Source organism: Marmota flaviventris, chromosome 13 (genome assembly GCF_047511675.1).
Source record: "Marmota flaviventris isolate mMarFla1 chromosome 13, mMarFla1.hap1, whole genome shotgun sequence".
NCBI lineage: Eukaryota > Metazoa > Chordata > Mammalia > Rodentia > Sciuridae > Marmota > Marmota flaviventris.
The window spans coordinates 35,664,060-35,952,417 of record NC_092510.1 but is presented as its reverse complement, the minus strand read 5'-3'; the positions used below and the strand labels follow the sequence as shown (position 1 = coordinate 35,952,417).

The 288,358-nt window shown below is 38.4% G+C and overlaps 4 protein-coding genes and 1 pseudogene across 4 annotated transcripts; 4 read left to right on the top strand and 1 right to left on the bottom strand.

Moving 5' to 3' along the window:
• Positions 1-11,552: 11,552 nt before the first annotated feature.
• Positions 11,553-53,832, top strand: Zng1a (Zn regulated GTPase metalloprotein activator 1A). Its single transcript, XM_027940140.2, has 15 exons — positions 11,553-11,793; positions 14,798-14,884; positions 16,938-17,034; positions 18,123-18,214; positions 21,927-21,986; positions 23,055-23,092; positions 29,526-29,572; positions 31,528-31,614; positions 34,667-34,711; positions 39,725-39,781; positions 44,803-44,854; positions 50,403-50,471; positions 50,574-50,639; positions 53,029-53,158; positions 53,541-53,832. Exons 1-15 carry the CDS (start codon positions 11,640-11,642, stop codon positions 53,645-53,647), a joined length of 1,188 nt encoding a protein of 395 aa, XP_027795941.1. The 5' UTR covers positions 11,553-11,639; the 3' UTR covers positions 53,648-53,832.
• A 7,869-nt stretch (positions 53,833-61,701) lies between these two features.
• Foxd4 (forkhead box D4) lies at positions 61,702-63,015 on the top strand. Its single transcript, XM_027940126.2, is given in 3 exon segments — positions 61,702-62,595; positions 62,597-62,787; positions 62,826-63,015. Coding segments are annotated over 3 exon segments (1,275 nt in total).
• A 6,009-nt stretch (positions 63,016-69,024) lies between these two features.
• Positions 69,025-69,181, top strand: LOC114096612 (U2 spliceosomal RNA; annotated as a pseudogene).
• A 32,363-nt stretch (positions 69,182-101,544) lies between these two features.
• On the top strand, positions 101,545-270,487 carry Pgm5 (phosphoglucomutase 5). Its single transcript, XM_027940133.2, has 11 exons — positions 101,545-102,530; positions 119,595-119,757; positions 123,289-123,435; positions 126,516-126,641; positions 129,243-129,433; positions 130,034-130,188; positions 196,652-196,767; positions 214,707-214,842; positions 217,918-218,101; positions 234,304-234,438; positions 264,155-270,487. Exons 1-11 carry the CDS (start codon positions 102,270-102,272, stop codon positions 264,242-264,244), a joined length of 1,704 nt encoding a protein of 567 aa, XP_027795934.1. The 5' UTR covers positions 101,545-102,269; the 3' UTR covers positions 264,245-270,487.
• Positions 270,488-270,980: 493 nt separating this feature from the next.
• On the bottom strand, positions 270,981-274,567 carry Tmem252 (transmembrane protein 252). The gene is made up of 2 exons (XM_027940125.1): positions 274,290-274,567; positions 270,981-271,248 (listed from the first exon to the last, which is right to left on the bottom strand). Exons 1-2 carry the CDS (start codon positions 274,565-274,567, stop codon positions 270,981-270,983), a joined length of 546 nt encoding a protein of 181 aa, XP_027795926.1.
• Positions 274,568-288,358: the final 13,791 nt, after the last annotated feature.

The following is a 288,358-nucleotide window of genomic DNA, read 5'->3' as shown; positions in this document are numbered from 1 at the left end:
GAGTATATAAGAATCTCTGTATAATTTTTTTTTTTATCTTTTGAAACAGTTTTACAAAAATATAAAGGAACTTTTCACTTTTACCTGGAAAATGGCAATTGACCAATATTGAGAAATTAATGGTGATGTGATGACCAAAATTCCACTTGTTCAGAAAACAATAATTTAGAAAATAAGTGGTCATAGAGACTTTCTTAAATGAAGTAATAAAAATAACTACTATTGCCCATTAATCACTTTCTCTTTTCCTTTCCTTCCTTCCAAAAAGGACCACACACAATATATATATTTGTCTTTGTCTTTTTTTTTCAATATCTTTATTTTATTTATTTGGTGCTGAGGATCTAACCCAGGGCCTCACATGTGCTAAGCGAGGGCTCTACTGCTGAGCCACAATCCCAGCCCTGCCTTTTTCTTTTTCTACTTAAAAATATATCTTTTTATCTTTTTAATGACTCACATTTTAAATCTAAAACTTTAAAACTTTGTGGGGTCTGCCTGCCTTTATAGGTTAAAAAGTATATAGAATTTTAGGTTAAAAGGTACATACAATTAATATTTTAATACATATTTGAAAATCTGCCTTTTGATAAAAGCTGCTTATATGTATTTTATTTATTTTAAAATGTTGCATTTTATATACTGTTGTAACCAATAATGATACGAAGATATTTTTTTAAAGGTAGCATCTTTCTCTTCTTCCATTGTTCCTATTACTTATTCTAGTTCTTTAAGAAAGCCATATCCTTCCATGTATACTGCTTACACACACACACACACACACACACACACACACACACATATATATATATATATATATATATATATATATCAGCATACACATTCATGCATATGAATATACTACAATCCTCCCTCCCTCCCTCCCTCCCTCCCTTCCTTCCTTCCTTCCTTCCTTCCATGGTGCTAGGGATCAAACCCAAGGCCTCATGTATGCTAGGCAAATTCTCTACCATTGAGCTGCATACCCAGCCTAAATCTTAAGTTCCCATTCAGCTTTGCTTAATATTAAAAGAGAGATTTTTAAGTCACCATATTTGATGTAACCTTGCAAACAAAAAAAAAATATTATTGACCCAAGAGCTTTTAGATTTTAAGTACTATTCTGGTTTTTATATCTGGTTGAAACAAAAATGGAATGAATGTTCATTCTGGTGACTTCAGAAGTACTACAAAAAAAGAGCCCCAATCTGGTAGGCCAAAGGTTAAGGTGAGTTGTGTTGCTGTTATAATGTGTTTATAGTAAGCATATTTTATTCCTGTTATGACATATTAAATTATTTTTTTGTTCAGCATTTGCTGAGAAAGTACAAGTAGCTATCTAGGCAAGCCAACTATTAACTTCAGAGTTTTTATTTAATCTTCCAGGAATGCAACTTTTAACTTTAAATCGCATATGACCATAAAACTTATAAAACATGTTTGTTAAGGAAAGTGAAACTGTTTATTTAATCTATAGGACATTAATGTTATGGGAAATTAAACTTGTTCATTTAAATTGTAGATGAATTTTTCCCATTTGTGATCAGGAACCCACTTTCTTATAGCATAGGTTGTTTTATTAATCAGAAGGCTCCAGGATGGGGGTAAGGCTCTGTGGTAGAGCATGTGCCCAGCATGCTTGAGGTCCTGAGTTCAATCCCCAGAGCCAAAAAATCAGAATGCTAATTCAGGCTCCTCTGGTCCAACTTTTTCTTGAAGGCTGTTCAAGATAAAGCTACTTCTAGAAGTTTCATATTTAAATACAATGAACACATATGGATTACATGACCTGTGTAATTCTACATTATGTACGAATGAGAAGTTATACTCTGTTCATATATAATATATCAAAATGCATTCTACTGTCATGTGTAACTAATTAGAACAAATTAAAACATGCCTATAAAAAATAAATTAGGGGCTGAGGGAGGGGCTGGGGTTATGGCTCAGTGGTAGAGTGCTTGCCTAGCATGTGTGAGGCACTGGGTTCAATCCTCAATACCACATTAAAAAAATAATAAAATAAAGGTATTGTGTGCCTATCTATAACTAAAATAAAATAAAATAAATACAGTGTGCAACCTTGTTCTCCCATAGAAAATGGAAACCAAACCCATTTAGTTAGTACCCCATAATTGAATAGCTAAATGTTTCTTGCATTTTCCCTTTAAAACAATATAGGAATATCATAAATGTCTCCAGACACACAGAGGCAGGACAAATTACCAACAGTAGAATTTTAGGTTAAAAGGTATACAATTAATATTTTAATGCATACTTGAAATTTTGCCTTTTGATAAAAGACTGCTGATATGTATTTTATTTATTTAAAAATGTTGCATTTTATATACCCTTGTAACCAATAATAATATGAAGATGTATTTTTTTAAAAAAAGGTAGCATCTTTCTCTTCTTCCATTGTTCCTATTACCTATTCTACTTCTTTGAGAAAGCCTTATCCTTCCATGCATACATATATCAGCATACATATTCATGCATATGAATATACTACAAGAATATACCTATACACATACAGGCATTTTTATTAGTTTTTCTTAATATGGAATCATACATTAAGAGCAAATTGCTTATTTTATTTCACACCATTTATTACTGTTACTCCACAAATCAGTATATATATATATATATATCTCGTATAATTTTCTCCATACACTTATACATTTATACATATATTCATATCCATAAAACTTTAAATAGAATTATATCATAAATGCATTTATGTTTTTGTATTTTATACATACAATTTATAAAGCCATTTGTTTAAGTGAGGAAAACTAGTTTCTTTTATTAATCAGAATGCTCCAAGGCATAAATAACATTTCTACCTATGAATTGAACTTCTTAGTGAGGAAATAAGTGTGCCCAAGTTGAATTTTCTACTTTTGTTATCATTAATAGCTTATGTGGTTTAGAACATTTCATAAACAAAAATATTTGAAGAAGAGCTGTTATGATGTAAAAATATAGATTAATATTCTGTCTACTGTTTCCAGTAGTGTTATCTAGACCTTTGAATAGGTAAGGTATGTATTTCTTAAACACAAAACACTAAAATAAAAATGCAATATGTAGACTCATTTTTCTTTTAGCAGCAACTCAAAAATGAATTTCAATCCATGTTTTGTTTACTAATGCCCAAAGCTCACTAATAAAAACTTATGACATCCTACATATGTAGATTTATGGATAGAAACACAAAATCCAAACTTATTATAAATACAGCATGTATATTAAATCATATTAATAATTATAAACAACCCAGAACAGTTAAGAAAAATCAATATTAAAATTAATTGGATATAATTAATTTAAACCATAATAATTTTACAACTGAATTAATATTAAACTATTTTAACAGGAAATGTTAGTATCTCTAAAATAACAAGCTGGAGTAGAAATAAAGATTGTAATTAAATGTACAAACTACAGCTAATCAGAATGCTTTCTCTTATTTCTTCAGAATCTGTTGAATTTACCTTTGAGCATGCTTTGGAGCCATGCCTAATCAATCTTTAAGCACCTTTCAAAGACATGATGAAAGAGAATATATCTTTATTATAATATCAAAAAGTGGTTAAAAATGAGGAGAAGAAAAAATGATCAGTGCATGTTGTCAAGAAAAGAAAGCAAGTTCCAGAACAAAGCCTATATATGTTCCTATTTGTATTCAAAATAAAAACTACACATGTATAAAAATGCATAGAGAATATTTAACATTGCAGTGGCAAAGATATGGACCAAAAAATCTAAAACCTGCATCCAAGTCTATTAAATTGCTCACAATATTTATATACTACCAGTGAAAGGAAGTGAGACTGAGGTAGTGAAAGAGACTCCAGTTTTTACCCTGATGTTTCGGTAGCCTTTGAACTTTTAATAATTGCAATACATTCATGTACCATTTATATTACTTTAAAAAGAATTAACCACAGAAAAACCTATATTGCTTAAAATTAGTTTCAGTGGCATAAACAGAAATCTGAACATACAAGTTTACCTTCCTCTTCTTTTTGTGAAGTTCCCAACATTCTGGTTGCTTCCAGGTTCCTGCTCCGCTTCCTTCAGAATGTAGCCCTTGTTTTCAATAACCAAGATATGCTCCAGCTGTCAATCCTTCTTTGGCAGCAGGACCAAAGAAGAACCAAGGTAAGATGCTAAGTTTCACGAAGCTGCCATATGACACTTCTGCACACATCCCATTAACCAGGACTTCCTTACGGGGCCATGATTAGCTGCAGAGTGGCCTGAGGAGCATAGTCTTCACCTCTGGAGGCCATGCACTTAGCTTTAAAACCAAGGTTCTGCTATTATTAAAGAAGGGAAGGATGGATAATAGAGTCCCTAATTTAGGATTTCTCAAATTGTTATAGACATAGTTTGGAACAACTACTAAGATAAATTTACTTTGTAGGAGGAATTTAAGCATGCTAAAAGATGTTAACTTGAAGGAAGTTCCCTAAAGAAAGATGATGAGATTAAGATGGAGAGAAGAAATTGATTGGGCAGCCTGAAAGTATATGCTGCTTTGTATTCAGACCAACATGCACTGAGATTAAGGGCAGAAAGGACATGTTAAATAAGAAGAAAGGAAGTAAAGCAATCTAAGGAAAGAAAGACTTCATGAATCTTTCTCTATAAGCGAAATTTTGGTGACCGCTATGGTCTGAATGTGTTCCCAAATTCATATGTTGAAAATTCATCACCAATGTGATAATATTATAAGAGGTGAGATCTCTAGGAGGTGATTAAGTCCTCAGACCAAGCCCTCATGGATGGGATTAATCATCTCTTAAAAGAGGTTTAAGGAGCTGGGTACAGTGGTGCATATTTAAAAAAAAAAAAGGACAGATTGGCAGAATGGATTAAAAAACAAGTTCCAACTATGTACTGTTTATAAGAGAATTATCTTGTAGGCAAAAACACCCACAGGCTGAAGGTAAAAGAATGGAAAAAATATTCCCAGCAAGTGGGGATGTTGAGGCAGGATCAACTTTGTGAGCCCCTCAGAAACTTAGAGAACCTGTCTCAAAACAAAAATTGAAAAGGACTGTGGATAGAGCTCAGTGGTAAAGCACCTTGGTAAAGCAAATACCCAATACACACACACACACAATAAAAAAGTAAATTGGAGCTGTTTGGGCTTTGACTTTTCTGTGTCTCTGACACGTGAGGATACATTTGTCTTCTCTGGAGGACACAGCCTTCAAGGCACCATCTTGGTAACAGAGATCAGGCCCTCATCAGACATCAAACCTGCCAAAGCTTTGATCTTGGACTTCACAGTCAGAGAACTGTGAGAAATAATGTTCTCTTATTTATAAATTACCCACTCTCAGGTATTTTGTTGTAGCAGCATATAGGGACTAAGAATGAAGACTTGAGACATTATAGGGCTCAAAAGACACTTGTCTTGAAGTGGGAAGATCTGACTCCACCAATAGCACACTATTTTATTTAATTGCAGTGAACACTCTTAAAGAGACTTTTAGGGAATAGAAAGGGGAAGAAAGAATAGAAATGTTTCATTTGTTTCTGTGTTTTATTTACATTTAAGAAATAATGAACAGGTGTCTTTGGGTTTTTGTACACTTCTCTAAAACTATAAACATGAAAAAAGTGAAACTTAATGTCACAACTGTCAGTTTTAAATTTCTATTGTCAAGAGGATATTGTTCAGACTGTCTCCTAAACTATTACAACATATATCATTGCATAACATTTTCTGTTTTGCTCAATACCTCCTCCTTCCTGCATAGCATGTTTTAGAGACAATTGTGCACTAGTGATTTAAGTAGGTCAGCCTGCAGGCTTCAAATAATATTTTTTCCCTTTTAATTTTGTAGGAAGTTGATTTACATGTGCCTACAAATAGTATTTTCCCCTTTTAATTTTGTAGGAAGTTGATTTATATGTGCCTAAACCATAAGCTAACACTTACTAATTGCATGGTTTAGCCACCCAAGAAAATGGATTCAAACAACATTACTGACAGCCTTTGAAATGAAAGCAGAACCAATCTAAAATCACTGAAATGTACATATTTCATCTACTAGCCATTTCTAATATTCTGGAGAGGAAATACTTTTTTTCATATCCTTATATTGGTTGTATATCTTAACAGAGGACTATATGGTGCTTGGTTGAACATTGATATTCTTTCTTAAATAAAACAATCACATGAATAAAAAGCATTAGTTTCTGGCTTTTCAGATATGTTCCCAAGAAGTTCATGAATGCTTAAGGAAAATATCAAATACACTGATAGACATTAAGTGTTTTTAAAGTATTTATTTATTTGCCCAAGCTAGATAAGAGGAACTGGGTTAATTTTGAAACCCTCAACTTCCTTTTTTCTAAACCAGTAGCTATTGCTGCCCTGTAGTGTGTTCTTGCCTTTGCAGGAAGTTGCAAAAAATGAGAAAAAAAAAAAGACCAACAAAACCAAGTTGGCCTTATTTTTAGCTTTCCTCTGATTTAGATATAGTTAGGGTCCTTGCTGTTTCTCATGGCAGCTTAACATAACTTTTCAAGGGAAAAACATGAAGCAATGGGGAGTAGTAGGGGGTTATGCCCAAGGTCATATGTCAGTGTTATTGTCATAAAGCTGAGCTGCTGGATTCCAGACAGTTTGAGAGCTCATATGCTCTGCTCTACTTGGTCTCTCCCAAGCAGGGCTCCTGCTTGGTCTTTCCTTGCCCAGCTTAGGTCTCTCCCAGGCCTGGTATCAGTGTCCTTGGAGAAGTAGTTTAAGTTTCTCAGCTGCTGGTCCTACTCTGAATATTACTAGTATTATGGTAATTGGATATCTAACACTTTAAGGGCAAGGGGTTGCTGCAAATGTGAATGTTTTACAAATTGAGATAAAAATAGTTAGGAAGACCTATATTTGCGAAATTTTAATTAGTTTAGTTTAAGAAAACATTATATTATATAAGCTTACATTGAGAGTTAGGCCTGCTGCATTTCCTTCCTTCCTTCCTTCCTTCCTTCCTTCCTTCCTTCCTTCCTTCCTTCCTTCCTTCCTATTTTTCTTCCTTCCTTTCTTTCTTTCGGTGTAGTCTGCAAGCTAAGAATGGTTTTAACATGCTTAATAGGTTGAAAAAATTTAAAAAACTATTATTTCATGATGTTAAAATTGTTATCAAATTCAGATTTAAGGCTTTGTAGAAATTCTTTTTCTCTCCTATTATGTAAGCACCGATACAATGTCCTCACATTTGCTTTTTGGCCTATAAAGCCTAAAATATTTGCTAACTAGTATTACAGGAAAAGGTTGAAGATCCCTATTTTAGGTTAGAATAGCTTGGAATTCAGTGTTAGGTAGAACTGAATTGAACACCAGGGCTTCCATTTACTGATTGAATGACCTTGATTAAACTATTTTAATTTTCTAAGGTCCAGCTTCTTCACCTATAAAATAGGCATACAACTAGGTGAGGTGGCACACATATGTAGTATCAGCTTCCTGGTAAGATGAGACAGGAGGATGGCAAGTTCAAGGTGAGCCTGGGCCACTTAAAATAAGAAGGGTTGTCAGTGTAGCTCAGTGGTGGAGCACTTGCCTGGCATTTATGAATTCCTGGGTCCAATCTCCAGTACTGTTAAGGAAAAGGGAGGGGACATATAAATCATGTTTTCCTCAAAGACTTAAATGAAATAATCCATTTAATGTGGATTTAACATAATACTTATCATGTAGTAAGGGCTCAACACATAAAAATAATAGTTGTAATTGTTTTGTCATAAATTCATTGAGAATAAGCAAAATTGCAAAACTAAATGAGAATTAAAATTTAAGGTACAATTTAAGCTGTAATAAGTTCCTATTATACTTAGAAATTATTTTTATTTGAAAAGATTTAACATTTATTGTTGCATATTTATTATACAGAATAGTGGACTTCATTGTGACATATTTGTACAGGTATATAACATAATCTGATCAATTTCTTTTTTCAGTACTTCCTCTTGCCTTCCTTCCTCCCTCCCCCTACACTACTGGTGTATTTTCATGAGGTTGCTCTTTCGCTATATTCCCCCCCACACCCCACTTTCACATGTGAGAGAAAACATAATGACCCTTGACTTCCTGAGTCTGGCTTATTTCGCTTAGCAGGATGCTCTCAAGTTGCATCCATTTTCCTGCAAATGACATAATTTCGTTCTTCTTTATGGCTGCATAAAACTATTGTGTGTATACATACCACATTTTCTTTATCCATTCAACTGTTGATGGACACCTAGGCAGGTTCTGTAATTTGGCTATTGTGAATTGTCTGCTTTAACCATGAGTATGTATGTTTCTCTAAAGTATGCTACCTTTAAATCTTTTGGATAGATACTGGGGAATAATATAGCTGGATCATATGGTAGTCTTGATTTTAGTTTTTTGAAACTCCATAATGATTTCCATAGTGGTTGTACTAATTCACATTCCCAACAAAAATATTTAAGGGTTCAAAAGGTATTTTGATGGGCTGGGGTTGTGGCTCAGAGGTAGAGCTCTCACCTACCTACCATGTGTGAGGCACTGGGTTCGATTCTTAGCACCACATAAAAATAAAATAAAGATACTGTGTCCATGTATAACTAAAAAATAAATATTTTAAAAAAGGGCATTTTGGGGCTGGGGATGTGGCTCAAGTGGTAGTGCGCTCGCCTGGCATGTGTGCGGCCCGGGTTCGATCCTCAGCACCACATACAAACAAAGATGTTGTGTCCGCCGAAAACTAAAAAATAAATATTAAAAAATATTCTCTCTCTCTCTCTCTCTCTCTCTCTCTCTGTCTCTCACTCTCTCTTTAAAAAAAAGGCATTTTGAACTAAACAGTGACAAAGACTCATTGGGAATAGATAAAATTGGTAAATGTTGTGTTATAATAGAAGTAAACATACAAGAGTCAGATTCAGACAGAACTAAGATTTATAAATTATGTATTTGAATTAATCAAAAACCCTGGCTTGGGAGGGTGGTAGCCAAGGGCACTCAATAACTGAGCCACGTCCTCAGCCTTTTTATTTTTTAGTTGTAGTTGAACACAATACCTTTATTTTATTTATTTATTTATTCTTATGTGGTGCTGAGGATCGAACCCAGGGCCTTTCACGTGCTAGGTGAGCATTCTACCGTTGAGCCACAACCCCAGCGTCCCCCACATCCCTAGCCATTTAAATGGGTCTCACTAAGTTGCTGAGGTTGGCTTTTAACTCACGATTCTCCTGCCTCAGCCATCTGAGCTGTTGGGATTACAGGCCTGTGGCACCATGTCCATCTGGCTTTTAAAAGATACATACTTGCTAAATTCTGTCCAGTTACTAGAATCAGAAAAGAAAATGACAGTACCCCACAGAATTTATGGACAATTATAAATTGTCCATAAGTTTCCATATTCCTGAAGAGGAATATGGAAACAGACAAAAGGAAAATTTTTTTCAACCTGTAATCTTTATATTCATACCTAAGGTCAAGACTAGAAATTACTGATGTCAGCACTTCTCTACAAAGCATACTGTAACCCCAACAACTGGATGCACAGATGAACCTTTAACTTTTTAAAAAATAATACTTTGAGATAAAGTCACAAGTGATACAATTCATCAATTTAACATGTGCCATTCAGTTATTTTGAGCACATTCACAGAATTTTGTTACTATCACCACAATTAATTTTAGAACATTTTAGAAAAACACAGTACTTATTAGCAGTCACTCCCTACCTGCCACATCCTGGAACCCACTAATCTACTTCCTATCTCTCTAGATTTGCCTATTCTGGACATTTTATCTAAATGGAATCATATAATATGTGGTCTTCTGCAAAATGGCTTTTTCACTTAGCACAATGTTTTAGAGATTCATTCATGTTGTGACAGGATATAAGTGCTTTCTTCCTGCTTATGACAGATAATTTTCCATTGGATATATCACATTTTATTTGCCCATCAGCAGATGAACATTTGGGATACATTTAACTTTTGATCAATATAAAAACTTGCTTTTACTTGGAGTATGCTGTAACATAACTAAACTGTCTTCATAAGGCCCAGATTGCTTTTTGTGAGGGATAAGAGATATTAGTAAAACATTCAGCCAAAGCCATGTTAAGGGAATCTGGAAGAACTTACTTGAAAGATATGTAAAAGGAGGGGTTTGGGATTGTAATTGCTTCCTTTCAGGTGGCAGTGCAGTGCAGGAGTGTCACCATGTGAATAAGGCAATGCCTGTGGGTGCAATGCTATTTTTTCTTTTGATCTGTCAAAAACTTCAATATTCCATAGCGTTTCTGAAGCCAAAAAGTTTGTGATTATTTTGTTGAGGGCTTAAGGCTATCTCTTGTGGGCTGTCCACCTCAGCTTCTTTAAAGTGAACGTAACCACCAGGTTCTACTTGTTAGCCTCAATTCTTCCAATGCCGGTTCGTTATTACATTATGAGAGGTGGCAAAGCATTCAACTTCTTATACTCACATGTACTCGACTTTTTAGGTTGAGTATATGTGAGTATAAGATCCTTGAATTCCTGGGGACCCTCTCCCTTAGCTGTGTTCTCAATAGCTGTGTTATACCAAACAGTAGTTTGAAGAAAGAAGAAATCAAACATTTATTTGGTATTTTGGTAATTGTAAAAAATATGGCTTTTGCATCAAATACATTAACTTGGCTATATAACCTCTCTGCCTTATGTATAAAAGTGGGATAACAACATACATAGAACTGAATATTGTCAGTACATTAAAATATGCACAACCTTGTAAGTAACCATGGAAATGCAAATGAAGACTACAATGAAGTATCATTCTGTATTCAACTGACATTTAGTTCAATGAGATCTTTAATACATTGTTGGGGAAATGTATGAATTTGTACAAACATTTTGAAAACATAATGGTGCCTTTTCTTGTAAAATGTAACATCTGTAATAACTAAGATACAGCAATTCTGCTTTTACAAACACATTAAAGGGAAAGTTGAGCACATATACACCAGGAAATATGTTCACGTTTGCCTGAGAGAAAAACCTGAAAGCAATTGATGGAAAATGGATAAATAACCGTACAGTCACACAATAAAATATAACTCAATAGTTGAGTTGAAAATATAGCAAATTCCAGGGCATTATATATTATATGGTAATCTTTTTATAAAATTGAAAAAGAAGCCAAATTAAACGACACATTGTAAAAAGAAAATTAGAAAGACAACTTGGATAAAGCTCAAAAATGTCAAGTTGACAAGGTCTATGTCTGCGGAAACACTTTAGGTCAGGCCACCCACCCCAAGTTCAAACTAGCCTTATCCCTGACAACAGCCGGTAGCACTAAGGCTGCGGACGTGCAAAGAGCTTCAGAGGGGCTGCTTCGCGCAGCCTCGCTCAGGTTCAGAGTCCTCCCTGAGGGCGTGTCCAGCTCCCGTGGGGGCGTGTCCAGAACCCCTGGGGGCGTGGCGGGGTAAACAGAGCGTCAGTCATGGCCCAGGTAATGGGCGGGTTTCGAGAAGCTACGTGGCGCTGGATGATGACGCAAGTCCCGGGCCTGGTGTGGCGTGCGCTGAGTGCGCGGCTGCCGCTCCGCGTCTGGGTGTCAGCCTTGGAGCTGACCGTGAGGCGTGCGGTAGGCCGGGATGTTACAGACTGCTGGAGCTCAGGATGAGGAAGAGGAGCACGCGGAGGAGGACTGTCCTGAATTGGTTCCCATTGAGACGAAGCAGGGAGAAGAGGAGGAGAAGCCTGGCCCCGGTGCTAAGATCCCAGTCACAATTATCACCGGGTATTTAGGTAACTAAGCATCCCGGTCAGAACATGCCACGAACTCTGGGATTTGGGGGCCTGCTGGGGCCCCTTCTCCTTAGTCACTGGGGCCGCCTGGCCGACAGGAAGGGTGTGTGAGGTAGGGGCTGGGTCACTTGATCCTCGTAAGGATTGCCTCTCCAAATCTCAAGTGAGATTAAAGTTAGCCACTCATTTTGAACCTGGGCTTTGAAGCCTGGACTCACCCATTAATTATTCTTGAGACCTCTAACAAGTCATCTTACCTCCCACTCATCTATCTCACTCGAAAATGGAAATAATACTGGTCACCTGCCTGAGCTTGTTTTCTCATCTGCAAAACGGGGCAGGAAACACCCACCTTAAAAGCATTTTGCCATTAAAAGTTGCCCTGTCTGTACAATGCCCCACACTTAAGGGACATTCCTTGGTATATTGCACGTCCCCAGGAGCGAAACTCCTCCAGCCATTATGAAAAAGTACTTATAACCCAAACATTTTTATTGAGGTTTCTTTGCAGAGGACTGTGAGAGAAAGTAAGAATAAAATCTTTGCCCTCCAAGAGTGTTTCTCAAACTGAGAAAGTTCATGATTACACAGGGATACTTGAAACCACAGGTTTGTGAACATGGTACCATTTTCTGAAGGGCAGTTTATGCCCTTATTTTTCGCCGAAACGTTTGAGAATGCTATTTACAAACCCTACAGTTAAATAGGAGGGCTAGAATAAATACATGACTATATTTAAAAGATGAAAACAGTTAAAAGAGGTGAATAAAGTGATACTATTTCCGGGAAATACCAACATTCCTAGATGGTGCTAGAGACTGATGAGGACTTGAGGGCCTTTTACATAAAAATAAGAAATCACTGATGTTTCCTTTTTTTTTTTTTAATGGATTGTAAGTTTATTCTCACTTTTATTCAGAACTGATTTTTTTAAAAGAATGGATTTTTGGTACTTCCCCACTATTCAAAGGTGACACTACTGAGAAGTTGAACAAATTCCTTATCCACAACAGTATACTTAAACTTGCCCCCCTCATTTTGCTTACTGGTAAAAATCAATTTCATAGATAGTGTAAAACATACTAATAGTATCAATATAGTTGGTAAAGCATTGGAGATGATGGTCTAAAGTGCCAGAGTGAGAACTAAATGTCAGCATCTTTCTTGTTACTAAATCTAGGATACAATTTGACCCCTTGATCATTTTATTTTTTTGAAGCACTGTTCCATCGGTTTCTATTTGATTCTCTTCTCATTTTTCTGTGTATTTCTCTGGCTTTTTAAGCCATCTCTTCCTATTCATTTTTCAGCTTAACTTCCACATAGTTTCAATTTTGATGTCCTGTAGAAATCCCAAAACTTAACATGTTCAGCAATTTACATGTTACTGTCCCCTCAAATGCTTCTATTCCTGTGATTCCAACCACCTGGGATGCTCTAACAGCTTCCTAACTACCATAATCTTGAGGTTCTTTTTTTTTTTTTTCCCTTTAATATATTCTCTGTAGGTTAGCCCTAATGATCTTTATAAATGTTACTCTGATTTGTTAAACCCTTCAGTGGCTTCTACTTGAGTTAAAGTGCAGACTCCTTAATGTGAATTACAAGGACCTGTATGATCTGGCTTTCGCTAAACTATGCAGCCTGCCAAATGGTGGCCCAGCACACTGAACTAATTTTACTTCTTAAAAGCACTCAGTATTTTAGTCCCTTGGGATATTTTTCTTACTCCTCTGGCTATGCCTGTCTTGGGTTCTGGGTAGCATCTTGTTCATCTGTTGAATGTTATCATCCTATGACATAATTGAATTGCCTCTTTATTTATCTAAATTCATCTTTTCCCACCCATAAGCTCCATGTAGGCAATACTACCTTTGCCTTGTACACTTTTCATCAAGACCCAGTATAAATATGGTTCATAGTAGATACTTTTGAAAGAATGGACTATATCTTAAAATCTTTTTCTTCATAATGTGATTAATTCTTAAGCCCTAGTAATTCTTCTATCAGAAGGTTTTTTATATTCACAGCTTATTTCAGCTTTCACTGTCATTGCCCTGTGTGTCACTCATGTTCAGACCTCTCTCTCACACTTACACTGGTTTCCCTAGTTATACTCTAGAAAACTTGAGTATGTATTTCAGTGGACACCTGTAAACTACATGTAGAAGTTTTTAGCAGCACTGTGATAAAATGCTGAAAACAACCCAAATGTCCACCAACAAAAATAGATTATAAAGGATGTATTCATGCAGTTGAAATATGTTACTACACAATTGAAGTTTTCCTTTATTCCTTTATGAACTTTGATATGTTTGGTTCATAATATAAATGTTTTTCTTCTACTTGAAATGAACACATACTAGGTTTAATACGCCACCTACTGGAGGAACTTAGTGTAGCTTTATGAGTATGTCTTTCTAAATAAGGAATATTCCCATCTTTCCTTGACAGTTCTTACTTCTGTTTCATAAAATATATGACAATTTATAGATTGGTTTAAGCATACTAAAAGTAGAAATATAGCCATCCTGAATTTGTGTATGTTTAATCGATAATGATACAAAAAATAGTTATTTAGATGTAAAGTTTAGGGAAGTAAACCAAGTCGTCTCCATTCAGAAATATTGTCATAATATAAAAGGGAATTACAGATTTTGAATTTTATAAATTATATTTTATTCCTCTGAAATCATTATTAATTCATTATTTAATAGAAATTTTAGATTCCCTTGTATTGTATAAGTTATGAAGAAGACATATTCGTTTAGTAAAATTAGGTTAAAAAACTGATTTAACTTGTAGTATTAGTAAATATTTGTAAAATATATAAAGCATATTATACTTTTCAAAGATTGCTTTAATCTTTTCCTTTAGAATTTCTTGTACCATAGTTAAGTATGAAAAATAGCACACAAATTGTTAAAAAAATCACGACTTTTATTATCCTTTTCATGCCTTTAAAATTAGTCTTTGAATTTTGCTACTTTAATGTATTTTATAGGTGCTGGAAAGACAACTCTTCTGAACTACATTTTGACAGAACAACATAGTAAAAAAATAGCAGTTATTTTAAATGAATTTGGAGAAGGTAAGTAAATTTCAGTATTATGTCGTGCTTCAGTAACTTAGAGGACAGTCTATTCTACTGGTTGATTGATATTCAGTATTTAAAATGAAAATGGTATGTATTATAATGCACGCATGCTGATAGGGATAGCTTTGAAAAGTTTAGATTAATTTCTGTTAAGCTGTACTTTTATGGATTTAGAATATTAACATCAGATAATTTCTAAAACTTTTATTTTGTGTAACTTTGAAATTCATATCAACAGAATTAAAATACATTTTTATGCAAAATAAATCCAGAGGTAAAAATCTTTTCTCTTTTTAAAAAAATTTATACTACATATATGCAATATATGTATATTTTAGTCGTAGATAGACACAGTACCTTTATTTTATTTATTTGTCTTCATATGGTGCTGAGGATTGAACCCAGGGCCTCACATGTGCTAGGCAAGTGCTGAGTTACAACCTCAGTCTCCAGAGGTAAAAATCTTACTATTTGAAAGAAAAGTTTTTTTGTTTGTTTTGTTTTTTAAAGGCACTAAGGTGCTTTGGTACTAACTATATTGTGTATTTCTGCTCATGAATATATTTGAAATTCTTCAGATATTATAAGTTTACCTTGTTAAATGCTTATTATCTGCAAAGCAGTTAAAACTGAGGATTTTAAAATTTAGTTAATATATTGTCTCCATTTTCAGAGTGCTCAAATTGTCTATAAAAATATATGTGCTTAACTTTCTGTCTTTACCATTAAACTGTTGTTAATAAATCTGTTCATCAGTTTTAGACACAAGTATTAACTTTAATGAAATCTAACATTTTAGCCAAAACATAATTTTTGTTAGAACGTTTCTTAAAGTCTACTCTTTTTCCATTGTAAATGAGTAAAAGAGCTAGGTTTTATGGACACCATGGGACACCTGGTAGTCAAATGTGATTTCTTATTTCAGTAAACTAAAGAGAAAAGACAAAATAAAAACACTGAGATTTGTTTTTCTTTCTTTCTTGTGCAGTACTAGGGATCAAACCCAGGACCCTGCACATATTAGACAGGCATTCTATCATTGTGCTACACTTCCTACCCATATAAACTCTGAGATTTCTCATACTGGTCCTTTTCTAACTTCTTATTAACTAATTTTCTGTTGTACACTGGTTACATTCATTGTGTTATTTTTCATTGCTTTTCTTCATTTTTGATATTCATTTTCAGAAATTTGTCCTTCATAGCATTCTCAATATTTTTCTTCATGTTTTATGAACATTCCACATAGCTTGAATTTTGTGGCAATCCCTTTAAAAGCTCTTTATCATCATCTACCTCAAATATGAACAAAAATATATATAAGTGTAAAACGATGGGTTTCTCTTTTTGGAGACAAAGGCCATTTGCTTTCCCAGACATTTAAGATTCTTCCTTGGCTTTTTTTTGCAGGAAAAGTAAACATTTAAAATCATTCTTAAATTCTTTCCGAGGTAATTATTACTAGGAAATTTTTGTATATTTGACAAAAAGTTTATTTTTTAAATGAACACATGATACTCTGATCATAAATTTCTTTAAAATGGACTAATACTTATACTGGGAATTTGAATAATCTGTTTAATAGAAACAAACAAGATATAGGAAGAATAAAAAAAAAAAAGTAGTTAAGACAGGCTTATCAGTTGACAAAAGGGTATACCAAAACCATTATGTAAAACATACTAGTCTGCCTAGAAAGTTTTCCATGGACAAGAAAAAAATGCTTCCAAGGCAGCTACTTTATCAAGAAATAGAAATGGTCAAGAAGAGGCCTCAAGAGGAAATAGGTATATTCATTGATTTTTGGATTTGCCTCTCTACAGGCTTAAAATCTTCTTAAAGAAAAGCTAAAATAATCTAGAATACTATAATTTAAATATTTAGGCTGCATGAATAGAAAGAAAGAATAAAAATTATAAAATGCATTTGTGCTTTGAAATCTGCTCCACATTTAAATATTCTCATCTTTATTTTTGGTCAGCTATTGAACATAATCTAAAGAGATTATGTTGATTATGTTGTAAAATTATCTTGTTAATTTTTCTAGGAAGTGCAGTAGAGAAATCCTTAGCTATCAGCCAAGGTGGAGAGCTGTATGAAGAGTGGCTGGAACTTGGAAACGGTTGCCTCTGCTGTTCAGTGAAGTAAGGAATATGTTCACTATGTGTTTCTTAGCTTACTAGAAATGTTTACTGATATTTCCATCTTTGATTTTCCTGATTAAATTAACTGAATTTACATACTGTTTGCTTCATTGTATTTTTCAAATAGAAAATAAACTTAGCAGAGTGTATTTTATTAAAGTTCTTTTTTTACTATTTTTTAATCTGCTTGAATTCTTTCCTCCTTTTATTAAATTTTATATTAGGTGTTCAAGTTTATTTCATTACTAATTTCTCATGAGTGCAAGTCACATATCATATGCAAAAGATGATTATTTTGAATTTTATATATCATTAATTTCATTTCCAAGTATTTGATCTCTTTAAAACAAAAACAAATTACTATCAAAAAGTAACCTTTCATTAGTTGTTTCCAAGGACATTATTTTGTTCACTAAACTGTGATAAATCCTAGAAGAGTAGCTTGTACATAGTAGCAACTCATATATTTGATAAATTATGGAAACTAACACATGTACTATTGATTTTGTATATTCTAGTGAATTAATTTCTTCTACATAATTTCCTTCCTATATGTTGACTTTGAGTCAAATAAATTAGGAAGCATGAAGTTATAACTGACTTTCTTAAACAACCAGAATGTCATATAGTCAGTATTTTTCTTCACTTTTGTATTATAAGAAAAAAAGGAAATTTGATCTTGTACCCTAATTCAGAATAGAGTTAAATGGTATTTAATGACAGTGTCCCTTTAGCTATTAAATTATTGTGGCTAATAAATTTTATCATTATTTTGAATGTTGATTTTTTTTCTTTCATAAAACTATAGCATTGACTTTAGTCAAATGAAGTTCTCTCTGCTTTTAATTTTAATAAAGTATTAACTCATTACATTTTTTTTAACCTGTGTGTGTATATGCATCTATTTACTTCTCCTCATTGTAAATATTGAATGGACATTTTATTAGAAACTTAGGAGCAAGTTAAATTTTCACATGCCTAGAGGTATTTTTGAGTTGTGTTGTTGAATATATTTTAAAATGTTCATGATGAACATTTAAAAATATTCAGGTAATCAACTCTATGTATTACATTTTGCTATTCTCCAGGGATAATGGCCTTAGAGCTATTGAGAATTTGATGCAGAAGAAGGGGAAATTTGATTACATACTGTTAGAGACTACTGGGTTAGCAGATCCTGGTAAGAAATGACATTATTAATAATCAGAATATTGTTCTTTTGACTTTTTAAATAGATATATTGGAGAAATATTTAAAATGAGTATTAACCTAGGGGTGTAACTAAGTGGTAGAGTGCTTGCCTAGCAAAGCCCTGAATTCAGTCCACAGCAGCACACAAACACACATACACACACAAATTTATCTCCTGATTGTCTGCGTTTTATGGTCAGGTAATCTTTTCAAGTTACAAGTGTTGCATTCTTTGAATTCTTGCTTATTTCCTTGTTTGAGAATACTTGTCTTTTGTTTTTATACTTAAAGGATTACTTGTATTTCTATAGTTATATAAATATTATATTTATATTAAAGGATACAATTTTGGGTCAAAATTTCTTTCCCTCATGTTTTGCAAGTGTTTTTCTATAGTTTCTTAGTAATTTTTAGATTGGTCAGTTGTCCTTGTTCAGTGATTTGTTTTATTTTTTATTCTTATTTTTGGTGGTGCTGAGGATCAAACCCGGGGCCTCATGCATGCTAGACAAGCATTCTACCACTGAGTTACATCCCCAGCCCTCTCCTTTTATCAGGAAGAATTTGTGAGTGTTGTAGTGTCTGAGTTTCAATGCTTGTTGTTTCCTTTAATGTTTGAGAATGTTTTTCATTCCTGAAAAACAACTTGGCAGTTATTACCCTTTGAGAACACTTTTGTTAGAACTTTGTGGTCCATAATTTATTATGCTAGAATATTGAGTATTACTGTAAAGTCTGATTTCTGTCCTCTACCTCTCCCCCCAATGACTTTCTTTTTCATCCAAAATACCTGAAAATTCTTGTTTTTATTTTTGAAGTTCAGTAATGTAAACTGAGTATTTGAGTACCATTCATAATCATTTTCTTCTGAATTATAATATATCCTTAGTTCTTCACTTAAGGACATTATCCTTGTTTATTATCATGAATAATAATTTTGTCAGATTATGGGGTACTCTACTTCATGAGGCCAATTTTCTGCATTTTGAGTTTTATTTTGTTCTTTTATCTGTTCTAATTGTTTTGATTCATCTTTTCATCTGCTTTTGCATTTGTAATCATTTAAAGGCTTTCTTTTTGTCATTAATTCTGTTTCTACCAGTGTCTGTTCTATTCCTTATTTGTTTAAAATGAATTAATTGGTTAAGCAATGGTGTCATATTGACCCCAAGTTTATTTGTTCAGTGTTAACAAACTGTCTTTTCATATTATTGTGGCTTGTTTTATTTCAAGCTTGTTTTTATTAGCATCGTATTATCAATAATTTTTTTGTCATGAAGAAGTTCTTCATAATTTTCTTTGGTTTCTGGGATTATGGTTTCTTCTAGAATGGGTTCTTTGTCAAATGTATGCCCTATTCATTTCTTCAGTTTTTTTTTTTTTTTCCTTCTTCCATTCTTTTAATTTTTTGCTTTTCCTGGTTGAATGTGTGTTTGTGCTTGATCTGGGATGCTCTGAGAGCTTTTATCTACTTAGATGTATTCATGATGAATTCCTTTTAATACCTTTTTCATCTTATCCAAACATGTTTCTCTTTAGTCCCATTTTGCAAACTGGATATTGTTGGTGGTGGGGGAGAGGGAAGCAAAAGGAAAACAGATCATCTAAAGAGCCACATGGGGCAATGTTGCTGTTAGGTTCTGCTCTTTTAAAATACCCAGTACATCCCTTTGGACCTCAGAACTCGTGCTTCCTTTTGCTCTCGGCCCTAGAAAGTGACTTTATACCCCAAAGGTTGAGATGGCTAGAAACTTTTATGGCTTTTTTTTTTTTTCAAGTTGCTTTTCCCTATGTTACTTTTTCTTCCCTCCGTTCCACTTGTTGCATTTTGGGTGGTATTTCTCAAAAGTATTAGGATTTTGTAAACTATTTTCTTAAAACCTCTTATTAGGGGTGAAAGTAGACTTTGTTTTCATTTTGACTGTCACTGTTTAAAATTTGTGGTAGGAGGATGTATGTTCTTTTTTTATTGTTAGGTTGCTGCTGATAAAATTTTGACTTAAAATTTTTTATTATTTTTATTTTATTAGGTTTTGAAGAAGGGAGATTCTATAATCTATTCAGTTCCTCAGCCTTGGCACAATGACATTTTGCATTGGATAAATACTTTGCGGGTGGGGAGCTGTCTTGGGCATTATAGGATGTTTACAGTATCCCTGGCTTACACCTGTTAACTGCCAGTAACATCACCCTAGGAACAACCAAAACTTTCTACCGACATTGGCAAATATTCCCTGGGGAGAAAAAGCACCACTTCATTTACTTATCTTTACTCCTCCTATACACCTACATTCCAGATTCTAAATATTTCTTTTCTAGGCTTGCAAGAATTACATCAAAGGTCAATAATAGATTTAGAATAAAAGCTGTAATGTACTTTTACAGTTCAACTTAATAATAACAAACATTATGGTACAACTTACTAGCTATTTATCTGAATAAAAATCAGTGCATTTTTTAAAATTATAAAATGATGATGTTAAGTGTTTTGCTGAGTGAAAAATTAATACATTTTCTGTGACTTACTATTTAGAATAATCACACGGATTTACTTTTTCTCCCTTATTAATTAAAACCATGTTTTTAGTCAAGAAAGTAAAGAAAATTCTTATTGGCAATTCAGTTGTTTCCCATCTAGGAGACTGACACTCTCCAGTTCTAAGCTAAATAATTGTCATGGTAAAGTAATTTCCTTGAAAAGGACAGACATTGATTCAGCCCCTGTTACTCACAGATCCTATTTCAGTCAAATTGGAAAACTATTAAGTTTTTGGGAAAAAAATCAATAGGTATCAGGAAACCATTAGATCTTGTGGCCCTTGCTATATCTTGCATGAGTAATCACTGTAAACAGCTGACAGGTATTTCATTGTTGACAGAGTGATGCTTGGGGGACCACATCTTGTCAGGGTAGGTGGACAGCTTTAGACAGTGGAATGAGTTCAGTTATCCTTGTTTTCCCCTTATGCTCATTCTTTTAGACAGCACTGTCACTAACTGGGCCTGTGATGCTTTGAAAAATCAAATACTTTCCTTGCTGTCAGTTTCCTTTTTCTTGTGTTGTGGCATAGTAATCAGGGTGTGTGGTTTGGTGCTGAACCAGTTTCTGTCAAAAACAAGTTTTAATTTCTTATTCAGAAATAATTTTTCCTGAAACCCAAGTTTTGTGCTAGTGCTAAATAAGTAGTGTGAGGATTAATTAATAATACCAGTGAGTTTATAATTTTACTTCTTGTTCTTTTTCTCCTATAAAAATTACAATGTAATTTTTTTGACAAGTGATTTTGAATTATTTGCATCTCATTTACTTTTTCCTTAGAGAGATGATTCATTATTTGTGAACCATATAATTTTCATATTTAGGAGATGAGAAAATGAAAATAAGCCCTATGTGCACATAGCCATAGTGTTGAAGTTGTTTAATAATATCTCCTCATAACTTATTTTGGCATAGGTAGAAGCTTACTGTTTGATTTGTGTGTAGTAAAAGTTGGTCTTTTTTTTTTTTTTTTAGGAAATGGGGGAGATTATAGAAAGGAATAGAAGTAGTAAAATTAATTCCCAAAGAAAATGAGAAACCCAGATTTAATTTGTATGTGTGTTTTTCTGCTGATTTCATTGTGGCAAATTAAAATGTATATAAAATCATGTTTTGTGCTTCAAAAAATTTTTTTATTTGATGAATATTATATATTTTTCAGGTGCTGTGGCTTCTATGTTTTGGGTTGATGCTGAATTAGGGAGTGACATTTACCTTGATGGTAAGTTAAAAAACAGTTTTCTTTACTGTTAAGTTTATTGTTTATTTATAATTTAATCCATTGCATTATCATTCTTTTCAAACTGCTTGGTTTATGATGAAGTATATTTTTGTTCACGTAAACTCTACAGACCCAGATGGTGTTAGAATTAAATTACCAAATCTTAATCTCAATTCTGAATTTAGCACTTGCACTAAGCCTTTTCTACCAAAATGCTATGTAGATTTCCTATGTCCTCTGTGTTTGATTTGTTCACTTAACACAATGTCAGAGGTTTTTATTTTAATCAACCAGACAATGTAAGAATCACATTTCTGCCTTCATTTTCCCTTGAACATAAAAATTCAGCACATACAAACCCTTACTTTATTTACATTAACACTTTTGTCAGTCTTACACAAAGTTTATAAATTTATAGGTAACTTTCAAAGTTAAGCAACTATATTCCCTTCTTCCCTCCACCCTCCCTTCCTCCCTTTTTCCTTTTCTCCATTCCTCCCTCCCTCACCTTTATAGACTAAAGGGTGAAATTTAAGTCTTTGAAGCTGGGCTTAATTGGGCTCTAATATATATGGCATGTAGCTGGTTAAATTCCATAGACATCATTAAACTCATGCTGCTATTATCCTTTGAAAAAATTTAGTATATATTCAGAGATTGCTAAACTAATTGAACATTTGGGAATTTAGGTACTTGATATATATATATATATATATATATATATATATATATATATATATATATAACATTTTTGTGAGCTAGATTTGGTAAGAGATTAGGAATAAAATATTTTACAATGCCTCAAATCTTTACATAATAATTTAAATGTTTAAAATATTTTTATAGTCTCTTAAAACAGTGCTTAGTACTCTATATATATTTGAAATGCATTTACTTATTCCTGGGATTGAATTAGATTGCAGCACTGGTAAGAAAAAAAATTCTTTGTTTTATTGAAGAGCATTCTTGAACTGAGATTAATTTTAATTGTCCTTCTCAAGTGTAATTATACAATATTAATAAACATCTTTTTAATAAAGGATGATTAAAATGTTTATTCTTTTGTAGGTATCATAACTGTTGTAGATTCAAAATATGGATTAAAAGTAAGTTGAAGATTATAGGTTGCTAATTGTTTGCAGAGAGCTAGGAATATAGGAGTTGATTGTATTATTTTTTCTGTTTGTATTTGTTTGAAACCTTTCTTAACAAAAATGTTTTTCAAAAGTTATCCTGAATAGTAGGTGCAATTTGTGTGTTATTAAATTATCTTGTGTTTTTAAGTTAAGAATTTCTTTTCTATTCGTCTAGTTTAATATTGGCACAAAATTTGGGATATATTTTGTAATAAGGATATGGGATGAGGATAAAGTTTGGGTATGTGTAACTCCTCACTAGAATTCAACCCCAGTATTGAAAAGTATTCCTGTTTGATAGAAGAAATTGAACATGGTAAAAGCATATGAGATCTTATTTTTTGTTATAAATGCTATCAAACACAAGCTGGAAATGAGGTTTTAAAAAATATTTCTTTGCCTCATTTTGAAGAAATCAGAATTTGTGTATGGGATTAGTGAGGAGAAATCTTAAATCAAAAGATATCCTGCTGTGAATGTTTTTGTTAACTACTAAGATCATCAACTACATTTAATTGGCCTCAATTTATAAAATGTACTTAGTGAGATCTTTTAAAACATATGGATAAATAAAATAAAATAGTGTTTTCTGACTTCCCAAGTGAAACATCAATAAAGGCCTCTGAGCATGAAATTATCCTCTGTCCTCAGCATCTCTTTCCTCAGCACCTCTGTCCCAGCACCTCAATCTGGGGTCCAAAATAATAATCTTTTGTAAGTTTAAACCCAGTGTTTAAAAGTCTGTGTTAGTTTTGTATTCTACCCTACGATATATCTAAACTTACTAATATTTAAAGTTTGTTTTTCTTCTAAATTTCCAATGACATTATGCTCTAAGAAGGTATGTCAGGCTTGTCAAATGGCCACTGATACTCCTTTTCTGGTCATTTACTTCCTCCTGGGATAAAGCACCCTAATTTGAGAAGTTTGGGCAGTACTTTCTTATTTAGAGTTTAGAATCTCAATTTATGAATTGTCTAAAGATTCAAAGAACAATTCCAAATATTTTGCTCAAAAATATTCTAATGACTGAATGTTCTGAAATCATCTTTTTAGCAAAGTATCTTGGAGATAGCAAAGCAAAACAAAAAGTAAATTCTTCATCTTGAATATTACAGGCATGTTTGAATACATGGTTCCTCTACAAATTTATTCCCAAATTTGTGATACCTATAGGATAGATAGGTCATTTCATTTGTGATGTTGTTTTGTTTATTTTTGATAAACTTAATGTGTCATACTGGAAGTCAAACTCTTTATGTATTTTATGACTTTGAGAATAATTTATATGTATAGTTGGGTATACAAAGGAATTAAATAGAATCTGTTAGTAGCATGGTAGAAGCAGGAAAAAAAAAAAAAAAAGCAAAAACCCAAAGCAACATTCTGAATAATGCAAACACGGTATACATTTAACCCCCTGCCACCTTGATAAAACCTCTTAAATTATTAAATCAATATACCTGCACAAAACTGACATACTGTCAAGATAATGGAAACTTTAGATTTTCTAAGTCGGATGCCAGATAAATAACTTTGCCTTTATATAAAGAATTTGCCAACTTGTCCAATTCCTCTGGTTGCAAAGCTTGACCTCAGTAGCTGCTTGTGATTCAGAGAATTCTGAGGCAGTACAAGTAATGACACTTGGATAATGGGCAGCAATTTAAGGGTGTCATGCTTCACAGAGCGAGCCCATCACAAGTAAAGCTGAGAAATGGTACCCTGTGGCCAGCCAGCCAAATTGAAACTGAAGTGGTAATTGATATCATGGGCTATCACTCTAATGGGATTGTCACCCATTGATCTGAAATATTCATTTTTTAATCATGGGCAAAGAATTGGACAACTTAAAATGACAGCTCTCTATTCTCAGGACTTGACACTTGGGCTACTGACATTGTTCTTTTCAATTCTACAAATGTGACAGCATTTAATGCAATAGAATCAGTGAATGAAGTTATGTAGGAAAGGTCAAGTGAGAGGGTTCTTTTTGGTTCTTCTTTTATATTACACAAGCTGTTGAAACAATTCAGTCAGAACACAGTTTGCTTAGAAAAGCCTGGAAAAATAAATAGACATTATGCAATAATTTTAAAAAATATTTTGTTTTAGTTGTAGTTGACACAATACCTTTATTTTATTTTTATGTGGTGTTGAGGATCGAACCCAGCACCCCACATATGCTAGGCAAGCACTCTACCACAGAGCCACAATCCCAGCCCCCTGCAATAATTTTTTAAAAGTTGAAATTGTGTTAGATCTATAACCAATCCATTTGAAAGAAATAGCTGCTGCTGCCTTTTTTTTTTTAAATCATTGATGTCTGACATCTTTGACACTAGATGTATTTCTGCTTTCATTTACAACAGTGTTCTTTAGCTAGTGAACTTTTTTTAATATTTATTTTTTAGTTTTAGGTTGACACAATATTTTTTATTTTATATTTATGTGGTGCTGAGGATCGAACCCAGTGCTTCTAGTATACTAGGCGAGCACTCTACCACTGAGCCACAATCCCAGCCCCATTAGCTTTTTTCTCTTCCTCTTCCTCCTCCTCCTCTTCTTCTTTGTCCAAATTGTTTCTTTATTTCTTTAAAAAGAAAAAAAAAAGATACTCGGAATTTGTTCCTTTTTTTCCTTACAACTTTGTGGAGTTATAATTGACACAAAAAAGTAGCAATAAATTGTGCAACTTAATGTTTTGAGGTGTGTGTGTGTGTATGTGTGTGTAGTGAAAAATACTGTGAAACAATCAAGCTAATGGACACATAATTTCACATAGTTACCACTTTTTGAAGTGAGGTGTGGGGTGAAAACATTTAATATTTAAGCTCAGCAAGTTCAAGAATTTAATCTAGTAGTCTTACTTATAGTCATCATGCTATAATTAGCTTTCCAGAATGTATTCATCCTGCATAACTGAGACTTTGTACCCTCTGACCAACATCTCAGACCCTATTTTATCCTTTTGTTCCCCTTTGTTTCTTGTGGTAGGGCAAGTTGGGAGTTTGAAGCTTTACCTTTTGAATATGTTTTATTAGTACAAATTATTAGTCTTTTTTATATAAAAGCAAAAGCTACAGTCTCTAAGCAGAAAGGAGGAATCCTTTGGACATATGTGCAATATAAAATATTTTAGAAAAAAGTTTGCAGACTTTGCCTATGCAGGTAGAATAGATGCCAAATCTACATTGTATTTGATAAATGAAAAATCATCTGACTTAATGACCAAATATTGTAGAATGTTCTTTTGAAGAGCAGATGTATATTTTAGTTTTGTTTTGGTGCAAGTTTCACTTGTGAAGGTAAGAGGGTTTATAAGGGAGATGTTGAGTTGATATCTGAATGTTAGTATGCATTTCTTATTATTTATTTATTTATTTGGTACTGGGGATATAAACTAGAAGTACTTTCCTCTGAGCCACATCCCCAGCCCTTGTTTGTTTTTGTGTTTCGGTACTCGGGATTGAACTCAGGGGCACTCGACCACTGGACCACATTCCCAGCCCTATTTTATATTTTATGTAGAGACAGGGTCTCACTGAGTTGCTTAGTGCCTCGTTTTTGCTGAGACTGGCGTTGAATTCGCAATCCTCTTGCCTCAGCCTCCCAAACTGCTGGGATTATAGGAGTGCACCAATGCTCCAAGCTTCCCTAACCCTTTTTATTTTTGGGACAGGGTCTTTTCAAGTTGCTTAGAGCCTCACTAGGTTGCTGAGGCTAGCCTTCAACTTGCAATCTGAGTCTCCACTTTCTGAATTGCTGGTACTATGGATGTGCACCACCATGCCCAGCTGTGTTTATTATTTTTTATGTTTGTATAGCTTTCATATATCGATAGGACAGGACATTTGTCTCTTTATGACTATTATTATTATTATTATTAGGCATATTCTTGATAGAATTATGCATATTGATAGACTTTTATTTTGGGGATTTTAGCTTATTTTTGTATTTAATACTTCCTGACTGTCTAGAGGTAGTACAACATGTTAGTCCACCCCAGTTTGCTTTGAATGAAATTTTCTAATCTTATGGAGAAGTAAATGGATGCAAAACAATGAGAGTAATTGTAAAACTACTTTTTTATTAGTTATATTTAGGATAGAAATGAAAAAAACAAATCTTTTAATTCTTATATCTTTTTTTACACCTAACCAACTCACAGCCAGATAACCCCAAATGGGGCTCCCAAAAGGTCAAAAATATAATGTCTTGAAAAATTCTTAAGGCTTTTGAAAGAATTTTCAATATTACAGGATCATTCAAGGTCAGATGCCTTGCTTACAGTGTATAATTGTTAAAGAGATTTGCTTTTCAGTGAAAAGGGATTTGTTGTTACATGTTAATAGAACTTTTCAGATAACAACATTTATGAATCTATGTCAACAAATAGGAGGTGTTAACTAATATTCATTCAAGGAAGGTTTGTTGGGCCTGTGAGTCAGATAATATTAAAGGGTCTATTAATAGCTTTATTCTCTAGAGGCCTTGGGTCAAGAATAATAATGAAAAATATTAAACTTGGTCTTCTGGCATGGAATAATTTTTGATACAATACTCTCCAAGTTCTATGACTTCCATAATAATTGCAGAGTGGTTCTGCCCCTGAGTATATAAGATTGTTCTCCAAGAAAAAATGAGTGTATCATTCCCATAATTTTAGTTTAGTTTTGTTTCCCCCTAAATAGTATTTGGTAAGCTTAAAGAAAGGAAAAAGTTTCTCTTTCCGTAGTCTTAACCAAGATTATTAAGTTAAATTATTACCAACTTTCCTTTAGGTACTAAACTATCTAAGTACTTTAGCGGTCACCTCCGAATGAATTGTGAAACTTAATTTGAATATTAATTTAGGTAATTGTTAATTTTTTTATGCAAATTATTAACCTGTGACATTGTGTACAAGACTTATTTTATGTGACATAAAAGGATTTTATGAAAATTTTAAAATTTTGTTGACTTTACTTCTGTTTTTTATTACAAATATAGTAATAATAGCCCTCTCATAGTGTATAGATTGGTATTCTGTGATGGTGAGATTTAGTGTCTTCCTTTATAAAATAAGAATAGTTAAAGTCTAAATGAGATAGCATATGTAAAAGAATTTAATAATTTAAGAAGTTTAATTGAAATTTAAAGAGTATTTATTTACTACAATTGCCTCTCTCAGTAACTAGCTTTTTATTGTAATAGGGAATCTGTGTGGAGGGCTGAGGTGGTGCAGGTGAAAACATAATTTTTCCAGAAGATCTTATGGCATTGATTACTTTTTGAGTTCTAAATAGGATTATGGGGGAGGGGACTCTGCTACCAGAAAATGAACACTATTATAATCTCATGGGTGTCTAAGTCAGTGTCAATATTTTTTTGGAGTGAGCCTGATTGGAGAAATAGCAAGATAGGCAATTGCACTGGAGAGATCAAATCACTCTGTATTTACAAATAATAAACTGCTTTTAGGCCAGAATTATTAGGGCTGTGTCTTTCCCATAGCTTTCTTTTTTTTTTAGGAAATTTAAAAGGCACAATACTAAGTTCATATTATACATGATTTGAGGGAGAGGAGTTGGGCATGAATATAGGAATGGAGTGAAGGAAGCATGTTAGCTTTTTAAAAGGTATAATTTCAATGGTTATTCTTTTATAAGTAATAATCAATAATTTAGAATGAGCAGTTTTATAAAAAGGAAAATACCTAAAATCTGAACTATAGCTTTACATATTTTTTATATTCATTTGAGGGGTTTTCTTTTTAAGAAAAAGAGCAGGAATTCAAAATCCTAAGCCCCTTTCTCTCCAAAAAACCCTTTAGTTTCACTGTAGGAAACAAAAATGAAATGGAGAAAAAGGATTTCAGGCAGAATAGTTAGTCTTATAAGCCAGGCACAGAGAGACAAATTTTTCACGATTTCGCTCATGTGAAATCTAAAAAAGCTAAGCTTAGAGAACTAGCAAATAGTGTTTAGAGAGGGAATTGGGAAGGGAAAGATTAGTTAATGGATACAAAGTCACAGACAGATTGGAGGAATAATTGTGGTGTAACTATAATTACCCAGAAGAGTAATTATAGTCAAGAGTATTGTGTCATATAATTCAAAATAGCAAAAAGAGAGTGTTTTGAATATTCTCATTATAAAGAAATGATAACTGTTTGAGATGATGAGTAATCTAAATGCCTGAGTTGAACATTATACAATGTATAAATATACTGAAACATCACACCATGAAGATGTATAGTTTATTTCCTGTCAATTAAGAAAATACTTTTTTAAAGAAAAAAATTTAAACACAAAATAGTTTTTAGAGGCAAGAAAGATTTCTCTGAAGTAAAATTCTTTGTGTTGACATTAGATTTTGCATTATACCACAGTAACTTTTTATAAATTTTGTTTTTATTTAGCATTTAACAGAAGAAAAACCTGATGGCCTAATCAGTGAAGCTACTAGGTACTCATACTTAAAATATTGATTGCTGACTAATTGAAAAATTAGTAATATGAAACCACAAAACAAATATGAAAACAGTTAAAGCAAATTTATTTTCTTTTTTTCTATCTATTCATAATGAATTAATAACTGACATTTTATTTAAAACCATTGATATTGTAGCACAATGTGAATGCTGGACACCAGAATGCTTTATGAGGAATTTGGGAAGTAGTAGGATAAAATATTTTCTTTCTTTTTTCTTTTTCTTCTTTTTGGTACCGGGGCTCTTAACCACCGAACCACATCCCCAGCCCTTTTTAAATTTTTTATTTTGAGACAAGGTCTTGCTAAGTTGCTGAGGCTGGCTTTGAGCTTGAAATCCTCCTGCCTCAGCCTCATGTGCTGCTAGGATTACAAGTGTGTGTCACTGCACCCTACTAAAAATATGTTCTTATTCTCATCCAGTTTCTTTGGAATTGAAGATTATTACAAAAAAAAAAAAAAAAAAAAAGAGAGAGAGAAATCATTAACTTGTTTATGGTGTTAAAAACTGCCTCAGTATTCATTGTTATTCAGAATAGATGAATATATAAATGCTTTTAACTTGGCACTTAAAACATTTATTAAGTAACTTTATGTTCCTTATTGATTTGTCTTTAGATTTATAAATATTTAAATTAACTTGCCTGCCCTGAGCATATTCTTGCTAATGAGATACAGGTTTTGAGGTAGATGACACTCACTAAATATGCTGCTGGGTTTAAGAGTAAGACTCCCCTGGGATTTGGTTCAGATGATGTTGACATAAAAAATAAAGACAACAGCAAATAGTTGATTATCATTTTGGAATATGATACCCGTTGTTTTGTAATCCTGCCTAAACACTGCAATTGATATGTAATTATGATTCAAATTAGAATGAACTTAAACATTATTGTAATGTTTTTCCTTATGAAAGTGTTTTATAGAAAATATTTATAAGCCAAATAGAAAATAGCAAAATGTTATAAAAGCCAAAAGAAGATGGGCTGGAGATATAGCTCAGTTGGTAGAGTGCTTGCCTCGAATGCACAAGGCCCTGGATTCAATCTCTAGCACCACAAAAACAAAAACAAAAGCCAAAAATAGCTTAAGCATAAAAGTCCTCTAATTTAAAGACTGTATTTGCAGATATGTACATTCTGTCTTTATTCATATAAAATTACTTAAATAGAAATATGTTCATGAGAATTTGATTTTGTTTTTGATGTAGCATAAGACTCAGAAACTAATAGTCTAGTTTTTAACATTTCCTGAAGAATTTAGGAAAATTGAAAGATTCCTTAGCTTCACTACTCTAGTTAATAGAAAATAGAACTTCCAATTATAATAACTGTTTTGCTATGTAGCATTCTGTCAGCTGTATTCTTTAACTGGAATTTCTGTGTATCTGTTTTACAGAGATAATATATAATTTGTACTGATGAAGAAGATATATATTGATGTATCTTCTGAAGTGTAGTTTTTTAAACAAAACTGTTTAATGTATATTTATGTTAAGTGAACTTTTTTCTATTTGAAAATTATAGTAAACATTGAGATATTTTAGTAACTAAATTTTCCTTATTTTCGTTTCTTTGGCTTTCTGAATTTTATGCCTCTTCATAAAGATAATTATCAGTTGAAAATCATCCTTTTGATTATAAACTTTTTGGGGCTTATCTTTATAGCTCCAGAGTTTTAAGGGTACTTAGTAAATGAATGAATACTATAATAAAGAATATGAATAGTATAATGTGAAATCTGAATTTATATAGTGATAAATGCAATTCCCCTGTACTGTCTGAAGAATAAGTAGATTCGGAGTACACTGGATCACTGCAGTAGAACCCTAAGTATTTCTCAACTGATATATTTATTTGAATGACTTATTTGTATTTATTTTTAATCTCAACATTTTTCTTTTGACATCTGTTCTTTGTTTGCTATTTTAGGCAAGTTGCTTTGGCAGATATCATTCTCATCAATAAAACAGACTTGATTTCAGAAGAGGAGCTAAACAAATTAAGAGCAATCATTAGGTATAGTAGATAGCAGCTGTGTACCATATAGATCAAGAAGCTAGAAGATGGGATTTCGAATATTTTCACCATAAAGAGATGATAAATGTTTGAGGAGAAGGATATTTAACTGGGTTTAAGTCTTACACAATATATGCATGCATCAGAACATCACATGGTATCTGATTAATGTGAATAATTTTTATTTTAAATTTAAAGTCCAAAGAAGAATATAAGGCAGAAATTATAAATCTTTTAAGTACCCCAAATACAATATACAAAGTATCTTTACTATGACTATTGCCCTGTAGATACTTAAAGTTCAAGGTTGACCTGCTTCAAGGACATTAAGAAATCTCATATATTGTTGGCCAATAGATTGCTATATAATAGAAATATATAAAATTATTCTCCATTATTTGCAGAAAATAGTTCAGAATTCACAGATTGATATTCAGGATCCTCTGACTCCATTCTTCTTTTCCTGTCTTCTCTTTTACTCCTTCCTAACATCAAGTCCCCCTGACTTTACCCAAGATTGTTAATTTACTTTTCTGTGAATGGGCCTTGCCAAATCCCTGCATTGTTCATAATGTTTTTCTTGCTTTGCCAATTTCAGAGACCTTCATCTTCTCTCTCAGCAATTTTATCTATTCAATAGAACCTATTTTCTCTCTCCCTCTCCAGTTATGTCCTTTTTATCAAGTGTCCCTAACTCTGGTGGTCTCACTTTTACATGAATCATCTTCCGTGATTATTAGCTATGCCTTATCTTCCAATTTGTTTTAATGTCTTAAGTGTGCATCAGCAAGGCGATATGAATGATATTTGATTATGTATTAAATAATGCAACAGTCATTTTGCTGTTGTGGAGACTGCCATTCTTTTTGAAACGGAAGATCGGCTTTTCAAAGGAAGTTAAAGAGTTCAGGGACTTTGTTTTGACTTATTTGTATGATCTAACATAGTAAATGTAATTTATAAGGAGACTTTCAATAGCTTTTATTACTGGCCATCTTTAATGGGTACAGTGCTTGTGCATAATGGCCAAAAATTACCTTACTTAGTATTTATAACTTCTTTTTTTTTTTTTTTTTACATTTCAATTTTTTTCCTTAAAAGGAGTGAGTTTTGTACAAGGGGATTAAATGCTTTATAGACAAGATTAAAAAACTGCTAGAACCAGCTTATTCATCATCATCATCTAATTCATCTTTCTCTTTATCCTCTTCATCTTACTCATCTTCCTTCTTCTTCTTTTTCTTGCTTTTTTTTAGCCTTGACAACTCCCTTTTTTGCTGTATCAGGTTTTCCGTTATAGGCAGCAATATTCTTTTTATATTTTTCCTTCAGCTTAGCAGCTTTCTTTTCATAAGGCTGTTTATCATTGGAGCAGTGTTATTCCAATCTTTCTCAGTTTCTTTCAATATCACCAATGGATCGGCCAGGATGTTGTTCTTTGATTTGGGCGATACTCAGAACAAGAAGGCCATTGGAGGCCTCTTGGGTGCATTGGGATCCTTGATATTCTTTTTGTTTCCCCTTTAGGAGGTATATAGTTTTTCATTTCTCTTTCATAAGGGGCCTGGTCTGCTTTTGCTGTGTCTTCAGATTTTCCTTTCTCTTTACCAGAAGTGGTCTTCCACCTGAGCACTTCTTGAACAACTCTAAGTAGTTGACTGAAGCATCTGGGTGCTTCTTCTTGTGCTCCTCCTGGCAACTTGGCACAAAGAATGCATATGATGACATTTCACCTCTTGGCTTCTTAGGATCTCCTTTGCCCATGTTTAATTGTTTTTCCTCAGCAAGGCACAGAATTGCCTAGTGCCTCTCCAGCTCTCACTTGCCCTGGTGCTGTCTCTATGGAGCTCAGTGTACTGCAGTGGCTGTGAGAGTGGGAGACAGACGCAGCCTCCTAGTATTTACAACTTCTGAATCTATTGTGCTAGTTGATATAGTATATGTTATAAATTGAATCAATAAATGTAAGATTCATCAAGGGATTGTTTATAATGAATAGTGACTGGAGAAAAAGGAAATTCATACTTTTCTTTATATTTGTTCTTATTAATAGTCATATCTTTAAATTTTACTCAGAAGAATATCATCTCTTTGGCAAACATTTTTGCCATAAAAGGAGTAATTAATATCACCTAGCTTTTATATCTAAGCTGGGTCTCTAGCACTGGCATTATTAATGATTAGCCAGGTTTTTTTTGTTTGTTTGTTTTTGCCAGTCTGTACATTACAACAGTACCAGAAAAGAATTTGGAAAAAACAGTTTGATAAATTTCAGGCCTTTTGGGGGGCTTTTTTTTTTTTTTTTTTTACCCTCTGTTGTACATGAGACTTGTGCCTGACTCAAAATCAGATTTGAGGAAATAAGTTAAACATGCTTTGGGAGAAATGACTATCAGGTTATAGAATATATTCAAAAGAGAAGATGAAGAATTTTGTAAATAATTGAAAGAAGTAGTGTGGAGACTTGCCTCAGAATCACCCTATGCAGGAAGCCTTACCCTTGAGAATAAGCTTGAAGAAGTACCACATATCTTGGGCAAGTAACCCTAAAGACTATGGAATTGATGATATAAAGATAAATAGATTGTTCAATGTATTGAAAAGAAATTAACAAGTAATTTTTGGTGTCATACAAAGAGAGTCATATACCATCCTTTTAGTGTGTATATAGCCATTTCCATGATGTTGTGCCTGGGGAAAAATGCTATCACTAAAAATATTGAGAGTTTGCTAGAATTATTATTTATGAATCATTTTTTTCTGAAGTGAATGGTTTTTTGTAAATCATAAACTCATCCCTAGTCTATCAGTTGTATAGTAGATTTTTACATATGATGTTTTCTTAATGCATGAATAGAATATAACAGATTTAGGGTTTGAAGGGAAAGAATAATTAAACATAACAAAATGCAACTTTTATTTTCTGCTTTCAGTTTTTCTGGTTGCAGTTATATTTATGTTTCCTTCCTTCCTGTTTTAGAAATAATGTGATTTGTGTGCTTTGAAAACAACAGTATGAATATTTACTTTTTTTGCTTTTTATTTATTTCAGATCAATAAATGGACTGGGAAAAATTTTAGAAACACAAAGATCAAGGTACTTTTGAAAAGCTATTACTAACAACAAATACTTTCTTTAGTTATTAATAGTAAATATTAAGTAATATGTATATATTCACTTGATTCTAATATAAGAAATATAGGTGCACTTTAAAAAAAATGGAACCCCAAAATATTTTTATTGAATGCTCTTTATTAATTAATTGGCATATTTAGTTAATACTTTTTCTTCTTATAACTAAGATCACAGAAGTGGGATAACACTATGTAACTGCTTTTGTTTAATAAGGAAGAATACATAATACATTCAACCACTCAAGAAAGTAATTCAGTACAGAAATCTGAACAAGTATACCAAGGAATCTTAATTTGATGTATTTAAACGGCCTTTTAATATTTTTGAAACCACATTGGTGTTTCATAATTGCAAAAATAAATGTCATGTAGAATCTTTACCTTTAGGTTACTGGTATAGTCCTTCATTAAATTTTGATTTCCATTTTCTTCAGATTCTTCTCTTTTTGTTCTATTCATGCAGAGGTGCATTTCTTTATAAAATAGATATGCTTTTAAAACATCCATGGAATGTATTTTTGTGGATTGAACTAATTTTCTATTAAATACTATCATGATTTCAGAAAATTTCTATACAAGGGTATTTTATTAAGCCAACTTTTTGGAGAGAATGATTAGCAGTTGGGAGACATGCAACTTGGGGCCAGCAGCTCTGAGGCTCACAGCTGGCAACTCAAGTACCACCCTGTTCTTAGTTGAGGAATAGTTCCCTTGGAAGTGCAGTAGAGGCCTTTGCTGAGTGGCTTGTCTGCAATGGCAGAGATTAGAAGTGCTGACAGACTACTATAAGTGTTAGGCAGTCACAACAGCAGCTGTTTGTAAGCATGGGAACAGCTGGGGCATTAATTTGGAATGTATTCTCAGAAGCCATTCATTTGCTGACAGAGGTAGTAGAAGAATGCCCTTAGTGTAAGTCTTCTACAAGCATACACCAAATGTGCTTCCTGCGGTTCAAATTCCATTGTAGAAACTATGATTATGTAACTCATACTGTGAATCATTTCTGTTACACCCTATATTTCTTTTCTTCTTAATTTTTCTTTCCTTCATGAAATGACATGCAGACAACTACATAATGCTTAAATGAACGTTTAAAAATTATATCCATAAATAGCTGTAGTTTTGTAATAGCATGTATTCAGTTCATATTTATAAGCATCTTAAATTTTCTTCTGTTTGGAAAGTTCCATGAATAAAGGTTTCTCTTAATTAGTTTATTGTGTGATGATTTTGTTTACTGTTTCTAACATTTGCTATATTATGGAATGGTAAACATATAGTAATTAATTGTTACTTTAAATGGGTGAATGAACAAGTACATAAAATGTTTTTTCTTCAGTTTATTCAGTATCTGGTATTGGCCAGTGCATCTGAGAATTTAGGGATCTTCTAAAATAGTACTATGAGGGTTAAAGTTGGGTTAGAATCCTTTTCAGTGAAGATAAGACAAGACATCCATAATAGAATTCTTTATATTGGGTCATGGGTCTATATTAAAAATTTCCCAGAATTCCTTATGAAGTTTTGTTTCATTTAATTTTTAAATTTTAATTCCTTTATTGTGTTGAGTTTGACAAACAGGGACAGAAGTAAAACTGCTATTAGCATGTGTACAAAAAGTTTCACCTTGAATATTTAAGGAATAAGTGTGTAGCATTATCTTATTGGCTTAAGTTGGTTTAGAGGCAAACATAGTTTTAGGGGACTAAAAAGACTAAGTAAATAAATTAATAAAGTAGACTGTTAGAAGATGTGCCATTAAGTTTAGGGTTTGGAACAGAGAGACAAAGAAAGAGGGGGGGCAGGGAGGGAGAGACGGAGGGGAAGGGGACCACCGTTAGATGACGTGCCATTCTTGTCTTTTCCAGAGTTAACTTTAGAGATTTACAAACAGAACAAAGGAAAACCAGAACCCAGTTGTTCAATAATAAGTGAATCAATTCAGCAAATTATTGGAAATTCTACTGGCTGTTAGGTATTTCATGGCAGGTTAAGGATTTAAGCAATGGATAAGACAAAAATTGCCCAAGATGAGTGATTTGGGGAAAACAGAAGCAAACTAGCAAAGAGCAACATGTTAGGCAAGATTAATATATCACAAGAGGAATATTCAAAGCATAGGTCCTATAAGAAAAGGAAATTAGAGGAATCACTGCTCAACTCTTACTGATGAAGAAATAGAAAAATACTAATGAGAGTTTTCCAGATGGTCTAGACTTTCCAAGCATAGGGAAGATTTTTTAAAAATGGATTTTTAAAAATATGTTTATAGGTCTATAATTTGGGTATATTAATTCCATATTAACTGTAATTTGTATTTTTAAATTTTTTATGGAAGATTTTATATTCCAGGGACCTGCGGATATTTTAGAAAGATTAGAACACATGGTATTATATAGCAGAAAGCAAAAGTATATGACTGAAGAGATGGAGAACTTACCACAAAGAGTCTTTAATGCATGATACACAGTTTGGATTTTCTTCTGTAGGCAACAAGGAGTCAGTAAAGTATTCTAAAAGCAGTATGACTCTTGGGAGGTGAATTCAATGTGGAGCTATTCTCTAAAGTATAGGAAATATATTAACTTGGATGGGGTGGTGGTGGAAGTAAGTTTGGAAAAGTCAGTTCATTCTATTTAATTAATGGTTTTGAGTTTGAGGTACCACTGGGAAAGCATTTGGAAATTTAATGCTAGAGTCAGGACTGAGCTTTTGAACAATATCTGCATCACATAAATCTGGAATTAGCTGTCATACCCTGTTGGTGAGACTCATTAGAGTTTGAAAAGATGACTCTTAAATAATATTCCTAAAGTAGCAGCTTTAATCAGTACTTATAGAAATTAGGAGAGGGCTGGGGCTACAGCTCAGTTGGTAGAGTGCTTGCCTTGCATGCGCAAGGCCCTGGGTTCAATCCCCAGCACCACAAAAAAAGAAATTAGGAGAAAAGTGAGCTTTTGAAATTTTTCTCCCCTCTTTTTATTTGCTTTATTCCTCCATTTAGTTTTTAAATGACGGTAATTGTCTTTTTATTTTTATTTTTCTATTAAAAAGGTTTGGAAAAGATCTGATGTTTATATCTCCAAAGGAGGAAAATAAATGCATCCAGTGCCATGGATATTAGTTTTCTAGTCATATGCCTTGAATGAGTGAAGGATTTTTTCATGGCAGTGTTACATTTTGGGAAAGTTCATATTAACGTCCCATCTAGAAGCTTCCATTTTTTTTTTCTCTTTTACTCTCCATTGAGAATTTGGTGAGAGTCTTTGATATTTTAGTTTTCACTATAGAGTATTATTTGTTGCATATACATACCTATTATTGATCCTGTCTGTTTTGGAAATTTCAAAAAATCTGGATATAAAACAAAATTATCTCTAGATAACATATTCTCAAAGACATTGTCACAGGAACAATGTGTATTTAGAAGGTAATTTTTTAGAACAACTAGATATTCATAAAATTGCATGTGCCAACTTTATTGAACTTGAAGCTGTTTTCTAAGGTGAAGATAATTAACTTGGTGGGAGGAGTCAATTCATTTTTTACTTGTCAGTATAAATATTCACTGACTGTGAAGGTGAAAAGGGAAATATGTTTAATCTTCAGACTTTGGTCTCAGTGTAAAATGATATTCAAAAATTTCTTCATGGGACATTACTACTTTTTTTGATTATTTTTCTAATTCAGCACCTCTAGAATGTCCAGAATTCAAAATGTTTTTATAGTCTATTAACATAAAACTTTGGAGTATTCTTTTAATAAGATAGGGATTTGTTTCTCTATGCCAAGAGAAAGTGTTTGTAGTTAACAGTGTGCAGACTTCTGAGAGGGACCAAAGCAGGCACAGCTGGTCAGTTCTAAATTAAAGTAGATATTTTATCTTTTATGATTGTACATTTTAAAAAGTATGAATCTGACAAATAAACTATTGTTCTCCTTGTGAAAAAATTTAATAAGCATTTGAAAAGCTCCTGGAGTCTGATTTTGAAATTTGTGTTTTTGTCATTTTCATTAGACATTTCCTTCATTTTAACTTTGATTATGAAGAAGTTACTGATCTCTGCTCTTTTGGGGGCTTATGTTAAAATTGGAAATCAACCACCCATCTTTATAAATTTACTTTTGTGTTTTTAAGCTGAACCTAATACTAATTGTGATGTTATTCTCATCTAATTTAAATTTCTGTATTCCTAATAAGGTTTAATTATCACTAAATAATTCCAAGAGAAATAATGTCCATTGAGATAGAGCACTAACAGGAAGTTTCATTCTATCTGCAAACCCATTACAAATGAATGAAATCAAACCCACATGTAAATGGAATCCTAGAGTGAATTAATATTTATACATTGGCTGATTGGTTCTTTTTTAAATTTTTCTTTTTGATTCTGAGGATCAACCTAGGTCTTGTGCATGCTAAGCACATTCTTTATCACTTTGCTGTGTCCCCAGCCCCTGACTCCTAATGTTTTTATATTACCTCTTTTATCTTGGGAGGAGAAGTAAAATAAATACAGAAATTTCAAGAGTATTTGTAATGTATCTATACATCCATTTATCATGTATCTTTGGAATAATAAGCTACTTGGAAAAGTTTCAGTTCTTCACTGTTTTTCTTTTTCTGCTGTGAAAGTGTAGTATTTGAATAACTCATAAATTATATTTCAAGATTGGAAAGACTGTTGAGAGTCAACAACAACAAAAAACTACTATAGATTGTTGAAGCAATAACCAAGTAATTTTCTGCCTTGATCTGCTCATTCACCCACTTTTATGAATGTTATATAGGAAGTATTTTTTTATACAGGAAGCTTTTTTACAACTTGTCTGTCATTTATATGCATTTCCTTATGATATACTGGTTAATCCTTATGCTTATATATTTTGATAAGAGTCTCAGAGATATTTTTCTTGGTTAATTGATATATTTCACAGAATTTTCAATTATTCATGTGGATTTTTGTCCTTTTAGAGTTGATCTCTCTAATGTATTAGATCTTCATGCCTTTGATAGTCTCTCTGGAATAAGGTATGTTTTCGATAATTTGGTCATTTTTAAAATGTAATTTCCATTTATTCCACAGTTATAGGGATTATTTATATTGATTTAAACTTTCTGTCATTCCTTTGGCATATAAGATCATTCTGTGTGTGAGTGTGAGTATATGGGTGTGTGTTTGTTTTTTTGGGGATTGAATACAGTCCCTCACACATGCTAGGCAAGTGTACCACTACTAAGTTTCCTCCCAACCATTTTTTAAAAATTTAATTTTGAGGCCCAGTTGCCAAGTTGCCCAGCCTTCCCTCCAACTTATGATCCTCCAACTTATGATCCTCCTGCCTCAGCCTCCCATGTTGCAGAATTTATAGACATGTGCCACCATATCCAGCTCTATATGATCATTGTTAATGAATTATGTACTTGAAAGTGTTATTAATTGGTTGTTTGGAAATCACAATGCATTTTCCTATGAAATTAAAGTGTAAATGATGGTGAACCTTAGAGAGTCACTGTTAATATTTCTATGCCAACCATTGTAATGTTCTTTCTTTGGGAAAATACATGATATACACAGAAAATTTTAGCTTGGGTGTTCATACAAACATTTCCCTTTGCTTTAGTGATGGGTCAGCTTTATGGGAGAAATCTTTCTGATAAGGGAGGGAAGAAAAATTGTTTGTTTTTGAACATTAGTATTTTTTAAATTGTGGTAAGAACATACAGCATGAGGTCTACCCTTCTAGCAAATTTTTAAGTATACAATACAGTATTGTTCTCTATAACGATGTAAGGCATATCTCTAGAACTTACTGGAACTTTATACTCATTAATAACAGCACCTGGTCTGGAGGTGTAGCTCAGTGGTAGAGCGCTTGCCTAGCATGTGTGAGGCCCTCTCCCTCTACACCCTGGCAATCACTATTCTAAACTCTGTTTCTATGGATCTTACTGTTTTACCTACCTGTTGTAAGTGGAATCATGCAGTATTTGGCTTTCATTGTCTAATTTATTTCATTTAGCATAATGTCCTCAAGGTTAATCCACGTTGTCACAAACGGCAAGATTTTCTTCTTAATTTTTAAGCCTGAATAATATCTCATTTAATGTATGTACCACATTTACCTTATCCATTCATCCTTGATGAGCATTTAGATTGTTTTCACATCTTAGCTTCGTGAATAATGCTTGCAATGAATATCTTTTTTTTTTTTAAAGAGAGAGAGAGAGAGAGAGAGAGAGAGAATTTTAATATTTATTTTTTAGTTTTCGGTGGACACAACATCTTTTTATTTGTATGTAGTGCTGAGGATCAAACCCCGGGCCGCACACATGCCAGGCGAGCGCACTACCGCTTGAGCCACATCCCCAGCCCCAATATCTTTTTAAGTCCCTGTATATGTCATATAAGATCACAAAATGTACAGCTCTTTAGGTATTTTGAATTAGTGAGGCGGTTTTGCTTACAGTTAGGCGTGGTGCATAGTCTCTAGTTGTGACTCAAATTCCAATTCATGTATATGTAATTTTAACACCCATGGCTTTAAAACCAGTTTTATTTTCAACTGTTTTTTTTTTTTTTCACCCTGTCTTACTCATATTTTGAAAGTAGCATCTAAAGCAGTTGGATATTAGAGTATGATAATATTTTATTGGATCTCTTTACCCTTATGCATTAGAGAATTTAGATTCACATTTAGTGTGGTTAAAAAAATAGAGTAGTTTTGGCACCTGGAAGTGTGAGACAGGCAGGGCATTTATCTCTTCCTCAGTTTGAAAACTGAAAGTCAAAGAGATGAACTTGTCACTCTAGAAGTCAAGACTAGAACTAGTCATTGTAAATGTCAGCTTATCATTTGAGAGCTATTTATTTCATCTATATCTTTTACTGTTGGATTTTTAAGAGTAACTGAATAACAGGTTAAAAGTACAGACATTTCCAGGTACCTAGACGAAATCCACATCTACTTTTTGGTTCCAGTTAGTAGAAAGGTAGGAAAGTTTGGTATATTTAAATTACATATGAGCAATTGCTAAATTGCCAAGGTTAGCCTCGAACTTGTTATTCTCACACCTTAGCCTCCCAAGTCACTGGGATTATAGCTGTGGCCAGCACATCTGGCACCTTGTTGTTTTATAGGACATATAATTATGTCCTTTCAAGACACTCCTGTACAAAGTTCTAATATGTTCCTTTAGTGCTGTGAGCCATTTTCATCAGGTACTTAGTATCTTTTTTGCTCAATAATGATTGAGTATACAATCATTCAGAATTTATTGATTTTTTTTCCATACAAAGCCTTTGTGTTTCTAATTTAGAAATAAAACCCACCTTCCCCCCATTCAATGATTATGGCCCTAAGCTAAATTTAGTTTAGTCATTACAAAATGGTGTTTTCTTAGTTCTGGCTTTACTAGGGAGATGACTGGCTGAGGCTGTCTCCTAATTAGATAATTTTGTCTTTTGCTACCCATTTCTGAAATGGACAGAAGCCTAGCCCATCCTAGGTTTTTATTTTTCAGGTCCATTACTTTTCTTCTTTTTATTCCAGAACTAGTGTACATTACACATGAATATTTAATGACATTTCAGCAGTGGGCCATGTTCCTTTTTTCTTACCCTTCACATCTGGCTTAGAACTGTATTATTTTATTTGAGACCACGGGCTGTTTTGGTGGTTACAGATCTTTTTTTTTTTTTTTAAGAGAGAGAATTTTTTAATATTTATTTTTCAGAGTTCGGTGGACACAACATCTTTATTTTTACTTATTTATTTATTTTTTTATGTGGTGCTGAGGATCGAACCCACGCATGTCAGGCAAGCGCATTACCACTTGAGCCACATCCCCAGCCCTGGTTACAGATCTTGTAATATTTAGAAGTGTTTTTATTTGGGGAAATGAAATAATATTGTTTTAAGTTTGCCTCATTTTTCCTTTTTTTTTTCTTCTAAATACTAGGTATTGAACCTAAGTGTACCTTTATCAATCAGCTATATACTCATTCCTTTTTATTTTTTTGTTTTTTAAGACAGTGGTTTGCTAGATTGTGGAGGGTATCAATAAAATGCTGAGGTTGTCCTTGAACCCACAACCAATCCTGCTGAGCCTTCTGAGTCACTGAGATTAGAGGCATGCACTACCATGCTGGCTTAAGTTTGCCTTTCTTAAACTAATTTTTCTTTGTTGAGCCTAAGAGCTTGCAAGTTGTCATTTAATATCAAACACTAAAATACTTCTTGATTGAAATTACTATTTTTTCTTTTATGTATTTTATTCCTTAGTAGTTTGTTCCTAAGAAAAGGACTATAATGTGAAATTATTTCCTGTTTTGCTATTTGAACTATCATTTTTTGTTTTTCATTTCTACTCATGTCTTGCTATAATTTGCTGTACTTAGAGGTATTTTCTTTAAAGCATTTAGTTGTTGATATTAATCTGTATTTTTACCTAGAGAAATAGAAAAGTTGTGGGACTGGGGATATAGCTCAGTTGGTTTAGTGCTTGCCTTGCATGCACAAGGCCCTGGGTTCTATCCCCAGCACCAGCAAAAATAAAAAAAAAGAAAGGAATAGAAAATTTGCTTATTCCATCTAACTATGAAAAGAACTAAATTAACTGTTTTTTACAGAACAAAATGGTTTACATATAGAGCACCAAACCATTTTAAATTTATACACTTTTATTAGTATAGAGTCAGAAATCGTTACAAGATTATTAGTAAACATGCAAAATGGGGATTCTGATTCACGAACTTCATGAATTTTTGGTAACTCACTTATCTAATAGACCAGAGCACATTTTCCTTTGTTTTTATTATAGAGAACAAATTAAGGATCCAAAATTCTGAGACTTACTAGAAACTGAAACATGTTCATTGTTAAATTTTTGATGTTTTGCTTGCATATGAAATTGTATGCATTGTCCAAAAACATTAAATATTGGATGTATGAAAAACATGAGTTTTCAATGGTTTTCTAACCTCATTCTACACTTATAAGAGAATTATAGTGCTTTAGGGACACTTAAAGAAGTAACTATTTAATGTGATCCCACCACTAGAGGTAAGGACTTTGTAGAACTTTTCTTTGTGTTTAGCTGCTAACCAGGAGAATCCTTTCCTGAACAACCAGCTGGGAAGGATTTAATTTGACACTTTTCCTAGTGAGACCCCCCAATGAGACTTATTCCCTCCAGTAGTTCCTATAAGCTCTTTCTCTTTCCTAAACTTGCTGTTACTAATTTACTCCTTGCTGTTCTTGGAGGCAAAATGTCTGCAAGGTTTTAAGTCCCTCCTCCATCCTGTCCCCATCAGTCTCTAAATGTATGCTACAGTTGTTATGGTTGTAATTTGTTATGCCATATTGATCTTCTGACTCTTCATATTGGGACAATGCATTCTTAAGATTCTGATCTTATTTTCTCTTGACCAGTAACTGTGTATAGGTTTGTATTTATGGATACGTCTTGTTTTTAAATAAATTGATATGTATTTGTATATGTATGTGTTGTTTATCTTAAGTTGTTCCTATGGGAAAATTTTGATAAGGAAAAATTTACCTTTCTTTCTTTAGCTGTCAGCATTGTTTTCAGATAACAAAGCATAGGGAAAATTAAGGAACTTTGAACAGTATAAAACTGTTACTTATATTTGCCTAAGCTCAAATAGGACGTATTAAGAAATGTACTGACATATTTAACACCCAAAAGAGTGTTGCTGAAAATTCAGTCTTTATTATGTGTTTGTTTATGTGTGTGGATATATGTACATATAAGGTAATTATTAAAGACTGTCTATTCTGGCTCTGGGGTAGAGTGCTTGCCTACCTTGTTGTGAGGTGCCCTGGGTTCCATCCCCCAGCACCACGGGAAAACAAACAACTTTTTTCACTTTTATCTACTAAAATAAGTGAATAATATGCAAAATTGAAACTGTGGAATAGATTCAATTATGGTAAATCTCTTCCTTATTTGGCTTTGTTTCTCTGAGTAATGTATAAGGTCAAATCAGAAACATATTGATCTCTGAACTTACAATCATTTATTCTTAGTTTGCAGAAAAAACTTCAACATGTGTCAGCCACACAATCTCACCTTGATCAGGTAAAAAAAATCTTAAGTGTCTCTTTCACTTAGTTGGCCATGTTTAAAATTTTTTTATTATCCTCTTTCTAAAATGGTATTTTTGAACTGTGTTGATAATTTTCAGAATTTTGAATGCTTTTGAAATTGTCTAATCCAGCTTTTAACACATTAACAGGAATTCATCAAACCATTGTTGTTTAGAATCTTAGGACATCCAACTTTCTGGCTTCTCTTTTGTCACAGTATGTTTTTCTCTCTTAGGATGGAAATTTCTCCTTTAAAGCATCCTGAGGGCTTTATCTACAGTCTGTTTTTAACTATTTTGAAATAACTGATTAAGTAAAAATCTTGTATAAGCAAGGCTTATTTAAACAAAGTTGACTTTGATTTTCACCTTTAGGTAGCCCTTTAAATTTGAACTCTGTAAGGTATTTTTCATGATCTAAAATTCTAATCCTTGATGTGGATATTTAAGATGTTAGAAATAAACCTTATATATATTTTCACTGTATTCATGTTTTTTTTAAAGCAGATCATAGATGGTAGAGCTTTAGAATAATTCCTCATTCCATTTAACACCCATACCCACACCCACCCAGAGGCTGTGTGAGTGAACAGCACACTGCAGTGTTCCCTCTTCTGTCTGGCAGTGATTGCTCAGTTGAGTCATTTTCAGTTTCCGTAGGGCCAAGTTAACAGCAGCCTCTAGTTCATTTGTCTGTATTTTTGCTATGTTTATGTGGAGCTATACCATCATGCTTGTGGCACCTTTCTTTGTGTTGTTTATCTTAAGTTATTCCTAGGAGAAACATCTTTAAAATGAATGACTAAAAGATGTACAAGTCCTTGCTAGTGAAATTTTTGGGAAATATTGACCGTTTATGATAAAAATCATAAAGATGAACTTGAAACACATTCTTCTTGAGCTTGTGAATGAAGGACATCATACTAGAAATCATAAGGAATTTAAAAATGAAGAAAGTACTTACTTACATAAACCTTTATAATGGCTAATATCTACACCCATAGTATCTTGATGGTACCCCATGCTGGCATTTATCATGCCTTGTAGTGTAGGTTGAAATAGTCTATATAAATTCATTAAATATAAATTCTTCATTGCTTAGCACGGGACTTGGTGTGAAGGAGGTACTCAGTGAATTATTTGTTAAAAGAATGAAAATCAGTGATTCTCAAATGTAGGTATTCAAAATCACTTATAGAGCTTTAAAAATAATTTAAACATACTTAATAGTTTCTGCTCCTCAGATTTTTAGGAATAGGACTTAGATATGCATATTAATATGTATTTTAAACATTTTATTACAAAATTTTTCTATTTGGTACACAAAAGTAGAAAGAATAGTAAAATGGACCCCATGTATGCATCATCCAGTTTAAATACTGTTAGTATATTGCCAATTTTATTTAATCTATCCTCCCAGTATTTTTTTGTGGGAATTTAAAAAATATATATGGAATTTTAAAAGTATATATGGCTGTTTTCAGACATAACATAGAAGCAGAAATACATAGCGAACCTGTATGTACTCATCCCCCTGCTGGAGTGTATTAAAGAAAATCCCAGACATTATGTCATTTCACCAGGAAATAGGGCATGTCTATTTTTTATAAAAGCTCTCTTTTATTATTCTGTAGTAATGGGGATTGAGCCCAGGGTGCTCTACCACTGAGCTACATCTCTAGACCTTTTATTTTATTTTATGACAGCTGCACAGGCTGGCCTCAAGTTTGTTGTAGTCCTCCATTCTCAGCCTCCCAAGTAGCTAGGGTTATAGGCATGTGCCACTTGCCCAGCTATTTTTATAAAAAACTCTACAGAAGAATCTGAAGCTCTTTCCTCCTTTAAGTATGTAAACATAGGGCAAAATATAATATTGCAGAAAAAGGGCTATGTGATTTGAAGATATGAACAGTGTCATTTTGTTAGTGTATCTGAGGTATAGAGAAAGAAATCCCTCTCTTCTTTATCCATCACTAAGTTCACGGCTGAGGTCCTAATAATAACAGAAGATGGATTAACAAAAGAAAACCCATCATTTTATTAAATTTATATGCCATGGAAGCCTTCATAATGAAAGCTTAAAGAAATGGATAAACCTGGATATTTTTTTGTGTGTGTATGAGGTTTGATGAAGAGTGGCAGAACATCATAGTATAATGTCATACCCAGGCAAAAAGGGACAGCAGCTGGAGTGTGGAAATGTAGATGTTGAGTTTAAGCACATCAGTGGATTGTTTTCCAGATGAAGAAAACATGTATAAGTTTATTACATACTGTGGATTATTTGCAAAAGAGTAAAAAACTGAGAAATACCCTGGTGGATTAAAAAAAAAGAAAGATGAAATGAGCAAACATAAGTTATTCTTAAATCTTATTTTTGAGTCATTTCCTTTTGTAGGTTTTAGTTTTCTGAATTATTACCTCACTTACCTGCTTTCATGTCTCCAGACATAGGAAAAGGAGACTTAATTTTAGGTTCAAAATAAAAATAAGCTAAAAAAAGTCTGAAGTTAGAATTCCTAGAATAATCTATGCATGGGTTATTGAAGTTTTATCCCTGAGTAATATTTAATGTAGTTCTCTGTTTTTTCCCCCTCATGATTTCCTTATTTGCTCACATAAGGAGGACCTGGGGGTTGAAGGGTGGGAAGGTAGGCCAGAAACCCCAAGTGACAATCTATGTTTAGTTTATTATTAGAGGCAATTATGAATTCTGAGTTTTGACTCTCATCAGATAGCACTGGGAATTTATGGATTTCGTCTTGCTAAGAATTTTCTAATATGAGAAGAGTCTACTGATTTAGAAAACCATAGTTCCAAAATATAGATTGCCCTCCTTGAGCACCACTATGTATCATCTTAATTTTAAAAATCTTTTTTGTTTCACACTGGAGTTAATTGTACCCCCTGAAATATTAGTCATATCTCTAACCTATAAAAGAAAAATATCATCATAAAATCTTTAATAATAAGTTAAGACTGTATTGAATCCTAAATTGAGACAATCTCAATATTAACAGCTGAGTTATCCAACTTGAATAAAATACATCATAAAACTTTGAAGACTTAATTACTATCTTTTGAAACTGACAAATTGTGCTTCATTTGGCAATCTTTTGCAATATATTTTGGTTTGCTCATATTTTAATATGGAAATGTAAGTATTTGTAGTGATTTCTTTAAATGAGGAAAGAAAATGTCATTTTGCTTAAGTGTAATAGTATTACTTTAAATTATATAGAAAACCAATAGTTTAAAAACATAGTCTATTTATTAAGATTTTTTTTAAAGTATTTTTATTACTATGCTTAAAAAAACACTTTGCCTGAGATCTACTTATTTAACAAAATTTCAAGTATATTATACAATGTAATTACCTGTATGTACAGTATTATACAGCATACCTCTAGAACTTATTCATTTTATATGACTGTAACTCATTGAATAGCAGCTCCTCATTTCATTGCCCTCCCATTACCTGGTAACCACTATTGTATTTTCTAATTTCTATGGGTTTGGACTGTTTTAGACACTTGATAAAAGTAGAATCATGCTTAGTTTACTTAGCATAATATTTGCAAGATTCATCCATATTGTTGCATATGACAATTCTTTTCTTTTTTGAGGCCAAATAATATTCCATTGTATGTAGATACCACGTTTTCTATATTCACTTATTGATTGACATTTGTTACTACCTTTTAGTTATCTGAAAAGTATAGTAGACTCCCCCCCATCATAATCCATTGTTTTGTTTTCCATAGTTTCAGTTACCTATGTTTAGTTGCAGTCCAAAAATATTTAATGGAAATTTCCAGAAATAAACAGTTCAGCAACTTTAAATTGCATGCAATTAAATGAAATTGCATGAAATCTGTCACCATCCAGCTATGGCCTGCATGGGATGTGAATCATCCCATTGTCCAGCATATCCACTCTGTTGAGTGCTCATTAGTCACTTCTTGGTATCTTAGTTGTCAGATCAGCTGTCACAGTATCATAGTGCTTATTTACTTAATAATGGCCCCAGAGCACAAGAGTAGTGATGTTGACAATTTGGATATGACAAAGAAGCTGTAAGGTGCTTCCATTTAGCAATAAGGTGAAAGTTCTCATAAGGAAAGAAAAAAAAATTATATGATGAAGTTGCTAAGATCTGTGCTAAGAATGAATCTGTGGGTGAAATTATGAAGAAGGAAAAAGAAATTTGTGCCAGTTTTACTGTCACATCTTATACTACAAAAGCTATAACCATAGTACATGACAAATGCTTTTTTAAGATGGAAAGGGCATTAAATTTGTGGCCCAGTACTATCTGCGATTTCAGGCATGTATACCAGTGGTCTTGGAATGTATTTCCTGTGGATTACTGTGGACTCCTCTAAGTCTTTTTTAATTGTTTCATGTTTTAAAGTCCAACTTGAAACTTTTTTCTTAAAAAGTTGACTTGTATGTCTCCTGTTTAAGCAAGAAAGCACATTCTACTTTTCTATTACTGACAAGAGTGGAAACTAGATGTCCCTGCCTTTGTGCTTAAATTAGTCTTTAATACTTTAAGCTGTTCACTAAGTTTGGATTAAAAAACAGTTCTTGATATTTTCATGTTTTCTACTATTCCTATATGATTTTCTGATGATGAGTAAAAATGCTGGGCCAGATAAACAGTTCTAGGAAGTTATGCAAAGCCTGTTTTAAGCTATTTGAGTTTGGCTTGAATATCTTATTATGCAAGGTGAAGTTCATATTTTTATCATTATGCTTAGCCTTTATGCAATTTTTTTGTCACTAAATTTGAAGTTTTGGGTTATATTGGCAAAAAGGAGTTTGAATTTTGTTATCTGTTAGAGGAAATCTTAAACTTCTGGTTCTGTAGACAGAGATTTGTCAAGATCAGGAGAAAATATACATCTCAAGAGTCTATATTCTGTACATAATGTTATCAACATTCTAAGCCAAAAATGTCATTTTCATCTCTACAATCTCTTTTCCACTCAGCCCTTGCTTATTCAGTTAGAGAGAAAATGAACTTTTCCTTTGTACTTATTTTTCCATGAGATCAGTGTCACACTTTCACTTTTGAGCAGTAAGTACCTTGGCTCTGGATAGTTTATTTTTCTGAACTTCATCTTACCCAATTTATGAAAAGGAAACTATTTATCTTTAACTCACCAGTATCACTGTGAAGAGTAAATGGAAAGAGGAAACAAGATGACACAGGCAAAAGAGCCTAGCTCAGGACTTGGTCCACAATGTATGTTAACATTCCTTCTTTCATGAGAGTCCTAAAGAGCAGGAATTAAATAATGACTGTCCTTTCATGAGAGGTTTTTGTGTAAATACTAAACTATTGATTAACTCTGCAGAATATAAAAGGAGTTGCTAATTCCAAAAATCAGCACTTATAGTAAGAAAAATATAATTAACATATTTATAAGGCAACATAAAATTCCCAATATGTTCCTTACTTTTCATCTTAAAATGGATTATATTTTAAAATAAATTTGATATTACTATAAAATTGTTATTTCTGTTGATTTACAGAGTATTGTTACAATCACATTTGAAGTACCAGGAAACGCGAAGGAAGACAGTCTAAATATATTTATTCAGGTGAATACAGTTTTTAACTGATTAATGATTGATCAGCTGTTTGTTGCATAGTTGTTATTATTAGCAATGCTTGGTCTTATTAAAATATTTCACTTGATACAGAATCTCCTGTGGGAAAAGAATGTAAGAAACAAGGACAATCGCTGCATGGAAGTCATACGACTTAAGGTGCAGTATGCAATATTACCCTTGTAGACTTTTGGACAAAGTTGTTTTCTTGGCTGTTAAATAACTATATTTGATTTTAAATTAAAACACTGGTTTTGGTACAAATATCTTTGTAGACTTTAATTTTTTCTCATTGCTGTAAAGGAGCTTTGGAAATCACTGCAAAAAGCATGATTTATTTGCACAGCTTCATTTTAGTATTGCTGCTAAAACAACCTGTGTGCTTTGAAATGTTAGTCCCTGTTCTCTACTCCCAGGTGTTCTGAGCAGTTCTTTGGCTAGTAAGCTTGACTCCATCATATTCTCCTCCTCTTGGCACCAGAGATTGGTCACTTAGAGAAAACTGTGTTTATTTTTCCAGGAGAGTTTCATTTAACAGAGAAATTTTGTTGAAAATCCTTCCCCTGCTGAGCCTTATGCTTCTTGATTCATTTGGCAGACACTAAACATTTATCATACTCTATACAAAGTTACTAAGGACTAGAAGAATTCTTGTTCTCTGTGGAAAGTCATTCATATCACTTGACATTTGGGTATATATGTCAAAAGGTATTTTTTCCTCTCAATGGAGTGGTTCTAAGGTGTGTGCATAACAAATCAGCAGTCATTTCAGTGTATACTCTTGTCATCTCACAAGTGTGCATCAAGTTTCTATTACTGTTCATAACTAGATTCTCTCTCCAGTTAACAACTAACTTCCTGGGGCTCTGCCTAGGATTTTCTGCACAGTGACACAGGTGAATCTTGGTCTACTTGCACATCCCACACACTCAGAGGAAGTAACCCAGATCTTTCTTGCTGCTGCTTTATGACTGTAACACCAGCAACTTCCCATGATTCAACCGGCAGAACACATTTCTTCCCGTAACTGCTTTTATCCCCTAGGTACTATACATGGGGTGGTTATCTAGAAAGGCAACAGTTTGGGTATTTACACTAATGCTTGCACCATGACCTATGTAGAGTTCATTATCTTATCTTGTACTATTTCAATTTCAATTTTGCCCTTAAAATGTGTGACAGCTTCTCAGCAGTTGTCTTCCTTTGGCTCTGCCTTTGGCCCTCCTCCTATCACAACACCAAGTGATTCCGGAGCAAAACAGTCTTTCCTGTTAAAAAGAATTAGTCATACAATCATCACCATGTTTAAAATGTTAACTCTAGTAACAGCTGATGTTTCACAATCTTTATATAAATAATAGAAAATTGATGCTTGCATAATTTTTCCCAAGGCGTCTCTTATTCCAAAAGTTCAAATTTAAAAAGCAGATCACACAATTGAACATAGGGAAAAAAAAAAAAAAAAAAAAAAACAACCTGAAAGAAATATCCTCCAAATAAACAAGTATGCCAAAAACCCACAAAAATTGTATAGTAGGAATGAGTGAGCAGTTTGTCTCCTATTTAAAAAATATATATGTGAAAATATATGTCACAGACATTTCAGAGAAATTAATTTCATCCCTATAGCAGCTAGTGTATCAGATAATTTCTTTCCCATTTCTGTAAATCAATACAAAGTGAACTTTAGGTAAACGTAATAGTTCTACTCCATTTATTGCAAACCATTTCTAGAACAGATAATTTAATTAATCACTCAAAATCCTTTAACTTCTCAAATTTTCTCACTAATTCTGCTTAAAAGCAGAATAATTAATAGTATATGATATATTACATTTTATCATTTTGTTGTTTCAGTTTTAGGTTGTGATCAATAACACTGAAAGACTTTTTTAGGCTGGCGATGTAGCACAATGTTAGCATGCTTGCCTAGCATGCACCAGGCCCTCAGTTCAGTCCCCAGTACTGGAAAAAAAATATGTTTTAGACAACTTAGTGAGAACCTGTCTCCAAATAAAAAAACAAAAAGGGCTGAAAAATGTAGTTTAGTGGTAGTGTGTCCCTGGGTTCAATCCACAGTATCACCAAAAATAATGCAAAGAAAAGAATACTATATGTGTTAATTCTATTATTAGAAAAAAGGATTGTTTTTTAAAAATCAATGTACATAAGTCCTTTTAAAAAAAATATTTATTGGGGCTGGGGAGGTGGCTCAAGCTGTAGCGTGCTCGCCTGGCATGTGCAGGGCGCTGGGTTCGATCCTTAGCACCACATAAAAATAAAATAAAAAGATGTTGTGTCCGCCAAAAACTAAAAAATAAATATTAAAAAATTCTCTGTCTCTTAAAAAAAAGAATATTTATCTTTTAGGAAACTATTTTCAGTGCACAATAATTGGAGTAAAATAATTTCCCCAGATTTATGAATTTTTTGAAAAAAAATGGCAGAAATTAAGCCATTCATAAAAAGCCATTCATTAAAAGCAGAAATGCATCATTTCTGCTTTTAACTTTGAGCTGAGTCTGATTGATCACTCTCTGTGAAGCAGGGGTTGGTGTCGATCAAAGACAAACCACAACAAGTGATTGTCCAAGGTGTCCATGAACTCTATGACCTGGAAGAGACTCCAGTGAGCTGGGAAGATGACACTGAGAGAACCAATCGATTAGTCTTTATTGGTAAGTGGCAAAGGATAAAATTTCTAAAGCAAAATTTTAAAAAAGTTTTGAAAAGAATATTATGTGCTTTATAAGTAGGATATTATGTGCTTTATTTTAATTAAAATAAGCTTGTGGTTAGTATATTTGTCTTAATCATGTAATAACATTCACAAATACTCATTAGGCCTTTTACTCTTAAAATAATTTTAGAAAAGTGGTTACTCTTAAGTACCAATTTGGTTCTGAGGCTTAATTAGAAAATCAAAGAAGGAATCACTTAACTATGTTGTTTTTATAGATTTCTGAAGATCATTAAGCATTTAACAATCTGAAATTGATGGGTGAACTATGTTACTTTAATAAGCAAAATATAATTATGCTATATTTTTTTTATTTGCAGGCAGGAATTTAGATAAGAATATTCTTAAACAACTATTTATTGCTACAGTGACAGAAACAGAAAAGCAGTGGACAACACAGTTCAAAGAAGATCAAGTATGTCCATAACACTAGAAGCATTTTTTATCAAAAGGACCAGATGGTAAAAATGAGAATAAGTTCCTACTGGATGCATTTCAATCATCTACTATTTTCATTACTTCTGTTATGAATTCCAATGTATTTTAAGATAGTATTTATTTTACAGGATTAATAAATTTTAGTAAATCAGTGCTATAAAACATTTGACATTCACACAATAAAATTAAAAAAAAAAAACAAACCTCTGAAGTTTTTTTTTTATGGGGGAAAGCCAAATGTTTCACAAAAATTTCTTTCACAATTCATTTTTCACAATTTGAAGTTGATATATGTGGAATTCCTACCCTTTATTATTTATATTAATATTAAGCCTTTGAACATTTTCATTTTCCCTTAAAACTTCAGCTGACTCAAGAGATATGATTATTAACAAATTTTTTTTCTGAACAATTATTGTCACTTAGTTTCTGTTACATGAAATAAAATAAGTCTCTGTTGTCCCTAACGACTTCAAATCTGGAAGAAATTTGAGTCAAAGATATTAAGTCTTATCTCTTATTTATAATCAAGCCTTACTGATCATGTAATGAAACTTCAGCTATTTATTTTGTAATATATTTAGGAGATTCCAATTTTAGAATTTCTAAGCTAATTTTACTACTGGTATTAAATTCATCTTGATTATTTTCATCTTCTTTAATTCTAATTATGAGCTAAAAAGTGATGAGGTACAAACCATCAGCTCTAACTACAGTTTAATAATCTTTATTTAGTGTGTAAGTATATAATGACTGAGGAATTCTTAGTAAGGGCCAAGTCAGCGTAACTTACTCAGATTGTTGGAAAAGCGTAGGTAGAATTTAATGAAGAGCTTTCACAAACTAATAGTTGTTAGCTATCATAGAAGACTATCAAAAATTTTTGGATTTTTTTCCATACATTTTAAGTTAAGGAGTTACATCTGTGTTTTGAATGGTTGTCATGGTTGAAGAGAGAAAGCTAATGGATTAAATTACCTTGATTTGGTTATTACTGTTACATTCTTTTGGAGTCTGCTGGTAAGTTTGCTGATCCTGATCTTCCTTCTATTCTGTTCTACATTTTAAAAATATAACTTCTCTATAACCACCCTATTGCCTCTTGAATCCATTCTCTTTAATTCAGGTGTAAGAGAATATTTTGAGGGGCTGGGGGTATGTAGCTCAGTGGGAGTGCTTCCTTAGCATGTGTGAGACTCTAGCACCACAAAGAACAAAAAGACAAGAACAAAAGAAAAATAATATTTTGTGATAGACAATAAATCAACCCAATAAAACACTGATTTTTAAGTCACATCTGAGATTTAAGTCTAGCTGTGCTGCTTCTCAGCTGTGTAATCTTTGGCAAAGTATTTACCCTGAGATTGGTTTCCTTATTTATCAAGTGGGTAATAATATCAATCATTCCAGGATTAAATAGGTTTATAATGCATCCAACACAGCTCTTGGCACATAGCAGAGCCTATAGAAATATTTTATTCTTCCTAACAATTTAAATTTGTTTTATAACTAATGTGTTCACAATAATATTCTTTGGCAAATAATAAGTGTCTAAATCGATCTGTTCTAGACCCTGAAAAAGGGCTTTATCATTAGTTGTAGGAGAAATTTCTGAAATAATATTAATCTTGCTTGAATATCTATAAGACTCATGGATATCTGTTTCCTTTGAAGTGTACTAAATTAATCTTTAAATGTTTTTCATTATACAAGTATTGTATATGAGTATGTTTTAAGAATGCAAACATTACAGATAAAGTGAGTCTTTCCTCTCTCCTCCCTCATCTCTGTCACTTCTTAGGCCTAAACCAATGTTCCATCCTTATGCATTGTTTCTTTTCACTTATGCATTGTTTCCCAGAATGAAACAGTGGGATTCCCAGGGATCATAGCCAGTCTAAGCTGCTTCTTCAGGGAACTTAAGACATTTGTCATAGATACCCTCAAGGATATTTCCATGACAGTGCTTACAAATCTTTCTTATTCTTTAACTGCTGCATAGAAATTTAGATTATAGCATACTTTTTATTTTTATTTTTTTTAAGTTTATAGAGACCATCCAGTTTACCTCTGTATTAGTACTGGTGTAGAAACAGCACATAATAGATAAAGGCCAAATTCTCACATTGCTTACAGTCTTGTGGAGGGATATACATAAATGAGAAAATAGGAGGCAGCCCTAAGCAGGCTGATATAAAGATAAACTTTAGATTGGGTGGTCATGGAAGGTGGCCCTTAAATTGAGAACTGAATTAAAAGTAGTCATTCATACAAAGTAGGGAAGGAAGCTTCACATAAAAAGAGTAAGTCATTTAGGTAGGCAAGATAATAATGTATTGTGGAGACGGGGGTGGGGTGGAAAGCAGGGGTAGCAGCAGCTAGGTTTGTTGTTCCTTGTAGGACAGAGTTAAACATTAGGATCCTTCCTACTGGATGTATTTCAATCATCTATTATTTTCATTACTTCTGTTATGAATTCCAATGTATTGAACCCAGGGGTGCTTAACCACTGAGCTATATACCCAACCCTTTTTTATATTTTATTTAGAGACAGGGTCTCACCCTGTCTTAGGGCCTTGCTAAGTTGCTGAGCCTGGCTTTGAATTCACAATCCTCCTGCCTCAGCCTGCTGAGCTGCTGGGATTATAGGTGTGTGGCACCGTGCCCAGCTAGGATTATTCTTAATACACTGGTAAGTGACTTTGAGTGTGATCTTTGTGCACACCTCTGTGTGCATGTTTTTCTAGAGTAGATATTTAAGTGTGAAATCACTAGCTTCTAGGATATGCACGTTAACATTTTTAATAGCTTTTGATTAATTGGCCTTCCAAAAGATCGTATCTTTTGCCTTTGTTCAGAGTGTAAGGCAGTACACATTTTCTGAAACACATTTTAACTTGTCTATCAGAATGGACTGGCATCTCATGGATTCTTTTGGATTTTATACTGTATTGTATGTTACATTTATTCCTTCCTTGAGTTGAGGGTATATTCTACATTATTTTTCCTAAAATAAAGTATTTTCTAATTATCAGAGCCATAATTGAGCCTATACCTTCAGGACACTGGAAACTTGCTAAAGATATTCTGTAGAGGTTTGGGAATTGATAATAATATTAATGTGGACCTTTCTTTATGCTATAGAAGATCTGCAGGGTAATATGATGATGATCATTATCATCACAGTTTAGATGTGGTTCATCTGAAATTTTATAGATCCCTGTGAGATACAGGATAAATTACAATACTTGCTGAGCCTCATTTCATAAAATGGAAGTAACAAGGCAACTTTTCTTTGGATTGTTCCAGGGATTCAAATTTAAAACACCCTGAATAGATTCTCAACAAATGTGAATTCCCTTTTCTACAAGACTTTTTTGCATATACAATTCAGGCTTCTGCACACCTTAAAACAAATGTTTCCTTGGGAGGCCTTTTCCAGTTAAAGAGGCAAGAAAATTGTACTGAGTTTATGAGAGATGTAGGGAGGTATCAGCATAAGTTGTGAGGGGTGGACCCGGTGATCAAGAGGTCATCTTGGTAAAAACTTTCAGTTTTCTCTGTCATAATGACTACCAAATGGTGTGTGAGTTAGAAAGATAGCTCATTTCATTTTGTTAGACTCCTAAGCAGACTTGTGGGGTGGGGGTGGGGGTGGCTTTTTATCACCTTCCCTTCTTGCTATCCAGAGTTGTATTGTTTTTAATTTTGGGGGGTTTGCTTCTATTCAAATTATAGTATTTTTATTTTTAAAAAGTTGTCTTGGGGGATGTGGATGTAGCTCAGTGGTAGAATGCCTAGCATGAGCATGGCCCTGGATTGGATGCCCAGCACCATACAAAAAAAGTTTCCTTTGGCATGGGGTTGTAGCTCAGTGGTAGAGCACATGCTTAACCTGGCCAAATCCCTGGGTTTACTCCCCAGCACCAAATGCATAAATAAATAATATTCTAAAATTAAAGAGAAATTTAGTCATTTTATAGACTTGTGGGTAGAAATTAGGAAAATCAAAAATATCTTTTAGAGTTTTTAATTCCTAGATTGTGAATGTTAAAAGCAGTTATCAACAAAGTAAAGCAAAAGCTAATGATTTTTCTTTTTACCCTAATGATTTTCACTACTTTAGAACATTATGGGTTTGGTTGCTAATTGATTGTTTCCCTTAGATTACTGGTAGGTGGGAAAACTATATTTTTAGATTGCTTTAAGAAGATTTTTCTCACTTCCAGAAATGCCTTACAATTGGTGGGGGTGATATAGAAAGAATTGAATTCTGCTTTTGACTATCTGACAACTCACCCTATTTGAATGAGAAAAAAAGATATTAGAATTATTTTATCAGAATGAGTCTTAATAGTAGAATCAATTTTACCTTTTAACTCTGTTGATGACCAAATTACCTTAAATTTTTATAGAGTGGAATTGAGAAAAAATAAACATCATCATTCTTCTTGAAGATTAGATTAGAAAGGTTTGGTTTTCAAACTAGAATGTTGTTCTGGCAAAACAAAATTAAAACAAAGAAGTGATCACCAAACACTTGAGTGCCCAGTAAGGCACTATGTTAAATGTTGTAGAAGCTACAAAATAAAACTTGATTCTTTTGTTTGTTTTTAATGGTACTTGGGATACATCCCAGAGATGCTCTATACTGAGTGAAATCCCCAACCCTCTTTCATTCTTATTTTGATATAGGGGCTTAGGAAGTTTTCCAGGCTGGCCTCAAACTATTGGTAGTCCTCTTGCCTCAGCCTCCTGAGTAGCTGGGATTACAGGTGTGTACCACCATGCCCAGCTAAAACTTGATTCTTAAGGCAACACTATGGAATTGATGGAGTGGGACGTTAGGAATTCCTTTTTCTTGTTTAGAGTGATGTACCATTATTAAGTTTTCCCAACGTATACAACTTAGTTTTCATTGCTATAGCTCTTTTGTTTTAACATTTGATTTGGGGGATGACTTTATTTACATATAATTGATATGCCATAAAATTGATACATTTAAAGTATAAATTTCATGTTTTTTAGTATACCTACAGTTAGATATTACCACTATCTAATTCCAGAACATTTTCATTACCCCTAAAAGAAACTCTACAGCCTTTAGCAGTTACTTTCCATTGTCCCCTCCCCCAGCCAACACAAATCTTTTTGTTTTTTAGATTTGCCTATTTAACTTCCTTTCATGAATCATGTTTTCAGGGTTCATCCATGTTGTGATATGTGTCAGTACTTCATTCCTTTTTGTTACTGAATAATATCCATTGTATGGATATGTCATGTTTAGTTTATCAACTCATCAGCTGATGGTCATTTAAGTTTCTGTTTTTTGTCTCTTAGATCCTTTTATTCTCCATGTTTAATTTTTTAAAAGAATGTATTATTAAAGGAAAGTTTTAGATTTACAGTAGATTGAGCAGGTAGTAGTTTACCCCTATGCACATACTATTAACAACTTTCAATGGTATGGTAGCTTTGTACAATTAGTGAATTAATATTGATTTATTATCATTAGCTAAAGTTCACATTTTTTGTTTCCCTGTTTTTTTACATTTTTTCTGATTGAGAATCCCATGCAGGATAGTACATTACATTTAGTAGTTATATAACTCTTGACTGTGACAATTTCTTAAACTTCCCTTGTTTTAATTATCTTGACAGTTTTGAGGAATATTGGTCAGGTACACAAGACGCTCTTCTATTGGAATATTGGTCAGGTATACAAGATGCTCTCTAAAAACATTCTATTGATGTTTTTTCTTATGGTTAGACTAAGATTTAGAGAACAAAGATCAGAGTGCCATTTTCATCATGTCATCTCATAGGTATGTACTATCAACATGATCTAGGCAATTGATGTTGGTTTTGATCAGTTTGTTGAAGTTGTATTTGTCAAGTTTCTCCACTGGAAAGGGTTACTTACTCTCCCCCCCCCCCCCTTTCATATAGTACCCTGGAAGTAAATCACAAGTAGTGGAGAATTATATTCCACCTCCTTATGGGCAGAATATCTACATAATTTATTTGGGATTCTTCTGCAAGGGAGCTTTCTCATTCCCCCATTTATTAATTTACACAGTCATTGGTTTTTATCAATATGGATACATTTATTTTGTACTTTCTTTTATAATCCAGTACTATTTTATTTTGTTGCTTAAATTGTCCCAGCTTTGGCTACAGGGAGCTCTTCAGTTGTCTCCAGTTCCTCTCTGACACAAACTCATTAATGTACGTTTTTGAGCACATATTTAACATCCTTTTATTTGTAAATAACCCAAATCCCCATAGAAGTTGACTTTAGGAAAACTAACAATACTCCCTTTCCCAGGTCATCTGATTCTTTTGCTAGTGGGGAAAAATATACCTCTTACCAGAGGCTTGAGGGGAGAATCAGGTTGAATGAGACATCTGTGCTGGCCCTCCAAAAGCTTAGATCACACAAATAGTCATTGGTAAATTTGGGATTCAGACACAAGTCTCTTAGGCACAACCCTTCTGTTATTTGTTCTCCTTTAAGTTGCATCTAACTAAAAAGCCTTAGAAGGGTTAAAACTTCAGCAGTACAGAGTAAGGCTTAACAGTAAGGAAGATGTTCTCCAAATTCTGTCTGAAAAGTACTAGCTACTCTACTTTTAATCCTGAAGGTATGAAGCTACTTTTTGATTATATTTTGCCCTTATAGTTATCTTCTGATTTCTCTCTGAAAATTCACTGTCATTTTATAAACACTAATGTGATTATGTGATTCTATGAGATGCCACCTCACCGTTTCCCCCAAGTAGGTGGGTTTTAAATTATTTATGTATTGTGGCTTAATATTTTATCGTAAGAACCCTATTTGTATAGTAAAATGAAGCCAATCTAAAAATCTTGTTAATTCCAAGGATTCTAGGTGAGTCAGTTAAATAGCTGTTGTCATTCCACTCCTGTTATTACAATAAATGCTTTGTGTGTCTAAAAAAGGTAGAAGGATCAGAAGAAGGAGAGAAAAAGAATGACATTTATGGGTAGAGATTCCCTTTGTTTGGGGGCCAATTTAATGTTGTGAATTAAATTGATCATAACCATTAAGAAAAAGAAGAAAATATCAGGGATCACTGTAGTGTAAGGTTTCTTTTTTGTGAAACACATTCTAAGCATGCTTATTTGTACGTGCAAGATAATGGTATCAAATACATTTCTTACTGTAGCCAAATGTTCAAAGAAGTTGGAGAATTACTGCTGTGAGGAGGCAGGGGAATCCTCTATTTAGTCATCCTGCCTTCACTTCACCCTGAATTGCCACAATTTAGTGCTCTGATATTTGAGTCTTTTTAAAATTTTTTGTCAGGGAGAGCATATGGGAAACTTGTATGGAAGGTAGGAAGGACAATAGACTCCTCGGGCTGAATATTTAAAAATAATTCAGGCCACCATTCTGGATGATGACAAAATCCACCAATGAAAGTGGGTGATTAACCATCTAAGAAATATCCCCCTCCTCAAATAAATCCTTTTACTGATAATTCAACACCATATACATTTCAGTGCTCTACCCCACTGCCAAATTCTGTTTGCAGAAAGGTCCGAACGTCAAGGTAGTCGCTGAAGACCATATTTTCTTCAGTTTTATTTACACAGTTTTAAAGCATGTTCACAGAACCCAGGCAATGCCAGGGCTAGTGGGCTGGTTAAACTCGAAAAGCCAAACATATGGCGGGTGGTTGTAAGGAGGAGGGGGCTGAGGGGCTCCTCCCTTGAGTAATGTTTGCGCTGCTGACCCTCCTTATTGGACTGCGTCAGGGGAAGTGGCACCGCTCTGAGGTAGGGAAAGAAGGTTATAAACGGGGGGAGGGGGATCCGGCACTCAGGGTCTCAAAGAAGCTTTAATAAAAGGCAAAGTGCATATTTGCTGAATGGTATTGGAAAGGAGAAGAAACAAACGCAATCGAAGACTAAAAAGGTACTAGCGTTTCTGATTCTTGAAACACTCATCTTGGGCAACACACTTCAAGCCAGGTGAGTCACCGTCACCTTCCCTGCGTCTGCAATAACTGCCCTTCCATGAGCTTACCAAGAGCCAAGCGCAGTCGCTTCACACCGCAGCCCAGCTTCCGAAGGTCGGATGGAGAAGACGGTGAAATTGATGTCCTGGGAGAGGAGGAAGATGAAGACGAGGAGGAAGAGGAATACCAGGAGGTGGAGGGGAGCCCGAAACACCTAGAACGGCCGCACCAACCCGGGCCTCAGGGGGCGCGACCCGCTGCGATTCCAGTTCCCAGAGAGGGCACCGAGGGCGGCTATGGCCAGAGCGACTCCCCGGAGTTTGTCAGCAAGTTCAGGGCTCAGACGAGGTCCGCGGCGGCCTCTGGGGATGCCCCGCAGCCGACCAAGCCCCCCTACTCGTACATCGCACTCATCACCATGGCCATCCTGCAGAGCCCGCACAAGCGCCTCACGCTCAGCGGTATCTGTGCCTTCATCAGCGGCCGCTTCCCCTACTACCGCCGCAAGTTCCCAGCCTGGCAAAACAGCATTCGTCACAACCTCTCGCTCAACGACTGCTTCGTCAAGATCCCCCGCGAGCCGGGCCATCCCGGCAAGGGCAACTATTGGAGCCTGGATCCCGCCTCCCAGGACATGTTTGACAACGGCAGCTTCCTTCGACGAAGGAAGCGTTTCAAGCGCCACCACCCGTCCCAAGGCGGTCACTTGTACCACCCTTTCCCACTGCCTGCCGCGCCCGCCAACCTGCACGGCCCCCACCCAGGCCTCCTGCTTGGGTCCCCGGTCCCGACGCAGCCTGCCCTGGGGGCCTATCCCACCACCACACCCGGGAGCCGCCAGTGTGCCCTGCTGCACCCACATCCACTACGCTACCTGCTGCTCTCAGCCCCGGCTGAAGCGCCCAGGAGTGCGGAACGCGCGGACTTGGCAATTCCCAGCACTCTCCAGTCGCTGCAGCCCTCGCTGGGCTCACAGCCTTGGGAGGAGGGCAAGGGCCCGGTGTCGAGGCCTAGAGGCGGGCACACCTCCTTCAGCATTGAGAGTATTATGCAAGGAGTCAGCGCTGAGGGAAGAAGGGCAACGCAGAGTCTGCCCCCGACTCCATGGGGCTACTGCCACCTGCTCCAGCACCCGTCGTGCCTGTTGCACCCCCAGGGCCCGTTGCTGAACGTGTCCGCCGCTCGGACAATTTTACAGCAGCAGCAGCAGCAGCACTGTGTCAGCAGCTGTGCTACCAGCAAAGGAACGCTGTTGGGCCGGCACCTGTCTGCCGTCGCGGCGCTACTAAGGTACCAGCCGGTAGCAGAGGGCTCTAGACCGACTTCGCTGGCCGCCTCTTCTGGTGGAGAGGGGACTTCACCAGCCTTTTGATTAGTAAGGACACCCTGCCTCCTGGCCAACCCCGCTGGGCGCACCTGGAGTCAGGTGTCAGAGCGGTACCATCCACTGTCCGGCTCCATCACCTCCCGAGGCTTCCACAGTTTTTCCGATTTGCACTTTTCCTGATGAACTGTGAACAAGAATGGGATATTTTCGCTTTGGTATTAAAAGAAAAACAAAGAAAGCAGAATCTCCAATGCAGAATTTCCCCATTCTTTGTTCCCTAGGAACTGCAAGTATGCCCCAGAATAGTGCAGAATGTGTATGCTCTCTGTGTCCTCCTGAAATACATATCTAATACAAAGGAATTTCAATTTCAGAACATTTATTTCTTATGTTTATTTGATGTGCCATATTCCATGGGAAAGTGTTAAAATGAAGCCTTGCTCTACAAATTAAATAAAATTCTAAATCCCAACACTACATCGTTTATATTCTACCAATGTCTCATTATTTGGTTTGTAAATGGAACATCATTTAAAACTTATATTCTTTCCCTGCAATTAAACAACTTGTTTTTAGGATTCGTATTCATTTATGAATATAAGAAACAACCAATGTTTAATTTTTTAAAACATTTTGAATATTTGAGTTTGAAAAAGCCTGCCTTTTAAAATGGGAGATTTGGTATTAATGAAATCTCTAGAAGAAAAAGAATACCAGGATATGTATTATCCTTTTGTTTTTGTTTTTTCTTTTTTTTAATGTGTTGACTTTTTTAAGCTGGAGTATGCTTTGAGGTCAAATTGAAAAGTAGTGGACATTCATGCAGGAGAAAAAGGATACACACATATCAAAGCACTAAGATTTCCAAAGCTTTTTCTTAAAACAACAAAAGCTTCTGAAAAGATTTGTAGCCATTGCTGGGCTTCAGGTGACCAAGTGGGGGAACCGAGAAAGGCAAGAATGATCATCAAGAAATACTGCGGGGGGGCGGGGGGTGAGAAGCAAATTTCTAGAGATAAGTCGTTTTGAACCCTTTCTGAGCAGAGTTCATGTTTCCTGAGAATTATATTCCAGGCGTCTTTGAAGAAAGTCATTCTGTGAATTATCCCCTATTCATTCCCCAGACATAGTTGTGAATTTCTCATTTCAGGAGGGAAGGAAAATGGCACACACTCTTACAGTCATTTAACTAACTGGCTGATTTTTAAACGTTGGCTTCGCATATACATTCCATTATTTGGATCTTCGACGCGCCCTACCTGCGATTCCCACTCGTGGGAAAGTTGGGAAAGTTCCCAGGCCCCACGCTTGGTAGTTTCCAATTTCTCTCCCCTTTGCATAAGCAGTTTTCACCCGCACAGCACCACTGGTGTCCGAAAAATAGACCCCTTTTGGCAAATCTGGCAGGTCTCGGAATCTGAGAATTTGGAAACAAACCAAGCGTCGACGGGTCCTATTTCATTCCTGTTCTCACCCGCTCATAGTTCAATTTCCCTTTGTCCCTGTATTCAGTTAACAAACGCAATCCCAGAGCCGGGAGCGCTGCGACAGCACCAAGAGGGCCGCCGGCTGGCAAAGTGGATGGTCGCCTGGTGCTGCGGGTTCAAGAACTCCGAAGGCTTGCCGAGTCCTTACCGCTGGCCGGCCCTAATGGAGGTACTGCAGTCCCCTGGGCGCCGGCGGCCGGTCGGTGGGGAAAAATGTGCAGAGGGGATGTCGCGCTCGGTTGGTGACCAGGCCTCTGCCAACCTCCTTCCAGACCGCGCACAGCTCTAGGTCACAGTTCTGGATGCTCGGCCCGGTTCTTGAGGTTTTCAAGGGTGACGTGTTGTTTGAGGGTAAAAACCTCGTCGCTTTCGAGTTTTGCTAAGAGTGGAGGGTCAAAGAAGACCCTTGGACCCGACTTATTGAGAACAGGCTGTTGGGATGCACTCGGAATGCACTCCACTTGGAGCTGCTCTGGAGAGTAGCCCAAGGGCCAGAGCAAAGAGCCAGGGATTGAGCGGTGCAAAGGCTGGAAGAGGGCAGGAGGTAAACTTGGGGAAAGGGACTCATCCCCCTGTCCTATCCTTTAGTATATAAGAGCACGATTATTATTAGTGGTTGTCATTCCTCTGCTTCTTGTCAAGCAGGCTCTGGGTTTCCTTTAACCTTTCCAATACTCCATGAGGAAGACCCTAGATTTCCTTCCTACCCCGCATTTTGCAGACTGACAAACTCAGAGAACTTAAGTCGCCAAAGGACCCTCAGCACTGGGACCTGTCTGCTTTCGTAGTCACTAAATCTACCCACACCCACGACCAGCTCCAGTCTGAGCCTTCCGCAGGTCCCAAAAGCCAAAGACCCACGAAGGCCCCGGGTGCCACAATCTTTCTCCTAGCCTCTAGTCACTGTCCCCTCATACCAGAAAGAGCATTTCTCTCTTGTAGATCCGAGGCGCTAAAGGACTTGCATTCTGTCAGTTCCCTAAGCTTGGCACCTGGGCTCTCTTCTGAGTCTTCAGAGGAAAGAGCCTCCCTGGAGCAGTGGGAAGGTCAAGGACTGGAGTTCACTAGGTCACATCCCCGCCCATGAAAAACTAAAGCAATCAACAGAACTGGGAGGAATCAGAAGAGTGTCCTGTGAGTTTTTCCTTGCTGATGTGATTTTCGTTGCCTCTCTTCAGCTAGTCCCTAAGTCCTCACTTAGTTCACCCAGGCACCCCTCCAAGTCCAGGGAAGGTCATATTGCAAATCCTTCCCCTGTCACCTATCCAATCCTCTCCAAATCTTGGCCCTGAGGGCCACTTTGCGCATCTGGAAGACTGAAAAGTGCCCAAGGAGTTAGATAGCACAGTCCTGGGATGAGGGACCAAGAGGCGATAGGTTTGGGAGTTGCTGAACTGGAGGAAGGAGGAGCATTTAGTTCACTAGGTCTGGGTCGCTGGAGTGGGAGTGGAGATGGGGGCCTCTGAGCAGAAGGAAAGAGAATGTCTGGGGATCCTCAGGGGCTGGGATCTTCCAGGTTGGCAGAGGGCTGTGATCCAAGGTGCCTATCTGTGGCCAGCAGGCCCCAGCAGGTGACATCTGCATCAGCGGTAACATTCCATGTGCCCTAATCCTTCTACATTGACTATCCAAAGTGAATAGTACCTGCTTATACACTGGAATGTAGCTAATGCTTCAGGAAACTATTTGATCCCTAGACTGTGTCAGACACCCTTGCTCCTTTCATTTTGACTTGGATTCAACAATATATGGTAAAATCTAAAACAGCAGAAACTAGGAGAAAAATACGGCATTAAAAACTAACAATGCTAGCAATGAGATCAAGCAAATGATCTTTTAAGATTCTGTGCCTTTTACCACATTTTATTGGAAGTGTGGGAGAATCATGGTTCTTATTCCCCCACTACTTTTGGGGAGAATGTTCACAAATGTCTTTCCATATTAACATCTGATTACAGTTTAAATAATAATCTTACTGTAATTGCTAATGTCAACTTCTTGTAATTTCTACAAAGGTAGTTTAGTCTTAATAGATTTTTTTCATATCAGCACTAAAATTACTTAAATGGGCTTTTAGAGTTTGTTGATTCAGTATACACTGCTGACTGCAAAGAACTGCTATAGATGATAACTATTTGTGCCAAAATTTGTTCTCCCAGAAAAAAAGTAGATGTAGAAAAAGATAAAGGATTTGAGAATCTATTATGAAATTCAATTCAACCTCAGTTCCCTGTTGCTCAATTACCTTAACAGAGTCAAAGTTTAGCTGAATTCAACTTAAATTCTTATTTGTACTTACAATGGTGGAATGTTTATTAAATCAGTAATTAAGCATATTTGGAGACAGCTTTGATTTAGCCAGTGAAGCAGTTTCTATTCTCAAATTGAGAAAACAATGAGGTTTAGGAAGCATAAGAAATTTCCTTTTCTTCAGATACTGTGATTTTACTATTCATATCTGTGACTATATTCAAAGCCATATTTATGATTCACAGTTTCTAAAATTAAGGTGACCTATTGTGATCCAAGATAATTGTTGAATAAGATATATTGTACTATATTTCAAGCACTTTTTTCTTTATTTTTTATAATGCATTTTTAAAGTGGAAAATTCCAAACATACCCAAAGGTGGAAAAATTAGTAAAATTATTTTTTATTATAATTTTATTGTATTATAATACATTACATTGTGTTTTAATTAACCTCATGGCTGGGCCAACCTTGTTTTATCTTTACCATCTAATGGTCCTCTTCCCACTGGATTATTTTGAGTTCATTTCTAGATATCATTATCATTTCATCCATAAATATTTTTAAATATTTCCCTAAAAGATAAAAGTTTCATTAATTTAACCATACTGCCACTATTACACCTAAATATTTCTTTAATAGCATCAATTAATTTAATTTAATAGCATCAATATCCTCATTTGGCTCAAAAGAAATTTTTTAAGTTGCTTAGTTTGAATTAGAATGCAAGTAAGGATCACACATTGTGTTTGGTTGCTATGGTTGTTTATATCTCTTTTAGGTTTCCCAATTCTCTTTCTCCTTTCCTTGCATTTTTGTTGAAAAAAACTAAATTGTTTGTCCTGAAGAATTTAACATTCTGAAATTTCTGGCTACAAGTAATATTTTCATGGCAAGATATACACGGAGATAAGATTATTTATATGAACCTTTGGATATTAGAATATTTGCAAAGAGGCAAGCATGGGTCTAGGAAAGCTTATGTGAAATTATCCTAAATATGTATATAGTATTTCCAGGTTATTACTTTTGGTGTGTTTATAGAAATACAAAATTATCAATTTTTCAATTTTCATTGAAAATTTTAAACCTAATTTTGTTTTTGTGAGACTAGAGAGCTCATACCTTTAAAATTTTAGTTCAAAGGCATTTTATGTTTCAAAATTTTAAGTTTTATAGTATTTTGTATGTTAAAACATAGAAGCTGGTGCTCTAGCTCAGTGGCAGAGCACTTGCCTAGCCTGTGTGAAGGACTGGGTTTGATCCTTAGCATCACATAAAATTAAACAAATAAAGGCATTCTGTCCATCTACAACTACAAAAAATAAAAAAAAAAAATTAAAAAACCATAAAAGCTAAAATGTCATGTTTCTATGAGGGTCAGGCACTGGGTAATAGCACAAATTCTGGGTTTCTAAAAAGAAAAATTATTTTAGGATAGCTTTAAATTAAAGAGAATCAGGATATGAAGGGAATTAGATTGGAAAGAAAAAAACGTTCACTTGAATGTAAGAAATAAGTTTAATAAAAATTAAAGGCAGCTAATTTTTTGATTCCTTATTGCTTTAACAAGTATGTGTACAAAATAAAATTTTCATTTCCATTCTTCCATCATACATTGGACTTGAATGATTTAATTTGTCTTATTCTGCAATTATTTGTAATTTCTGTGCCCACCACTATCTGAAATCTTTGGGAAAGTAGAAGCCAAATCATATTCATCTTTATTTCTCAAACAATTCCTGACACCTTGTTAAAAATACACAACCAAATTAATTGAATTCTCTTATATCTATTGGTAGCTGTATAAATGAGTGATGTCATGTTTGCCTTTAAAATTTAAGTTTCAATGGTTCTAAATAATGTTCAAATTATTAACATTAATGTTTAAAAAGTATTCTTTACCTAGAGCAAGTAGATTTTAAGAAAAGGCTGTATCTTTTTATCTTGTAAAATGTAATTAATCCTTAACCACTTAATACCTATTTGGTGGAGCTGATTTTTATGCAATATTTTTGGGGTGTTTTTTTTAAATTTGCTTATCTTTCTGTTTCACTACATTAAACACAGTGTTTTGTCACATGTATCTCTATATAATACATATACATTTTAATATATAATACATTTAACATTCGATAGCTTTGAAGATTTAATCTAGAATAGATTTAAATCTTTTAAAACTAAATCTATTTCAATACCTACTGAAAGGAAATAGCTTTTGTTAAAATAAAACTTAGACTTATGTTTCCTTGGGAACTCATTCAGCCGCAGGTATAAATGGATGTGAGAATTGAGTCTTCATATGAAATCTGTATCATTGCTTCTTGGCCTTTTGGCTAAGATCAAGTGTAGTATGTAATCTGCATGACATGATTTCCACTTAGGTTGCTTATTAGTAAACAACTTAACCTCTCTGTGTTTCAATTCCCCCATTAGATTTCACCTTACAAGGTCATTGTGGGGATTACCTAAAGTCCATGCATGCAAAGTACTTAGTGTGGGAGCTAGCATATGCTAAATGGTCTAAAAATGTTAATTATGAATTAATGATAATAATAACTATGATGTGTCCCTACATATGGGGGGAATCTTGCCTGACATCCTTGTGTCACAGTCTTCACATGGTGGCCATCTTTTATTTCCTGCTATTACTCAAGGCTGGTGAACAGCGTGTACTTTTTCTGTCAAAAGATTTGCAATGCTAGTTCATTTTAATTCAGCTTTGAAGAGAGGGGGAAAATGTGCACCATCACTTCTCAGGACCAACAGGACCTCTCAGGAAAGCATTCTTTGCTTACACAGAGACTTGCCCTTGCCTCCCACTGAAGCCCAGCAGCATAATAAGAAATAGCAACAATAGTTCTAAAATTTTTAAATCAGCATATGTGCTAAAAAGCAGGCACAAACTTCTCTCATATGAATAAGCTGCTTTGTTTCTGTCCAACTTAATTTTCTCTTGATGTGTACATTTATTTTCCATTCATTTGTCCAGAAAATATTGATCGAGTAATTACTCTGTTAGGTGATGTACCCAGAGCAAGAAATACAATGAACAAGACAGATGCAGCTAGCCTTGGACAGACATGGAAGCAAGTAACTAAAAAGTCATGTGATAAATACTATGCTAGGTGAACAGTGTTATATGAGCATATAAGGAGGGACAGGGACAGCTGGGGATTTCCTGGAGAAAGAGAAACTTAAGCAGAGTCTTGAAGGTTGAGGAGATAGCAGGTAAAGGAGAGAGAGCACTGGTGATCAGACATCTAAATAGTGATATCTGGCTGGCTAGCTTCTCTGTTTGTGACAGTGGACTTTTCAAGGATATGTGAGTGCTTCTCATGGACCATAAATAAATCTCAGCAACACAGCCAGGTGGTTTCATGTATGTCCTGCTCAAGAAAGCCACCTACAGGGGAAAGGGGAACTTAGCCTTAGGGAGCTGGAAGTGGCTTACCAGAGATCTCAGGGCTGTGGATGGAGTGGCAAGTCACCAGCTGGAATAGATATTCATTTGCTCACTCAGGTGAACTGCAGGTGAGGCTTCCCTGGCAATTGACGGGAATATTTCTAAAGAACCCACAGACGTACCTAAGAGATGGGTAGTCAGCTTTACTACCTGCCACATGCAGAGGTGACAATGCTAGAGCCCACAACAAATCAGTGAAGTGGCGTTGGGGATGTGCCTTAGTGGTACGGTGCTTACCTAGCATGCTTGAGGCCCCAGGTTCAGTCTCCAATACTGAAAAAAAAAAATAGTAAAATAATAACTACACTCCCATTGCCTCATCTGGGCTGATCTATTAGCCCAATAAACCTGGGACTGATGGGTGTTCTGGGATATGGAACTTTCTATGCTAGAAAGTGCCAGGAAAGTAGACAGTTGGTCATCCTATTTGGGGGTAGGATGGTGGTTACCAAGGATAGGTGGTGGGGTGAGGAACAGAAGAGAATTATTGTTTAATAGGTTCATATCCCCAAATAACCATCTCTGCCCCAACCCTAACTTTGGAAGAAGTCAGAAACTTTGTTAGCAAGATGGAGAAGAACTAAGGGAATGGAGAGAGAAACCCCCACACTCTTCTTCCCCAACAGTAGATCCTCAACTGCAACAGGCCCTAGTCCTAGAGGGAGAAGTCTAAATCTGACACAATATTGAAATCTTGTATATTACTTAGGGATGACAATTTTAAGTTTACTGAATTGAAACTGCATTGTACCACATGAAATAGCCAGAAAACTTTATTTTTTTTTTTAGTGAAAATCATGTAACATAAAATTTACCACCCTAACCATTTTTAAATGTAAAGTTCAGTAGTGTTAAATACACTCACGTTGTTTTGCAATAGAAGCCCAAAGTTTTGCATCTTGAGAAATGGAAACTATGCACCCATTAGGCAATGATTCCCTGCTCTCTACCCCAACCCCTATGCCTGGTAACCACTATTGTATTTCCAAATAACTTTTAAAATTTCTTGACAATGACCAGAGAGGCCTGGGTGGTGGGGAAGAGTGGAGGGAATGTGTGTGGGTCCTAATTGAATTTCTGGGGCTGGGGGCACAAGAGCCCAGAAATTAGATTTAGGGACACAAGGAGGGACAACAGAACTGCCTTCTGATTTTATCTGGATTTCACACTTGTTTAGCCTCATGGCTAACCTTGTTTACAGATCTGTATCCTCCCCTGTTGGAGGCTCTTGTCTTGCTCATATCTTCTGTCCTAGTATAGCCATGTACTAGATACTCAATGGAGATCTGTGATCTGTTACACGAAGGAATAGATTTTTGTAACTGTAATTGTTTTATAAAATGTATGTTTGTGGTAAGTAAAAATTAAAAGGTTCTGGAACATAGACTACTTGGGGTCAGTGTAATTCAAAGTCCATGGACTATGTATGACAGGAAGAATTTGGGAGAGAAGATGAGAGAGAAAACAACATGGTTGTACATTCTTGTTACTCAGTGCTGTTCGATGTCTTTAACAAGGAGAGATTTATTATCTTGCTACTTTTACTCCAATGTCCTTGCATATTTTTGTGACTCCCAGTTGCTAATGTGTCATGCTCTGAATTCCCCTTCCAGTGTCATGTCCCCAATGTGAATAGCCCCATTTCTGTGGATGGTGACCCCCTGCTGTGCTGACCAGTGTGCTCCTATGCACAGCATTTGTGGCTGTTGGTTGGTTCTGCACTGCCCTGCCACCTGGCAGGCTCCCTCCTTTCCAGCTCTCTTCAGCTGTAACATAGACCTCCCCTGTATCTGTCCTCTGTGTTCACCTAGTTCCCTGAGCTTGTTGGAGTCCGGTACCCAAAGGGGAAACATTTTTCATTTACTATTTCCTTAGGAGATTTAGAAAACAAATAATAATAATAAAATTACATCTCGATTAATCATCACACACACACACACACACACACACACACACACACACACACACAGGCCTAGTATCCATGGAAGATTGGTTCCAGGACCCTCGTGGATACCTAAGTCTGCAGATGGCCAGATTTGTTACATAAAATGACCTAGCGTTTGCATATAACCTATGCACATCCTCCCATACAGTTTAAATCATCTCTAGATTACTTACAGTAACTAATATAATGTAAATGATCTATAAATAGTTGTACTGTGCTGTTTAGGGGGTAATGATAAGAAAAAATTCTGTATTTGTTTAGATGTACTCTTTCCCTGGATATTTTCCATCTGAAGTTTGTTAAATCCACAGATTTGGAACCCACAGATATGGGGGGGTCAATTTATATTCATTTCTACCTCCCCCTCCTCAGAAAATAGCTTGTTGCTGCTTTCCTTCAAGCAGCCCCATAGGCTGAATTTACTGTCTTAAACTTCTTTTTTACAATGCTGCCCCAAAATTACAGCAGCAACACTTTTTTTTTTTTTTTTTAAGGCACAGCCTTTGCAATTCTGTAGCTAGCTCTGCTGTCTGGTCAAGGCAGTCTCCTCATTGTCCCCAAACAGCCAAGTTGCCCTCCAGTCTCCAGTGCCCACCCTATTCCATCTCTCTGCCAAACCCTAAGCATCTTTCTCAGCCCGGTTACTTTTCATGAGTCCTAAGCACCTTGCCTGTTCCTCCCAATTTCACTTTCCTGCTAATTGCGGTAGCGTTTAGATCCAGAACTCTCCCAGATGACACTTAATGGTGTTTTATTTTGTATGACTTCACAGTCACTGCCTTTTCTTCCTCTGGTGGCTTTGTAATATCTCAACTTAGCTAAACCAGAACACGATGTCCCAGATTCCCTTGCCTGGTATAGTTCCAGATCAAGGTTTGCCTCAAGAGAAACCTGTACAAAAATTGGAACTGAAACATCACAGTAGTTGATGTCTGAAGGTGGTTGTACATGCCTTCTTGCTGACGTGGGTCAGCAGAACAGCCCACTGCTCCCTTAGCTCTATCTCATCTGATTCAGCAGCTTCAAGTTGGGCACCTAAATGTGCAGACCTGTGGCCAGGGGCATCATCTTCTTTTTCCAGGGACTGCCATTGTAAACCTAAATAACAACCAGATAGAGCTTCTCCTGAGATTAGTGATATTTATCTGGGAAGTAGGGCCATAGATGTTGATTTCATCCATTTTGTATTTGAGATACTTGTACAAATCATAGGTGGAAACACAAAGAGGCAGTAGAAAATTCAAAACTAGAATTTGGAGCTGGGTGCAGTGGGTCACACCTGTATTACCAGTGGCTCGGGAGGCTGAGGTAGGAGGATTTGAGTTCAAAGCTAGCCTCAGCAACTTAACAGGACCCTAAGTGACTTAGTGAGACCCTGTCTCAAACAATAAAAAGGGCTGGGAATGTGGCTCAGTGGTTAAGCACCCCTGGGTTCAATTTCTGGTACTATAAAGCAAAAACAAAAACAAATTAGAATTTGGGAGAGAGGGTTGGGCTGAAAGATTTGGGGAGTGATCAGCATGGAGCTGATCAGCAGAGCATGGATAAAGTGAGAAGAGGCCATGAACCCAGGGATGCTGCAATTCAGCAGGTATCTGTGAGAGGTGAGATGAGGAAAAAATGAAGGAGGATGAGAAGGATGTGGGAAAAGAGCATCAGCAAGGACTTCATGAAAAAGAGCATGTGTCCCAGAGGACCCAATAAAATAGGATGGCTTTAGCTCTAGCAGGTTTTAGGTGGGAAAATTCTAGAATTAGAAGGAAAATCATGGTGACTGAAAGGATATAGTCATTCCATAAGTATGTTTTAACAAAGGACCAGAAATGAGATGGCTTAAAACAATAGAAATGTATTTTCTCACCATTCTGGGAGCCAGAAGTCCAAAGCAATGTGTTGGCAGTGCCATCCCCTCTCTGAAGGTTTTGGGGAAGAATGTGTCCCATACTTTCTCTTACCTCTTGCTGTTGCCTGCAAGCCTTGGCTGGCAGAAGCGTCACCCCCATTTCTGTCTTTGTCATCACTTGGAGTTCTCCCTGGGCATATGCCTGTGTGTCTTCTCTTTCATGACGACACCAGTTATAGCTGCCAAGGGGCACACTCTCAGCTAACTACTGAATTAGCAACTCTATTTCCAAATAAAGTAACATTCTGAGTTTCCTAGGAAGGACAGGGATCTGGGGTGGGGGCATGGTCTGTACATGAGGTAAATAAGTGGCAATGAAGATTACAGACTATTTTTATTTAAGAAGCTGGAGAAGGATGTAGGGTTAAAGGCAGGATTTTTGTTTTTCTCCAAAATGAGAGAGGCTTGAACAAGTTATTATGTTGAATAAATGAAAAAGCCCTAAGGATGGAGAAGTTAAAGATTCCAGACCTGGAGCAAGTAATTGATGGCACCATGTCCCAAGGGATAGGGATCTGGAGTGCAGGTGGATAGATTGGCCAAGGACAGAAGTAGGGGGTGCAGGAAAGATGTGTGCAGATGCAGATGTGTTTGAGGAAAGGGGTCGTAGCTAAGTAGGGTGAAGCATGACAACACAGCTCCGTGCATATCAGAGGTGTTCAGCAAGTAAATCAAGAGCAGATGTTGGCAGGAGCAGCTGGAATAACAGCTTGTGAAATCAGCCCTACTCTGTGGGTAGGAGATTAGTTAAGGATTCTGGCCATGGGAACCGAGCAGAGAAAGACAATCTGCTCACGTCTACAGACTGGGATGCTGGGGGTACAGTTTCATTGTTAACCTGGAAACTGCTGTAGAAAGCCAGAGAGAAGCCCTGCCATCAGATGTGCTGGCCACTGACTTTGAGATGGATCTTCAAATGGCAGTAGTTTTACCCTCCATGTAATGGTCCTAGACTATGGCAGTCTGGAGAACATGTTCTGCAAAAGGCTTAGGATTAAGAATATAGTACCAATATTGCAAGTTAAGGAGAATTCTCTGAGATAACTTGGGCAGAGTGGTGCTGTAGAAGGTGGATGTCAGAAGCCCTCTGCTGCTTCAGTGCCAGCGTGGAATTAAATGCATCATGAGAAAAGCCAATCACCATTTGGGTCCTTATGTCAGCCTTAATTTATTTTTTATGCTTGAATAATAGAGTCATACACAGCATAACCATATTTTGGCCAATGACAGGGTAAATATATGACAGTGATCCCATAAGATTCTTTCACCTAGTGACATCAGTTTGCTTCTGCCCTAATATACTTAGATAAAAAGTGGAGTGCTTGGACATCATCTTAAAATTCCTTGCCCTGATTTCATAACCTTGGTCAAAAGCTTTGCCTTGGGGCTCCAGGAAATTTAGCAAATTGAGACTTAGGTGATTGTATTTGCAAGAAATTTCAAATATTTATTTATTTATTTATTTTCTTTTTAATTGTATTTTACTTTGGAAAATAGTTATATTTCATAGAATATATAATACATATAATTAATGAATAAATAAATCTCATTAAAAATAATTTTAATGTCTAATTTGGCAAATATTGATGAATATAACCCAAACAAACCAGAGCTTTTTGGAGTCCCCAATATTTCTTTTTTTAAAAAATGAAATTCTAAATATTTAAATGGGTAAATCCTTATGCTTCCTTAATAGGCAATTAAAAAAAAAAGACTGGTGGTTTTTCATCCTGGCTGTACCCCAGAGTCAGTAGAAAGCTCTTAAAAATATCCTGATACTTAGCCTCATTTCATGCAATTGTGAATTAATTGTTTTTTATGTGCTGCCAGGGTTGGGAGTCACATGTACATCTCTTTAGTCAAAGCACATTTTGCATGAAACTCATCCTGGTCAGTCCCACAAAGATATTAATCTCCTTAGAAATCGAAGGGAAGGCAGTTTATTGGTAACTTTTTACCATTTTAGGATCAGACCTATTGGGCTTCAATTAAATAAAAAGCTTGTCCAGCTGTATAAGACCATTGTAAGGTATTTTTTGGAGGAAGATCTTGACTTTACCATAGATAAAATCTATGGAAGTGATATGGGTCTTTGTTCAAGTGAGAATTAAAAAAAAAAAAAAAGTAATAATTTCCCGAGTGACTCCTATTTGCTTCTACCCCATTGTCCTGAAAATTTTTATATATGTGACTTAAAATTCTGCTCTATTTTGTAGCTGAGGAATTTGAGATCCAGAAAGATAAAGAAGATCACACAGTTTTTAGTTTTTAGATTTGGGCTTCCAACCCATATCCATAAACTCAAAACTCCTTGTCTTTTTAGTACCTCATGCAGCATAAACTCAGGGCAATTCAGTACATGTTGGAGTCAAGACCCCACTCCCCATCCCCAAGTGTCAGTTCTGAATTCAGCCTGTCTGAGCCTAGTGCTCAGGGCTTCCTGCTCACTCTGGGGTGTCCTCAGGAGCCTCGGAGGCCCTCTGACAGGCAATCAAGCACTCAGCAAAGACTCTTGAGGCCTTGGAGGTTGGGAGAGACTGTCTCCTATTTCCAGGCCTCTACTTTTCCTAAATTGTATACTTGAAGGCATATCTCTGACCATCTCAGAAATAACTCCAGAAAAGCTTTGGTTGCCTTCCACTTATATTGAGCCAGTCCTGAATAATGTTACCAGGCACCTGTCCTGTGGCAAGAAAAGGGAACTTGAGATATAAGAACAAGTGGCTGAGACGCCGGTGCTCACTTCAGTATTTATACAGAAGAGGGAGGGGTTAAGGGTATGGATTTGGTGTAAAAGACTGGAGTGTTGGGGAGCTGTCTTGGAGCTTGACTTGCATACCAAGCATGCCATTTTTATCTCCACCATGGATTTATTTGGGATGGCTTTGGCAGGAGCCACTGGAGAATAATGAATTTAAAGCACTTCAGTTACCCAAGGCATCACTATTGTGAGGTACAGTGTTAGAAGAAGATTATAGACTCATTGTCAACGGCATCAAGATGTTTTAGTTGAACAGGGAAAAGAGCAGTTTCAATAACAGGTATCATTGGAATATTATTTCTTTAACTTCTAAGGATATACAATTGAAACCATTTTTATAGTATTTATAAATTTTCTCTTATGGGATCCATGTAATAAAATCCTCATATTTTCTAACTAAGACAGTTACTGCTCATCTATGTTCAGTTTCTAATATTTTGTTGCCTTTTTGCCTCTTGATGATCCTTCTTCCATTTTTTGCCTTTATGGGTTTATATTATAAACAAACAAACAATTCTATCTAGTGATTTTTGGAGAAGTTGAGACAATTCCACATTTCTCCATAGGACTGTGGGTGTCCTTTGTGGTTCTGCCAGGTATCTGGGTATTTGTGTATTTCTCTTCCTCAACAGGAATGCCAAGCACATAGGCCTGCCCACGGGACAGTGTTCCTGACTTCAGGATGCCCGAGGCTGGGTGTGTTACTCTGAGTGTCTGAGAGATGGCACATTCTGAGGGTGACCATCCAAGTCAAATCAAATGTCAGAAGCAAGGAAACATAGACAAGACACATGGAAAGAGGTCAGGGGAAGGTCAGGAATCGATGTCTGAGGAGGGATGCAGCTGAAGGGCGCAGGATCCAGAAGACTGTGGCCAAATCAGGGACTTTAGGAACCACTCTTATTAGTCAGAAGACATACAGGTAGTCCACCACTTTTGCTGGTTTGACTGATAATTTTTTCTTTTTTTACTTTATGATAGTGTGAAAGTGTACCCATATAATCATCCGATTTTGACTTTCAAAGTAGTATGAGATCAGTTACATGCTTCCATGCAATTCAATAATTTATTATAAAATAGGCTTTGTGTTAGGTGATTTCACCTAGCTGAAAGTAACTAGGAGTGTTCTAAGCATGTGTAAGGTAGAATAGGCTAAGCTATAATGTTTGTTAGGTTACATATATTTAATGTTATTTTTTTAGTTGTTGATGGACCTTTGTTTTATTTATATGTGGTGCTGAGAATTGAACCCAGTGCCTCACACATGCTAGGCAAGTGCTGTGCCACTGAGCTACAGCCCTATTTTTTTTTATTTTTTATTTATTTATTTTTTTCAGATGGAAAATTTTTATTGGTGAATTTAATTCAATAAAATAACCAAGAGTAACTCAAGGACAAATCATAAAAATAAAATAAGCAACAAGCTGTAAATTGACAATTCTGATATAAAAGGAAGAAAGGAAGGAAGGAAGGATAAAAGAAAAGAAAAGGTCTAAGAATGAAATGGCAAAATCATCTCCCTAATTGCAATGTTTCAAGCTTTGCTCCTCCCTTAAATAATGTTCTCAAAATAGTTGAGAGCAAACACCAGAGACATCTCTGTTTTTATAAGTTATTCCAGGACCAGATTATCTTGTAAGAAGTGTAATATCAGCTCACATTTTTCAAAGTTGTGGGGCTGGTGAGTTCAGAAGGAGAAATCTTAATTAGTGACAATCACAGTTATATTTCCTTTTGTAATTCACAAAGTAAGAAAGGAACAGTGATTTTCAGTGCTAGTATATACGCAAGGAAGGTGAAGGAAATGTATTTTTTGTGCACAGCTACAAACTAATATGATGATTTTCATAGGCTTTTAAAAGACAGAGGTTTTGGGTATAGCTCAGGGTTGGAGATCTTGCCTAGCATGCATTGGGCTCTGGGTTTAGTCCCAGCACTCAATCAATTAATTAATCAATTAAATAGTAGACATCAGTGAGAAAGTTAGGATCCTAAAAAACTAAGTGAACAAAACTTTAATAAAATTCATAATGAATAGTTTAAGCAGTGTATTCAAAATATGTCATGATAATAAAACAAATACCACCTATTGAATGTCAACCTGGTCTCTGCTTGTTTTAAAATGTAGCAATAATATATCTCTTAAATAGTGATAATCCAATTCACCCTTCCAGATTGAAGAAGAAAAACAAACATGGACCTTAGAGGAGTTAAGAACATTTCTCAAGAGTAGGCATCTTTTAAATAGCTGAAAATTTACTTGTAACATAGGTGTGTCTAATCCCAGCTCCCATGGACTTTCCACTTCTGTAACCTCTCAGGGAGAAACCTGGAATAACTCTCTCCTTATGGGACATGACCTTAAAAGCTCTGTGATCCCCTCGTAAGCCAAGGGGCCTCTGAGTTTGGATTACTGAATCATATCCCTTTCTAGTTTTTTTTTTTTAATTTTTTTTAAAAAATTTTTTTTTGTTGTTGGTTGTTCAAAACATTACATAGTTCTTGATATATCATCTTTCACACTTTGCTTCAAGTGGGTTCCTATTTTTTTTTAAATGTATGATTTTCAACTCAGTTTATCAGGATGCGGCCCCATTGGAAGTCGAGGTACATTTTTGTAGAGAAATTTAAAGGCTCAAAGTCAAGCCAGATAGGTTTTAAGTCATAGGGCTGGTTCATCATTTATGAGTGGGATCCAGGCTTCTATGGAGTGGGATTTAAGGGGAAGGACAACATTCAGCTACCTCAAAGGATAACCCTAGCAGCTTTAGGAGGGCATTGAAAGAGTTAGCATTGAGTTAGGGTTTTTTGGTTTTTTTTTTTAAGGTGGTACTGGGGTTGGAACCCAGGGGTGCTCTAACACTGAGCCACATCCTCAGCCCTTTTTATTTTGAGATGGGTCTTGCTAAGTTGCCCAGGCTGGCCTTGAACTCATGATCCTTCTGTCTTAGCCTCCTGGGTCACTGGGATTACAGGCATGTGCACCATGCCCAGCAGCCCTAAGTTAGTATTTTGGTGAAAAGTATTAGAATTGAAGCAAGTGTTACCTGTTGGCTTCTGTGCTGGTAAAAACACCTTGATAGGTAGCCAGAGGGATCACCTGACTCTGAGTAATGGGATTTCCTAGGGTTGAATTTGTAGTAACATTTACCTTCCTGTGGCTGAACAAGTAGACTTGTTTAGATTTGAATCATAGTATGTTAAAAAACCTAAAGGAATCTTAAGAATCTAGTTGCTGGGTGTGGTGGCACATATCTGTAATCCCCAGTTACTTAGGAGGCTGAGGCAGGAGGATTGCAGGTTGGAAGCTGACCTCAGCAACTTTGTGTGACTTAGTCTCAAAATAAAAAGGGCTGGGATGTAGCTCAGTGGTAGAGTACTTGCCTAGCATGTATGAGGTTCTGGGTTCAATTCCTAGTACTGAGGGGAAAAAAAATCTCCTAGTCAAGGAATGGTTAATGAGGCTCATCTCTGACCCACTGATAATGGTTGCCAAGGGGCTTGGATTGGGAAGAACTTGGAAGTTAGTCTAAAGAGAAAGAGCCACAGTCAATTAGAGCATGAAAGGGGTGAGTAATTATGCCTCCTTTAGAATTTTGCCCTTCCATCTATAAAAATCCAATGCTTTTATATGTGGGGAAACTGAGACTCAGAGGCATACTTGTTTTGTGAAGGTCATATCATTACTGCTTTTTTTGGCACTGGGGATTGAACTCAGGGGTGAATCTCTGAGCTATATCCCCAATTCTTTTTTATTTATTCCTGAGATAGGATCTTGCTAAGTTGTCTTCTTCCATGTAACAAATATTTATTAAGGGCCTACTTGTTTCTAGTCCTGAAATAGGAGTAAAACATACACCAGGACATAATTATCCCAAGTCCCCTCTCTGTACCAGCATTGTATGTTAGGGAGGAGAGAGATTCGTAATCATTAGGAGAAAGCCTGAATATTGTGTTTCTGAAGTAAGACACCAGAATATAAATCACAATGAAAGGGACTTTGAGGATGAATTCCTAGCACAGATCTATTTTAGGGTGGCTGGGGCTATGTGGAGGGCACAGGATCTCTGGAGCAAAGAGCCCCAGGAACCTCCTCTCCTAAGCTGTTCCCTGTGCCCTGAGCTGTCTTTGAAGTCCTGGAGCAAGCTTCCTTCTCCATCAGGGCCCTTGCACATGCTGATGCCTTTGTCTGAATTTCTCTTCCCTAGATATTCCCCTTTACCTCTCTCAACTATCCTGTTGCCAGACCAAACTTCTCTGCCATGTATAGCTGAGTAGCATATTGTCCTACCCACTCACTGGGCTTTATCCCTTTTTGTCCCACCTACAGTTACTCGTTTGTTGATCGTTCATCTTTCTCTCTAGAATGTGGGATCCATGAGAACAAGAACCTGCCAGGTTATTGTCATGTTTCCAGGTTCTAGAAAAATATCTGGCTCATACTGGTTTTTAATCAACAATTTTTGAATGAAAAAATGTAGAGTAAGAAGATAGGATGAAGAAATGTCTGAAAAACAGTGTTGGGGTGGGGTGAAAGCAAAAGAGAGCAGTGGACCCGGGCCCGATGGAGCTTACTGTCCAGGAAAGTCCACGTGGCTTCCTCTAATCAGGTAAGGTGGAGGGAGACACTGACATCCTCTGAAACCTGGAGCTGGTGGCTATGGTTCTCCAGATGGCTCTAAAGACAGGAAGAGGCTAATGAACCTCCACCTTCTGAGCCATATGTCACTTCAGTCCTTGTTCTGCCAATGATTGGCACCATGGATTCAATGTTCTCAAATCATCTTGTGCCTCTCTGCTTCCATCTACCACATTAAAGGGGAATTAAGATCTCATGTTCCTCCTAAAGGGAAGGAGGTAGCAGCTCAGGGCTCAGAGTCACTGTTGGAGCTGGTTCTGGACTGAGGAAATAGCTTTCAATTTTATTGCTCCCAGGCTGCAAGGGATGGAAGGGAGAAGGGAGAAGAGAACATGGAGGGGTGACCACAGACTGAGCCTCCTGAGGTTGGCTGAAGACCCACAAGGAAGTAAAGGAGAGGGAGGACAGGGTATTAAGGGGGAAAACAAGCTAAATTCCTTTAGAAGAAGGAAGATAGGAGACCTGTCCCCCCCAACATTTTTGGCTTGTGGAAATGAGCTAATCTTGCATAAAGGGATTAAAAATTTCCTTTTATTTTATCGCAGTTTCAGGGCTTTCATTTTTTAAAACAGGGATAAAAAGATCTATGTCATGGGCTTATGAGGATTAAGTGGGAAAACACATTTGAAGATGCTTAGTACAGTGCCTGGCACATTATCAACACCAAAACACAGCAATTATTCTTAATATTTTATTACGAATTTGTGAAGTACTCATCCCAGAATCTTGAAGCCAAGGAAAGTGTTATTGACATTTTAAATCTTTTTTGGTATCTTATGGATATTATTTTATGGGGTATAGTTATTACAGAAATATGGTGTCACCTATTTGGAAAGACCAGGCGGGTCACATGTACAGGTGGACATAAGACATTTTAATTAAGAATTACTTCAGGAGCAAAATTCCTTCCTCAAGGGAGCTGGTTTTGGATTTATTACTTACATCTGCAGAAGAAGTAAGGAAGATTAAGAACAGGAAACTCTCTGATAAGCAATTTGACTGTTTTTTTTTTTTTTAAATTTTGATCTGAAACCTCCTGTAATTCCAGAATGAGGTAATTTCTTATTTTTTTAAAAACACTTTTCCATAGGCTGGAATGATCTTAAGGATGCATTGTAGATGAAAGTGAGACTTTTTCTTGGAGGAGGCTCTCTCTGTGTTTTTTTTTTGTAAAAAAAATCAGTGAGGGAGGAAGAGAGTGGGGGGAAGAGATATTGTCAGTAAACCCAGGGACAAGATCTTTTTCTTCTTAATGAACACACCTGTGATGCCAGCCAGTGAGCATGTGCAAACAGAGCGGAAAGCAATTAGTCACAGTCCTAAATGAGGGATCCATGCATTTGGTGTCAGATTAACTCTAAGTCGTGCTTAGTCCTAAAGTCTCTAACTCAAAAGCACACTGATTTCAGCGTGAGAACCAGATGTGCAGACCATTTCTCAGTAATTTAAATGTGGGTGGAGTGCATATAGGTGTGCATATAGCAGCTGGGCTAGGTCTTAAAAACAGGATGTTGAGTGCAATGATAAGAAAAAATATATCATATGATGCCATTATATAACTTAACACCACATATGCACAAAAAACAACACTTTCTATTTCTACAGAGTTACAGGCAGCCTTAAGGACATATATGTTGTATATGGGGTAGGGAGGATGAATGTGGGAATTAGAGATGAGAGGGAAAACAAAACAGGAGGGGCTTTGCACAGATGGATCATGATAACATGCTATGAACTCAGTAGGAGTTTTAAAAAAGAAGGGAGTCAGTCTTTTCTTTGTTTCTGTAAAATCAATTGGAGGCAAAGGCTAAGAACTTTGAGACAAACACTGTTAGCATTGGTTTTGAGGGACTGCTCAGAGCAGTTTAGGGCAGCTTCCTATGGATAATACAGAAGCTGGTTTGGGCCCAATGTCAGAACCAGTGCTCCTTCCTATAGGAGAACTCTGGGACTCTAGGGGGCGCTCTTCACAGCGCCTTGGCTACACCTGCTCACCTGGGCTGCACCCCGCTAGGCTGAGTCCCTTTGAGCTTTTCTGGGGGTTACATCCCAGTATACAGTTCATGTTTAGAACTTATTCTGGCAGAAAATTATTTTATGAAGACTAAAATAAGCAAGCATGGAAACTACCATGTGGCGCTTTTTTTTTTTTTTAATATTGAGAGAAATGTGAACATGTGAGATCACAGGTAAAATGTCCTAAATGTTTTACAATTAAGCTTTTTTCACCCTTAAATATGCTTACCTCAACTACAGCTAGCATGTGGGCCTTAAAAAGAGTTCTTGGAATGAGTTTGAGCTGGTCTGTCTTATATGGACCATCTGGCAGGGAATCTCAAAATAAGGTCTCCTGACCAGCAGTAGCAGCATCACCTGAACTCATTAGAAATGGTGGTGGGTCAGGAATCTGTGGCTTAACAAACTATCCAGATGGTTCAGACGTTGCTAAAGTTCTAGAACCACGGAGTTAGACCCGTGTTTCTTAAACTTGTCTGTACAGCCTTCCTTAATTTGTAACCTGCCAGCTTTTTATAAGATGAGGAGTTTTTTAAAATACCTAGGTCCAGGTCAAACTCCAGATGCTTAAATCACGGAGTTAAACCCGTGTTTCTTAAACTTGTCTGTACAGCCTTCCTTAATTTGTAACCTGCCAGCTTTTTATAAGATGAGGAGTTTTTTAAAATACCTAGGTCCAGGTCAAACTCCAGATGCTTAAATCAGACTCTCTGAGGGCGGGGGGGATGGATCCCAGGCTTCATTGTTTTCTAAGTCAACTCAGGTGGTTCCAGTGTGCTGCCAAATTAGAGAGCGATCACTTTAGAACTTCTTAAACTTGTGCAAATGAATCAACAGGATCTTGTCCAAATGCAGATTCAGATTGAGTAGTCCTGGGGAGGGCTGGAACTTCTTCAATTTTAACAAACTTCGAGGGAATGTTGGTGCTTCTGGACTGCCAGCTACACGTGGAGACACAGGGATCTGGGGAGCAGAGAAGAAGCTTTAGCTTAGGGGTCAATTGTCCTGTCTTTGTAGTCAATATTTGTCTGGCTGGCAACTCCAGTCTCTGGCCCAAGGTCTGGCCTGCCTCCCTCACAGGGGTATTGAGAGAATACAGCAGGTGATGCAGTATTGTTTCCCAACGTGTGTGCATATACACATGAATTAGATAACAGTTGTGTATGATATTGACTTTCAGGATATAGTACCATAGTAATAAAGCTTCCTTTTTTTTTTTTTTGGTACTGCAGATTGAACTCAGGGGCACTCGATTACTGAGCCACATCCTCAGCCCTATTTTGTACTTTTTTTTAGAGACAGGGTCTCACTGAGTTTCTTAGTGCCTCACAGTTGCTGAGGCTGGCTTTGAACTCACGATCCTCCTGCCTCAGCCTCCCGAGCTGCTGGGATTACAGGCATGCGCCAATGTACCCATTGATAAAGCTTCCTTTTAAAAGACATGTTTTTAGGTTCAGAAAGTGAGGCCATTAAAGAAAAATATCAAATAATTAATAAATAAAAATATCAAATAAATAATAAATTAATTATGAAGGTAGATGTGAATGAGCCAAGTTTGAGAGTTGCTTAGAAAAAAGGATTGAAAACTAAGAAAAATGTAGTCCTTGATTTTGATTTTTTGATAAATGAGACCATATGTTAAATCAATAACAAGGTAGGCATTTTGCAACATTTCTGAACTGGGTAGCTGGAATCATTATTCAAAGCATATTAGTTGAGTATATGTATCTACTTTGCACTAGACACTGTCTTGGTCAGTGAGGATGGGAGGACAAAAACAATCATTTGTGTCTGCAAATAATTACAGGAAGATAAGAATTCATGAAATAAACATGAATTGGTTCATGCAGTTTTAATTTAATATTTCACTATCAATATGCGGGGGTGGGGAGTTCTTGCTTACTAGCATCTGGAAAGCTGTCCCAGCGCAACAAATTATTATTCATGCACAAATCAAAATCAGGAGAACTTGGAAGGCTCAGTTGAGACAAATTCTAATGAACAGGCCAAGTTTACTGGGTATAGGGAATGATGCTGGATTCTCATGTCTATTCTATTTCTTGAACTAGCAAAACCATAATTGTGTAGTGAGGTACCAGGATGTCTCAGTCATAGAGTATGAGAACAGAGTTCAATGAGATTGAAAAGGAAGTCATCGACTGTAACGCAAAATAAGGGTTTTCTGAGCTTCCTAAATAAGGATGCAGGAGCGTAGCACAATTTCAGCATATCTGGTGGTCCTGGACCTCTGTCCTTGAACATGGGTGGGAATTACTAGCCAGTCATTTTCATTTCTATTTATCAAATTATAGGATTGGGCAGTTGGTAGGCTCTCTTTAGGCATAATATTTCAGTTTCTATGATTCTAAATTTGAAAAAGGGTATGCTATGGTTTGGATAAATGACCCCTAAGGGCATATGTGTTAAAGGCTTGCTCACCAGCCTGAGGTGCTAGTAGGAGGTGGTGAAAATTTTAAGAGGTGGGGCCTCCTGGGAGGAAATTCAGTCACTGGGGGCATGCTCTAGAAGAGGTTGTTCAGACCCCTCCCTTCCTCTCTCTCTGTTTTTTGCTTCCCAGCCACCGCCATGTGAACAGGACTCCTTTGCCACTTGCTCTACTCTGATGTACTGATTACTAGCCCAAAGCAACAGGACCAAGCAACCTGGACTGAAACCCCTGAAACTGTGAGCCAAAATCAACCCTTTCCCTTCATAAGGTGATTATCTCAGGGATTTTGTTGCAGTGACAGAAAACTGACTAACACAGGATATCTAATGGAGAATACATGGGGCAAGGTGGAGAGGACTGATTAAAAGTGCAGTCAGACACTGAAGTTTAAGAATTGCATTTTATAACAATGTCTTTGCCCAGTTAGAGTTTACTTACCATCTTATCTGATGATAGCACTTGGAGGAATGGTTGGATTTTAGATAAAAATGAAATAAGACTCCATTTGACCTGTAATCCCAGTGGCTCAGAAGCTGAGGCAGGAGGACTGAGAATTCAAAATCAGCCTCAGCAAAAGTGAGGCGCTAAGCAACTCATTGAGACCCTGTCTCTTAATAAAATACAAAATAGGGCTGGGGATGTGGCTCAGTGGTCGAGTGCCCCTGACTTCAATCCCTGTTACCTACCCTCCCCCCAAAACGACTTCATTTGAACAACAATGCCAGGTCCTCTTTTTGATTTGAGGAGGATACAGCTGTTACAGATGTTTCTTGAATGGAATCTACCCAAATAAAATGAAGATGGAGTCAATGTCTAATGCATTTAAACAATTAGCCAATTAGAAGGGGAACTTCAACTCTCCATCTTTCATCAATACACATATACAAAAGGACAAAGATTTCTCTTCTTAATTGTAGGCCCTGGGGAATTGCATGGCAGCTATAATTGCTTAAAACTCTCCTTTGGACTTTCTCGAAGGTAGAGGTTTGGTGTGAACTTCTCCAAGCAAGCATCTCTGCCTGAGCGTGCCATCTGGAGAAAGTTCAAGATTTATCTTACTTTAAATGTGAATAAGCCTAAGGCGGGGATATGGGAAGGCCCTATGGCTTTAATGTTCCACGTGGGAAAGAGACAATGAATCTGAACAGGATCCCTAAAAGGAAAGCGTCCTTGTGCTGAGTTTCTTTTTGACTGGAAAACTCTGAAAGCCAGATAGTTAGGTGTTAGAAGATGCAGTTCCTAAAGTTTGGATTTGTTTTGAGTTTTGGGTGGTGCTTTGATTACAAAGAAGTGCTTTATTTACATGTGCCAGATATAAGGCACGATTCTCCCAGCTGTCAATTCAGGTATCAGAACTCAGTTGGGAGCCATTCCCTGTTTTTCAGCAGAGCCTGATATTAACATTTCCCTCTCAGTGTATGCTGGTATCTGTGTTGTGGTGACAAAATAATTGCTCTGTCTTCCTGTCACTGGCACACTCTTTTTGCAGAAACTCGGGAAAGAGAGGGGAGAATGATGAGTTAGTCTCCAATGTGCTTGCTCTTTGGTGACACAGTACAGCTTTGTTGTACTTACTGGCTCTGACAGCAAGTGGCGCTGTTTGACCATTTTCTCATGAACTTTACTTGGTGAGGCAAGTGCCTTCAGAGGATGGTCTGATAGCAAAAGGATTTTTCCTTTTGATTAGTAGAATTAACGTCCTTCTTCACAGGATTCTCTCTTCCCACTGAGGTTCACAGATGCAGCTCTGCCTCTTCCTAGTTTGAAAATCTGAGATTTCTCTCAGATGCAATAAAAATTAAATAAAGCATTTAGGAGGATGCAGTGGTATCTATTGCATTGTGTGTGCCTATTAGAACCTTAAAGGGAAACTGTAGGTTTGAGGATGCCCCACAGCTGTGACAGCTGATGGCATAATGAAAAGTGAAAGGGAGATGAGGGGAAGGGACAACAAATTACAGAATATAAATTGATCATTTGTATATAGAAGAAGTTAGAAGGGGGAGCCTGGGATGGTGCAGGAAAGAGGAGAAAGGAAAATTTTCATTGGAGATTAACCAGGAGAGGCCATTTGGGGCTAATTGCATATTTAAAAGCCATAAGCTATTTTATGAAATTTGTATGCATATATATATATATATATATATATATATATATATATATATATATACCGTTCTGTGTACTTGTGTGTGTTACAATCAACAACTTTGTTTTTCTTTTCTCCCATGACCTATTTCTCCATGTCACTGGTGCCTGGAAGCCTTCCTACCTCTGTTTTGTTGGAGTACCAAATGACAGCTGAGCTTCATAACCTTAGCTTCGGGAGGGTTATCAATACAAACATTGCATATAGAAAGTATGTCACATTTAAAAATTGTGACTTCTCTGTGTTTTAAGTGTTTATTTCATAAGAATAAATGGCATTAATCTACTTATTGTTTTTCATAGGGGAGAGAGTTTGGTGGCTGGTGTAATCAATAAACTTATTTCTCTTCCAGTGTCATCAACCAAGGTCCTGTGGCATTAGGAAGAAGGTAACATTGGGCTGGCACCATCTGCATTACATATTTGGACCATTTTTTTTTCCCACCCAGAATGAAAATGCAATAGCTTTGGTCTGGAGCAGAGGGTACAGCAGCAGGAGAGAGCTGGTGTACTGGGCTTCCTTCTGCCATACTTGTGGTGAAATGAATTAGAATTCTAAATCAGGAAATTTAGCGGGGTGGGTTAGATTTTTACACAAGTGAAGTGGAGGATTTCCAGCTGGTTGGCAGAATGATATGGAAATGTCTTGCTAAATCCAGGTCTGGTGGAATGTTGCTCTCCTGGCAGGCTCCATTTCTCCACAGTTGCATATAGAACTGAGTGAGCAGGAAGAATCTCGCTTGCAGGAGGACCTGGTGGTTCAGATGTTTGTCATTAGGAACTGGGCGTGGGCTTTTTCAAGTTAAACCAAAGCAGCAGTTCTAATAGGAAGAGCCTCTCGGATCTGTGTCTTCTGTTTTTGGATATTCTTCCTTGGAAAACTAGATTTCAGCAGAAAGTGTTGTTAGTCGGGGATTCTGTACAACCAAAATCCTTTGGGAGTAGTGGGAAAGACAGAGCATGAGATGCTTATATCATGAACTTCAACACTTTATTTTGAGTCTGTTGATTTTAAAATAACAAGCCAAGACAAACAAAAAAATACGCTGGATGAAAATGTTATCTTCTCTTGTTATGATAAAGAGCTCAGCCCTAAGACACAGCAACACATTCCCCTTGCTGGTGACTGATTTTTCTGGTAGTGTAAGTAATATTCAAATTATTAGACAAACATTGGCTCAGGCACAAATACAACATGCCACACTGAGCTAAGAGCCAGCCCTTTCCAAGAGCAGGCCTGACCTGTGTGTGCCCTCCATTGCTTCATTTTTGATTGTTGAGTGTAAATTGCCCGTTGGTCCTACAGACAGCTCTCCTATGGCACAAGTGATACCTCTTTTTTTTTGGCACTAGGGATTGAACCCAGGGGCACTTAACCCCTGAGCCACATCCTCAGTCCCCTTTCACCTTAAATTTTTTTTTTAAGTTGTAAATGGACACAATACCTTTATTTATTTTTATGGATGCTGAGGATCCAAGCCAATGCCTCACATGAGTCAGGCAAGTGCTCTACCACTGAGCCACATCCCATATCCCCCTCACCTTTTATGTTTTATTTAGAGACATGGTCTCTCTAAGTTGCTGAGGGTCTTGCTAAGTTTCTGAGGCTGGCTTTGAACTCAAGATCCCCCTGGTTCAGCCTCCCAAGCTGCTGGGATCACACCGCACCCTTCTGTTATAGCCTTCAGATGAGAATACAAGTTGGCTTATTGTTCCAGTGTTCACATACAGGTTTTCTTCTCTCCAGGACTTTCATGTCAGAGAGATGGGTGTTACTGTATTAAAGGTTTTGTATGTTGATTTTGTATTCTGCATGTTCATTGAATTCATTTATCAGATCTAAGAGGTTTTTTTTTGTGGAGTCTTTTGAGTTTTCTATGTCATTAGCAGAGACCATTTCATTTTTTCCTTTCCTTCAAGGGTGTCTTCTATTTCTTGTCTAATTGCCCTGGCTAGGTCTTTCAGTACTATGTTGAATAGAGTGGCAAGAATAGGCATCCTTGAAATCCCCCAAATTATAGAAAAGCTTATAACCTTTCACAGTTGAATATGATGTTAGCTATGGGATTTCTTATATGTGATTGTCTGTCTGTCTGTCTATCTATCTATCTATCTATCTATCTATCTATCTATCTATCTATTGGGTACCAGAGATTGAATCAGGGGAACTCAACCACTGATCCACATGCCCAACCCTATTTTGTATTTTATTTAGAGACAAGATCTCACTGAGTTGCTTAGCACCTCACTTTTGCTGAGGCTGGCTTCAAACTTGCCATCTTCCTGCCTCAGCCTCCCGAGCCACTGGGATTACAGGTGTGCAGCACCTCACCCAGCTATTATGCCTTTATTTTGTTGAAGTACATTCCCTTTGGACCTAATCTGTTGGAAAATTTTACATGAAGAGATGTTAAACTTTGTCAAATGTTTTCTCTACATGTATCATTATGATCGTATGTTCTTATTCTTAATTTTATTAATACGGTGTATCAGATTTATTGTTTAGTGTATGTTGAATAATCCTTGCATTCTCAGTAGATCCTACTTGATCATGGTGATTCTTTTAATGTGTTATAGAATTTGGTTTGCTAGTGTTTTTTTTTTTAATATTTACTTTTTAGTTGTAGTTGGACACAATACCTTTCTTTTTATGTATTTATATGTGGTACTGAGGATGGAACCCAGGGCCACGCACATACTAGGCGAGCACTCTACCACTGAGCCACAACCCCAGCTTGGTTTCCTAGTATTTCTGTTGATATTTTTGGCATCTATGTTCATCAGGAATTGTGGCTTGTGATTTTTATCTATTGTAATGTCCTTGTTTGGCTTTGGGATCATGGTAATGCTGATCTTGTAAAAATTATTCCCTCCTTTTTGAGTTTTTTATAGTTTGAGGAGGATTGATATTACTTCTTAAAATGTTTGATAGTATTCAGTTAAGAAGCTATCAGGTTCTGGTCTTTAATTGGAGAATTTTTATTACTGATTTAATCTCCTTACTCGTTATCGGGCTGTTCAGATTTTTCTTCAAAATTTTTTTATGATTTGGGCCTCATAAGTTTTATGTGTCTAGGATTATATCCATTTCTTCTACGTTATTCAGTCTCTTGGCATATAATTGTGTGTGGCTTGATTCTTATGATCCTTTGTATTCTTGTGACATCGGTTGTAATGTCTCCTCTTTCATTTCTGGTTTTATGCTATATCAAGAACTTGAGGCACCAGGGGAAGAGGGTGCGTCTCAGGATTTAGGATCTAAAGTGGCAGGGGCTAACGTAGTTGTCCAGGTAAACTCAGAACCTTCAGAGACTTGTGTGGAAGAATTAGCTATCTCCGCTGGATTGATAATTTGTGTTGATGGCCAAAAAGAGGGCTAGATAAGAATGTGGATGAACGGATCAAGTCAATTTTCACTATTATACTGCTAACAACTCTGATTGGCTGTGGTCTTCTGATAGCAAGTCAGTGGCTGAGCCTGATACAGAACAAAGAGGAACACAGGGGAGAATCACGAGATGGATTTCTTTGTCACATTCTATTCTGACCACAAGACTTTCAGTTCCTTCTCCCCTTTCCATAAAGATGCTCACCTTATCTGATCCTCTCCTTCATCCTTGCCTTTAAAAGGGAAGCCAACCAGCTTTCCCGTGTTAGCATACATTTAGCTTTTCTACATTTCTCTATTTCAATTAGGGGACTAAAGAGTAGATCATTTTAAGCTCCAAAGTAAAAATTTAAAGTGGTGAAAAATTATATGACTAGCAGGTGTATTTTTGGGCAAATGAGATTTCCAGATGAACCTGAACTTGCAGGTGTCTGCTTCTTTTATGCCTTCATTATATCCCTATTTTAGCAGGTTAATTCCTCTTACTCTTTTTCAAACTTTGGAACAATACATGTAATATTAAGAGATTTGAATCCAAGTCTCACTATTTACTAATTGTGTGACCTTAGGCAAATTACTTAATCTTTTCTTTAAAAAAATTTTTTTTTAGTTGTAGTTGGACACAATACCTTTATTTATTTATTTTTATGTGGTGCTGAGGATCGAACCCAGTGCTTCACATGTGCTAGGTGAGTGCTCTACCGCTGAGCCACAACCCCAGCCCCAAATTACTTAATCTTTTCAAGTCTCAATTTTATCATGTAAATCATAATGTAGCCTCTTTGAAGAGTCTTTGTGAACTTCAAACAGGGGTAATGTATGCATGTACACGTACATGCATAACTCCTTTTTCTTACATGTATAGAATATTCTGTAAGAATATTAAAACTTCAGGTCTGGGGATGTAGCTCAGTGGTAGAGCTTAGCATGTGTGAGGCTCTGGGTTCAATCCCCAGCACTGCCAAAAAAAAAATAAAAATAAAAATCTGGAAGCATTTAGTTGTCTCCGTGGAGACAAATGGACACTTTCCATTGTATATACCCTTTTGAATTTTGAACTATATGAATATACAAACTATAAAATATCAAAATAAAAATCACTAAACAACTTACATTAGGTAAGTGTGAAGAATGCCACCTAAAATGTGGCTTTGTCATTCAGGGCAGGTCACTGTCCAGTATTTCATAGATTGTGTCCTTTAATCCTCAGCAACATTGTGTGAGGAAGGTGCTCTCCAGGAACTCACAGAACAATGAAGAAAGGAGCTTTGAGCAGCTATATTCTGCACGCATGATAACTTTAAACATTTTTTGTTAGAAAAATTTTCAAACAAGAGCTGAGCATGGTGGCACATACCTGTAATCCCAGCAACTTGGGAGGCTGAGACAGGAGGATCGTAAGTTCAAAGCCAGCCTCAGCAACTCAGTGAGGCCCTAGCTAACTTAGTGAGACTCTGTCTCAAAATAAAAAATAAAAAGGGTTGGGGATGTGGCTGGGACAATACATATAATACAAGTCTTACCATTTACTAATTGTGTGACCTTGGGCAAATTACTAATCTTTTCTTTCTGGAAATCCCATTTACTCAAAAATATACCTGCTAGTCATATAATTTTTCAGCACTTTAGATTTTTACTTTTTATTAAGTGCCCCTGAGTTCAATCCCTGATACAAAAAAAGAAAAAGAAATAGAAAGAAAGAAAGAAAGAAATCTAAACAACACAGAGGAGCAGTCTCCCATAATTATTTAAAAATTTTAAAGGGTGGCTATAGGATTTATCATTCCAACTGGGATACTTAAACAAAGGAAATAACACTCATAAATATGGTAAGAAAACACTTAACTGCATGGCCCCAGGCAAACTGGGTCACATTGTCACCTAGAAATTAAGCACTACTGTAACTGTTGAGTTCCCCTTGTGCCTCTTGCTGGGCCATGTTCCCTCTGCCTGCCATGCAACGATGGTCTTAATACAGATGTTCATTGTATTAAGCCAACTATGGCAACCATGAACTTGAACCACTGCTTATGATTTATACCCATACTACACATGTGTGTATGAGCAAGTAGAGAGACTCTTCCTCTGTATTTCTGAATTTTACATAGATGGTATCATTAAAGAAATGAGGGCCAGGGAATAATGATGAATTAGTTAAGGTTCGTTTGATTGAAAACAACAGAGTGTAATTCTGGCTAGCTTAAACCTGGAGGGGTTTAATGAAGAGTGCTGGAGTGTATCAAGTGTCTCATGACTGGAAAAGAGGAGGTTCAGGGCTGCTCCAGGGATATAAGCAAGAGATAGCTGTAGATTCAGTCCCTCCCGCCCTTATCGTCAGTGTGGCCAAGCCACAGTGTCCAGCCTTTGCATGTCAAGTTCCCAATTGGGCACTCCAGAGGGAGAGAGTCAATGGAGCCAGGTGTTCTCTCCTGGGCCCTTCTCCCTATGTATGGTCAGGAACACAGGATTATATAGTAAGGACAAATCACTTAGAGTCTACCCACTGTACTGAGGCCACTCCCAGAGGAGGGGATATATGAGTTCTGGGCACTTAAAAAGATGACAATTATATGGGAATGGAGAAAATTTGGAGATCAGAAGGCAGCCATTATATTTATGGATTCTTCTGAAAAGAAACAAAAGAAAAATTTTTTCCTTTTGGGAATTTCTTCCTCTTATTTTAATTTATATGGATTTCCCAATTCTGATTTATGAGAAAAATCAGTTAAGAAATCAGAAAAACGATTTCTTGTTTATTATGATCACTTATTGTTTTATGAGAATTAAGTCTTACTAGCCAATAGAGATCTTTCCAGTTTGATGAAATCCATTGACTCCAAGTCTAAAGTAAGATCAGGAAACACTGATATGAAGGTCAAGGTCAACATTGCTGGGAATCAGGACAGGAACAGAAGAGAAATCTTAGTCAGATTTCCTTGGGTCTGTTGCTCTGTATGTGTGTGTTCAGGGCACTGCCAGCAGCTAACAGCGAATCATTTCTTAAAATAAAGTAAATATTAATAAGTTTATAGACATGGTATGCTTTTTATAAACTCTGTAAATAATCTCTATGAAATACCAAGTTTGGAAACAAAATGTGCCCTTAAATTGGCACTTTTGACATTTGCTTCTAGGTAGCACTGTTTACCTTGCCAGGAGATCTGAGCATCACATTATTTGAATACTATTGGCGAGTACAGTTAATGCTTTGTGGATTTAAGAATTTAATTCAAAGAATGGTTACTTTAAATATTAAATATTTGTAGTATCTTCCAATATTGAAATGTTTTATTTAGCATTTATTTTGTGTTAATATTTATTTCTTTTTATCTTACATACGGATCTGGTAGAGATACTTTAAAAGAGATACTTTTAAAACATGTTTTTGAATTTTATAATCTTGCAACAATATACTGGTTCACAATGATAAATTATGTATTTCCCTCCAATACTTAAAATTCTTACTTTTTATCTTATTGAGTTGACTGGCTAGAACTTCTAGTCCAACGTTGAAGTATCTTACTTCTGACTTAACAGGTATGCTTCTATAAGTTATTCATTTTTTACTAAATATTTTCAGTGGAAAACCAGTGAAAGTTTTCATATAATCCTGTTGCAGAAAAATGATGTATTATTTATTATTATGGTCACTTATTATTTTTTCAAAAACATGTAAATGTTATGAAAATTAAAGAATAACATATGGATTCAGTAGTTCCCAGTAATTGTCAGACATTCCATTTCCTTATTCCCAAATCCCAATGATTAATATCTGCCAGAGACAAAAGGAATAATAAATTGTGAAAGGGAATAGCATCTTATGTTGGATACCTGTAACATTAATGAAAAAATATTATTGCTGACCTCTGAGCTGTTTTCAATAAGGAGCCAGTCAGTTACATTTGTTGGGAACATCTGGGATTCACAAGGGATTTTGCTGCTTCTGGGAACTTCTGGTTGATTTCAGCTCCCACAAAAAGTTGGAAAAATGAATCCCATATTAAATGAAAAATGACCACCTTGCTGGGAAATAACTTTTACTTTCTGGCTTCAAAGGAATCAGTAACAGTGTGAAATTAAATTAGAAAACAATGAAGATGCTCGCTTGACTTTGATAGTCATATTTTAGCCTATGAAGTCCCAACGACTGGTACAACTCCTGAGTTAAGTTTGGAAAACTTTAGGTTGAACTGTAATGTGTTGGGTACATTGTTCTCCTATTAGCTTGAGTTAATTTTTCAATCAATGTGGCTCTCTTAGCTGCACTCTGAGGGAATGAATAAAACAAGGTTCACATATGATGGAAAAAGCTGGTCCTGTAGGGCACAGGGAATCTCTGGGGACAGTGGTTTCTGATAAATGGATGATTAAAACCTGAGCCTGGGCTGGGATAGAGGAAATGAGGATGGCATCTATTCACACCTCCAAACTGGCAGATCCTAACATATTATTTCACTCTCAGTCATGCAAATCCGCTCAGACTTCACTACTAAAAAAAAAGAGAAAAAAGATCCATTCATAAGGCAGGAATACTAGCTTGGATGGTATATCTTTGTTGTTCAACTCCATGACAAAGATGGATATGATAGCTTTTTGAAAACTACTTTACATAGGAACGTTAAAATTTTTATACAGGGGTTGTATGTGTGTATATATACATATATTGGGGGCTTCTTCCTAGAAACCAAACATCAAAACCACCAAAGAAAAATTCTATGTATGCTGAGATTGCAAATGACTGATAAATGCAATTGAAGCATGAAAAATACATTTCCTTTTAAATACAGATCTAAATTATTTTCCTTTTTAAAGTCTTTTGAAACAGTCCAACAATTTGTAAAAATATGGAGATTCCTTTAGAAAATAAAATTTTTGCTTTATTACTAAAATGAAGAAACTTAGAATATTTCTAACAAATTTAAATAATCTATTACTGTTTACCATTGGTTTCTAGGTACTATAAGGGACACTGAGAAATTGACTTTTTCCTTAGCAGTTCAGTAACTTATTTTCTTTTGGTAAAATTGAATTAAAATGAAATCTTTTGCTTTCCAAAACCCACAGATTTTGCAAGTTGGTCAGTTAACTTTAACTGCTTTACAAAGTTGGGTCCAGTGCATACAGGAGTCAGGAAACCACACCTACATTAGTTTTTCCCATCAGTCCCTTATGCTGGCCTCAGGATGTTTATGAACTGTACTTCATTATTATAGGTATCCTGTGGCTACCTTCAAAAACAAACTGCAGAGGAATTGGATTTCTTGTCATGGGTTGGGCTGATGGCTCCTTTTGTACAGTTACTTGAAGAGAATTAAAAGGTCAGTAAACATAATTTTAAAATTATGTTTAAATAATCTTTAAAGGCACCAGTTCCTTAATTGTGATATGTGTCATGTACATATTGTGTCAAAAGTTTCAACAGAAATTTTGCATGCCTACCCTCAAAGTCAATATTCTCTGGTATGAAGAAAAAGAATCATTGTTATTAGTAATAACAATATGTATACTAATAATTACTATTTTGGTAGTAATATCTTAGTAATGTTTCTAGTTAACAGAAGTACTTAATTTTAGTAATTGTAACAGTAATCATAATAATTTCATCACTTCTTAAAGCCCTTATTTTGTGACTGGTACTATGCAAGCAATTCTCACATACTATCTCTTTAAATATGATGCTCAACTTTTATGATGTACATTTTACAGATGCAGAAACTGAGCGTTAGAGAGGGTAGCCAGCTTGTTCAAGGCTACACAGGTAGTTGTTGATGAACGTGGGAAACAGCTGAAGCCTGAGACGAGTGCACAAGCATTTACCAGACATACAGTTGCACCTTTGTATTACTTGAACATGCATTTAGTGGCCCTGCAGTGAAGGAATTGGAGAAGCAGCCGGTTCTATTGGAATTACCACATGTTGTTTCACTTATTGGGAAACAGAAGGCTTAGTAGAAGGTATTTTAGGAGTTGTTTGAAATATATATTTGACTTTTCCATCACCAGCAGGTGTTTGGGCAGATTAAAAAGGGACCTAGGGCTTCTTTGGAGGACTGCCCTGTGACATTTTTCCACCTGCTTTTCTGCCTCTTGTCTTGTACTTTTGGCATTTCTCTGCTCTTTGAGTCAATGAGTCAACAGCATGTTTTTAGCATTCCCTCTGTGCACAGAAGTGGACTGTGACTCAATAGGAGTCATGTACTCTTGCCGTGGGCCAAAGTGACATGGGCTTTCCTGCCAGCCAGCAGATCAGAGGCAGGGGGTAAAAAAGAACAGAATATATAATATAAAATTACATGTATATGCATAATTATATATGTGATTTTATATTCTATCCTTATACATATTTGTACATCTGTATATTTGTATATATTAGTTCATGTCTCAAAATCACTCAAGGGTTTTTTTATTTTTAATTGGGCAATTTTACCTGTTCCTTTTTGCACAATTGAATAAGCTTCTAAATAGAATCCTGATAGAAATTAATCTCTTCATGCCTCAAAAATTAAAAGATTAATCACAGAATGATATAGCTGGAAGGATCCTCAGAGATCTAAAGTGTTTCAAGGAATGTTAATGTCATTGATCTGTTTTTAGGTGTTTTGGAACAGGACCATGGTCAACTGGAAATGCTTGGCTAAAACTAAATAGATTTCTTTCCTGCAGAGCTTCACAGAATCTTCAATATGCTAACATGCTTTGCAAACCTGTGAGAAGGGATAGAAATGAAGTATTTAGTCCTTATTTGGTCCCAAATTCTCATTTGGGAAATGCTGGTCTAGCTGAGCCAGCTAGAATCTTGTCCGCATGAAGATTGGTGGCTGATGACATCCTGAGAGCAAGGGAGTCCCCAGGGGAAGGAAGACTGTCAGTTGCTCTCTTTCATGCCAAGAATTCTCAGTGTGATCCCTTTCTCTAGTAGCTCAGAGAAGGCGGAAAGGCATCATTAGCCCAACAGGGCTACTCTTAGTTATGACACATGCTGCAAATGAGCATGAGAATCTGAGACCATATTTATCCCTGACACCATCCATGGGGGATAAGGGTTAAGGAAGGTGCCACTGGCTCTGGTTAGAAAGCTAGCCTGGCTCTCTTTCCCTCAGCAAACCCGAAATATAAATTCAGTTTGGAAAATACTAGTTTTAAAGAAGTTAATCTGATGTCTTCTTTCTAAGACCTCTCAGAACTTTTAATGTGAAATGTGCATTGTGACTTGTGATGCTCTAGGAATGTGTGAAATATATAGGATTTAAAAAGTTATTTGGCCATGAAACTTGCTTTGTGCAACATTTAGGAGGCACTAATGTTCTGAAGAAAACCCCTTGGAAACATGGATCTAATCCAAACTTCTCATTTTGCCTCTGAGCAACTATGGGCGAGACATTTCTTATCTGGAAAGCCCTCTCAGTTTTCCTTTTTCCATCATTGGGACAAATTAATTGGAATTAGCTTGATGAAATTTGAAGGCAGCTTTGAAGCGACTTTTTTTTGTAGCTGGCAAACCCTTTTTGTACATTTCAAGGAGAATTTACTCCATATATTTTAAGTTTTCATAGTCCCCAAACCAGATTAACTCAACCAATTTTTGTAGAATATCACCTATGTCCAAAGACCCTTTAGGTACTGTCCTGATCTACAAAAACATACACAGTAATTCTTTAAAAATATTTATTTATTTTTTTAGGTGTGGTTGGACACAATGTCTTTATTTTATTTACTTATTTTTATGTGGTGTTGAGGATCGAACCCAGGGCATAGCATATGCTAGGTGAGTGCTCTACCCACTGAGCTACAACCCCAGCCCCTATAGTAATTCTTGCTATATAAGAGATTACTAATAATAAAAGTATAAATTTGATGGCAATAAATTTGAACAAGTAGAATTTATTGAATATCTTTCTGTTTGTACTAAGTACTTGAAGCTTCCCCCAAATTGAGGCAGAGCTCACCATAATTTCCATTATGGTAAGGACATTAAGGTTAGAAATGGTTACAGAATTATTTCAAGATCACATGTAACTAATAGAGAGGAAACACTTATGAACATGTGTGTGTGTCAGCTTATGAAACATTCTTTATGAGAGATGCAAGTGTTATATGCATTCAGAGAGGAATAAAATAATTTGTAGAAGACTTGATCCATGAGTTTCAAGTATGTATTTGGCAATTGCTGTGTACTGACCCACCTCTCCTTCCCTTGGGGGAACACTGCCCCCTTACTTCAAAGACACTGTTTTTATTTTTACATCACAACCTCGCTATGTGATTGGGTACGTTGCTTCAAACTGGCTGACCAGAATTTCAGCATTTTGGAATTAGCCCCAAGGGAAGAGGATCACCTCCTGGATAGTAGAATAGTAAAGTCTGTTCTGTGGTGTCCATTCCTTATTTCCAGGATGGTGGCAGAAGCTGGGCTGTGGTAGGAGAGAACAGTGGTGATGACCAGAGAGAGGGAAGTGCTAGAAGTGGGGAGATGGAGTCCTGGGGGGTTTCTGGGAAGCTCTGAGACTTGGAGGTAGTGTTCTTGTCCTTACTGGAGCACAGGACTTACCACATCCATTCTTCTTCTGGGAATGACACTATTCTTTGCAAAATGAAATGTCATTAGAAGGTAATGTTAGAAAACCCTATGCTGTAGAGATATGCAGAGATCATTAGAAATTCTGAGGTTCTCTTTGGTGCTAAGCCAAGGGTCTCTCAAACTCACAAATATGAAGTAAGGAACTTTACAGGGATGGACTCTAGGAGACAGAGGACAGAGTAGAGAAAAAAAAAAACCCTTAAAATATGCTTTTAAAAGATCGTCAATTGAAAAATTATAATTGAATATATTTATGGCATACAATGTGATGTTATGGTATATGCATGTAATATGGAATGATTAAACTAACATATCCAACACCTCAAATATCTGTTTTATTTTCACAGTGAGAACATTTGAAATTACCTTTTTGACAATTTTAAAATATTACTGTTAACTGTAGTCACCATGCTGTGCAATGGATCTCAAAAACAAAAAACAAAACAAAACAAAAAAAACCCAGATTCTTCCCAACTGAAACTTTGTACCCCTTGATCAACATCTCCCCACTACCCATTTTCCTCCAAGTAATCCATTTGTTCCTGTTTATGAGAATGGCTTAAAAGTCCCGGAAGGTTTCAGTTGATGAATTCAGTTTTCCCATAATACCTCAATATTATTTTATTTAAAAGGAGAACAATACAAAAATTTGGCAATACAAGTGCCATCTTGGCTACTTTACTGACCTCACCAAAAACAACAACAACAACAACAAACTCAAAAACAACTCTTTTTCTCATTTGAAAAACTGGTGGGGGACATGGATACCATACCTACTTCTTTTCATTGTTTTCACCCTCCAAAGAAAAAAACATATGCAAAGCCTTTATTGCAAGTATGTGCCATGAGTTGTTACTCACAGTCATCTTACTATGGTCAAACATTTTATAACCCTGCAACAAACAAGTCAACGATATTCTCAGGATGTGGACATTATTCTCAGAAGATTTCAGAACAGTAGCTTTGGTGAGCATAAAAAAGTCTGAGGGGTGATAGAAGATAGAAGCAAAACTAAGAATTGTTTCTTCCCTCTTTGGATTTTATCCTTTTCTTTTTTCATTCATATTTTCAATAGAGATTTCTTGGTTTTGAATTTTAGGTGAGTGAGTTTTATGGTGAGAAGGGAGAATATCTCTAGCCCCTGCTGGATATAGGATGCATATGGACCTAGCATAGAACCAGTATAGAACCTGGTACCCAGTTCTCATTTAATTTGGCTGTGTTAATTCATTCCTGTTAGGACATTTAAAAGGGCTTTAGCCTCTTCCTCTTGAAAATAATTAATGAGGGTGAACAGTTCAAAAATGTAGAGAGATACAATGTGAGCAAGCCTGTTTCCAAGCAGGAGCTAAGTAGGGATGATGAGAAGGGTATGAAGAATATGAAAAATGTATCTGTATCACTGCTGTTGCAACTGCCACAACAAACAAACATGAAAAAAAAAAAAAAAAGTTTCCATACTGCATAGTGTCTTGAGAGAGACTTGGGAAAGTGGAAGTCTAGGGCGGGTCCTACTGGATTAAAGGGCCTGACAGTGTGTGATTCCTTGCAACAAATGGTCAGATGGGTGTGTATATACACACACAGACACACATGCAGCGCCCAGCCTCCAGTTTCACCGCTGGCAGAAGATAACAATTCTCAGCTCGCCTTTCCAGGGTTATTTTTGGCTAGGGCTGTTCGCTGATGGCAAAAGGTTTCAGCCCCCTCCCAACTCCCTCCCAGTCCTTGTTCCAGAGAGAAACTTGTGAGGGTATTCTGTCCTTTTGCAGGGAAACCAGGAGAGAGGGCTGCCGGGTAGGAAGGTTAAGAGGCCAAGGGTGTGGGAGAAGCCCAAACCCTGCTCAAACTTTCACCCCCAGGCTATCTTGAGGAGGCTGTGCCTCAGAGAGAGGCAATCTCGGGGAAGGCAGAGGGGCAGGCGCGGGACAAGGCGTCCCTGGTGGGTTGGATAGCCAGCTGGCACTAGAACCCAGCTTTTGTGACACTCCAAAACGTGAGACCAGCTTGGAAAAGAAACCCGGGACAGCTCAAGTGATCGGGCTACAGAGAAGTTGGGCAGGAGTAAGCTTTGTCCCAAGGTGGAAGTCGAACTGCTGGGACAGCTCAGGGAGGGGCAGAGAGGAGGAGCTGTCGGTGCTGAGCCCGCTGGGGAGGGGGCCGGGCGCGAGGCGGAGTCCGGGCTCACCGCCAGGCTAGTGGGGGCCCCGCTGCAGACTCCCTGCAGCTCGCGGACTCACCGAGCCGCAGCAGGACCGGCCAGGAGGCGCCATGGAGGGGAGCCCCATCCCGGTGCTGACTGTGCCCACGGCGCCCTTCGAGGACCAGCGGCCTACCGGCGGCGGGGGACTGAGGAGACCCACTGGCCTCTTCGAGGGCCAGCGCAACTACCTGCCCAACTTCATCCAGAGCGTGCTGTCATCCATTGACCTGCGCGACCGCCAGGGCTGCACCATGGTGGTGGGCAGCGACGGCAGGTACTTCAGCAGGACGGCCACAGAGATCGTGGTGCAGATGGCCGCAGCCAATGGGGTGAGTGACTTGGATGCCCCTCGCCTGACAATACCACTGCGGTGCTCTCTCCAGGGGTTCCCCAGGGTCTGCGGTTCCCCTTTTGTGAGCCCCGCCCCCACCTGGCCACTCTCCCTCCAGCCTCACACTACCACCTTGCCGCCTCTCGGGCACATCAGGAACACAGCCTCATCATCGCCCTGAAACAGCCCCAGACACCCATCACCCTGAAAACCCTGAGGGGTCTCACTCTACTTTGAGCCTCACAGGCTCCTCAACCTGTGGCATGGTCTCTGCCCACATCCTGCACCTGCTTATTTTTCTTTTCGAAATTCTCTTCTTCATCTCTTTTCATTTCACCTCAGCTCTGGGTTTTAAATTGTTCCAACCGTGTTCACTACCCTCACAGACTTCTTTCCAAGGCTCCAAACATAGTCCCCCCACCACCCCGCACTGGGTCCTTTTTGCTTGCAATCATTCTCTTCACCCCTAAATCTTGACTGTCAAATTTAATGAAATTGTATACACACACACACACACACACACACACACACAGAGAGAGAGAGAGAGAGAGAGAGAGAGAGAGAATTTGAAGATTTGAACCTTTACATATTTGGCAAATGGACCTCAAAGGTTTTTTGTTTTTATTTTTCTGTTTATTTGTTTGTTTTAGATCATTGGTTCTTCAACTTGGTTATTATTAGGGTAGGGATCAGGTGGATCAATTTGATGCTATACAGCCAGGACTCTCAGCTCCTGAAAGCTCATCTCTAAATGGTCTGAAATGAGATTTGGAGTGGTTTTCTTAAAGTAATTCCTGACTTCTCTCCAATATGCCTTTGGCGTATGACAACAATTCATACCTCTTACTCTTTTCAGTTTTCATCTCATTTCCTTTCCTGTCTCCTACAGCCTCTGCAGTCTTCTTTTGCTATCTGAATTTTCCAATTGCGAGTTTTTCTGTTCTTGCCTCGTCCTCCCTATCCTGCAGTTAGAAGGATACTTTGACATACCCCCCTCCCCCAAAACTCTGATTTTCTTCCTTCAAAATCTGGCAGCATCTCAAGGATAACTGTCTTAACTTCAAGGTCTCTGAACTATCTGTGGGAAACACGGTTTTTAAAAAGTAATCTGAGCCTTGTTAGTGCAACCAGACCCCCATCTATAGAATTTTTCCTTGAGTGAAATTTCTTTTGAAAATGTATATATATGAGCATGAATATATTTAAAAGTGAAACTAAATAATTATCTGTCATTTAGATTTTCTCCTTCTTTCCCAGAATTCCTCTTTTTATTTTCTTATTTCTTCTTATTTTTTAATCTTTAGGGTTGTTCATGCTTCATGTTTGTCTACTTGAGTGTTCTTTTCTCAGTGTTCCAGGAATAGGGAAAGATTAAAAAAAAAAAAAAAACCAAAACACCAAAGCAATTAGGAATAACAGGGCCAGTGGTATTGGGATAGGTGATAGAATTGTGATATTTGGCAGATGCTGCTGCTGCAGATCTGAAGTTCATGTTTTTCCCTGGTTCCTCATCTGGGATTGGTGAAGGTTGGCTAGAGCTGGACAGAGGTTGACAAATGGTCTTTCACTCTTGTCTGACAAAGTTATTCCCATGGAATCATGGAGGATAATGAGCCTTGGGAGAGCTATGACAGTGTTCTATTCCTTCCTGGGCCAGTTCTTTCAAGGAGTGTGAGAAATACAGCCTGACCAATGTTTATTGTGGATCAGGATGTTTTTGAAGCTATATTTGTTCATTTGCATAAGCAAATTATATATTGTCCTTTGTTATTTCTTGGCCCACTTTATCATAAGGATTATTTAACCTCTTACATCAGTGGGTCTTCTCTGATCAACACATTTCTTAACATTAAAGATGGAGTTCACTTTAGAAGATAGGATATACTAATATGTGCTTAAAATTTAACCAAACAGTTGTTTTGAAGGCCAGAAGGACTAACTAAAATTCACAGAGAAGCACCAACTATTAAATAATCTGAAAGTATTACTTCTAAGAGGGGTAGATGTGGGAGAAGGAATGGTAGACATTTTTCAGAATATCAAGTAACCCACTTTAGCCAATCTTTTCCTCATTTTGTTTACCTTCTTGGAGCTGAAGTAAAGTGAATAGTCAGAAGGTTGGCTTCAGGAGAAACATGTTCTAGAAGTTCTTAAAAATTATAAACAAAATTGGTCTTGCATGATAGAAATTAACAGGAGTGCACTTGTTTTGTGACTTGGTGTACTGAGTTAGACTTACCCATGATGCACCTTGATTCCAAATAATTTGGCCTCTTTGGTTTCCTATTGGATATTCATAAACAGGACAGAAAAATAATGGAAAACTAGAATTTATTCTTTGAATGGTAAATCTGACTGAATGGACTTCATTCTCTTTCTGAAAAAATTTTGGTTTTGATTGAAAAGTCAATTTTACAAAGAAATTGTCTATGAAAGACTATAATTGGTCTTTGATAATATAATTTCAGGAGGAGAACAGAAGAATGAAATTGATAAATGATAAACTACATTACTTATGTTTTAATATCTTAAAGTTTGAAATAGATATATTTCAAACATGTACCTGCATGACTTGGGATTTTAAAAGTTATTATTAAGTTATGAAAATGTCAAGGTTCGATAAAAGTTGGGAGACAAAATTAATGACATCCATGAGTCCATGACCTAGGTTGTACACATTTTGCAACATTTGCATCATTCTTTATGGCTTAGGTATTTTCAAGTATAAAGAAAATGACAATTACCCCTAAATTCTTCAATGTGGATCTTTAAAAAATATTTTCCTTTATATTTATAATATAATCCCAAATGAAATAAAAATGTTTTCTTTATGTCATTTATTCCATGGCACATGTTCAGATTTCTTCAGATATTCTGAAACATCTTAGATGTTTTGATTTTACTAAGCAAGGAAGACACATTGCATTGGGTTATTTATTTCAAGACTCTTAACCTAGAAAGCACTATTGTATGCATATATTTTTATCTGTTTATGGATATTGATTTGTTGAAGAACCAGGTCAGTTGTCATGTAGAATGTTTTCTCTTCTGTAATTTTCAGATTGCTTTCAATTGTGTCATTTAAATCTTCACTCTTCTCCCATTTTTCTTGTTAACTGGACATTAGTTCTAAAGGCCTGTCTTGGTCCACTTGGTCACAATAGCAAAATACCACAAACTAGATAGCTTAAGCACCACAGAAATTTATTTTGCACAGGTCTAGGGGCAGGGAAATCCAAGGTCAAGGTGTGAGCTGGCATTTTTGGCGTCTGGTGAGAGTCTACCTACTGGTTCATAGAATGGTACCTTCTTTCTGTGTCTTGATAGGACCAGTTAGCTTTCTGGTGTCTCTAGAAGGACATTAATTCTAATCATAAGGGATTACACTGCATGCTCATGACATAATCATCTCCTAAAGATCTTACCTTTTAATTCTATCACCTTGGGGGTTAGGATTTCAATATGTGAATTTTGAGGGGACATAGCATTCAGCCCCATTATAAGGCTTGCTTAGATTTAGGTTTCATTTTTAAAATAAGGATATTTCATTATATTTCAATCATAATCTCTGGTTGTCCCAATATGAGTGATGCAAGATGGGTGCAGATCTATGGTGGTCACTGCCTCTGTCCTACCTTATTTATCCCTGAGTTGAGCCAGCAGCACGGGGTAAATTTTATGCCATGTATATATCCAGTTCCTAATCAACCTTTACCCAAGTGTTTTATTTTTCACTAATGATCACCTCTTGAGTTGATTATTTCATTAGGGGCTTCAAAATAGAGACTTTCTTTTTAAATAGTGGCTTTCTAATTCATTAATTCTGTTAGCTGATATTTTCTTATCAGTTGGACATTTTCTTCACAGTTGCACTATTTGGTCATCCTGACACATAGTTCTTTTGTTTATTTCTCTCTTCTCTTTTTAATTAGAATTTGTAGAGTAAGGATTTGGTGAAATAGCCACCTCCACAAATTTTATGGCAAATGAATTTTGTTTTGTGACATTTTTACTTTCTTGAATACCATCATAGACACTTGGAATTTCTATTTTCAATTTCAATGGATTAGTGAATAAATAAAAGATATTTTAACTTTTTTGGTAGTTTTTATGTTGCTCTGTGAACTTATCTAAAAACTTTCAGAAGTATTTTAATTCCTCTTTAAGCATATAAACTAAAGCATGCTATGTAAAGTGAAAGAAAAAATAACTTATGTACAAATAACTAGTATCATTTATAAGTTAAATAAGTTACAAGCAAGATTTAGTCTGTAACTGATATTTTTTGGCAGTGTGGATTGAACCCAGGGATGCTTTTCTACTTGAGCTGTATTCCCAATCTTTTTAATTTTTGAGATAGGGTCTTACTAAGTTGCTTGAGGCCTAAGTTGCTTTGAATTTTGGATCCTCTTTCTTCAACTTCCCGAGTCTCTGGGATTATAGGTGTTTGCCACCATGCCTAGCAACCAATCAGTTTTTGAGTCTGTGCTGTATTTTCATCTGATTCAGACCCTCTTCAGTGGTTTAGATACTCTATGTATCAATTTATTCCAATCTCTTAAAGAGCTTAAGATCTAAGTGCAACACAAAGGCTATGAGAATGAATGTGCCCTTTCCTGGGTTGGTCCCTCTGAAGCTAAGAGCAATCCCTCAATTTCTCCTTTGATCAAATCTTTGTTAGCACTAAACTATCTTTAATGTTGGACAGATAATAGTACATCTGCCTCAAGATGTTTCTTACTTTTCCTAAAGTCTTCTTTCTCTAAGGATGACATTCTGTAACATTACTGTCCAACAGAACTATCTCTGATGACACAAATGTTCTATTATCTGCATGGTCCTACCCACTAGCCACCGAAGACTCTGAACACTTGAAGTACCTGGAATGACTAAAGAAGTGGGTTTTGCATTCATGTAATTTTAATAAAATAAGACAGAAATTTAAATAGCCACTAGTTAGTAGCTACTCTGCAAGACAGCACAGCTCTGTAACTGAGCATATAAAACTTGTTTATATGCTTGTTTTAAAAACTGAAGGTAGACTGTTAAAATCAAAAGTAACCATAGATTAAGTAAGGTAGATCACCAAACACTATCAACACACATTTGGCAAGTCCAAACCAGATTTCTTCATGTGGTAACCACAGACTCTTTTGCCTTCAGCCTTGAAGGTAGTAGGCATGGTAAAAAAGCCCTGTAGCAGCAGTCAGAGGGCTGGCCTTTTTCTTGTTCTGCCATGCAAACTGGAGGACAGATGCTTTAACCTCTTGACATACCTAGAAACCACTTGTTTCTTCATCTATGAGTTTGGTATGACAGCATCGCTGAATTATTCAGGGAATCAAATGAAGCACTATAAGCAAAAGAACTTTGTAACATCTATAACACAATAAGGACAAAGGAGTATTGACAACTGAATATAACTCAGATAATTATGATTTGACTGTATGTATTGAATGAAGACTGAATGTGCTCTTTGGCAAACAACTTACAGTTCTGTTGCAAGGTTTAGCTCTGTTGCAAGTTTTAGCCAAAGAAAAATCTATATTGTTGATGAGCCATGTACTGTACTGACCACATGATGGTCAGCAATGATAATAAAAGCTAACAGTGCAACTTACAGTTTCAAGAACTTATCAATGTCAGTGAAATCTAGAGGTGAGAGCAGAACCACAGTGGTATAAGGAAGGTGAAGTCAGATGGGGGACTTGGGAATGCCCTCTAGACAGATGCTTGCATGAGTTGTATTTGATTCAATTGGCCACGAAAAGCTAGTTGCTCCAAAGAATGAGAGTACTCTTGATTTGGCATTTACTGTACCCATCTAGGGTAAAATCTTGGTGTGGCTCCAAAGATAAGGGGCCCAGATTTAGAAGTGAAGCAAAGAGGTGGTAGGTGAAAGTTGGGAGAGTAGAAGAGGGAAGCAAGAGAGAGAAACCTGTACTTCAACACCTAGGTCATTTTTTCCTGGAATGGATCTAGAAATCTGGGATTGGGTTGCTGGAGACTTGTCTCTAGGAGGGAAAAAAGAACTGGGCGGTGATTGTGCTGTATTTCTGCTGGTGTTCACTACAGAATAGGAGGACGTAATGTGCTACCATTGTCTAGACATCAGAAAGGGCAGGTTTGTGATACTTTAGTAAACCCTGAAGAGTCTTCCATTTCTTTACTTTACTCTCCTTGCAGAACTGTTGTCCCTGAGCCATGGGACTAGAAAATCTATAATGTGAACAACAGCAAACTTTAGGCAGCCCTTGACTGCATCCCTCTCCTGTTCAGACCAGTGGATTCTTGATACTTTTAGCCTTGAGTCTTCATTTACTCTTTTTATGGGGAAGTCAAAGGAGTGGGAGAGCTTTTGAGAACAGCTGGGCTCTCCCAGTTGCTGGGGTAGTTATTTTAAGCTTTGTTTAATGTGTTCAGAGACCCAGATGGCATTTTTAACTAAGCTGCTTTATTAAATCTTGTGATAAAACATAATGATGTTTATTGAAAAGGCAGATACACACCAGCAACATTATGTGTGAAACTTACCCTAAGAATTTTTCTTTTTTTCCTTTTTTTTTTTTTTAATAAAACATCTGTTCACTTTGGGCCCTTTGTGAACTCTGGAAGTTTGCTATTTCCTATACAGACTTGAGGATTAGAAGTCGGAACCCACTTTTGGAGAAGTCCAGGCATAGGTATTGGATTCATCAATTTTCTCATTTTTTGGGTCTTGCACATTCTTCTGTTTTTTTAAAATTTGTCTTAATTAGTTATACATGACAGTAGAATACATTTTGACACATCATACATAAATGGAGTATAACTTCTCATTCTTTTGATTGTACATAATATAGAATTACCCTGGTCATACAATCATATATGCACATAGGGTAATAATGCCCAAATCATTTTACTATCAGTCCTACCACCAAACCCTCTCCCCTCCTATCACTCCCCTCTGTCTAATCCAAAGTGCCTCTGTTCTTTCCTAGCCCTGCCCCCATTATTATGAATTAGCATTTGCACATCAGAGAAAACATTAGGACTTTGGTTCTTAGAAACTGGCTTATTTCACTTAGCATGATATTTACTGGCAAATGCCATAATTTCATTTTTATTTAAGGCTGAATAATATTCTCTCATATATATATATATATATATATATATATATATATATATATATATGTATATCACATATTCTTTATCCATTCATCTGTTGAAGGACACCTTGGATGGTTCCATAGTTTAGTTATTGTGAATTGAGCTGTTATAAACATTGATGTGGATGCATCAGTGTTGTGTGGTATTTTAAGTCCTTTGGATATAGACCGAGGAATGGGATAACTGGGTTAAATGGTGGTTCTATCCAAGTTTTCTGAGGAATCTCCGTGCTGTTTTCCAGAGTGGTTGCACCAATTTGCAGTTCCATCAGCATTGCACATTCTTCCGTGAAGAAACACTATGTAGACTATGAACAAGATTATTTGGAACAAATAGGCAGGGAAAAATAGGTCTGAATGGACCACGGATTTTAAAATTTTAAAACTGAAGGTAGAAAGCTAGGGCTTCAGTGTCATGCAACACGATGCCTTGAGAGTTAATTTGAAAATACTCAAAGATTTTGCCAGTATACTGCTGCTGCTTACATTTGCATGGCCAAAGGGAAAGTTTTAGGTCCTTTTATCTGATTTAACTCAGTTGTGAATAAGAGGGTATCTAGAACATATATAAAATTTGTTGAAATGAAAACCTGCATTCTCCTAGTCTTTAAATGTCTTTTATCCTTTGTATATTTTTTAGTGAGACCATTCAGTAATGGTATCATGAATAATGTCTATATTTATATGAAGAGAACATTTTCAGGAACATTCAACCTCCAAAGAAGTTCTGTTTCTTGGCCTGAAGTCATGGATGTTTTTGACTTTTCCTTTCCCTTTCTAATTCTATACTAAGAAGTTATTTTGCACAAATATAATATTTAATTATTGCCTTTGTATTATTTTCCTCTAATAAGAGTGGTTTTTAACTAGGAGCATTTAATTTTGCATTTAGAGCTCTCTAAAAGAAAGAAAAAAAATCTGAAACCAGAGGACCAGAGTTGATTCTATATGACAAAAGGTTTCACAAAACAGTGGAAGGAGATTTTACAACAAATGGCTTTTTTCTACAATACATAAAGACCTCTACCAAATAAATAAGAAAATTCAAACAATTCATACAAATGTCAACAACAAACAGATGAAAAGTTGATCAACCTCATTAATTACCAGATAAATATAAATAAAACAGACCATTTTTTTTAATTGAAAATACCCAGAATTGGTATGGTTATTGGAAAATTGTATTTGTAACACCATTGATGAGAGTTAAAAAGATACAACTTTTTTATAAGGAAACTTGACAGTACGTATCTAAATTAATAGAGTACTCGTCCAACAACTGGGGATCTCTTATCTAAGAATCTATCCTGTAGATTGTCTAGTACAAATATGCAAATCTATATAAACAAGCCAACTGCAGCATTTGGCTAAGAAAAAAGCCCAGAAACAATCTAGATGTTCACTAATGGAGAGCAGATAAATAATTGACACAATCACACAATGAATACCATTAAAATCTATAGATAAAGGAATTAGATTTGTATGTGATATGAGAAAGATGTGAATGATAGCTTGTTAGGCAACACAAATGAAAGTATTAAGTAGAATGTGGTGTGTAGCATGATCCCATTTTTGTGTATATAACATAGGCATGGAAAATAGTGTTGGAAGAACATACTCCAAGCAGTCAACTGTGATTGTGTGTGTGTGTATGGCGGCGGGGCGGGTTGGGGGAGGTCTTGGAAAGAGAATCATTTTCCTTATTATTTCAAACACTTGATTGAAACATTCATGTACATGCATAATTTATTCATAATTAAACAGACCAATGAGAAATGATAAGATAGTATGGTGGTATTAGCCTATAGTCCTAGCCACTGAGAAGTTCGAGGCAGGAGGATCCCGGAGTCCATGAGTTGGAGACCAGCCAGGATCACATAGTGAGACCTTATCTTTCAGGGTTTGTTTGCCCATTTAAAAAAATTAGGGAAATAATACTTGCCCCCATATTTTCCACAGTTGTTGGGAGGATTAAATGAAGTAGTAGATTATTAAGAATTATTTTTATATATCTACATAACACAATTATTACCAAAATATTTTATTCTGATTAAAATAAAAGAAGGATGTGTGTGTTTTTCAGTCTTAGTAGCTTTTCTAGCCAGGAGGCGCCTTTCCCGGTGGCGATCACAGTTGCTTTGGTGCAGCTTCCTCTGGACACTTGGCATTTCTCCGTGTTGTTGGCGAAGGCTGGGGTGCCGACTGCTGGAAGCTTGATCCCCGGCCCCCAGTGCGCACATGCACACTCATACCCACCCTCCTGTGGCCCTTGAGGTAGAAGCAGCTGCTGCCATGCAGACATTAACTTCTCTAAAGTGAGGGCTTTAGCGTGGTGTGTGTCTGATCTCCTGGGATGACTGAGCCAAGTCCATGGGTGCTTTTGCACCTTAAACTTTTCTGAGGCTCTGGCCCCTCCCCCTCAGGCCTGCCCGATGCCCCTTCCTGAAGCCAGATCTTAATCTTCTCATTTCATGAGGATTTCCAGTCCTAATGGACTGGGCCATGTGAGAGATTACTGAGAGGAAGAGGCTGCGCAGAGGCTCAGAGACTCCACGCTAATCTGCTGAGTGGTCTGAAAACGCACAGCTGTGGGAACTCACTTGGCTTTCAAGCGTTTTGTCAGGATGTTTGTCAGGGGGCCTGTTCCTGCAGCCCTGCTGAGTGTTTGGTTAGGAGGCATAATCTTTTTTTGGACAGGATCTCTCAAATGTAAAGTGACAGATGCAAATTGGAAGACCCCGCTTGGCCGTCATAAATAACAGTAAACTGTTGAATCTTGCTGAGTTGTAAATCTATGATTGCCAAAGGTCTGTAGGTCACTGGAACTTAGTATAAGGGGTGGGGGCACTTAACAATGGGCAGCTCTTATTTCCTGACCAGACAGAAGCTGGTCTGATGGGATTTATTTAGAAATCTATATACATGGATATGACCATCACTCAGAAAAACATACTGTTCTAAAGAGATGTTTTTAAAAAAATCCACATATATGCTCTACCTATAATGTGCATGTACACATTGTACCTGCGAGGGTGCTAAAGGTCCTGAGATTTTTGTTGTTGCTTTGTGTGTGCATGTGTGTATTCCCAAAATATTATCTCATATAAGTGTATAATTTCCATCACTTGTAAAGGTGGCATTTAGTTTATCAAGTAGCATATGTGTATACACAGGACTCTGGTTTCCTTCCCCTGGCTCCATAAAGCTATATTTTCTTCCCTGTATATATTTAAAAAGAGACTAGAGCAGAGTCCCAAGTGTCTGAAATGTTTGAAGACTACATTAGAACTGATAAGGCTCCCTAATGATCTTTGCTTCTAGAACATAAAACAGAAATCATGCTGAGTTGGATGGAGCAAGAGCAATATACTATAAACAGTGTAAGTCTGACTATTCTAGGCAGGGATCTATTTTGCAAGGGCAGCTTTGTGCAGTGAGCTCAATGGCATTGAAAAGTTAGCAGGCCTTGTACATACAAATGCCAGTCAGAGGCATAGATGGGGACAATGAAGAAGGTTCTGGTCAGGAAGAGGATGCGGATACGGGCCTCTCACTCCCTCCCTGCCATGGGATATGACCCAGTAAACCAATAATATTGAGAAATGTCATACTTACCTTTTCCTTTCTTAAAAAGTGACTTACTATTTTTAAATATTTATTTTTTGATTGTAGTTGGACACAGTACCTTTATTTTACTTTTTATTTTTATGTGGTGCTGAGGGTCGAACCCAGGGCCGTGCACATGCTAGGCAAGCGCTCTACCACTGAGCCACAACTTAAGCCTCCAAAAAGTGACTTATTTAAAGCTAAAAAAGAATCAAAGAGGAATCTTATCTAAAAGAATTCACACATGAAAACAATCCAGCTTTTATTAGTGTCATGTTACTGGGCCTCAGCAACTTTTTAGTAGGTTTGGTGGCTTAAAGAAGAAAGACAACTGAAATTATGCAGTGATTTGCTGGTTAATTATTGGCAAACGACATCCAATTTAATTTATACCATAGTGTAAGGTTAGTCCTCAAACACTTTCTAGTTTTACACATAAATATTTGAGGTAGAAGAACACTTTTATATTGATAAATCAATGATAGCACATATCGTTTGGAAGATTATATAGTCATTAAAATCATGTCATTCAGTGACACAAGAAGACCTGAGGGAAGGGATAGACATATTAAGTGTACAATGTAGGCTACACAATAATCTTTTCTATAAAATATACAAATAAATAAATGGAACAGATGGATACCAAGGCACATAGACAAAGGTTATACAGAGAGGTGATAATGGTGGACATCTTTAGGTGGTAGGATTGGTTTTATTTTCTTCTTATGTGTACTTTATAAATGTTCAAGCAAGAACACACATACACTTAGTTAATAATAGCATTCCAAGTTAATAAAACAACAATTGCTATGAACAAACCATACCAGCAAAGAAGGCAAGGAAAAGGTACTAGGAAATTATTGGGCGCTGGACACTATGAACTGGACTTGGCTATGTTACTACCTTTCACCCTGCATCAAGTGATCTTTTAGGGCTTTAAGACAACAAAATGGAGATACAGAGGACTTTAAGGATCATATCCAGCATCACACAGGCAGGAGGTAGCAACATCAGGTTTTATCCTTTTCCATTGGATACCATCTTGCCTCAGGGCACTTAGCTCTGCTCTCCTGACCAGGCAAACACAAGGAACATTTGCATTTCTTATCCTGGAGTCCCACTAAAGTAATTGTCTCATGAAATAGCAGCGAGCAAAGCCTTTTTCTTGTTTTACTGAATCAGGCCCTCTATCTTAATAAGGCAAAGATTTCACAGAATTTTCCAAGCACTGAATTATCTATTTACTAGGATGGACAGAGCTTCCAATTTTTACTTTATTTTTCAGCTGAGCAAAATTAGATTTCCTCATCTTTTAATGAAATCTTTAGACCTGGGGTGGACTGATTGAGGAACAGAACTGGGTCAGACTTGTAAATGTCTGTCAGTGTTCTGCACTTGTTCAGATATTGGGAATCACATGTGAAATCCATGTTGGTTTGGTTCAAATGAACTCTGAGCCCTCCCTCCAGCCCCTGAGTGTTTTTAAAGACTTCCAGGGCTACAGGAAGCTGAGGGTGAGCTCTGTTGCTCTCATCTGTTCTCCATGTAAGAAAGCATATAACAGCACAATCATCCATGTGCAAATGGAGAAGTCCCTTGGTGTTTGGATAACCACATCCGTGCCTGGTCTTGAGTCTGTTATTTCTCAAAATTCTACTTTGCCATCTTCTACTTGTCCATGTGCAACAATATTTGAGGACGGCACCACTATGGGACAGTTGGGACTGAGAGAGTGAAGCCCTGCAATCCATGGCAGCTTGGTTTGGGGCTTCCATTTGGTGTTTGGGTTTTAAATTGAGACTATAGGAAACAGGCATCTCATGTATCTGGCTCTCCACAGCACTTCGTAGGTGGACATGGTGGAGCCTGTGTGGTCCCGTGGAACACTATCTGTGAACCATCAAGACTGTTTCTGTTTATTGTTCTCTTCACTCTCCCAGATTCACTGTGGGATACGATCTCATTACGGGGACATGATTCCATTAGAGGGATATGACCCAGTAAAACAATGATACTAAGGAATGTCATACTTACCTTTTCCTTTTTTAAAAAAGAGTGACTTATTTAAAGCTAAAAGGGCCATCTTGTGTAAGAGAATTCACACATGAAAACAATCCAGCTTTTATGGGTGTCATGTTACTGGGGAAGGACAACAGAGAGTTGAAATTGTGGGTTTTTTCCTGAGGTGTTAGACTGAGGTGTTAGCAAGAGGGTTTCGATTGTAAATCTCTGCTTTCTAGGACTTTAATTTGAACAAATTGAAAATTGAACTCTTACTAAATTTAATTTAGAAGAGTAGTTGTTAACGTTCTGAAAAAAGGGAGTCAACAGAAATAAAATAATTTTTAAAAATTAGGGGCTGGGATTGTGGTTCAGTGGCAGGGTGCTTGCCTCACATGTGTGAGGCACTGGGTTTGATCCTCAGCACCACATGAAAATAAATAAACAAAATAAAGATAATGTGTCCATCTACAACTAAAAAAAATTTAATTTTTTTTAAAAAAATTAGCTGTATGTAGTACATGATATAAAGGAATAATTTCATTTTGCTTGGGAGAAAGCTTTCAGATCTTGTTTTCTCTTTCTCAGACACTGGGCTTTGGCATGTGGCTGGGCATACTGATTCCCTCAGGACCTGCCATGTCCCTACACTGGAAGAGAAAATGATTTTAGTAGATGATATTTGAGGACTATGAGAGGCACTGGCATCAGGTTAGAAGAATAGATCATAAGGAACTGCATGAGGAAAATGGTGGTAACCAAATACTACCTTCTACTGTGTCCTCCTTCCCTGAACATTTAAAGTCATGACAGGTTAGGAGCAAGTTCAGGCTTTCTGTGGATCTGGAAGGCATGTGTGATGCATATGTGTCTGCAGGGTCCATGTCAAAGTGTTGAGGTGTCTATCTGTGGTATCTAAACTTGTATACTTCTTATATATGTAAGTGACAGGGGATTAGGGACCACCTTGCTCCCTTTTCAAGTGGGAACTGAAGGAAATGTTCTTCAGTGGCAGTGACGTCCCTCCAGGTGAGCACCCCTTCTGCAGGGCTGGCTGGGGTTGCCCATCTTCCAGCCAAATCTAGACTCCGTGTTGTGGCAGGTGCAGCCAGGGGACAGCAGAATGCCATTGTTTGCTTTCTCTGGGCTGTGGTCTGGGATCACTCAGGAATAAAAGTCAAATGCTGCCTGTTTCATTGCTGTAAACAAAACCAAAACAGGTTATATAAGTAGACCAACTTTTCCTTGAAAGGTAGCCGTCTGCTACTTTGACAGAGCATAGCATTTCTAGGACTTTTTCAGAAACTGAAATGGTGGCTAGAGAATCTACTACCTCAAAAATAATTTTTTAATTGTTGGGGCTGTGGGGTTTGTGAAAAGAGTAGCATCATCTGTGTTATGTTCAATTTCACAGAGAGTTTTTCTTTATAGAGTCTCATCTTAAGTGAATTTTCACTACCTTATCCCTTCTTGACCACCTCTGAGGTTTTTCTTGAGCCCCAAGGAAGGGAAATGGTTCCTGCTTGGTCAGGGGTAGAACGAAGAGTCATATCAAGGCCTTTTACTTCAAATTGAGTGATTTGTATTTAAACAGCAAGGACTCCAAAAATTCTGTGTCCTTTATTAATTACTAAATCTTGAAAACTATGCTTTTTCTCATGATATTTATCTTGGACTGATTGGGAGAAGGAAGATTGACACAAGAGAAGACCTAGACACACACAGGAGAATATGATGTGAAGACAGAGGCAGAGAGAGGAGTGATGTGGCCTCAAAGCCATCAGTGCATGGAGATAACAGAAATTGAAAGAAGCCAAAAGGATCCTACCCTGGAGCCTTCAGAGGATGCGTGGCTCTGCTGATACCTTAATTTTGGACTCTGGTCTTCAAAACTTAATTTTGGACTCTGGTCTTCAAAACTTGTTATCTTACCCACCAAGTTTATGGCAATCGGTTATGACAGTCTTAGGAAATGAATACAGATTTTGGGTTAGATTACAGATTTTGTATTAATTTCCTAGGGTGACCATAACAAATTACCATGACTTAGTGTCTCACAAGAACAGAAATTTATGCTGTAACAGCTCTGGGGACCGTAAGTTGAAATGAGGGTGTTGGCAGGGCCACATTCCCTGAGGTTCCAGGGGAGAATCTATATCATGGCTTTTCTACCTTCTGGTGGCAATCAGCATTCCTTGACTTCCCAGGTTTGTGGCCACATCACTCCAATCTCTGCCTCTGTCTTGACCTCCTCTTTGTCTCTGTGTCTTCACTTCTCTCTGTCTATCCTAGTTACTACAAAATGCCATCTATTCTACTGGTCCATATCAGTTAACCTACAACCTGGTAGCTGGTGAAAACTGGTAGTTACTTTTTGATTCCTTTGCTCATTGCTTGGTACTAGTTATTGGTTATTGTTTAAGAAATTACTACAAAACTTAGTGGCTTCTAACAGTAATATGTATTTTGGTTGGGGTTGGGGGAGTACTGGGTTTTGAATCCCTAAGCACTTCACCACTGAGCTACAGCCCCAGCCATTTTTATTTTTTATTTTGAGACAGGATCTCTCTAAGTTGCTGAGGGTCTTGCTAAGTTGCTGAAGCTTGCCTTGAATTTGTGACCCTCCTGTGTTGCCTCTTGAGTCACTGAGATTACAGGTGAACGTCAATGTGCCTGTCTGCAACACATATTTATTCTCTTTCAGTTTCAATGAGCAAGGAGATAAGTTGATTTGTCTTGAGGATGCTCAAGAGCTCATAGTCTAGTGTTTGTAAGGTGTCTGTCATATGAAGAATTGATGGGGCCTACAAGGTCATCTACAAGATGCCCCAGTGGTATAGATGGCAAGTTGGTGCCAGCTGTAGGTGGGAGCCTGGGTCCCTCTCCACAGGGCTCTTTCAGTGCTTCATGACATGATGGGTGGCCTCTTCCAGAATGAGCAGTCCAAGAGTGCAAGGTGGAAGTGTCAATATCACCTGTGGTGTCACCTTGGAAGCAATAAAGTTATCAGCTCTTACAGTATTACACTGATCATCCAAGGAATGTACCGAGGCCTAAATGCCTCTGGGGGCCATGTTGGAGGCTCTTCTTTTCCATATTCCATTCTACTGATATATATATATATATATATATATATATTCTAACAGATCATTCTAACAGATATATATATCTGGAAATATTGACCCTAGGATAGCTTTGCTGTTGAGCTAGAAGAGATAGCTTACCCTGGCTTATAGGCTACATCAGTACTCCTCAAATGAATTATCTGGGAGAAGAGGAGGGATCTTGTTGAACTACAGATTTCTTCTTCAGTAGGTCTTGGATGGGCCTTGAGGTTCTGCATTTCTATCAGTCTTGCTGGTGGTGCTTACCCTGCAGGTCCTGCATGTCATAGCGGGGCTGCTCACCAAGCCTGGTAGAACACTGGAATTACCTGTGGAGCTTTAAAAACAGCTAATATCTGGATCTTACTCCAAGAAACTGTGATTTAATTAATCTGGAATTCAGTCTGAGTACTTTTTTTTTTTTTTAAGCTTCAAAATGATTCTGTTTTGAAGAAAACTTTGAGAACCACTGGACTGTGTTTCTGAGCCCTGTTTTTAAAAAAAGTGTAGTGAATAATGCTCTTCAGATCTGTGCTTCTGATCTTTTAAAAAGCCAGTCTTGTAGTTCTAGAAGTAGTCTGACTACACCCATGGATGACTTCCAGGTCTCTACTTAGTGTGACTTGATAATTTCTTCTGTGTCCCCAGCACATGTTGTCACATAGTGGCAGAAATAGAATCCCTACCTTCGGGAGAGTGGTTTCCCTGATGAATACAATTAAAATATGCATGGTGAGGATATGGGTGCTGTCTTCTAGGGCCCCTGCTGTGTGAGCTTGCTCAGAGGCCCAGGAAGCAGGGGAAGGGAGCAAGTGCTCCCTTTCTTTGTCCTTGTAATTTCTAGCATGTTCATGTGCATAGTTTCTGAGTCAGGAACAAACTAAGAACTTTTATGGTTCCAGTGAATCCCTTGGTTATCAAAAGCAGATGTTTCAAACTACTAAGCTCAATGAGCCATATCCTATTTATAGGCTAACAATGGACTACTAGGTTTGGGTGTCCCAAATGGTCTAGGAGACTCTGGACAATGCCAAAAGTTCTCTCTACCCCTGACCCTCCCCAACCTAAAGCCCATTCCTAAAGCCCAGTTCCTTTGGCTAAGGAATTGATTGTATGTCAACAGAATCTTGGACACTTTCTTATTGAATGCCTTCAATTCCATGCAACTTGGATTGATTTTTTTTCTTTTTATGAATGGTTTAGATTGGACGACTGATTATTGGCCAGAATGGCATCTTATCAACTCCTGCAGTTTCCTGCATTATCAGGAAGATCAAGGCGGCTGGTGGGATCATTCTAACAGCTAGCCACTGTCCTGGAGGACCAGGGGGAGAGTTTGGAGTGAAGTTTAATGTTGCCAATGGAGGTATGTGATTCAGAATATTCCACAAGCATGACTTCTTTCCTTTTCTATTATCATAGTCTTACCAGGACCCTCTGATGATAGATGAGCAAGGCAGAGAGGAATTGGCTCAAGAAAATCTAGTGATTTGCCCAATGTGATGAAATAAGGAAGTAACATATTGGGCTCTTGAACCTATTTGGTTGGTTGCCTGCCTCCTGCACTGTTTAACACAGTGAAATAGCAGATAGTTGATGCTTATCTGATAATGGAAGGCCTTTGGATTTTAAAGTTGGAATACACTCTGAATGTCATCTAGACCGTTCCTTTCATTTTACAGATGTAATTGTAGTCCTGAGAGGCTGTGTTGCCATGGAAGGTCATACTGTTCCTCAGGGACAGACAAATGATTTTAAACCTAAGTTCTAGGCTTTAACATTTAATTCTTCATGTTCACATGTTTTGGCATCATTCATGAAACTACCTTCCTAATGGCATAGAGAGATTTAATTGGATTTTACTATAGTATTGTGTGTTATGCAGATAAATCTAGTGGGTAAAAAACCAATTGTCCGCAGCATTAATAGGCACAGGGAAATGGGACTTATTTGGAATGACGTGTCTTTTAAAATATATTTAGAGGTAGGACCATTCTAAACATGTTTTTAAGTGAAGGATAAATGGAAACCATGAAAAAATGCCAATGTTTTGAACACTTACAGTGGGCCAGTAACCATGCTTAGCACTTTTCATGTTGTTCCATTGAATTCCCATAACAAACTGAGGAAGTAACTGGGGAATTGAAAGATTAAAAAGTCCTTGACCAATAGCACAGAATAAGTTGTAGAGTTAGTTTAAAACCTAAACTCCAGGCAGGCAGAGGACTTATGAAGAAGGTGGCAAAAATGGGTACAGATGTAGTTTTATTTTTTTGTTCAGATGTAGTTTTAAAGGGTGCAGAATAAGTTGGCCTAACAAATTATGAAAAAAGGCTCATTGCCAAGATAATGGGGCAAGAACAGAGAAGGAACTTGGGATAAATGATGATATTTTGTAAAAATACTCTCAGAAATTTGTTGAGGAGTCTTAAGAAGTTGTGAGGATCCTGTTAAGCAGTCTCGTACTTCCAGAAACCCAGTTTGTATAACTTCACAACTTCCAACAGTGCCTGGGAGTCTGGGAAGGGTAGCAGGGGCAGATGATCGTGGTGTGCCAAGACCGGCAAAAGGTATCAAGGGAGTGGCCGAGCATCAAGATGGCAAGTATGGTGACAAGTGTCTGAGCTAACATCAGATTCTCAGGATTCAAATGCAGCCTCCGTGATGTGACCTTCACTAAGTCATGCCATCTTTTCCAATTTCTGAGTCTCCATTTGGAAAATGAGGGTAATCATTCTACCTCTGCTTTTTTGAGTGCTAAATTTCATGTAAAGTATGAAATGTGTTCTTGTAAGTTTCCATACTTGTTGCCTTGAGCTCTGATGCTAATAAAGGCAGGGCTCAAATGGTGGACCACAGAGTCCCCTCTGGATCAAGAGTCCAGTAAAACTAGAATTGGCTGAGGGCCTGAGATTGATCAAGTGACAACAGCCTTCAGTGTAGGAGTGAGGAATGGGTCAGGAGTATCAGGTGAACAGATGTTAAAGAATTCGTGGACTGAAGAGGTTTAAAATCAATATTTTCAAAAGAAGGATTTTAAGAGAGAAAAAACAGTTAAGTTATGCCTGTGCCCAGCAGTGATTAAAGTAAAGAGAAGAGGAAAGTCATTGGAGTGGACAGTGTTAAGGGACTTGGAAGTTGCCAAGGAGTTCAGAAGTTGTTGGTGAATGATGAGATTTTCAACATGGATGGTTGAGTGGCATCACAGACAATCATGTAGCCTGCTAGAACCACTGTGTTTTGATATTAAAGCTCAGGGACTTCTTAAAATTAATAGACACAACCAGAGATCATGATGTGATACTGCAGGCAAAGAGGGTGCAGGGGCATATTCATACATCTGGCAAACATAAAATATGCAAGGACTACTTACTTTTTAAGTTTATGAAGGGTAAAAAATAATAAGGAATGAAGGAGAAGGGCAATATTTATTTATTTGAGGTTTTCACTTTTTCTATTCAAGGAGGTAATTGTTGGTGCAATCTATGAGGCTGTCCATTGCCATGCCTTTTTATGGACATTTTTTAGGAGACAGTAATGAGGCTGTACTCAAAGGCAGCATTGTCCAAAATAAATATATTATGAATTACATATATAATTTTAAATTTTCTAGTAGCCACATTCAAAAGTATAAAATAGAATAAGTGAAATTAATAGTATATTTTATTTAATGTGCTATATGATAAATATTATTTCAACTTGTTATAAACTTACGAATGCAAACTATTATGTTTTAAAAATTCGTTTATTCATTCATTCATTTATTATGTGGTGCTGAGGATTGAACCCAGTGCCTCACACTTGCTAGGCAAGTGCTCTACCACTGAGCCACAACTTCAGCTTGAGTTCTTAAAATTTTGATGTGCATTTTGTAACTGCAGCACATCTCCATTTGATGAGCCACATTTCAAGTGCTCAATAGCCAAATATGGCTAGTGGTTGTTGTATTGGATAGCACAGCTCGAAGGATTGACATAAAAAACAAAGTAAGAAATAATTTGTGTTTAGTAGAAAATCATAAGTTACTTGGTAAGTAATAAGTTTCATATATAAAACTATTTCTTTTATATATTAGATATTTCAATGTGCTTTTTTAAAATTCCCAGCCCTCTTGCAAAAAATACCTTTAGAGGCTTACATTAAAATATGTAGGGCTGAGGTTGTAGCTCAGTGGTAGAGCACTTGCCTAGCAAGTGTGAGGCACTGGGTTCGATCCTCAGCACCATATAAAAATAAATAAATAAAATAAAAGTATTGTGTTCATCTATAACTAAAAAATTATTTAAAAAGATATGAATATTAAAAATAAGAAAATCAAGGGGAGAACAACTGTTGATCCCATGTATGATGCATTTAAGGTCTTTCACTCCTTAATTGTCTACTGGACCTGCTGAGGTGTGACTAGAGAGTGTGACTTGGGGAAAAAGATTTACCTGGTTAAGCTCATACATCAACTAGGCAGGAGAGCTGAGAGTAGAAATCAGATTTTCTTTCTCTAGGTGGACTTGCGAAGCTGTGGTTTGAATCTGGGATCCCTCACTTGTGTCAAATGCATATCCTGTTTATGTCTCATATCCTGAATAAAGCTGATTACATAACTGGGTCTCCCTAGCAGGTGTGAAACTATTTTTACAGCAGATGTATCATTGCCTAGAAGTGGATTAAAACAAACAAACATGCGGGTTATTGGTCTGTATAGAGCAGGTGAGGCTGACCAAATTCCCTCTATTGTGAGTGCATGCAGGATAAGAAACACTCAGGATAATTGAACTGTGAATGATTGTTCATTGTTTAGAGACCAAATGAATCTTTCGCCATCTTGGTGGAGGATGATAATATTTTTCTGATTGAAATTCCTGAGACTTAAAAAACTGGGTTTTGGATGTTCAAATTATAGGTCCTGCACCAGATGTTGTCTCAGACAAAATCTATCAGATCAGCAAAACAATTGAGGAGTATGCCATATGTCCTGATCTTCGAATTGACCTGTCTCGACTAGGAAGACAAGAATTTGACCTGGAGAACAAATTTAAACCATTCAGAGGTAATATAGAGATTACATATATTTTAAAGAAGTCAGAAAAGCCCCATGGATGGGAGTGCCTTCCAAGTGGGGTACATACTTTAGAGTCTAGGTATTGCATGGGTAGAGTGGGGCTCTCCTAGTTGGTGATCAGTGGTTCTGTAGGCGAGTGGACTCATGAAAATTACTGAAGTATCAATCTAAAAGGTGACTATGGATAAACATGTGGAAACTGTATGTAGTATGGAGAGATGTGATCAGCCAACATATCCAGAATTGGATGCTTTGAAAAATCACTTCCCGAATTCTTTTGTTTTATATGTAGGAAAAGTTCTATAGTTGACTTCATCATGTCATTCCTGGAAAAGATAATGACTTGCTAAAAAGTTACCTTTGGATTTCTAAGCAATTAGGGCAAAGGTGCTAGAATATCTTAGATACTTAAGAAGAGAGCAAACAAGTCAATGGGGTCATTACATTTCCTATGAAAGCCACAAATTTCTTTTGCAAGCCAGAATCATGCTGTTCAGCCTAATTTAATGCACAATTACTGATCACCTACTCTATACCAAGCATAGTTGGGAGATTTTACAAAGAAATTCACTAATTCCCAAATGTATTTATGCAAGTGGTTTAAGAATTCAAGAATCATAATGAAATTAATAAATAATATATAACAGAGTGAATAAATGAATAAAACTTCTGAAGTACTCCAAACAAAACCCATTATTTGATTAATTTTGAACCATATATTAACATTAATACCATGTGTGTATATTATTTTCTGCTTCTATATTGTCCTATTGCTTTTTCCCAGAAAACATTTAAATAGCATCAGAACTAACATGTTTATTCTTTTAGTGACCCTACAAGATTGAATACAGTTTGTGTTAAGATGCTATCTTTGTATGTCATTTAACTTGGCTGAAAAGATAAAATTATTAGTTCATGCTCTCTCAATATTTTTAGAGACAGAGAAAAGTTTAAAATGGATGGTCCAGGGGGCTATTGTGTTGGGCCAATGTTATAAAATGTTTCTTAAAAATTTTTGAGTCAATGGTTTGCTCAGCTAGTGAACAGAAATTTATTGAAACATTGTGATATGCACTGTAAGCAACAGTGCCTGTTTTTATTAATCTAGTTAGGAGTAAGTTCATGGACAGGTGTGCACACACATGGAATGTCTAGACAACTGAGGACAAGGGATATGTTATACTAAACAAAATGGTTTGAATATGCTTGACTACATATGTTTGGAAGGACTGGACTATCAGATGACTGAGAAGTATTGGGTATTACCATTGGGAGGAAGTTTATTTATTTATTTTTGGTATTGTCACAATGTTTATTATAGTTGTCCAAGAGTCCCAAGTCTTTGGTGAGCTCAGATTTGAGCTCATTGCTGCAGCCATATTGTGAGTTGGATGACTTTTCTAAAGTGCTGTTGCTAATAGAGTGTGTGTGAAGGATTCCCTGGCTCCAAGAGCATTTGGAGATAATCTTTTGAAATCGTTTGTGCACTACATTCTTGCTGCTTCAAGCATTGAAGGCTTGAGTTAATTGGAAGCAAATTAGCCTTTGGAGTATCACCTTAATGTGTCAAGAGCATGAACTATCAGATATAAACTGAATTTTCAAGAACTGCTGGTTTCCTTGTTTTCATATTTCTGTTTGGTACTATGTGTTAGCTGTTGTAAATACCAAATGCCTTTAGAAAAGCGGTTTAAGAATTAAATAATCAGAGTGAAATTGCCAAAAATACCATCCTATTTTATTGAGTGAGTAAAACTTCTGAAATACTCAGGGTATAATATTTTATTTTATAGATAAATTTTTATTTTGGCAAAATAGATATAACATAAAATTTACATAGCATACAATTTGACCATGTTAGCCATTTTAGGTATATAGTTCATGGAGACTAATGTTTAATTGTTTTCTAGATTAATATCCTCCTCATTTCAAAAGATAATAAAAACATGACTTGTTCCTTAAAGTGTTACATTAAATTTGAATGGACAAACATACTTTGATATAAATGTAAAGGAAAGAATTTTTAGGTGTGTATTTGACCATATGAAGGGAAAATTTTATATCATATGTTAAAATCTTATCCATTAAATATTGTATCTGATTGTCCTGAAAATTATTGAAGGTGGATTGGTAACATCTCCATTACAGATTTAAGCATTTCAGGGCTCCCAAGTGGTATGTATTTGAAAAAATAGAAAAGCAATATATCTGTGTTTTATATTTTAACTAAAAATTTAAAAAGCAAGACTCTTGGGTAAAATTTTAGTTCCTCAAGAGTAGTCAGGTATTTATTGCTTTTAGAAAGTATTTTATGATAATTAATTATATACTGATGCTGAGTGTGGAAAATATGGTGCATTCTGGGTTTTTCAGATGTCAAATAAATGGAAAAGACTTGTTCTGAATTCCTGGTCATCGGATGGTGCCAGACACTGGAAAACACTTGTGTTTAATGAGGACTTTCAGATATTTGTCATTTACCTGAAAAATCGGCTACTAGATTGGGTACAAAAAACATTTCCTGCAAACTCAGGAATATAACTATCATAATTAATTCTGCATTTGAATCTGATGGGCACAAAGGCATTTGGAAAATAGGGGTCATTACTGAGGTCACTCTGTTATTTGTTTCACACCAGCTGAGTCATTCTTTGGCTAACCCCCATAGGAAAGGCAACTGGATATGCCAAGATGCCTGTTAACAATGATACATGTGCATTTTGAGGAAGAGAGATGGTGTCAAGAAGGTGAGGGTACTGGTGACAGAGTACATTTTTTATCTTAAATTATTCTTGTGGTTAATTTTTCACTTGTAAAGAAGAATTTATAATTTGATATTATTTTTACCCATTGATCATCTGAAAAGTTTGTAGCATCTTGAGTATACCTCAATTTGTGATTTTATCTACAAAAGGACCCTGTACCTTCCAGGTAACACATGGGGTTATTGTGTTAGGTCAGAACTGTGATCAGAAGTTCATGCAATTAGGATAGTCACAGTCTTTACACTTCTAAGTCTTTTTCCTGGATATGGTCATTGACACCCCGCTTTGTTTCTCTGATGTCAGTGGAGATTGTGGACCCTGTGGATATCTATCTCAACCTCCTTCGGACCATCTTTGACTTTAATGCCATTAAGAGTTTGCTGACTGGGCCAGGCCAACTGAAGATCCGCATTGATGCAATGCATGGAGGTGAGCTAGTGGTTTTCCACAAAGTGGTGAGTGAGAAATGTCAAGCAGTCTTCTTCAAATGTTGGATTTCTGAGATTTTGAGGAAGTTGGATTCACCAGTAATCACACAACTTGTGTGTGTTCAGGTATTTGGAAGGTTCTGGAAAACTTAAGTTCTCTAATTTCTTTTTTTTCAGCATAACATGAAAACAAAAGTTGAATAAACGAGTTTGAGGCTATGTCTGTGAGAGTGTGGAGTGGATTAAGACTGTATTTATTTACGTGTTTGTGATCAAAGCACATGCTGTAATTTAAATAATCAAGTAATTCTAAGTTTGTTATGAAAAAAAATCCTCACCTCATTCTTTTCTCAATTTCCTACTTTCAGGAGTCAACACTTTTTAATTCTTGTATTATTATTATTATTTTTTTTGTATTTATCTACCCTGTCACTAAATGTGAATACACGGTTTCTGGTGACTTTTCAGTGTTGAGCATCTCTGACTTCATACCATGTTAAGTTCCCTTTGTGGGCCTATGCAGTCATCTCCCCACCCCCAGCCCCTGGATACCAGTTATTTGCTTTCTGCCTCTATTGTTTTTCCTTTTCCAGAAAGTCATAGGAATGGAAGCATAAAGTTTGTAGACTTTTACTTCAGGTTTCTGTCATTCAGCATAATGTTTTTGAGATTCAGGCATGGTGTTGAATATATCAGTATTTGCTTCTTGTTATTGCACAGCAGTATTCCATTGTATTGATGTACCACAGTTTATTTATCCATTCTCTGGTTGATGGAATTGAGGCTTTTACCCCCAGTTTTTGACTATTCTAAATAACATTGCTATGAATATTTACAAACAAATCTGTACGGGAACGTATATTTCCATTTGTCTAGGTTAAGCTCCTAGGAGTGAAATTGCTGAGTCTGATGACAAGTGTATGTCTAACTATGTAAGAAACTATCAAACATTTCCCCAAAGTAGACGTACCATTTATATCACATGCGGTGCCGGAGTGCTCCAGTTTCTCTCCATCCTTGCTTGGTATTGTCGGTCTTTTCAATCTCAGCCATTCTACTCTATCTTGTTCATCTCTACTAGAATATGATTGATATATATTTTTTTAAAGTTTTCTTCTCTCTGTATAATTTATTGCCTCTAGGTTTCTCTTTACTCTTTGTTGGTTTCACACTTATGTTAATTGTGTTCCTCAAAATTTTGGTGGTTTTTGGCTGGGAGCTCTGAGCCCACTGAGAGTTGGATCCTCCATGGGCTTTGGTCTAAGGGATTCTGTTTGGGCTGCTTTGTTCTTTCTTTTGAGCTGATTATATTCCCCCCAAAAAAAGATCTTCTAAGTTTTTGCCTTAGCTTTATGTGACTTAGAGAAAAGAGGTCCTCTTTCCAAAGAGTTTGAACAATATTTATGGACTGGAGCCTCATTACCAGACTTATACCATGTCCATCTCTGAATCAATTACTCTAGCTGGGGACAGAGGACATTAATCAGGTAGACCTAGGTCACCTCCTTAGCCGTGGGTGCAGTGGGATTTAGCTGTACTCAAACGATATGGATTAAGATGGAGAAGAAAGTGGTTTACCAGAAGAAACCCCAAAATGCTGCTACTAAAGGAAGAGAAATGGGCACTAGGCAGTCAAAATTAAAACAATGATAAAAACAAAAAATGTTTACTGTCTGAGGATATACTATGTTGGTGGCAAATATATGAAAATGATAATTTACATAGATCTCACCTAACAGGATTACACAGGAGTACTCAAATGTGCCTGATGTGCTACTGCAGGCTCTGTTCCCTTCCATGTGGGTGGAACTCTCCCACCCATGTCAAATATATGTTCTTCTTCAAGTTTCCCCAGGAATTCTGCTTCTTCCTGGAAGCCTTACCTGTGCTCATGGCTCCTCTTAAACCATTGGATCTAATTATTTTATAAATGTGCTTTGAATGGCACCTCTTTTAATTTTACCACTCCAGTCTCTCATCTGTAGCTTTGACTCATCCCATGATTAGATTAAGAGGCCAGGAATATACAAACTACGTGCTTTGCTTCTATCTCTTCAATATCTAACACAGGAGTTCTATATTAAGCATTCCATTCCAGGGAACAGGGAAATACTATTCCTTAGCACGTATTTTGCAAAATGTGCTTAGTTTTATATGCTACATGAGTGGTTTACAGTGTTTACACATTTGGCAATGTTCAAAGATTGCACAGGCAAAGGACATTGTAGAACCCATTAGTGCTTTTGCATATATTTGGCTAAAGCACTTAATACATGAAAAACAGCAGGTAATGAATCATTTTTATATGGTTGATTTCTTTCAGGCAACATATTAGAAAAATTGGGGGAGAAAAAATTTGTTTAGTGGGATTATTGACTACATTTTCTATATGCCTAACATAGTCACTGGCACATAGTTGCTCAATAAATGTAATAAATGTGAATATTATTTTCTGCTGTGTCTTGGAAAAGCCTGTAAAATTTATCTTTTTATCCTTCGTGATTAAGCGGGCTTGCTTGTTCTTACCAGAACAAAATACCAAGGGGAAAGGATTCTGCAGATAATTCACATCATTGTATGTCTTATTTTTTCTTTTTTTTAGTTATGGGACCGTATGTGAGAAAAGTTCTGTGTGATGAGCTGGGGGCCCCAGCCAATTCTGCAATAAACTGTGTTCCCCTGGAAGACTTTGGAGGGCAGCATCCCGACCCAAATCTGACATATGCAACAACCCTTTTGGAAGCCATGAAAGGAGGAGAATATGGATTTGGAGCTGCATTTGATGCCGATGGGGTAAGTATGAAAGTTTTCTGTCTGCTGACTCTTTTACCATGTTTTGAGCCAAGCATTGAAAACCAGAGAATTAATGAACACATCTGGAGCTGACATGCACAGGGCATGTGGACCCTAACTGGCTATGCATCTGTTCTCTTCTTTAATGGCTAAATATTGCAATTAAATAGTCACTACTTTTTTTAGTTTCAGATGAACATGTGTTATAAAGAAGCTATTTCTTTTAAAAATATTCATATAATAAATCTTTATTTATAGCTGGTTTTATTGAAAACACCCTGTTAGGAACCAGCTATTCAGCAATAAGCTCTGCTCCCATTCTGTTTGGAAGGAAGCTGGAATTAAAGTTATGGAGGCTACTGAAGCATGAAGTAGTCATGCACATCTCAACAGGTGGAACACATTGCTCGTTGTGTCAGGATTCTAGGCCCTTGATGTTCAGGGATTTATAAGGATTCCCATGCTCTCTTTGGCCTCATCCAAATGGTTTTAGGTTGTTTAAATGTAAGATGACAGTAAAGTGGCTTGGGATGATTATGGGAATGGGCTGCTTGTAGCAGATGCTTCTGTCTGATAATTTTCACACATTCCTTCCCACAGGACCGTTACATGATCCTAGGCCAAAATGGCTTCTTTGTGAGTCCTTCTGACTCCCTGGCTATCATTGCTGCCAACCTCTCTTGCATTCCATATTTCCGTCAGACAGGAGTTCGAGGGTTTGGGAGAAGTATGCCAACCAGCACTGCCCTAGACAGGTAAGCAAGGATGCCACTGTTAAAAAACTTTATGATAGATGTCTGATGTCAACATACCCTTTGTTGGCAGCTGGTACTCATTCTCCTCTAATCCTCTGTGAACATGTTGAAAGCATAGGAACTTAGAGACATGGTATGGTTTACCGGGTAGAAGTACCGAAGATCAGTTGGCCTGAGCTTGTTTCTTATTTCTTATTTGAGCTCTGTGCCTTCATTTTCTTACCAATAAAATGGGGGTAATGATATCATCCTTACATTGATCGTTATGAGGTATGAATGAGGTGACTCATGAAACACATTTAACAGGACAAACACTTTGTACATATACTTCACAGACTAGTAAAAGAACTTACTAAATATGAAAGTATATATAAATGAAGTGGTACAGAGTATGGAGATTGAGGTCAGAACATATTATTTATAAAAGTTTGCTTGTACCTTCATTAGCTCTGTAAAAATGGGATGGTTTATTGTTAGAATGCTATGAGAGCGCGATGGAAATTGCCCAGGAGGAGATTGGTCAATGTTGACCAATCACTATGCAGTAAATCTCCTTTCTCTTACCCTTATTACCATCTCCTATCTTGACTTACAAAACAGTGAATTTGAGTCTAATATTTTAAAAACAGTATATATTATTATTAAAACAGGACATGTGCATGGTGGAAAGTTGGAGAACACAGACAAACAAATAACAAAATTTATATTCCTTACTGAAAATCTTTCCATAATATATATTGTACCAATATAACTAAAATACATAATATACACAACATGTATGTAATTTAATGCCAAAAGGAGATCAGAAAGAACATATTGCTTGTAAGATGTTTTTCTTGTCCATTAACAATCTCCAATGTTCTATTAATACAATTTTGTGGCATGTGAAACCAAGATCATATTTTAATTTCCCCCGAGTGTCCCCCAAATGTCTTTCATGATAGGATTCCATCCAAGACTTACCTGTTGCATCTCTTAGGTCTTTTCTTCATCTGGTGCAGTCCTTTTCTCTTGTATTTAATGACAGTGATTTTTGAAGAAACTTTACCAGTTGTCCTGGGGAGTCCCACCTTCTGGATTGTGTAGTTTTTTTTTCTTGTAATGTTCTTCATTTAATCGTTTATCAAGTAAAAATTTGTATAAGTGAAATGCATAGCCTTAACCGTTCAGTTCACCAAGTTTTGAGAAATGTATACACTTTCATAACCACCACCCAGGTTTCCATCACCCCATGTCCCTCATAGGCAATCATTGCAACAGTTTCTATCACCATGTGTTTGCCTTATTTAAACTTCGTACAAATAGAATCATGTACTATATACTTCTTTGTTGCTGTGTTTTTTATTTACCTACATCTATAGCATGTGTTAGTAACTCATCTCTTTTTTGTTTCTGTGTGGTGTTACTAATACATGAGTTTATCCCAATTTATTTTTCCAATCTCCCATTGATGGACATTTCGACTGTTTCCAATTATTAACTATATGAATCATGATGCTATAGCACTCTTATATAATAATGTTTTTGTGGACACATTTTCATTACTCCTGAGTAAATATCAAGGAGTGGAATGGTGATTTTAGGATAGATGTAATGTTTAGTTTTACAATAAAATACCTGGCTTTCATTCTATACTCTTACTTGCAATTTATGAGAGTTCCAGTTGTTTCATATCCTCAACAACATTTAGACTTTATTTTAGCCATTCTAGAAAGTGCAAAATATTATTTCATCATTGTTTAGATTCACATCATCTCAGTTACTGGTGAGGTTGAGTTCAATTCCATATGTTTACTGACCATTTGTGTAACTTCTTTTGGCATATCTGTGGAATGTATCTGCTCATTTTTAAAGTTAAGCTCATTATACTTTTATTATTATTGATTTGTAGAGGTTCTTTATATTTTTTGGATAAGTCTTTTGTCATATATATATATATATATATATATATATATATATATATACACATCTATATCTCAAATATTTATTATTTGAGAGAGATATATATCAAATATATATATATATATAAAATATTTTCCCTGCCTCTTGCTTGCTTTTTATTTTCTTAATTATGACTTTTGATGAGTAAGTTTTAAATTTTATGAAGTCCAGTTTATTAATAATTTTTATTGTAATTAATTATGTTTATTATGTATATTTTCATCTTCTATGAGAAATATTTACTTACTCCAACTTCAAAAAGATGTTTTCTCTCTTAGAATCATTACTGTTTTAACTTTTCATTTATGTTTATGATTTCTATTAATTTTTATGTATGGTGTGAGGTAGTAGTTGAGGGTTATTTTTTGCTATGTCTAGTTGTTCCAACCCTATTTATTGAGAGAATTTCCTTTCCTCTGAATAGCTTTTGTGTCTTTGTTAAAAAATCAGTTGGCCATATATATGTGTATCTATTTCAGGATTCTCTGTTTTGCTCCCTGATTTTATTTGTTGATCCTTATGAAAATATTACACTGAAATCAGGTGAATTTGCCAATACGTTTTTCTTTTTTTTGTGTGTGTATATCCCCATCCATTCATCCATCCTAGATCCTCTGCATTTCCACATACATTTTCATATCAGCATGTCAATTTCCACCAGAACCTGTTGGGATTGTGATTTTTGTTTGTTTGTTTGTTAAATCTATAGAGCCATTTGGGGAGAATTACATTTTAATAATATTCAGTCTTTCAATCTATGAATGTGGCATATCTATCTATTTAGATTTTCTTTAATTTCTTTTGTGTGTATTTTATGTTTTTTAGTATAAAGGTCTCCTATAATTTATAATTTTTGTAAAGAAATATTTCTGTTTTCTATATTTTGATGTGATTATAAATGGAATGGTTTTTATGAATATAATTTTCCAGCTGTTGGCTACTAATGATTAGAAATATAATTGATTTTTTAAAAATTGACCTTGTATTCCTTCATCGGATGCCTCCCACTTTACTTTTCTTCTTTAGGTGATATTGACATCTAGCCCATAATGGTGAACTAAACACAGTTTAAGATTCTTGCATAGCTGTACCAAAGAGCAGGTTTGAGTTCATTTACATTTACTTATATCCTTCTTCATATTAAAAAAAAAAGCTTAATAAAATTGTACAGAATGAAGCAAAGAATGGGACCATCTCTAGAAATTGAGAATTTAGTTATATAGGACCCCGAGTGCTATATAGGTTACTTAATATTATGAAATTGTGTTTAATAATAATACCTTGCACATATATAGCCAATCTTACAATGTAGAGAGAATTTTCATACAGTTATTTCACTAGATCTTGGTAATAATTTTATCTCTATATTAATGATACTAACCAGTGATCAGAGAAGTTGATTTTTACAAGGTCCCACAGCTCATTAGAAAGTGTCAGGATTTAAAACTAGGTCTTCTGATATAGTTTTCTAATGTATCTGCCCAGTAACTACAACTAGATTGGAAGGGTCCCTGAGAAACCAGTAGAGAATATTGCCCAACCCTCCTGTGGGGTAGCCAGCAACTTTTCAAATGATGGCCAAGCGAGGCTGGTTTTATTTTGACAACAAAAACCATTTGTCCTCTTTTCTTGTGGAAATTTCCCAGTACTTCTTGATTTCACTTTATCCCCCCCTTCCCTATAAATCTCTGTGTCAGTCAGAAACTAGAGGCCTTGCTTAGAAATCTCACAAAGGACCTGTTCTGATATGTAAGTGACCATTTAAAAGGATTATTCATGCTTGCTGGTTGGGATTCAGACATTCTGTGGGGCTCTGACGTGGTGATTTGTTTTGGGTATTTGATCTGTTGTGTAGCTCCCAAGTGGATTCTCATGATGGACACTTCATAAGCTTCATTCTTCCTAGGTAAAATTAATGCAGCTTCAATATGTTGATCTTGTCAGTGGTTTCCCGTATAGCTTATTTTTTTGAATTAATAAAATCATAGGATTATGTCCATAAATGCCAGGCCCCCAAAGAATAACAATTGAGTAGCAGAGACACATTAAATGACCCACTTGCCTAATCTCCTGGGATTCCAGAATAAGGGGGGGGGGGCCTGCACCTTTGAAACTGATGAATTATTCAGACAAACTTCCATTGTTCACAGATAATTGTTGTTTCCCAAGGGAAGACTTTCAGTGTCTTTAATTTCTACTCTTACAGTGTCACTAGAACAAGGATTCGGTTTACCTCAGAATAATAAAGTTTCAGCCCTGAAAATGGCATTCTTTTGGGGCTTTGTCATTCTGAATATGTCTGATCTGTGGTTATAGATGAGTCTTTGTTGCTGAAAATATTTTGGTTCACATGATTTGACAAGTAAAGCTCATTCAAAGTATATTTGTGGCCTGAGGTTTGTTTCTACCCCACGTAGAGGTATTAAATAATCCTCTATGTCATCATCCTTCAATAATATTTATGAAGCACCCATCTGTGCTTGGGGCTGTGCTGAATGCTGTGCAAAACAAGGCAAACACACAGGCTTGAATCCTGCTCACTGGGGATATTTACTCTCTCAAACAAGGCCAGCATCCGTGGAGACATACAGAGGAGCCAGATAGGAGAAGTGTTTTGACTATGAGGAAGGCCATGGGAGGTCCACACCCATGAACATGGTGGTGAGGGAATAGGTTCTCTTCTACCCTTTCTTTGCTCTTTGTGCCACCCTTGTTTTCCACCATTTATTCACTCAGGAGATAGTTATTAAGGACCTTCTATCTCCTATACATGGTCGTCTACCATGGTAGAAATTTTAGTCTAATGGGGGAGACAAAGAATTAAAAAGTAAATAAAAATTACAGAAATGCAAATTGTAACACAGGATGGGGAAGTGAACTTGGTGCAGTAATAATTGGTGGGAAGAGAGCATCCTGCTTAGATAGAGTAGCCAGGGAAGGACTATCCCAGGAAGTCATGATTAGGACCAAAGAGCAAAAACATGCAGCTGGATCTGGCTGTGATGCTGGGATTAGAAATGACCCATAGACCACATGTGAAAATACTTATTCCTGAGACTGTAGTTTATAACTATTTGTTGCCAATCTTTAATCGAAAATATGTACTGTAGTTTTATCTTGAACATATTCATCTGGCTGTTGGAATTCAGACAGTGCTAATCCTACAAGTATGCAAGTATCTTCTGATCTGTGGTGACCTTGATCCTTGCTACATCCTTTAGATCTGGGCTATTTCATCCCCCAGATCAGTCATGATGCATAGCAGTAATGGGAGACACAGTGATGTGAGTTAATATCTAATTATTTGGTCTCCTATACATTGCTTCTGCTATAGGATTATCGGAATTATTTTGCCTCATATGTTCATGTCTCCTTTATTAAAATGACAGGAAAAAAAAAGAAAGAAAAACTCTTTATCATTGTAGTTAAGTGTCCTCAAACTTCACAAGGCAAGAAAGAGATGGCAGCTTCAAATGAGGATTTTGTAATAGGAACTTAAAAACCTGCACCATAGGGACATGAATCAACAAGGACCCGGAAGCTGTTAATCCCCTAGGACTAAAGGGTCAAGGGGAGGGATCAGGTAGCCATAGCCCAGGGAGGCCTGGCTTGTGGGAGATGGGCCTTCAGATGGGAGCTGAACTTGCCAGGGAGGGACAGATGCCCCACTGTTTTGTTTCTCTTGCTCTCCAATCTCCTGCTGGTACCTCCTATTGACCCAACCAGGAAGCCAGCAGGCAGCCTGTGGAATGCTGCTCTGGGCAGGAGAGCAGGGCCTCAGTGAAATGGGGTTAGGGGTTAGGGGTGAGGGAGTGACCAAGGGGCAGCCTGTGTAACCAGCACAGGGGCCTGTCATTTTGGAGCTCTATTTGCTCTTCAAGTCTCATCTTCTCCCCTCTTTGGGAGACTCAGGCAGAGAGTTGATTTAATCAGGGACCAATCCTTTCATAACTGATCTACTAGAAGCCCCATTCTTATTATCTCAAAAAATTGATGTATTCCTCTTTTTTCTGATTGACTTTCCCACCATAGACAACCACAAAATATGTTTATTGTTTATCCTTTTGTTTGTGTAAATTGTTGTTTCATTTGCATATAGATTTCAATTATTGTGGTGAGTTCTGTGTAATTTATACTTGATTTTTAATTTTTTTTAAAACTTTTTTTCCACTATAGACTGTTTTAGGACCCTCTTGGTGGCTGTGCGTACACCCAGGGTGTTGCATCTAACTGTGGCACTGCAGCCCCCAGTCACTGCTCGCTTAGCTTCCTGAGCAATGCACAATCAGACTGTCTCTCATTTCCTGCCACAACTGTTAATGCTGCATAGGCTTCTGTGAGTGTGTGTGAGAATTTCTTTGAGTCATGTATCCAGGAGCCAAATTGTTGGGTCCGAATGGGCGTCTGTATTAAATCCATTTTGATGAATGCAGGCAGGTCACACTCCAGAATGCCTTCCCCAGTGCGCTTCCCCTATCAGTTCTGAGTTTCTGCATCTTCAAATCCAGACCAATGATTTTTATTGTTTAGCTTTTGTTTTTTTTTCCCAGTGTAAAATAGATAGAATAATATACCATTGCTATTTTCATCTTTTACATCTCATTAGTGAGTTTAAGAATGTTTTCATATGCTTGCAGAATTTGGGGTCTCCTTTTCTATTAACTGTCTGTTCCTGTCCTTTGCATATTCTATTTAGGGTTCTTATTTTTCCCTTGATTAATTTTCAGAAATTCCTTGTGCATTCTAGATATTAGACTGTTGTCAGTTTTAGGCACTTCTAATTTTTTTTTTCTTTTTTTGTACCAGGGATTGAACCCAGGGATGCTTAACTACAGAGCCACATCCCCAGTCCTTTTCTGTATTTTATTTAGAGACAGGGTCTCACTGAGTTGCTTAGGGCCTTCCTAAGTTGCTGAGACTGGCTTTGAACTTGAAATCCTCCTGCTTCAGCCTCCCAAGCTGCTGGGATTACAGACATATGTCACTGTGGCTGACTTCATCTTCTTTCTTTGGAAAAAAAAAGTCTCTGAATTCTATATTGAAATTGATATCAGCAGACAGATCTCATATGCAACTCAAATGTGACATGTATTAATAGAAACTTCTCTAATTCTCCCTAAAATTGCTCTTCTTGAGTTTACTCTCTGAGTGACTCATTTACTACTCTGATAATAAACTTTGCAATAATATTAGGCTTCTAATCCTCCCTCCTATGAATCAGAGTTTTGTTACAAAAATCCATTCAATGTTTCTGAGTCATCTTTTCTTTATTCCTACTTTTACTTTGCTACTCTGGTTCTCATACTCGTTGGCTTGGACTAATGCAGTAGTCCGTGGACTATCCAGCCCTCCTCTGATTATTTTTTGGACTACCCAAGGACAGTTGTTGTAAAGTCACACAATTCTCTCCCTTGCTTAACATTGCTTAGTGGCTTTGAATGCTTGCAAAAGGATATCCCGTCTCCTGATTTTACGACCTGTGTAAGCCCCTGATTATGAATATCTCCCTCTTGCCTACATTCCTTCCCTGCCTTCTGGACATGTGCTGCTTACCATTTCCCACACTCTTGGCCTCTCACAAATGTGTTCCCTTTGCCCACCCCCATCCATTTTGTTCTTCCTTTTCTTTGAAAGTTTGAGGCAAGCATCACCTTATCAGTGAGTCCTTCTTTGATATGTGTTCTCTCCACCCTGAAGCCGCGCACTGAACTTACTTTTTAAGGATCCCTTTGTCATAGTCATCACCAGCATTGAAAACACTGACTTGTTTCCTCACATCCTGGTTGTACCTAGTGCTTGGCTCAGGGCATGTTCTTGATAAACACGTATTGAGCCAGGTGCAGTGACACATACCTGTAATCCCAGCAGCTTGGGAGGCTGAGGCAGGAGGATTGTGAGTTCAAAGCCAGCCTCAGCAACTTAGCAAGGCCCTAAGCCACTTAGAGAGACCCTATCTCTAAATAAAATATAAAATAAAATATCTGGGGATGTGATTCAGAGGTGTAAGCGCCCCTGGGTTCAATTCTAGTACCACACAAACAAACAACCCCACCCCCCAACAAAAAAACAAACATCCTAAAACAACAACAAAATGCATAAACATAACCATTAAATGCACAAATGGGATTTCTTCCCTTTGTGAGTACTTTTTTTAATTCATTTTGAAGAAATAGTAACTAAAACCCCCCAATTCTTCTGACTTTAGTATAGAGATAAATCTGGCTGTGCTACCACTTGTTTGTAGAGGAAAATATACCTACATGATAAGAAGAGAGTGGACAGTACTTAATTACCCAGTCTTTTTTGGGGTATAATAAAATTGTGTCTGACTTGGTTTTCATTTACAATTTGTAGCAAGTTGGATGTTTAGTAATGACAGGTGAATATTGAAGCCTGTAGCACATATGACTTCATCAGAGTGAGAGAAAAGGAAGCAATGCATAGCAATTTCCTAGTCAAAAATTAAAAGGTTCAGGCTCACCATAGCCTGAACTTAGAATGGTTTATTTCTTACCCTGGTAAATGGGAAGAGGAATGGACTCATTATAGGACATTTATAGGTGTCTAACATTGCCTTCCTGTATGATTTTTTTTTGTGTTCACCTAGTGAGAGAGATGTTGAAAATGGTTCGTTCCATTATTTAGTGTTTCTTCGAGTTGGTGTCTGATGAGAGAGTGATCTTGGGCCTACACTTGGCAGAGGGCATTTGTGTATTAGCTAGCTAGAGTGAGAAGAATAAATACACACTTAAGACCAGAAGAACAGGAGACCTGGAGGTGTTGCAGAAAGCTTCTTCATTCAGTTTCTCAGAGCCACTTTTTCTGAGTTGGTCAGAAAAGCTTTTGGATGAACATTAGATGACCAGAGTTCCAAAATATATAGTCATCATCACCCTCCCATTTGAACTGAAAGATGAACTATTTTGGAAGTCAGCTCTCTCTCATCAACTATATTTGCAAGGATTCTTGGCTACTCCTTGATGCTGACTCTGGAAGGGTATCGTCGTTATTAAAGGTACTCAGTATCCAATTCTCAGTCCTTTCACTGACTTGGTCCCCTTTGCCTTTGTTGTTCCTCTGAGCTTTGGTGGACTCAGCTATACGGGACTTCACATCACCCTGTGTGATAGGGCCTAAAGACCATTTGAAGCATAGTCTTGGTGCCATCCAGTCTACAGCATGTAATTAAGTGGCATACTTCCAGTGGAATGTTGACTTCATGGCCTGCCTCATTTCTAATCTTAATTTTTGCGTCTGTCTGGTTAAATGATCTTTTTTTGTTCCTTTGGATTTAAAATATTTATTCACTTTAAAAACCAATCCCATTAGTTACTGCAAAGAGGAATATGCGTTGATAAAAATGTCCCATATTTTGATTATGGTGGTAGTTACACAGCTATGTACAGTTGTCAAGATTCATGAAACTGTACGATGAAAAGTTATAAAAAAATGATGAATTTATTTTTAGATTTATACTTTGATAAAGGTGATAAAATAATCAAACCCTACTTATTTAAAAATAAAATAAAGCCCCTTTCTGGGTCTTCTTTTATGACTGGAGTGAGGAATTATCACTCTCTTTGGTTAGTCCCAGTTCTCAGCATAGATATGAATAAAGAGGCCACCAATAAACTTTGGCCCTGTGCCAGAGAGGGGCGTGGCCTTCAGAATCCCTGTCCTCTGTCATCCTCTGTGGGGTGAACCAGAATGTAAAAACCCTATCGGTCGTCTTGCCTTCTTTGGAAAAAACTTACCTTTAGAATTGGAGCTTTTCCTATTTAAAAGTCATTAGTCAGACCTACTGGTGACCTGAAGGATGGGAGGAAGACAGGGAGCCCAGCCTAACTCTGATCTGTCCTCTTAGTCCAGTCACCAGAGGAGCCTGGCACCAGGACACTGCTTCTGAATGAGGGACGTTGATAAGACATCTGAGGCCTGCTGACACAACTGGAGGGAAAGTGTCGGTGCTTCATATTTTGCAATGTGGTTTTTCACTCCATTAATTTAAAACAACAAATTTTAGAGTGGAGTTTAAAACTCTGGCCTTCTAAAGTAGTGGTAAGCGGTGCCTGTGGGAGCGCTGCTTAAATGCTTGCTAAACATCATCCATTTCACTCCATCCTCTGAGCTGAGGGAGGATGGAATCTAAGAGATGCACACAGGGTGAATCAAACAATTGAAAGCTTTGCCTGATTGGCCAAACAATAGAAGAGAGTGATTGCATTTTTATTTACAGTGAACCCTGTCATAGTGTCTTATTCGACTATCAGCACAAAACCTAATAAATACATGAGGAAACTGTTATTATGGATATTGTGTTTATGGAAGAAATATGGTTTTGACAGGTTAAGTAACTTGCCCAAGGTCACACAGCAATAAAGATGCAGCTGAGATTGGTACCATTAGATCACATGACTCAAACCTCATAATCTCTTTACTGGTCCTCTGGTTGAGAACAGGAGAAATTCTGATTATTCCTTGAGGGAGAGGTATTTGTGCAGATTGGTGTGGGGATCCAGGCTGAGAGGGTCCTATGTTGTCCAAAGGGTGATAGATGACATCAGATAAGCATAACTAATTTCAATGCAAGACATTTTGTGATTTGGACCCTGAACGTGTCTCTACTGTTTAGCAAAGAACTGGGAAGAAGCAGTTCCTGGCTTTAACTTAAGAATCCCAGGGAAATTTTGTGGAGTTCAAGATAAAGTTTGAATTTTATGCCTTTGTGGGAGGATCTGCTTGACATTGTGAGATCAGCAGGAGCAACAGCACCAAAGAACATTTATCAGGTTTCAGCAGTGTTGCTGGGCTATATTCTGTGTTAAGTGGGTTAAACAGAGCCTTTCTTCTCTCCAAGAGCTTTAAATCTGAGACGGATGACACTGATGACCTGAAACATGAAAGACATCGATTAAGTACAGTGGGTTCCTTTAGAAAGTAATGCGTTAGCAGGAGGCTCTAAGACATCATGCCTAGAAAAATAAAACTTGCCAGCTCCTGTCTACGTGCCACTGAGGTGAAGGTGGAGTCAAGACCTGGGGAGCCATTCATCTCATCTTTGATCATGTTCCTGCCTGAGGTTCAGCTTTGTCATTTGGAATTCCAAACTCTTACAGTCCCTGATTCCATCTGTGGTTTATATTCCAACATAGAGGACAACTCTTTGGTATATTGAGACCTGTATCTGGGAATGCAAAATCTGCAACCAGGACTTAGATTGTATCACTCAGGATCTTTGTGCAGTGAATGAGAGAAAACTAGCTGAAATGGGACCTGAATAGTAAAGAAATGTATTGGCCTGCATAACTATAGTAGGCTTGGCCTCACATAAACCTTGATCCAGCAGCTCAAATGCTACTAATTTTTGACCTGGAGATTTCCCTTCACCTGTTCTGCCTTAGAAGGTGTCATTTTCATCATCAGGCTCCTTGCGTCTGCCATTGTAGGCCAGAGTCTAGGTAGCTAGTGTCTGCAGGATTTCTAGACCTCAGACCATGAACCACTCTGTCTATGGGAATGGGAGAAAAAGCCTTTTTTTCCAAAAAGAAACTAAAAACCTAACCTTGAATCTTGATTTTGTTGAGGTTTGTACCTTGTGTGACCTACTGATTTGCTGGAGCCATGAGAGATGGGATAGGCTGACAGTCTCAAGCCCCTTCCCCTCATTAGGTAGAGCCAAAGGGAGGGTTATTCCATTTCAAACCAAATGATGGAAGATGGATGCATTTATTCTCCAATGCAAGATCTTGAGTTTTTCCTTTCTGGAAGGAGTAAATATAGCAGTTTGGGACCTAGTAGATGGCAAAGGGTGTAATTCTGGAGCGGGTATCCAGGACCCTCTTCCTTTGACCTCCTCATGGCTCTGTAAACCCTTCACTACTCAACAGTAATTCACAATAGTATTCAAGTGGCAACCCTGGAGCTTGCCTATGACCTTTGCATATGCACAAATACAGTTGCCATCTGTTCTTCCTTTCCACCTTTTTTATTCCTTTCTTCCCCCTCCCGCCTTCCAGCTGTTTCTGCTTCCTTCTTTTGCTTTCTCTTCTCTCCTTTGTCTTCCCTTCCTCCAGTCTTTCCTTCTTACCTACCTCCCATGTTTCAATTTTTGAAAGACCAATCTTTAGCGCCTCCTGTGTGCCAGGCACACTGCCTGGATCTAAATATTCCTGCTGAAGCTCATCTTTACCATCAACAAAACTTATTAATTTTCTTTGTGTAAGGTATTCTGCTGGATTCAGAGAGGTCTATCAATGTGAACCTCAAGGGCAGACCTGGGAAGTATTTCCAAACTCTGATGGCATTGTATCCTACAAATAAAAGACAAGATTCTACTACCTGTATTTTGGGGAAGGGTGGGGGTGGAATGAGAATGTTCTAGAGAGAAGAATTTTAAGAAGAGCAAGCATTTATGATGCTCTCCTCTCTTAGCTCCCTTGGCCTCTGCATTCAGACTATCTGTGTGTGAATTTTGATTCTGCTTTCTGGCTCTTTGGTCTTGGACTAAGCTATCTTCTCAGGGTCTCCTCTCCTAAATGAGGATAATAATAACACCCTTTTCACTGAGAATTAAATGAGATGCTTAGAACAGTGCCTACTCACAGTATGAGCTCAGTGAAAGTCTGCTATTATTATTAGATGATGGCGTTTTCTAGAAAACAAACTGAAGCATGGACAGACTCATCTCATGACTAGTTTCCAGTTCTTCCATAGTAGAGACTAAACCTGAGTCAGTACAGATCCTGTACTGTTCATGTAGAAAATAGTGACTGTGTGGGGGTCCTAGCTGTGGGTCCCTCACTTTCTACAGCAAAACAAGGCTTTGTGAAGACTATTGTGTGAACTTCAGAAAGCCCTAGGGTATTTTGTAGTTTTTTCAGATTATCTCATATACGTATGTCATTCCATATACGTATGTCAAACTTTTAGTTAGTGACCCAGGAATAGATCCACCGTCTTTTGATCCTTGCCTTATAACTAATGTCCTATAAAGTGGTTACAGATGAGAAATTTCTTGTTCACTTTATCAGGTGCTTCTACAGAAAATATATTGGACCTATAAGCCCTGTCTTTTTAGAAAATTTTACTTTCTGGGAAAATATTGGCTTTCTTTTCTTCTTCTTCTTCTTTTTTTCTTTGCTTTTAAAACACATCTGTGTCTGTCTGTATTCTGGCCAAAAGCCATTAAACCCTGCTATAACCTGAAACATTTATCCCCACCACTAATTGTGATGATAGGGTTTTGACTATGCATTACACATATATCCCCTTAAAACATATTATGTGATTTGTGTGCACATTGTAAGCATTTGTCCATTTCCTAATCTGTTTAGTAGTTCAGCCAAAAGCTACAAAACTAAAATAAGAGAAATACCATAACCAAATGAATCACTATGTGATATGAAGAGATTTATACAAATGACTTTCTTTGTTAGGAACATAACACTGTCTACTTCCTTTCTTAACAGCATCTCAACCTTAATTTATTGTAATAATTGTTTTCTGATTTTATCCTGACTTTAGAAAAATTCACAAGATTCTCTGGAGTCCCTTTATCAGCAAAACTGTTAGCCAAATCCCCTAGAAAGAGACTAGGAGGGGAAGGGTGGGTGTGCCTCCCCAAATGGAGTTTCTTTACATGAATGTTATCAAACTGATTGGGGGCAGGAGCACAAGGAATATGAGAGTGAAGACTGATCCAGACAAGGCCACTTAAATTTATAAAGGAAACTTTTTATCTAATAGCCAACTGTCAGGGTGGTTCAGAGGCCAAAAGGCTGGGTTGTTGCTCTGATTGTGCATGACATTGAGCCAGGGTGGGTGAGAGTCAGGTTTGCATTATTACTACAGTGAAACACCAGAGGCAGTTAATGTTATAAAGAGAAAAGGTTTATAAAGCTCACAGCCTTGGACATTCAGAGGAATGGCACCTGCTGGCTTCAGTTTTAGCCAAGACCCTTTCAGCTACTGTTGTGTCATGGTGGATGCACACTCCACCATGTATGAGGAAACTCTTACATGGCCAAACAGGAGATGGTCAGAGAGAAAACAAGATTGGGATCCCACAATCCCCTGCATGGGCATACCCTGAGTGGCCCAAGGACTTCACACCAGGCTCCATCTCCCAAAGGCCCACCATCTCGAAATGGTGCCACTCTGGGGACCAAGCCTTTAATCCCAATGGACTCTGGGGTTGCAATTAGAGCATATCCAAATCCTAACAACAGCAAGGCTGGCTGGAGGGAGGTCTCATGCAAATGCAGTTAAAAAGAAAAAAAAAAAAAAAAGGATGCCAGTGTGTGAATGGGGGGGTATATCTGATTTTCCAGCTGATCCTTACCACTTCTCAGAGCCTCATTCTCCCTGATCAGAAGTGAATTAGTCATGGTTAAGATGGTGACCCTTCTCCACAGAGCCCCCTGACACCCACATTCCTTCTGTCTCATAGTTTTACCTCTCTTGGATGTAATCTTTGCTCTCAGGGTTCAAGATGGTGGGAGCTCCAAATACCACATCAGCATTTAGTTAGCAACTAAACCATGAAGAGAAGCATCAAGGAGAAGGGCAGAGGACATATATTATCTTTGAAGGAGGTTCACAGAAATAGTTGACACTTGGTTATTCTAGTGGCCAGAATGTAATGGTATGGTGATACTTAGCTCCAAAAGGAAGTTGAGGAATGGCAGGCTCCATTCTGAATGTCCACATGTGCAGCTAAAACTCATGGGTTTTCTCATGAAAAGACTAGGGGATTACAGTTGTACAGGGACGAGAAGCAGTCTCTGCCATAGCTCTAGATGGTGTCCCGAACATTCTGTGCAGAATAGTGTAGCCTATCTAGATATAAAATATCCTTCCTCTTTGCTGAAAAACACTCTTTTCTTTAAAGAATTTAGGAGGATGACATAAACTATAATTATGATATTATTAATAATGAAGAGAGGAGGAAGAAGGGGAGGAAGAAGAATTGCTACCAGGGAAAAGATTTCAGGCTACAGGAGAGAGCAACCCTCAACTCAATGATAAAAGCCTAATTTCTTTCATTTTTCACGTAAGTAAATTGATGCCTACAGTGGGAAAAATGCATCAAGGTCCAACCAATCCTGACCCCATGGAGTCCTGACATGACAACAAAGATTGGGGCAAGGTGACGGCTTTCAGTTATGAGTAACAAACACCTGCACCCCAGTGACATAAGCAGTGAGGGAAAGCTGTACCTCATATATCAACACATCTGGGAAGGGGCATCTCCAGAGGGTAGTTGATTGATTGCCTCAGCAACATCATGGAGAAGCTGGCTCTGTCTCTCTCAGGGAGAGGTCTTCCTGGGTCAGCTTGCCTCTTGAAAAGGCCACAGCAGTGCTGTCTCTTATCCCAAAATATGATCTAGTTAGTCTTAGGGAATATGACAGATTACCTTTTATTTGTGTGTCTTTTTAGAGCTAAGCAAACTTTTCCAGAAACTCTCCTATGGAGTACTGATCCTGTTCATGAGCAAATTCTCCTTTGTTGAGAAGCGGGTACTCAGTTCTGTTAATAAGGACAGTCATGAGAATGACTTCAGGTGGGCAACTGTCAGTGCCTGCCAATTCACTTAAAATTATTAGCTCATCATTAAAGGATATTTGATAATTATGTTTCCCTAAAGATCCCATTGCCCTTGATGTCACTTGCTTATTACAACTTATTCACTTGCTCATCAGCAAACATATTTTGAGTTCTTCAGATACAGTATTATGAGTGAATGGAATTCATGCTTAACATAAAAAAAATTATGACTTAGTGACTGAGTCAGAAATCAGTAACAACACTTATAATAAGATGTAAGGAATACCCTTAATAGAGGCTGTGAAGGCTGGGCATGGTGGTGCATGCCTGTAATCCTAGCAGCTCAGGAGACTGAGGCAGGAAAATCACAAGTTCAAAGCCAGCCTTAGCAACGAAGTGAAGTCTTAAGCAATGTAGCAAGACTGTTTCAAAGTAAAAAATTAGAAAGAGGGTTAGGGATGTGGCTCAGTGGTTAAAGTACCCCTGAGCACAATCCCTAATACAAAAAAGAAAAAAATAGAAGCAGAGAAGGTGCTGAGAGGAAACTCTCACATTGGTCTAGGAGATCAGGACTCCTAATGAATTTTCTTAGATTATGAATGTTGCTCATGGGAAACCCTTGAACAAGCTCCTTGAGAACAGGAACAACTCCTTCCTCTTCTTCCTCTTCTCCTGTTCTTTCTTCCTTTTCCTCTTCTTAGTGTAAGTATAGTGTTTTGACTGTGGTAGTTGCTATGTATGATAGTGGGGATTAGTCAAATCAGGAAGAGAGAAAACATCGTAAAGCAATTTGTGAATTGTGAATAACCAAGTGCTACAGGAGTAAAGTCAGAGAGCCCCTGCTTTAGTTTCACAGGATCCAAGTTCAAGTTGAAATCTACCATTACCTCATCTTTCTGTGCCAATTTTCTCATCTGTCAAATGAAGATCAAGGGCTTAACCTTGTTGTGCGATTTGAATGGGATAGTAAATGTGAAGTGATCAGCAGAGAAGAAGCAATGAATACTAGCTGCTATTATTATTATTATTATATTTCATGTAGTCAGCCTTGTTTTTTCTCCATCTAATAATTTCTTTTTGTGGACTTATTTACTAAAGAAAATGCTGAATGTAAATCAACTGGAAGTGAATTGTACACATAATATGCCTCTTGGTACCTGAGTTGAGAGTCATGAAATTTACAAGATATTTCTAATCTGATTCTGGTAAATATTACATTCTAATATTTCCTACATTCTCCTTACTCAGTGTCCCCTGCTTCCTAAAAAAGGAAAGGTGTGAAGAGTTGCTAGATTTTCTCCATAAGTGCCTGATATTTCCCTGGTTGATAAAATCACCCTCTGTCCATGGATCATTTCCACTGAAAGCTCTGGGTCTCATGCTGGTGGCCCGTCGCCTCCCCTACCACAAGTTGCTAAGTATGTTTAAGCCATCAGTGCTCAGCTGATCATGGCAGCCACATGTCTGAGGCTGTATTTCCTCCATTTGGCTCCAGGGGCCTTTTCTTAATAGCTTCCTTCTCTATTGAACTCTGTCCATAATCCATTTTCAGAGGAACACGGTATTCCAGAGCAAGTTGAGCTGTCTGGGGGATAACTGACATAACTGACCTAACCAACAGAACAGACAGGTTAAGGGGAATTCAGTTGCATGGAGGCCCTTGGTCTTAATGTGTGGCTTGAAGAGATTGAGGATGCTAATGTGCTCTTTGGGGAGAGAACCACAGTTTGACAGGAAACATCTGCTTTAATCTGCTCCAACATCAACAAGATCGATGTGATAGGAAACCTGTTGTTACAGTGAGGGTTCCATTTCTCAAGCCAGGGCTTGGCTCAAGATCGGGCTGTTTGGACAGGCGGCACAAAGTGGTCCCATTTGTCAAAATATGGACATAACAAGCAGCATTATTTGACAATATCCTGTGGCTATTTTTCTATTTAAAGGGAACTGTTTTCCTTCTAAACTGTCTGGCTATCTTCATTTCTTTCTCTTTCCCATTATGTTTTTTTCTCTCTTAGAACATTTCCATTCTGGGTTTCAATTATGAGCACACACTTTTCAATCTCAATTCTACTACTATATCCTCATTCATGAGTAAGAAAGGCTTCTATGGTGGTGACTCTCAGTGGAGGAAGACTGTCCCCAAGAGTATCAAAATATCTGAGAAACAACTATGCAAACTGAGATGTGCAAGTACATATAATCTTGGAGGTTATCAGCTAGGGTATGCCTGTTTTCTCTAATCACCTTCAGAATCACTTATCAAGAATTAATTGAAGATATATTACTTTAGGGAAACCTGCTTCACTTTTCATTATTTGTAAAAGTAAAGTTAGTGTCTAATGCTTAAATGGTGTCCCTGAAGAACTCAAAGGATTCTAAGCATTCTTACATCAATGCATCTATGATACCAATCATTTAAAAATTACTACACTTCTAATAAAATGTGAAAGGTTCCTAGCATTGACCTTGCCTTATTCCTCCACTACCATTTTTTAAAAATACTAGTGCCCATTGTGTCCTAGGTCTTATGAACAACTAATGAAAGATATGAGAGTTGATGTCTTAAACATAAACCATAGTCATATTCAGATAAAATCAAGGTCTTTTTTTTTAACCCACTCTCGTAGGGGATAGATTGATCAATCAAAAGAAATTGAAAATGCTATATATCACTGGAGGCCACTTGGATCACTAGGTTAGATAAATTTGGGAGCTTTCAAGTTCTTTGTCCTTAACCCTGGTCACTTGTCCAAATGAAAAATGATGAAAGGATCTACTACTAGTTGCTCTGCTTCCAACCTAATGACCTGAATACACATGTGCCCCAGATGTCCGACTCATCCAGTGTGGACAAACTCATTTCCATTGTCTTTGCCAATATCTCTGCCTTGGTCATGCCTATTGTCCCCGCTGCTCTGGGCCAGACACTGTGCACAGTATGAAAGGAAGGTACACAAGGAAATGGTAAGACATGCTGTCTTCACTAGAGAATCTCATAGTGCAGGAAGAGGTACTGTCTGTTGACTTGTCTAGTCAACCAATAATTACCAAAATAATGATTAAGGTACATTAGTAACAAAGCAATGAGGACTCAGCTTTGCCTAAGATTAGAGGATGCTGGGAAGAGAAGGCTTCAGAGAGGAAGTATTTGGAGAGTTGTTGAAAGGTTGGATAGAAATATTGGAGAATAGGAGCTTATCTAGTAGATGGGAAAGAGAATCAGAAGGATATTCTAGGCAGTGATTAGCAACCAGCAGAGAAGCATGAGGCATGAATTAAAGTACATTAGAAGAGTGAGGATCACAATCTTTCTGGAGCATTTGTTGAGGAGCCCTGGAGGTATTTGTAAGTAAACCAATGGTGAGTAATAATGCTCAAAGGGTAGCCAGGAGACTGGATATAGGAGAGACACCATGTATGTTCTAGGACCTGATCCTTCATGCCCTGGAGAGCCAGTCCTTCTCTGGACCTTCCTGTAAAGTCTGCTGGCTTCCCATCTACTCACTTTTTAGTTATTCAGGGACCATCCTTGTCCAGTGTCCATTGGCTTCTCACAAGCAGATGGAAAACCTGGGCCAGATCAGAGTCTGAAGACCTGAGAACCAGGCTGAGCTCTGTGTCCCCGGCCCTCAGGGAGAAGAAGTGAGGTGGCTGCTCTGAGACAGTGTGCAGGGAGCCCCTAAAGCTAAAGGCTGGCAGGTGGGCATTCATCAGGGCAAAGGCCAGCAAGGGAATCCAGGACACTGACCACAGTCAGGGGTATTCCAAACACACAGTGGAAACCAGAGGAATCCTCTGAGCCTGCTCACGGAGTGTGTGTGGCTGATGCTGTGGTCTTGACCAGGGATGGAGAGCTTGTGGTTTTGGAGAGGAACTGATTTGGCTTAGGCACAATTCCAATTCATTTTTCCATAAAATTTCTTTCATTTTCACCTGGTTGGAAATGATTTCTTGCTCCTTGGTGCTATAGAGCACAATTTATACTTTTAGTAATTATAACATATCTTGATTTATAGTATTTTTGTACATTTTATAGTATTTTGTGTCAACTCTTATAAGTTTTTAAGGCAGGAAAGACCTTAAGGCTATATGTTGCTTTATATGGCATCAAGATACAGCAAACATAAACACGTAAATGCATTTTGGTTGAATTAAATTTCACTCAATTACTCCCATCCTCTTTCAGAATAGAAATTGTGTTTTCTAGAAACTATTGCAGAAGAAATCAGTATTGTTTAGACTTTTAAATGACTGGCCAATTCTGATGTAGGCTGGTGTGAGTTGAATGAAGTCCAAGTTCTCAGTAAGTGGAATTGCTATAAAATAAATCATCCATATATGGGAAGACATAAGGAGTGGAGGAATTCTTTCCACTAGGGCTTGCCTATCTGATTATGGGTTAGCAGCATTATTTGAGAGTATCCTGGGGCTATTCTTTTGCAATCCTTGAGAAACTGAAATTTTAAGAAAAAACTGGATGCCAGGTGAAATGCTTCTGGTCAAAAGGAATCCATCCAAGAGGCTGTGATTGGCTATGGGGATTCTTGCAGGAGTACCTCAGGAGAATTGGTATAAAAAATACCCTAACTCTTGCCCCTTGGGAGACCCAGAGACATATGCTTTTCACAGGATTCTGGAGGGCCACGTGGGATTATGTTTTAGTCACCTACCATAGTAACTGGCTTGAGAGCTCAACCTTTTATCAGCTTTCTTCCTTTCTTTGTCTTACTTCTCTTATCCCCTACGTGTGTTTGTTTCACCATTTTCCTTTCTGTCAAATTACACTATGTGTACTTGAACCATTTTACAGGATTCAACTCTGCCCCTGGGGAGTTCAAACCAAGACAGAGGGGAATTTATTCTCTTTCTTTTCATTTGGAGTTGAAATATTTTAAAGTCCAATAATTTCAGCTGGATACACAGATCCAATTATTTGTGCCTGGCTTATGAAAAGCAGGTAATGAGAAAATTAAGGCCTGCAACCAAACTTTACACGATGACTATAGTGGAACTTAGAAATGTGCCCAGTTCTGGGTCTTTGTCTTGGGTCTTTTTGAGCAGGTAATCCTAAAGGAGTGTTTCCAGCTTTGATAATTTTGCATGATTTAGTGAAAGTGACTAAATTACGAAATTGACTGCGAGGGAACTCTTTTGAGGAAAGAGACTTGATAAAGCTACTAAAATATACATCTGTCACAGAGGGAATTTTATCTCCAAAATGCAATTTCCTCTTCAGCTCTGAATGTTGACAGCACCCCCCCCCGCCTCCCCCACCCCCACTGCTTCCCCCGAATGGGGCACCAGGGTACCTGGAAAGCCAGAATCAGATACAGATGGAAGGTGTAAAGTCTGGAAAGCTCAGATCCTAGGAGAACACCATCTTGCTGCCAAACCATCGTTCCTGATAAGATCACTATTCTGCCTCAGATACAGGTATACTAGGGCTTTTTAGGTCTGGTGATACCACAGCTCTGGAGTAGGCACAGCTTTTAAGTTATGTTCAGAGAAGGTTTCAGAAAACAGTTTCCTTGTCAAAACATGAAGCAACATAATGATAAGACTGTATTTAGAGGTTCTTACATTGACAGTAGGTCACACATTCAGCTTTCAGGTTAATCCTGCTAAGAAGCACAGATGATAGTCTCAATGAAGCTCTTCACTCCCCTCTAAGTTCCTGTCAAACCCAAGAGATCTTGGGGAAGAAGCAGTGAAGGAGACAAGGGAGCATGCACCTCTGGACCCTGGTAATGTGTGGAATGCTTGTATAGCATCTTCAGTGGTGGAGGATGTTGAACCGTTACCCTGGATGGTCCATTTCATAGTCTATCCAGTTGCACAACCTCTCATTTCCATCATTTGGGGGAATATCCAAAACATAGGGTAGGCATTTTATGCCACAAAACTATATTGAATAGAAGTAAAATTATATTGGTAAGAGTAAAATTAATGCTGGAAGATAGTACATTACATAGTTAAGCAAGAGGAGGCTAGAAAGTGTACTAATCCTGCTAAATTTTGCATTAACACCTGCCTTCAAAACTGTTTACTGTTTCTGAGGCCTTATTCCTTTCCTTGGTTGTCATGAAAGATCATTCTTTGTTGCCACCCAAATTTCCCGGGCTTTGATGGTATATGCCAGGCTGTGGAAAGAGCCAGGGAAAAGCCTCCTAGCTCTGCCTCATTGGATCATGTCTCTCCCTAGCCACTGGTTTCCTGAGTTACCTTAACTTCCCTGTCGGTGTTACAGAAACCTCTGACAGTAACCATTCCTAGCTTGGCTTCACTTCACTTGACGGACACAATTGCCAGAGTCATCTCCAATACCACCAAGGAGCAGGGAATATAATTCTTCTGCCGTTGCTGTCTCCTTTTTGTTCTGTTTCTGTTCTGACAAGAGCCACAGCTATTCTTCAAGGAGAAGTGTTCTGATTGACCGCCTGCCTGCCTGGTCCCACTTTGTGTCTGTTTAGTTTGACCAAAGATGTCTCAAGCTTTCCTGAACTCCAAGTGTCTTTTCTGCTTGCCAAACCAACATGTCCTGTTTCACCGTGCAGATCAACTGTGATGCATTTTAATTTGCCTCTGTGGATGCAGAGGAAGGGATCTTTTGAGAATTTGCCACATGGGGTTTCTGTCCCCTCCCACTTTGTTTTGTCTTAGACAAAGGTATCCTTGGGCTGGAATCTGACTCTGCTTGTGCTCAGCTGTATAGACAAGTGCTATTATTTTTAGCTCACAGACCTTTTAGTTAACATCTCACAGTGTTGAGGGTGTGAGAGAGAAGCGCCTTGGAAATCAGACCCTGTCACAGATAGCTTGTCCTAAACTGAAAAGGTGATAGGAGAAAGGATGCATTGTGTTCAAGAGAGAGCTCTGTGGTTGCCAGGGCAGACTTTTGTGTTTTCTTACCTCACCTCTGCCTGGTATTGACAAGATGGCTCCCTGCTCTTAACTGGCTCATGCAGGGAGATGGCAAGACCGAGAGCCACTGAGCCTGTAGTGGCAGCTCAATCCCATCTGAGCCCAGGGGAGTAGGTTTGGGTGTTTGGGTGTCAGAGTGAGAGGAAAGAAGGAGGAGGTGTTGGAGATGAAGTTCAGAGGGTACAGCGATAGCGTACAAGGATCCAAGCTTATGTGAGCTTGGTAGCCAATTGAAAAGAGAGAATGTGTTAAGGGTCAGGTGGCCTGTTGTAACTTTTCCTTATTCTTTACCAAGTGCCCTTCCTTGCCCTAAGGCATATATAGAAATAAACAGCTGCATTAAGATTTTGAGAGATTCGTTTGGTTAAATAAAATATATAATTGATGGGCTGGGGATGTGGCTCAAGTGGTAGCGTGCTTGCCTGGCATGCACGGGGCACTGGGTTCGATCCTCATCACCAAATAAAAATAAAAATAAACATATTGTGTTCAACTAAAGAATTTAAAAAATTATATATATATATATATATATATATATATATATATATATATATATATATATAAATAAAATTGATCTTCATTCCATAGCTTATTACTATTTACTAATTAGGCACGGAGATATACATTCCGTTATCTGAGAAAGGAGTTAGAAGATAATATGTCTTGTTTTTGTTTTTGAGAGTAGATCTCTCTATGTTGCCCAGGCTGGTGTTGAATTCCTGGGCTCAAGTGATCCTCCTGCCTTAGCCTCCCAAGTTGTTGGGAATACAGTTGTATGTTAGCACACCACCTGACTGAGTTATTTTAAATCTCCAAGATGACTGGCAATTTTCAGTGAGTATATACAGTGCCCCTCACTGGACATTTTATGGGCAAAACAGCAAAACAGAAATAGGTTCAGTGATTAGCCCCCAGCCCAGCTTTGTTCCTCTTCCTCCATTTCCACCACCAGCCAGGCGTCTAGATCAGGTGGGGCATCTTGGTTTGGAAGAGGTATTGTAGGGAAGATTTGGCTGTGGTCAGAGTGGATATTGCGCCAGGCCAAGATGGAGTTTTTTTTTTTTTTTTAGGTACCAGGGATTGAACCCAGGGGTGCTTAACCACTGAGCCACATCCCCAGCTCCTTTTTAAATTTTGAGACAGGTTCTCACTAAGTTGTTTTGGGCTTTACTAAATTGATGAGGCTGGCTTTGAACTTGTGCTCCTCTTTTCTCAGCCTCTTAAGCTGTTGCAATTATAGGCACACTCAACACTCCTGGCTCAAGTGGGGCATTTTGAAACTGTAGTGGAAGAAACTCTAGTTGAAGAGAGCTGGAGATGAGAGTAGGACTGGGGAGGACCTCACTGCATTTGTGCAAAACAGCCCAGAGACCTCATTTTCCTCAGAAGCATTTTGTGGAACCAGTGTCTATTAGCATTTAAATTCTCTCAGCCTGGCCATGTCAGTCATCCATATGGAACTTAGAGTTGCCCTCTGCATGTTCTCAGAGCCCCAACAGAACATTTTCATTGTAGAATTTAGAAAGTCTTCCCTGTTGCATGCAGGGTAGCATGTGTTTCTCTTTTATACTGGATGGCCTTTTCTCCCCTTGTGAGAATTCTGTCAGGGCTGAACTTTTTTTGAGAAGTCCTCCTCCTCTCTATTCTGTAATGTCAAGTTTGCTGGAAGATGCTCCTGAAATCAGATTTCAATCATACTTGAATGCTGCCTACTGAATGGTGTGGCTGCCTTTGATCTGTAGGTTCGCTTAAGGATGCTCACCAAGTGTGTGGAAAATGCTTTCACCCAGGGCTTGGAGGTGTCACTGTCGCAGACCAAATCAAAGTAGTATCATGTACTTGATACAAATGTACCCAGAGGAAGCCCCACAACATAATGGGATTACGCATTCCTACTGCATTGGTGTACTGTACTGATTCATCCTGGCCCTCACTCTGGGGCCTTTTCTTTTTTTATTAGTACTTTTTAATTATACAGAACAGGGCTGAGGTTGTGGTTCAGTGGTAGAGCACTTGCATAGCATGTATGAGGTACTGGGTTCGATCCCAGACACCACATTAAAAAAACAAAAAATAAAATAAAATAAAAGTATTGTGTCCATTTACAACTAAAAAAAAATTTTTTTAAAAATTATACAGAAAAATGGGTTTTACTGTGGCATATTTGCATATGTAAATAACACACTTGGATCACATTCCTTTGCTTACCCTCTCTGCCCACTTCCACATCCCCTTTCTCTTCTCTAATAGTCTCCCTCCTCCTTTCATGTTGTCTTTGCCCCCTAAATTCCACACATATGAGGCAAAACATGTGATATTTGTCTTTCTGAGTCTGGCTTTTTTTTGGCTTAACATTGTGATCTCTAATTACATCTGCTTTCCTGCAACAGTCATAATTTCATTTTTCTTTATGGTTTAATAAAGTACCTTTGTGTGTATATGGCTATTTTCTTGTTCATTCTGTTCATGGGGACCAAGGCTGATTGTATAACTTGGCTGTTGTGAATTGTTCTGTGATTAATATGGGTATGCAGATATCTCTATAGTATACTGACTTTCATTCCTTTGGGCATATACCCAGGAGTGGCATATCTGGATCATATGACAGTTCTATTTTTAGTCTTTTGAGGAACCTCCATATTGATTTCCATAGCTTTTGTACTAATTCCCACCAACAGCGTGTAAGAGTTCACCAGCATTTATTAATTGTGTGTGTGTGTGTTTTTTTTTTTTGAGGGTGGGGGTGGGGGAGGAGATTGAACCCAGGTTGCTTAACCACTGAGCACATTTGCATCCCTTTCTTATATTTTATTTAGAGACAGGGTCTTGCTGAGTTGCTTAGGGCCTTGCTAAGTTGTTGAATCTGGCTATTTGTGTTCTTAATGATAGCCATTCTGACTGGGGTGAGATGGAATCTCAATGTAGTTTTGATTTGCATTTCCCTGGTGGCTAAAGATATTGAATATTTTTCATGAAATTATTGGCCACTCATACTTCTTTTTTAGAGAAGTGTCTGTTCAGTTCATTTGCCCATTTATTGGTTGGGTTGTTATTTGGTATTAGGTTTTTGGAGTTCTTTATATATTCTGGATATTAATCCTTTGCTGAAGAATCTCTGGCAAACATTTCTTCCATTCTGTAGGCTGTGCCTTCTTTATTGTTTTCTTTGATGTGCAGAAGCTTTTTAATTTAATGCAGTCTCATTTGTTGATTCTTGCTATATTTCCTAGGCTATTATTATTGTCCTATTCAGGAAGTTGTTGCCTGTGCCTGTGTCTTGAAGTGGTTTCCCTTTGTTTTCTTTTTAAGGTCTGATACTTAGGTCTTTGATCCATTTTGAGGTGACTTTTTTTTGGTGTGTGTGTGTGTGTGTGCGCGCGCTTGCACTGGGGATTGAATCCACAGGTACTTAACTACTAAGCCACATTCCCAGCTCTTTTTTCTTATTATTTTGAGACAGGGCCTCACTTGACTTGCTTAGGGCCTCACTAAGTTGCTGAGGCTGACTTTGAACTTGCTATTCTCCTGCTTCAGCCTCCCAAGCCGCTGGGATGACAGGCATGCACCATCATGCTCAGACTGAGTTGACTTTTGAACAGGGTAAGAGAAGAAATCTCACTCTGGGGCTCTTGAATGTCCTGAAGTTATTGTTCCTTGCACCAAACTGCAGAGGTGTGGTGGGTCCCAAATATATTGTCTATATTGTTGTCTGCTTTGTGGGTCAGAGAAGTAGTCAGAAATAGGTCACAGTTCTAATTGTGATCTTTAGAACAAATGAAAGCATCGGATTTCTTTGAATTTGTAAAATACAACACAAGTTTTATATTATCTATTGGAAATACCCAGTGGCATTGAGCTGATTTACTCACAATATATGCAAGTCAAATATGGGAACTCGTCATGGTATATTTCAGCAATGTTAGATCAAATGAGGAGGTAGGGAGGTGCTTTGAAAGCTGCCATGTACTATGCAAATTATTGCTGGGATCGAGTTTTCCTTAAAATGGGTAATTTGGAGAATAATGTAGAAATTAATTACTCGTAATTAATTTGGTATAGTATTTTTTATGAGTCTATGTCATAGATCTTATGCCCATGACATTCAAGCATTCATGAGGAAGCAGGACAGAGACTGATAGATAAAATAACAGATAGCTTAAGTAACTATAATGAATGTTTATTTATCAAATAGCAGCATCAAAATATACAAGAAAATGACTCTTAAATGTAGAATTTTTTTTTTTTTTAAGAAATTCTATGGTAGCAGGACACCTCACTGCAATTCTAACTTTTGACAGAGGAAGAGGGAAAATAAACCCTCAATAACAATAAAATAATGATTTCTTGACCCCCCCAAAAGTGTTTCATAGCAATGATTGGTTCCAAAATGTGTCCTCGTGTAGAAGAAAGAGCAAGGCAGATCTCTGGGGAGCACTCATCCCCTCCAAAATGCCCTCCTCCTCAAACCATGTCATTGGTTATTTGGTTTCAACATGTGAATTTTAGGGGGATACAAAATTTCAGACCATATCACTACCCATGTGAAATGGTAGTGGCTCCCAACGAGGTAGAAGACCTCCATGGGAAAAATAAGTTTGAGAAGGATGAAACAAATAAAAATAGAACATGTTTCTTCATATCTTCACTTTTCACAACCTTGGGTAGGTTGTGGTGATTCTCCAACGGAAGGCTACGCTATTTCCCAAACTTAGGTGAGCAAAGAACTGCTGTCTCAGGACACCTGTTATCATCTTTCAGTGTGCTTGTGTTCATCAGAAATTACATGGGAGAAATATTTACTTAAATTAGAAAATGGAAACACAATGACCTTATTTTGTATTTCATCAGAAGGCAGATGCTGGTGGAAGTTTTAGGAAGATAAAATATTTGACTCGATATAAGAGAAAATTTTACCAAGCAAAGGAATTAAGTCTTTGACAAAGAAACAACTGAAATACCCCAGAAGTTAGCTGACCATGTCAAAGATTTTATAAAAGGAATTTTATATTCGAGAGGAGTTGAACTATGTGATTTAAAAAAAATTGCAAAATCTGACACTGTGATTTGAAGGTGCTCTTCCTACTCAGACTTGTCTTTTGAGGTCCAAAATTCATTTTTTCTCTTTCTCCAAAATTAACATAATCATGTGATTAAACACATTTTATTAAAACAAATTTGGCATAACCCTATAGATATTTATTTGCAATTTAGTAAAAAAGATTTTTTTTATTCCAATCAATAATTCAATAAATAATTATAATGGGAGATATTTGAGGGGGGAGGGCTTTCTATATACCCTTTCCAGTCTAGGCCACCTCTTCTTTCTGCTCTTGGCAAGCAAAAGGATAAGTCTAAGATTAAGCCAGAGTCATCCAGACTTTTGTAAGATGGAGAAGGAGGAGAATCAGAGGAAGGCAGAAGAGGCACCTCCTTTGGTGACATGGTAGAAGCATCCATGCAGCTGAATTGTTTTCAAAAGATGGCAGGCAAGGCTTATGGTGAAAGTGTCCCACTGGTTGGCAATGTCCTAACAGTGCAAGCCATCATGTAGGGAGAGTGAGGGTCAGGGTAATGGATTCCAAGAAGCTATTGCTGATAATGGACAATTGTGAAGGCCCTTAATTGTTCATATATCTAATAGGAGATAGACTTGGAATTTCACAAATACGTGTTTTATATTCCTCTTTGTACATAATGGAGAGAAGAACCAAGAGAGTACTCCCAGAGGATGCTGGGTTTGGAGCAAATATTATCCTAAATATTGTCCTATTTTATAAAATAGATCAGGAGCTGTATATTCTGGGTAAATGATTTTTTCTTTTTTATTTATTTCCTTTTTTTGGGGGGGGGGGTTGGCACATGGAAAGGAAACCATCTTGAAGCAATTGTGTTCATTGGCCAAACAGTATGATAACACCTAATTAATTTTATTGATTAATAAATTAATGCAAAGATTTGATTTTCATTATAAGTAAACCTAGGACACGAAAAGTGGCAAGGGATGCACAAAGTGGCTTTCTTATACAAAGGGATCAAAGTGAATTTGTATTGAAACCAGATTTGGTTTCACATTTTTCTGAGTTTCAATTTTAGATTAAAAAAATAGATACCCTTTGGCTTCTGGGCTAAGTTTATTGTTATGGTAGTGGTGGTTGCTATTTGGTATGTCAAAGCTCTCTCTATGATACTCTAAATATATATTTTTTAAATTGAATTTATCAATGAGATCACTTTAAATTCAAGAAGTACATTGATGATTTAAAAACTTGCAGGAGTTGGCCAGCAACTATTTTCATTCTCCAGAAGCAGAAAGCATAAAAGAAAGAAGGAATCTGAGAGCATAAACTTTCTTGTATTTACATTTTCTGCTCTGACTTTGGGTGGGTGATCACATATCTACCTGAACCTCAATTCCTCATGCATTAAAAAGAAATCAGACACTCAGCATGGTGGCATACCCTGTAATCCCAGGAACTCGGGAGGCTGATGCAGGAGGATTGAAAGTTCAAAGCCAGCCTCAGCAATTTAGTGAGGCCCTAAGCAACTTTGTGAGATCTTGTCTCAAAATAAAATTTAAAAAAAAATCAGAAAGGGCTAGGATAGATCTCAGTGGTTAAGCACCCCTAGGATCAATCCCCTATAAAAAGAAAAAGAAGAAGGAGGAGGGGGCGGGAGGAGGAGGAGGAAGTAGTAGTAGGAGGAGGAATAATAATAATAATAATAAGAAGAAGAAGAAGAAGAAGATACTATCTATTTCCTAGAGTGATTGTGAGTAACCAGTGAGAAAAACATAAAAGAAACTCATAACCTTTGGATTCCTTGCACATGCATGTAATTGTTTTTAGTTCCTTTCTGACCTTTGTTTCTTTGTGTGTGTGTGTGTGTATGGATATAATACATATGTGGATATTTTATATATATATATATATATATATATATATATATATATATATATATATATATATAATCTATCTATCTATCTATTTATCTATCCACACACACAATATCCATCCAATCATAGTATCTATACAAATTTGTGTTCTACTTTTTTACATCTAACTTTATGGTCATAACATAATTTGTTATCTCTTTCCCCAGTGATGGACATTTAAATGGTTTACAGTTGTTCTCTATTATAATAGTGCAGTGATAAACATCTTTGTACATTGAGACCTCTCTCTGTGTCTTTTTCTCAACTAATCTCAACTAATTTCTTTGGGACTAGTTCCAGAAGACAGATTATGGAGTCAAAGTGAATGAACATATTTTATGTATCCTCTCTTTTGAGCTTTTCACTTCATCCAAATTCCCTCCCTTTGGTAACTTTCCTAGAATATCATAGAGTGCTTCAGTGCCCTCTTGAAGGCAGCCAGCAAGATTCAGAATCTGTATCCTGTGGCCATATTTCCATCTTTAGGCTCTATCAGAACCTTGTGACTGTGAGAGTTCTCTCTGGATTGCAAGTTTTTCAGGGCGAAGTTTAATTGTCTTTGCATTGCAGCATAACCTGGCTGGTTCCAAGAGCTCAATGGGTGGTTATTTGATGGAAATAAACCAAGAAGACAGCTAATACGTGATAGGCTCCTTACTGTCACCTGACTTGCCTAAACATTCATTCATCAAAGAGTTATTAAAGATGCCGGGCACTGGTGCTAGAAATTGGAGATGGAGCCAAATGTGACACAGGTGGCCTCATTAGCCTAGCAAACCAAGCCTCCACTGGCAGCAGATGAACTTAGTCTTGGATCTGTGAATTCCTTGAGAAGGGGCTCAATGATAAAGCTGACCTGACCCATGGAATGTGACTTCAGGGAATGCTCTTGCTCTGGTCAAATATTTTAATCACCCACCAACTAATATCTGTCATTCTGCAACACAGATCTGGTTACAGAGATAGAGATGACAGAAGGAGTCTCTGCTATGTTGTTTAATAACCATATCCTGTGTCAAAAACCCCAAGCTCTGTTGTGAGAGCCAGGATGTGAGAACAGAGTTCCTTGACACAGCAGGGCTGGAGAGGATTTCCAAATCCCCTCTGGAGCAGAAAATCCCTGTTTGATCCTATTGAGCATCATAAGGCCACCTGCTGTGGGCACAGATGTGGGGGTGGAGGAGAAAACTGGCCAATTCAGGAAAGATCTGAGCTCTGAGCTTTTGATGCATTTATGAATAAATGTATTCAATGTATCAAAGTATATGATTCCCACTTGCCTATTGCTGAAAATTTGATAAAGGGAGCAGAAATTCAGCAAATTGTTCTGAAAAGGGGTGTAGAAAATTTCTCTTGGCCTCAGACTGGGTTGTTTTGCAACCAGTTCCATGGGAGTCTGTGTAATTTATTGAAGGCTGGCTGGAAACCAATCTTGGGTCTACCATGAAGCCTCTTGCAGTGTTGGCTTAGCTTGAACTCTAAAAACAGAGATTGTCAAAGAGGGCAGCTCGACTTTAGATTTCTAATTACTTTTTTCTGCAGAAACCTTCAGAGATCTTTGATGAGTTTCTCAGGCTCCACGTTGTTTTATATTAAACCCTGAACCATGGAGCAATGACTTGGAGTTCTATTTATGAATTAGGATGCTGTGGCTTTCCTTTTACAACCATCCTGTTAAAGAATTCTCCAAATTTGACTAAAAAATTATACACTTGTTTGGTATGCGTTGGGTATAATCATCTATCCAGTTCAGAAAAATTAATGCACTTGAATTTACAAACAGATGAGACTCCACTTGGTAATATTCATTGCAGTATTTGTTTTAATTTGACCAGAAAAATATTATCTGCCCCAAACTGCCACTTAATCAGTGATCATCTCTGGGACAGAGGGCTTTTTCTGTGTTTCAGATGGAGTATTAATGATCTGTAAGTTTTAATTGTCAACTGGGAGATGGATCTAGGACAGTTGAGTTATATGGGATATAGATTGCAGTTTTATATGTGTGCATGTAGAAGTTTGGGGGTGTTAGACTGATTTTTTAACAACTATAGATAGTTTCATTATCCCAAATTTATATTGATGAACAAAGTGTTTCAAACTTTTTCACTTACCTCTGTTTATTTTTTACTTTGCCTCTGTTGACTAGTTTTCAGCAGACATGTGAATGCCTGCTTCCCCTGAGCCAAGATCACATATTGTGTTTCAGCTGCAAGCTAATAGCTCATCAGGAGTATGGAAATATATATCTGGGGTTTGTGATTCTGCACAGAATCGGGATTCTAGGTGTGCCTGTTGGAGGAAACTCTGCTTTGTGCCTCTCATGTCTTAATGTTGGATCTTAATGTTAATAGAGCAGCTGTGGGAGTTCCAGTTGTCCTGGAAGTCACTATCTCTATTTTTCACATTCTGCAGTTTCAGATGCACATACATTCAATGAAACTTGCAGAATTTATGTGAGCATTTGTGTTTTGCAGAATGTTCCCCATATCTCAGATTTCATGCACAGAATTATTGCCACATAACTGGGGACAGTTTCTTTTTATCTTGTCTTCCACACTCATTCTTTGAACAACAGCCATATGTGAACTTGTACTGGGGAGATGATATTGATGGTGCAATGCTGGGTTTGAATGCCAATTCTTCTGTGACTTACTAGTTGGGTGAACTTGGACAAATAGTTAAACCTTTCCTTTTCTTTCCTCATCTGCAAAATGGAGATGAAAACAGTCTTAGTTTGGATTCTTCCAGTGGTCCAAGGTATGTGGATGGAATACTTTAATATCTACTCTAATAATAGTACTATGTTATAAGGATTATACCAGTCATGTTGTAAATATTATGAAGTAACACCCCAAAGCATTTGGAACAGTGCCTAGTACCTAAGAGTTTTCAGTATGCCTTAGTGCCTTTATTACCATAGAGAGATCAAGGAAAGATGAATTCCCTGCCTCTGACATGGACCAGAGCTCTAATTAAACCAGATGTAAGCATACTGTGGAAAGTTTACTTTTTTCTAAGGCAGTAAATACAATCAAATGTTAAAAATAATGAACCAACCATCCAACCACCACCATCACCACTACCATCAAAATCAATCTAGATTCTTGTAGAGTGACATTTTCTCCAGGGGGTGGGGAAGGAGTGGTGGGTAAACCAGGGATTGAACTCAGGGGTACTCAACCACTGAGCCACATCCCCAGCCCTATTTTGTATTTTATTTAGAGACAGGGTCTCACTGAGTTGCTTAGCACCTTGCTGTTGCTGAGGCTGGCTTTGAACTTGTGATTTTCCTGCCTCAGCTTCCCAAGCTGCTGGGATTATAGTTGTGCATCATCGCGCCTGGCTAGATTGACATTTAATTATATTTATCACTAATGTGAAGTCCATAAAACACACATTTATATCAAAAAGTCAATTTAAACCTCCAATTTATACTCACTCCAGGAAGTGCTATTGTTCTTATATCCTTCAAACAGCAAGCATTTATCACCTGACAGTGGTCTTCATTAGTGTTTTTGGAAGTTGAATAAAACAAGTGTGTTTTGGAATGAAATACATATGATGTGGTGAAATTTTCCTCCTGTATTATTTGTCCTTGGTTGCTATCAGTTACCCAGTGAGGACTAGAGCACATGTTCTATTTGTCCTGACAACTGAAGAACAGGTCAGAGTTTTTCTCAGGCCTCCGTCTTGGAGTTTAACAGCTATTACTGTTTGGAAGTCTCTCAGAGAGACAATCTCTGTTATTGCAATCTAAGACAGTTTCTTTTTATCCTGTCCTCCACATTCATCCTTTGAATACTCACCATATAGGAACTTGAAACTCATAGTCCTCTGCTGCCCAGGGAAGAATGCCAATGACCTTGAGTAAAATTCAGTTTCTGTGTTTCTGGGAGGAAGAACAGTTTCTGGGTATCTGAGATTGGTTATTGGTTGCCATATTTTTGGATTCTCTAAGGCTTTGAAATACAAAACCTAATTTAAAAATTTTTGTTGTTGTCTTTGGAGATGTCATTTGAAATTCAGAAACACCCTGAAAAATAAGCATGTATTATTGAAGACCCTTTAAAAACTGAATACTTTTGGAAACATATAACTACTTCTTGTCTTTGCTACACTTTTGAAATTTCTCCATGGTATTTGTCATCCTTCTATTGAGTTTTTCCATCCCAGCTCAGAGTGGCTGTTTTTATTTGAGTTTCCAATTCTCATGCCTACAGTGGATGCACATGAGCCTTGGCCTTGAGGCTCAACAGCTCTGTGTCTCTTGGGTAACTAAATGAACTCATTTTATGCTTTCCTTTTCAGGATGTTTATTCTGTTAAAATAAACTCAACTTACAGATGTATCATTGTTTATAATTATATCATTAACATAAAAGTCTATTATTAACACAAAAGGAATAATTCAGAGCAAAAGTATAAGAGAATTTACAAAAGTCCCTGTACTTTCCTCAGTAAACAATATTTTCTTTCCTTCTTTTTTTCATTGAATTCTGATTTTCTCTAAGCACAAGGATGTTAAACTGGTCCAGTAACTTTTCTGGAATCACATCTCCCTGGATCTTGCTTCTTATGTGGAGTCTTGCAGCTGTTTTCTCCAGGTATAAAAATGGCCTCAACTTTCTCATATTAAGGGAAATGCTCAATTTCCTTTTCTGTGTATCTAAGTATCTGTGCATCAGTTCACCCTATCTTGTCTTTCATGATCAGAAAAGCAAAGACCAACAGAAAATCTGAACATGAACCTTCAGATGATTATTCTTTTCTAATTAGAAGGTGGTTATTCTACTTAATTCTTTCTTTGAGCCTAAGTTTCTGTGGAAATTAGAATAATTATCATAATCTGTATTAACTATTTGCATTTTCTCAATAAATAGTGCTCAGCAACCAGCATAACACCTTGACCGCTTTCAGACAGTTTTAGGAGCAATAGACCCGCCTTTTCTCTAAAATGTAGCATCACCAAATAAACCCTGTCCTTATGTGAACAAGTCTCAGGGCAGCATGACATTCAAAGAAACAATGAAAAGCAGATGAAAAGGGCTGCTAAATTTTGCCTCAGTTCTTAGGACACTCTGAAGGGGATCTAATTCACAGATCCTAGCCATGTTACCTAAGGTCACACCACCCTCCTCTTTCATTTCTGTGTTGCTGGAGCCCATACAAGCCCTGTTCTCTACCTTTTTTCCTGTATTACTTCCCGATGCTCTTTGCTTCTTTTGAACTCTTGGATTCAGTCTTTCTGTTCCTACTCCCTTTTCCCCATTCTCTCAATTCCACCTTCCAGGAACCCAGGAGTCAAGTTAGCAAGATGAAGTCTCTTTAGAGAATAGGCAAAGGGGAGAAACTGAGCAGTCAAAAAAAAAAAAAAAAAAAAAAACCCAAAACAACAACAACAAAAACCAAACTATCTTTTTTTGGAAAGCTGAGGCCCTCAGAGTGAGGCTGACATACTCAAATTATAATAAATTTTGCCTCTGTCATAAAAGCATTTTTACAAAGAACACGAGGATTTAATGCAGCTATTAAAGTTCTTACTTTACTTAGGTTAAACTTTCCAGACGAGGCAACCTGTCCACAGTTCTGCAACCATTGGCAATGGAATGTGTACTCCGAGAAATCTCAGATAATAAATTCAGAACCATCTTCTATAATTATCTTGAAACAGAGGGGCAAAATACACTTTTAAGAGTCTGAGTTTATTCCATCTCCTAAGGATGGTGGATTTGCCTGGACCCTATGCTCTGGCTTTTGAGAATTTCCCTCTGGGAGTAGTTAAAGGAGGCAACTGGCTGGAAGAAGATTGCTGGGGATTGAAATGTGGGTGAAAGATGGAGATAACATCACTTTTCACATCAAGGAATGCGATGATGGAGATCAATATGGGGCCAAAGCCTCCCCTATCCAACATCCCTGGGAGTGCCCACTGCTCCTGCCTGAGTTGTTTACTGACTGCGAAACTTTCTTGCAGCCGTGTGCCTCGGGAGACTGGGGTTCTTTTCTTACCTTGTGGAGCTCTTGATCATGTTACTTTTCATTTTGGAAAATCCCTCTTCCTATAAATAACCACCATTAACCGTGGAACGGGCTTTCCTGATGTTTCATGAGCACATCTGCACACACATGCATATGTGTACACACACATACACACTGGCACACATGGAGTTTTAATTTGTTTTTTAAACAAACAAAGAAATGAGGTCACGCTCACTCTTTGATCTGAACTTGCTTCTTCCACTTTATGGTTTGTCATAAAGATCCGTGTCAGAACATTTAAATAAATGCACCATATTCTTCTTAACAGCTGTTTTATTCCGCGACATCGTGACTGAATATTGTACTCAGAAACTCCTTTATTGTTGGACATGTAGGTTGCTTCCAGTTTTTCACTCTGCACATAATAACTGCCGTGAGTGTTCTGTTATGTACCACTTTTACATCCTTATCTTAGTGTTTCCTATTCTATAGATTCCTAAAACTGCAAATTCTAGATCTAAGAGAGCGTGCTTTTGAGATTTTAATTGCTGCTATTATTCCCCATATCCCAAAGAAGACACCTCTGCCCCAACAGGCCTTGGTTCTGACGTGGTTCTGCTGCCACCCAGTTGTGCGCTTGGGCAAGTTGCTCCATCACTTCTCTGCTTAAAGAGGGAAGAGGAAGAGGAGGTGATTGCTGGGCTCCAGTATCCCACGGATCCTTATATTTAAAATTGATGTTACCCAATTTCAGAGAATTGTTTAGGGAAGTTCCAAATCAACAAGAAAATATTCTCTTTAAAACTGTTGACAGCAGAGCTAATTTAAGTTCTTTGTGATTTAGTTTTGATTTGTAAACAAATCCATTAACCCCACCTCATCCCCCAAGATTCTTCTGAGACATTCAAGCTGTGAATTTTTCTTTCAAAGCTTTTTCAAAGCTGAGAGCCACTACTGAGCAAACTCCCCTTTGGGCCAGATTGTGTTTATTTTGACCATTTCAAGTCAGTTTGATGACTGTGTGTTTATGTATGCTTATAAATGTTCCCCAGGACTTGGATAGGACACATTTGACCTGTTAGCCAATGAAAAGATTTGGTTTTAATCAAGTTCCAAGTCAGATAGATATAGCATTCATGTGATAGTGATCTTTCATTTAAAGGCCACATTTTGCTCGTTGAACTTTGTAAAAATCAAGTGCATAAATAAAACGAAGAGGTTGGGAAAATCTTGACTTGGTTTCTTTCACCTTTTGCTTACTGGGGGCTCACGGCCAAAAAGAGAGGAAGATAGGACAATAGGGATTTTACTGTTTACTGTACTTGGCAGAACAGGTCTGCAGATAGCCTGGACTCTTCTCTGTAAAATCCACCCATCTTTCCTTAACCATGATGGGTACCATCTAATATCCTAAGCCGATGCCTGAAAACCCAAATAGTACTGAACTCTCTATACAGTATGTTTTTTTCCTATATACACACACCTATGATAAAGTTTAATTTATAAATTAGTCTCAGTAAGAGATTAACAACAATAACTAAATAAAATAGAATAGTTATAGTAATTGAGCATCACTACTCTTGAGCTTTGGGGACATTATTTAAAAAATAAGGGTTACTTGACCACAAATGCTGAGACATTGCAACAGCCTGATAACTGACATGGCTGCTCAGTGACCAATGGTAGGTAGTGAATGCAGCATGAATACGTGGAACCAAGGGTGATTCACACCCCCATGGGGTGTAGTGGGACAGCAGAATACTCTATAGTGCTACTCAGAATGTTGTACAATTTAAAACTTATGAATTATTTCTAGAATTTTCTGTTGGGCATTTTTGGACTGTGGTTGACCTCAAGTAATTGCAAGTGGAAGGTGAAACTGCAGGTAAAGGGGGACTACTATATGCTAGTCAGAGTTCCTAAGAGACCCTCAAGGACACATCCTGGCTTAACACAGCAAATATCAAAGTACAGACTGGAAATCTATTCAAACTAATACAGGCATGGTTTAGAATTTGCACTGATACTACTATGCATATAGAGTATTACGTGTAAATAATTTTGTGCCTAGTTAGTTGAAGGCGTGAAATCTGGTGTTAGAATTTTGATGTGTATGGGATATAGGATCCTAATCAGGAGATGGCACCTCACAAGTGGATTATTAATACTCATACTTAAGGTGCCCAAGAGTGGTATAACTTGATTTTCAAAATAAACTGGAGTCAACACCATCTCTATCTCAGCATCACTCTTAATCATTTATATCTCAAGTAGGAGAGAAAAGATAGCCCATTCTACTGTTGAGTCCTTTCCTGCCTCTGGGCCTTTGCACAGGCCATTTCCTCATGGCCAGCTCTAACCCTTTTTTCTCAGCTTCCATTTCACCTCCTTAGATAGGCCTTGTCTATTCTATCTGAAAATAGACCTTCTTTCTGTTATTCTTTATCTTAGTCTATTGTGTCCTTTTATAATCCACGTATGTTTGTTTCATTAATTTTCTGCATATATAAGTTTAATGTTTAGAACTTTAGCAGCTGTATTGAGATAAAATTTACACATCATATAATTTACCCATTTTAAGTATATAATTTAGTGTTTTTATTATATTCAAAGACACACACACACACACACACACACACACTTCTTTTTGAGGTAATGATAATTGCCAAAAAAAAGAAAAAAAGAAAGAAAAATCCTATTCCCTTTAGCTATCATTTTCCCAACTCCCATGACTTGCCTGCCCTCAGCAATCATGGATCTGCTTTTTGTCTCTTGTTAATTTCCCCTTTTTAGATTTCCATATAAATGTACTCATATCATGAGGGCTTTGTGTCTGGCTTCTTGAACTTCACCTAATATTTTCAATACTCAGTGCATAACAGCACTTCATCTCATTCTGGCTGAGTAATTTTCCATTATAGGGATGCACCCCATTTTGCTTATTCATTTGGCTATTGATGGACACTTGGGTTTTAGGAATAAACCCAAGTGGCTATTAGGAATAATGTCAGCAAGTCTATGTGTAGACAAATATTTTCTTTTATATACCTCAGAGTGGACTTGATGAGTTGCTTATATATTTTTGGCTATCTCCTTCATTAGATTGTAAACACCATAAGAGCAGTGACCACATTTGACTTATTACCGTTATAGTCCCAGTACCTGAAAGTGTGCTTCATTGCATAATAGGTGCTCAATTAGTACTTGGTAACTTTGTGACTCAACTAAAACACACTGTGTCTGCATGGCAGCAGGCGTTTGCTAAATGTCTATATCAGATATAACCTGAAAGAGGTATTGCGCCAGAAATGTCAACCCCAGGACCAGCGTCTGCACACTTTCTAAAGGAACTAGCTTTGCAACACCCCTGACAATTTCATCCTATGTAACTCACCTCCCCCAAAGCAAAACTCTAGCTTTGAGCTGTAATGGATTTGCCCCCAGGTGGGCAACGAGCTCAATGTAGGGTATTTACACACTGGTCAGTGACCTTTGATATAAAGCAAAATACTCTGCCCAAATGGTGAATTAGCAAGCCTTTAAGATTCTTGCTTTTAATACTCTTGAACTTAGTAATTTGAGTATATAAGAACAGGTAAAGAAAAGTAAGAGCAGTTGGAAGACCTGAGGTAGAGGGAAGTTGGTGAGATTGTGATAGTGACGTGAGTGGAAGTTATAGGATTCACAATAATGAGAAAGCAGAACCTGGAAGATATAAATAAGTACATACATAAGGGAAGACAAGGAAGTCAGTGAGGAGTGTCTGGGTCAAGGGGGTGAGAGCTGCATACACTCCCTAGATGCTGAACAACATAAGGCTTCTACTTACCAAGAGCTGGCTCTTCAGCACATCCTGGGTGCCTTGAAGTATTCTATGGCTTCATGATCCAAATTTGTGTGTCTTCTTTGTCATCCCACAAAAGCCTATGCCATCATTCAAAGGTAACTTGAGTTGAGACTTTGTTCCTTGCACCTAGAAAAGCTGATAGAAGCACTTTCATTATTAACTATATAATCTGTAGACGATAAAAACAAAGGCTCAGGGTCAGTTCCAGAAAGAGAAGGCGCTGTCATTCAGATCCAGTTTTATCTGACTCCAAGACCCAAGCCTTTTACCCTGTCCCATGCACTTACATATATTTTGTGGCCCAGTCAGGTGTTTGAGTTAGTTATGGTGGCAATGTGCTCTCATCAGCTAAGTGGGCCAGTTGGTACTAACTACTAATTTGTCCATATTAATGGATTTCTTTATTAAAATAAAAAATACTTTCATATTTATGCATAGCTGACTCCTGATTTTTCCATTATTGACAGTGATTAAGAACTAGTCAGCTTCATTATCCCCTTTAGTTCACCTCACTTTGAAATTAAAATCAAACAAGACATGACACACACTTTTCAGTGACTTATATATAAAAAATACTTGATGACATAAATTCATTATAACTTTTGAGATTTTCTCTCTTTTACTAATTTTCTCCTCTTGTTTCATTTCCTCTGGGCTCTGATTGAAGGAAGAGGCTCTGATAAAAGACATTGTTAGTGGAGAAAAGGAAGCTTGGCAACTTCTGTGAAATGATATGCCTTAAAGAGAAAGGAGTTCAGAGCAATGCCCAGGGAGTCCAGTCATGGATAAGAGTCCACAAGTTGATGAATATCTTTTTTCTGAATGATCTTATATTTTACACATTACTACACCACTGAGTTTATATACACACTATATATATATATATATATATATATATATATATATATATATATATATATGTATTTATTTTTTAAAAATTTATATATGACAGCAGAATGCATTAAAGTTCTTATTACACATACAGAACACAATTTTTCATATCTCTGGTTGTATACAAAGTATATTCACACCAATTCATGTCTTCATAGATGTACTTAGGGTAATAATGTCCATCATATTCCACCATCATTTCTAACCCCATGCCCCCTCCCTTCCCCTCCCACCCCTCTGCCCTATCGAGAGTTCATCTATTCTTCCCATGCTCCCCCTCCCTACCCCACAATGAATCAGCCTCTTTATATCAGAGAAAACATTCGACATTTGGTTTTTTGGGTTGGTTAACTTCACTTAGCATTATCATCTCTAACTCCATCCATTTACCTGCAAATTCCAGAATTTATTATTTATTCTCTTTTATTGCTGAGTAATATTGCATTGTGTATATATGCCACATTTTTTTTATCCATTCATCCACTGAAGGACATCTAGGTTGGTTCCACAGTTTAGTTATTGTGAATTGTGGTTCTATAAACATTGATGTGGCTGTGTCCCCATAGTATGCTGTTTTTAAGTCCTTTGGGTATAGACTGAGGAGAGGGATAGCTGGGTCAAATGGTGGTTTCATTCCCAATTTTTCAAGAAATCTCCATACTGCTTTCCATATTGGCTGCACCAATTTGCAGACCCACCAGTAATGTATGAGTGTACTTTTCCCCCCACATCCTTGCCAACACTTATTGTTGTTTGTATTCATAATAGCTGCCATTCTGACTGGAGTGAGATGAAATCTTAGAGTCGTTTTGATTTGCATTTCTCTAATTGCTAGTGATGATGAACATTTTTTCATATATTTGTTGATGGATTGTATATCATCTTCTGAGAAGTGTCTGTTCAGGTTCTTGGCCCATTTATTGATTGGGTTATTTAATTTTTTGGTGCTTAGCTTTTGAAGTTCTTTACCAGTGAGTTTTTAAATAACAACTATATATAAGGAATCTACAGACATATCAAGGATAGAGATCACATTTTTAATGAACACTCACATATACACACACAGTCCTTATATAAATATACACACTATATATACACACCAAAATTACCTAGAGACACTAGCAGATCCTTTCTAGACCCCAAAAAGAAAACTAATGCCCTGAAATTTTACTCTTGAATCATTCTGCTAACATTTAAACCTAGGAAATTTTATACAAAAATTTAGATTGTTGTGTTATTGAAAAATTGCACTTCTGAGCCTATAATTCAGCAATAATTTTTAGAACTTGTTATACATTAAAAGCATAACAAGGTAGAATCACAAACAACTCTTCACAACTAAATTCAATAACTTAGGGGAAATGGGCTAATTTCTTGAAAAACACAAAATATCTACAGTCATCAAAGATGAAATTGATAATTTAAATATTTCTGTGACTATTAAAAATGCCTGAATCCACAGTTTCAAATCTTCCCCCAAAAGAAACTTAAGTTCATAAAAATGTTCTGGGAAGTTATTCCAAACATTAGAATTACACATAATATCTTTCAGAAAAAAGAAGAGGTTGGAACAATTCCAAAGAAATTTTAAAAGGCTATATTACCTGACACTAAAACTAGACAAAGATGACATAGAAAAAGAGAGTACAAAACAAAACCTCTCATATGCATAGATATAAAAATCATTATCAAGATACTAACATAATAAATCTAGAAGGTATAAAAATATCAGTGGGATTAATCCTAGGAATGTGAGGCTGGCTTAATATTTCAAAGTTAATCAATATATTTATTAGAAGTTTATGAAGAAATGCTATATGATCACATCAATTGAAACAAAAAATTATTTGAGAAAAATTTAATATCCACTCAAATTAGGAACAGAAGTTAAAGCCAAATAAGGGGTAGCTTTAATATGATACAATTATATTACATGGGAAAAGAGTAAGCACTTTCCCTTAAGATCATGAACAAGGCAAGGATGTCCACTTTCACCACTACTATTCAACATTGTACTAGAAGTTCTAGCCAATGCAGTAAGGCAAGAAAAGGAATTAAAAAGATAGAGTGAAAAGGTAGAAATAAAATGGTTCCTATTCATGCTTGTCTACATCTAAAATCTCAAATGATTTATAAAATCTCCTAAAACTAATAAAGGGAAGTCAGAGGATACAAAGTCAATATATAAAAAAATTGTAGTCCTATGTACTGTCAATGTTTAGTTGGAAACTGAAATGAAAAAAAAAAAAGAAATATTATTTACAATTGCTCAAAAATAAAATATGTTGCTGTAAATTTAGTGAAATATATATACTAGCTATAAAACATTGATTTAAAAAAATCAAAGAACACTTAGATGGAGAGACTTACCATATCCAAGGATTGGATGACTCAACATAGTAAAGATGCATTTATTTATTTATTTAAAGATGCATTTATTTTTAAATTGACCTATAGATTTAATGCAATTTCAATTAATGTGCCCATAAGATTTTGGTAGATATAGACAAATTATTCTAAAATTTATATTGAAAATCAAAGTAACTGGAATAGACACCATTTTAAATAAAAAGAGGAAAGCATTGGCAAAGGAATTGATTTGTAGATCAATGAAACAGAATAGAGTCCTAAAATAGACCTAAATAAATATGGCCAATTGATTTTTTAAAATTTGTCTTATTTTTTATAAAATTATTTTATTTTTAATAAAATATTATTTATTTATTTATATGCAGTGCTGAGAATTGAACCCAGTGCCTCATACATGCTAGGCAAGCGCTCTACCACTGAGCCACAATCCCACCCTTGACCAACTGATTTTTGACAGTGATGCTAAAGCAATTCTTAGGAGAAAGTATATTTTCAACATATTTTAAGAGTTCAAACAGTCCAAATTGTGCAAAAGATTTGCATAGACACTTCACCAAAGAGGATACATGGATCCAAATAACCTCATAGAGATGTTTAACAGCATTAACCTATAACCTATACGTGCAAATTAAAACTACAATAGAATTGGAATGGATGAAATACAAATTACTGCTATTTCCAAGTGCTGATGAGGATGCACATCCTGGGCTCTCACACAGTATTGGTGGGAATGCAAATGGGACAGAAGGCTACTTTGGAAAACATTTTTGTCAGTTGCTTAACAGATGTTCACCTTCGGACCCTAAATCCTACACATAGGTATATGCCCTAGAAAATTAAAATCTTATAGTCATATAAAACACCCCTATTACTAGGAGACCTCAGACTGAAGCAACCTAAAGCCATCCATTGGGAGCATGAGTCAATAATACATTAGCTATACAATGGAATACTAACTATTCCTGAATCCAACAGAACTGATGATATGTACAAGTTGGATTTGTTGGTTTGTTTTTTCAGGGAAAAGAAACTGACTCAAATGTCACATACTTTTTGAGTCACTTATATTGTTCTCAGACAAAATTATAGAGACAAAAACAGCAGTGCTAGCGGTGAGGACAGGTACTACCACACAAGAGATTCCCTTGGGGTGATGTATCTTAATTGTGGTAGTAGATAACATGAATCTATGCATGTCAAAATTCATAAATCAGAACACAGCCAAATGTCAGTTTCCCTTTAGGTTAATTTTAAAAGGTAAAATACATTTTCTTAAAAAAAAAAAAAAAATATATATATATATATATATATATATATATATATATATATATATATATATATTTAGTTGTAGTTGGACACAATACCTTTATTTAATTTATTTATTTTTATGTTGTGCTGAGGATAGAACCCAGCGCCTCGCACGTGCTAGGCAAGCACTCTACTGCTGAGCCACAAACCCAGGGCCCCAAAAAACACATTTTCAAACTTCCCTTTTAATGCCAATGTGCGTACCATTTCTCTGGGTAACCATTAGTGATGGACCTCTTTAACAACAGAGGATTAGGATTCTCCTCCAAAAAATTAGAGTTTATTTTGGAGAAACACAGTAAATAGCGAATAACCTCCAGCAAGAGACAGGCAGTCATTTCAAAGCAAAAGCAGTAGAGACTCTGAAAGCTTGCCATGCTGCCAAGTTAAACAGAAAACACAAATATTTGTATAGCTTTGTAACAAAAGAGCAATATGGGTTTTGGCAGAAAGACCTCATAATGGCACTTGTGGCTTTAAAATAACGGAGGCCTGCTCCCATTATGTTGAAATTGCATGCAGATGCACTGTATGTCAGAGACCATGGTGCTGTCCCAGGGAGAGGGACATAATTAAAGATAAAACCCAGACTGACAAGGAGGACAATCTATCTATTTGTGCAAATGAGACGGAGCCCAACAGCTTCTTGGCACTGGATCTTGAGGAGATTGCATCCACTACTTAGAAGAGTCATTTGGATCACTTTGCAGTTGTGAGCTTGTGACTGTTTCTATTTTCAGCTACATAGTATCGTAAGCCTTTTAGCTTGGGGATGTTATGTTTTGGGAATCAAAGACAGAAATACTGAGTTCTTTGGAATAACAGAGTGATGGTATTGAAGGCACTCATCCCTGCCCATCCAAATGCAAGGCCTTAACACCCACCCTGCTTCCAGAAGGGAGATATTTTATCCTAACTTCCCTTTCCATCAGATTGGATCAAAGACTTGCACATTTAAGGTTATGAGGTAATGAAGCCAGGGTCAAGTAGGGTTGTTGGGATGTAAGTAAGAAGACCAATTTTAGGTTATTTAAAGGATTGCATTGGAAGGATAAGGAGTAAATTTGACAACCAATGAAAAGCTGGTCTCCAAAATAACAGGGAGCTGGGAATATATCTCAGTGGTAGAGCACTTGCCCTAACATGTGATGAGGCCCTGGGTTCAATCCCCAGCACAGCACCAGTAAAAAGGAAAATAACAACAACCAAAACAAAAACATGGTGACAGGAGTTGTGTATTGGCAATCTCTTCAGAGAATTAGCTACCAGATGGAACTTCATACATTTCTCCACTTTTACTTCACTCAAGATTCAGCATTGCCTAGTATAGGTTGAGTCTCATGCCTACTCTTTGGCCAGGGAAGAAATTATTACCTTGAGTGACAGGCAGTGGGCAAGGGAGAAGTTCTACACAAGTAAAACAAAAGTCTGTGTCCTTTAGGTAGAGGCTGGGTATTGGGCAGGCAGAAACAGTAACTTCCATGTCACCATGGAGGGTTATTCAACATTTTGTACCAATAGCCCTGTAGGGTGTTAGATAGCTATGGGTGGGGTGCAGGAAAGTCTAGGGAGGGTGTTGGGTGTTATAACAGAAACAGTAATGATATAGGGACTAGACCTGGATGAGAACTCCCTTGGGGCTCTGCCATAAACTGGCAATAGGCCCCCGGGGACATCAGTTACTCTGCCCATATTCTCTGTATTTCCCACCAAACGATGTAAAAGTTGGGACTGGCTGTTCTTGAACCGCCTATGGTTTGAGCATATTCCCTGAAGGTTCATGTGCTAGACATCTGGCCCACAGTGTGACAGTGTTGAGGTGGCAGAACCTTTAAGAGGTGAGACCTAGTAGAAGATAATTAAGTCATGAGGGCACCATCCTCACAAGGGGTCCATGCAAATCTTGTGGCACCAGAAGAGCTTCCATGAGGGTGAATCACAGGGAGTCTGGTACCTCCCTTGAATCTCTTTTCTAGGTGCTCTGCTCCCGGCTCTTCAACATGCTCCCACCATTGTCATGCCATCCACCTTTTAGGTCCTCACCAGAACCAAGCAGATGCTGGTGCTATGCTCTTGAATTTCCAGAATGGGGGATTAAATCATCTCTTTTCTTTTTAAAGTATCAGCTTTAGTCATTTTGTTAAAGCGACAGAAAACAGACTAAGATAATCTTTTTTTTCTGTAAAATTTGAGAGAAATATTCTTTCTGGAAATGCTTATAGTATTGGACCTCAATGTTAGAGTACATAAGAATCTTATGAGAGCTAGGTAGGTGGAAAAGCCTGTAAAAATGCAGATTCCAAATGCCCACCCCAGAGATTCTGATCTAGTCATTCTGATTGGAGTCCAATAATTCGCATTTTAAACAATATTGTCAGGTAATTCTTACTCAGGTATTAAAGCCTGAAGACCTGCATACCACGTATTTGGTTCCCAATCCCTGTAGGAAAACTCCCTCAGTATTTAAAGTTGAGCTGCTGGGCATACCCTTCAAAAGCTCCCTCCTCAGTCCCTTGGAGTGTGTGTGGATGTAGGATTCATGTGAACACCTAGACGGCTCCATTCCCTGCATGTTGGTCCAAGACAACCCAGGGATTGGGCATTCTCTCCAAATACCCACTGATTCTTTCTGCTTCAAATGTAGCCATTTAATAAAGCTGGTGTGGGGTGTGTGTGTGTGTGTGTATGTGTGTGTTTGTATGTGTTTGTGTGTGTGTGTGTGTGTGTGTGTGTAGAGTCTGCCATGAGTGCTTTGAAAGCTTTGTCTGTTGTTCTAATTGTATGAGTATCTGAAATAGAATGTTTTCAGGTAAAGACCTGTGTTTGGGTTTAGCAGTATTTGACTTAGTAAATTTCTGCTTTTAAGAAGTTGAACCTCCAGGCTGAATGTTTGTATTCAGTGCATTTCATTTGGGGAGTTGCCCTGAAGGGGAGGAGGTCGGTGTGTTATTTTCTTGAGTGTTACTATGTGTACTATATGGTCTCCTTGGGGATCACAAGTGCAGTGATGAGCAGTTTCACATCAAGATGCCCCTTGCATATGGTCATTTGTAAATGATAAAGGAATATGTGTTATGTGTATACAGTGCCTGCATCTTTCTCTGATTGCTGGCTTGTCAATGTGGAGTGGTCACCCTAGGGTTTCTTGGCTTTTTGAGGCAGGATAGAAGAGTTTGGTATTTGCCCCAGCATTAACTTCAAAAAAACTCAGAGTTCTGACCAAATGAAAGTGAATTATCACAAAGATGAAGATAGTTTAAATAATGACATAATTTATATTTGTTTTCATCCAAGAAACCGGTTAGTGTATTAAAATAAAGAGTATATTTGTCAGTTCTAGAAGGACATTACCACAGTGCTTGAAACAGCTATGGGTTTTATGTTGTTTGCAATGTACAAAGCACTTTCCCATGCATTTTCATTGTTACACCCTCTTGTCCTTATTGGTTCCAGTCTTAGAACAGAGATTGGATGGGAAAATGTGTTCATTAATCTCTAAGCACATGGCCAAGGCCCTCTAAAGATAAGAATTCTTTTAGTGGTTGGGTTCTTTGGGCTATTTCTGTGTTCTGTTCACAGTGAAATTGTCCCTTCTTTTCAGATGCTTCATTGGCTGTGTCTGTGCTACGTGAGTCTCTGTGTATCCATGTGAGTCTCTGTCTTTGTGGGTCTGTTGTATGTGTGTGTCTGTATGCGCATGTGTGTCTTTCTCTATGTGTTTGTGTGTGTGTTGCATGTCTCTGTATATCTCTCTGTGTGTGTATATCACATTTCTGTTTAATGGGGGAAACAAAGCAAGGCAGAAGAGGGGTAAATTTATGAAGGATAAAACCAAAATTTTTTAAATTTTGCTTTATTTTTTACTTTCTCCAATACTTAGGGGAAAGCTCTGCATATTCTTTGGCTTCATGAAATGTTGATATTTGAGAGAGGAATGAAAGTGTTTATTCTTCAGAGTTAAAAAGGAAAACTAAAGGAAAAACCTCAGCAAGTTCGCATTCTGTTCCAGTTGGTCTTGCAAGTCGTTTGCCAGCTTGATGAGCTTTATATCTTCTCCCTGGTGAAACATCCCCGCAACTCCTGATCAACATTCCTCTACTCCTTTGCTTCATAAATCAGAAGGGAGGATGCCATTGTCATACTTGACCATATAAGGGGGAAGAGAGGCCCAGCTGTGATTTAGCTTTGCCCTCATGTCAGAACTGTATATACACTGGAGGCCTTTTAAGGAAATGTGGTGCGTGCAGGGAAGTCATCCCCAGGCAGTCCATCCATTTTCTTTGCTACTGAAGAGTTGGTGCCTGCAAGCTCTGAGTGACTCTGAAGCATGAATCACAGGGGTGCTGGCGCCACGATGGAGGGAGGGGAACCTCAGAGACCATGTGTGCAGTTATCATCTTAGCTTTCACTAAGAGCCCATCTCACAGCTTGGCTTTCTGACTTCCCGTGAAAACTTGACAGGTTCCACATCCTCACCTTTGCTGGGGCGCTCCCCCTCTCCATTATGCAATGTTATCATGGCTACAACGAGGTGACCACTGCCTCCGTAAGGATTCAGATTAGTTATGTCTGTGCTCTAGCAATTGTTTCTGTAGAACAAGGTCTTAAGAGGTCATAGAAAGAGCTCTTTGATCCACAGAATTTTCTCTCACTGGCTCTGAGATCTTAGACTAGTCATGTAACCTCTCGGAGACTCAATGTTCCCAACTAAAAAAGAGGGAAAATAAATGTGATAAAATATACTCAAAGAGTTTGGTATAGTAGTAGGAACATAGTAAATTCTTAATAAGTCTGAGCTGCTATGATTATTATAATTACTGTCAGAAGAGAGTGATAGTTCTGATCTTTGTAGAAAGCATTTCCTATAACTTCACTGTTCCAATCTAGCACACTTGTTACAAACAAATTTTCTTTAAATGCAAAATGCATCCAGAACTGTTCTTAGAGTCTCTGAAGAATGTCTTGGCACTATTCAGTGTACAGAGAATGGGATCCAGCAAACCAGGGCCTGATTCCCCACCCAGCCTCTTATCAGCTTACGGCATGAGACAAACTATTTAATCTTGTGGTTCCTTAGTTTTATAGTCGGTAGTCTACTGATAATAGTTGCTTAAATCCAGACATTTTGGTTTCCAGGGATAGAAACAAATTGAATTAGAGCAAAGATACAGACAGAGTTTATTGCAAGCCTATAGAGATTTCACTGAAATAAACTATGTTTTGTTTCACAAGATAGGGAAGATGGAAGACTAAGGGGCCTCAGGGGGAGGAGGCACTTCTAGTTGTAGGCAGATAGATTGTCTCCTCCAGCTGCATTTAATCCTAGACTCACTTTCATCTTTGAAATCCATCTTCTTGAGTGATCTTTTTCAGTAAATAAAAGTCCTGCAAGACAGGCCAAAATGATAGAAATATGACACTGTATGTCCTTTGAATGCCTACCTCTGCATTCTAGTACAGTGGCCATCATGCTCCCCCAGGACAACCAGGTAGTGGAATCATTCAGGCCATGGGGTTGTCTGGAGGGGCACTGTAGCTTCCCTCCAGAGGCCCGTACCTTTGTGCAGACTCCTGTTCCCAGGGACTTCTATTCAGCACTCAAGGTCCTGTGCTTGTGTCATTAATGACCTGCTCTGGTCAGAGGAGACTCCTTCCTTTTCATCTCAGTTAGGTTAGGGGTCCTCAAGCCTTTTTTCTGTCCCAGACATAGCACACTTCCCTCAATGGCATCTTTTGCCACCTGCAGTGGTTCTCAAAGAAGATGGGCTTTATAGGTTAGAATGTCCCCACCCCTGGGTTTTCCAATCAACCTCTTGACCCATTGGAATATGGCCCAGAGATCTTTGTTCCATCAGTAGACCTGCCTTGAGCCCCTGTTCAGGGCTAGGCCCTACACTAGAAGTTGACATTTAGAGAAAGACACAGCCTATCTCTTCCTGAAGCTCTAGAGATGCCCAGGGTCCTTCTAGAAGTTATGGCAGGGATGCTCTGTGGTGCTGCAGTAGAACTGAAAGGGTCACCTGTGTAAGGTTGATGATGTTTACTCAGGGAACCTTAGGAGGGGTCTTCTCCTATTCTGGGCATCTTGGTCCAGTCAGTACTATAGTGTGAATTTCTTTCTTACCCTTCTAGAGACTGGGAAGGTCAAGGTCAAGGTACCTGCAGATTCAAGGGCTTGCTTCCTAACTCACAGATGGCCATCTTTCTTCTGTGACCTCATATGGCCGAAGGGGAGGCAGCTTTCTGGGTTCTCTTTTATAAAGGCAGTAATCCCATTCACAAGGGCTCTGTCTTTATGGCCTAATCACATTGGGATTTAGGGTTTAACAAGTGAATTTGTGGGGCACTAGAGTCTATAGCACTGGGGCTCTGGAGAAGCTTCCAGAAGCTGAGACTAAAACACAAGAAAGAGTCCACTGGCTGGAATAAGGGAAGCTATGTCACCAAGTGGTATGGGGCAAAAAGTTTGGCTTGTCTGGAAATTGCAAAACTTTGGAGGGGCTGGGAGGTAAAATTGGGGAGAGTTTCTTCAGGCAAGGACAAATTTTTTCCCTTGATACCAAGCTCAGCTATGGGTGCCCTTTGCTGGGGCCCCTAAGATCAGAACCCTTTCCGCTCCCACACAGTACCTTCCCAGGAAGCAATCATGCTCAGTCTGTATGGCTGATGAGGAGTGAGTGGTGGTCAGATCCTGGCCCCACACAGCCATTTCTCGAATACAGCCCTTCAGTCAGCCCATTTCCTTGCAGGCTGACACCAAGGGGTAGATCACTTTTCTTTGAAGTCCTGAAGAGTCCTAGGAAGAAGAATCTCCAGAAATAAGAAATGCTACTTGTTCTAAATACAGACCTGGGCCTTAACCCATTGTTAAAGCTACATTAACCAAAGTGCTGACTTTGTATCAAAATAATACATTTCTACCTTCAGGACATTGAAGCTCACTGAAATGCAGAGATGTACCTGGGTCCATGGAATTAGTGAAAGATGGAGGCAGGCTTTGAAGCTATCAAGAAGCCTAAGCTCCATTTATTCTGCTGCACCACATGGAATGAAAAGCAATTCCAACCGTAGGCATTGTTGAGTCCATCTTCTTAGATGTGGTAGCTAAGGGAGGATAAACGACTGGCCTAAAATAATAAAGAACTGAACTTTCTTTAAACCAGGCTGTCAGATTTCCAATACAGTAAGATACATAAGATACAGGGCTGCGCAGGTCACATTTATGGCAGATGCCAAGGTGCAGTTTTGATGGTAAAGTCCATATTCTCACATGATAGACTCTCATGACTGCACCCATGTTCAATGTCAGTTTAAGTCTAGACCTCAATCAGCTATATCCTCTAAGGATTTCTTAAATATCATGTAAAATGTGCATCAAAATCCAGTTGCTAAACTTATGAATAGATATGCACTGTTTCATAGATCATTATCATTTAATTGCATGAATAGTAGTCCCCCTTTATCTGCAGTTAGTTACCTATGGTGAACCCTGGTCCAAAATTATTAAGTGGAAAATTCTAGAAATAAACTTTATAAGTTTTAAATTGTGCATTGTTCTGAGTAGCATGATGAAATCTCACGCTGTTCCCATTTGTCCTGCCTTGTCTAGTGTTTCCATGCCATATATGCTACTTCCCATAGGTCACTTCGTAGCTGTCTCTGTTATCAGATCTACTATTGGGGTATCACAGTGCTTATGTTGATGTAACCCTTATTTTACTTAATAATAGTCTCAAAGAACAAGAGATGCTTGATTGCTATAATTGTACTATGTTATTGTAATTTTTTGTTCAGTCTTAATAGAATTATTCTATTTTACTATTAGTTATTGTTATCTTTTATTAACTTACAAATTAAACTTTATGATAGGTGTATGTGTATAGGAAAAAACACATTATACTGTATAAACAGGGTTTGGTACCATGCAAAATTTCAGGCATCCTCTTGAGGTACTGGAATATATCCCCTGATAAGGCGGGACTACTATAGTTTGCCTTAACTCTCTGCTTTATAACTCCTATAGGAAGGAGAATCTCCAGAAATAAGAAATGCTACTTGTTATAAATATAGACCTGAGCTCTAACTAACCTCTACTAATTCAGTATGTTCCAACAGAGAGGTCTAGGAATTTGCACTTTTAATTATCTCCTCAGGTGATTTTTATTATCCAGAAAGTACGAGAAACAGTGGCTTCTTCCAAGAAACCCAATGTTGAACCTCCATCAGCTCCCTTATCTAAGGACATTTTCCATCTTGACAGAACTGCACAGAAACCTTGTCTAAGCTGGTGTGCTGGGTTAGACCCTGAAGGCCATCATCTGAGTTGCCATAGATGTAATTTTACTTTAAGTTGAACCAAAGTTTACATCATCTGAAGTCAATTTGCCACTTTCATTTGGATTGGATTTGCGCATTTGGTTTCATGAAGGAAAATAAACCCAACTGTCTTATTTCATCCAGCTAGAAAATCTGTTGCAAGGGAACCATCATTTCTTGTTCTGACCCTTGAAGCGTTGTTTTGAGCTTTTGGAGAAACGGTCAATAGCTGCATGCTAGGCTGGTGTGCTGGGTCTGCATGGATCTGTCTGTGGTTTTCCAGATGAGCATCATTAACTACACTGGATATTGGCAGAGGAAATGGGATCTGTCAGAGAATTCTGGGATGGAATTTTCAGACATAAGTTTGTAGAACCTTTTGCAAATAAGTACAGGATATGCAGAATGTTGTGGGGATACTGGAGGATAGGATGCAGCGTTGTTCCCAAAACTTTATTGTGTAAAAGATAAGCTAACATCTGACAAGGGTCATATCCTACTCCCTTGCCCCCACATACACATCTACCCCGCTGTGCACACCCCCTCCAGCAACAGGGCTGTTTACTATTCAACTAATGCTTTCAGTTGCTCACCTTGGGCCTTTTATATTTGCGAACCCACACATATAAGAGACCCTGAAAACAACCATGAGCTTCAAAATGAAGAAAACTGCAGTGCCAGCATGATTAACTGCCTAAGGGAACATGTATAAAATGCAACATGTTGTCACTTTATTATTAAATTTAGTATTCAAGAAATCATCGCAACACTTGAAAATAATTTGTAGGATATATTTTCTCATTTGAAAAGGATTCTCAAGTGTGCATGAAGGATGAGAGAGCATTGCCAATACTTAATTAAATGAGTGACTTGGATCCCCATCATTTCAAAAGTAAAATTATAAAAATCCTTTCAAGATGCTTTTGGAGCAAGAAGTAAAGATTTTTATGTGAGATGTGGATGCATTTTAATATGTTTGGTATGATATGGAACGGGGCCTCTCATACACACACGGTTTACCATAACCCAGTGACATTGGGCAGGACACATGGTTGAAGAAAAATGAAACTTGCCATTCAAAGCTGTGTCTTCAACAGTTCAAAGACAGTGAAAGCCTTTCACCCTCAGTTGTGAGCCATCTCAGGATGCTGTATTCCACTCTTTCCTATATCAGTTATATCCTGAAGGGACTGGGAAGCAGTCATTTCTACTCTGCCCACATTCAGAAGGCTGATGAAGAACTGCTGCATGCAGGTGGGTGGGATGTCCACTATGTAAGGGCACTATATACCAAGGGATTGATATTCACATGGAGGACACCCTACATTTGAATATATATTATGATAATGTTTTAGCAGATGGCATTAATCCATTTGTTCTAAAGAGCTTCATGTGCCACACACTTTTTTTAAAAAAATATTTTGTTTTTTAGTTGTAGTTGGACACAATACCTTTATTATATTTTTATGAGGTGCTGAGGATCGAACCCAGGACCTTGCCTGTGCCAGGTGAGCATTCTACTACTGAGCCACACCCCCAACCCCTGCATAGCTGCACACACTTTTGCATAGTTGGAAATGATTAGGTCTTGATGAAGGGTGTGTCGGTTGTCTATAAGTGTAACAAACACCTGAAATAATCAACTTAAAAGGAGGGAAGGCTTATTTTGGCTCATGGTTTCAGAGGTTTCAGTCCCTGTTCACATGGCCCTGCTGCTTTGACGTGTTGCTGGGTCTGTGGTGGCCTCATGGTGGGAGTGTGGGGGTGGATGAAGCTTGTTCTCCTCATGGCAGCCAGGAAGCAAAAGAAAGAAAGGAGAAAGCAGGGTTCTAGTGTCCCCTTCTAGGGCACAGTCCCAGAGACCTAACTTCTTTCTACTAGGCTCCACCTCCTAAAGGTCTCACCACCTCCCAGTTGTCCCTGACACAGGCTGGTCACCAAGCCTTCAACCCATGGGCCTTTGGAGGACATTCAAAATCCAAATTAGCCAGGTGCAGTGGCGCAGGCCTACAGGATTAAAATCCCAGTGGCTCGAGAGGCTGAGGCAGGAGGATTGGGAGTTTAAAGCCAGCCTCAGCAAAAGGGAGGCACTAAGCCACCCAATGAGACCCTGTCCCTAAATAAAATACAAAATAGGGCTGGGGGTATGGGCTGGGGATGTGGCCCAGTTGTTGAGTGCTTCTGAGTTCAATCCCCAGTATCTGCTCCCCCCCCCCCCCCCGCCAATAATATCCAAAATTGTAGCAAAGGGCTACTTTTAGCACAAAGAGAGGGCTTGGGCTTCAGCCCTGGCCCACCGTAGAGAGTGGTGCCTCTCCTGCTCTGTTCATCTCCGTTCACCCTTTCCATCCTTTCTCTGTAGATTGTGGGATCTTTACTTAAAGGCAACTGTTCACCTTAACACATGACTGTGAGCCTGCAGCAGTTCCCAAAGCCAGAAACCCTGTCACCCTTCTGTTTGCTTTTCTTCCTGCCTTTTGCCCTTCTCTCATTTACAGACTTCCTTGTTTTCTGTCAGTTTTTAAAGAAACAGCTCCCTACCCTTTTCCCCTTAGGAAGTTTCTTGAAAGCCCCCAACAGCCTCCACATGAAACAGAACCACACAGATAAACTGTGTCCTTGCCTTGGTCTGCAGAGAGGAGGACAGGACAGTGGAAGAAGCTTCTCGTTTTCCTGGGGAGTGTCTGCTTCTCCGATTAGTGTGTTCTTGCCAACTTGTTCTGGTCCCTGTCCCTCAGAGACGACAAGCCCTCTGGGAGAGTATCTATCTCCGCTGTAGGCAGAACTGTCGCCCTGACTATAAACAGCTGCTCTCCCCACCTTCTTTCTCTCCCCCTACCACCTCCTGGGGTTTGCACCCCGGGGTCACTCAGACACCAAAGGGCTTTCTGTCAGCTACACCAGCAACCATGTCCCTGAATGGCTTCACTGGGCCAGGGCCAGGGTGGGCCTTTGGTCTGGGATGCCAGTCTCTGCTGAGCTCAGAGATTCTTGCAGTTCAGGATTCGGAAGGGGAGAATCTTGACTTCTTTGGAAAAGGCATCTTGCTTAAAATCCCTGATGTGAATTGAGTGCATCCGGCATATTTTCCTTCGCCCTTGCCCTTCAAATATGCTCAATGGGAGTAAATTCCTTTGAGCCACACCCCTGCCATAGTCAAATAAAGAATATATGGTATGTTCATCTTGTCCAGTTTCTTCCCAATGAGTGCTGAACACCATAGGGGCTCTCAGTAAATCTGAGAAACGTGTACTGTACCCTCCTTGTGAAGTTTTACAGCAAGATGATTTCTAGAAATTCCTCAAAGATCAAGAAGAGGTGCCTGGCGTTGTAGCACAGTGGTAGCATATGTGAGGCACTGGGTTCGAACCTCAGCACCACTTAAAAATAAATAAATAAAATAAAGTCATTGTGTCAATCTACAATTTAATAAAAGGAAAAAGGACCAAGAGAGGCCAATTTTATCACATTCTCCTACCTTTTCACACTAAATTTACAGCACCGGAGTTAGTAAATTAACAAACTGTACTCATTAGAAGTAAGGTTATAGATCTTCTCAAACTTTTATCCACTTGGAAATTCATCTACTACCACTTAATTTTATCCTAAACTTTCAATCATCCCATTCATTTGCCCTCACTGGTATCTTAAAGACCCAGTTTGGGAATCTAAGTTATATTTTGCACCCATGTAGGAAGAATATATGTTTGTTGGGCCCCGTCATGTTTGTAGGAAATGAACAAATGTCTTCAAGCACTCACTCTATGCCCAATAGATTCATAACCCTCAAGGGCCTCCCAGATTGGAGAGGGAGTCAGATGCCTGAACGCAGTACCCTTTGCTGAGTTGCTGGGGTGTCTGGGGTTGTACAAAGAAGGAAAGGAAGGACATAGCCTGAATTCAGTGGGAAAGGATGAAGATTGTACTGGTATCTTCAATTTGCTTCAAAGGTTCCCTTCCTATCCTTCTCCTAGCCCTCTGGTAGGCAGGTTGACCCCTATAAACTTTCAATAGGCTCCCCTTCCCTCCAGATTCTAATTGAATCTGGATAATTTGTAACTCTTCAAATATCCAAGGGAAGAAATTCAGTATTTATTTCTCTCCCTACAGGGTTTCATGGGCTGCCAGTGTGCCTCTGCTCTTGGCTTTTCTGGGAAGGCCTTTCACATAGTTGTTTCTGATTCCAATAACGAACATTTGGGTGGGGACTGGTAGACCCAACAGTGCTTGTCTGGGGGTATTGGACTGTCCATTGTATTTTACATCTCCACTCATATACCTATGTAAATGATTCTTGCATTAAAACTTGTTCAAATTCCTCAAATGGAGTAAGTCATCTCTTCCTGTTGGGATCCTCATTGAGATGAGAGCATCCCCACATATGTGAATGATGTGTGCAAGGATCTCAAGCTGCCTGGTGTTTGAAGGAAGATCCATCAGAAGAGGCTTTTGTGATGGCAGAGCTGGGAGTATGAGGCAGGAAGTAATAAGAGGATGGGCAATGATACTCCCAACCATCACTGATGTCCATGGAGGGCTCTGAGAGTTCAGGGGCTCCCAGTCATCATTCCACCTGGTCTTCACTGAGCAAGGGCATGCCTTGTTTCCTCATTTGGAAGATGAAAGACCTGGGTTTAATGAGTTTTAGTAACTTAACCAAGGTCACCATTAAGGAAGGGGTGGAGTTGGGAGGGACTCGGGCTCCCTCCGCTCACTCATGCCAAGGTGTTTCCTTAGGCCCTGCATGTTTGCCTGCCTTCCTGTCCACTCAGATTTACCTTTTGCTGTACAAGTCTCATTTCCACAAAAGGACATCAACTTTTTCAATATTATCTTTTTCTCATAACTGAGCCATTACACTAAAGTGTTTTTTGAAAGATAAATTCATATCAGAGCAGAGTGATATGGGATGGCTTTTCCTTATGCCTGCTGGTGAAATTAAGCTCAATCCTGAGAGGAAAAAGGAAATCCTGGGAAGGCTAAATGCAGCCTTGAACGTAGACCCTTTCAGGCAGAGTAGCTGCCTGAACGTCCCTGGTTGTACACTCAGTTTCTTAGAACACCGCCCCCGCCCCCACCCCAGAGATGGCTGCCTGGTGACTTGATCTGGCATCACGGAAGCCACAGCCTCAGTCATCCATTAGAACACAGATCAGACTTCCGTGATGAAATGAAAGGTCAGGTGGAATGTGTTGTCCAGGCCACAACATTCCAGAACCAGCGTGGACAGGTGCCACTCGCATTCCTCTCCAGGGAATCTGAAGGTTTGCATGTGGCCCTGCTCTGGGCATCTCCTCCTGGAATGGAGAGGATTTGGCCCTCAGAGATTTTCCATCTTATTCTTGTCGAAGAAACAGGAACTCCCTAAAGGAGCTAAAGATGAGTCTTAGAAACCATATGCAGGGCTGGTGACTTCTTCTGTGTGATGTTGGTAGACTGTTAGGAGAAAGGAGGGGGGAAATATTCGCTGTTCACAGAAAACAACCACCATCTTGGCTTTAAAAAAGAAAGAGAAAGCTTTAGAGTTCTAGCCATGCAAGTGGAAGGCACTGGCTGAGGACCCTGGGAAGTGCTCAGGCTGATTAATTACAGCTGGCCCCATCCACCATGCACAGACGGACGTGCCTTCCACTTTGAAAAGCGTAGCTATGGGACAGGGTAGGTCTTCCAAGTTTCTCTGTGGCTCTGGTGACATCGGTGGGTCCTGGCTGCTTCTCTGAGCCAGATGAGGTTGAGGCAAATGGTGTTCTATCATTTTTTTTTAGGCCCGTTAATTCTTTAGATTTACAAATATCTGAAATTTGTTATTAGTAGGAGTGAAATACCACTATGTTTTCCGTTTGGACTACTGAGGAAGAAAAAATCATCAGAATAACAAAAAACTAAATATTATTGCAAGAGAAAGTACATAATTTCTTCTTTGTAGTTTTTTTGGCATTTTATACTTTGGTACTCTTGAACCATGGCTGTTTATTTCCCACTGTACTTTATGAGTAAAGTACAGTTTGTCTATTCCCCCTCTGGTGAATAATAAGTTAACTTTCTGTCACAGACTGTGCTGTAATAAACATCTTTGGACTACGTTTGATTGTGCACATGCATTCAAGTTTCTCTAGGACAGATACCTAGAGGTGGGCTTGCTGGGTCATAGGGCATGATCAATTCTATTGAAAATTCTCAAATAACTCTGTAAAGTAAATGTCTCAAATTATGATTGTATAGCTAATGTTTGATTTTCTCTTTTCTCATGACATTCCACCAGCACTTTTTGATTCACTTATTCTCTCTCATTTTCTTTATTCTAAGCATTTTGGGCATGGCATCACATCTAGCTGTTGTTTGTATTTTCATTTCTTTATTTACTGTTTCCAGATTGACCAATCAGTTTTCCTCCTCTGTAAAACACTAAGGTCACTTGAGTTTTTCTTATTGATTTACAGGGCTTCATTTAGGTTCACTATGCATCCTTCAATTTTATGCATTGCAAGTATCTTCTCTCAATCTATAGCTTACTTCCTTTTTAAGTGTCTGACAAATGGAGATTTTTATAATTTTTAATACTATGCTATTTATCAAATTTCCCTTATATTTAGACTGAGCTCATGGAATAGTCTACTTATCCTTCTTTTTTTCCCCTCAAAGTCTTAATTATAATTTGCCCATGGGAGTAGGTTGCTAATGTTCTTCTGTCAAATTTTAGACTAAAAAAGGGATTTAAATTAACAATTTTAAGCCAGAAGTGGGATCATCGAGCACTGTGGACAGACACTGAGGTCCCTATTGACCTGCTGAAACTTAATCCAATATGAAATAGCAGAGCCAGGACCAGATGTTTGCTTTGAGGAAATGGATCATGCCACAACATTTCAGGGCAAACTTCTGCCTCACAGAATTATTGTGTTATTCCTAGAATGGTGACACAGCATTATATGAACACTAGTTTTCTCTTGTCTTTGTTCTTCCTTTTAGTGAGTGTCTATTTACAGTTGCTGTATATTCACTTACTATCCAAAGCCTGGGCATCCCTTCCCTCTGATCTTATAAGATGCCGACTCCATAAGTTTCCTAGGATACTATCCAGGACAAAATGCTGATTGAATCAAGGACAGAAGACAAACAAAGATGTTTCTAAAAAACATAAAAAGCTTCGTAGTACTGAAATGTTTTACCTCCTGGGTCAAAGCTGTCATTTCTGATCACTTTTAGTCTATAGAGGTGGATGAGCTGATTTTGAATCTTTGAAAGGTATTATACAGGCTTTGTAAAGCTTCACTAAGAGTTCTGCATAAGCTATAAAATACAAAGCAAAACAAAACAAAATGATAAGAGGATGACTCATGTTTCTCCATTCTGAGCACAGTCTCATGGGAATCTAATTGTCTCCTAAATCTCTCTTAATTTAGCTGGAGGACTTGGGACTTAAAGTTCCCCACTCCTAACCCCTCAACAACTTAAAAAAAATAATCAGAACCAGGAATAGTTTACATCAAAGTGCTCAAGCATCAAGATTATGAACACAGACACTTAATTTCCCATGAATAGGGTTCCAGATAATTTACTAGTTTAAGAGAGTGAACCTGTGATAGTTTCAAGTATATATATATTTTTTCTCTTAGATCTTTGCTCAATTTTCTAAAGCCAAGTTTTTTCCTTTCAAGTAAAGTCAGCATCTTCAAAAATCTGTCTGCCTTATATTGCCTGACAAAATTTAAAATCTCACTTGGAAAGAGGGACTTCCCCCCCAGGATACTTACCTAATGAAAGCACAGATTCATCCAGATAAAGCAACAAAGGCCCCTAGGCTTGGGATCCATCTTTGTGTGTTTTACAATTGGTCACTATCTCAAGGTCTAGAGGGAGCTAGACCTTATCTTTTGCACTTATCATGCACTTATCTTTTGCTTTTCCTTTTGAATATTCGGTGGATGATATATCCGGTTCCCCTGAGGTCAAGTGAAAGATCCAATACCGAGAACAGTGATAATGTTGTAACTCGGCAGACTTTCTGCTGTTGTTAGAGTATGGTCTTTTCATTGTGTCTGATCCCATTTGATCCAGTTAAGGACGGCATTATTTAAAGTGTGAGTTTTGAAGTTTAGACCAAACTGAGATCATACAGGCCCCAGATAATACAAGTTTACATGTGGTTTAGAAACTTTTGTAGTCATCTTATTATGATAACCTTATGTTTTTTTGTTTATTTTAGATGAAAGTATGAATTGTTCCATCCAAAAAAAATTGATTTAAGATTAAACTTTAAGATCGCTTTTAGAGGGCTGTGGGTATAGCTCAGTGATAGAGAGTGCTTGCCTGGCATGTGTGAGGCCTTGGGCTCCATCCCCAGCACTGAAAAAAAAAAAAAGATTGCTATTAGAAAATCAGGTTTAGCTGAACTCTGCTTCATTCATATTTATGAGCCAGGCAGGCGTCCTTAAAAAGGCTTTCAAAGTGCAAGTTCACATAAGCCTTTTGCGAAAGGCAGCCTCTGCCAGCAGTGCCAGACATCAAAGAAGAAATCTGGGAGTGAACTCATCAATGTGAAAATATTGAAGAACTAATTTGAGGGCTGTTTTGTTAAATGTCTGCTAGACATTCACCAGCATATCAGGATGCTATTAAACTCCATCTTCAGTAGTTGTTTCCTGGGATTATGTAAACGTGACTAATTCAAACATGCATTTAGTCATAAATACTTGAAAAGGGCTTTTTCTTTTAAATAAACTTTTAATTAAAGTATAATGGACTTACAAAAAGGCTTAACTCATAAGTATATGTCTTAAGGAATTTTCACAAAATGAACACACTCGTGTAACTACTATTATGATTAAGAAAGAAACAGAGCAGCACCCCTGGAACTTCCTTGTTCCCTTTCTGAACAAGAGATAACTTCTGTCACCAATGATTAGTTTTTGTCTATTTTGAACAATATTTTCATGGAATCAGATAGTATTTATTCCTCTGTGTATTTGTGACATTCATTCACATAGTGGAAGTTTTGTTCCTTTTTGTTCTGTGATAAGTGGATGTGGAAATAAACCACATTGAATAAATTGACTGCAATAGGTACTAATGCATTCCTTCAGCTGTACAGGAGAATTCCATATCTTCACCAGCACTTGGCAATACCACTCTTTCCCTCTAGGATTGAGGTTATATGGTGATCTCTCACTGTGGTCTCTTTTTGGTACCAGGAACTGAACTCAGGGGCACTCCACCACTGAGCCACATCCCCAGCCCTATTTTGTACTGAGTTGCTTGGCACCTCGCTGTTGCTGAGGCTGGCTCTGAACTCGGGATTCTCCTGTCTCAGCCTCCCGAGCCACTGGGATTATAGGTGTGCACCACTGTACCCGGCTCTCACTGTGGTTTTAATGTGCAATTTCCAGACCTTTAATGATGTTGAGCATTTCTATTCATTCACTAATTGTATAAAGTGCTTTTCAAAAGTTTGTATTTTAAAATGATTTGTAGAAATTTAAAAAATGTAAAGGCCATACAAAATTGGCAAATATCTTCTCCTAGACTTATGTAGATGAGGGCTTTAAAAGGGGACTGAAAATTCTCTGCGTAGAAAATAGTATCATGGCCCCATCTTGATTCTTAAGAAAGGGACATTTTAAAATAGAACAAAGGGAGGGGGACTTGGGTCTTGTCCTCTTTAAATCACAGCTTTCTTAAGTGGAATTCCAAGAGTAGCAGGATATGCATCTCATGCACTTGTTGTGAACAGTCAGTGTTCATTTGATTATTCTTGCAAATTCAGTCATTAATATGTATTAGTATGAAATGCTATCATCACACATAATGAGATTGTGCTTTGGGGCTGAGGATATAGCTCAGTTGGTAAGAGTATTTGTCTTGCTTGCACAAGGCCCTGGGTTCAATTCCTAGCACCACAAAAACAAACAAACAAAAATAATATTGTGCTTTGGGTAAATAAATATTTGAATTCCTACCATGGGCTTGCATTGTGCAGGTCACTGGAGGCACAAAGATGGAGATGTCAGCATCCCCACACTCAGTGAATTTTCAGGGTACTCTTAGGCTATTTTTGTGTCTATCATCCTGTTTGTGCACACAAGAATAGGGTGATCTTCAGCTGGTAAAATAAAAATAAAGTGTCCTGCTTCTCAAATATTTGATTCTCATTTTGGCACTGCCCTAGTTCTCTAAGTTCTTCATTTCTGAAATAAATCTTTGTCTCAACCTAATAGCCTCATGAATTAATAATACCTGGAGAAATTCTCCTTTCTCAAAATGCACAATTTAAATGAGACATACAGGAACAAATTATATTTTTAAGGAAACTACAAATCATAAAATAGGAACACTTAGCCCCCTACTTTCTGTCTCAAATGGTGCTTCAGAAGATATCCAGATCTTTTCATCTGTGGGCCAGCCACCTTCAACACCAGTCTTCTAAGACTGACGGATTTGTCCACATTGAGCTAGCAGAAGGAGAACGTGGAGGCTGGGAAGTTTGGCTTTTTAAAAAAAAGTTTAAATTTGTTCTTTTTAGTTACACATGACAGCAGAATGAATCTTGACATACCATATATACATGGAGTATAACTTCCCATTCTTGTGGTTGTACGTGATGCAGAGTTACACTGGTTCTGTATTCATAGATGAACATAGGAAAGTTGTGTCCAATTCATTCTACTGTTTTTCCCATTCTTATCCCATTTCCTTCCTTTCATTCCCTTTGTCTAATTCAATAAACTTCTATTCTTCCCTCCCCCTGGAAGATGGGAAATTTTTATAGCCAGATCTGAAAGGGAAGTTCTATTGGCTAGAACTCAGTCACATGACCACAGCTCTTTGCAAGGGAGGGTGGGAAGCAGTTGGGCTGTGTGAGGACATGAGAGGGGGTGAGATGTTGACCACCTGGAAGGCTTTGCCCCAGGCTCTGTGATGGTTTGAATGTTTTTGTCTCTTTCAAAATTATGTTGAGAGTTAATGCCCTCCGAAACTCAAGTGTTGCCAATGTGATAGGATGAAGTGGTGGGTCTTTAAAAGGTGATCAGACCAGGAAGTCTCCTTCCTCATTACTGGAATTAAGGCTTCATGCTGTGTTTGGCTAGCTTGTCTCCCCATCTTCTGTCCTGTGAGGACACACAAGAAGACTCTCACAAACCAAATATGGGTGCTACCTTGATCTTTGACTTCTCAGCTTCCAGAAGAATAAGAGTAAATTTCTGTTCTTCATAAATTACCCGGTCTCAGGTATTATATTATAGCACCACAAAGTGGACCAAGACAAGCTTTATGATGACAGGGCATTTAAGATAGATTTTGACAGAGATTGGGAGAGGAGGGTTAACTTGGGTGAAATGAATGACATAAAGAAGGACTAAGCAGTATATAACAACAATAAAATGCGAAATTCAGTTTGTTAGGAGCATTGAACACAGCAGGTAGTGTGGGAGAAAGTGAGGTTGAGACTGGGTCCATCCTAAAATCACATTTTTGGAGGTTTTGAAAGCCAGACTGAGGAGCTCACTTCCAGCATGTTCTTTTGGTTATCAGGGCTCATTTTCCCTTGTAGGAAAATTGTGGACCAGATTATTTTTCTTTTTTCTTCATCCTCTGACTTTTCCTGGGAAACGAGTCCCCATGTTGACTCTAGCACACACAGAGAAGGGTTCAGACCCTCAGCAGGAGCAGCTTCATTTTGAGCTTTTCTATTGGAGGATTTTAGAGGCTCCAGGGACTTCCTGCTAGAAACCAGTCTATGCATGGTATCTGCCGAACGCTGTGTTTGGGATGAATCCCAAATTCTGGAGGAGGAGGAGGGAGGGAGAGGAATTCCTTTCAGACCCTAGGACACAAATGAACACATATCCAGGATCCTGGAATTTCATTACCCATGTTATCTTAGACTGCAACTGAGGTTCAGAGTTATAAAAGTATGCCCTTAAAACTCCAGTCACAGCCTGCGCCTAATGACCACCCAACAGTGATTAATTAGGAAGGGTGGGAACTGGGGAAATCCTTTCCCCTCCCTTCAGTCTTGCCAACTTGGCTCTGAACCTACAAGAATATTTTGGTCAGAAAATATATGTCCCCACACCCTCTACCCTCTCTTTCACCCTCACCTCTGCCCCCACATTGGACATTCTTTTTGGTAATCATGTGTATCCACATTTGCTGAATTAATTTGGACCCAGGTTTTTCTATGCACTGTCCCTAGAAGGATTCTGTGAGATTTATTCCTCCTTCCTTGAGCTTCTGATTGTAAAATTAAGGACTCTGAAAATTAACCTTTGCTCTACAGTCTGGGGATGGTTTCTTTCATTGGTCCCACCAGGATGTAAGCATGATTCTGTGTTTTTCTTAAACCATTGAAAAAGAGAGAAGATGGAATCTTTGAAGTAACACCTAACCTACTAAAAGGTTCTTCTTTTCAAAACAAACTTGCAAGAGGTTTAGCACACAATTTTTAAATCTTGAACACTTTCCTTGTATTTGGGGTTTGTGGAAGGGAGGTATTCAGTTTCCTGGAGCAAAGGTTTCTAGGTACTTTTTTCCCTCTGTCTGGCCACAAACTAAAAGGAATTGTTCTTAGGTTGTGCCCTTTATCCTAGGTGCCACTTTTCTCCTCTTCTGCACCAAGACTCTCACTGATTCCTTCCCTGACGCATTCTGCCCTCATAGCCGTCCAAGAATGAAGCCTTGCAGCTGGTGGGCATTTGGTGTTTTTTCTCTTTAAGTTGCTCACACACTGGGAAGATAAAACTCTTCAGACCAATGCCTGGGATATACCAGCTCATTCCCTAGCATGCTTTGAGATTCATCTCCCTCCTGAAACACTAAGACATTTGGAGAGAGAACACGGTTGATGTAACCTGAGCAGAAATTAAATAGGCTTTGGTCCAAGTTCTAGCATAGCCTCTTACCTCTGTGGGACCTTCAGCAAAATACTTGACTGCTCAGAGTCTCTGAGCCTGAATTTTGACAGCATAGATTGGTTTTGGCTGTTTATGAATTTTACCACGATGTTATTGACTTTTTTTATTCCATGTTTGTGAGAATCAAGTTGTTCCATGAAGCAAAGTTTTTTCCCAATGAAATTTAGATGATTACATTATATATTACAAATTATTTGTCCTTTATTTGGTCTGTTTCAGTTATCATAAATCACTTTTGATGATGATTCTTATAAAATATCAAGTAACATGACATACTGGGTTCCCTAGGAAACAGCTCTGAGAGAAATTTGCTTGCATGAAATTTATGCCTTTCTACCTTCGAGATTAAAGTTGCCTTCAACATCAACATGGTTCATCAGCTATTACTGTAACAGAATATCTAGATAATCAACTTAAAAAAGGAAAGGTTTATTTTGGCTTTATAGTTTTCAGTTTATGGTTGGTTAGTCCCTGTTGCCTTTTGGGCTTGTGGAGAGTCAGTATATCATGATGGGAATGCATGGTGGAGGAAGCTGCCTACCTCATGGTGGCCAGGAATTGAAAAAGAAAGAGACCAGCATCTCACAACCCTTTTGCAGGACGTGCCCCCACCTCTTTAAGGTATCAACACCTACAGTAGCACCACACCAAGGACCAATCTTTACCACATGGACCTCTTGGAACATTTCAGATCCAAACTATAGCAAATACCTATAGGACAATGAGAAAGTCACAACTAAGTGTTCAGCGGATTTCTGGGGAGCTCTGGAGCCAAAATGGCCCTACAGAGTTGTATCAAGTTGGGCAAGGAGGCAAGGCCTTTGAACATTCCTCATTGACATAGGGATGGGAAAATGACCTTGGAAGAGACATTCTCTCTTTGGCAGAGATTGGGGGCCACATCTGTGAGCTGTCAGCTATCAACATTCCTAGGTGCTGGTGTAATGAGTAGTTCAGCACTAAAATGTGGAGAGAGCTGAAAGAGAGAGATTGTGTGTGTGTGTGTGTGTGTGTGCGCGCGCGCGCGCGTGCACGTGTGTTGGCAGAGAGTCTATGAGTACTCCACCACAGCATCCACTACATACCATTGGTAATTGCTACTTATAGGACATGGGTACATTTATCTTTAGTAGATAGTGTCATATAATATTCCAATATGTTTATATCCAAATATCATCTTAATTAACTTAATTTAGATTCTGATATCCCTAAGGAGACTCTTACCAAAAAGAAAGATTTAAAAAAGGAAATCAAATGTGAGAATATTTTATATCTTAACCTATTTTGTATTGTGGAGAAAAGAACATTGAGAATGATTGGAATAAGCTAGTTATCATTTTCTAAATTACAGCTTGACATCCTGAAAAACTGTCAACGCTGACCAAGCTGTTCTGAAATCTAGTTATGGAATCAGTAGATCTTAAAGCCTACCTACCGTGCTGAGAAAAGAAAGAAAATGAGGTGTGTGAATTGAATTTCAAATTTCATTTTTCAGAGTGGCCAAATCAATGAAGATCCCTGTATATGAGACCCCAGCTGGATGGAGATTCTTCTCAAATCTGATGGACTCGGGACGGTGCTCTCTGTGTGGAGAGGAGAGCTTTGGCACTGGTAGGTTTGGTTGGGTTGAAGTAACTGGGGCCTGCAGCTCTGTGAGCCCTGTTTGGAGACCTGTGACCCTTCTGTGAATCAAAGTCTGGAGGAAGAATTAATTAGAGGGAAAAAAATCAGACAGTACGATGTATGCTATGATACCCACTATGTTCTTTTTAAACATTTCTCTTTAAATTTTTTTCTATTATGGAATTAAAAAAATGAATTCCTATGTGCCTATTACCCAGTTTCAACTATCATCAACTCATGGTCAGTCTTGCTTTATCTCTGTCCTCATCCACAAAGGGAGCCCACCTCCCTGATTATTGCAAAGCAATCCCCATACCTTATTATGCTGTCCATGAATATATTAATGTGGATCTTTAAATATAAGGGCTCTTCAGAAAAAACACATAACGTCAGTATCATTATCACACTTAAATTTGTGTAAGAAATTTTTCTCTTTTTAGTACTTTAAAGATGTCATTACATTGTCTTCTGGCTTGCATATTTTCCCGTAAGTATGATATAAACCTTATCTTTATTCTGTATAAAGTACTGCTCTAGCTTCCCTTCTATGTCTGTTTTTATTTTTTATTTTCAACATGTAATTAAAAATTTTAATTGGTTATACATGACAGCAGATTGCATTTATGCACTTGGATATATCATACATCATGTGATATATTTATAATTTCTCATTTTTTCTGAGTGTACATGTTGTAGAATCACATTGGTCGTGCAGTCATATACATACATAAAGCAATAATGTAGGTTTCGGTCTACTATCCTTCCTATCCTCACCATCCTTCCCCTCTCCTCCCTCACTTCCCTCCACCTAATCTAAGGTAACTCTATTCTTCTCTAGTGCCCCCCGCACCGTGTGTGTGCGCGCGTGCGTGCTTCACCCTGCTTGATGCTCTCCTGAATTCTTGAGTTGTCATTTATAAATTTTAGAAAATGTTCAGCCATTGTACTTTCAAATATTCCACATTATTCTTTCTCTCTTTTCCTTCTCAGACTCCTGTTACACAATATGTCATATAATTTGTGACCACAGAAATTATATTGGAACTCTTGTGTGCATTGACCTGATTTTTTTTTGGGGGGGGGATTTCATTTTTGGTAATCTCCACTGGTATATTTTTAAATTCACTGATTCTTATTGTATTCAATGTGTTGATGGGTCTATTGAAGGAACTCTTCATCTGTGATATTGTTTTATTTCTAGAATTTCTCTTTAATTTTTTCAAATAGTTTTAATCTCTCTACTGAAAATAGAGCCATATATTTGTATATGTTGTTTGTCTTTTCCATTGTTTTATTTAACATATTAAACATGATTATTATACACACTCTCTCTGATAGTTCCAGTATATATTTCATCTCTGACTCACTCTGGTTCTGTTTATTGCTTTATCTCTTGATAATCATTTCTTTTTTCTTGCTTTTTATGCTTCTCATAATTTTTTATTAAATGCTGGATAGTTTGTGGATAAGAACAGTAGATACATATGCAGGTAAAGAGTACTTATGCCTAGACATGGGCGTACCTTTTCTTTTGGGGTATTAGGGTGGAAGGTTAAGTTAATCTAGTCAGGAGCTGAGCTGGGTTTGGGTTTTACTGTTTCTGTTATAAACATTATCGAACTATAGGCTTAAAATTCCTCTAGAAGTGGGATATTTTACTGGATAATAAAACTGGGGACCACGTGCTGCAGAGATTTTTTAGACATTCCAATTTCATCCTCAAATTACGGCAGTGACTGCATCACTATAACACAAAATAGTGCTCTGTCACCAGCTTCTTGAGCCTTCTGCACTGGCAGCAACTTCTGCTTAGTATTGCTGTAGGATTCTGAGCCCAAGAAGTTTTCCTAGCCTTCCCTCTAGGGACAGATAGTTTTTTCTGCCCTTGATCCAGCAGCCTGGACTCTTGGGATGAGAGGTTTTCAGCCAGGGACTTGAAGCTTTTGTTTCACATGAGAAAAGGGTTGGGGAAGTAGTCAGGCTTGATGTTTGTCTTCCAGCACCAGCTGGTCATCTCCTACTGTCTAATGCTTGCACCAACAAGTCTCCCTTCCTGTTCCTGATCTTTATTGAGAACACTCAGTGGAGGTCGGTGGGAATGAACTTGAAAGTGTTTCCCTCATTTCTGGGACTTCAAGTGATTTAAGCTAGTGTAATTGGCTACACTTGACCTTTACACATTCTTACTCGATTTCTTATTGTCTTCTTGTTATGGTGGCCTCCTTGTTCTCCTGCGCTCTGCCAAAGGTGAGATGGTTTTTGTGGAATGGCTTGTCACTTTTTAGAATTTGCTTTTAGAATTTATTGCCTTGTGATGTTAGATCTCTGATGAGTTTCTGTAGATTTCCTGGCCTTCTCTTGTTGCTAGGATTGCAAAACTATCTCTTGCAAATTTCTGTATTCAAAACAGAGTACAGAAATGGAACTGCAAACATAATTTCTTATTTTTTCCATTTTCTTTCTCCTCTAACCTCCAACAGTTTGTTCCTATTAGGAACCAAAAGATCTTACTGTGTAAGTGGTTAATATGTCTGTTTAAGTCTCTCAATTTGCATTTCTCCACTATACGTTTTCTCCTTCTAAATTATTCACTGAAGAAACTGGGTTACGTGTCCTAAAGAGCTTTTCAATAACTTTGATTTTTGATGTTTCTATCTTCATTTTCCTTTCCAATTCGTTTAGTGCTTATATAAAGAGAAAATATTAATGAACTACTAATATGCTTTTTTCCCCAGTTAGTACATTGTTATTATAGTAGTTTATTTCCCAAAAATTCCACTTTATCTTGGATGTTTTGTTTAAGGTATACAGCCATATAATCTATTACCAATTTTTTTTTGTATTTTTAAATTTTTATATCTTTTATTTTATATTCTTGTTACATAGCTATCACCTTGAAAATAATATTAAATAGTAACTGTGATAGTTCATAATTTAAATGAAAATGGATTTTGTATTTTGCCATCTATTTTAATCATTGATTTCAAATTGGAACAATAATAGATTCATGCAGATTAGCTTTTCTATCCCCCCCTCTTTTTTTTTTTTTTTTTAGAATTGAAGAATTTTTTACTAGTGTTGGAAAATGTCCCCAAGCTTTCAAACATTGTCATGTATAATTAGTAAAATCTAAAAGTAATTAAGAACATAGCTTGCCAAGTAGTGACAGGACATTAGATTAAAATTCTTTTTTTAAATTTAATTTTTTTATTGTTCAAAACATTACAAGCTCTTGACATATCATATTTCATATATTTGATTCAAGTGGGTTATGAACTCCTATTTTTACCCTGTGTACAGATTGCAGAATCACATTGGTTGGTTATATATCCACGTTTTTACATATTGCCATACTAGTGTCTGTTGTATTCTGCTGCCTTTCCTATCCTCTACTATAATCCCTCCCCTCCCATCTTCTCTCTCTACCCCATCTACTGTAATTCATTTCTCTCTCTTGTTTTTTTCCCTTTCCCCTCATCTCCTCTTATATGTAATTTTGTATAACAATGAGGGTCTCCTTCCATTTCCATGGAATTCCCCTTCTCTCTCCCTTTCCCTCCCACCTCTCATCCCTGTTTAATGTTAATCTTCTTCTCATGCTCTTCCTCCCTGCTCTGTTTTGAGTTGCCCTCCTTATATCAAAGAAGACATGTGGCATTTGCTTTTAAGGGATTGGCTAGCTTCACTTAGCATAATCTTCTCTAGTGCCATCCATTTCCCTGCAATGCCATGATTTTGTTATTTTTTAGTGCTGAGTAATATTCCATTGTGTATAAATGCCACATTTTTTTTATCCATTCATCTATTGAAGGGCATCTAGGTTGGTTCCAGAGTCTAGCTATTGTGAGTTGTGCTGCTATGAACATTAATGTAGCTGTATCCCTATAGTATGCTCTTTTAAGGTCTTTGGGGAATAGTCCAAGAAGGGGAATAGCTGGGTCAAATGGTGGCTCCATTCCCAGCTCTCCAAGGAATCTCTATACTGCTTTCCAAATTGACCGCACCAATTTGCAGTCCCACCAGCAATGTACAAGTGTACCCTTTTCCCCACATCCTCGCCAGCACTTGTTGTTGTTTGACTTCCTAATGGCTGCCAATCTTACTGGAGTGAGATGGTATCTTAGGGTGGTTTTGATTTGCATTTCTCTGACTGCTGGAGATGGTGAGCATTTTTTCGAGTATTTGTTGATTAATTGTATATCCTCATCTGAGAAGTGTCTGTTCAGGTCCTTGGCCCATTTGTTGATTGGGTTATTTGTTTTCTTATTGTTTAATTTTTTGAGTTCTTTGTATACTCTGGATATTAGGGCTCTATCTGAAGTGTGAGGAGTAAACATTTGTTCCCAGGATGTAGGCTCCCTATTTACCTCTCTTATTGTTTCTCTTGCTGAGAATAAACTTTTTAGTTTGAGTAAGTCCCATTTGTTGATTCTTGTTTTTAACTCTTGTGCTATGGGTGTCCTATTAAGGAATTTGGAGCCCGACCCCACGAGATGTAGATTAGAGCCAACTTTTTCTTCTATCAGACGCAGAGTCTCTGGTTTGATATCAAGCTCCTTGATCCATTTTGAGTTAACTTTAGTGCATGGCGAGAGAAAGGGATTCAGTTTCATTTTGTTGCATATGTATTTCCAGTTTTCCCAGCACCATTTGTTAAAGATGCTATCCTTTCTCCATTGCATGCTTTTAGCACCTTTGTCAAATATAAGGTAGTTATAATTTTGAGGACTGGTCTCTGTGTCCTCTATTCTGTACCATTAGTCCACCCGCCTACTGAGAACCTTATTAGAAATAGCTGTTAGTTTATCATGTGCCTTGTTTGATTTAGTGACATATTAATACATTTTTTCCTTTGATTATGTGAATGTAATGAAATAAGATCAGTTTTCTGTTATCAAACCATACTTGAATTCCTGAGAATAAATCCTCTTGGGTTGTGCTAAAACAAAGAGAGGTTTTCAGCCAGGGACTTGAAGCTTTTGTTTCACATGAGGGAAGGGTTGGGGAAGTAGTCAGCTTAAAACCACTTTAAGCAGTCAGAATGATAGTGTTTCCAGCCATATTGGACTTCATGAAGGAACTCATGGGACATTTTCTACTCTAACCAAAATCAATTAGACCTTAGCAGCATTACCATTAACAGTCCAGGAGAGACTGCATGCCTCCTTGTTTCCTTGGACAAAAAGAGACTACATAAAGCTCTCCAAGTACACTGTCTGAGCTCAGAATGTGCAGATGGCAGCTCTGCTTCAGACAGCTGAAGTTGCTAAGACCTTTTTTTGATAAGGCCTAAGAAATAGAACAAGTTCCTTCCTTCGGTGTACTGAGTGCTTATACCAGAAACCATAACTCAAAAACTCAAAAATTATAAATTGTATACAATAGTTCTGATCACTTATTGGTACAATAGCACAAACCTAGCAACTGGGGTGATAACCAGGTTATCCTTTCCTCTCTGTCTTTTATAAGCCTTTACTGAGTGCTTAAAAAATATCATGTACTTTATAATCTCTTAAGTTAAGGGGGTAAAATATTACATGTGCAAACTATGTTATACCCTTAGTAGGAAATATTTGCTTACTTCAATAGTAATAAATAGACATTTATTCAGTGTTTCCAGCATATGAGGTACTGTATTGGATAGTGTGGAGAATACAAAGGGAAGATCACACCCTTAAGAATAATAAGAAAGATGCACAGATGACTGATCTATAAAGCAGAAAGTTTAAAGTGCCACAATAGAAAAGTAGAAAATAGGCTATGGGAGATAAGAAAAGGAGAAAGTCCTTTCAGACTAGGGGTTTAAAGATGATTTCATGAAACAAATGGAAGTTAAGTGAATGCCTAAGGAACGGAGAGCATTCATACACAAACAAGGCCCTACCCAATAGAGTGATGTCAAGAAAGGAGGTGGGTTGCTGGGTGCAGGTGTGGGAGGCTGAGGCGGGAGGATCATGAGTTCAAAGCCAGCCTCAACAACTTATAGAGGCCCTAAGTATCTCAGCAAGATCCTGTCTCTAAATAAAATATAAAAAAGGGCTGGGGATGTGACTTAGTGGTTAAGCACCCCAGGGTTCAATAGCTGAACCAAAAAAAGAAAAAGAAAAAGAAAGAAGGTGGGATGGGCATGGTGGTGCATGCCTGTAATCCCAGCAACTCAGGAGGCTGAGGCAGGAAGATCACAAGTTCAAAGCCAGCCCCAGTACCACGTGCCCCCCCCCCCCAAAAAAAAGAGGTGGGAGAATAGGACATGTGTTGTAAACAGCCAGTTGCTTGATTTTTCTAGGGTAGAGTTTTTTTTAAAGATGGATTGAGATTCCTCTGGGAGGGGTCATGAGATTAATATAATATCATGAACTGCTTTAAGAAATAGTTTAGAAACTATCAGAGGGCATTGCATTTAGCAAAAATATTGTTTTGCAAATTTTATTGTGTATATAATCCATACACATACACACGTGTGTGTGTGTGTATGTATGTAGATAGCAGGTCTTTTGGCAAATGTGTTTATTGTAGGTCATGGTCAAGAAGACTAAAGATGATGGGTCTACAGCAGGGATCAGCAAACTTTTTCCATGAAAGGATAGTCTAAAAATATTTAGACTTTATAGGCCAAAAGGCCTCCTATGGTCTCTGTCATAATTATTCAGCAATACCATGAGAACACCAAAGCCCCCATAGACAATACCTAGACACATGACCATGGCTGTGTTCCGATGAATCAGTAGTCCTCAAAATACCCACAAGTCCAGATTTGGTCCAAGGGCTAAAGTTTGTTAACCTTGATTTGTAGTGTGGGGTAGTAGAAAGAGTATCAAGAAGCAGGAAAAGCTGGAAACATGGTAAAGGGGAGGATTTTGAAGCCCTTTGCCTGTATGGCGTAGACACTGACCCCAACTCAACTACAGTAGGCACCCCCTGCGCAGAGGGAAGGTCATGTCGCAGACACTTCTCAACAAGCTTTGCTTTCAGGCAGTTATACTGATTGCACTCCAAGCTGGATTGGAAGGGAGGTTTGAAAGCCTTTTACTTGTATAGTTGTCCATCATTTTTCCTTTCAAGGAGCACAAGAGATTTTTCAGTGTATTTAGCTTTAAAAGTATCGCTGCCTCTGCCATTTGGCAGGTGAAAATAACTGTAGCCTAATTTGATAGATGATGCCTCTGAGCCCAAGGCATAGTTCAGTGACTCTCCCAGGGTGTCCAAGCCTGGGAAAGGCCTGCATGTGCTTAAATTACAGCAGAACTAAAAGACAGGTCTCCTGCCCTGCAACTTGTGGTGCTTCCCACGGCACTGATCAGTCTTTCTGAAGAAAGCAGTGACAACGTCCATCTCTCCAACACTCAGCGGTACATGATAGCTCTGTAGCCCGAAGGAACTGGACTCCTCAGTCTCAGCAAGAGAAATGGCTTTGGGTCCTTGCACTGAGCTTCCTTCAATGCCAAATCCTGGACAGGCTCTGAGCTGGCTGTGTCAAAATCACAGGGAAGCTTGTTAAGGTACAGATTTTCTATCCTACCCTAACTTTGATTCCCTGCAGGGTGGGACTGCGAATCTGCATTTTAAATAAGTGTCTCCAAGTACTTCTGAGGTTCAGCCAGAAACAGGAAACATGGCTCAAGTGAAAACCAGTATTTTTGTTTTTCAGTGGGATTGTAGCAGGAGTGTGCCTGGGATGCCATACCAGGTTTGACCTGGGCAGGACAGAGGCACAGAAATTGGAGGCTGAAGTCCTCATTCAGGACCCTTGCCTCCTACTCTTGGTCCAGCCAGATGGCCTCTCTGACCCTCATCTCCAACTTGTAAAAGTCGGCCGACCATAGGAGCTCTCTGTCTTAGGATGTTTTCAGAATCAAAGGAGCAAATTGTAAGGAAAATGGAGAGATGGGAAAGTATCTAGCCCCAAGACTGGGGTGGAAGCTTCTAAAATATAGCCAAGCTTTCCACGTGGAGGCGTTTTCCAGCATCCTTGGGACACTGAGCTGTGTACCAACCAGAAATGAACAGTTTAGTGCCAAGAAAGCTTCAAAATGTGAATCTTCCTCAGGCTTAGGAACACCAAGCCTTTGCCCAGGGCCAGGTCCAGGAGCAGTGAGATATCTCCTGACTGGAAATATCCCCTGGCAGCATCGTGAACTCCCACAGTGCGCCAAGGCAACAGGCTGGTGGCAGGATCACGCTTCTCTCCTATGGAAAGCTCCAGGTCCTAGACAGTAGGAAACTTTTGTTCATTGTATTATTAAGGAACCAAGGTCATTTAAGAAGCTAAGTGATCTTTTGTGCTAGTACCAGGTATTCACCCACTTCCTGGGAAGGGCCTTGGAAAACTGCTTTATAGAAGGAAAGGAAAAGGCTTTGTCAATCATCAAATTTAAATAGAAGACTGCTCATCTAAGTGGCATTCTGGTTCCAATTTTAAAGGAATCTAGACTTGTTCCCATATACAGAGAGGATGTACTAAAATACTAAAATTAAGATCCAAAAAACCAAAAACTTTTAAGTTTTTTCTTTTGCATTTTTTGAAAATGTTCCATTGGTTTCATTGCTGACATCAGTTTTGTAAGAAGTGATACCATTTGGGGAGTATATGAATTGTCATAGACCAGAGCTTGTCCCTTTACAGGTAACTCTGAGGAATTGTTCTTTTGGTGAAAGATTGGAAGATCTCCAAATTTGGCCACCATCTTCTGAAGTGCTACAATACTTAATATATATTTTGAGCAAACTAATGTCAATAGCCCTACAAGTCTGCCAAATAAATCAGGCAATGAAAAAAATGTTTATTGTTTTCCAAGAAAGTATTCAAGATTTTATTTAAATGAGCCATCTAGTATATGCTTTTGTATACAATTTTTTTTTCTTTCTAAAAGTTTGAAATTGCATCTAGGTCTCCTGACACTAACAACCAGTTCATAATTATCACAACAAATATTTTCACTGTGAGTTCTTGAGTATTGCATAGTGCTCTTAAATTGGCTGTTTTCATGTCTGCTCAGGTTTTAGCACAATAGAAAGAGGCACAGAGTATGTATGTATCCATGTCATAGGAAGTCTTGAGTATCTTTCTAAATTTTTAATATCTGCTGGATTCTTTTGCTCACTGTGCAGATATTGTAAATACCCTGAGAACAGGGACCATGTCTCTCTCATTCATTCTCTCTCTTGGTATATGGGTAGATCCTAAGTATGCATTTGTAGGATAGATGGAAAGAAAAAAGAAGAGAGGAAGAATTACGTTTTAGTATTTCTTTCTTGCATTATTAGTAGTAAGTTATATTTTTATTCTCAAGTGGAAGTGTTCCTGAAAATCTGGGCATTTTAGTATCCTAAGATTTAGGAGGACTCATAATAGCAAAATCACACAAATATAGGCATGTTTTAAGGGGATGGAGAGGGATGTTAGGGATTATGATAAAAATCAGAATTATGTAAAATTTGAAAAGAAAGTTTTGATATTTTCAATCATCCTATAGCTATTAGCACAATTTAAGGGCTGACAAAATGCTTCTAGAGAGATCTCTTCTCTTAAAACCAGTGTCAATAGATATATTTTCAAAGTTATTTGTAATTTGTGGTTTTACCATGTTCATGGCTTCTCTGCAGTTGCTGATGTTAACTTGGAAATAGTTATGTTCGACAAAGGGCTAGGTTCCAGCTTCAGCAATTTCTTTTTTGGTATGTACTAAATTCTTACTGTTCTTAGAATAGTCATTCTGTGCTCTATTGTCTTATAAGTTTTTATTATTGACTTAAGGTCCAGTTACCTTGTGAAAGAACATTTTATTTCCCCCAGTAGTTGTACAGTTTACAACACCCTCAGGGCTGTGCCTCTTTATTTGTATTTCATATGTGAACTGCACACAACCTGATTCCAGATTGGCTTCACACTAGTGCAGTGGCACAATACTAAATAGCTTTAAATTCCTCTTATTTATACAGCTATTTTATTTGTTATTTATATTTCTCAAAGTTAAAAAAAAAAGAGAAAGCTTTAGTTTATTTCCTATTTTGGTGGTCATTAATTCTACACTCTGACAGTTTCATTTCTGCCCATTCTGTGAATTTCAGATTATCGAGGTCCTGCCACATTCCTTTCCTTCTTTGTGGCCAGTGTGTGTAAATGTGGCTGGGTTACAGAAGTGGGGTGAGGAGGTCGTGATGACAGCATTATCAGCACGGGGAGAAGAGTTTCTCTGTGGGGCTGTTAGAAATGGGTTGTGTGCACGTGTGCAATTCAATCTAGGCTGGGTAAGAGTGCAGAGTTGCTGTGATTGACATCCCCAAGAGCCTCCTTGTAAAGCTGGAAAACTGAAACTCCTTTCTGGACTCTCTGCAAACTATCAACCCCTGTTCTGGGAAATAGCTCCCATCTGGAGCAAGAAGAATGTCTCCATCATATCGTTTTCTTGGGGTCTTCGTGGTTCCAGTTCCCTCGACCTTTCAGTTAATCCTCCACGGCAATGAGAAGTGGCAAGAGGGAATGTTGTGTGAACAGAAACAAAGGAATGAGCCTCTGAGGCTGTGTCAACTCTTATCAGTGCATTCTGGGACTGAGCGCCCTGGAAGGTCATGGCCGTTGGTCACAGATTGAGGACTTCCAAAGAGACTGAGCATTTCTTTGCAATCTGCTGAAGAATTTTTAATAAGAAGGTCTGTCCTTTGGGATTTCTTTGCAATCACTAAAATTGTGCTTGGAGGCTTCCTAACTTGCATTTGGGAAATGACTCGACATTAAGTGGCCACATTAAGAAAATAGAGTACAATGACTGCAGAGTAACAGGTCTTTACTTTGAAATCCCCTGGAGAGCTTTCTGGCTCAGCATATAACCTGTCAGGGAAAAACTCTTAGTAGGTTCTGTTGTTCCTGTCAGCCTTAGTGACAAAGGAATGGAGTGGGGTACATAAGTTAGGAGACCCCACTTTCTATGCTGGCGTGTTCCTGCAGGGGAGGTGTGTGGGCTGGCTGGCCATGAAATTGTTCAGGTGGTCCTTCCTCTACCACGATGGTCAATTGCCTAGGTCATGTGTTAATAAAGTAGTGCTAATATACATTGTTTATTGTGTACCTCCTATGTGATAGATACAATGCTTAGCACCTCCTGTGCTTTATTTCACTGAGTTCTCTCAAAAATGAGCTGCTTTAATGATGAAGTCACTGAGGCTTAGGGAGGAAGGTAAAGTTACTGGCTAAGGTCATATTGATTGAGGCAAATTGAGCCCAAATCTTCCTGGCTTCCTGACCTCTGCTGCTGCTGCGTAAGGGAGTGCTCACACATCTTTCTGATTCTTTTGTAAGAAGGTGGAATGAGTTCTGGGGGCTTGACAGGATGTTGTCCTGAAACAGCACAATACCAGGAGACGAAAGACCCTGTTATAATCTTCACACCACCTCTAGGTGGTCTGACTACTTGGGACAAATGGCTTAACTTTATGCACCTTGATTTCCTTATTTTTGACAAATCAGTTGGGTGGGATGAACAGTGAAGTTTTTCCCGTTGTGATATTTTAGCTCACTTCTAATTAGCCTCACTCTCAGTGAAGAGCAAATCTGATGACTACCTCAGACTGCATACTAGCGGTTCCTATAATTAACCATTTGTGCACTTGATGAATGTTTGCCATGCATCTATGAGCCAGTCTGGGACAGAGTGAGGAGTCAATTTCCGACCAGTTTCTTTGCTCGTATTGTTTGCAGGGCATAGCTATGGTCAGCGTATTTATGCCAAATGCTGTTCTCCTTTTACTTGTGATAAGTGTATGGTTACATGCTCTTATTCGTTGGGAGCCACATGGCCGACAACACAGAATGAACTGCGTGTGTCAGGGGCTGCTGTCTGGCCTTTCTGGGGTCACAGCGGGATGTGGACCACTTACCTGCAGGAAAGCTTTGTGCTCCCATTGATGAGCATTTGCTCCATTGAAGAACTTATTTTAAGCATAGAAAGGTGGCAGTTCTTAAGTGAGCCTTGCATTGTTGCCAAATGTTAAAAAACTGAACATGTGATTTGAGAAATGGGAAAAACAAAACAAAACCTGTCATGATTCTACAACATGTTCTCAAATCTCTGATTCTCCTGAAAGAGGTGTCCCCAATTTGACCTCATAATTCTACTATTTTAAAAAATAAATAAATAAAAGAACAAATCCCTGTCTTGAGTTGATGAAAAGAGCATTGGAAGAATTTCATAGGAAAATAATAAAAATCATTTGTGAATGAAAAAGATAAACTGACAGAGGAAAAGTAAGAGGAATTTTGTAGCTCCTTCTCATATGCTCGGGGAGAGAAGGACAAAGTGCCCATTCATTGGCTTACTCTTTAGAAGGACTTCCTCAGCTCTCACTAGGTGGGACACTGTGCCTCCTTTACTCTTGGGGACTGCTGTCACCACTAGGCTATTTCAGTAGTAGTGAAGTCTATAGTTTTGGAGCCAAATTGCAAAGGTTCAAATATTTTAACCACTTCATAGCCACGCGACCTCATACAAATGACCTAAGCTCCATGTCTTATCTGTAGAAAGGAGCTCTCAGATTGTGAAAATGAGATAATAAAATAGCTGAGCACAGTGGCTGGTGCCTTGTTGTTATTCTTAGATGGGAATTTCTCCTGCTTATAATCTTGCTTCAAAAGTAAGTGTGTATATATACATGCCATCTGTCACTTCTGGTTCTAGGGAATCTGTGTTCTGAGACATGTGCTGAATGTGTACAGCTCCTAAAAAATCACTAGGAAACATTTGGATTGAGTGACCTTTCTTATTGGATGACCAGCCATCTTGCTATGCTGGGGACTGAGAAGCTCCTTGGGAAATGAGACTTTTGGGGCTAACACTGAGAAAGTCCCAGGCAAACCAGGATGAGTTGGTCACTCCAAAGTTGGCTAAGTCCTTGCTTTTTGGAGTGCAAAGAGAAAGCATGACACTACAGCTGGCTACAGTGAGGACCACCCATGTAAATAATGCCAAATTAGAGCAAATTAGTGCAAAAGGGGTAAGAAGCCTAACTCACTAGCCCTAACACGACAGTGCCTTTCTTAAGCAGTGGCTTTTAGCCCTAGCTGCCCACGAGAACCACTCAAGGAGTTTTTTACAAAAAGAATACCATTGAGTGATGCTGCACTTCTGTAATACCAGCTAGTTGGGAGGCTGAAACAGAAGGATTACAAGTTCAACACTGGATAGGGCTATAGCTTAGTGGCAAAATGCTTGCCTAGTATGTGTGAAGCCCTGTGTTCAAGTCCTTGTATTAAGGTGAGGGGGGTGGAGCATTGAACATTGGTGTTTTTTAAAGTTCTTTTGGTGATTCTAATGTGCCATCTAGTTACCTATGGGTGCAAAATGACTTGTATTTTCCTAATTGACAAATTTGGAGTTCCCCTCTCTGAGTTTCAGCTGTGATGATTTGATATGATGGAAATGCCTATGAGGTTTTATTAATTTTTTCACACTGGGATTTCCACTGGAAGCATATTCCTTTGAAATGATGGAGTGTTCTTTTTAATTTTATCTTTTATTACCCTTTTCAATTTTTTTATCATTTATTTATTGCCCTCTTCTGTGAGGGCAGTATACTTGTTGGTATACTGCCTACCTCAAGGAGTATGGTTTCAAAACTTGAGGAAACTCAAGGGCTAATTTGAGTGGAGAAGGGACAGTGCTATTTCTAAGGAGAAAAAAACAATGCACTCCCTCTTTTTGTGCTGATTTTTGCTGGAGTCAGGTGTGAAGGAGAGGAGTGCTTCCTTCTGATATCCAGGTGGGGATGCTGGCTGCTCAGGGATGCTCAGAGTAAGGTGGAGGGGGGTTGGGGCCAGCTGGCCTGGATGGAGGAAGGCTGGGTAAGTGGCACTTTGGGAGTAGGGGTCAATTCTCCTTGCAATGTCCTGAGTGAGGGGCAAGCTCTGGCTTTCCCAGCATTAAAGAAGGCAGAGGAAGCATGCTTCACAAATTACTTGGCATCAAAAAAAGCTCTCAATCTATGAAAAGTCAGGTAGGAAACCGAAATGCATATTACTATGTGAAAGAAGCCAGTCTTAAAAGGCTGTGTAAGTCCAACTATATAACACTCTGGAAAAAATCATGTTTTCAAATATGAATTTATATGCATCATTGATAAGTTTAAAATTGTATTTATTCCTTACAAAAATAATGGGTCCATGTTTGTCTTGAAAATACTGCAAAGAAAAGAGAAGACAAGCACCTGAAATTCTACCACTTCAGAGATAAGTAACCTTTATTGATGGTTGGTTGTCAGTTGTTATACACATACATCTTTCTGCCAAAAATGGCTGGATATTATTTTTGATAAATGGTTTCTTTTCCATTTATTAAAGTTAGATGAACCTTGTTCTGTTACTAAAGATTCTTACTCAATACTTTCACCCACACAATAAGCTTTTGTGAGGATTTTTCACAATTATCCTATTGTTGAACAATTAACATTTATTTTTCCAAGTTTGCCCTTTCAACTATTTCAGTGAATGTCCTCATGACTAAAAGTTAAGAAAATAATATAGCTGGGTCCAAAGCTAAGGAATTTATGAGACTACTGATCATCATTGCCAAATTATTCTACAAACTGTGCTCACGTACACTGGTGCTTTGTCAATACTAGCTGTTCTCCTCCCCCACCCCATCTTTGCTGATTTGATAGGCCCCAAATGGTATCCCATTTTATGGACTTTGGCCACAGTTAAGACTGAACATATGTTCAAACATATATTGACTGTTAATATTTTTCTCTTAAAAATTGCTTGTTTGTGCCCCCACACACATTGTCTCATGGGGTTCCTCTTTTTCTTATTAACTTTGAAAAACATTTTTTTTTTTGCCACAAACACTATTAGTCCTGTCATATATACATATATGTAGTGTGAATATTTCTCTCCTCCATTTTGACTGTTTATAGTGGGGTTTTAGAAATCCATTCAATACCTCTGTGTTTTCTGCATTTCTTACTTACCTGGCACTGAAAACATTGGGTTCAAGAAATAGTAAAAGGAGACTTGTATCCTCAAAAGCCCCTCCAAGGCACACTGTGGTCATCCAGTGGAAACATCTGTGTAATTGCTGCACCATTAATGTCTTTATGGCTAGCTCAAAGAACTCTGAAGAGCACAGTTAATTTTACTTGATCATTGGCCCCTTATGAATCTGGGCAAATGTTGTACTTTTCGGCGAGGGTATCCACGCCAACTCATAGTTTACTATGTGGTTGGCCAAAAATGATTGAGGTATTTTTCAAATCCATCTGAAAGAACTCTATGTCTCTCTACTACGGAATTATGGCATCTTATCTCACAAACTTAATAGCAACTAATGGTTCTATATCTAGATAATGTGACCCAGCTGGAGGTCCAAGGTATGCAAAGCTTGTGTTTTAAAACAAAAGGGTATTTTTCTCCAATCAGTAAGCAAAAGTGATTTTTTTCAGCTATAAAAGGACAAGAGGTTTTGAAATGATCCCACTGGGCAGGGTTTCCTAGACTTGTTTTTTTGGCAGTGGGCCATAGAGCTAAGCCTGAGTCTTCCAAACATCTTCCATTTTTGTAGTAGTGTGAAGAATTCACTGGCTGAGGCCAGAGTCACTTTATGGTGTGATGATTAATGCCCAGGGTCCCCCTGACGTAGAGGCAGCCACAACCAGACAACTAACAGTGTCATCAGCAGACCATTGATCAGTGCATATCGAGAACTAAAGACGTGATCCTTTTTTCCTTTCCATATAAGTACCTTTGTTTCTCCTTCAGGGTTGTATGTTTTCCTCCTTAAATAAATGTTGGATTTTTAACACGAAACATAACAAGAATGGCAAATGGTCCATAGCTTCAGTGAGAGGTTGCCAAAGATATGTAACTTAACGAAGATACTGTTTCATCCCATCTTGAAGTTTTAACAGCTCCGTGGCATGGGTCTCCTTTGTTGATTTTCTGTGTATGTTTCATTGTCCTGAAGCCAAGATTTCTGTAGTCCATTCTCATTACCCCGTTCCAAGAAGAAATTGTCCACCTCTGGTTCCAATCTTGTTTCTTAAGACATTGTTATTGCTAATCAGATACACACACACACACACACATAAATAACAGAATGGTTTGTCCCAAAACATGTACAGGGAAGCAGCACTATATAGATGCTTTCTGTGAATTACCAACAAAGTCAGCAGTAACAACTGCCTGCAGTTGTCCTTGTCACTGCTCTAAATACCTAGGCATCTATAGCCTCTTAATCCTGGAAGTAACCTCATGAGGTAGGGACAATTGCTGTCCCCATATTTCAGATGAGTGTAGTAAACAAAGTAAGTGGCTGAGCCAGAATTTGAAAATGGACAATCTGACTATAGAGCCTGCTCTTTTTTTTTTCATTGCTGGGGGTTGAACCCTGGGCCTCATATATGCTCAGCAAACGCTCTACCACTGAGTCCAGCTCTTTAACTTGATTTAATTAATACAACAAGATCACAAGATTGGTCATGGTGTCTCCATTCTACAGATGAGAAGCTGAGACTCAGAGAGGTTACTAACTGCAATCATGTTTCACACCTGGGAAAAAGCAGAGATTGGTCAAAATCCTAATTCCAAAGCCTTCCTCATGAATTCCTCACTTTCCACGTTCTTTTGAATGCAGGGCTTTATCCTCTTCACACAGAAAGCATACAGCTGGCCCAGAGACAGATGCTTAAGTGGGCCTGCAGCACATTCTTCTGGGTTCTTGTTGCACAGGAAGCTACTCATTTAGACTGCACTCTCTATTTGTGAGAATGACATGATAAGAATTGCCTCTTTTTTCTACATAAATAGCTGTAGGATTTGGCATTCAGTTCATTCCTGCCTCAGGGACTTTGCATTTGCTCTCCCTCAGCTTGGAACCCTTTGTCCCTAGACCTCGGCATGACTGACTCCTTCTCAGGTGTCAGCTCAGATGTCATCACCTCAGTGAGATTGACCCTTTCGAGCTCTATCAGTCTCCTAGGGCTTCCATAAAAAATCCTCAAACTGGCTGACTTGAAACACAGAAATGTATTGTGTCATAGTTCAGGAGGCCAGAAATCCAAACCCAAGGTGTTGGCAGGGCTGTGCTTCCTCTGACAGCTCTAAGGAAAGGTCCTTCCTTGCCTCTTCAGCCAAATTCCTAACTCCAACCTCTGTCTCTCTCTGTCTCTATCTTTGTATGGCTTGTGCCTCTCCATTACTCCTCTTTTGTGTCTCCTCTTCTTTTTCATAAAATCATTTGTCATTGAGTTTAGGGTCAATCAGAATATTTCAGGATGATCTCACATTAAGATCCCCAACATAATTATACCCACAAAGACCATTTGCCAAGATATTGTCATATCCAGAAGCTTCATGAGGATGTGTCTTTTGGGGGCCAACATTCAACTTAGATAAAGTGGCCTTTGTTCCTTTTATGCTCTGTGATATCAGCATCTACTTTAATTTCTTCAAAGAACTTGTCCTAATTTGATGCAACTTGTTCTGTTATATCTGTTCTTTTATATGATTTCTTTTGTCTGTTTCTATTTGAATTCAGACTTTACAAGTAAAGAACTATCTTGTTCACTGCCATATCCTCAGGATGTAAAACAATGTATATTTTAGGGATCTCTGAATACTTATTGAATAAATGGATGAATTAAGGATATTGTTGTCTAATGTAATATGTCAGTTTGGCTCTTTGATTCCTTCAGAATTTTCCAGGATTTTATGGGGTTTTTTGTTTGTTTGTTTGTTTTGTTTTGTTTTTTGCTGTTATGTTGTTTGAATTTCAGTCAGCAGTTATTTAGAAAAGCAAATATATTATGGACATAGATTTTACTCAGTGGGTAATATATTCAAACCTTTCCGTATAACATTTTCTAACTTGTCTGTTAGCTCCTTTTGTTCTTGCTTTCTCCCAGGGAATGAATTCACAACACAATCCTTGATTTTCCCTTAGGCTCTGATCACCTCCGAGAGAAAGATGGCCTCTGGGCTGTCTTGGTCTGGCTCTCCATCATCGCTGCCCGGAAACAGAGTGTAGAGGAAATTGTTCGGGATCACTGGGCCAAATATGGCCGCCACTACTATTGCAGGTGAGAGGAAGGGAGGGTCCCTGCATGCCCCCTGGGGAACTACTCAGAGAAGTTTTCTGAAACCAGTTGACTAGAATTTTAAGAAGGCAGCATCTCTCAGGAAGATCTGAGGGACACTGAGGCTGGAACTAGATCATGCTGATAAGTGGTTGGGGTGGTGTCAAGGACTACCAACCTGGAAGGTGCAAATTTCACTTCCCTTCATGGCATCCTTCTGTACTCTTTTTATCAGTGCCTATAAGGTGGGCAGCCATCTAAGAGGATATGTGAGCTGTAGAGCATGAACAATCCCCTGGTAACCATGGTGGCTGGGAGAGGAATGCCCTCAAATAGAGGCATTTCCTATTGGTTGTCCACCCATAGTTATCAAGGAGCAGGGCAGGAACAGAAGCTGTTACAGGCTGGGTGCTCTCATATTCTTTTTTCTACTTTTGCCTTTACCTCCTCATCAGTGATTCAAATGATGTCCAGGATGTCCAACCTGGCACCCTTTGAAGGGGCCATGTGGTTCAGGAGTTAGAGATTTTGCTAGAGGTTTGCTCTCAATAAGAAGAGACAGAAAAAATGGAAATATTACGTGGGAAGGAGGGAGGTGAAAAGATAGTAGGTAGAGGAGGTGATCTCTATCTCCTTCTTGCTGTTGAAGTGAGGGTAAGAGTATTCTGGGAGCATGGTTACTTGCTGGGTGTGTGAACCTAGTACCAAGCCATGGTTTAGGGGCAGGAGTGGTAAGAAAGAATGTTAACTGTGGAGAACACAGGGTAGAGGGAGGAAATTTGGGGGTAGTCTTAGAGATTCTGTCTATTAAAAACATAGATTGTGACTCATTTTGTTTTACTCTTGAATAGTTAACTACTTTGGAGTTTAGTTGTATTTCCAGAGCTTAAGGGATAGAAAGAGAGCTTTAGACTTTAGCCTTATAAGGTGATTGTTTCTTCTCTCAAGAAGCCATTTACTTAGATAAATATCAGAGAATAAAGAAGACTGTGGTAATATTTATTAAAGTCAAAGAGATGGCAATGTTCTGAGAAATGTAGACAACACCACAATATTCTGGGTTCCTATTTAGTCAAGAAGAAGGTCTATGACAGCCTGCATCATCTCAAATTATTCATTGCAACCTCAAATAAGGATTCTCAAGACAGGAGGGAATTGTTTTACTTGTCAGTATTCCTAACAAGTGCCTTAGCCCCTTCATTCTTGTGGGATTTTGGGGGGTTAATCAGCACATGAAATTTTACTATTGTATGAAGCTCTTCTAAAAAGTTCAATTAGATAAAATACATTATGTTTGCCAACCTCTAGCTTAATGAGATTGCTTCGAGTCAGAGATGTGTTCCTCATCATTTGTGGAATGATTATGTAGGTTTCTGCAGTGTTTTGAAGAAATGGTGTTAATGATAAGTGTATTTATAATATAGTTAATGTTTGTGGCCAAGTGCTTACATGATAATCACTTTTTTCATAACAAATACCATATTAGAGAATAATATGCAAGGGGGATTTAATTTCTCATAGGATGTTGAATTATGTTTTAGGTTTCTATCCAAAAAGATCACAGAGATAAAAAAAAAAAAAGGGCGGAGGGAATAGGTAGAGTGAAAGATAAACATTTCTTTCAACCCCAGCAAATGATAAGTTGAAAGGTGTTTGTGAAACACAATGATTTCTAAGCCAGACAATTTTCTTGGCAGGGTGGAAATAATAAAACAATTTCAGTTTAACTAATACGAATCCTGAAGTTGTATCTGAGAAAATAGCTCAATTTTCCTTGTTTGAGCTGACTCCAGAAGGAATTCTCTATTTAAAGGTTTTGTTCCTTGAAATGTGTTGCTGTTGACAGTGGCCAGTAGAAGGGGGACTGAGGGGGCTGGGGATGTGGCTCAAATGGTAACGCGCTCACCTGGCATGCGCGTGGCACTGGGTTCGAACCTCAGCACCACATAAAAATAAAACAAAGATCTTGTGACCACCGAAAACTAAAAAATAAATATTAAAAAATTCTCTCTCTCTCTTTAAAAAAAGGGGGGACATTGAGGGAACTGAGGGGAACGTTTATTCCATGTTTCTGAGATTCACTTTGCCCCTGTCTCCGTTGATTCCTGCTTCTTTCCTTCCTTCCTTTCCTTTTTCCCATTTCCCTTCCAGCGTGCTAGCATAGCTTCTTCTATATTCCAGAAGTAAAGAGAACAGGAAAGCAAAGGTCTGGGCCCTCCTAGAGTTCACTGTGGTGGATAAAGACAGACAACCGATAAATAAACCAACCAGATAAATACAGACTGTGTAACTCTCAAAAGAAAATGTAAGACATGATGAAAGAAGGGGAGAGAGAAGCTCTTTGGGAGGGATGGTCAGAGAGGCCATTTTCTGGAAGTGACAATAGTTTTAAAGATTGAAGGAAAAGCAGGATATGATGGCACACTCCTGTAATCCCAGCAACTCTGGAGGCTGAGATGAGAGATTGTAAGTTCAAAGCCAGGCTGGGAAACTTAGCAAGATGGGATGTAGTTCAGTGGTAAAGTGCCCTTGGGTTCAAGCCCCAGTATCTCAAAAAGCAGATAGAGAAAGACTGAAGGAAGAGGACGAAACAGCTTATTGAATGCACCAGGTATGAAGGAGTCTAAGAGCACATGGGGTGGAGAGAGCTAACAGGAAGGGCAAAGGCCCAGAGGAAGGAAAGGGCTAAGGAGCCTTGCAGACTGGAGAGGTGATCATGGTGGCTGTAGCGAGTAACAAGGGTGAAAAGTGGAATAAGTCAAGTAGGGCAAGTGTGGATCCCACAGCAGATCCACTCGGGCTGTGGTTTTGAGTTTTGTTCTCAAGATGATAAGTGTGTCAGGAGTGAGTTAAGGAAAAGGGGTGACATGATTTGACTGTTGTAAGGCCATTCTGGCCACTTTGTGGGGACTGGATTGAAAAGGTCAGTAGGCAAATGGGAGACCGATTGAGGGTGTTCTTCTGTGCTTTCCTTTCCTAAAATCAGAACCCAGGATTAGACAAGCTTGAGGGGTCCACCCGGTGGTCGGTTCTCTGATGGGGTGTTTGTTCATCCTGTGCCCTGCCTTCCCTCACTAGGTTTGACTATGAAGGGCTGGAGCCCAAGGCGACATATTATATCATGAGGGACCTGGAGGCCCTGGTCACAGACAAGTCCTTCATTGGCCAGCAGTTTGCCGTGGGGAGCCACATCTACAGTGTGGCGAAGACAGACAGCTTTGAATACGTGGACCCTGTGGATGGCACCGTGACCAAGAAACAGGTACTTGCTAGAGAATCAGTAAAACAACCTGGCAGAGATGGTGGCCAGGATGTCCTAGAACTGAAGGGGTGTTTGGGGCTGATCTGTTCCAAGCTCTTTATTGTATACATTAGTTCTCTGCAACCAGGACAGAGGCAGCCTTGGTGAAGGTCACCTCACTAGTTAGTGGCAGAGGGGAATCAGAACATGCACCCTCTCTGTCCAGTATTCTGTCCACTTGTTAACTGATGGGCCAATGCCTCAGATAGGCACAGACCCAGCATTTCCTTCTCTGATGTTTGCAGCCTCAAGGTCTTCATCTGCTGTGGCCATTACTGGTATTAGCTGTAGAGAAGTTACTCAGAGCTCAAGAACGCTGTCCTTGGGACCCCGGAGTGCAGGGATGTTTCACCTTCTATTGCCTTACGTCATTGGGGACTCACAGGAGCTTAGTCAGATGGATTTGGCACCCCTCCTAGGAAAGAAACAGTTGGAAAATTTTCCCAGAACCCCCCCCCCAAAGGAAGGTTTGTGGTTGTGAATGATTCTAGTAGATAACTACCGAAACCAACGACAACTTCTATTGTGGACTCCTCTTTACGAAATGTGTAAAAAACATTGATAGTTATTATAATTATTTATCTGTTCAGTTTTGTTTATTTGTTGGCTATGGCAAATATTGGCCCCTCTGAGAGCACATTATAGGCATTAATTTTTGTAATTTATACACCCTGAGTAATGTTAAGAGAAGTGTAGTCCCCAAATTCCTAAAAATCTTAACTTTTTATATATTCTTCATAAGTATAGACAATAAAATCAGGCAGAAACTGCAGGCCTTTGGGGACTAGATATAATGTAGTTACTTGTATTTTAATATGACTAGAATTTCTGATATCCTCCTTGTCATATGATCCCCCAACTTGCAATGAATCCACATACCTTCTTGCTATTCTCTTGGTACTCTCTCGGGTCTACTTAGTTTTATAGTGGTCTTTTATCTCCATGAAAATATCAGTCTTTCATTATAGAAGCCCTCTGATGGCCCAACAAACTGATTGTCATCTCACTTTGGAAAGATAAGGAACTAGGAGCCTCAGCATCACCTCCTGCCACCTACTTGTTGTGACTTTCAGAAAGTTGCTTAATTTCTTGGGGCCATCGTTTCTTCCTCATCTGTAGAATGCTTACCTCACAGAATTATTTTAGAAATAGAATGTAATCAAATACACAAAAGCTCTTAGCTATCCTTTGTATAAAAAGTCCCTAATACATTTTTATATTTGTGGTGTGTTTTATTCAAGGACTGGAATGCATTTGCTCTGAAAAAACATCAGTGAATCAATCTTTGGAAAGTTGGGAGCCTAGCTGGCATCTCTGAGCCTGTATTTAGATGTGGATTTTCCAGTTGTGTACCACGTGCCCATTTCCATTTTATACAGGGTTTTCTGGACAAACTTCCCCCAAATTCAAGGCTCACTTTGTTTTTGTTACTGCAGGATTCAAGAGACATAAAATATGTGCTTTCTGAAGTATCCTCGGGAGGTTTTGTTCACTGATGAGGAAAACTTGGAAACTGTCCCTTGGAGGGATGGGTCTACTCAGTGCCAGGTTCTGGACTTTATCTGCTCATGAGAAGCTTGTGTGTTGAGCTGATTTGTTTTTATGTTTGATCCAATATCACTCTACCTTTTATCTTCCTCAGTATAATCAGTATTTAGATACTTTTCCCCCAGGATGTTCTGTAACCATTCACATCAGGCTAATTTCACAACCCGACCTCGAGTTCTGACATCAGTTTATTCCACTCCCCTTTGTCTCCGCCCCCATGGAGATTGGTTTCCATTTTTACTCTGGAATTTATTGATTTTTTTTCCTTTCCATACTCCTTCATCTGATTGGAAATATGACTGTAAATAGATAAGTGTTATCAGGACCTTTTTGTTGTTCTTCACTCCAGATTTCAGGACCCTAGTGACATCCTCATTGGCTGGTGGCCCTGAGTCACACTGGAGCTTCTCTGCAGTCTGGGTTTGGTTCAGTGAGAGTGTTGAGGAGTCAGTTAACACCAGCAGCATCTCCATGATCAGCCAGTCACAGATGATTCTTTTCACCACTGTTGATCCTGTTGGCTACACAAGGGTACACTGCATAGAGAGGCCGTGTGGGATGTCGTAGCATCAGCATTCAATTCCAGGGATAGTAAGTCTGGGTACACTATAGGTAATATTGTGCAAATGAGCACAATTTTTGACTGTAGATACCTAAAAGACATCTGAATTTACTAGGATCATTTCAAAGTAGTTATACATTACTGTGGCACATTCATTGACAAGAATTTACCAAATATATAATTTTAATTTTTTCATAGTACAGTTTTTATATACATATATAAAAGCTTTATTGAGATATAATTTACCTACTATACAATTAACCCATTTAAGCGGTATACTTTCATGATTTCTATATTTATAAAATTGTGTGGGCATCAGCATAATTAATTTGAGTATTTCCACTGCAGTATATGAGGGTTTCTGTTTTCCCATACCTTTGCTAAGTCTTGTTATTTTGGTTTCTTAGCATACTTCAAGACAACATATAAAATTAAGGATTATTTTAAAATTCAGATAGAAGGAAATTTAATCTCCATAAGGAAACAGACAGATGCCTCTCAACCCAGAGGAAACAGGAGACCACAAGGTCTATGCTAGTTATGGGAGACTGATTGCTCTGGACCTATTTATTCAATATTCTACTGTATTGCAATCAGACAGCTTGGCTTTGTCACTCTCTAGATTTGTGATTTGGGGCACACTACTTCTCTGAACTTCAACTTGAAGGTTGAAGGTAATAATTATCATGAAGGATAATAGAGAAAGTTTGAAGAGAATGTTCTAGAAAGTCACAGGTACAGTGGCAGGCACCTAGTCAGTGCTCAGGAAATATTAGTTCCTTCCCCTTATAGAATCCTTGACTTGATTAGTGTGAGGAAAGAATGAAAGGGTAAATTTCTCTCTTCTGCTCTCTTATTTTCCTCTTCTCCCTTAGACACACAAGTAACATGTATATGTTTTTGAAAATTGTCTTCAATATGCCATATTGTTGGAAAATATTCCCCCAAATTCTTTTGTTTATTCTATCCTTAAAATATTTCACAGTTAAATTTGAGATTCAGATTTAAAAGTCTCAAAGTAGTGGGAGATTCCCAATTGCCTCTTGTTTAGTTTCTATTCTACCTACTGGTGGAAAAAAAAAAGTACACAACAGAAGGATTTTCAGCAACAATTTTTTAATATTCCTGTTTTGTCAAGAAATTATCTCAAAGCACAACATTCTGCTGCAGAGCATCCTGTGCCTTAGGGTGCTACCACAATGTTTATGAGCAACATCTAAGAGTGCAGGTTTAAAGTCGGGAAGTCTTGGCTATGTGTCTCAACTCTTCCATCCCCTTGTTCCTCTCGGGCAAGTCATTCAACCTCCCTGTGCCATCTTTTCCTTATCTGAGGAGATAGCAATAATAATTGGGGCCAGTTCATATAGCCATTTGGAGAATTAAATGAAACAATACATATACATTTTTGGCATATAACAAATAGGAGTAAGTACTTAACTAAAATTAGTTTGTTAAAAGAGCATCCTTGGGAAAGAAAGATTTTGGCATTTAATGAACTACATATGATAAGAAAAGCAGGGGGAAATATACAACTTTGCAAGTTGTCATGTGAAGATATGAGAAGAACTCTTTAGTTTCTGACTCATCTGTGCATTGATTCAAACTTACATTTCTCTGTCTTCCCCAGAGAACTCCCCCTGCCTGCCACCACCAACACATACACACACTCTGATGCAGAAAGGGAAAGGTTTTTTAAGGCAGCTTAGTCTCTCTTTTGTCCTTAATCTGAGGTCAGAGTCAGGAAACAGCTCATGGAAAAAAAGGCTGTTTCATATACAACTCTAGAGATAAGACAGAAATGCTTCTCCAACAAAAATGAAATTAAAATTCTGTCCAGGTGATAAGCCCCGCTCAACCCCACTGCTGTGGAGACATTTAGAGAAGACTATCCCGTGAGACCCGGTGAGGGTCATCCAAGGAGCAGGAAGGAAACCCTGAAGTATTCAACCCCCAATGTGTGTTCCTAGGGATCTTTCCAGCCATACTGGGGCTTTCTGGGTTTCATGGCATTTGCCACTGCTGCCTCCAAGTGTCCGATATGTTGGTGATGTTGGGGAGCCAGAGAGGAGTTGACCCATGTGTTCCATGGGTCCAAGAGAGATTGATTTAGAAATAGCAATTTAACAAGGCTTGATTCCATTATATTTCTTTGTTTCCATGAGGGTATATCACTGTATATTCTCAGGTAAAATCTGAATGAGTGGTTGATCCTCAAAATGAGTGGGAAAAATAAGCCAATAGCTTCTATGAAAGTAGGATAACAGTTTGATCAAACTTACGACAACTTTAAGAAGTTCCCAGGGTATGCCTTGTAACAAGATGAAAAAGATACGAAAGGTTAGGAAACTCCCATGTGGCCTAAAGGGCAACCTTTCTTCAAGGGTGAATCAATTGTACAGACATTCTGAGTTTCCTTTGTGCCAGGCAGGGTCTCTCTTCCCTCCACCATCAGTTTGCAAAGAAACATTATCAATACCAAGATGGCGGCTTATCATTATCTCCTCCTGTTGTGCTTTGTATATGAGGTGTTCCCCAATGAGCTCATGTGATAGACAATGTAGGAATTTTCAGAGGTGAAATGACTAGATTATAGCTGTAACCTAATCAGTGGATTTATTCATTTGATGGATTGATAATATTGGGTGGTAATTATAGGCAGGTGGGGTATACCTTTGGGGCTTATGTTTTGTTCCTGGCACCTCGCTTGCTCTCACTGCTTCCTGGATGCCACAAGTTGAGTAGTTTTTCTCATGCCCTTCTGCCATGATGTTCTGCCTCACCTCCAGCCCAGAACAACAACAACAAAAATGAGCTGATCATAGACTAAACATTTGCAACTGTGAGCCCAAAATAATTTTTTTTTCTCCTCTAAATTTTTTTTTTGCTCTTGTCAGGTATTTTGATCACAGCAACAAAAAGCTAACACAGAAATTTATCCTAGGTCTGGGATTGTTGCTGCAACTAATCTGACCACATGATTCAGAAGCCTTTGGAGCTGGTTTGTAGGAGGAATTTGGAAAAGTTTGGAGATTCAGGCTGGAAAAATCTTAAAATGTTGTAAGCAGAACTTAATGGGTGATTCTTCTAGGATCTCAGAAGACTAAAATGCCAGTAAAAATATACACAATCATGACTGTGCTCAGGAGATTTCAGATGGGTCTGGGGAATCTATTGGAAATGGAACTGGAGGCTACATGTGTTACGTTCTGGCAAAGAACTTGTTTACATTTTGCCCATGTCTTAAGATTTTCTATGAGGCTGAATTTAAAGGTGATGAACAAATTAATCCAGAGGAGGAAATTTCAAGACAGTATAGCACTCTCACCATGGCATAGATATCCTGGAAGATTTCAGCAAGGTTTACTGTGAAAATTAGGAGCAAAAGGCAAAGAGTAAAGATTTTTAAAACTTTTAGTTGGGTCAAAAAAGAAGCACATGTAATATCAGGGCCAAGGAACTTGTGGTTAATAAAGAGATTATCACCACTGAAGAGAAGCTAAGTTCTTTGTGCAGAAACAATAGAAAAGTTACAAGTTATTTCAGGAATCAGCAAGACCACCTTCATGACAGGCTCAAGGGTATAAAAATTAAAATTCCTTTGAGAAGAAACAATGGGGGTGCCCTGCTCACAAGGGGGAAAGGCTATAAAATTGTTTGCCCAGGATTTGTGTCACTATACTTGGCTGCCCTGGAACTCAGAGGCCACTATAGCTGCAGCCCCAGGGCAGGGGGGAGCTAACTTACTGCTTAAACTGGCTGCAGACCTTGGCATTGTCCACACAATGCTGGATGCTGGTTCTGCAGGAATGCAGGGTACTGAAGTTAGGAGATCATAGAAGCTTCTACTGAGATTTCCAAAAGAGATATGAGGGGCCAAAATGTAGCAAGGTTAAAATACCTTCAGGTAGCCCCTGGAGGGGGCAATGGGTGAAACTCTGAGAAGGGAGCCAAAGCTAAAATGTAGACCCCAAGGATTAAGAGATGCCAGCAAAGAGGAATGTCTGCCAAGAAAAGCTGCTGGTGGCACACGGAGCCAGCTGAAGAGAGAGGCCCTGTGGGCAGCAACCAGAAAAGTCAAAGGGGCATGGCTGTCTAATTCCTTTAGAGATCACATCTCACCAACATGTGCCCTAGCTGCTGGACATGGAGCTATAGGAGTGGTTTGTCCAGCTGTGTTTAGGTCTTGTTTTGCTCCCATCCCTTCTTTCTATGCCCCTATTCCTTCCTTTTGGAATGGACATATTAAATCTGTTCTGATATATACTTGATATATGTATCTTGCTTTGATGTTTATAAGGGCTCACAGCCAAGAGCTTCCCTTGAGTCTCAGAGGAGACTTTGGACTTGGACTTCTGGGTGATACTGGAACTGTTAAGACTGCAGGACTTTTGGAGATGAACTAAATGCTTTTTGCATTGTGAGATAGACATGAGCTTTTGGGGGTCAGGGGTGGAATGTTATGGTTAGTCTATGAGGTGCACCCCAATAAGCTTATTTGATAGGCAATGCAGGAATATTCAGGAGTGAAATGGTTAGATCTCATGACAGCTATAACTTAATTAGTAAATGAACCCATCTGATGAATAAATAATTTGAAAAGAATACTGTCCTGAGTAGTAACTGTAGGCAGGTTGGTCATGTCACTGGGGGATTGACCTCAGAGTTTATATGTTGTCCCTGGCACTTCACTTGCTCTCATTCCCAGCCACCAAGAGCTGAGCAGCCTGCCTTTGACACACTCTTCTTCCATCATGTTCTACTTCACCTCAGGCACAGAGCAATGGAGTTGGCTAACCATGGACTGAACCTCTTAAACTGAGCCCAAAATAAACTTTTCCTCCTCTAAGTTGTTCTTGTCAGGTATTTTGGTCACAGCAACAAAAAGCTGACTAACACACCTTCTCACCTCCTACTTGGAGCCTAAGTCCTAGAATTTCTGCTCAACACCCACAATTGTGAGACTTACCCAGCTCTTACAGAAGGAACCCTCTAGTCCCGTTGTTGTGAATGAAGGACAGGCTGATAGAAGTGGTGCCACACTGAGAGATGGCCTAGTGTCACCATAATGGCATCAATCCAGAACTATAACTTACATTTGAAAATTTGCTTTGAAATGAGAAACCTTGATACTTCGCAAGCAAAACTGAAGTAATTGAGTCTCTTTCCATGACTAGTCCAACTCCTGTCTTTCTATTTAGCAAGCTCAAAAATGAAATCCCACTAGTGCTAAAGGCATTTGCAAAGTAACAGTTCAGCTGATATTAAAAAACCTGATGAAAATAAATGCATGCCAGTTAGCTGATGTGGAAAACCAAGTCCAATTTGATTATGTCAGGCTAACTCTGGGCATATTAATACCTCTTCAAGTTATGCAGCCTGCATGGAAACATTCTGATGTTCTCACCCTGGAAAAAAAGAACCATTTGAAATGAGTTCAAACAAAAAAGCACACTTTGAAGACTATGCTAAAGTCTGTTTGCTTTTGGAGTTGTTTTAATATGCAGTAAGGTGTCTGCAATTTTTAATTTCACTACTTGGAAATCATAAAGAAAGTAAGTTGGCAGTCTGAAAATCACATTTTAGTTTTAGCACATGGTGTTTTAACATGTACCTTGTTGCCACCAAACCCTGGGCAGCAATACAGAGAAGCTCACTGAGATGTCATCATCCTATAATGAACACCAAGTGAGGTCAGCTGGGGAGTCTGGGTCTCCAAGGCTGAAGTCTTCTCTCTTCAGGCTTAACTGGTCAACCATCAGCCCTCAACTTTGTTTTATTTATTTATTTATAAATTTTATTTTATTTTATTTTATTTGGTATGGGGATTGAACTCAGGCACTCAACCACTGAGCCACATTCCCAGCCCTATTTTGTATTTTATTTAGAGTCAGAGTCTCACTGAGTTGCTTAGGGCCTCGTGAGGTTGCTGAGGCTGACTTTGAATTCATGATCCTCCTGCCTCAGCCTCCCAAACCACTGGGATTACAGGCGGGCACCAATGTATGATATGTCAAGATCATTGTACTGTCATGTGGAACTAATAAAAAAATAGATAAATAAAATAAAGATCCATCAACAACTAAAAAATAAATAAACAAATAAACTGGGTGCAGTGATGCACACCTGTAAGCCCTCAACTTTGATCACATCCTAATCAATGAACCAAGTCAGAGACGGCACAGTGATAATTTATCATTGTCTTTATCATGCTCTATTTGCTGGAGTGTGGTTTATGCATCTGGAAGCAGAACTTTGGAAGTCATTTCAGTCACACTGATTAGTCCACATTGAGTTTAGTTAAATCCAAAAGTTAGTACCCTGATAAAGCTCTTCTGTGTTCAAAACCAGAAATGTTTAGGACATGGGATGATAATCACCGCATGCATATTGAATGCATGAATGTGGGTTTAAAAAATTCATTTTCTGTTGCAAATTGTGATGTAGAAAAAAATGTGTAATAAATATATATATTCCTTTTCTAACTTAGGATAACATGGTGAAGTTTGACTCATTTATGTCTTATAAATGACATAGTGCTTATCAAAACTTATATTTTGTTCCTGGCACTTCACTTGCTCTCATTCCCAGCCACCATGAGCTGAGCAGCCTGCCTTTGCTTACCAAACATTATGAGACAGTCTGCCCTCTTGCATTGAGGATCCATAGCATACAGAATAGATGAGATTCCTGCCCTCTGCATTCAGTTTAGCAAGGAAAACAAATTGATATTAAACTTGTAATTGCTATCAAGTTTATTGAACAATATCGCTGAGAAAGAATTTATTTGGGTATGCATTTCAGGGGAAACTAATCTAGACCAGGATTCTAGAAAGCTCTTTATGGAGAGGTGATAGTTAAATTGTGCCTGGAACAATAAGTAGGAGCTGGCCCAGGTGAAACCATCTTATCAGACTACCTACTTTTCCACAATTGAATGTGGCTAATGTGTGGTTGTTCAGCTTTCCAGATAAAGAGCCAGGATTTCCTATAGGCATCCTCAGAGCATGTTATGATAGCTATGGTTATAATTCTCTACTCAATTGCTTACTCTGCAAACCTGTAGTTGTGGTAAATAAAGACAATTAGGTTATGTATTGTCCTAATATGCCTCTTGGTATGACATCTTGAAAACCATGGATTAAAAATATTTTTCTAATAGCCACTATCACTGAGATTTTTCTATTTATCCTTTAAGGGTCAAACACATAATCAGAACTTTATAATGACCCACTGACTGATTTGAAAATGGAGTGATGGAGATGCTGTTTCTGGTTAATTGGGAAGTCCTCATTCCCCTGTTTCTGATTAATTGGAGTCGTAATGAATTACCTTCTCTTGGCCTAAATTGATTGTTCAAGGACTATCTTAGTAACTATCTAAACCTTCTGCAATCAGTTACTTCCTACTAAAATGCTAACATGTCTGTGTAGTCAAGAGGGTAACCATCACCAGGAAATACAAATATAAAAGGAAAAAGCTGCAAACTATCACAGGAACTAAGAGAGGAAGCTATGCTGTCATCCAGGTCAAGGGCTTCTGAATCCAATATATCCCAGAACTGGGGCAGGTGTTGTGTGAACAGGGATCAGCAGTCATTTTGGTGGGAAAATAGAATGTGTGTGACCTACTTCTATTGCTCCATATCTGACCGTGGAAGTCTTGATGAGGAATAAGTTTTAAGTCTTTATTTCCTCAGTAGCCCTCTCATCATATAAAGTTTTTTGTTTGTTTGTTTTTTGCTAGGTATAGGTTTTAAAAGAACATTTTAAAAGATCTTTGATTTCCTCAAATATGTCTTTCTAAATGTTAACCCCAAGTTAGCTGGACAGTTGTGACAAAAAAGAAAAACATTTACAAAAATCTTCTCTAGCTTAGAGCAGGGCGGTTGGGTATGAAGGTGCAGTTAGTGCACTGCACAAAGGCACTTGGTCTAATACAGAAGAATTACTGAAATCCAGTCTAGCTAAGAGGAAAGATGCTTTTTGGTAATTTGCCGACCCAGGGGAGACACCTTTTTGTAATTCATATGAAGGTACTGCATGGACTAGCTACTCCCTTGCTCAGCTACATTTGAACTCATGCTCACTTTTAATTCTATGACTTAAACAAAGAAAAATGGGCAATTCTATGTAGTGTGTGTGTGTGTGTGTGTGCGTGTAGAGATATGTCTGTTCAATCCAAATCCCCTGCTTTATGGGCTGCATGCTTTCTTCTACAAAATATAGTTCAGATGTTACATAGCAATATTTTCACCTTGAAGCTTTCCAGATAAATCGTTTGGGATTTCCTGTGGGAGAAAATATCTGAATTAAGCTCACAGAATCTCTCTTTTCCAAGGCTGTCCTGTCTCCAGGTTCACATGCCTGGTGTGGCCAACTGACTGTATAAGTGACATTGTACCAGATTTCAGAGCCATATGCTGTTTCCCCCTGGAATTCATCCTACATCGGTATTTGACTAGGTCAGATGCTGCCAAATAACTGTTGGTAATGTACAGTTCCTCCTTCCCGCCTGGCTGCAACATGTCCTGAGTCTCCAAACTAACATCTGGCAGCACTGCATGTATTTAGCAACTTGCAGATTTCTCTGCATTGATTTACACAAGGGCTTAAAAAACCAAACAACAAAAACCCTAACATTCATTTATCAAACGTTTATCAGATACTTACTCTACGTAAGGCTTTGAGCCAGCTTTGGGGACCATACAAAACATATGAGATACTGTTCAAACAATTTCACACGAAGGGCCATGGATGAACTTCAGCAGTTTCATGTGGACCAACATCAGATCACAAACCTGAAGTCAGAAAAAGTAGGCTGAAGTCCTAGGTCCTCTGTTCACTAAACATGTTTCATTGAACATGTTTTTTTGAAACTCTTTTTCTTTAAAGTTGTGGCCTGGATGACACAAAGTTCCTTCTTTCAGGAACTTCAGGGTCTAAATTGGCCAATTATGGAGGTCAGGGTCCATTGCTTCAAGATCTTTATTGTCAAAAAAGCCAGTTCAGGGGCAGATATAGAGAAGAAAAAGGGGAAGAGATCTGTGAGGTCAGCAGTGATTTCAGAGGGCATGACAACGTTCCTAAGTGAAATTGATCTTAATTCTGCCTAATTTAAAGTAAGTATGCACCACTGCATCATAAACCATCAGTGTTAAGGCTTTAGTTAGCAGTATGCGCCAAATCTGGAAGCTTGGAAAACTTGGAGCACAGCACCATTTTCATTAAAAGTTTAGTAAAGGAAGAATCATAATATTTGTACAGTGATTGATAACTTTTTGAAGCAACTTTGCCAAAACATTTCCTAATCTGATGCTCACAGAAACTCAACAAGCTAAGTTATTTTTCCTTTGATTTTTAGAAAACTAAGGCTGAAGAACTTACATGACTTACTCAAGACCACCAGCTAATAAGTGGCCACGTTGGAGTCCTAGCCTGGTTTATCTACTTGCTATTCCTGTACTATTTTCAAACTGTCCATGAATAGTAAATCAAAGAGTAGAAAAATCTGAGGGGATTTTTAAAAAAAGAATTGCAGTAATTATTACTGGAAGCAGACTGGAGGGTAATTGTGCGGCAGCGGCTGCATGTGACAGGGTTCCTTTAACGCCATTCCTCACTGCAAGAAATCCAGGGTGGGAAAAGCCTACCCATCACTGAGGCACACACCACAGGCACTCAGGAGGAAGGGAAATGCTGGGCCAGAACTGAAGGGCCCTTTTAAACCCCTTCCCCATACAACTTAAACCACAGTGCCTGGGGTGAGAGCAAGAGCTTGGCACCACCATTTTTAAAAAGATCCTCCTGGCTAATTCCAGGGTGCAGCAAAGTTTGTAATTTGTCCAAGATTGTGAAACCAGTAATGGGAAGCTACCTAGAGTCAACTTCATTGTGTTTTTCAAGCCCCAGCTTTGTTTCAGAATATTTTGAGAAATGAAGAATGGGAAGATACACTAGAGAAGCTCCCATAATGATATGCCACATAATTTCTATAATTTTATTTTCCACAACTATCTTTCAGGGGTGGGTACATTTGTTCCAATTCACCATGAGGAATGTGTTTTCATTTGGCCTGTGGGCCCTTGCTAAAAGTGGAGGGAGGCCTTCAGAGACTGCCTTGGTGGGGCCCCTGGTGTGTTCACACCTGGTATTGAACATGCAGTGATGTTTATTCAACAAGTGTTTTTGGAAGACCTATTGTGTGCCAGGTATTGTGCTAGATTAGGCAGGTAAAGTGGAGGTAAGCAAGGTTCTGCCCTCCCAGAACATGTCAGTGAAGGAAAGACTCAAAGACAAAACTGAGCAAATTCCAACATTTTAGGGTTAAGGCTGCAAGGGGAACTCATTTTATTCATCTACTGTAGGACTCGGTTCTTCAAGAGGATTTGTGGCAGCAAAAACATAATGAAGTTATTAGAATGTAAATAAGAAACAGAAATCAAGACTAGGGAATATACAAATTAGAGAGTCAAGAAAAGAAGAAGAAAAACTCACAGTTATGCAAGTCATAAGGATCCACTTGTACTGAACCTCAAACTTAGCATTAAGTATCCTGGCAGCCATATTGAAAAGGGAAATATGGTTAATTACAAAGTACTTGTCATCAGAAAGAAAAGGAAGATCAGTTCCTCAGGAAAGAAAGGCTTTTCTAACACTTGGCTCTTGAGGAAATGTCTTACATGAAGCTTCATACAGTCTCTAACAATCTTCCTATAGTTACTATGAAAATGGACTTTATAAGACAGTGCCTTGCAGCACTACACAATAAGAGTGAGAATACAAAACTAAAATGCAATTTAATAAATTCATTTCTGTCAAGCATAGATGATCAGAAGTTGATTGGGGCCAAATATATCCAGATGAACTTATGGCTAGAAGGTGGAACATCTGGAAATGGAGGAAATGGATACCCTGATAAATTTGTCATGAACACAATGTTGGGGACAGCAAATCAAGTCAAGATAGCGCCTGGCAGTTTGCCAGGAGGAGTGGTTTGTGAAGCAACACTGCCAAGCCATTTAGATGGTGGGGATTCCTTATTGGCTGATTGCTGTGTCTAGATGATGCTAATTGAGTCAAGCTGTGTGTAATCAGTTAGGTATATATACCTCTGCTGTCCCGCAATAAAGCGGTTCCCGCTACCTTGGGTTCCCGCTCAGTTCCCGCTGAGTTCCCCCGCAATAAAGCAGTTCCCGCTTCAACCTTCAAGTTGCTTGTCACCTCCCGGTTATTTTGCCCAGCCGGACTTCGGCACACAATTTCTCTCTATTGAGATTTTGATAAGGCAGATAGTTATATTTTCTATTGTCTGGTGTAGGGTTGAAAGCTAAATATTCTATGCTGTGGATAATGTTATGGTTTACACCAGGAGACAGCAAATGTTGAAGTAAAGGGATAGGTAGTACATTTAGGCCTTGTGGCCCAGATGCCCTCTGTCACAACTGTTCATCTCTGCTCTTGTGGCACAAAAGCAACCACAGGCAATATATAACTGATTGGGCATGGCTGAGTTCCACTGAAACTTATTTGTAGAAACAGGTGGCAGGTCAAATTCCACTTATAATTAGTACATTGCCAACCCCTGCTGTAACCTAAAAAATAAAGGCAAATTATATGATTAATACTTTGTTTAACTTAAGAGTTAGAAACCTGACAAGTCTTGGTTAGTGATGACATTTGCCCCATAGCATAATGGATAGCAGGTGGTGATTCACACTGGAAAGAACATAGCTCTTGTTTGGGGCTCATGAGGCTCATGTAAGGAACATGCAGATCTCAAAGCAATCCTTTTCAACTAATCACACATTAAGGACATAGTTCTGGGATTTTTTGAAACACAAGAATGGCCTGTGTTTAAAAAACATCATATTTTAAAAACCTGACATTCCTTCTGGAGAAGAAGAACTATGATATTCTTCACCTGAAATGATCTCCTAAACAACATGGATTCTCAGTTTAGATCTCATGGTTGGTTTCCTACGAAAGAGAGAAGATGTTGAACTATCTCTGGTGGGCTAATGTCTGCTATTTACTCCTTTAGTTTTTCAAGGGAAAAATCTATTCTTGCCTACCAGATATAGATTCAGAGGGTCTTCTATGAGTATAGCATGTGGCATAACCAAAGTTATTATGAATACCCTCAAGAAAAAAAATAGCATGATTTCATTATGTAAAGTCTGTTTTGAGCAGATAACACATATGGATGGTTTGTTATGACTTGAATTATTAAATACCTCTCAGGGGCCATAAACTAATCTAAGAGGTTAATTGTATAATGAAAGTGACCTTAAAGGGTTGTGTCTGGAAGATCACTGGAAGAAGAGGCCCCAAGTTATCTAGAATCTGCAACAATAAATGTGTTATTGACTCAGCTTTAGAATTATTTAAACCAATTAATATGTAAGCCATAGTCCTGAGCAGTGAGTTTCATATTGGTGAGTTCCATACAGGGTGACATTGGGAATGCAAGATTAAAAGTGAATAACAGCTTCAAAAGTGTTTGTAAAAACATCACTGTGAACACAACTATGGAACCTTTGGGGCTTTATTGTCAGTTTGAATATAATATGATGTGATGCTTTCCAGATCATAGATAATTTGTTCATTTGCTTCAGTTGGAATTTTGTTGACCATTTACTTCTCTAACAGCAAAAGGTAGTTAAGAAAACTGTGTCTAATTATTTTAATAAACTAGCATATACTGTGTCTTTATCTCCACATACCCAGGACTTAATCCAGGGCGTAGTCCATAAAAACCACCCTAAAAGGTTTTCCAAATGAATGAATCCTGGACAGTATTACCCTGCTTGCAAAGTCAATAGAGTAATTGGTTGCCACTAAGGGAGATGGCTCCCTGTTGTTTTTGTTGAACTTCTCTAAAAGAAACTCAAGCTTTTTATTTGGGGATGGAACAAAATATGCTTATTAAACCTAGACAAGCAGAAAACAACTCAAATGGAACCATAATCTGCTTCCATCAGGTATCATCAGGTGGGACTAGGGGTAAGAAGTTGGCACTCAGAATTATGCAGCAGTTATGATTCAATTTTAATAATGCCTTACTTTTTTTAACAGGCAGAATTTGAGGCCAGAGGTTTCAAGGATAAGTTGTTTAGGGAGAAGGCTTAAAGCAAAGTTGCCCAAGACATTCACATTTTAAGAAGCAGCAAGTCACCGTCTTGTTCCTTTCTCTTTCACTCTCTGGCCTCTGTCAACATGCTTATTAATAATAATTTATCAGTTGTCTTAGGAGAACAAATTTCCTTCAGCAGAAGTCAAAATGTGATCTTATGGTCATTATATTTAAATAACCCTACCACAAATAGGAGGAAATATAGAGAGTAGGGACATTCCGAACCAAAAATGAACTAACATTGGGCAGCTCTAGCTAGGTTCCTACCCTATCCTGGTAGCCAGGACTTAGAGGTGAGAAGAGAGGAGAGAGCCATAAGGGTGAGGGTGTGCTCAGCCACCGTCCACTCAGCTGAGGCTGCAGCCCTGAGCATTTCATTGTGGGGTTCAACTACTACCAGAAGAATGTGGGAATGAGGAAAAAACCCAGAACAAAGCAAAGAGACATGCTTAAAGCAACATCTAACAATATGTGGGGTAACCCTCACCTGAACATGGACAATTTTTCTAACTGAAATGGATAAATTGCCTACCTGAATCTAGAAGATTTGTAAAGGATGCCCTTTGACTTGAAGAACATTTATTAAATACCATTCTATCTTGTTACCCCTACTTCTTCCTGATTTTCACATCACCAGACCAGGGAAACTTAAGCATCTGCTCATAGTTTTGATCCTAACCCTCACCAACATTAACCACAGAGCAACAGAAATAGAATGAAGAGACAAGTGGACAACCTCAAGAAGCATTTAGGTTTACCATACTGTTCCTCTTGAGTAAACACACAAAGCCAGTGAATAGTTGTCATGACCCTCATGTTTTTTAGATCGTAGACTCATGCTGATTGCCACAGTGGGTTGGAGTTACTTATCATCTGCTTGATCATTTGTTCACTGATCCATTTTGGATGTCTTTGGTCTCAGGGCCTGAGGATCATTTTCTCGGATGCATCACGGCTCATCTTCAGGCTTAGTTCCTCCAGTGGCGTGAGAGCCACCATCAGGCTGTATGCAGAGAGCTACGAGAGGGATCCCAGCGGTCATGACCAGGAACCACAGGTACAAAAGCAGAGCTATTCCCTCCACACTATGTGTCTCACCACTCCTAGGAAATTTCAAGATCTTCCATGGGCCTTTAATGGAAAGGCATGTTGAAAGCTTCAGTTGATGGCAAACCAAAAAACTGCTTTTTAGCATTTACAAGTTCAGACCACTATTTCCCAACTTGGCTCTCTTGACTGTTCTGCAGTTTGATTGGGGTGATACTAAGAAAAGGCACTTTGTATAGATAAGTTAAAAATTTTTTCAAGTTAGAGTCAAACTAGTTGAATGTCTGATTATTCCTGTGTAAATTATGCATCTCCAAGTGTTTTGAAAACTCTGAATTGGACCATAACCTGGAAGTAACAGTGTAGATGCAATCCTTGGCTTCCTCTCTGAGGCCATTTCAGTAATCACAAATAGCTCAACCATAAGTTTCCCCACTCCCCTAGTCATTAAGCACCAGACAATATTGACTAGTACTAAAAAGAACCCACTGTGATATTGGGAACATCACTCTTTGCTGTTGACTGCTCCTGGCTCCTTGGTCTATGCTTCAGTTTGGGTTTTGCAGAGTCCTCAAAAAGATGATTCTTTGAGCTGAAATATCTGCATATACTTCTTTGTGGAAAAGTAGAGAAACAGAGAAATACTGTTTCTCATTGTGGAGTTGCTCAGAATTTCCAGCTATAATATGCTTTTGGATGGAATAAGACACTGTTTCTTTGTCATTCATTTAGTTAATTTGTGTTTTCATGGTTATCTTTCTTTGGAGAATCTCAAGGAACTTGGCCATAATGGTGCTATATAGATCCTTGCACCAGACTTATAGCCAAAAGACTTATCTGGAATAAAACAATCCCAAATGAGGAAGGAGAGGCCAGAGAGCTGTTTCCAGGGTCACTGGGAGCATGAGTGGGCAGGACACATTGCCAGCTTCAGCCCTGGGTCCTTCCTCCCAAGATCACAGGCACTCCATGCCATGAAGGGGCCATGTTCTGCCAAAATAATTTTCTGGTAAGTACATTTTGCCCAAGATAGTACCAAATCATGCAAGAGCTAGATGGAGGCTTACCCTCTCTTTCCGAATAAAGCACTCTTCTACATCCCATGTTGGGAAGGGAGCTTGAAGCAAGCCCTGGAAGTCCACAGCTACGTACAGGGTGAGGAATGATATTCCTGGCCTCCCCAGCTCTGACTCATTCTGACTCAGGGCTATTTTTTCTGAACATTCTTTTCCCTATTTGCACAGGGTAAATTGTTATGATACTTGCTTACTTCTATGTACTTCTCCTCCCTAAGCCCAGGCCAGGAGACATGCATGAAAATAATTCTATACCCAGATGAGTATCTCTCTGAAGTGGTCCATAAAAGCATAAAAAGTGGTGATTTTTGAAGCCCAAAACTCTAAAGGCCTGTATTTAGAAGGTTGTGTGGATAAAGAAAACCTAAATAATGTTCATCTTATTCCCCATTACTGAAAATATTGCATCTTGTTGGCTTAAAGTGTTTATAAATTTGAATGGTTGGGGAGTCCCTTCATTGATGTTGCTCTTCTGATCTCTGATATTACTTTGCTTTCTAATCATGAGTAACTTTGAGTTTTTCCCAAGCCTAATTAATTGTGCCTCAGAATATTTAGCACATGAACTACCTAAAAATGTTATATTAAAATAGAACTTCTTGTTAAAATATTGCACATCATTGACTCACCAACTTAAGTCCTATTGCAGAGGTCAAGATAACATAGAGTAAAAATTTTAAAGAAATCCAAACACCTAAGGAAAAGGAAGAACCTTCTCTTATCAGGCCTCCCTGTGTTAATTATTGCACAGCTTTACCTAGACACTTGCACTGGAGTGTTTGGGGGCTCCCTCTAAATGTAACTTTATAAGACCACCTACTTCTCCCTCCCAAGAGCTCTGGAAGGAAAGGCCTTTGGTTAACTGTTAACAGAGATCAAAGATAAGACATGTTCTCAAGCTGCTGGTGTTGTTACTGATCCAGGCCCAACAGGGAGAGACTAGCTTGTATTGCTTTCTCAGCTGCAGAGAGAATCCTTCCAACCCTTTCAGCTTGTTCTTATTTGTAGCCCAGAAAGCAGAGGATAAACACCCACTCTGCTCTTACCTCTATGCCTATGCACACATGCAGACACCCTTTAAAGTAACTCTGTAATCTGCAGAGATTCCATTGATAAGCTTATTCCAATTCAACAGGTAGTTTTTAATGTTTGCACACCCTAACTCAATTGCCATCTACATTCAAGTCATTTTGCCAGAATTCCTCTCAGCTGGTTTATCAGCATCTGGCTATTTTATTTTGAACATGAGTCATTTCTTTTCCAGACATCTTAAGCACACGTGAACAGAGCATGTTGTAGACATTTACACTCGTTGCCTTGCAAAAGTATTCAGAACTAACCTAGTGATTCAACTAGGAAAAGTTGTGATATAATCAGTATGTTCCTGGATCTCCTACATGTGGACTTTTCATTTGTGTCTTTTTGCATAAATAATTATGCCATAAGTTGATGTCAGATAATTTCTTACCTATATAAAAAATTTTTTAAAAATATGAAATGGTGGTAAGGGAAGGAGATAAGAAGATAAATGATGCTTTGCCCTCATTTTGGGTCCTAGGAAAATCAGGAAGGACGTAGCCTAGAAGATTTCATAGTTTTAAAAATATAAGATTAATTTTACTGGAAATAAGGAGACTTTCAATGAGCTCGCAAACCAGCTGGTAAGTAATTTGGAAAAAAGGGATAAGCCAAAGGCTTTAAATTCACAGGTAACCAGAAAGAGCAGGATTGGGTACATCTTTCTCACCCAATTTATTAGCGGAACTACTAGATTAACTTTTTATTCACTGTCTTCCCTTGTACTTTGGAGCCCATGGGCAGAGTAGCTAATGAACAATAGAGGATCCAAAGAGAAAGGAAAGGAATTTTTTTTTTCAGGGATAGGATAATCACAGAACTGATAATCAGCTTGAGGCTAATCAACCATTGGCTTTGATAGTTTCATGGTAGAATATAACTACACTCCATCCAACCCCAGTTCTTGGGAGAAGTCTAATTCTCCCTAACCTTCCTTGCAACTGAGGAATTTATACCTAAAAGACTTTAAGGACTAATATCTAAGTATTAGAAGTCACTCTATATTTGATTCCTCTGTCAAACCAAAGGGCATCTGCCATCTTGTTCTACCTGTTCTTATTATGACTTAACAATCCAGAAATGGAAAGCACAGAGCCATTTAATTTCATGAAGGTAGAATATATAATTTGCTATGGAAAACAGGATACCTTTGAGACGGAGGGAGGGCACTGTGAATACGTCCAGACTGTTCCCAATAAAGCATGTTTGAGTTACATGCCTTCATCCTATTGAAGAACTGCACATCTCTCTAGAGATGGGTTTCTGAAGAAGAGAGAACATGGAAAGAGTAAAAGAGATCAGTGGTTCTCAGCCCAGACTGCACACCAGAACCTTTTGAAGAGATTGATGGAAATATCCAGGCCTAGGTCCCCCACTCCTGGAAATTCCACTTTAATTATTCTGAAGTGGGACTTCTGATTCTAATTAAACCAGGGCTTCTCAAACCTTAATTACATACAAAATACCTGGGGATCTTGCTAAAGTGCTATTCTGACTTAAGTGTGAGGAGGCCATAGGCTCTGCATTTCACAAGCTGCCAGGTGATGGTATACTGCTGGTCCAGGAGCCACACTTTGAATAACAAAGAGTTAGATGAGCTGCCAAGTCCTAGCAGCAGGACTTTCTATTCAGAACTGTAGAATGAGGGACACCAGTTTCTAGTGTCTCCACAGGTTGGTCTCTGTTCTGTAGACTTGGATCTCCACTGCCTATTGGACTCCACTTGTGTGTCCCATAGGCAGCACCACCTGACACATGCAAAACTGAATAGTGGAAATAAGGAGACCTTCAATGAGCTCTCAAAGCAACTGGTAGTAATTTGAAAAAAAGGGATAAGCCAAAAGGCTTTAAATTCACAGGTAACCAGAAACAGTAGGACTGGGTACAACCAACCTGTGGAGACACTAGAAACTGGCATCCCTCATTCTATAGTTCTGAATACAAAGTCCTGCTGCTAGGACTTGGCAGCTCATCTGTTTGTTATTCAAAGTGTGGCTCTTGGACCAGCAGTATACCAGGTGATGAGTATACCAATAACAGCTGGCATATGGTAATTGTACAGTAGAATTTTGCCAAATTAATGAAAGGTTGAGTATTATTAAGTACTTTGGAATGCCCTTGACTGATTATGTTACATGGGAAACTGGAATATTCTGTATTCAGTGTGAACCTTGGTATTGTTATCAGGCTTCCGTACTGTAATGGGGGGGACTGAATAAAATAAATTGCCATTATTAAGGTACCTATAATCTACAGGGCTCCATTCTGGATAGTTCACACGTACCTATTTTCTTATCATTCCAATAGCCCCCAGAGCAGGCAAAGAAGTTGAGTGAGGGATTTAGACCCACTGGAGGGTCAAAATAGGTCTTTCTTATAATGAAATCTTTGATGTCCATAGTTACATTTAAGTTTCAGAGGAGAAAGAATTTCTTCCTACCTGAGTCTAAGTCCAAGCCTACATTTGGAGCCTTAGTTCAGTATTATTATTAAAAGGCTTTCTTCTCACCTAACCGGTTCTTTGAGTCTCTGACATCAACTGGGTGTCCAAGAACTCAGTTCAATTACAACACTATCGGGAGCTAACTCAGACCCCACTGGTTAAGGGCTCAGTTCCACAAGACTGCTTCAATACTGATGTCAGCTGCAAATGAGGTGCCTAGGGTACCCATAGTTCTGCCTGGCCAACTACAAATTCCAGCATTCCCATGACCTTCCTTCAGGTTTAATAATTCACTGGAACAATTTACCAGAAATTAGGAGATTACTTCCTATTACTAGTTTATTTTAAAGATTAGAACTCAGAATCAGCCAAATTGAAGAGGGCAAGCCTCCAATGGGGGAGTGTGGAGACTTTCAATGAGCTCTCTTGATCTGTCCAGACCCTGTTGTTTAGGGGGCTTTAATGGAGTTTTATTACATATGTATGAAATAATTGGCCCTTGGTTGTTGACCTCAGCCTCCAGCCCTTCTTCCCTCCCTGAAGGCCAGGAGATGGGACTGAAAGTTCCAACTCTCTGACCACCTGGGTGGATCCTTGGGCAGTCATCAATCTGAAGCCATGGAGGGACCCACTGAGAATCACACTGTTCACATAGATCAGGTATATTTGGAATATGAATAACGAAAAAACACGCACACTCAGGAAGTTTCAAGAGTTTTTCATTTGTGTCAAGAACTGGGGACAAAAACCAAATATATATTTTTGTTATTTCAAACCTATAAAAAGTAGTAAATGACTAGTTTTCTCTCCCTTATTTGAATCAGCAATGAATTGGTTTTGAAACTATTAAAAGAATAATGTTTAAAATGCCTATAGGTTATGTTTTATAGTTAAGGAATCTGGAATGATTGATCAAAAATTTGGAGAATAGAATTAAAGTGGAAATAACATATATGATGTGGAAGAGTTGGAAACATAATGGAGTTCAGAAGTGACACATATAAAGACATTCACTTAGCGATTCCATTTTCACATGACAAGATGAAAGCATATATTTACATGTATGTGGATATATATCTACGTGGGAGAGAGAGTGAGCATCATTTTGGAGTCATAGTAGCTAAATATATATCAAAAACATTACTATGTTATTTAAAAAGGAAACCTACACAGTAATATCTCAATAGCTATATATGCAAGGAAAACCATGAGGAAATACTTCATTTTTCTCCCTAGAATTTAATCTGTATTGCTGCAATCTGGACCTATGCAGTGAGGGTGGAATGATGCAGACAGAGTTTAGAAAAGAAACACGTGGTGAGAAGATCGGACTATAAATGCTATGGCCAAGTTAGGAAGCTGGCTCATTTTTGCTTGGAAGAGAGGCATGACCTGGAGGTCTTCAGGAATTTAAAAAGTAATACGAGGTGGAGAAAGATGACCAGCTGTTCTCCATAGCTAATGAATATGTAATTTGAGGAAATAAACTCAAGCTGACCTGGAAGGGATTCAGATTGTCTGTTAGGACAGTTTCTCCTTAGTGAAGGCTCCTGTCCAGTTAGGATAGCTGGCTAATACTCTTCTAGAAGGCTCTATGCCCCCATAGATTCAAACAATTTAAAAAATATAGGCAAGGGTGAAAGGATTTTAAGACTAAAGTGCTTAAAATACTTTAGTATTTTAAGTACTTTAGCTTTATATGTGTGTTCTGTGATTATCATTTTTTTTTCCCTGTTTAAGAAGAAACAAGTTCTAGTCAAGTGGGTTAGATTTCCCTCTAGTGGTGCAGAAAGGAACTCAGTGCAGCTGTGTTTTCACAAATTAGAGCAGAATTAAATTTGGGAAAGCAACAAACATGTACAGGTTTTCCATATGTCTACTCATTTAAGTAAATTACCTCCTGGAAAAACCCCCACGGGGTCAACAGTCCTCCTTTTTCTTGCTTAGATATTGAAACCTGGACTCCCAATCTGCATTGCGTGCATTGCTCTCTACTGAGCCAAGGACACTCCCTGGGATGGTGGATCCTCTGTTGACATGTGGAAAACTCCCTTGGGCTGGGAATTTGGCAGCTGTTTCCCAGAGATCAGTGTCTATTAAAGACCAGGGCTGTTTAGAGTTTTGATGACAAGGGGCCTTTTCCTTAGCTGGTGGTTGTGAGCAAAACTCCCTTAGAGGTACATGACGGTCCTGTCCTCCAACACTGGACACCACTAGGATTTGGGAGAAAGTAGGTGTCTGCACTGTAAACTGCTTGAGTCCATCCCGAAGACAGAGCCCAACTCAAATCTGCCTTTAGTACCCTATCTACAAAGGGGGCCCTTATTCCAAATTTTGTAAGAATATCTTGGCATTGCCAACTTTTCCCACAACCTAGGGGCCTTAAGAACAGAACAGTGAGGAGCTAGAAGTTGTACCTTGATCCGGTTTGGGGGGGGGGGGTGGTGATCAGTTTATTTAAGGTTTAAAAACTCTAAACCTTGAAAAAAAATTATTTCCCCTATCTACCTCCCTGATGTAATTCAAAATAAAAACAAAATTAGTTTTAAAAACAAATGTAATGAAATGTAATATTTTGATTTTTTTCTCATGGCTCTATTCTGCTTATCTACAATTAAAAAATTTTTTTTTTTAGCTGTAGTTGGACACAATACTTTTATTTTGTTTGTATGTGCTGCTGAGGATTGAACCCAGCGTTTCACACATGCCAGGCGAGCGCTCTACTGCTGAGCCACAACCCCAGCCTCACTTTTCTAAAATATTAAGTGTCACTTTCTTACCAAAATATTTTATTGTGGAGCCTCTGCTTGGCTACGTCTAAAACACATGCATAACCAGCTATTGGTTATCTCGGTGCTAATAATGTCCACAAATCTCTTAGTCTGGCTGGATCTTGTTTACTCAGCCTGAAAAGGGAGCATGAATGATTTTGCATTGGTCACACAAGTACAGAGGGCCACTGCTCACAACTCCTCTTGCCAGAGGAATGGGCTTGACAAGCTGTACCCAGCACAGTCTGCTTTTCCAGCATTCTCTTTGTTCCATCCCAGATGCACAACCAAGTTTCCGTGCCTTTCAGCAGAAAGCTGCGCTGGTCTCTTGACTGGTCATGATTCAGGCTTTCTTTGAAGCAGTGCCCTTCCTTGGTGGGTAGTAAATCATTTGCTTTTCTCATAAACAAGACTGTGTCTTAGCAAATGCATACTGACCGTGAACTCGAACACTGTGACCGTCAGAAGAAAGCCCTGGACTAGTATTGCAATCAGCTGCATCTGGAGGGACATTGCCTGGGTTGTGTATCATGGTCATGCTGCACTTGCAGGGGGAACGCAGGACCTGGGCTGAGATGGGGAGGAGTTTGGCTGTGTTCCCTCTCCTGTCTACTCTGGGATGATTTGAAGTGAGACATCCTATCCCATGCTCAGAGTTCCTATTCAAGATGCAGGTGAGGGATTGTCCTGTCCTTAGTTTTTGCATCCCAGGAATGCTGGGAGGTATGACAGACTCCAGGAAGGCAGCATTTCAATAGCAGGGTGCTTAAGCTTTGGGCAGGAGGGGAAATTATGAAAGCTTATGAAATTCTGCTTTTATGTTCCTTTTTAGGGTCTCATTTCTGAGTGGTTTTTGTGGGTAGAAATCGCCATGTGTGTACTCCACACTTTATGATGTAGGACTGGAGTGAGACGAGACTGCAAGAATGGCTTAAAATGTAGGTTTCATTATTATTCAGCTATGGTGAGGCCAGAAGGCCAGGGGTGACTATCATTGAAAAAATAGTTGTTACTCATAGCTCCCAAGAGGAGGGGGCATGACATACTCCGCCAGGCCACTTGGGGAAGCCCCAGGGTTAGCCAGGAGGCAGAGAAGGCAAGGGCAGGGCTGGGGCTGGGGCTCAGTGGCAGAGCGCTTGCCCAGCATGTGTGAGGCATTGGGTTCAATTCTCAGCGCCGCGTATAAATAAACAAAAAATAAAGGCCCATCAACAAATAAAAAAATATTTAAAAAAAAGAAAAAGTAAGGGCAAATTTTAGGTAAAAGCCTTTATTATGGTTTTTGAGGAGAAAACTAGGCAAAGGCAGGGAAGGCAGGTTTAGGATTGGCTAGAATTCCAGCAGGTTCTGGGCACAGGGGATTTCTCTTATTGCTAGGTAACTGGTCTTGGGAAGATTAGGGAGGAAAATATTGACCCAAGTGTGAGAGCCCAGTGAGAGCTTGATAAAGTGGTTAGTTTTCATAAAAAAGGCGCTCTCCCTCTCCTGGTGAGTTGTTGGTTACCTCTAAGAACAACTAACCCTGCAGGTGTGGTTCCTTCCAGGGTCAGCAAGACCCCGACATGTGAAAGCCTCAGGATAGACAGATATGCTTATAGAGAGAGGGAGAGATAAAACCACTGTCAGTTTTTCCAGTGGCTAACATTTATAAGGATGAACAGATAAGATTTTGGTTGTTCACATACCATCAATGCTGGATTGATAGCCTCTAGTTCAAAGGTTGGGCTTTAGAATCAGATGTTTGATTTTGTGCCTGAGTTCTGCCATTGTTCCAATTCTGTGGTCATGGGCAACCTATTTATCTCAACTTCAGTGACTCAGTCAAATGGGGCTAAAAATACTTTCATAGGATTTTTGTAATGATTAAATCACATTCATATGAAGAATCTTGCCCAATCCCTGGCCCATGAATAAATACTTAATATATGTTGATTGTCATTAATATTATTGCTCTTGCCCTTTTTTTGTTGTTGTTAGTAACAATATAGAACAGTTTCTGCTCACTTGAGGATAGAAGATTCTCAGGCTAATTAGCAACTAGTTTTCTAATGGAATTAACCTGTCTTGTCTGTTCTCTCTCATTAACATCTTAGCTCACTGAATCTATGGGAGGATTCCCAGCAGAACTAACAGCTTCTAAATACCAGAGCCTTTTAAAAAGGCTGCCAGGTCTTTTGTGCTATGGCATGTAGATATACCACACTGTTGAAGATTCAAAAATGAGCTAGAGATTCTCCACCTGTCTCTCCCTTCTTCTTTCTCTCACTCCGCCATCCTTTAGGACTCGTATTCATGGAGTATATGGAATAAATTCACTCTCTTCATGGTGTGGAGTAGATGCACTGAGTTGGACTTGTTTCATGATCTTATTTTATCCAAGATAATGTGCTATTCCAGGCTGTTCCAGGCACATATGCCAGAGGGTAGTTGTTTGAACACTACAGTAGGTGTGAGATAAAGAACAGGTTCATTGAAAAAAAGGATTTCTGGAGTCTCTGTTGCTAGCCACGAAGTACATGCTTACTAGTTTCAAAGTGTCGAACAGATTGGTCCCTTGGAGCAGGGGTCCGTAAGTTTTTTCTGTAAACATCCAGGTAATAAATAGGTTAGGCTTTGCTGGTTGTATTAGTTTGCTAGGGCTGATGTAACAAAGCGCTATAGACCGGGTGGGTTAAACCTCTCTCCAGAAATGGAAAGAGGTCTGAGAACAAGATGTTGAAAGGGCTGCTTCCCCCTGAGGGCCTTGAGGAAAGGCCCTGCTCCAGGCCTCCCTGATCTGTGATTGGCTGTCTTCTCCTGTCTCTGTCTGCTGTCTTCCCTCTAAGTGTGTTTCTGGGTCCAAATTTCCCCTTTGTGGTAGACACCCATTGTATTAGCCAGTATTCTGTTGCTGAAAAAAAAAAAAATGCCTGAGATAATCAGATAATAAAGAGGACAGACTTATTTGGCTCACATTTACCAGAGGTAAATGGTCGGTTTGCCCCTTTGTTTTGGGGACCTTTGGTGAGACAGTCATGGCAGAGATGCATAGCAGAACAAAGCGGCTCACCTCATGGCAGGCAGGAAGCAAAAAGAGAGAGGGGCTGGGGTACCAGTATCTCCTTGAAGGGTATGACCCTTATGACCTAACTTTCTTCCCCTAGGCTCCACCTCCTGAAGATACATGGGCTTATAGGGGTGGGGGTGGGGGGCTTTCAGATCCAAACCATAACACAAATCATTGGAGTAGGGTCCTCCCTAATGACCTTGTTTTAACTTGACTAACTTTGTAAAGACCCTGTCTCCAAATAAGGTCACATCCTGAGATATTGGCAATTGGGACTTCAACATAGAAATTTGGGGAACAGGATGCACAACTTAATCTATAACATTATTCATACAGTCTGTGTTAAAAACTTCTCAACTGCTCTGTAGCACAAAAGCAGACACAGATACTACATGAACAAATTGATGAGATTTTATTCCAATACAACTACACGTATGGGCACTGAAATTTGAATTTCAAATAATTTTAACATGTCACAAAAATCTTCTGATTCTTCTTTTTAACTATTTGAAAACATAAAAGTTATTCTTAGTTCATGAGCTGTACCCAAAGCCAAGTGGAGACCTGGGTTTGGTCAAGGTCTCTAACATGTTGACAATTACCTTACACGTTTCTGACTATGACTGACACCTTATGCACAATTTCTCATAACATTCAGAGAAATCCAGACATTAAGTTAATTAAAATGACTTTTGGCTATACAGTCATTTTGTAAAAGGTAGAATTACAGTTGTTTTCATGTATGCTTTTGTATATGGATGTGTTTCAAGGTTTTAGGAAAAAAATATCTCTGGAAATCTCCAAAGTTGGCCTTCGATTACAACCAAACATGAATGGGAAATGTCTTAAAGTATAACTGTTGTTCATGAAGTCATTCTTTTTTTTTTTAATTTGGTTATTTTTATAAGTTATATTTTGTAAATAACTCTCTTGAGCCAGCATATTGACTAATGGAGAGAGAAAATAGGAATGAGGCCCAATAAGAAGGCATGGAATTCCCACAATTATTAACTTCTAAAGTTGGAAAGTGGATGTAAGGAAATAAAGGATGATATAAGCTGTTAGTTCATGAAAATATAACCAGGTAGTCTCGAAGTTTCCAATTAGTGGCTGCAAGCTACATTTGATTCTCAGATTAGTTTTCATGGGCTTACGAACTGTCCCTAGCCCTGATTTATATATTTAAATATATATAAATCATTGCCAACCAAAAGAACAAGCAGACAAACAAACAAAAAAAAACAAAAAAACCCTGAGAATATCCACACTGTAATGAATCCTATTTTCTGATTCCTCTTGGGGGAAAAGAGTGATGCACTAGGTCTGCAATCCTGCATGCAAACAATTAGCTGCAGTGGAATTGCACGTTCTCCCTTTATACAGAGGATAAAACATATGGTCTGAGTGTTTTCTCATCTAAAGAACCCCACACATACTCATCCAACTCTTTTGGGATGGAAGTTCCTGTGTTTGGATCCTTCTGAAACTCATCTCATACATCTCTTCATCTGGCTGGATTTTTTTTAATCCTTTAAAATACCCTTTATCCTAAACTAGTAAGCATGTTCCCCTGAGTTCTATTAACCTCTCTAGCAAATTATTCAAGTCGAAAGAGGGACTCCTGAGAACCGCAGTTGGGAATCAGTAGGTCAGAATTTCCTATGACTGAAGTGGGGCATTCTTGTGGAATTGAGCCCTCAACCTGTGACAAGGGTGAAAGGCAGTCTTTTTTTTTTTTTTTTTTTTTTTTTTAATAATGGTGGGACACTATCTGATCTGATGCTATCTCCAGGTAGAGGCCATCAGGATTGAGTTGGGTTAGAGGATGCTCAGACGGTATCTGCTCCAAAATGGATTGCTTACTCTCTGGTAAGGGGAAACCCCCACACATTTTAGAATCACAGGAGTGAGCTTTGTTGTGAATGTATAAAAGGAGAAACTGAGTTTGTTTTCCCACTGAGCAGCCATGGATGAAGTCATTCTTTACTCAGGTATTTGGCTTCTTTCTTTTTTTCCAAATTAAAGCAGTTGCTTACAGTGATTTTCAGGGGAGCAACACTGAACATAAAAGGGAAAATGCCTGAAGAAAAGGAAATAAACGGGATGAACAAAGAAAAGTATGAATGTGCTCTCCAGTGAATATTTACCATGTGGGGAAGCCACTTAAGCAGAGTATTCTGGAGTGAATGGGGCTGCCAGGAGTTGGTTACAAGGCACAATTGCATTTCACCTGCTATAACAGTAACCTCCGAATCCACCTTACAAGGCAGCCCCATGTCACCTAGAAGCAACAAGTCTGATGTGCTTTCCGGTTTTTTGGTTGTTGTTGTTGTTTTATTTTTTTGCTTTTAGTTACATCCTCAGAAACAACAGTCAGGAGGGTCAGTGTAGTGTGCCAAAAAATGAAGATGGCTTGATGATAAAGTACTAAGATTTTCCAGCTGTACATTTTATACTATCATTGAATAGTGGGTATTTCTATATTGGCAAATCAAGTTGCTGATCCCACTCATGTTAGCAGGGCATATATCATACAGATATTGCTCAGAATGTATAATCATTACAAATTCACTTTCCCTTTAATGGATATGATCTGATAAAAAGTTTCAAAAACAGTTTTATACTATTTCTAGTACTACTTTGAACTCATGCTACCCAGCGGGTAGTTTTTGGATCAGCAGCATTAGCATCATCTGGTTGCTCCCTAGAAATATAGAATTTCAGGCCCTATCCCAGACCTGCTAAATCAGATTTTGTATTTTATCAAGCTCCTCAGGTGATTCGGGTACATATTAAAGTTTGAGAAATCTTGCTGGAGGTGATCTTTGGGATCTTTTTTCTATCTATGCTTTGCCGGATTGGCTTTCCTTTTAAACCAGATAAATCTAATGCCAAACCAACTAGTTGGTATGTAGTTACAAGGGCACCTGGCTTCTGCTATTCTCTCCTAGTCTTGGAAAATTACCAAAAGTGCAGAAAATAATCCAAAGAAATGTTCCCATGACCCTTGAAAACCTATTCCTGTTTCTCAGGTCAATTAACAAAAAAAAGGGAAACAAAAAAAAAAAATTTAGTTCCATTTTGCATCTCCATAGAAACCTTACATCCTCGGTACCAACGCAGCAGTGTGAGACTGTTTTCTTCACACAGTTATCCTAGTTGAGCTGAGAGATTCAAAATAACCCCTGGATGAAGTAAAGGAAGTTCTAATTTGATTTTTCCCAAGACATAAAGCCTTCTAAATTTGTGCCTAGACTGTCTAGCACAACTAGGAAAAGGCCAATTATTTAAAACACTTGTGGGTTACGTAGAAGCTGAGTCTGAAAGGCGACGAACACGAGAGAACATATTCTTTTGGCAAAATTGCACTCACAAATGCGTACTAACCATCAGTGAATGCCGCTAATAGTCTTTAGATTGCAGGCAAGAAGCTCTCTCCCTGTGGAGGGCTCATTTCCAGCTTTTTAATAGCTGGCATTAGGACTGTCTTGTTGAACTGCCTCCTTCACAAGACTCAGGTGGCCTTCGTCACAGAAGTTCTCTTACTTTCCAATTTGCTTCTCCTACTCAATTCTGCTGTTCAGCTCTGCTCCATGGTGGGAGTCCTTGCTAATTCCCCTCCCTGTGATGGTCCTGCCTGTTGCTTTAGAAACTGATATACCCTTATGAATGGGTTCCAAATGCAGTGACGTCTGTTCCTTTTTTTTCACTATTGTCTGGTCCCTCTGCAATCTGATTGTGTTCCCTCTAGCTGGATGCAGGGGACCAGTGCACACAAAAATGAAGACCACCTCTCCTGGGCTGACAGTGTCCACTGATGCAGAAAGGTGTTGCCTCTGATTTTAGTGGCTTACGGTGGCTTTCACTCAGAGCTGAGAACACACTGACATTCTTAATCTCTTTTTCTCTTATTTTCCAACAGAAAAGGTAATATGAACTTCATTTTTTGAACAGTGGAGCTGAAGCCATAAGGGTTGTTGCCATCTACTAAAGGTCAACTTATTTGAGGACAGGAAATAAATTAGAGTACCCAGGGCGGCCATCTTTAGTGTGGCATATAAACAACACAACACAACCCACCCTCCAAGATTGTTCTCAGATGCAATTTTCAAGCCCCTCAATTTCCAACCAGAAGGAAGTCAGGTCTCTCTTCATACTTCCTACTTCCTTTTATGTTGTCAAATCCCATCCACTGAAGTGGCTCTGGCTTAGAACTCCATATCGTCTGGAAGCTGAATGCTACAGAGCTACTTGTAACCATCAAGTAGGCTGTGAATAACAGTTGTGCAGAAAGCCTGTTAATTCTTTCCCCAGAGAAACAAGTCCCCTGAGGTGGGCCTCAACCTGAGTTGGACTGAAAGGAGATGGAGGAGCCGGGCCTTCACCTTCTGGCCACTGAAGGTTTCTGTCTAGGCCGTGGTGGTTCCTCAGGGAGGGAGGAGAAAAGAGGCCATACTCTCAGAAATCCACTGAGCCAGGAGTTCTCCCTGTCAAAATGGGCCTGAGGCCTGAGCATCTCGGCCCTGCAGCCTCCCTAGTGTGGCTGCTCCCTTCAGGATGCAGTGTGTTCCGGGAGGGCTGGGCCGAGCGCAGACAGCTCCTGGATTCTAGTCCTGTGCATGAGTCTTGGTCAGTTCAGTCCATGCTGAGGGTTTGTATCACAGGGAATAGAGCTTGAGATCCCGGTTTCTTTCTTCTCTAAAAGATTTCTGGGTTACTTATGTAATCTGCCTGCCCTCCCCAGTGGTCTTTAAGCTCTGTATTCAAAAAAGATAAATTAGAGTGTCCTAGATTTTTGGATATGTAATTTTAAGAAATATTGCTTTTGCAGTAGTTATAAATTCAGATGCCCACCAGGAGAGGCAGTAAATCTAGACTGGGGTGAGCGTAGGAGAGTGGAACATAATGGGCATTTTGGGGACACAGCTCACTCTAGTTATTGCCTTGCTAATAATATATGGGCTCAAGGTTGCCAGATTTTCTGGTTTTAAAAGAAGCAAATACTTGGATTCTCACATAAAATTTCATTTTATAATATTAATAGAAAAATGATAGCAAAATAAAACAAACCCTATGTGAAGAACTTTTAGCTTCTAATAAAAGGTAGACTAGGTGATTCAGATTAAGCCTTCCACAGAAAAGAAAAAAAAACAAAAAAAAACCCAGAACTATAAAAAAGCATCTTTTTAAAAGCATAAAGACCAATGATCTAATGAGATAGTAACAAGACCAGAAAGGAGGATGGAGCTTGGGGAAATGATCCAGGGTGCTTTCTACCCTAGGATAGCCTGTCTAGGCGAAGGGCTAATGAACATGTGCTTTTGGTGATCTACACAGGTGTAGAGACAGGCGTGGGTCCAGGTGGAGGGCTGGCTCTGCTATCCAGAGGATTAACTAAAGACACAACTGAAAGGCAGACCTGTGTGGCAGATTCAGGTATTGTTAGCATTAAGAGTTCACCGAAGGTAGAGACCTGGCATAATGAGTGACCCCTGTTCTAGATCATAAACTCAAAAGGGAACATTCTATGGGTTTAAGTACAGACTATATCCAAAGAGTTATAAATCCATGAACAACTAGCTGGGACTACTAGCTCCATGAGGAGTCTGAGAGAAAAAAAATGAATGAAGCTAACAATATCCATTATTTCAAGTTACTTCCAAAAGTAATTTTTCAAACAAAATGGCCAGAAAACAATAAAAGGTTACAAGGCACTTGAAGAGACAAGTTATCATGTACTAGAATCTGTAGAAGCATGTACGGCCAAGAAATCCACAGATACTGGAAAAATGTATTCAGTGCAGAATGCAAAACAGATATTTTCACTATGTTCATGGAAATAAAGCACCAGATACAAAGACATCAGCAAATAACTGAAAACTATCAAAAGATATCAAGCTGTGAAATTAAAGAACTGAAAAAAGATAACTGAAATTAAGAACATAATAAATATGTTTACTAGAAACTGAAAAGTATTAGTGAACTTAAATTATGTCCGAAGAAACTAGATACACTGCAGAGGGAGAGAGAAAAGGTGGGAGATACAGGAGAGGGCAGGAGACATGAAGGATGCTCGAGATGGCTAACATAATTTAATCTGAGTCTTAAAAGGAGCGGAGAGAGAGACTGCAATAAAGGCAGAACTTAAAAAGATAATAGCTGAGATTTCCCAGAACAGATAAAGGAAATCAATCCACTGGCTCGACAAGGCCAAGTGAGAGAGAGAAAAATAAATTCACATTTAGACACATCAGACTAAACTCACAGAAAATCCAAAACGAAGAAGCAATAGTTTGATTGACAACTAATTCTTCAACAGCAACACTGAAAATCAGAGGACTAGAATTCTCAATTTAGTGACTTTCTTATAAAATGAAAGCAAAGACATTTTTGAATAAACAAAAACTGAGAGAATAGTCGACCAGCAGATCCACACAAAAACAAATCTGAAGGGTTGACTTCAGACAGCAGGAAAATGATGCCCCAGGGGCATTTGGAAGAAAATACAGCAAAAAAAAAAAAAAAAAATATTTAAAGAGAGGTTGATTTCAATGAATATCAGCAATATTAATCTTTAATAATAATATCTTGAGGTGCTGAAAATATGTATCATTTTGATATTAGAACTAAAATGGGCAAACAATAACTATAAGCACTGAGAATAGTCATAGATAAGGTAAGATCCTTACCCTCCTATCTTGCATATCTTGGAGGTCTAGATAAATATTAAAACTTTGATGGATCAAGGTTTTATGTTGTAATCTCTAGGTAACCATAACAAAATAGAAGAAAGCAACACATCTTCCTAGTAGAGGAAAACAAAAACAATATGATAGATTTTAAACTCAAATATGTTGGTTGTTATTTTAAACTAAATGGCTCAGGGAAAAGACAATCTAGATGTTAAGAAAGAACAAATATCAGCTTGGTGTAAAAGTCATAAGCAAAAAAAAAAAAAAAAGGTACGGAATTTGAGAGTTCAAAAAAAGAGGAAGGATATACAACAAATTTACCAAAAAAACCCCTAAGTTTTATTAATTTCAATAAGGTAAGATAAAAGAAGTGTTGTTAAAGATCAAAAGAGATCCCAGCAGTTTGGGAGGCTAAAGCAGGAGGATTGCGAGTTCAAAGCCAGCCTCAGCAACTTAGAAGGCACCAAGCAGCTCAGTGAGACCCTGTCGCTAAATGAAATACAAAAAAATAAAAAAAGGACTGGTAATGTGGCTCAGTGGTTAAGCGCCCCCGAGTTCAATCCCCAGTATCAAAAAAAAAAAAAAGAGATTCTTCAAAATGATAAAAGGTTTATTAGTTCCTCCAGAAGACATTCAAATTTGGAAAGCAAAAACCGACAAAAATAAAAGAGAAAAGCAGAAAAATCCTCACTAATCCCAGAATATCTTATATTATAACAAGTAGATACAACAATTATTAATAATGCAGAATATTTAAAGAACATAGTTACAATAACTGACTTAATGGACATATATAGACAGTATTCCAAGCAACATTAGCGTAAAATTCTTTTCATGCCACAAGGAACATATATAAAAGTTAACTATCTAACTCCTTTGGATATATACCAAGGAGTAGGGTAACTGGGTGAAATAATGATTCCATTCCTAGTTTTTGAGGTATCTCGATGCTGCTTTCCAGAGTGGTTGCACTAATTGAATCTCATCATCAAGTACATCCACAAGACCGGGATCATAATTATAATAAGATATATTTTATGCTTGCATAAATATATCAAGATAGATTCTACTCTCATATATAACTAAAAAAGAAAAGAAAAAAATTAACGAATAAGGAATGATATTATAAAGGACACTATCACAAGGGTTATTAAGTTAAAAAGTAGAAAGCAAAATAAACATGAAGCATGTGATAAAATGAAACATTTTTCATGATAAATATTCTTCCAAAAGGAATTAAGGGAAGCCCTTTAATCTCATGTAGTATTTCTGATAAAAATTCTTAGATGCAGACAATATGTGCTGACCATGTTTCTGCTAATAAAACAATTTTATGGGTTTGTTTAAAACTCAAATAGGCTGTTTTCAGAAGTACAAGCATCATTTTTACATATAAGTCAAGTATGTATGTACTTTTCTGTGATTAGTTTGGTTTATACTCCCCCACCCCTTTGGTCATACTGAGACTTGAACCCAGGACCTTGTACATACTAATTAAGCATTCTACTACTCAGCTACACCACGAGCACAAAATATCACTTGCTTTCTTCCCTCCTTTTTTTTTTTTTTTTTTTGGTAGTATTAGAGATTAAACCCAGGGGCACTGAACCACATCCCCTGCTCCATGCTGTTTTGAAATTTTATTTGAGATATGGTCTTGCTAAATTGCTGAGGCTGGCCTTCAATCCTCCTGCCTTAGCCTCCTGAGTTGCTGATATTACAGGTGTGTAGCACTGCACCCAGCCTACTTCACACTTCTCAAGAAGGCAATTTCGAATTTACCAAGAGACCTTTTACAACAAGGATAAGACAAATATGATTTAAACTTTCAGACAATGGAAACTTTTCTCACTATATAAGGGCTGTCAAGTGTAGTTAGAATCATCATTAGCCGTGTTCAGGGTTCACCTTTGCTACTTGTTAGCCTTGTGGCTTTGAGCGAGTTACACAATGACTCTGAGCCTCAATTTTCTTATCTTTAAAATGGGTATGATGCCACCTACTCAGAAGCTTAATACAAGACTTTGGAGTATGGCTTGGCACAAAGTAGTGTCATCTATTAAAATTTGCTAAACAAGAATCAAAACTTTAGAACCCAAGGCAGAAGATGGAAGAGGACAAGAAAAGGCATTTCCTTTTCCTAGTACTTACCGCAAGCCATTAAGAAGATCAATCCTGTCTTACTGTGCTGTCAATTGTATTGCTGTGACCTAATACCAGTCAGGAAAGATGGTATTTTCTGGCTTCCAGGTCTGCTTGAGCAAGAGTGAGAATGCCTTTGATGTTCAAGTGTGCGTGTGACAATATTTGCATACTTATCAGAGTAGGCTGCCTGGCAGTCTGCAGTGAGACAGCCACAAGTGTAGGGCTGGGGACACTGCTGAGTGGCCAGGCTGTTTGTACATCTGCCTGCCTTGTAACCACTGTGTGTGCCTGTTTCTGAATCTGTTGTCAGCTGTGGAATGTGTCAATGAAGAGGGCCCCTGCCATGTGATGAGAGAGAAAAAATCCCTTCTTCTATGCTCATTAGCACTAATTTGCAAGAACAGCTCAGATATGTGGCTTGGTGGCAATTTAAGGGCAGACAGGGTATGGCCTTCAGATTTGAATTTTAATTGCTGGTCTGTAGGGAAAATAGCCAAGCAAACAGATTTCATGTCTGAGAGTTGCTTTGATGCCTGTAAATAATCAGGCAATGAAAACATCATGATTTAAAACTGACTGGAAATGCTTAATAATAATAATACTATTAATACCTACCATTAATTGTTTACTATGTGACAGGCACTTTGATAAGTGCTTACATGTATTATCTCATTTCATGTTTCTGACAACCCTGTAAAGTAGAAACTATCATTAGCATCCCAATTTCAAAAGTGAGATACAAAGATGTTTAGGAACCTTGTCTAGTGAGTGCTAGAGATGGAACTATAACCAGGTGCTACAAAGTCATGGGCTCAACCAATATACTATAGGGTTTCTCATATCATTTAACCCTTCACTCTTTCTCCAGCTAGCAGTCAAGCAAGAAGTTCACCTGAAGTGCTATTTAGACTCCTTACTTTTAACCAACTGCCTCAAAACGTAGTGGTACTACAAGAACAATTTTAGCATGCTCATGAATCCTTTAGACAAGGAATTTGGATATGACTGTGTGGGATGATTTACCCCCACTAACCTGATCCATGATGTCTGGGGTCTGATGGAAAACTAGCAACATGGGGAGTGACTCAAACAGTGGGAGATGGAATCTTCTGAAGGCTTCTTCAATGCCACACCTTTTGGCCTAAGGATAGTTAGACTTAACATAGCTGCTCAGAACTCTGTCAGGAAGTTTCCTGACTTTCTGTGATCCAGTCTTAGAGGTCATATAACATCACTTCTGCTGAATTGGGTTGGTTGGCATTTATAAGCCTGCCAAGATTCAAGGGAAAGGGGAAGAGACCCTAACTCTGAATAAAAGCAATTCCAAAGAATTTGCAGCCTTGTTTTAAAACTGCTACATCATTCTTAACCTTTGGTTTAATGTATTAGTTAGTTTTACATCACTATAATGAAATACCAGAGATAATTAACTTAGAAAAGGTTTATTTGGGCTCACAGTTTGGGAGGTTCTGTGATTGGGGTGGAGCCATTGTTTTTTAGGCCCCTGGTGGGAGTGGCAGATGGCAATCGCAGGGAGCTCTTGATATAGCAAACTGCTCACCTCAGGGCCAGAAAGCAAAAGAAGAAGAAAGGAAGGGGCTGGGTCTATGGTCCCTTTGAAGTGCATATCCCCAGTGACTTAAGGATCCTCCACAAGGCCCCATCTCCCAAAAGTTCCACCACCCCCCAATAATGCCACCTTCAGGACCAAACCTTTAACATGCAAACAAGCAGCTGACTTCAGTTCAGCACAGAGTCTCCAAGGCATTGTCCCATTCTTCATGCCTTGTGATTTGGAAGGTCTTTTTTCCCCACTTGGTATTAATAAGTATTAATAATTATATTATAATTATATATATAATATTATATAATAATAATTGGTATTAATAAGTATTGGTATTAATAAGTAGGATTTCATTAATCAGGGTGAGCTAAATAATGCCATGGAAACCAACAACCCCCAAATCTTCATAGCCAGAGAGCTGGGGATGTAGCTCAGTGGCAGAGCACATACCAAGTTCCATCCCTAGTACCCAAAACATAAAACAAAACTAAAATCACATACTCTCGCAAAGTTCAGTATCCCAAAACTGCTGAGGATGTAATCTAGTTTTGATTCACATTTTATATTTTCACACCTTGGGCAGGTGCTCTCCTCCATGTTGTTCTTACTCCAGGGCCCAGAATCAAGAAAAAGTACCTGGAACACTGCCAATCCCTGTGCAGAGGGAGAAGAACAACTTTGACTGAAAATGATCACATTCCCTCCACTCTTAACCCACCAGACAGAAATGGTCACAGGGACTCTGATCATGAGAGGGCCTAGAAACTCAGTCAAGAGGAAAACTAGACATTGGTGTGTGACACTAATGACTCACAGAGATTAAGTAATGCTACGAAAGAAAGGAAGCTCACATTTATTATTTTGAATAGTCTTTCTGAGGCTAGCCCAACCAGAGCTTTGGAAACTAATATTTGCAACTTATCTTTTGAAGAGTTAATTTGGATGAATGTGAACTAGCATGTGAATGTGTTCAATTCCTGTTATACACATTGAATCACAAAGTCCAATAAATAGCACACATTTGAGGAAATATGGGGAGTCTGTCTGTCCAAGTTTGGTTTTATGATCCTGAAGTACACTGAGGAAAATTGCCTAAGTGTAAGAATCATTGATCCTTAGAGAGACCCCATAGTCCTGGTACAGAACTATGGATCCCTATTGGATCCTAGGTTATATTAGTTAGTTTTTCAATATGATAAAAAAAAAAATCTGAGGCAGACTACTTATGAAATAAGAAATATGTTTAGTTCAGTTTTGGAGGCTGAAAATCCAAGATTGGTTCATTGGTTTAGCTTCTGGCAATGGAGGTCGGCATCATGGTGGTGTCATGTCCAAGAGGAAGGTATTATATGTGCGGACAGGAAGCCAGAGAGGCTGGGGCCCACAGTCTCTTCTAAAGCCTCACTTTCATTTGACCTAGAGACCTTCCACTGGTCTTCATCCCTTGAAGGTCCATCTCCAAACATCACCACTCTGGGAAACCAAGCTTCCAACACCTGAGGCCTTGATGGACAAACTCAAATAGTATACACACCAAACCATGGACTGTGTCTCCATAAAGGCCAAGTGCTTCTCCAGTTGGGGGAGGTGTATGATCTGGCTCAAGGCCACCTAAAAGCTCAGATGCTTTCTGATCAGGAGCTTTTTGGTACCCATTCTGGAGAAGCCCTGTGAGTGTGGGTCACCCCTGCACCACTGACACACACCACCCACCACATCACACAGAGGTTAGTTTCCCACAAAGATGCCAGAGTGACTGCAGGGCATGGCACCCATGGCAAACCTGGGGTGGGGGGTGTCAGAAATTCAAGTGACAGGCTGGTAACTCACTGAAGAGGTCAGCGGAGCATCTGGCAATAGAAAGTTGTTGATTTGAACTGGAGTGTTTCTAAAGGCATTTGATCTGACATTGGAAGAAGAATGTTGTTTTTTAACAGCCAAAATAAAGGATGGAAGGATGGTCCTTGTGGCCATTTGACTACCAATTTACATACCGTGAGCTTGCCTTGTGGGATGATATTAAGAGGTCCAAGTGTTGGCTCCATTCCACACTGGTTTGTATGATAAGAGCAAAGCAGAAGTGTATAAAAAGAGGAGGCAAATGAAAAAAAAAAAAACAAAAAAACTCTCTAAGTTACACAAACTGGAGAGACAATAGTCCTTTTTTTTTTTTTTTTTTAACCTCTGTTTTCAATCTTGCAGTTCTGGTTCTGCTAGCAATTTTGTAAGTAGTGTTGGGTGGGGGCTTTTCCATTAAACTAGTAAGTTTGTTCCACATGAAGGAAGCCTTTGAAGTCTGTGAAGACAAATGTGAAGACATGATAGGGACATTTGGGTGACATAGGGATCTCAACCAATTAGCAACACCCCATCCTTTTGCAATGTTCTTGGTGGCAGAAGGAGTGAGCTGTGGGGACAGAGAGAAGCGAGTAAAAGGTAGACAGTGACCAGGGAAGCATTTCTATGAAATTTAAGCTGGGAACTCTGCACATTGGTTGGTACTTAGGCAGCAGGACACTGAAAGCTTCTTCCTTCCTGATGCCTCCCAGCTGTGCCCACAGAGGCTGGCTAGCCCCCGCATGTGCTTACTCCCGTGCTTCGTCCCCTCATGAGACTTCTGTGTATGGAGCCCAGTGAAGCTCACATTTAACCAATAGGAACTTGGCTTTCTGACTCCTCTTTTTCATATTGGATGTGCCATCTAAATGCCACCCTTCACCTTCTAAGCTGAACCAATTGGAGAAGCCGAGAGAGTGGTAGAGAAGGAGGCTGAACCTGCTCAGTCAGTGTAGTTTCTGTTAGAGGCCCCGCAGCCCCAAACTGCTGGCTTGTTTTTGCTTTGATGAACCTTTTTGAAAATATTTCAAACACTTTCATCTACATCCATTTGGAATGGTTTTTTTCCCCCATCAGAAGAGAGTTTTTGTAGAAGTTCCACCTCTTCTTGTTTTTAATTGTCAGGATAGATCAATCCTCCCAGTGTGGGGCTCTGATTTCTGGCTTATATAGACATTTTTCAAACTGTCTGTTTTGGTTGATTTTAGGTACATTTTGGATCAAGATATATTTTTGACAATCAAGGTTGTATATCTTACTTTATAAAGATCATTAGCCATGTTTAGCATTTTCATTAGCAAAAATGTGTTTGATTTCGTTTTTCATGAGTTTGTCCTCTGTGTGCTTCCCAGATGGATTTTAAATCACTGGTCATCTTTGCTGAGTAGGCTACTATTAACAGGCAGCATTTAGCCTAGGGGGTTCCTTTGTGTAAAACAGGAAAGACACCCTCTACAGGAACGCACAGGACCAGGGGGCTGGTGGCGCCTCCTCGGTGGCTGTGGATGTCCCACAGTGGTGGCCACATCATTCTGGCCTCTGCCTCCATCGTCACGTGGCCTGTTCCTCTCTGTGTGTATGTGACGCCACTCCTATTCTTATAAGGCTAACTGTGATTGCATTTAGGCCCACCAGGATAATCTAAAACAATCTTATCTCAAAATCCTTAGCTTAATCATGTCTAGAAAAACTCCATTTGTCCCAATAAGGTCTAGGGATTAGGACCCAATATCTTTGGTGACCATTTTCTGCCTATCCCAATGGATATAAATCAAGGTTCAAGAGCCTGACAGCCTTGCTCACAGTGGCTGACCATTGCTTTTGGGAAGCCACCCAAGGCTTTCACATCAGCGGGTCACATGAACACCTCTCTTTTAAAAAGAGGCTTTTATGGTTGAGGCTAAGAAGTTGGCAGTTACCTGCAAGCCAGGGAGGGCAGAGCACTGTGTTAAGGAAGAAAGCTGGGGGCTGAGAAGGAGAAAGTGGATGGGCAACCATGTGGGAACACAGTCGGAGACTGTGGCAACCACTTGGATGAGTGGGAAAGGAGAAAGACTCACCAGAGGGCTTCCAGCCAAGCTGATGGAGAGCTTGGTCAGATCTGCTAGGACAGGTGCAGCATCTATGATCCAGATTTCCAAAAATCAAAACACTTCAAAATTTGGATCCTTTTGAGCGTGTCATGAAGCCATAAGTGGGAAATTCCACACCTTGACTTCATGTGATGGGTTGCAGCCAAAACAAAGGTGCACTAAAAATATTGTACAAAATTACCTTCAGGCTATGTATATGAAGCATATGTGAAGTATAAATGTATTTTGTCTTTAAATATTGCCTTCCCTGAGATATTTCACTGTATGTACAAATATTCCAAAATTGAAAAAGTCTGATATCAGCAACACTTCTAGACCCGAACACTTTTTGGACAAAGGATATTTAACCTGTAGCACAAATGAGAATATGAGCCATGAACTGGCTTAGTATGGAAGTTAATTTCAGTTTGCAAGTATAAAAGGGAAAAAAAATGTTTTTCTCACTGGTAGTAGAAAAGAGTCATGGTTAGTCAAAATAATTTTTAAAAAAACACAACTTGAGTGTGTTTATTTTATTCAATTTTATTTTAATTTGTTTAAAATTATTGATTTATTTTAGTGCACAAAAAAATTAAAGTTAGCTGAAGAAATCCATGAGTGGGTTGATTGTGGACCAAGTCACAGAAACTAGTCCTGGAACATAGCTACCAACTCAGGCCCTCACAGCAAGAGTTAATGGATTTTTACCTTAGAGATTACTGGGATTCATGCCATTATCTCTCTGCTCTGTTTAATTCTTAACTTTTCTCAGTTTCATTCTTTTTTATCATTTTTATAGTCTCTCAGAGTCTCTGCTTTCCCATATGCCTGGATTGCCAAGGAACTTTACGCCATGATGATTGGTTAATTGTAACTTCACAGTTTAATTCTCACTGCTAACCTCCTATTCTTTCATTTCTTAACATTTCAAATCCGTGAAGGAAAAAAATCGCATCAGCTAGTTCAAGTTTTTGCCCCGGCTGTATTGTCGGTGGCTACCTGGCCTATGAGTTGGCTGCCTATAACTTAGAGAGTCAGCTGTGGCCAGGAAGTTAGAATCATGAACTATAAACAGGGCAACTTACACCTACCTGGAGCAAAGCATTTGACAGGCACAGTAGCCAGTGTGCATCAAAGTAGTGGTCCTGAAAGTGTGGTCCCTGGACCAGCAGACCAGAATCACCTGGGAACTTGCCAGAAGTGCCAATATGGATCCCACCCTAGACCTCATAAATAACAAATTCAGGAGAAGGTAACCTAGCATCTGCATTTTAATAGATCCTCTAGGCAATTCTGGTGCATTTCCAAGTTTGAGAACCACTGACTTAGACTAAGCAAACATCATATTGATAAAAACCAAAGACTTGAATGAAATCAGGAGAGAAAAATCTGGCACGATAGATTTAGTAGGTTTGAACCCAAGTGTTGACGTTACTCAATTCTTGTGATCAGGGAAAATGCATTTATTGTAAATCCCTAGTTTTTAGATGCTGGGATGTAAGTGTTTCATGTTGCAGGATGGTCAGCATTCTCTAGGTTATATTACCTGCCTCAAAGATCCCCTGTAATAAGTACTGCCATTCTCCATTCTCATCACCATCTCCTACCTACTCTTCACCATCAGGATACTTCTCTGATCCTGTAAGTGTGCATTTTTTATGGAGATCAGTTTAGTGCTGTGATCCTTCCACAAATAATAACAAATCTTACTAAGTGATTATGTGTCTGTGTAGGGTTTTGTTTTCTCCCCCAAACCAGCTCTACTTACTTTGAATCTTGTGACAGTCATATCATTTGCACCTTTCCTGTCTATTGCTGTAAGAATAAGAATTTCAGTTTGTTGGTTTTGTTTCATGGCTCTAATAGTTTAAAACATCAACAACATAAAGCAAGAGAGAAGATGAAGAAAAGGTAAAAAGGAGAAGTGTGTCTTTCCAGGGAGTTTGAACAAGTTAAAATCTAATATGGGACTAGGATTGGGATGATGTGTTAGTCAGCTTGTCATTGCTGTGACCAAAATACTCAACAAGAAAAATTTAGAGGAAGAAAAGTTTATTTTGGCTCATGGTGTTAGAGGTCTCAGTTCATAGATGCTGACTCCTTTGTTCTGGGCCCAAGGTGAGACAACGCATCATGGCAGAAAGGATGGCAGAGGCAAGCTTCTCCACTCCTGGTAGCCAGGAAGCAGAGAGAGTGAGTGCAAGAAACCAGGGACAAGATATAGTCCCCAAGGCACACCTCCAGCAACCTAGGTTGTTCCTCCATCCTTGCCCCACCTGCCTATAGTTACCATCCAGTAACCCAAATTATTAATCCATCAAAGGGATTAACCTGCTGATGAAGTTATAGTTCTCATCATTGCCCAGAAGTCCCTTCTCTGAACCTTGCTGTATTGAGGATCATGCTTCTTAAACACAGGCTTTTCGGGAGATTTTTCTAGATTCAAACCACATCAGATGAGGTTAACTGGGTGGAAAAATTTAAAGGGACAAAGGCATCAAATTGCTCATTAACCAAGATAAATATCCTAATACAATATTTTTAAGTATTGTATTGAAAAATCCGTGCCAAAAGTCTGGGATAAACAAATTTCAAATTTTTAAATAGAAACTGAATCCAGTTCCCTCTGTAGCATGGTATGCTTATTAACTAGAGATGACAGCAAGCATTCGCCAAACCCGGCAAAGTGGAAGAAGGGCCCTGGAGCCACGTTGTTAATACTGTTGAATGGGCACATTGCCCCTTGGTTGGGAGCAAGAAGCTCACTGTTTCTACTCTTAACTGTAGAAGAGCTATCTCACTCTAAGAAGCCCTGGAATTAGAAAAAACTCTTTATTCCCAACATCATTGATTAAAGTCTCTTAATTTATTTATATCTTAGAACTTCCAGTGAATTCACCAGAATCCACATACCTGGGACCTCCTCTTCTCACTGTCCTTGGTCAGTAAGCATGGCTGCCCAGTCTTCTCGAACCCCGTGGCTGATGTGGCTGGAACTTGTCTGATATTTCTCCCAGTCCTCCCCTTAGGTTCTTTTGTCTTCTGTAGTTTTCATTGTCACTCACAGAACTTGTATTAGAATTGTATTATGGAAAGAGCAGTAGAGGGGACCTCCCTATGTTATCGTCACAGCTCAGCCACTAAGCATATATGTGATCCTCAATCACTAGTGTCTCCTCTCTGTGCCGCAGTTTTCTTGTCTGACATGAAGGAACCCAACTAGATCATTCCACATACTTTTTCTGTTTCTCAAACTGTTTACTTCCCATTTCACCTGAGAAGTCTCTCATCTGAAGGCTTTAACCCCTCTTATTTTATCCCATTCCAAAGGTCTCTCTGGTCACCTCAGGAAAATCAATTTCCCCTCCCATGAGGCCCTGTTGATGACACGTGGAATTTATATGAATCAAAGTTGTGATTTATAAAAGAAAATATGACAGTAAGAGTCCAGTACAGCCATCCCTCTGACACATTCTGAATGCCCTTCATGAGTGTCTGTAGAGGTCTACCTGCTTTGCCATCTTTTCATCAAACTCATGTGCCATCATTTATTCCACAAATATGTATCGAATATCTTAAGCATTGGGCTCTATTCTAACCCCCAAGTGAATCAAAGTTCTTACCCATGCATTTACTTTACTTGTGCAGTTGAAGAAGACAAAGCACTCTGCTTTAACATCCTTAAAAATGGAAGCTTAGCTTGAGGTTTCCATTCCACAAGGCTGGCAAAAATTCAGTCTTGGGCATCTTTCAGGCCCTCTCCCAAGACACCTTTGGGTTATACAAAAATCTAAGGAAATTCTGTAATTCCAAAAAAATGGGTGGAATTCCCCATCACTAGCACAGGCTTTGTTTTTTGGAATCGTGGAATCTGTGTTTGCTCCCGAACTTCTTTTCTATCAATACCATCTCTGTTAGTATTTGTCTTTATATTGACTGACTTCATTTTCACTTCAATCTGTTTACTTACTGTAGAATGTTTACATCAATAATCTACTTAGAAGAAATACCACTTGATAAATACAAGCACACCATAAAGCCGAATTCCATAAAAATATTTAATCTTCTAATTAGGTAATTCTTACCTGAGACATGCATTGTCTTGGTTCAAGTCCTAAGACAACAAACAGTTCCTTCCTGATGATTCAAAGGGTTGAAAATGAACAGAAAACAGACCAACTTTCTCTCCTTTTCAAGTAATACCGTGTCCATGCACCATCTAAAATCATCACAAATGGTGTGTGCCCCACAGTTTGGAAAACAGTGCTTCAATCTGATGGTAGGATTAGCATTAAAGGGCAAGAAATGATGCTTAATCCTCTTTGTGTCCTTCACCTTTGCAAGATCCTAGTCCTTAGGATTCTATGCCAACCCCACCTCCGTCCACTTTGGAAGCACTGAGGTTTCTCATGACATGTGCCTTATAACAGCCACAGTGTTATAATATGGGAAGGAATGATCGAGAATCTCTGCAGCATTAGCCAATGCACTGGCCCATCTTTGAATCATTAGGATAATATCAAATTTTTAAATAGAAACTGAATCCAGGTAATAGGATGGTTTTAGAATGAAGAATAAGCTTTTATCCTTGAGTTGCATGTGGGTGGAGGCTGGAGGATAGGGATGTACTTGGGAAGGAGGCATACCAGAGGAGGACTGGAAATTTCTGACCTTCCTGTATTCATGATCCACTGTTCTGTTAATTACATGCTGTCAAGTTCTTCTAGTGGTTGGCTGGTGCACTTCTCGATATCGGATAAATTTCCTTTGGAGCTGGGTAAGACTTTGGGGATCATCATCTTCTGACCCTACTTTTGTGCTCTGAGTACTCCGATCTCTTTTGAAGGTGAAGAAAACAAAGGTTCATAGGAGGCAGCTGTCCTACCCTCCATGACTGCCTGTGAGCAGCAAATTGGAATTTGAAGCCAGATGCTAAGAAATCCATTTCAGGTTCTGTCTTGTGACTGGTTCAAGTTGTTCACAATGGTTTTCCTTCTTTTCCAGGCAGTGCTGAGCCCTCTCATAGCCATTGCCCTGAAAATATCCCAGATTCACGAGAGAACTGGCCGCAGAGGACCCACCGTCATCACCTGAGTGCAGGAGAGATCGCTCACCCGGGCCAAGGAGAGCACTCAGCTGGAGCTGCTTCACAATGCTTTCTTGCTACCTGTTTGTGCCTCTTATGACTTTGGGAAGGAAAAAAAAGAAAAAAACCCAAAAACAAAAGATATTTTGCTGTTGGGGGTGTGGGTAAGGGGTGGGTAGGAAAAGAAAAATGATTCATTTCATTTTGGTTTTGTGCAGTTCCTCCAAATGCATCAGGGTCTTTAGTTGTCATTTTTATTATCATTTGGTATCTATATCTTGTCACACAAAGGGGCCTTCCCTTTTTAGAAAAAAGTAAGTGGACAAGGAACCCATTAATCACAATCCCTGAGTTCTTTGGTGCCATGTGAGTAAAGGTCATAAAATCACAAAAGAAAGAGCAGTGCCAGAATTAAGCCAACCCTAAGCTATTGGGACCCCTGAGCAGGTGGAAGACCTCCCCAGCCTGAAGGAGGGGTCATCCTAGGTTAGGTCTACAATGAGATAGGGTGTCAGAACTCCTAGTAACCCACCTCATGACTGCCAACCACCTGACGGCACATGCTCCCCACACCATGTACACCTTCTTTCACATCTTCTAGAGCTTCCTACAAATCACAGTGGCACACTTCCAACAAAACCTATCAAAGGGTGTTCCTCGTTTTGTACATAATGTTATTTTAGCTATCAAGCTGGCTGCATTCCTTCAAATGCAGTCGTTTGCTGTGCAGGTGGCAAGGAGTTTCTTGACAAGACTGTGCAAATAAATGCTTAAAATCCGGTGGGCCCATTGTCAATGACAGCACAGAGGTTAATACATGAGTTTACATAAATCCTCCCAAGGAGACAAAAATACCACCACACCTTGTGCATGCTCTCTCTGGCTTTCCCAATAAGGGCCTATTTTAATGTATTTGTTGAAACCCAGTTTTGATCTTCCTTGTAATGGCTAGTAAGAAAGAGAGAATGAAATGCTGTAAAATTAGGAAATGAAATGGATTCTGGAAGAAAATGCTGCTGGTGGGAGAATATGGCCCGATGGAGAGGGTAGGGACTCCTTTGGGGAAGCAAAGGGTCACGTCTGGCTTACTTTGTCCAGGAAAAGAATATTGCAGGTCTAGCAGGCTTCTCTGCACTCAGGACACTTGGGCCTGGACCTGTTTGCGTACATCTGCTTCCTTGGGAACGGCACGCTCACTGATCCTGATGGTGTCACTTGCCGAGGTGACCTAGTGCACTTTGACTGTTAAGCAATGTGTTATTGCTGTAGTCAAGGTTAGTGCAAGCAAGGAAACATTCCCACAGCAAGGCATTTGTTTCCATTTTCTATCTAGGCTTTTGACAAAAACTTGCTAGGACATTTAGTAGCCAATAAAAAAAAAAAAGAAATCCTTATTTTAACCTTATACAAGGGTTATGGGTTTCAGCTCATTTGTTTCACCATTGAGAAACTCCAGGAGTGGTCACCTATGCTGATAAATCTGTCTTTCGGAATATTTACAAGCATTCTTTTTTGATTATTATGACCTAGTGAATTTATTAAATAAATGGAACAAAAAATCCGAATTGCTCAAAATTGCCTCTGGAAGTCAGCAAAACCGAAGATGGCCTCTAGTCTTTCATTGTAACAGCCTTCATTTCACAATACCAGGAAAGTGGTTTTGAGCTGAGATATTAAAGAAGTAGTTATAAAATACAATACCAAGAGAATAAAATTTGCCTTTTAGCTTATGTTCTGATTATGTCTTCAGTTCCCTGATAACCATTGATTCATTCATTCATTGTGGTTGTGATGTGTTGGTCAGGAAAATCAGGTGCATTCTTAAGTGTATGAATTCTTAAGTGTATAAAATATTTAGATGAACTTTTGACCATCTCTAACTTTTTAGTTTAAATGCAGTCTCCACTTAAATATTCTATACATTTATTTCAACATACAGCTGTGTATCTCAAATATATGTTTACCCATCAGTTCATTCACTCATTCACTCATTCATTCAGCAAGCATTGGTTGAGCAACTACTTCAAGCAGACTCCTGTGTAAGGTGCAGTAGGGAGATGCATAAGACACTATTCCTGCCTGTATAACATTTGTAAATTGTGAAGAGGTGGTGACAATCACAGATAATCAGGTAGACATAAATGTTTACAATAGAGACATATGAAGTGTTCCATGGGAATCCACAAATGATAAGACATGAGGAATGAGTATTTTCCTGCAGAAGAGGGCTTCTTGGGATTTGTAGCTATATTATTTCACTAGGATGAATGGAGCAAAGGGAAAGACTAGAATTGGGAACTAGGATTCATCAACAGAAGACTTTTGAGTCTGGTGGGAGGTTGGTATGGTAGGGTGAGTTGAGGTAGACATGGATGTAAAGCAATGTGTTATTGCTGTAGTGGAGAAAGCAATTGGGCTCAGCCATGGAAAGAAGCAGCTGCATAACCACATATTTTTACAATTTTTTTTCTTAGCTACAATGCCAAAGGGAAGGTCCTTCAGTGGTTCTAGGATACAGCTTCTTCCTAGAACCTGCTCAAGTTCACATTTCCAAGTTTTTATTTCTGCCTTACATAAAATTCAAGCTTCTGTTGCCTTATTCTCAGGAGAGGTGGAATGTAGGAAATCAGTCTTTCCCACATAATGTTATTTGTGTTCTTAAAGATGGAGCTCCAAACATCAGTCTTTACAAGTAAATGACTTGAGAGGTCCAAGAATTTTTGTGGAAATCACAAGAATCAATTATAGAAGAGACTATGGATGAAGTATGGTGGCAGTCAGGGCCACACTGGTGATCTTATACCACTGAGTGTTCACTCACTATAACATGTGCCTCCAGAAAAAATGACAAGCCCTAATATACATAATGTAGTAGTTTTCAATCAGGGCAGTACAGTATCCCCACCCACTCAGGAGCTGCTTGGAAATGCATGTGCCAGGGAGGAATTCAGTGAGGGGACCACAGATGTTAAATATGCTGCTGCATGTCAGCCAGTTTCCCAGAACAAAAGGTGTTTTGCCTTACCTAGGATTCTTGAGTTTATTAGCTATCATTTTTTTAAAAATGTGTAGTCTTTAATTCAAGTGAAATCATTGGTCAGATCTTATCGATCCAAGTGCAGGGTACTTATGGAACAAATAGTGTTGCATGATTCTACATCTTACAGGCTGACGGGCTTGGACGTGCCACAAATGCTTTCTTCACAGGAAGCCTCAGATTGGTGCACAATTTCAGGGTGGCACCTTGGGCTGAGAGTTGGCTGCCCAGAGCCATGACAAGGATAATGGCATTGTGACTTTTGACTGGTCACCCCTGGGTCAACTGAAGGCATGAGATTTGCTTTGGCAGCCAAATCCATTAATTATGGCAAGTGTGTGGAATTTGGAAAGCACTTGCAGGAATGGGTAATGACTTAGCATATAACTCAGTCCCATTGCTGGATCATGTCCTGGGTTCTCTCAAAACAGGAGGAGGCTGAAATCCCAGACATGTGCCTTGAGATTTCTATTCCTGAGTGTAGAAGGGTCTGAGAAACTGTGTGCCTTTGGAAATGTTGTAATGTAACTGCTGGTAAATCAGTGTTTGGACCTTCAACAGTTACTAAGAGCAAGAGATTACCCAAGGCAGCAGAGCTTAGCAGAATGCCTGTTCCGCTCCAACCAGCTGGAGTAGAAATATTTCATAGAGTTGACAACTCAGTGGTATGTGAGTCAACCTAGGTTGTTATGGAACTTGATAGAAGACATGAAATATAAATCCATGTCTTTATCATCTCTTCATGTTTTTTAACACCTAGCATGTTTCCTGCATGCTGGAGCAGGAGCAATGCTTCATCAAAGGCAATATATTTAAGTAGAATCTTGAAGGTGGATAAGTGTCTTAGTAGAAGCCCTCATAAGTTTTTGCATGGAGAGGTGAACCCAGAACATCCCAGCTATGCAAAAGATACAGCATAGTTTATAACTGATCTTATCATCCTCATCTTCTAGATAGTAGTGGTACTTATTTAAACTTGTTTCTCAAAGAAACATTATGAGATTATAATGCTGGAGGGTCATCAACTCTGAACACTTTCCTTTCCCATAACCTGGAGAGCCTACCATTCACATTTGAGAGGAAAAAAAAAGCAAAGATCTCTGTAGGGAGATTTCCTCTTTTCATTTTCTCACAGTCTAAATGCCCTCCATGGAATTATGATTCCCAATCCATCATCAGGCATTGTATCCAAAATTTGGGAAGGAAGGTTAAATACAATATCTATTTCCCTTTGGTAAATTCTCTAGGGAATGACCAAAGTATTATTATCCACCACAATAGGACACTTTCATCTGATTTATTCAGTGAATTTTAAATTAGACCTCTCAAATGTAGGATTTGCTTTAGGTAATATCCATGTTCTTAGCACTCAAGTCATTGTACATGTTTTTAAATATCATTAAATACTTAGTAATATTTTTTTTAAAAAAAGAAGCACCCTGATTATTTTCTGAATCAATAGTTGATGTTCAATTGTGTTTAGATTTGCAGAGAGATGAACTCATCTTGATACTGTGTTAGTTTCACATGAAGAATGACACTTTGACTTATGTTCCTCTACTGAATTTTTCTGATACAAAAAAATGCCAAAAAAAGAAAGTGTGAGTACAAAATTTATTGCCATAAAGAGATTAAAACAATTTCTTTTGTAAACTAAAGCTAACATATGTTCCACCTGATTCCCACAGTTGGAAAAAATCCTCTATTACACATGCAAACTCTGGGTTAAATCCCAGTAATATTCCTATTTTGGTCAGAAAATATGCTCAGACTCTCAGAGAATGTTTCTTAGTAGGATGGAAAGAGATGACGAGAAAGAAAGAAATTGCATTGCTAATAAATGATCACCTACCTAATTGGACAACTGTGAACGACCCTCATGTCTAGTTATGTCGTCATGGTCGAGGGTTCAAATTACAGATTTCCAACTGTATGCCTCATGGATGAGGGTTTCCTTCTCTGTAGTTTCCTGTGTGTTTGTCAGGATATACTTTTCCTGTGCACTCAGTAATGATGGGGAAGAGGAGGCCGTAGATGGCCATCCCATCTTGGTGACCTTCTTCTTTGAAAGATCTACACCCTTCCTTCCAAAGCCTCTCCTGTGCCAATCACCATGGCTGTCACCCATTAGGATGAGTCCTTCATCATTACAATAATGATCAGATGAAGGAAAACCAGACTCAGATATGGCCCCAGCTCCCTGGCAGAAAACAAGGTAGTCTTATTTACACTATAATTGAGAAGTCCATTAACCCTAAAGCCACCTTTGAAACCTCTCTGAAGGCTGGAAGATACTGCAGCAAACCCCCAGAGTTCCACTTACTGTTGGGGCCCATATTCTGAACAGGGAAAGAAATTCAAACTGTTCTCTGGAAGGAAAGAAGGAAGACACAGCTACCTCAGCACAAAAGTCTAAAGAGAGTAGGTCCTCCCACATCTTTCCACAGATTCTCCTTCACCCTCCCTCCTGAAAAGCACTGTGTATTACTGGGCAACTTTCTTAACTTCTCAAAGCCTCAGTTTTATGCATCTGTAAAATAGGAATAATCATAGCACCGATCTCTTAAGGATGGAGTGGGGGCTGCATAACATGCAGGAGTTCATAGCAGAGCCTGCCATATAAAAAGCATGCCAGAACTGTCAGATGTTAATCCCAGCACAAAAGCCTCACTCAGTAGGGGAAATTGAGGCCAGAGAGATGAATATCCTCATCCAAGTTCAAAAGCATTAGGCTGTATCTCTTTCCAGCATTCTACCACCTGACTTGTCCTATTTCTTAAAAATACCATAAAACATAATGAAGTTGAGGAGGAACCATCAGGTTTTAAAATAAATGTCCCAAGCCTAGAAGTCAAGACCTCTGTCTTTAGACACAAAAGAAATTTCTGGTAATCATGGTGTGTCCGTATAGGCACTCATCTTTCAAATTTTAAAGATTTACCCCCGGGGAATTCCTTGAATTACATATCAATATTTTTGAAACGTCTCAAGATTTATATCAAATTGTAATTAATACCATTTATGGCTAGTACAAATTCTCCCACCCCACCCCCAGTTCTGTGCTTTATGAATTAAGTATTCTTTCTGTTCAATTTGAGTCTATCAGAAATCTTATTTATCTGCTTGTATGAAAAATTCTTTTAAAAATAACTCATTTAACATTTTGTGTTTGAGCCTTTTTGAAAATGAACATCATGGTTGCTTTCCTTTCACATCGGGAATAAAATACACATACTTAAAATAAAATAATGCAAAATATGAATGGTGAGTTCCAAGGGCATATCTCTCACAGTGTGAATTATTGTGTCACTCTGGTGGTTCATGGGCATAATTATGAAGCCCCCTAACAAGATACTGAGCCAAAAATTAAATGGCAATGATATTTCCTTCCCAGAACACATCCCTCTCTGATTCTTAGGTTGATGGCTGCCCCAGCAAGCTGCATGTATTCTTCACTGTTTGGGGCTGAAGTTGAGAGGGGAGTCCCACAAGAGTAGAACTGTCCTGGTACCACCTTTACTTGCCTGTCCCCAAGGCTCTGAAGGTTTGTGGAGAGTGAGAGTTCTCTGAAATGTCTGCTTGGTGCTAGCCATACTCTGTCAGGGGCCCCGTGTTGCCCTTGCCTGGCTGCGTACGTGGCACAGTGCACTCTTGTGCAGCGTCCCTGTTGCAGCCTTTCCTCCCACTGACCCAGGCTGCCTTGCTCCTTAGCAGCTCATTCCCATGAGTATGTGTCCTGCCTTCAGTGCTTGGCTTGGCCTCTCAGCATCCTCTGATGTTGCTGCAGACACCAGGTCTGCTACAGATGCTTGGTAGGATGGCGGGGCCTCTGGGTGGGCACCATTTTCACCCTGGAGTTCAAAGCCCATCTCTGTGTATAGAGGTGGAGGAATGTCCAAGGCCTCTTGGTCTGCAGGACAGGTATGTTTCTCAGCATCAAGGCTCTCTTCATAAGCTGGAGGGTAGAAGTCTGGCCTGCAGGACAAAATGCCACAAACCTTGTAATGCATGCATCATTTAAGACTTTATGCCTGTCTCAGCTCACATAGTGTGAAGCTAAACTGCTAAGAAACATTGATTTTTGAAACAGATGTACTTTCTCTCGCATCATCAGTTTTATAAAAAAAATGTGCCGCCCTTCCAGAAGAACCCCTTTATCAGCCATCAAATACATCCTTCTAGTCACTTTTTTCCAGCCTGTGATTCCAGGCTATGAGTTCTCTCTTGCTCACTCATGGAATCAGGGCCATTTGTTAGGAGATCCTTATCAGTGGTAGGGGACACTGGGACTTTGAGGATGGACTTCTCTCCGGCCAGCACTTCACTCATTCACATCCATGTCCCTATTCACACACATTATCTTCCACTCCACTACACTTACTGTATCAGAATTTCAAGGTCAATAAAATAATGAATGAAAATCAATGTGCAGGTCCCTGAACTATACCAAATGCCACCACTTTTTCCTGACACTCTTTCAAGTCTTACCTACTAGTTTCCAAGGAGCATACAAACTCACTCATTTCTCCAACCATGCCAACTGATAGCTTTGTGCAGATTTCAGCTGCAGCCCTTTCTATGTCAATAGGCCAATGGCTAAAGGAACCATTCATGCCAGGGCTCATTGGTAATCTTGCCCAACCTTGCTAATTGCTAAATCCTTCTGGCTTCTCTGACATGAATGGGATTGGGGCTGAGGGTGAGGTGAGGAAGAGACATGGGTTGAGCTTGTTGGAGTTGTGTATTTATAGAGAGAGTCTGTCCAGTGTCAACAGGGAGTGTTTATGATGTGTAACCACAACAGAACTGGGACTGCCATTTGTGGCCGCAACTCCATTCCAAAATGTTACCAGGCCCAAAGCCAAATAGCTGAAGGAGCTGTCTACTGTACGGCATAAATCTCAGCCTTCGCTTGGAATAGCCATGGCTGAGTCATGGGACTTACACGTAAAGGTGCTGAGGACAAAAAGGTGAACCATCTCCTAGAGTGATTTGAGCAACTCCAGGATGACTGCCTCCAGCCCCAAATCCCATCCACCCTTCCCAATCCACTCTCCCTCTACTGTCACTCACATTCCCAGGGTCCTGTACTCTGCCACTGGAGGAACGGCTTTGGTACCTCTACCTAGGTACCTATTTTGAGTGCAAAGCTTCTGAGAAATGTAACTTCCCAACTTGATTAGCTGTCCATTCTGAGTGAGCTGAGCATCTCAGAGTGCAGCAGGAAGAGACCATAAAGTAGGATGTCATGATATTTATGACTTACTTTCAAGTATTTCAGCACAGTGTGATCTTATGCACGTGTTAGTAAATTTAAACTACATCCTAAAGGCACCCAGTAACTTCCGTAACGACTTACACTCTAGAGGAAGTCATCTAACATTTATCCAAAAACAAAAATCACCACCACTGTGGAAGCATCTTCTATAATCATTTCAATTATCTTAATTTTTAATCAAACCCAGAGACCTTGCTGGTTAGTCTGATAAGCATTAAAAATGGGTTTTGCTTATTGTAATTAGTATCTCATTAATTAGTAGAAAAAATGTCACAAATGTATCGTCATGGGTAAGATTACTTGTATTTAAGGCACACAGAATCACTAAAACACTTTCATATTCCCCACCCTTGCATGAAGAGGGTGAAAGAACTTATGGACACTTGCAGCCTGTGTCCTAAGAATGATACCTGAGATTTTATCCCAAAATAGTCCTGTATTTGCCCCAAAATTAGAAGGTAACTAATACTAAATGTTACTGGATCTTTTTTTTCTTGTAGTAAAAACATATAACATAAATGTAATCTTTTATCTGTATGGTTCAGTGGGATTAAGCACATTCACATTGTTGAGCGACCTTCACCAGAAATTTTCTGTCACCTCAAACGGAAACTCTGTTCTCATTAAACAATCATTCTTCATTTTCCACCAGCACTCTGGTGGGCCCTGATAACCACTGTTCTACTTTCTATTTCTATGCATTTGATTCCTCTAGGTACTTTATGTAAGTGGAATCACACAATGTCTATCCTTTATGACTGGACAATTTCACTTAGCATAGTGTTTTCAAGGCTCATTCTTGTTGCAGGTACCATGATTCGGGTATTTTATTGTTGTTGTTGTTTTGTTTTGTTTTTTAAGACTGGGTGATATTCCATTGTGTTACATGCTGATTTTCATTTCTCCATACATTACTGATGGATGTTTGGGTTTCTTCTACCTTTTGGCTATCATGAATTATGCTGCTATGAACATTGATAGATACCCATGTGTTTGAGTCCCTGTTTTTAATTCTTTTGTGTATATATCTGGAATAGAATCACTGGATTAAATAGCAATTCTATATACAATACTTCAAGAAACTTCCATACTGTTTTTTGTTTTTTTTTAAATAGTGGCTACACAATTTATATTCCTACCGGCAATTCACAAGGATGCCAATGTCTTGCTACAGTTGTCCTTGCCTGTGAAGTGATAAGGTTAACTGAATGTTACTCTAGGACATTTCCTTCTTGCCTTGAATGACTCTTCATGAGGTGTCACCAGAATACATAAGCTGGGACTTCCCGAGTCACAGAGGTTACAGAATTGATTGTAAGTCTGCATGCTCACTGGCTCTGTGGCTGAATTCAGTCTGGGACTTACTTTCCTTATAACTTGGCAACCAGGTGATAGGGAAAAATTAACCATTGCCTCCCTTTAACTTGTGACAACCCTCATGATATAACAAAAGAGCTTAGTAGTTAAGCCTCTGAAGTTTGCTTAGGTGGGTTTTCACCAGGGGTGATGGTAGGGGTAAGGGTGGTGTTTCTCTCAGAAAATTCCTTTTACCTCATGGTTTTCCCCAGGATAGCAGCATTCTTTCCAATGACTAACGAGAGTGATTTCACAACAATAAAGCTTTGGTCCTGACACACAGTCCCATGGGACTTGTAAGTCGCCCCTGCTGTAGGATTTCAAGTCATTCAGCTTTTCCACACCTCAACCCTTCTTGCTCCCTCCAGCTCTCAGCACCTACCTGTCCACCGTGGCCAGAGGCAGGTCCTGGTGAGCAAGTTGTCGTCTGAGCACATGGCTGAACACCCCTTTGTTTTCACTTGCCTGGAGGTAGGTGCTCCAGAAAATTCCAACCAGGAGGATCACAAACCCCAAAGGCAGAAGTGAATATGCCATGATCAAGTTTCTTGGACATTGGAATATAGAGTCTGAGGAAATGAAGAAGGCCCCCAGGCAGATCATCAGGAAACCTGTCAGGAGGGCAAGAGTGCAGAGAATTAGGCCAGCTCTGTTCTGCATCCTTGCACCTCTGGAACCTGCAGCCTGACCCTGCCACTCCTCTGCTTCCAGGCTTCCTACAAGAGAATGTGCTCATTACCCAGCTCACAGCTTTATGTGTTCTGGGACCAACTGGCCTTTGGACAACTAAACGAAGCAGACACTGAGAAGCTATTCATTAACCACTGAGAGTTACTGTAGTATACACAGAGAGTGGACCTAAAAATGCCACATTGTGTACTGAGGAATGGCTTCACGTAGCTTTTTGCTCTTTGTTGGTGGGTGGAACCCTCAAATGATCCAAGGTATTGAAGAGAGGTCCTTCATCTCTTCTTCTTTTTCTTTTGTAGTACTGGGGATTGAACCCAGAGCCTCATTAGGCTAAGCAAGTGCTCTACCACTGGGCTTCACTTTATTTTATTTCATTTCATTTTATTTTGAAACAGGGTCTTACTATAGTGCTGAAATTGGCCTCCAACATGCAAACCTCTGGCTTCAGCCTCCTGAGTAGCTGGCATTACAGGCATGTGCCACCACACCTTGTCTTTTTGATGCCAAGGACATTGGTCGATTAATCCTCACTGAATCAGTGGGTAATTCTTCACTAAAAGCCAGAGAAATTAGCATTTCTTCATGGACTATTTCCTTCATGGTTTCTCCTCTGTACTAAAAAGGCGTTTCTTCAAGGCTTTTGGAATCATTGTCTTTCCTCCCTCAATGAATTCCTCCCTGTTGTTTCCAAATTCTGATAGTGGGAAACCTCCAAGAGAAACGCCCAGGACATGAACTTGATAAGATGAACTTTACAGGAGGAGGAGAGTGCTAGAGAGAAGGACCATACCTTGGGAATTTGGAGGGATTCTGGAGATGGTTGTAAAAGAAGGCTTTCTGGCAACTTCTGCTCTGATTCTTGACTCTTTCCAGTTTTTTTTTTTGGGGGGGCGCAAATATTGTAAGCCCACAGTCATTTCTGTGTAACAGGAGTTTCCCCAATTACTCAAGCAGCGGCTGCCATTTCTAGTTCAATAGAAATATTCGAACCTGGTCCTACCTTTCTCAAATGAGACTAGAGGCATTTGATGAAAGAGCAGTCTCTGAAGTAAGTAGCATGTTACCCCCTCCAGGTAAAACAAACATGTCAGAAGCCCTGCCTACTATGTCGCTACCTCTCTCCCACACACTTTTGAGTCTCACTGACCACATTAGCATATTGAAGGATCTGACAAATTCTGCAATCTTCCCCCTAATAAAATACATGTTAAATAAAATTTATTTTAGTAGATACTGCTTAAAGATTGTTCCCTCAGAGCTGGGTTGTGGCTCAGTCTAGCATGCGTGAGGCACAGGGTTCGATTCTCAGTACCACATAGAAAAATAAATAAAGATATTGTGTCCATCTACACTAAAAATATTATTTTTTAAAATTGTACCTGGCTGGGCACAGTGGCTCATGCCTGCAATCCTACCTGCTTGGGAGGCTGAGGCAGGAGGATCATAAGTTCAAAGCAGCCTCAGCAAAAGCAAGGTGCTAAGCAACTCGGTGAGACCCTGTCTCTAAATAAAATACAAAATAGTGCTGGGGATGTGGCTCAGGGGTTGAGTATCCTGAGTTAAATTTCTGGTACCCCCCCAAATTGTTCCCTGGCCTCTTTCCCATATCTCTGTGCTATGTAACATTGCCTTAAAAATCTTTCTAGAACTGGGTGTCTGTTGTCTGTCTGGGATTTGTTAACTTCATCTCAACTGTCTTTGGTTGCAGATACATTGTTTTACAGATCTGGCCTCATACCTGCCATTTTCTTCTCTCCACCTTCATTTTAGGGCTAAGAGAAGATGACATTGAGGATCAAGAATCATACAAGGCACTTCCCACTCCCAACCCTTCCTTCAACTTCCATGTTCTGGACTTGATGTTATCTCTGCAGTCCTAAAACAATTCTTTCTCCTTCCTTCCCCAAATGGTCTTCAGATGTCACATTTCTGAGATGATTCCTGATGATTTTTGCCTCCTGGTATCCATATCCATGTACAAGTAATTCTCTCCCTTTGCATGTGGGCTGCTGACTTGATTCTCACCAAGAGAATATGGCAAAGATGATGGGTTGTCACTTCCATGATTAGACTACAAAAGATGGTAACTTCCCTCTTGCTTACAGATTCTTTATATTGCTTTATTGGCTTGCACCCTTTGAAGAAGGAGGCTGCCATACTGGAGAGTCCTGTATAGCAAAGAACCAAGGGCAGCTTCTAACCAACAGCCAGTGAAGAGCAGACACCCTTAGTCCATCAGGAGGAACTGCACCCTGTTAACTAGCATTTGAACTTGAAATCAACTCCTCGCCCAGTTGAGACTTGAGATGACTATAATCCCAAGCAACACTTCCGTTGAGTGACCCTGAAGTAAACTCAAAGTCATGCTTAGATTCATGAGCCACAGAAACTGTGAGATAATAAATGTGTATCATTTGAAGTTGTTAAGTTTTGTGGCAATTTGTGAGATAGCAATAGATGAATCAAATAATTCTGTTAGCCCTTGGAAATCAGAGGACATAATCAATATTAAGTGTTTCTCATAGTTACATAGAACCTGGCACAGTTAGTTATAATTGTCCTCACTGTCATTGTTATTCTCATCACTGCCGTAATTTCAAAAAGCTACAAAAGACCCAAAATTCCTACCTGAAAGCTCTGTCCTGGGAGTTGGGTAGGACAGGTAGATGATAAAGTGCCAGAGCTACTATTAAACACTGAATAAAGATGCACTAGCGCTCTCGATGAGAACCCAGAGAGTTTGGCGCCTTTGTTTCAGACCAAAATGGGGGAAAAATTAAACTGGGGAGTATGATGATTCAGGCCTTGTTTCTGTGATTACGTGAATGTATGAGCAGATAAGTGTCTCTGCATTTTCCCTCTTACAGTACTAATAAAAAACACTATGACCACTGGCTCACAATTTGACAAACAGATTTCTTCCCTTCCAAACCCCTGAGGAGGCTTTTTATCATCCCAGAGCAGTGTTTTGCGGACGTTGTTGGTGGTATTTTATTGAGAAATTCAGTAGGAAAGAGTAAAATCTAGGAAGTGTAGATGGAAGGAAGGACACAGTTTTAATTTATATAAAATAAAGAGCAAGCTCCCAGCCTGGGGTCTGTGAAAAGTTTATCTGGGGTGAGCTGGGGCATCAAGAGGGAAAGGATAGGAGAAAGAGCAGTATATGAGGAAGTATAGGGGGAAAAGAGCAAGCCAACATGAAAATATGAAGTGTCACTAGAGACATGCAACTAAGAAATGCTGGTGACTTTGAGGTTGTTTTGTGTATTTACTATTATTAAACATGTCATTAAATAATTATACGTACATATTTTTACTGTAATTCTGTGTCAGTTCCGAACCACACAGATCACTGCTCAATAAACATTATTCCCCACTCATTCCTTAAAAACTACCAAGGGTGACTAAAACCAATGAAAGGTAATTCTTAGTACATGGAGTTCTCTTATTTGTGTTATGGTATGTTCTCTTTTTCCACCGTCACTAGCAGTTAAAACATTTTTGAAAAATAACTGAGAGTAGATGTCTGCTGACTTCAATGATAGTGAACTGTCACAAACCCTGACAGGAAGCACCTGTTCCTCAGGCATCTGAAAGAGGTAGAAGAAACCCAAGCAGAAGAGCGATTGTGGGGACAGAAGAGAAAAGCAGCCAGATCTCCAAGACTGGGAAAAATAAAGAGAATCCAATAAAGAGTCAAACACTTCAGCATTTTGGGAGAGTTTTCTTTAGCTTTACCCTGTCTGCTCTCCCAGGCCAGAATTCTTGTTCCTGCCTTCCTTGCAAACACCCAGCTCTGATGATGGAGTAAGAGGCTACGTAAAGGTGAGGAAACTACAGGAGAGAGAGATGGTCCTGACTGAGTCCACATAAAAAGCAAGGCACAAATGGGATACCTAGAAAAAACGTATCACTCATCCCTCCAGAGAGAAAAAATCTGGGACCCAGTGAAGGCCAAGTCAAACTCCTCTCCCTATTCCCAGCCTCTCCATGAGAGATCCACTGAGGAAATGATGCCTTACATTTAAATCAGTCTTTTTCTTCTTCTGAAAAATTCTCCAATCACCAGGTACGGTCGGTGGCACATGCGCATAATCCCAGTGGCTTGGGACACTGAGGCAGGAGGATCACTAGTTCCAAGCCTCAGCAACTTAGTGAGAACCTAAGCAACTCAGCAAAACCCTGTCTCTAAATAAAATTTTAAAAACAAGCTGGGGATGTGACTCAGTGATTAAGTGTCGCTGGGTTCAATCCTTGATAGAAGGAGGAGGAGGAGGAGGAGGAGGAGGAAGAGGAGGAGAAGGATCTCCAATCAACAAAAATGTGTATGACTTGGCCATAGGTAGTAGCTTGCTATTTAGTTGTCAGTCAAACATCTTAAAACACAAGGATTCTTTCAACACTCTGTTTCTTTAAGCATGACAAACCCATGAGCATTGTTCTGAACATTGTGTACTACTGAGTTCCAAGGACTGTGTTGCCTCTGGTTCACATCAGAGCCCCTGAAACCTCACCGTTTTTTTCAAACTCTCCAGTGCAACATGCAAATGCCTTGGAACTTCTCCCAGCCCCTCCACTTGTTTCTGTTTACTGGGTGCATGGACCAGTGCCTCTCACTTGAAAACAGGAAAGGCACATGTCTCTGAGTGAGAAGTCAGTGGGGACTTTGGAAGGAAGCTAATGGTGTGCAGAGGCTGTGGCATGGGCCAGGCATAGGGCCAAGAACTGAGGCAAAGTGGCAAATTTCAGAAGGTCACTTGGGTTCAGGAAGTGAGGCTTTGTGGGAGGTGGTCAGGGTGAGGATCTGCGTAATAGGCAATGCCACCCCCGTCCGCTTTCATGGTGGTGATCACTGAGTGATTTCTGGATTAGCCTTTCACACTTGACGGTTCACTGAACACTGGCCACTTCCTCCTCCTTCTCTTGTTTTCTTTGTTTTTGAGTCCTTCCCTTCTCCTCCCCTCTCCCCTTCCCCTCCCCTCTCCCCTTCCCTGACTCAGAAGAAGGTTTAAGTGAAGAGACTTTGAGGTTGGCAAAGCACAAATAGCTCCTCAGAAAGCACTGGGCATAGTAAGGTGAGGAGTTGCTGGACAGCCATCAAGGTCCCCAGTTACCCTGCCCTGAGCCCAGCTGGTCTCTAGAACAGATTCTGAGCAAGGCCAGAATGGAGGCATTTGCCCATAATTTAAAAAGTGGGGGGAGGGGAGGCAAAACCTTAGTCATTAAGACAGATTGTATTTTCGAGCAATGTTTAAAAAACTCAGATTGGGAAGGATGGACCAGCAGACAACAGTCTGTGCAGCTGGGATGAAGAGGCACAGAGAGCTGCCAGGAAGGACACACTCCCCGGAGTCCTCTACCATGGAAGAGCCCTGGTGCCAGGGGCCACAGGGTAGCAGGGCCACGGCTGCTCCCAGCCCTCATGTCCCTCTAACCTCTCGAGACTGAGGAGTCATCCTCCTCCCCAGGGCACCTGGTGTGGGACATCTGAGGAGCTGGCTGTGTCCCCCATTACCACTGCCCTGTGCCCCAATGCTCTGAATGGCCATGCTTAACCACTTTGCCTCAGAGATCTGGTACGGAGCAGCCTAGGAGAGCAGCAGCAGTTCTGCAAGGGCACCTGGGGCCTCCAAGCTTCCAATAAACTCCTCTAGTGCCTCACTCATCTTGCTGGACCATGGGTGATCAGATAGGTAGATGCAGGAGCACAGGAAGCAGCAACAGAAACTGCAGGCCCCCTACTTCCTACATCAGAGAGAGTGCCCCCCAGCCCAGCCTTGAACTCAGCATGCCCACCATCCTTCCTCTGCCTTCCAGGTGCCCATGCAAGTCCTTACCATCCGAAGAAGAAAGTTCCCAGAGCGTGCCGTCTGAGTGCCTGTCTGAAGTCCTTCAGTTCAACCACCCAGGACTCCACACAGGGCAAGTCTAGTTGTGACCACCTCCCTCAACTCTTGCTTATCTGATGCTGTGGCCTGAATGTGTGTATCCCTCCAAAATTCCTGTCGAAACTTCAACCCCAGCGCAACAGTATTGAGACTTGGGAGCATCAAGAAGTAATTAGGCCATGAGACTCCAACCTCAAGGATGGGATATGAGTCTTTAGAAAAGAATACTTGTCTTGTTTCTGTTTGATCCCTGGTTTGATCCCAGCACTACACACACAAAAGTACATTTATTAACACAGGTGCAGTGGCCTACACTTGTAACCCTAACTACTTGGGACGTTGAGATAGGAGGATCCCATACTTGAGCCCAGCCTAAGCATCTTGTCAAGTGCCTGTCTTAAAGTAAAAAGGACTGGGAATATAACTTAGTGGTAAAGCACTTGCCTAGCAAACATGAGGACCTGGGTTCAATCACCAGTAGCACAAAAAAGAAAAAAAAGAAAAGGGCTTGAAACGGTGAGCTCAACCCTTTCACTCTTTCCATCACGTGAGGGCACAGGAACAAAGTGCTACATTGGAAGGAGAAATCTGACCTCTTCACACACTGAATTTCCTGGCACCTTGACCTTGGACTTGGCAGCTTCCAGCATGGTGAGAAGTACATTCTGGTTGTTAATAAAATCACCCAGTCGAAGGTATTTTGTTACAGCAACACAAAGGGACCAAGGCATCTGGGAACACCTCCATTTCTCCCTCCTATGGAAAGGACAATTTTGCTGGTCACAGGATTCTTGGCTGACGGTTTTGTCCTATTCATTTTCATATATCAATCCACTGCCTTCTGAGTCCCAGAATTTCTGATGAGAAATCTCAAGAGGACCTTATAGGGAAATTATGGTGAAAAACTCCCTTCCTCTGAGACCCATAGGTGTTAATAACGTCCCTATGGTATCTTAGGGAACAGAGAATTGTGTCATCGTATCACAATCTGAATGAAGGGCAACCATCCTTTTGACACCAATCATTCCAGGTTGAAAGAAAGAAGAGTTGAATACCTTGAGGGTAGATATGATAAGCCCTTTAGAAGCCAAAAATTGTTACATATTTTCAGACTCAAAATGCAAAGACCATTGAAGCTTTCTGCATATTTTAATTTTTAAACAAGTAAATATCAGTCTCCATAATTCACTGAAGCCAAAAGTTTTCAGAGTCCTTTCTTATTCTTCCTATTAAAGTAGAAAAGTTCCTGAAGGTCAATGAGACACTGTGGGTTATCCCCAGTGACAATGGGGCCATTTATTGCCCTGACCTCACAAGGAGCAGAGAGCAAGTTGCAAACACCATCTATATAAGGCCCTGGCTATAGCTGGGGTTTTGTCCATAAGAAGGAGGAGCACTAGGTTGGTGACCTGTCAGACTCATAGATAGTTAGCTGGTTTGGTGGTTCTGGTTTTGGTCTTTTAATATTGTTTCCTTGATTTGGGGGTTTTTATTTGTTTGTTGTGTTTTTGTTTTTATTTATTTTTTTAAGCTACCCTCTTTAGTTGGTGTTGCTGCTTAGAATGTGTAATGAGAATAGTTAGAGAGTAGGGCAGGGCCTCTTTGTCATCTCTTCTCATAAGGACACTCACGAATCATTATATTGCCCTGAAGGACATCAGGCAGAGCAGCTTTGACAGGTGAAACTGGCCTGCCAGATCCTCACCAGGATGGAGGTGGCCATGAAAGTCCTGCCACAGATGGAGCAGAACTTCCCATCGTCACATCTGAAGTGGACATAATGGAGATTGTGGAACACCCAACTATGATCCAACTGTTCCATGTCATTGAATCCTCTGAAAACATCTGCCTCAGTATGGAGCATGCAGGTGGGGGCAGCGACTGCACCACATTCTGGAGCCAAGTGGCTTGCAGGAAGAGGCGGCCGGGAGAGTGTCCAGGCAGATCATATGCACCATGTGCTACTGCCACAAGGGCATCATGTGTAGAGATCTGAAGCCAGTGAACATCTTGGTAGATGCCCAGGATACACCAAGCTCTGTGACTTTGACCTGCATGGCAGGCTCACAACTAAGCAGAGCTGGACATGTTCTGCAGCACTCCTATACTGTGCCCCAGAAATCTTCTGGCAGGAAGAAAACAATGCCTCATGATGAACATCTGGCACCCGAGTGCCGTTCTCTACTTTTGGTCACGATGTTTCTCTGTTTTAAAGGGACAACTGCTTGCCAGCTGAAGGAGCAGGTCCTGCATGCAAGAAATGAGGTTCCCTCTCATATGTCCACTGAAGTGCAGAGCTTCATCAGCCAGTTACTGACCGTGGGCCCCATGCAGAGGCCACAGTAGACCAGATCAGGGGACACCTCTGCTGAGCCAAGGTGAGCAATATTTACTGACTCGTTCTAGCCAGCCATTCTGCAACCACCCACACCCCACAATAATGAAGATCATGTTTAACATGGGCTGTGATCTATGTGATATATCCTTGGTGAACAGAAAACCCGGTGAGGTGACAGCTTCATAGCTGATGCTCCAGCACCAGAGCCCAGGAAGCAGGCTGCGTGTCCCGAGCTAAGCCTGTGCATCCAGAGGTTGGGCCTTACCTGCCCCCATGCAGATCCTCCTGTCTTTCCTCTCTTCCCAAGAGGAGCCCCAGTGAGCCTGCCCTTCACACGGCTCCATTCTTGTCCTCAGAGCATCAGTTGCTTGAGGAGAACAAGAAGGAGGGTGGTAGAAGAGCCAGCCTTCCTGCCGTTCCTTTCGGCCACCTGCAGGTAAGGATCCCACTCCCAGCACGGCCCCCAGGATGTCCCTAACCTACCCCCAGCTCCTGGACAGTCTGGGATGCAGTGAGCAGCAAGTCCCCCCAGGTTACCTTGTCCAAAGAAAACTCCCTCTGCATGGGAAAGCCCCACAGTGGGTCTGCAGCCTTACCCGTGACAACACCAAGGGCTGGAAGAGGGTGACTAGGAGGATTGCCACCTGTATTATATTGTCTTTAAGGCCTGCACACATGATTGTGTACATGTTGCCTGTGTGCAGGCCTTAAAGACAGGCCCCAGATTCAGAAACAAAGTGGCTCCAATGAAAGTGGGCAGCTGAGAACAAACAAAACCAGGTAAGTGGGGTGGTCCATTTTATTTTATTTCATATATGCTTTTATTAATGTCCTTTTCAGTTGAAAAAATCATATCTGTATCCATTTATAAGGCACAATGTAATGTTTAGATCACCACGAGTCCATTTCACATGGCTCTGCGTTTTAAGTGGACAGCCAGAGGACACTGAGTTCTGTGGATCCTGATGTCACAGTGTGGGCATCAGCCAGGCAAGGACTCAAGTGGCTACTGGAGGGAGGTGGTACATGTGGACATGGATTCCAGTCCTGACGGCATCTGGAGCTGCCTGGGGACAGTGGATCCCTCTGCCCCGACCTGGGAGAGACATCAGAGACTTTTTCTACCTGCCCTGCTTTTCTCTGTCCTTTCTCCCATGTTGGTGCCAGAGGAGAGATGGTTCCTAATAAATTCCTGTTTCTCACAAATCCTGAAACAAATTAATGCTTCTAAAAGAATAATCATAGGGGAAAAGCAAATTGGTCAGCGTGTGGCTCCTAGGCCAGCTGCTTGTTTCTCTAAGTGAAGTTTTGGTGAGGAAATTGGGTCATGTCTGTGGACCCATAGAGAAGATAAATTTTGTTCTAGAGAGAGGCCATCTTCCAAGTTAATTCTCAGATAAAGCAGAATAGATTTAATTTCTTTGAGGAGTCCTTGGAAAACTGAAGCAGAACAGGTGTCTCAAATCAAGGCAGAATTTGACCCTGAGTTTACACCAAGTTGCATGATGGCCAGGGACTTGTAACTAGGAAGCAGTTTCTGTGTCCCATTTCATAAAATTTTAATATTGATCTTCTATTTTCCCTCCTCCCATCTCCTGGTTTTTTTATACTCTTGAGTAGCTGAAATGATAACAAAATTTTGTCTTTCTCAAAAATTTGGTAGAATTCCCTTGTAAAGCCACCAGGTCCAAGACCTTTTCTTTCTCCTTCCTTTTTATAACTTATTATTGAATGCCCAATACTGTGTGTAGGACAGTAGAGATTGAGAAAAATGTATGTATGCAATGCCTGGACATGAGCACACACCTCTTCTATTTCCCACCTATGAGTGTAAGAGTTTGAATAAATCTACTCAAGATTTGAGCCAAGTTAGGGTCTTGTCATTATGGTTATCTTCATTACACCACTAGCTTCAAGTTTTTCTTGTGTGCAGGAGTACTTGAGGGAGGGTTGGCTTGCGGAAGGTTTTTCTCAATATTCCTCCTCCACTTTTAATTTTGGATCTTCACTGAGTGCCTGTACCTCAGGAGGGGTCTTCATACTCTCACCCATTCCCTACAAATAGACTTCTGTGGCTTTGTGCTTGCTACCTGGTGGTGAGGGAAGAGAGGTTCTCTGTTATGCTGGTCCACCTCAGTCTCAGAAGAGCCCAGTGATCCTGGGTCTTGGGGTAGAAACTTTCTCAGTGAGTATACCCTTCATCCAGAACCAGCTGCCTCTAGTCTTCAGGCTTCAGAGTGGCTTTCTAACTCTCCCCTAGAAGTAGAGGGTTCTTTGTTTTCACTGTTCCCCAGCCACATGGGTTCTCACCTGGTGTGTGCACTGGTGGAAAGAGGGTTTATTCCCCTTCCCTTTGCCCCATTCCCAACAGCTTGATGGAGATTCATGGAGAAAAGTCTAGAAATGGGAGCAAACTCCCTTTGTGTCTGCAGCTCCCAGTGGTTCTACACGCATGTTAGCCCACAGTTGGCATCTAACTATTCATTCAAAATCTCATTCTTCCTACTGACTGGGGTGACACTTTGATCTTTTCTTCCTGGGCCCTCCATAGTTGGCCAGGGATTCTGTCCCAGCTTCCTTTTGAGGCACCATAGACTTCAGGATATTTGGTTGCCTCATTACCTAAGTGTCCGATAGAGTCAAGGAAAGTTATGATTTGATAGATTTTTCTTATGTTAGAGTGAGATCAATGCTTTTTCCAGCTTTCTGCAATCTTGGAATATGCTTGGGTCTATATTTTTTTAATGAGTAAATTGTAATATTTTGCAAATTTATCTGGGGATTTTAAGGTTAGCTCTTCTTCAATCAATTTTTATGATTTAGAATTTCTTAGGAAACATGACTGACTAAAAGACCAACCAGAATAATTGTAGAGGAGAAAAAGTTTATTTAGGAGTTCATGGTTTCAGAGGTGTCAGTCCATAGACAGCTGGTTCAATTCTTCAGGGCTTGAGGGAAGGCAAAACATCATGGTAGAGGAGTGTAGAGGAGGGAAGCAGCTCACATGATGATCAAGAAGCAGACAGAGAGCTAGATCTCCGCTTGCCAAATACAAATTTATATATCCCAAAGCCACATCCCTGATGCCCACTTCCTCCAGCCACACCCCACTTGCCTTCAGCCACCACTCAATTAATCCCATAAAATGATTAATTCACTGATTGGGGTAAAGATTTCTTAACTCAATAATTTCTTCTCTGAACCTTCTTGCATTGTCTCACACATGAGCTTTTGGGGACACCTCACATCCAAACCACAAACCATTCCATTTATTGACCTACCAATATATACTATATATATATATATATATATATATATATATATATATATATATATATATATATATATGGTCTTGAACAAAAATTTTGAAGATCCCTCAGACTCTATGTCACATTTCCAATTCTTAACATTACCTTTGCTGTCTTTACTTGTTTTCTTTGGTGAGACTATTCAAAACTACTTTATTCGATTTTTTTCAAAGCTTGCCCACAAACTGATCTTTTCCAAGAGGCAGTATTTGGTCTTATTATTCAGGCCTTTTTCCAAAAGAACTTTGTTATATGTTCACATTTCACAATTTCTGCATTTATCATTTATAATTCCTCTAGTCTACTTTGAAAGTCTTTTGTTGTTGTTGTCATTCTTTATGTGCTATCTTCTTGTAAATCAGAAAATTTTAATGGTTTTGTTTTATTAGTTTCCCTGTTTCATCATTTTAACTTTTATCTTTGAGTCCTTCAGTCTGCTTTTAATGGTTGATTTTGTCATTCTTTTGTAGAGTCTTTTGTGGAATGTTTATTTCTGATCTTAATTCTTTTCTAATTAATATAATTAGAGCTATACATTTTCATCTGTGTCACTTTGACCCGAATCCCACAAGTTTTTATAGGCTGTGCTCTCCCATTGTCCCGCATTCCCCCAAAATAACTTTACCTAACATAAAAATGAACAAAGTATGTAAACATGTGACAGAAAAACAAATGAAAGTAACCCTTAAAAAGGAAAATATGTTCAACTCATTTACAGTAAGAAAAACATTGAAACATAATTTCTCACCTATCAGATTGGCAAAACACTTAGATTGACAACATGCTTTGATAGCAAAGCTGTAGGGAAAATTTTCCCTTCTGCATTGCTGATGGGAATACAATGTCTAGCCAAATTATATTTGCATTTTCCTTCTGACCCAGAAATCACATTTCTGGAAATCTCTTCCAAGGACATACTGCCAAAATACAAAATTATAAATGTACAGATCTTCTCATTTCGACAGTACCATTTGTAATTACACAAGAGTGGAAACACTCACATGGCCAAGAATACTGGGCCAGTTAATAAACTAAGATCCATCCAAATAATACAATGCTACATAGTTGTTAAAGAGAATGAATAGTATCTCTATATGACCACAGAGTGACCTCTAGGATGCAGTGATAAGATAAAAAGGCAAAGTAAACACAAAGTTTATAGTGTAAAATAAGGAGAGGATACAAACATATATGCCTATATTTTCAAAAGGAAACAACAAGTTGTCAAACAAAATTAATATTTTAAATGGTTATCTTTAGGAGAGAGCAGGGTGTAAGGTTGAAAGATAGGTTTGTCTAAATGTGACTTTTAAAATAGTTTTCAGCTGGGTATGATGGTACACTCCTGTAATCCCAGTTGCTAGGAAAGTTGAGGCAGGAAGATTGCAAGTTCAAAGCCATCCTCAGCAACTTAGTAAGGCCCTAAGCATCTTAGCGAGAACCTGTGTCAAAATAAAAAATAAAAACAGCTGGGGATGTGGTTCAGTGGTATAGTACCCCTGGGTTCAATCCCCACTACAAAAAAAAAAAACCAAAAAACAAAACAAAAAAACCTGCAATTATCTACATATTTTACATAATTAAAACATTAGATCAAGACTAAAAAATCAAAGAAATCCCTAAAATGTTTTCTTTCTTTTTTTTTAAAAAAAGGAAACAAATAAACCTAACCCTTATCAGGTTGATTACATACCACAAAGGAAATAATTAAATAAATTTAAAACACAGCATTTTCACTTAATGGGAAAGACCCTAATGTAAAACAAAATTTTCAAATAAATCCTAATAGGCTTTCAATAGTTTTACTGTTGGCAAGAATGTAAGGCATAATTTTCAAATGTTTATGTGTATTATGTAGGATCAGCCAAATAGGCCAACATGAGCTTGTATCAAGATTTTCAGCATAAGAGAAAAAAAATGCATATAGAGAATTTAAGTAAAATCTACATAGTCTTCAATTTGTTTTAAAAACATTCTGAATTCACTATTTATTTCTCTTTCTGAAAAGTGCATATAATCTAGTACTGAAAAAGTTTTGAGAAGCCATGAGTATTCAAAAAGCAAAGAAGTGAACAAACACTGCAGGGGTCATACCCAAGAGGAGTCAAGCTGAAGGCCCCCAGTTGCCCAGGTTTCTCAACCTCCACACTGTTGATATTGAAGTCAGATAATCCTTTGTTTGGGGTGGGGGCTCTCCTGTGCATTGCATGATTTTTAGTATCAAACT

Excerpts from the sequence above, each read along its gene's own strand:
- Zng1a (XM_027940140.2), top strand. The coding sequence starts at position 11,640 with ATGTTACAGACTGCTGGAGCTCAGGATGAGGAAGAGGAGCACGCGGAG. Across the intron at positions 11,794-14,797 it reads AATTATCACCGGGTATTTAG|GTGCTGGAAAGACAACTCTT; the intron begins GTAACTAAGCAT and ends TGTATTTTATAG. Across the intron at positions 23,093-29,525 it reads ATTCAAAATATGGATTAAAA|CATTTAACAGAAGAAAAACC; the intron begins GTAAGTTGAAGA and ends GTTTTTATTTAG.
- Pgm5 (XM_027940133.2), top strand. The coding sequence starts at position 102,270 with ATGGAGGGGAGCCCCATCCCGGTGCTGACTGTGCCCACGGCGCCCTTC. Across the intron at positions 196,768-214,706 it reads AGAGGAGAGCTTTGGCACTG|GCTCTGATCACCTCCGAGAG; the intron begins GTAGGTTTGGTT and ends ATTTTCCCTTAG. Across the intron at positions 234,439-264,154 it reads GTCATGACCAGGAACCACAG|GCAGTGCTGAGCCCTCTCAT; the intron begins GTACAAAAGCAG and ends CTTCTTTTCCAG.
- Tmem252 (XM_027940125.1), bottom strand. The coding sequence starts at position 274,567 with ATGCAGAACAGAGCTGGCCTAATTCTCTGCACTCTTGCCCTCCTGACA. Across the intron at positions 271,249-274,289 it reads CCTCTGGCCACGGTGGACAG|GCCAGACTTCTACCCTCCAG; the intron begins GTAGGTGCTGAG and ends TTTGTCCTGCAG.